The sequence below is a fragment of the Macaca mulatta genome, chromosome X (genome assembly GCF_049350105.2).
Source record: "Macaca mulatta isolate MMU2019108-1 chromosome X, T2T-MMU8v2.0, whole genome shotgun sequence".
Classification (NCBI taxonomy): Eukaryota; Metazoa; Chordata; class Mammalia; order Primates; family Cercopithecidae; genus Macaca; species Macaca mulatta.
This window is the reverse complement of record NC_133426.1, coordinates 9,563,417-9,851,774: the sequence shown is the minus strand read 5'-3', so window position 1 is coordinate 9,851,774 and position 288,358 is coordinate 9,563,417. Positions and strand designations below refer to the sequence as shown.

The window sequence follows — 288,358 nt, the reverse complement described above, 5'->3', positions numbered from 1 at the left end:
CTCATGAATAGAATTTGAAAGAAGTCATGTCCAATTAGCCAAATACACCATATACCAGATGACCAGTTTGTTTAAAGCCAATTAACTGAAGGATCAATTCACAAAATTTTTAATTTGCCAAATAACCAATTGATTGAATTTGTCAAAATTACTCATTGGCTAAAATCTCCCTTTAAGGAATAGTGTTCTTTAATATGGTCAATGAAAATAAATGCTGTATTCTTGGAATTATAGTCTTCTTAACCATAGTAAGTAAAAATATAGAATAATTATGCTTTAGAATATACTTAAGAATATATTCAATAAATTCAAAATATAAAATCCTTATAATTAATATATTTAATAAATAACTTCATTAACATGGTTTTCACAAATAAGAACATTAATAAAAAATATCTTAATGAAGTTGAAACTGCCCAAAAACTAAGAACTTTTAACAAGTTAGTGTGTCTATGGAAAATACATCAGTTAACTAAGATTCAAGGAGAATTTTCTAGGAGACAGGAAAATGCCACCCCAAAATATACAAGATTGTTGAGTGAAGGCAATCAAGAAGAAGCAGATGCAGGAAAGTTATTTTATTTGCCTAAAAGAAAGACATATATTTATAAAGACAAAAGTATCTTGTCCCCTTTCTACCAGGAAGAACAAGTGTTAACCACTAAAGATGACTCTAGACCCTTATCAGCCTGAAGATGGTACCAGAGGAATCTATACCAACAAACTTTCCTAAGTAGCCTTTATCTGCCAGTTATTTGTCTAGCCACAAGCTGCTGTCCCTAGAGACTCAAAGTTCTTTTCCTTTGTCTTGTCACTTCTCTGAAAATTTTTATTCTTTGTTGAAGATGCAACATAAGCTGAAACTCAAAGCGTCTTTGAGAAGTACTCATTCTCTGAATGTCTTCCTTGCATATACGAAATATGAATGTTAAACTTCTGTTTTCCTCTTGTTATTCTGTCTTATGTTACAAGGGTCCATTCCCACTAAGAATTTATGAGGGTTGAAAAAAGAAAGTTATTTTTCTTTCCCTAAAATATATTCTTAAAATAAGTGTTTGGTAAACTTATAAACTTTGATAAATTGGTCACTGGGCTATTTGGCCATTGGCAAGAGCTCTAAGCAAGGTAGCTCTTTTTCAGAAAACTATATCAGACCCCACCTTTCTGCCCCTCCTTCTCCCACCATCTCTCCTCTAGACTGGTTTTGATGTCCTTACTGTGTACCCCCCAATATCATGTACTCCTCTATCAGGGTAATTATTGCACTTTTAGCCTTACTTGAACGTCTACCTTCCCTCTATCCACTGCAAGCTCTGCCAGGTCAGAGACCAAGTCTGCTGTGTTTATTTTTGTGTTCTAGCACCTAACACAAAATAAATACCATATCAATAAGTAACATTATTGAGCACTTCCTCCAAGCTAGGGACCATAGCTAGTCCTCTGCATGCATCATTTCCTTTACCTCTTCATACAATCCTATAAGGTGGGTGAAATTATTGTTCCTCATTTTACAAATGAGGAAGCCAAAGTCGAAGTCAAAGAGTGAATGAATACATGATAAAATGGATTCCAGAACCAGCTAAGCAGCCTCTCAGCATTAGGAGTCCCATAAACATATGTTGAATTAGTTAAGCATTTACTAACATTTGTATGTAGAGCAACTGCTTGGGAAACTATTGTGTGCTGGTAACTTCTGCCTACATTGCGTCCATGGAGCACAAGCAGGGTCCTTGTACTTCAAGAGCAGGCTTTGGGGCCAGGCGCGGTGGCTCATGCCTGTAATCCTAGCACTTTGGGAGGCCGAAGTGGGTGGATCATTTGAGGCCAGGAGTTGGAAACCAGCCTGGCTAACATGGTGAAACCCCATCTCTACTAAAAATACAAAAATTAGCAGGGCATGGTGGTGGGTGCCTGTAATCCCAGCTACTCGAGAGGCTGAGGCAGGAGAACTGCTTGAACCCAGGAGGCAGAGGTTGCAGTGAACCGAGATCATGCCACTGCACTCCAACCTGGGCAACAGAGGGAGCTCTGTCTCAAAAAAACAAAACAAAACAAAACAAAAAAAACAAAAAAACAAAACAAAACAGGAGCCATCCCTGGGATGCACTGCAGAGCTAGTCCAGTAGCAAACTGCCTCTTCTTTCTTAATCAGGAAGATAGAGATCAAGAAGTCACCTCTGGAACTGTTGGCTCCAGGGGCTGCAACATTCATGCTACGTCTGCACCAAAATGAAAAGAAAACAAAACAAAAGGAATGTCCTGTGCCCTGCCTGTCAACCTGCATGCTGGGATCTTCAGTAATCCAGAAACATGAAACACCAATGTGTCCACAACTAGTTTTGCCAACTATGGCAAAGAGCAAAAGCCAGCATTACCCCACTCCTGCCTTCTAAATTTCTCATGAGTGCATCTGATTAGTGGAACATAAGGCATACCTGGACTGTAGCTGCAAAAGAGTCTGGAATTGTAGCTCTTGGCAGTCCCACATAGAAGGAGGATGCGATAGAGTATCTTTACTACTTTACTACCTTTACCATCCACAGTGAACTAATCCTGTGTTGTCACAATGTGGTACCCTGTGCATGGGAATATGGTGCTAGCATGTCTGGTTTATTTGTGCAGCAGATGGAAAGATTGTCCCTGATTCATCCACACTCTCCCACCTAACCTATTGTTATCTAAAAAACAAAAACCAAAACAAAATAAAAAACTCATAATTGGCATTGGGAAGGCCAAAGTTTGGAAAAGAACAAGTAGAACAGAGTTGAGTAATCTGGCTGACGTGGGTTCTAAACCTACAATCTTACTTTTATCAGCACACTGTCCCGATAAGCCAGCCTTCCCAGACTAGACAGTAACAGTTATCATAATCATCTTACCAGTCAGCCCTGGCTCCTTGTCATCATATAACCATGTGTTGGTGCCAACAGAACGAGCATTCCCAGTCAAATCCTCAGAAAGACATTCAAAAGATGACATACGGAGTAAAGGGCAACCCTAATAGAGATAAAGGAGCCCATTTACACTGAGACAAGCTGCCCAAGAGCCACAAATACATAAATATCTGCAGCAAAAAGTACTGAAAGTAATTTAAGATGAAGAATCAATTCAAGATGGAATAATTCAATTGTTTGATTAGGAGGAGGAGGAGGATCACAAAAAGCAGTACTTCCTGGCACATTATTCAGGGACTCATGGGGAAGGTAGGGAGTGATCCTTAGATTTGCACCATGCATGGCAAGAGTGAAGCATGAGGAGAGGACCTTGGTTGATTTGACACCAGAACAATATCTCCCACTACAACTACCAGGATGAGTCCAACCTGGGCTGATCCCCTTGAGCCAAAGAAACCCATCAAGTTTTCTGGCTGTAAAATGGAGGATCTAATATCTGTACCCAAACTTACCTCTCATGTGGCCCATCCCATGAGCTTTTAAAGTTTAGATTTTTTTAAGGTCTAAAATTTTGTGTTGCACGTCATGTTTATATTGATATTCTCCCTTAAATTTTCATTTTTGGGGGAACAAGTAAATACATTTTTACTGTACCTTACACAGGGATATATTTCTTTAATATCTTTATTTTACCAGCCAAATTTAATGTCCCTAATTCTCTTCCTTCCAACATTTGTATAAAATTTAAAAGGAGAGGAAATACAACAGTGAAAAGCTATTCTCTTAACATAATGATTTTAAAACGTTTACTGCCTGCCTTCTCCTTTGCAGGCATTGAATTCTATGTTTTGCATAACTTAACTCATTTAATACTCACACCAGCACTATAAAAAAAGCTCTACTACCATCCTCGTTTTAGAGTTATAGAAACCAAGACAAGGACGAGTTAAGTAACACAGCCAAGGTCACACAGATAGGAGTGCTGGAACCAGGCAGTTTCCCTGAGTCTGATCTCCAAAATTCATCACTATCCTTTCTTTCATCATTCAGTCTTTGTTCAACAAACATCTAAGGAATACCTTCTAAAGTGATACCCTCCTCTGAGAGCAAAGTGGGGGCAAAGAGAAGACCCAGACACTAGTTTTACAATGTGTACCCTCCAGTTGGGGGATTGTAATATATAAACAGGTCATCTGGTCCCAGGTCCCCATTCTTGACTACTATATATCCTGTCATTAAAGATAACTCATTTGTTTTTACTTCTTTGGTTACCACAAAACTGCACTTTTCCATAGCAATAAGTAATATTTCCAGTTTACTTCTGAAACTTGTTAGCTTTTCTTCCCCTGCTGGGAAATGGTTCCCCAGGAAGATTCCAAGTGTTTCAAAGGCAAAATTTACACACAGACCTTAAGAGTGCACATCAGCTGGTGGCTTGTGGTTCTTTCCGTTTCGCTTTGCTTTTCAAAAGATGGAAGGGGGCCAAGTAGGCATTTCAAAATAGCTGAAGTCCAAGGAAATAGAAATCAATTCAAATTAACACAAGTATTTACTGGGGGTGATTTTTAAATCTTACAAATGTTGAAATGTCTAAGGAAGGAAAATGAATTATGGTGACAGTATATTTGTTAATAGTTTTTGGTTGCATGCAGCAAGGTTGCATGCAGCAAAAATCAACTGAGCTGGTTTAGGCAGAAGGGGTATTTGCAGGGTGTCTCATAGAACCAAGGAGAGGAATTAAGTTGGACCTTAGGGAGGCAACAGGAACAAGAACGAGAAAGGAGGTAAAACAAAATTTTAAAAGGCTGTGTGTGTGTGTGGGCATGTGTGCATGCATGCACATCTGCATGTGTGCATAAATTGCATACCCATTGAATGGCTTTTTCTGCTTCTTCATGTGGCATCTAACCTTAAAGATCATCCACTTAAATGTTATCATTTCAAGAACACTCAGACTCCAACTAACTGTCTTTCAATGCCAATTTAAGTTCTCAGAAGATAATCTCATTGGCTCAGTTTGGGTCATGTGTACTATCCTGATCTAATCCATTTTAGCCACAGTGGGCATGGTAACATGTCATAATCAAGGCTTTCCAGAGGATCATCCACAGATCCAATCTTTCAAAAAATATGCATTAGGTGTCTACTAGACTGGATGCTGGGGACACAGCAGTGATGGATGTTTGCATTCTTCTGGGCAGATCTTAAAGGGAGAGTATAGTTTATGACCTACACAAATTCCCAAAAGATTTCTACTACACAGTCTCTAAGTTTTTAAAAATTATTTTACATCATGAAAACTCATTACCTCATACAGTTTCTCTAAAATCCTAATCCCTAATCTCAGTCTTTAGCCTGTATGCATTCACTCCTGTCCATTCTCACACTGCTATAAAGACATACCTGAGACTGGGTAATTTATAAAGAAAAGAGGTTCAAGAGACTCATGGTTCTTCAGGCTGCACGGGCATCTGCTTCTGGGGAGGCCTCAGGAAATTTACAATTTACAATCATGGCGGAAGGCAAAGGGGAAACAAGCATGTCTTACATAGTGAGAGAAGGAGGAAGAAAGAGAGCAAAGGGGGAAGTGCTACCCACTTTCAAACAACCAGATCTCAAGAGAACTCACTCACTATCATGAGAAAAGAAAAGGGAAAATCCACTCCCATGATCCAATCACCTCCCACCAGGTCTCTTCCCCAACATTGGGGATTACAATTCAACAAGAGATTTGTGGGGACACAGAGCCAAACCTAATCAACTCTTTTCTTTCAACAACATTTATTGAAGCCTTTTAGTATGTTAGATGCAAACCTGGATGCTGACAAACTAGAATTTCCTAGTCTTAAAGGGTTTAAGTCTCTCAGGAGTGATTCAGATTTATGAACAAAATTTGGCCATTTACTAAGGTGCAAAGACAAACATATATGTAAAATACTGGGGGACTACAGGGCAAGGAGGTACGTTGAACCCTGGGGCCAGGAAGGGCTGATAAGGTGATTTTGCGTTAGTCTAACTTTATATAGAACGTACTAGAAAGAATATAATGAAAGCCTAGGTACATAGTATACATTAGCAGTGTTGGAAACCCTGGTGTCTTGAGTTTCATTTTAACAACATACCATGTTCTAACCTTACTTGGAAATGCCCTCTAATCGCTATCATCCTTCTGATGGGTCAAGGCTGAGAGTGTGGTTGGTGCTCCTTAATTCTTCACAATTATTCTTAAAACTTCAACCATTCAGTACTTTGGACTAGGATCTGGGACTGGCCCCACCAAAAAGCTAAACCATTTGCAACTCTCCTTTAGAAGGGTGGCATACATCACAACTGCACCCAAGTAATAGTACCTGAAAACCACCCTTCAACTGCCTTAGAAAGGCCTAAAATCTTTTTAGATTAACCATCATAATATTTAATTATACCTACGCTTAATCACTCCTTTCCTTTTCAGTAAAAACATCTAAGTTTTGTTCTGGATCTTCTTTGCACTCTGAATTAAAGATTCTTCTGAATCACTCTAGGATCAGAATTATAAGATTTTTCCTACAACATGATATCATTTTATCATGTTTGGTTCTGACATACCATTTCAAAGATTAGTGGTTTTTCAGTTATTTTGGGTTTTCTCTGTCTACCAAGCTCTCATTCTGCAAGCTTGGTGCAGATGTCTTTTTAATCTCACCATAAGGCATCAGAAGAAAAAACTTAGATCGCTATAGATTTCCTACTCTTTTCTTAGATAACTGATTATCAAACTTCAGCATGCACCAGAAACACTTGGCAGGCTTGTTAAAACACAGATTTCTGGGCTCCACCCCCAGAGTTTCTGATTTAGAAGGTCTGGGATGGACCTCAAGAATTTGTGTTTCTAGGTCAGGCGCAGTGACTCACGTCTGTAATCCCAGTACTTTGGGAGGCCAAGGCGGGCAGATCACTTGAGGTCAGGAGTTTGAGACTAGCCTGGCCAACATTGTGAAACCTTGTCTCTACTAAAAATACAAAAATTAGGCGGGCATTGTGGCTCATGCCTATAATCCCAGCTACTTGGGAGGTTGACAAGAATTGCTTGAACCCAGGAGGTGGAGGTTGCAGTGAGCCAAGATCGTGCCACTGCACTCCAGCCTGGGCGACAGAGTAAGACTCTGTCTCCAAAAAAAAAAAAAAAAGAAAACCAAAAAAACAAAAAAACGCTGTTTCTAACAAGTTCCCAAGTGATGCTGATGCTGATGCTGTGGTCTAGGACTACACTTGAGAACCACTTTCCTTAGGTCTTCTCTAAATGGTTTGTTGAAATATCAAGGGCTAAAGGTGACCCGTTGTGCCATCAAGAATAATGACTGTGTCATGGCACATTCTGCTAAACTGATTTTCAGCTGATCAGATAAATTAATTTTCTGTGGAACCCACTAAAAACTTTTTGGCTAGTTGTATCAACTAGAGATCTCTGGTATGAATATCCAATAAAAATTTTACCAATCTTCCATCAATGTAAAAATCCTGCATTCACTTTTCACATAAGTATAATTATATCATTGCAAAAGAAAGTACATGCATTTTTATGTAACTTGTGTTTTAAAATGATGTGGGTGGCAGAAATAGTAATAAATAGCATCTAAGCAATGCACTTCATTCCCAAACTGGTACTTTTGAACTTAACATTTTTAACAGCTTTAGGATTGGCAGCATAATTTTAAAAATTATTTTTAATTGTGGTAAAATACACATAACATAGAATTTCTCATCTTAATCATTTTTAAGTGTACAGTTCAGTAGCACTTAGTACATTCACATTGTTGTGCAACTATCACCATCATCCATCTCCAGAACTCTTTTCATCTTATAAAACTGAAACTCTGTAACCATTAAACAACAAATCCCCATTCTGCCTGTCCCAAAGTCAGACAACTACTGTTCTCCTTTCTGTCTTTCTGAATTTGCTACAATTTCTTAAAGTGCCTAAGTGGATAAATGCAAACCAATCGAGACTTTAAACTAGCCGAGCATAAAACTATACCTATAAACCATTTGCAGGAGAATAGAAAAGATGGGCAAACCAGTATGAGATTTATCAAAGCTAGTAGCACATGGTGGTGAAAATTTCCTACTAAATTATATTGTTGCTAAGTAATCTGCCATAACACCCTCTCACCCTCTTCCCACAGTGCATGTCTCATTTCTCACCAGGTGCTAAATGGTTTTTGTAGCATTCATCTCCTTGGACTTAAGAACTCTAATGATCCAGTAACAGCAGCAGAATACCAAAATACCACGAAGGCCATCGTTTTTTTCTTTTCCTTTTTTCTTTTCCCCTCATCTTTGAGACCCTGACATCATGTCATCAGCATCAGGTGTAGAAAAAAACCTGCAACAGGCCAGAGCTGGCTGATAACACAGGCCAGGTTTGTGGGGTCGCAGCACAGAAGTGAGCCAGCATTCCTCTGAATGCCTGGATGCAGAGTTCAAAGGAAACATCCAGTACATTCTAACTTTAGTAAATCCCCAGGCCAAAGGTAGACTTTTCAGTAAATTAATAATCCCTGAGTGACATCCAATGAGTTCTTTCAAAGACATTTTGCTTCACCCTGCCCTGACCCCTGACCTACTTTTCACTCCTTGCCAAATGAACGGAGCCCATGGTAGTGACTTTTCCATTAAGATTTGGCCTCTCTCACTAAGCAGAGACCTTGAGAACACCAGATAATCAATTTACACTTAGGCTTTTCTGCAAAAGTGGAATGTTTTGATGCCTTTAATTTTATATTATTGACTTTAGCAAAGTTTACCTTAACAAAAATGCTAAAAATAAAGGTTCAGCTGAAAGCAAAAGTGTTTCATAAACACCTTGTGTGTTTGTTCAAATAAGGAGCTCCCAAATTATATCCTTAATGCTATACTTTTCTTTCCCCAATAATATAGAAGAGTAATATTATTAATGAGTCAAAAGTAAAAATTTATTGGTAACTATAAATGTACAATTGAAAGTCTAGTTGTGGGGTTAAGCTGTATGTTGCATTGTAATAAAAGAGGAAATACTAAGTTGGATGAAGGAAAAGAACTGATATTTACTGAGCCCTTATCACGTTCTGGGAACTCTACTAGATCTTGTGCTTAATTTCATTTAGTACAACTACAATAACTACTATCCCCCAATTTTGCAGATGAGTAACTTTTTCAAGGTCACATAGTTGATAAATGACCAAATCCAAATTCAAATCATGCTTTTGTATTCATTTGTTCATTCAAAATTAGTTATTGGGCACCTATGAAGAGCCAAGTGCAGAGGGTCCCATCATTACTCTTCATGAAAGTCCTAATATGTGGAAAGCACTCCTTTATGTGAACTATAAAGAGTATTCATGCCAACCTAAATGCTCAAGTGACATTACTGTCTTTATATTGACTATAGAAGATAAAGAGGATAATAATGGGTCCAAAGTCACAGGCTAGGAAGTGAAGAAGCTAAGTTTTGAATCTAGGTCTGTCTGTTACAAAAAGCAATGCTTTAATTATTGTGTTATAATCAATCTCTGTTATGGATTGAACATTTGTGTCCCCACCCCCGCCACCAAATTCGTATGTTGAAGCCCAAGCCCCCACTGTAATGGTATTAGGAGGTAGGGCCTTTGGGAGGTGATTACGACTAGTTGAGGTCATGAAGGTGGAGCCCCCATGAATGGGATTAGTGCCCTGTTAGAGTCCCCAGAGAGCTTGCTTCCACTTAGTGCTCTCTGCCATGTGAGGACACAACTGGAAGACAATCATCTGCAATCCAGGAAGTGAGCCCTCACCAGGCACCAGATCTGTCAGCACTTTGATCTTGAACTTCTCAGCCTCCAGAACTTTGAGAAATACATTCCTATTGTTTAATCCACCCAGTATATGGTATTCTGTTGTAGCAGCCTAAACTGACTGAGACACTCTGAGCCTCAGTCTCTGCCTACAAAATAGGCTCATAGCAGCTCTATTCACAATAGCCAAAAGGTGGAAACAACTCCAATGTCCATCAAGGGATGAATGCATAAACAAAATGTGGTCTATCCATATGGTAGAATATTATTTAGACATTAAAAGAAATAAGGTACCCAACACAGGCTACAACATACATGAACCACAGAAACATTATGCTAAGTGACAGAAGCCAGACACAAAAGACTATATATCATATAATTCCATTTATAGATATGTCTAGAATTATAGAGACAAAAAGTAGATCCGTGGCTGCCAGGGGCTGGGGAAGTGACTGCTAATGGACATGGAGGTTTTTGGGTGGAGAGTGATAAAAGTATTCTAGAATTAGGTAGTGGTGATGGTTGGACAATCTTGTGAATATACTAAAAAACACTGAATTGTACAGTTTAAACTGGTGATTTTTATAGAATGTGAATTACATCTCAAAAATAAATAAATTAGCAAATATAGGACTAATATGAGTACCTAACTCCTAGGATTGTTGTGAAAATGAAATGAAGCAGTTCCAGGGAAGTACTTAGCACAGAATCCAGGTCCATTAAGGCCCTCACCAAATGGTGACCTTAAAAAAGTAGGGAAAGGGCTGGGTGGTGTGGTTGGTCACAGCCCTGTGGCAAATAGATCACTCCCTGCCCCTTGATCCTTCCTCCATTCTTCTGTCCATGGAGCCTCAGAGCCCCTGTCCCATTGCTGGTTCCCAAACCTGGTCACCATCCTCTGCTGCCTCCTGTTCTGCTGACACTCTCTGCCCCTGCCTCCCCACCCCCACCTCACCACCCACCTTCCTCCCAGTGAGAGCAAAGAAGGATCAGTCTCTGTGTGTTCTTCATCTGGGGATGTGGTTCCCTTGTTGCAACTTCACCTGGTGCTGCCAACTGGACATGAGAACTCACAACCTGAAACAAGGGGATAAAAAATGCCAGGACATGCAAGGTTCTTAATAAATGACTAGAGGAGAAGAGAAAGGAAGGAACTTCTCTCTTGAGGAAATGTGAAAATAAATGTGAATATGTAAGATATATTTGAGAAACTGCAAACAAGTCAAATAGCTCACCAGATCCCTATGGAAAGAAGAAAGGAAAGACAAGTGTGCAGGAGATCATGAGGGGTCTCCTTGGCCCTGCTGTGATGTTTGAACACCATGGGACTCTCCTGAAGAATTTAACTAAGGCAACACCATGATCAGAATTCTACTTTTGAAAAAATATTCTTGCAGCATGAAACAAATAACAAGGCCATCAGCAAAGAAAGACATTCAAGGGGAAAGAGTGGGCAATTCTGAGTCCAGTTTGGGTCATTTTGAGTTGGATGTGTGTATGGGACTGGAGACAGAGCTTTCTGGAAGAGACTGAGTAGGGCTCAGTTTGGAGTATCAGAGGGAGCCCTAGGAGAGAGAATGCAAACAACCCAGGTGGTAGAGGAAGCAGGAGTATGGTTGAGATCTCCAAGACGGGGAGCAGAGCAAGACACAAAATGGGCTGTGGAAGGAATTCCAGCAAACTCTGACTTTGAAGGGTGGTGAGAAGAAAGCAGGGTCTCTGCACAGAGCACATGTTAACAGCCATTGTTTCCAGAGTCTGGTGTTCAAATCCTAGCTCTTCTAATTCCAAGCAATAGAATTTTTTTTTGAAGAGTTGTGTGCTTTTTCTTCACATCTGTATTTCACCCCTGGAGTACTGAAACCATCATCAACGTTCAACAGTTTTCAAATTTTCAATTTGCAAAATTCTTCGCTGCATATATTTCAATATGAACAAACGTTGGGATGGGCAGGTATACCTATAGCTGGCATGCAGAAATCACCTGACTATATAGCACCATCAGTTTAGTCCACCAACACGTTCATAGATTGTGTTTATTTTTGTTTTTCATTTTGAAATTTTCATCTGGTTTTACACTGTTGCAGAGCAAATTAGACAAGAAACATACATTGTGCAATTTATGTGGCTACTGCACATAACTGTGATTGTCCCATCTCAATCTTAAGGACAAAATATTTTCACCCCTGTGAAGCTGAAGGCACAACATAAGCAACTTGTGCAAGAATCCATCAATTGCATTCAGAAAACTAGTCACCTCTCTCCCTGCTTCCTTCTTGCTGACTTAGACCACTCTTTTTTTATTCAGCAAATGATTGTCTAGTAGCCTAAACAATAAGGAAGCAAGAGCAGAAGAGTGGCCATATTTTGAACTGTCTTTCCAAGAAATTATTTGCTTTTTCTGAAACGTGTATTTAAAAAAAAAATAACTAGTTTAAAATATTGCTTGTCTCCACGTATTCAAATTGAGCAGATGTAAAGGAATACATTAAATCAGTTTTTTAAAGATATGCCCATTAAAGACACATTCAGACGTGATTGAGCACTTAAACTCTTTATCGTAAATGGGAGCCTTCCTTAAATACCTCTGATTATCACTTCGGGTAGCCTGTCAGTTTCTTCAGAACCAAATATAGCCCCAGATTCCCTCTTCCTTTCTGCCTGAAAATCCTGAACTAAGAAACACACAGCCATCTGGTTCGCCTTTGGAATTGCTGTGTATTATAATATACAATCACATATGATAAAAGAAAATGTAGGAAACATATGGTGCAAGAGTCCGAAGGTATTTGAATGATTACACCAAGAGCCATTTTAGCTCATTTTATACATGGACAGAATTTTAAAAATTCTGCAAAGTCATTTGCAACAGTATATTTGTTTGCCCAGCATGATTGCATTCGTAATCCATTCTTTTGATGTTAAATCAGAAAGTAACAGTGGAGCGGGCTGACCATAAATCAACAGGTTACAACTGGGTCTCTCTGGCACTCTCCTCCACACAGAATGTCATGTCAACTGGCACATATTGAGGCAATTCTATAAATTGGGTTATCTTGGGGAGGGGAGAAACGAGCAAGAAGAAAAACGATGGAAAAAGAGCATAGCAAGCTCAAAGAAGCTCTGCATTCCTGATAAGGATCAAGACTCCTCAGTCTCTGTGATTTACTATGTCCATAGTTTCGTCTACCCTGGTAGACACCTTGGCTCCAGATTTTTCAGGATGTATGTTTTTAGTTCAGTGACACTCAATAACAGCATGGTAGGACTGATTTACCTTGATTACAGAAGAAAATCATGTATTTTCCCCTATAAAATTGTATTTGCTTTCCAAAGCAGAATCTTCATGTGTTCTCTCAACCCAAGACTTCTAAACATTACCTTACTTTTTATTTAACAATTACTTATATAGTGTTTACCACATTCCAGGCATTGTTCCAGGGGCTTGCACATATATGAATCCTTGTAATGTAAGTCATTTAATACTCAAAACAACCATATGACATAGGTAAAATTATTCTCATTTGCAGATAGGAAAATTGAACCACAGAAATAACCTGCCACAAATCAGGAGGTGGCAGATGTGGTACTCAAATCCATTTCTTGAATCATTTTGTCTGAAATAAAGAAAAGAAACATACTTGGTAATCTCAAGTAAAAGGGGGTATCTTATAATACACATGAGCTGATTGGAATTAACCCTGGAATCTGAGAGCCTCCAGTCAGTTTTAGGGACTAGAACTCTCTCTCTCTCTGCCTCTCTCACATGCATCATGATCTATCTCTCCCAGAATCTCCCCTTCTCCCTGCATGTCTGTGGCCCCATGTCTCCATCTTGCTTGTGGCTTCTTGTGGCTCCTACTCTTCTTCACAGATCCTCTCTTTTTCAGCTTTGCTCTATTGCTTGCTCTCTCTCTCTCTCTCTCTCTCTCTCTTTGACTCAAAATTCTCCAGAAAATGGCAGGTAGTTCTGCGAAGCCAGGCCACACTGCAGTTCCCCAGACAGCCTGGTGTTGCCCTCTCTTGAGTCAAGCCCACTCCTGCTAACTGGACTAATTAGATGCATGGGCTAACTAGTCTCCAGAGAGGTCTCCCAATGGTTCTTCCCACCCCAGATGTGCCCGCCACACCTCCCAGTGAGAGATGAGTATATTTCCCCTTCCCTCGAATCTGGGCTGGACTTGTGCTTTGTTTTGGCATGTGGTGGAAGACACATTGTGGGACTTGTGAGCCCAGGACATAATACTGACAGTTGTCATTTCCACCTTTCTCCTGAAAATAAGCCACCATGTTAGAAGTCTCACTGCCCAGATTAGAAAGAACCCAACCCCTTACACCATGTTGCAAGGAAGACCAAACTACCTATATAGAGACAAAGAAATTAAAGGAGAAAGAGAGAGAGATGGGGAGAGAGACAAAGAGAGACTAATTGGCCTAGTAGAGGAAGACTGTGGCCCCAAAAATATAAGCAAACCTTTCTTGGATGTTCTGGCCCAGCCCACTGCCAGGGGATGCAACCAAATAAATGACCCTAGCTGATACACATGGAACAGAAGAGCCATCCTTCTGAGCCCTGCCCAAATTCCTGACCCATGAAATTGTGAGAAATAATAAATTGTTACTGTTTCAAGGTTCTAAGGTTTGGGCTATTGTGTTACACAGCAAGAGATTACTGAAACAGTGGGCTAGTCCATTTTTAATAACATTTTTGTAAAAAGAAACATGGAAAGCATAATAGCCAGATAGCCAGGTGGATGTCTAGAAGATGCCTATCAACGGGGCCACAAATGAAGCCCAGGAGAAGCAAGGACCCCTGGCTACAACAGGACCTGCCTTTCTCTCCTAAGTCATTCCTGCCTCACACCAACCCTGTGAGCTAGTTAGGCTTTTCCCAGCGTAAGACTGCTAATGCAACTTCTGTGAAGTCACTTATCTAAGATCAAAATTGGCTTCCATACCCCTGCTCTTTTCTATATATCATTTGGCCTCCCTTTCACTGACAAGACATTTGTCCCCAAAGCCACATGACCCAGCTTCCCAGCCACCAGAGGCAAGCCTGGCTGGACACATGGGCATGACTGATTGTAATCTCCCACATCTCACATTGCCAGGCAGCAGCCCTGCCTACAACTGCTTCACCAGAACCAAATTAGGACCCACTCTTATATCCCCGAAGGGCTAAGCGGGAAACCTCCTTTACAGTTGAACTGCTGCCACCGTCTCTAACATCAGCTGGAAACATTTATTGACCCTAACTATATGTCAAGTTCTGTGCTAGTAGCCCAGGATACAAAGAGATTAAAACTCCAAGGCCGACATCACAGAGGTTAATGGAGGAGGCAGATAAACACATAAACCATAAGAAGTAACACAAGGTAGCATATGCAAAAAGCTGAAAGAATCTTGTAGTAAAATAAGAGTTTGGGAACTTGGGTAAGACATTGGGATCAGTACAGGGATCCCTCTTAGAATGCAGAAGAATGAGCTAGAGTCTAAGGAGTAGAACTTGGAGTTCTCGAGTGAGAAAGAAGGAGTGATTCAAAACTCTAAGGACTGAACTTGTTTTTAAAATATATAATTATTTAAATTATTTGAAGTTACTCAGGGTTAAAAACAGATCTGGATTAATTTAATTACATAGATAAAATTCCTTCAAATAAGTATAAGCCTTCAAAGTAAGTTGCATGGTTTCTGTAGTATAGTGGTTATCACGTTCGCCTGACAATGTAAGTTGCATGAACAACTCTAGAAAGCAGGATAGTCAGTTAACTGTGTAAGCAAAAAGAAAACCTCTTGAGAGATCCTGGGCTGGCTGTCCAAGAATGTGGAAATCAGGACCAGTTACCCTCACACAAAGCAAAGGAGTTGACTTGTCAGATAGAGCTTTTGCCATCCAAGGACATTGGATACACTTCCTTGGCCCCGATCTGACTTTTGTGACTCAGTGCTGGCCAGCTACCAAGCATACTGCTGGGCTCTCATCTCAGCCTCACACTGGGTCTCTCCATTTGGTTTGCTCCAAGTTTTCTCTGCAGAACCAGGAGGTCACTAAATCCCCCTGTGTGGGCAGTGCCTAGAAGTTCCAGGAGTCAATGTGCTTGGAACAACCTTTAACTAAGGAGGGATGGGAGTTAGTAAGTACATGCCTCCCCCTCCCATGCACCAGAGCAGCAATTCTGAGACATGTTCTATATGGTTCTTTCTGAATCTCTGGTGGAACCAAGCCCCAGTTTTGCACAGCTGTAACCCCCTCATTAATGCACTCTTTATTAGTTTACCCACCCTCATTTCCTCCCTTTCCCTCCTCTCTCACTCCTGCTTCCTGCAGTAACGTCTCAAAAAACCTGCACCTAAGTCCTTATCACGGACTCTAATCTCAGGGGCTAAGAGACAGCAGGAAACCAAGGGTAAGAAAAGATGAGGTGCTGAAGGGAGATTATACACTTTGGGTGAAAAGTGAAAGGTTGACCAAAACCAGAAAGTTTTTCCAAAGATAAGCCTCCTAGATCCCATGTTGCCCCATAGCTGACCTTGCATAAAGAGGACTCTACCCATTCATTACATGTTGAAGAAATGAGCAACAATTAGCTGAAATCAGAACACTATAGTTAGGGCACTCTTCAAGAAAGTCTCTTTTAATAAAGGATGAAAAATGTAACAAACTATTGATGCACACAACTTGGACAGATCTCAAGGGTACGCTGAGTGTAAAAGCTAATCACAAAATGTCACATACATGATTCCATTTATGTGGTTATATACAAAATTATAGTGATATATAGGTTACATCCTCAAGATGGTTATATACAAAATTATAGTGAGGGAGAACAGATCGGCAGTGGTAAAGAGTTAGAGTTGCAAGGAGAGTGTTACTATTAAAGGGTAACATGAAGGCGTTTCCTTGTGGTGATGGAACAATTCTGTTCTGTATTCTGATTGTGATGGTCAATTGAATCTACACGGGATGAAATTTCATAGAAATAAACACACACACACACACACACACACACACGATTGCATTATTAGCACCAGTGTTAATTTCCTGGTCTTGTCAATGCACTATTTTTATGTAAGATATTATAATTGTGGAAAGTTGATTGAAGGGTACACAGGAACTCTCTGCACTATTTTTATAACTTCATGTAAGTTTTAAACTATTCCAAAATGAAGAGCTATAAAACTGAAAATTATTTTTAAAAACGGAATGCCAAAAGCCAAGAAAAGAGAGAGTAGGAGGAGGAATACAGTCAGTTTTTCCTTTTTTTCTCCCTCACAGGGCTATGTCAAGGGAGGGCCTGCCCCAGGATGTCCAGAATAAACATTATCAGTTATTATGATGTTTGTGATTATTATTGAGAAACACAATGCAAATTGTTACCCAGGCACCTAATAAGCTAAGAATTTAGTGAAGGCATTTATTCTACTGCTTAAGGTATAGGAGTTGAAGAATTATCTGAGCATTGTCTTTATTCTGATTCCCCTTGGCCCCAACTACTAAAGAGAATTCTAACTTGGCTGAATGTGATTTCATTAAAATGGAGAGGCCGATATCAGTGACCAGGAAACCAGGGTATCATCCAGTGAACTTCATGCAACAATGGCATTGAACCTGATCCTGATGAAAAGGATATCTGCCTGCCATATGCATAGCTTCTGAACAGAAGGCTATGGGCCTGAAATGTAGGTGCACACGTGCATGTCTGAGAGTGCCAGGGCATAAGCAAATATTTGACTAGAAGCCATATGAAGGGACCGACAGTTGGGGCCAGGTGGTGAAGAAAAGGCTAGCAGACCCGTGATGAGAGACTAAGTCACTGGGAGCAGATGTTAGAAACCAAAAGTAAGGTATCGGAAGGAAGGCAGAATTTGCAGAGAGCCTGTTGAGTTTAAATCTTTTCACACAAGTAATTAGGCACATCATCAATGGGAAACGTTTAATAATATATTAAAAATTTTAATGTTCTAAATGTTAATGAAACCATAAACATTCAAGTCATTAGATTTTAACTTAAAAATTCTCAAAGGTGTACATTCCATGGCCACCTGTATTTTTGCTAAGCACTGTATATTTATTACTGCATGAACATTCTCATAATCTTATGCATATATAACCATTTCATTAATTCATTCAACAAAATAGTTACTAAACGCTTTCTCTATCTGGTGCTGGGTTTTAGCAGAGACTAAGTTAGACCAATTAGCTGTCCTCATGAGCCAGTAGACTCAGTTTTAAAGAAAATGAGTGTGAGATGCATTCTGCATTGCAGAATGTTTAGAGAAGTGTCCAGTGCTCCACAGACAACCTGAAGCAGTAAATGAAGAGCCACTCCCATAGAGGAATTATCACAGATACAGGAGAATCAGGAGAAATGAAAGGAGAAATTTTAGGAAGGGGAACACAGTTGACATTGTGGAACACTTTGAAAATCTGAGAAAATATCCTAGAGTTGAATGACAATGCGGTTGGTGAGAATTCTGCTCAGTGTACATTCAATAAGAGTATTATCTAGCAGTGTGGCTGGTGAGGAAGGAAAAACAGTCAAACATTAGCTCTTTCAAGATTTTGGAAATTAAAGGAAGGAAGGAGGCCAAGAAAGCAAATCAGGGAACATCCTGCCATTTGGTAGATGGGGATATCTCTAACAATAGTAAAGTCAAAGGAACACAAGAAACTGAAGCAGAAGAAAGAGGAGAATTACCCTGGCATTTCTCCCACCCTCCAGTGTCTAACCTGGTCTCCCATTGGTTGAAACTAACTGGAAGCCAGTGGGCAGGGGAGCCTGGGAAATGTAGTCTGTAGGGGTCAGAGTAGAGCAAGGAAGGTTGGGGAATGGGTCTGACATGGTTTGGATGTTTGTCCCCTCCAAATCTCATGTTGAAATTTGATCCTCAGTGTTAGAGGTGGGGCCTGGTGGAAGTTGTTGGGGTCATGGGAGTGGATCCCTCATGAATGGCTTGGTGCTGTCCTCATGGTGATGAGTGAGTTCTTGCTCTATTAGTTCCTACAAGATCTGATTGCTAAAAGGAGCCTGGCACCTACCTCCCCTCCCACTCTTTCCTCCTGTCTCACTATGTGATACCTGCTCCCCTTCCTCTTCTGCCATGAATGGAAGCTTCCTGAGGTCCTCACCAAAAGCTGATGCTGTCACCACTTCTTGCAGAACTGCCTGCAGATCTGTGAGCCAAATAAACCTCTTTATAAATAACCCAGCCTCGGGTATTCCTTTATAGCCATGCAAAACAGACTAAGACAAGGTCTGAGCTTTAGCAAGAAGTCATTTCCTCCTTAGGACTGGAGGATCAAAGTGAGGAGGTGGTGCAGCCAGAGCCCAGGAGCTGGGGCAGCCTGGAGGGAGCTGGAACCATGGCAAGGATTTGCCCAGGAGAAGTACATCCATGGAGGGAGGTGCTTTTTGCTGGGATAGAATCTAGGAGGCAATGCAGCCACATGTAGGCCTTTTGGAAGATGATTTCTGAGAATTAGGAAAATTCATGGCTTTATATTTGGCAAATTCACATTAAAAAAAAAAATTATGGCAGGACTTGGCCAGTATTTTACCTTGGAAATAACATATGCATTTCTTAATGATTTCTCTAGTCCCTGAGAAACTATAAGGGCTCAGCTGGCCCCTTAATCTAGATGACATTTTTATGACAATTAAAATATCACCCCAAGGAGAGTCTTTTGTTCAATTGTCAGATTTTATTGGGCTAGCATAAGCTAACAAAGCAAAATAAAATTATAAGCTAGTATTATATTTAAAACATCAATTTATTACATTTAAAGCTATACCCAAAAAATAAATAAACTGGCCTTTGGTGTCAACCAAACAAAATCAATCACACAGATATTTAATATCTGATTATAATTTTTCCCTATGAGTAAGCTTCTTTGTCTGGACCACAAATAAGAAGATTCATCCTCCCAAACACAGTAAGAATTTTAATGGCAACTCAGACTAATTTTATGTCCTTTTGTCAGTCCCTTGCAGAAGTCATGTGTAAATAAATCTAACTCCTTCCAAAGCAAAATTGTATATCTTTTGGGAGGGGAGCAACTTCTTTCTTTTTTCCTTGGACTTTGAACTGTGGAGTTATACACACTTGGGGTCAAACTCTCATTCCAACACTTGACACTGTATGACTTTGGCAAGTTGTAGAAGCTTTGTAAGTATCAGTTTCTTCATTTGCTAGAAATAAGTAAACAAACAAATAAATGCTGAGGATTAATCTCTGTAAAGCACTTAGAACAGTAACTGATCCATAATAAGTATTCAAGAATCACTAACTGCTTTCTTTTGTCTACAATTGCTAACTTTTCTCAAAAAACTCACTGCCTTCTTGATCCAGTTTAACTGCCAATCAATGATATTTGGCCAAAAATATTTAGCTTTGTCCCATGGGATCAGACGTCCTTCTGTGGTCTAGTATGTATTAAATCTAGCTAAACTACAGAACCACCAGGGAGCTTTAAAAATACAATTTCCCAAGCCCAATCCCAGGCCCACTGAGTTTTAACCCTCAAGGACAGAGACCTAGATCTACATTTTTAACAAGCCCCACGCCCCCCCTTAGAAAGCTCTTAAGGAGGTGACTCGGATGATATATACAGCTTGCCTTTTTGCCACTCATGAGGCAGGGTTGTTAATCAACTTGACTATTTCCCTCACCTGAAATCCATAAGTGCTTTGCCCACCTCTATACAATATCTAAACTTCAGTTTTTCGGAAGACAATCTCAAGAAAACATAAGAAATGCATCCCCCCCCCCATTTTTTTTTAATGAACTGCTTTCAATTTTATAACCTTCAGGTTAATGTCACATTTTCTTGCCATTGGCATTTTCAGATGTAGGGTGGACTTTAAAAGTCAATATAAGCTGGAAGAAAAAAGATCAAACAGCAGAGCCTCCTCAAATGTCACTGCTATTGAGGATGGCTGGCCACTGATATTACGGGGTCCAACGGTCCTATTCATATTATTTCTCTTTAATACCAAACCTTTTTCTAGCTAATCTGTCAGGAAAAAAAAATGCCATTTCTGGGTGGTGATTTTTCAAGCAATGGGAGTTTTCATTTTGTGTTTCATAAAGTCACATAGTACCAAGCAGACAGACTGGCGACAGAAATCATATTCCAAACACAGATCGAACAGGGTGTGTCGCAAAAAGCCTGTGTGCACATTCACAGCAGATGCCAAGCAGCCATCTGTGTGGGGCCAGTTGGAGTTCACAAACACCAGGCCTGTAATTGCTAGAAAGGGGCTGGCAGTGCTACTACCTCTTCATGCCAGGCCATCTTGGTACTTCCAGGGGGTCAAGTATAATGACAAAATAAAGCCACACTTACTCCCTTATAGTCATTTTTACTCTTTACTCTGTCTTCTCAATGTTTAAGGGGAGGTCTTGGTCAGATTTTGCCTGAGGCAAACAACAACAGCATCTTTTACTAAGAATTTTACATTGTTCCCTAACAACCACCCTAAAAAATAATATTACCACCCCATTCTAACTAGTACAGAAAGAGGTGAGTAAAGGTTCAAAGACAAAGAGCTGTGGGTGGAGGGATAAGCACTCTTTCAGGATGTCAGATTCTTAGCGCAGCTCATCCCCTGCCACTTGGTCATGTTACAAAAGGGTAAAGTTGACAACACTGACTTTGCCTGACTTTTCATTGCCCCAGCTTGAAGAGTTAACTATTCTAAAATATTTGCACTGATTTGGGGTGGGTGGACTGAAGACTTTTAAGGGCACTCACTGAATGTTTATGAAAAGGAAGGAGGGAAGGAGGGAGAGAGGGAGGAAAGACGAGAGAAGGAAGGAAAGAAGGGAAGAAAAAAGATGAGGAAAAGAGAGAAAGGAGGAGGAGGAGAAAAGGAAGGAGGGAAGTGAGGGGAATAAAGGAAGTAAAGGAAGGAAGGAAGACCCTGTTGAGGGCCCAAATTGAACAAAAAGATGGAGAAAGGGCAAATTCTTTCACTCTCATCTTGAACTGGATACTATGTGATGGATGAGAGTTCATGATGGAACTCTGGTCCATCTTCTCCTGCGCTTGGACATTAGAGCTCCCGGTTCTCCGACCTTTGGACTTGGGCTGAGTTACACCATCAGCTTTCCTCATTCTCCAACTTGCAGATAGCACATCATGAGACTTCTCAATCTCCATAATTTCATGAGCCAATTCTCCTCATGAAATATAATACATATACATATATGATATATAAACCTTCATACACACACACACACTATACCAATTCTGTTTCCCTAGAAACCCCTGACTAATACAGATGGCAAATGGGATTACAGATGTGACTTACTTAAGGATCTTGAGATGTGGAAATTATCCTCATTATCTGGGTGACCCAATGTAATCACAAGGGTCCTTATACCAGGAAAGCAGAGCAGGAGAGTAAGAGGAGATGTGATGATGGAGAGTTTGGAGCAATGTCTTTTCTGGCTAGAAGAGGGCCATGAGCCAAGAAAGCTGGAAAAGACAATAAAGAGATTATCCCCTACAGCCTCCAGAAGGAACCAGGCCTGCCGACTCTTTGCTTTTAGTCCTGTTTAGTCCCATTTTCAGACTTCTGACCTCCAAAACTATAAGATAATGGATTTGTGTTGCTTCATGCCACTAAGTTTGTGGTGATCTGTTACAGCAGTGGTAGGAAACCAATACACCAGAAATAATAGCAGCCTTCCTATCATAGTCAAGAGTCCCCAGACCACAGGGGCCAAGACCAGCCCCTGATAGAGTCCCATGTTAGAAACTTGTATCTCATTGAGATGTGCTACGTGCTGCAGGTTACATGCAGACCACAGTGTACTGGGCCTGAAGATGTTCTCCCTCAGAGAACAGTCACCAAAGGGAAGGGTACCTTTCTCCCCACCACCCATAACTATTTCTTTTATTTCTAAAACAGCACTGCCACATTCAAAAGTGGCCATGCTTACCAATTTGTCTGAATATTTAAGATATTTTAAGGAAAATAGAATATTATTTTGCCACAGAACCTTTTTGTGATAGATTTATACAATGTACTCCACCAGGGAATTAATCCATTTTAATCAGTTGTTGCAACAATTGGTTCACTGTGAAATCAGAAGAACAAATGTTCCTGTCTATGTGTGTACAATTATGCATCTAATTCAATGACATAATGATGCTCTATCAATATCCTACAAGCTTCCTCTTTTTTCTCTTTTGAGACAGGGTCTCAGTCTGTCACCCAGGCTTGAGTACAGTGGCACAATCACGGCTCAGTGCAATTTTGACCTCCCAGACTCAAGCAATCCTCCCACTTCAGTCTCCTGAGTAGCTGAGGCTGAGGACTACAGTAGCTCCCAAGTAGCTGAGGTGGGACTACAGGCATGTGCCACCACGCCACGCTAATTTTTTTTTTTTTTTGAGCCAGGGTTTTGCCATGCTGCCCAGGCTGGTCTCGAACTCCTGAGCTCAAGCGATCCACCCACCTCTGCCTCCCAAAGTGCTAAGATTACAGGCATGAGCCATTACACCCAGTCAATATCCTACAGTTTTCTAAGTGTTCCATCCAGTTTGATGATCTTTGTTAAAGGCTTGCTGCACCTTTGGTGTATAAGTAATCACAGTTAGGCTTTCACCAAAAGAAAAAGATATTTCATTTTGAATGTTCCAATGGTCCTGTTAACCACTATGTCATTTTTACAACAATCAGTTCTCCAACACTAACTGGGTTTCCCACTATTTAATTCAATTCAGACGCTATCTGGAGTTAGCATAGACCCCACAGGTAAAGAGTTCAGTCCTACACGACTGCCCTCACTTCAGACGCTAGCCACAAATGGGGTCCCCAGGCTCCCTGTACTTCTGCCCAGTCAATTACAAATTCGGGAGTTCCCATGACTCACTCCCCACGTGGGTTTGATAATTCACTAAGATGACTCACACAACTCAGGAAAGTGCTATAGTTACAACAGTTTATTATAAAAGATACAAACAGCCAAGTAAAGAGGTATATTGAGTGAGGTCTGGAAGGACCCTGAGCAGAGGAGCCTCTGTTCCCAGAAAGATGAAGCATGCCGCCCTCTCAGTACATTGATATATTCACTGACCAGGAAGTTCCCCCAAACCTCATTGTCCAATTTTTACTGAGGTTTCATGTAAGCACTATTGACATACTCATTGGCTACTGGTGATTGAATTGAATCTCCAGATCCTCTTCCCCAACCAGGAGTTGGGGATGCAGCAGAGAGTTCTAACTCTAGCCATGTGGTTAGCTTTTCTGTCAACTAGCCTCATCCTGAAGCTGTTTAGCCCTCCTGCCCTGTAAGTCATCTCATTAGTATAAACTCAGGTACGATTGAAAGGAGCTTGTTATGGATAACAAAAGACAAGGTATGGAAGGCAATGATTATACAGGAGTTAGCTAGTCTTGCTAACCTGTGTTGTTATCATACATGTATTTTTGTCTTCACATCATTTTGGCTCTCTTGGGAGTTAGTCAAGTCTTTTTGAATTGCAATTCTGGTTTTTCTCTTATTTCTTTATTACAATTAAATGTATTCAAAGTAAAGCCTTTCTCATCTCTGTCAATCAGAACAAGGAAGGGACAGATGTCCACAGCAAGCTAGCATTTTTTTTTCCCAAGGAAAGCAGGATGGTAATGGGTATAGAAATCAGGTAAGAGAATCCCAGAGGGAAGAAGCAACTCAATCAGGGTGAACAGATTCAGGGTGTGTCATCCAGCAGCCTATTCCTCTAGAGATCTTTTTACTGGGGCTAAAATCACAGAAGCTCAGGGCTTTGTGGAAGAAGAGAGACTGGTTCCTTCCCATGTGTAAATGGCATTACCGCTGAGTCATGGAGCAGAGAGAAACTTTTTGGAGGCAGCATCTAGCATGGCCAACAGGGTCAATGCAGAGGTCCGTTTTCAATTATAACCCTTAGAGAACAGGGTCTGAGTGCCTTTTGACATTGCTTTGTATGACACTTAGTACTGAGTTCCCACAGGTTGGGGCTTTATAAATGCCACCAAAAGGCAATGGGAACAGTCATTGTATTCTTTTTAAGTTTCACCTGGGAGATGAGTTCTTTGTCAGCAAAAGTTTATTTTAGAGAACTCTGAGAAGACAGACATCATCCCAGGGGTGGTTTGGGTTCCTGCTACAACAGTGTAAAATGCTATTCATATCACCCAACTTCATAAAGGTGGAGGCATTGGATTTTTTAAGGATTTTTAAAATTTCAATAGGTTTTAGGGGGAACAGGTGGTGTTCGGTTACATGAATAAGTTCTTTAGTGGTGATATCTGAGATTTTGGTGCACCCATCACCCGACCAGTATTTACTGTATACAATGTGTAGTCTTTTATCCCTCACCCTTTCCCATCCTTTCCTCTGAGTCTCCAAAGTCCACTGTATCATTTTTATGCCTTTGCGTCCTCATAGCTTAGCTCCCATCGATTAGTGAGAATATACGATATTTAGTTTTCCATTCCTGAGTTACCTCACTTAGAATAATGGTCAAAGGTAGTGACACTGGATTTGAATCTCAGATGATACCTCAACTGTCTATGCAGCTTCGATCGTAGATATGTGTGGGGCTTCTGTAAAAGTCTGATCCAGGGTTACACAATATATTCAAAAAGTACATGGGGCTTCTCATGAAGAGCTCTCAGAGTAGGGGGTAAGACCTAAATACGTGACAAGGAAAATAATCACTGAAGAGATAAATAAGAATGTAATATTAAGGAAAGCAGCAAATGTTTGTGATATTTTTCTTTGGTGGCCAGCATTTGAACCCCTTCTAGATGCTGAGCCAAAAGACATTTCCAGGTAACCAGAGTGTTTCTGTTGCCCATGAGTCATAGTTGGGGATTAATGGGGATGAGAAGTTAAACAGAATTTGATCTGTGTCAACATAATGGCAAGCCCAGTGGAACCCCAAGCCCACCCTCAGCTTAATTATCCCAAATCCTGAGTGTACGCTTGGCAACAGGCAAAATGCCAACTTTGCTCCCAACCTATAGTAGGAAGGGAAGTGGAAGATTCCAGAGTCCTCCCTCCATAGCAAGAAAGGCAATTATGACCAACACCACAAACCCAGGGCAATCATACTGATTGGAAGCACCATTGGAGACTTGAAAGATGCAGGATGGGAATTCCTATCCACCTCCACTAAACTCTGCATTGTGATGGGTAAAAGACAGATAGATCATGGAAAATTGGATAGCGACTCTAGTTTAGGTTGCATTTAGGTTGCTGTTCTAGATATGGTCTCTGGGAAAAATCAACATTGTAGAGAAGCACCTCAATATAGCTGCTGACTGCCTTATACAACATCATAGTATCCCAGACATTGCTCCCTGTGCCACATTCTAGTCCTATATCTGCTTAAAAGAAATAGCTGCAACATCAGCTAACACACTGGGAAGTGATCTTCATTCTTTCTTGAAGATCCAAGTTGTAATCTAGTGTCATTTCCCTTCAGTGTAAAGAACTCCTATTAGCATGTCTTGTAGTTTAGGCCAGCTATCAATGAATTCTTACAGTTCACCTGAAAATATTTCTATTTCTCCTTAATTTTTGAAGAAGAGTGTTGCTGAAATGGTTTCTAGATTTGCATTAACAAGTGATCACCCAGACTAGAGGGTCTACTTGTCTGAGCCTTTGCAGCAATAATTCTGGGTTACTGCCCCTGGGCAATGGTTGGGTTTTTTTTTTCACTATAGTTATTTCTGCTACCACAAATACTAACCCATGTATCCCTTTATTGTAATGAAATGATTCAGTATTAAGCTTTTAAAAATGAGTCAATTAGAAGAAAAGTATTTAGAAAATAAAAATAGAGATGGGATAGAGATTTGGCACAAATCTGAAGTTCATTAGGAATGACTAATTTTGTGAAATAAATATGAGGCAGCAACCAGCCTGGTGCAGTGGTTCACACCTGTAATCTTAACACCTTGGGAGGCCAAGGCAGGAGGATTGCTTAAGTCCAAAACTTTGAGGCCAGCCTGGGGAACATGGCAAAACCCCATTTCTATTAAAAAAAAATACAAAAAATTAGCTGGGCATAGTGGTGCATGCCTGTAGTCCCAGCTACTTGAGAGGATGAGGTGGGAAGATCACCCGAGCCCAGGAAGTTGAGGATGCAGTGAGCCATGATCACACCACGGCACTCCAGCCTGGGTGCAGCCTGGGTGACAGAGTGAGATCCTGTCTCAAAAGACAAAACAAACAAAAACAGAGGCAGTAACCATGAGTCACAACTGCAAAGTTCCAGAGAAGTAGACCCTGTAGCTTAGGTGACTAAACAGATAAGTGCAGGTCTAGAGACCAGAATCATAAAACTGATGGGCTATTGGGAACACTGAGCCAATCCTTATCTTTTATGGAGGAAGAAGTAGAGGCTAGATAGTTTTAAGTCAATTGTCCAAGGTCACAAATTTAGCAATTACTAGAGTAAGAATTAGAACTCTGGTCTTCTGCCAGTTCATCCCTGTCCATCAACTCTCTAGATTTCACACTTTAAGTCCTGTCCAGACTTCTAGATAAAGACTTTCCAGGTCTATGTTTCTCTAAGAGACATAGTTAGCACACCAATTCCCACACCAGGTTAGTATAATGAAACCAATTTTTTTTCTCATCAATGTTATAACTAAACAATATTGAAGAAAATGACATTATTCAAGGACCTGCTGTTGTATGTCATTTCATGTAAAGTCGCACTTTCCAAGAACCTATCGACAATGTTAAGTGAGGACTTACTGTAATGGAAGTTCCAGGCTGGAGATGAAACTTGGAGCCAGCATGTCCAATATCTGTATGGGGATGTTAATGCACAGGAAACAGGAGGTAGGGGAAATGCACATGGTTCATGAGCTGAAAACATTAATCAGCACAGAAAGAGTGACTGAAAGAATGAGCTTGTAGGTTAAATAGGCACAAAGAAAGTTACTTATAACAAGTATCAGCTAAGAATCTATATACATAGGTTTTTTTTAAGGTGCATGAATTTTATGATATCACATTTGTCTGTTTGATCATTCATTTCCTATGGAAAATATAGGCAAAGAAAAGGAGGAAATCGGTTCATATAACAAATTTTCATGTATTCTAAGGGCCAAAATAAACTCCTTGGATGAGTAATCAGTGGACTCAACACCAATAAGTATTTTCATCTCTGAAGCTGAGGCCTCAGTTACCTGGGACATGGTTCATATCCTACTGAGAGAATGGAGAGAGAAAAAGACCTGCCTTTCTAATTGTGAAAGGCTGTGCCTAGCTCAGCTTTGGGATACCCAGGCTGTGATGACCTTTTCTATTTTGAGAAGGTCAGGCAGTCTGTTATCAGGCTACTGGCGGCTTATCATGAACAAATTTTGCCAAAAAAGAGAATGTATTTGGAGCCCATTTCTCCCTTGAAAAAGAAGAATTTGACCTCCACAGCTGTTGGTATAAGGTGTTACTATTCCTTCTGTTTGGAGGCAGCATCAAAATAAGAAGAACTCACTCATTAGACGTGGTCAAAGACCAGCAGATGCCAACATCTAAGGTGGCAGCTGCACGTACTAGGAATTGGATAGTGCTATTTCCCATAACTAAAAGAATGGGTCATTAGTCCCTGACAAGTGAAAACCTATTACTTGGAATTTATGAATTGATAATTCTATTTATCATAAGTATGTGACTCATTATTTTTCTACCCAGAAAGCAAGCAGGTTTTTTCTTTCTTGTGGTTTCCATTGAACAGGTTTTTGATTGCCTGGTCAGCAACGAGAGTCTGTTTCCCTTTTTATTGTCTACAGGTGTGTCTCATTTTTATGCAATAAGTAGAGTTCAGAAAAATTAGGAGTGAATTAAATTTTTGAATATGGAGGCATATTTTAAATGCACAATGAGAACAAACAACTGGAATAAAGCCTGTAGTGGATGATCCTCTATTGTTAAGTCCTTGTTCTTTCACACTGGTCATGATAATGTCTCAGAGATAGTTCTGATTTCTTTCAGGCTGCCTAAACACTTGTGTAAGGTAGAAGAATGAAAAATTGAATACATGCATTTATTAATTTTCAATCTTATATGGAAATGAAGACTTTAGCACAAGTCATAACCTATTTTTTAATTTTGCAAACTTTTAAAATTTCATTTCCTACAGTAAATGCTCTGTTATTTTGGCAAGTAAAAGGACAAAGGTTGATAAAGCCTTCCAGTTGAATGTGCATTAAAATTCCTTGTGTTCATGAAGAACTAGTACTATCTCCAGAGGCATTAGGGGCCTAGGGCAAGTCACATGGGATAACGAAGTCCTCCATTGCTGAAATATATTTCCTCAGGCGAAATCTGGTTAAAATGAACTTCAAAGCTCCCTCAGATCAAGAGAGACCAGCCCTTAAATGTCAGGATCAGACAGAGGTAAAATTGTGATTAAAATAAAGTAAGATAGGAAAAGTCACAAAGGGCAATATTCAACTACTTGTTTGCAAAGGATTATTGTGCTTCTCCTAACACTCAGCACTGTGTCACAGAATGGGGATTCAACTATGAAATAGACACTGCCATATATTTCAAGAAACTCACAAAATAGCAATGGAAATGTACACACAAATGTGGAAACTGTGTACTAAGTGAACAAGTCTAATTAAGTGCCAAGGGTCATTGAGGGCTTCATAGGGGTGACGACAGTTGACCTGGTCTATAAGAACTCCATCTGGTTTTCCTAAGCAAAGAAAACAGAAAATCATTCCTCACCAAGGTAAGAGACGCATGAGACTGAAGCTCCCAGGATTGGTGGTGAGGACTATGGGATTTTTAAAATGAAAATGATTCAGACAAGTTCTGCAGTTATTATAAATAACTTGATCTTTTTCATCAATGTAATAATTTTAAACGATGAAAAGTCAAATAGTGAGAAGGACTTATGAAATGAAAAGCAGTGTCTTTAGCCCTGCTGCCACCCGCCCCCACCTCAGTCTTGCCCCTGGAGGCAATCTCTTATTTTTAGTTGTTCTGTGATTTCTCACCAAAACTCTAAATAATAGCTCATCGAAAAATGTCAGAAAGGCAACATTCCAACTGAGAACAGCACTAAGCTCCTAGGCTAGGGTTCTGGTGGAGGTTGAGATGAGTAGGTGTATTAGCTTTCTATTGCTGCTGTAACAAATAGCCACAAATTTAGTGACTTATAATTCCATGTATTTATTAGCTTATAGTTCTGCATATCAGAAGCTTTGACACAATGTAGCCCAACAGGTCTTCAGCTTAGGGTCTCACAAGACCTAAGCCAAAGTGTGGCAGGGCTGCATTCCTTTCTGAAGGCTCTGAGGATGAATCTGCTTCTGAACTTATTCAGGTTGTTGGCCAAATTAAGGTCCTTATGGGTGTAGGACAAAGGTCCTCATTTCCTTGTGGCCCCCTGTTGGCTTGGGGTCCTGTTTTAACTGTTGCCCACATTCCTTCTAGTGTTTTCCTTGTGGGCCCCTCCTGCAACCCTGAGTTAAGTCCCTCTTAAGCTTTGAATCTCTCCAATTTCTTCTTCTGCCACATCTCCCCACCTCTATCTAGCCTAGGAAAGTTCTCTGCTTTTAAGGACTCGTGATTAGATTCGACCCACCTGGATAATATGGAATAATCTCCCTAGTTTAAGGTCCATTTAACATTAATTATGTCTGCAAAGTCCCTTTTGGCATGTAATGTAACATACTCACAGGTTTCAGGGATTAAGGCATAGGTGTGGGGGGAGGGAGACATTCTGCCTAAGACAGTGGGCACAAATACTTTTGCTCAGGCCACCATCTTCAGCTCTGACATTTTAGAAAGATTCTTAGAAGGATTAGCTTCAATGCAGAGTGTGGCCTGAAGAAAGAAGAAGGAAGCAGAGTGCCCAGTTAGGAGACTATTTGGAAAGGAGGGGCAAACAGTAGTGAAGTTCATCAGAAACAATGGAAACTGGAAATAAGGAGGAAGATTTGAGAGGCATTTCAAATCTTTTTGACACAATAGAATATGAAGTTATATGGAAGTGTTAATAGTTCAGGATGGTTCCAAGGACAGAGATTTGGTCAGGAGATGAATAGTACTGGCACTATGTGCAATGGGAGGCTGCCTCCCCAAATCCATCCCCAATTATTTTTCCACCCTGCGACAACCTTAGCTTGAGTCTTTATCATTATTGCCTTGGTTTCCACTATGAGATTCCACACATAATCCAGTTTCCTCTAAATCTTTTCATTTCTAAGATATCAGATATCCTGGCCTTTCTTAAAGGCCATGAAGCCTCCTTAATGTTGGCCATGAAATGGCTAAAGGAAAGCAACCTGTCACCTACCTTGCTCAGGAAAGGATATTGAAGGATGCCAGAGGATATGTCATGACACCCAACAGTTAAATCCATTACTAACACAGAATTCGGCCCACTCTCTCCAATAAAAGGAACTTAACATACATCTCCCATCCCTACTCCACATTAAATACCAATTGCAGCAAAGAACCCAGCAGATAGAGGCTAGCAGAACACTCAAATTAAGACAAAGAGTAATAGGATCATAAAAACCTTTCCTGATATGCCCAATATATTGAATGAGCTGCATTTGGTAGTTTCCAAGCTGAGAAACAACTTTATGTGTTTCCACCAATGAATCTGCAGATCCAGGAGCCCAGTATAGACTAAAAGCAAAACTACCCTCCTCTAATTCCACTTTATTCTTCTACTCCTAGTCCCCTACTCATTATGCTGCCTCTGGCTACTCCAAAGTGGCTAGGAACAGAGCTGAGCTGAGAGGGGAAAAGGCCTTACTTGACTGTGTGCTTGTAATCTGGTGGTGTCACAAATGGACAAAAGCTGACCCTCTCTTGCAAAATGCTTTGTTGTGTTTTTCAGTGACTCATTGTCTTAGTTCATTCAGGCTGCTATAACAAAATACCTGAGACTGGATCATTGGTAAAGAACAGAAATGTATTTCTTACAGTTCTGGAGACTGAAAAGTCCAAAATCAAGGTGCCAGCAGGTTTGGTGTTCGGCGAGGGCCTGGTCTCTGCTTGCCAGATGGCACCTTAAACGTTGCTTCCTACAGAGGGGATGAATGTTGCCCTCATGTGGCCAAAGGGACAGAAGGAACAGACTGATCCCCTCAAACTCTTTCATAAGGTGCTACTCTCATCTGTGAGGTCTCCACCCTCATAACTTAATCACCTCCTAAAGGTCCTACCTCTTAATACTATTGCATTGGTGACTAAGTTTCAACATAGAAATTGTGGGGCACACATTCAGACCATAACACCCACCCTCCCTTGGGAACTTCCCATTTCTCTCTCCTCTGCTTCAATAATGCAGTCTCCAGAGGCCACTTGTTACCTGTACTCCTAGTTATTGCCCCTTGCAGGTTCCTTCTACCCGGACCATCTCTCCCAGGCAAGCAGTAAGCAGCATTTTTTTTTTTTTTTTAAGATGGAGTCTCACTCTGTCGCCCAGGCTGGAGTGCAGTGGTGCAATCTCAGCTCGCTGCAACCTCCGCCTTCCGGGTTCAAGTTATTCTACCGCCTCAGCCTCCCGAGTAGTAGCTGGGACTACAGAGGTGTGCCCCACCATGCCCAGCTAATTTTTGTATTTTTAGTGGAGACAGGGTTTCACCGTGTTGGCCAGGCTGGTCTCAAACTCCTGACCTCTAGTGAACCACCCACCTCGGCCTCCCAAAGTGCTGGGATTACAGGCGTGAGCCACTGCACCGCGCCAGAAGCAGTATTCTTGAGAGGGGTCCCTCCTTGAGTACCCAGTATACCCCTTGGAAGTCGGCCTCTTTGCCAGGATGAATGTTCAAACCTCAAGCCACCCCTCTGGCAACCCTCTCTCTCCTCTTTGTCCTCACAGAAGTTGCCAACCTCCAGACTTTAGACATGTCCAGGCAGGTGTCAGACATCAGTCTCTGTGTCCTCCAAATTCTGAGGGTCATTTGCCCAGATTTTCTACGGACTTTCACTCTAAGCTCTCCTCTGGTCCCATGGCTATAACTGGATAATGTGTTTCTACCAACACTCCCCATACAGCCTCAAGTTTCTTCAATCAACCCTCAGCTGCCCTCACACACCTTTGAGGTGGAGTGATAGGCCAAAGGCCCCTGGACAAATATAATCTCTTACCTTATCCTACATACATGATCTACCCCTGATATGTTTTAGATGCTTGTCCCCTCTGAATCTCTAATGTTTGAGGTGGGGCTTGGTGGGAGGTGTTTGGATCATGGGGGTGGGTCCCTCATGAACAGCTTAGTGCCATCCCCTTGGTGATGAGTGAGTTCTCGCTCAGTTAGTTCACGTGAGAGTTGATTGTTTAAGGGAGGTTGGCTCCTCCTCTCTTGTTTACTCGAATGACACATGACACATGATGAGTAAAATTTCCCTGAGGCCTCATCAGAAGCCCAGCAGATGCCAGTGCCATGCTTTCTGTACAGCCTACAGAACCATGAGTCAATTAAATATCTTTTCTTTGTAAATTACCCAGTCTCAGGTATTTCTTTATGGCAGCACAGATGGCCTAACACAACCCCTCTCCCTAGAATGTGGAGACTTGCAACATATTCTCAAGTGTTGAGGCCTCAGTTGAAATGCAAAACAAGAAATGTCTCATTTAACATCAGGTTATATCAAATTAAGGAGCGAAACAAGCTTCCAGTATTTGTTTGCGCATATTAGAGAGATCGAACATCCTTAACAACACAGTGTTAAAGGTTTTGTGTTTCAAGCAAACTTTGGTCCATTGTAAAAGCAAACAAACAAACAAACAAAACCAATAGGATTCTACAAATGATAGACTGGGTCTTCAAACAAGAAAGTTTCCATGCTTGGTATGAAATGGAACGGGTCAAAAACAGTTTGGAGTTCCGTCAGAAGAGTAGCAAAGTGATGCTACGATGGGATCCTGCATGAAAACCATCTGTCACACTCTGTATTACCAGCTTGTTAATATCACCAATGGCACAGCACACACAGCACCAGGAAAATAGCAAATGTTCATATAAATGGACAAATGGATAGATAGATAGATGGGAGATGGGTGGATGACTGGATGGATGATAAGCAAACCCTGAATTCAACACCCTGGGTCCCTTGGTCAAACAAACTAAAAGTTCTTATCTTTTTTAAGTAAAAAAAGAATAACTGGAAGTTATAACAGAACCCTGCAGTATATTCTTTAAAGTTTGTGGTAAAGATTTATTCAACTTAATATTTAAATGGACATAGTTCTCTTTCCAAAGCATGATTCATCTCTTCTCAGCTGATCCTTTTATTTTCACAAAGTTCCAAGTTAAAGAACTCCTCTGGCTATGTTATAAATTGATATATGAATTACCTCTACCTGGCTAATGAAATCAAAATAGCTATGCCCAGAATGTGGGCCAAAACAGATAAGTAACAGCCCTTGCATATTTTGTCTCCACCGGGTTTATTTCTGTCCAGGTATGCTCCATTTCACATATGCTTTTTCTAGTGCAGAGCCATCTCTGCTATTTGTTCTCAGGGGTTATCATGTTGTCGATAGTGAGTGCTAAATCATCTCTCAAGAAAAGAACACTTTCTAGGAGCAATACAAGGAGTGTTTCAAATGCAGTTTGATTGATCTTTATCCTCAGATAATGGCTTCTGGTCTAATGATAAGGAATTTCTTTCTCTTTCTATTGAGTGGCAACTAAATTCCCTTTTGCATTGCATAGTGGTATATTTATTGATTTACTGCAACTCTTGAGGTGAACTGAAGCTTTCTTCATCTAGCCACTTCCTTTAGGTGAGACATTTAGGTGACCTTTAGGTGAGACATTTGGGGTAAGGCAAGGGCTCCTCATGGCTTACTCATTCCCTCAAAGGATGAGGTCTCCCTCACCATGCCCAGCATTAACTTAGTCAATAAACCTTTAAAGTCTGCTCCCTTATTGAGGCACTGTTCTGTGCCCAGGCAATGTATGATCATTTCCCTAAAAGAGTTCATGGCCTAAGATAGAAAAGAAGAGGTAAGTGAATAATAACTTTCACTCAAAAAACTTTTGTTGGATCAGCCTGGCCAACATGGTGAAATGCCATCTCTACTAAGAGTACAAAAATTAGCTGGGCGTGGTGGCACGTGCCTGTAGTCCCAGCTACTCAGGAGGCTGAGGCAGGAGAATTGCTTGAACCTAGGAGACGGAGGTTGCAGTGAGCTGAGATTGTGTCATTGCACTCTAGCCTGGGCAACAGAGCAAGACACCATCTAAAAAAAAAACAAACAAACAAACAAAAAAAAAAACTTTCGTTGAACAAATATTCACCCAGGCCAAGCATAAGCATGGGAAGGTGGCCACTGCAGTCTTCTGAGCACAATGGCCCTTCTCAGACCTCTTTGAAAGCCACATTTCTGCCTTCATGACTTAAAATACAACAATGAACAATACCAAGGGAGACTACAATTCTTTTCCTAATCAATCAAAACTTCACACCTAGAATCCCTCCTGTTTCAGTTATCTGTATAACTGTATAACCACTCCAAAACATAGTTGCTCAAACTAGCAACAATTTATTTTTCTCATCATTCTGTGAGTTGACTCAACTGGATGATTCTTTTGATCTATTTTGCCTTGACTGGAGCCACCCACTCAGCTGTATTCAGCAGGTGTCTGCACTGGGTGAGAAGGTTCAAAAAAGCTTCACTCATGGCAGCTCACTTCATTCAGGTGGCTCATGCCTGTATTCCCAGCACTTTGGGAGGCCAAAGTGGGTGGATCATTTGAGGTCAGGAGTTCGGAGACCAGTCTGGCCAACATGGTGAAACGCTGTCTCTACTAAAAATACAAAAATTAGCTGGGTGTGATGGCATATGCCTGTAATCCCAGCTACTCAGGAGGCTGAGGCCAGAGAATTGCTTGAACCCAGGAGATGGAGGGTACGGTGAGCCAAGATTACACCACTGCACTCCAGCCTGGGCAACGGAGCGAGACTCTATCTCAAAATAAATAAATAAAAAAAGGAAGACTGTACTCACATTTGGTGCCTAAGTGCTTCCCCACGTGGGCACTCCACATGGTTGGTTTGGACTTTCTCACAGTGTGGTAGTCTCTGGATAGTCAGAATTCTTAAATGTCTGCTGTCTTGTGGAGGGATGCTGTCAAAGCAGCCACTCCACTTAAGGCTTGTGCTCAGAAGTCCCAGAATGTCATATTCTCCATATTCTGTTGGTCAAAGCAAGTCATTAGGCCAGTCTAGATTCCAGGGGAGAGGAAATAGACTCTGTTCCTTGGTTGGTGGAGCCACATGCACATACATGGAAGATAGGAATTGATGGCGGTCATCTTTGGAGACCGCTTGCTAGTATGAAATAAATCCCCCTTTTTGCTTAAGGTTGTCAAGTTACACCATTAACAATAATTTAAATATTGTGTGACAGGTTACATAAGAGAGATAAAAATTTGTTACCATGTTGTCAGGAAAGAGGAATAATCAATACCACTTTTGGTAGGACACATTTGAAAATTCTCCACAGATAACCCTCTGTGGTAACCCTCAAACCCTGGAGCTTTAGCAGAGGTGTTTAGGGCACCTAAAAACTGCTTTATACAGTGCACATTTCTTAGGAAAGAATAAACTGTGATTAGATAAGAGGTCTGTATTAATCAGGGTAGCTTAACCACTGCAGCAAACAACTCCCAACTCTCAGTAGTTTTTTTCCTCATACATATCAGTTCAATGCAGGCTATCAGGTAGGCTCTGGTCCACACAATCATTCAAAGACCCAGGCTCCTGCCATCTACATGGCTCTAAATTCCTGGGACCTCCTCCACTAGATGTTCTGCATTAGGTCATCCCTCAGGGAAAGAGAAAGATATGGAGAATCACATGGAGACTATTGATGGACCAGGCCTGGAGATGGGGTACAACAAATTCTCTACTTAACTGTAAGGAATTCTGGGAAATGTAGTCAAGTTGTATGTCCCAGAAAAAAAGAAAAACCAGTTTGGTAATCAACTAGTTAGACTCTGCCACAAACTCTTACCAACCCATCCCTACCTTTCTAAATGTAAACACTATTATTTCTAAACAAGGCTTAATTTGTATTTAATGCCTATTAGCAGTCATTTGAGAAGAATTGGATAGAAGATACAATTCTGAAGAAATATCTGAGCAGGCTCCTATGAAGAGCTTTAGAGCCCTTAAGCTCTGAAAGATGTTACAGAAATTTCATCCACTTCTAACCCCCTTTCTTAATGTCAGCCTAAATAAAAACAATACTGAGCACTTTCCCCAAAACACAAGGAAGTCCGACAAAGTCCTGATTTTTCTCATGACTGTTGGTTTGTTTCTTCAAAGTATTTAATTCTCCCCAGAGTGATTTGTGTGTGTGTGTGTGTGTGTGTGTGTGTGTGTGTGTGTGTGTGTGTGTATAGTCTGCCTATCAGATAATCAAGTCTAGCCCATTACCTATAGAACGAATGCCAGAAGATAAGGGACAGGAATATAGAAAACTTTGGAGAACGCACAATTTCCCATAGAGCCCTCCACCCCTACCCCACCAAGGACACTCTTTAACACCTTCAGGCCAATTCTGACCCATCTTGTAAATAACTTAACATTCCTGAAGAGATAGTGCAATAGTGTTCTTCAGTTCTGCATTGACAAACCACATAACTTCTAGGATCCTGAGTAGTTTGGAAGAGGAGATTATTTGAGCAGAAAACTTGGGTTTGTATTTGCTTTTGTTTTTGCTTACTTGTTTAGTTTGAGTCCTAAAGGAAGCTGGCCAGAATGTTTCTCCACCTAGCCTATTCTGATACTTCAGATATTTGAGTCTGAGATGTCCAAATCTTTTATATCTCTAATCGGTTCATAGAGAAGACTGTATTTTCATAGGAATGTGGAAATAAGGTTCAGTCAGCATAAGATTGGCTATGCTGCAGTAACAAAAATCTAAAAGGCTTAGCACAACATAAGTTTATTTCTCACTTACATGAACTCCAACGCAAGTTGGCCAGAGCTTGCCTCCATCTGGTGACTCAGGGATCCAAATCTCCTCCATCTGGTGATGCTGCCATCTCAATATGTGAATTCCTAGGTTGCCAAGGTTGAAAAAGAAAGATGAAAGAGGCACACCAGTTCTACACTTATTTGACCCATATATAACATATGCCATTTCTTCACACAATTCATTCAGTAGAAGTTGTCAGATGACCTCCTCTTAACTTCAAAGGAAGCTGGGAAATTTAGGGGAACACATTGTAAACTTGACGAATATTAACCATTTTTGCCTTATAAAGGAAATAAGACTACTTTCAGAACATTAAACAGGCAGCATTCACATATCATGAATGAAACTAGGAAGTCAGGACTGTGTGTGTATAAATGGGTGACAAAAGAGTCTGGGAGACATCCAGAACTCCATGAACAATGTATTACTCTAATCTAGAGATTAACAGACATGGGGCTCTAGGTCAGGTCACTGACAGTGTGTCCGTTTTTCCTTGTCGTGGGAAAGAAAGGATCCTTAAACTGACACTTTTGTCATTATCACAAGGTGCTACAAGACTCTTGTTTCAACCCAAAATATAATTTAGACATGCTGCAGAAAGGAAAAAAACTGGAAATAGAAGTATAAAATTACAGAGATAAAACTTCCCCTGTTCCAAAATTATAACTTGCTATGTTAATGATGTTATTAGAGAAAAAGGAGAGAAAACCTGTCCTTCAGTGCTTCCCATGATGAGAGTTACATACAACAAATATCACCAATTGCCATCATTTCTGCCCCAGGTGAAACAAAGCCATGTGCCAGCCAAGTTTGGCTAATGGCACACCTCCATTTGCCTGCACCCCCATCTTGGAATGGGCACCCTCAGCTCCCACGTTTGAGAGATAAAGAAAAATCTCACCAATACAGGAGATTTAAAAACCCAATTTCATTCTTATGTGATTATTACTTGATACTATCTCGTAGGACAAATAGAAAAAATTTTAGAAAAACTCCTCTTGTGTTTGCCTATCTCTTGGTATTTTGAAATGCCCATCCCAAAACTTTCAAAAACCAATGAGATAGTCAGGACTATCAAGGAGAGGAAGTTATCCCTGATCTTGGTAAAATCCAGAATTACACTAGCATTATCCTAGAGAGGTAGGCCTGGAAAGTGATTATAAACTATTCCATGGTGTACATTATTTCTTTTTTAAAAAGGCTGTTTTAAATATGTGGGATATACTAATCTATCTGAAGATCAGGAAAATGTCTATCCAGGAAAGAGGCAGGTGCTGAATCTGACTAATATGAAAACTCTTATTCCTTAGAGATAAATACTATTGAGAGAGTTGTATGATTTACCAGAATCGCCATGACCTGAACAGAGTAACACTTGGGACCATCCACCAGCCTCAGTTCTAATTTCTTGCTATCCACCCAGTCTTCTCATTTCTAAGCCCACTCCCTGGATGTCTGGACACCAGGACAGAAAGCTTCAGGGTGGTTGGCACAAATATGCCAGCCACATACAGGTAGTGCTTGCATTTGTGTCCTGTGCTATCCCTTAGTCTTTTAGGTGTTTGACTAGCTTGAGTTGATTCCCAACAGCCCAATATGTCTGATGAGATCATTCAACTTGGCTTTCTGTTCTTGAAAACCCAAAACCTGGCAACACCTCCTCCACTGCCTGAACAGTCACTTCACTGCCTCATCTCAACTCCCCTGTCTCTCTGACTGTACCAGTAAAGACTTCTTCCCTGAATGCATCTGTACTCTCTCACAGCCAAGGGGAAATTCTACTTCTAAAGAAATAAATACATTCATGATTTGGTTCTCTACTTGCCTGTTTTTGGTGTATAGGAATGCTTGTGACCTCTGCACATTGATTTTGTATCCTGAGACTTTGCTGAAGTTGCTTATCAGTTTAACAAGCTTTTGGGCTGAGACGATGGTGGTTTCTAGATGTAGGATCATGTCGTCTGCAAACAGAGAAAATTTGACTTCCTCTCTTTCTATCTGAATACATTTCTTTCTCTTGCCTGATTGCCCTGGGCAGAACTTCCAATATTATGTTGAATAGGAGTGGTGAGAGAGGGCATCCTTGTCTTGTGCCAGTTTTCAAGGGGAATGCTTCCAACTTTTGTCCATTCAGTATGATATTGGTTGTGGGTTTGTCATTAATGGCTCTTATTATTTTGAGGTATTTCCTTCAATACCTAGTTTATTGAGAGTTTTTAACACGAAGGGATGTTGACTTATAAGTGGGAGCTGAACAATGAGAACACATGGACACAGGGAGGGGAACAACACACACTGGGGCCAGTTGCAGGGCGGGGTAGTGGGGAGGGAGAGCATTAGGAAACATAGCTAATATATGGTGGGCTTAATACCTAAGTGATGGGTTGATAGGTGCAGCAAACCACCATGGCACACATTTACCTATGTAACAAACCTGTACATCCTGCACATATACACCAGAATGAAAAATAAAATTTTTTAAAAATCACCTGCTTTAGAAAGAATGTAACATAATTGAATAGTTGATAATCACTTTCCAGACCTGCCTCTCTAAGATGATGCTGGTATAATGCTGGATCTTACCAAGATCAATACAACTTATATAAACTAAAGTCATTCACCTTTGTTGTCATTTGTGATTTAACAGGAATGTGCACAGAAAGAACCCAATTCCTTAAACTACAAAGTAGCAATCGCATAACCCTTTGCTTGTTAAATCTGTCCAGCTACAAAAATGATCCTAATAGTGTTTGCCTTACATTTCTCCCTTAGGACCACAAGAAAAATTTTATGTCACAGCCAGTGATGCATATTCTGAAGGTACCACAGAAAACCATTATTTGTATTCACATCAAATCTCAGAGATTAGAAGTCAGATTGGTGAACTAGAACTTCTATTTTGCTCCCTTGCATGTAGGGCACAAGAAGTCACCATGGGAATGCATTCTGATTCCTGTACACTCAGAAGAATAAGGATTTTGTGCATTTTTGTTTTCCTGCCAGTGAAAATAACAGCAATTTCAGCTCAGCTCAGTTTCTTCATACCATATGACTTGGAATTTAAGCCTTTTACTTGGATGACTTACTATGGTCGTTTATAGACCTTTAATTTTATGTGCCACCTTCCTATAAAACTCACTCCAATTTGTAAACCCAAGGCCAATGATGCACAAACCAGGTGTTTGGAGACACATTAGAGTAGTCTCAGAGAAATGAGAACATTTGAGTCTAGGTTAACATGTTTCTTGACTTTTCCTCAGACCTTGGATTTCAGCAACTTAGCAGGGCCAACCTACACACAAAGGAGCTCCATCCTCTTCCCTCATGTGCCTGTTGGCAGAAGGCAACTCGTATGGAAAGTGGTTTTTGGAATCCATGTGATTGTGATTCTACATGAGGTTCTACGCAGAGTCAATGCCTCTGCAAGGAGAAGCAGCCTTGCCCACACATGGCTTGCCCTGAGAACACGTACTGTCTGTATTTATCTCCCTGTCTATATGCAGCCCACTGTCTTACAACAGTGCAGTGCATGCCCTGCAGCTGGTATGACATCAAAACCTGAAGGCCTAGATTTCAAGTGCCAGGTCTGCCTTTTATTTCCAGGGCCGTTTTCAGTGCTGTACATAGGCCATTTTTGGAAGTGGTTCTGAGGAGAAGCGCCAAAGAAGATGGTATTGGAAGCCTTTTGCTGTACCTACTCAAAACTTGGGATTTTCTCATTCCTCCTCCCTTCATCTTCCAAGTTACCTTATCCCTTGAGAGAACATTGGTTATTTCTTCATCTCCCATCTCCCCTTGTGTCAGCTGGGTTCTCCAAGGAGCACGCACAGAGATGGAGTTAGAAATGCAACATGTATGTTAGAGAGTAACACCTGAGGAAGAATTGGGCAGGGGAAGCTTCTAGACTGTGACATTGACCTGGCAACTTCTCCATCAACCCAACAGGGAGCTCTAGAGTAAAGACTGCCCTTAGAGGAGTCCCACATTGGGAAGAAATGGCTAGAGCCTTTATTACCTTGTTTAGTCCTTGGCCAGCGACTGCTCTAAGAAGTACATGTCCTTGGCTCTAAAGCTAATAGAGTCAACCAAATACACTCCTCGAAGCTTAGCAGCAAGATTTTTTTCTTGAAGCTTGAGAAAGGATCTGAGCATCACATCTTCATATCTGCCGTGACCAGCCACCCTTCCATTGGGAAGTAGCTCCACTCTCAAATTCATGTAATTCTAACAGGGCAAGAAGTAAAGATCCCCTTGCTTTCCTGGTCACAGACTGAGCATATACTCCAGGATAGGTCAATCCAAACCAATTTTGAACATTAGGCATGGGGTGGCCAATGTCTCTTTCTCTGCAGTAATTAACTCTAAGGACCATATAAACTTGGAGCTTCTTGGGGATGTCTTGTCACCATGTGGATATACCTGTCTAAGAATCCGGCTGAGGCAAGCAGAATCAAGAGATGGAACAAAAGACAAGAAAATAGAGACCTGCTGGTTACAGATAAGACACCTATGGGCCACTTCAAATCCTCTTGGCCTCTGCCCTGACTCCACCCACTGCTACTGACACCAGTTCCATGTAGGCTTTGACCAACCTCATGCAGGTGCAACTTGACAATGTTTTCCACCCTGAGACTCCTCTGAGACTGCAATGAGTTCATTTTCTACTCTGCAGCTTCTCTCTCATAAGACACCTGTGCAACCCATCCATATGAGGGGTATCAATACCCAGGGGGCCACACTTGATGAATGAAGAACAGAGCTGATGAATAAATGCTTCCCCCTTTGTCTATAAGAAGGGCAGTCCTGAGATGGGTTCCATAAGGCTCTTCTGCAGATCCCATATGGCATTGAGTTTCCCATGGTGCCAGCCAACTCATTTTTGCATCCTTCTCTTAGGTCTCTTGCATTCCGTTTCCCATGCTGCTCCCAAATAAACTACCCTCACATGAGCCTTTGTCTCAGCCTCCTTGATGGGGGAACCCAGTCTATGACAGCACTGTTTGAATACCTGGATCCAGCTGTTCTTCAAACTACTTCTTTGGACTTCCTAGTTCCTTGAGCCAACAAAGTTATAAAGTTTCTTCTTTCTTCCTTTGGTGTGTGTGTGGGGTGGGGGTGGTTTGGAGCATGTGTGTGTTTAAGCTAATTTAAGTCTTTGTGATTTGCAACCAAAAAAGAACTTATCAACACAACTCCATTTTCCTCTTCTAAGTCACCATCATACCCCCATCACAGTCCACCACCACTTCTACCTTTCCAACATCTCTCTACCCTCCCAGTTAGCACTAGTAAGATGAAGTATCATAATTGACACCTCCTTATCCATCTCATCCCACAGGTATGGGGATGCCAAATCTCCTTAGAGATGCCAAATCACCTCCAGATATGGAATCTTTCAACCTTTCGGCAGCTTTGAAACTAAAGTGTGTCTCTTGTATATGGCACACTGGGTTTGAAGTGCCTGAGGGATCTTCAGCTGCATCCAAATAGGAAGTTAAAGAAGCCAATCAGGAGTTCTGGAGATAGACCAAGGTCAGAGACTAGGGAGGGATGGTCAAAACCAAGACCCTGGCTAAGGTAGCAGACAGAGCTAGTACAGATGAGAAGGCCAAGGCTGGAGCCCTGCAAGCCCGTATTTATGGGTAGGAGGAGGGCATTGCTCATTGTTACTTACCTCAAAATTACGGGCATGTCATATAGGCCCAGAAGAAACCTCAGCAGCAAAATAGCAGGTACCACAGAAGATGAAAAAGGATTCAAGAGGTAGCAGGACCCACACTGAGTGCTCCTTTCCGCACACAGTGACTCCCATCTGTCTGGGCATTGGCAAGGATCTGGATCTGGAGGTGCAAGTGAGCCATTTCAGCATCTTCAGCCACAAGATAGGCATGAATCTTCCCACTGAGATAGCTCTTTTGTCAGTGCCAATCAGATCACTAAAGGCTATTTTTGACTGAGGCAGGAACATGGTTTTGGAGGCCTAAAACTCATTTTCTGCCCTCTCCTAGACTCAAATCTCTCATTTGTTATCCTAGATTTTCTATTTCTTCATTAAAAATATCGTTTCTGGTGGCTATTGATCCTTTCCATGGCAGAGCGACAGACCTGAAATCTATTTCATTTGGAATTTGTGCACAATGAAGGACTCTGAAAATGTCTTCAGCTCAAATTGCATCAGGAGGGATTTCCAAAGGGAGAGGGAAAGAGCTGATGTCCCACAAACCTGGTCTAACTTGGCTTCAAGAGGATTGGTAAGTGTGCATCCCAAGGAGGATGCAGTGTGAGGTTAGCTGAATAGAAGGGGAGGTGACAGCTGGTTTTTGAGAAGACATTTTGATGAAGCTTCTAAGCAAGGAAAAAATACTTGCTGACAGCAGTCAATACAGTGATAGCAGACAATTTTCTGGGGCTTTGACTAGGAAAGCATTTTGTCTTAAGCAAAGCATCCATATTGCAAACGCCAGACAGTTGGCACAGGCAGCACACAGTCATGACATTTGAAACTTTGGATGTTGGAGTTCACTGCTCTTTTAATTCTTTCTAAACATACTGCTTCTAATATTTGTCTTTGAAGATTATATCATAAAAGACAAGACAAATTCCTTGGTCACTGTTCCCAAAACATTAGTTTGCCAAAACCGAACTATGTATCACAAGAATAAATAGAATCTGATCCCTGGTGCTTGCGTTTTGCAGGATTGTGTACTCCAGTAAGATGGTTGGGGGTGTGGAGGAGTAGAGGAGCTAAACTTCAAGATGCAAAGGGCAAAAACATTTGTTTCAGCTCCCTGATCCTGGATATCTCTTTGACCCGCATGTTAATTTGCAAAGAGAAGCTTGGCAGTGCCCATTTTTCTAAGCCTTGATGTATTAATCTGTACATTAAAAAAAATAAAAACCTATGGACTAGCTTAGCTCAAAGGTGTCAAATGGTTCTTACTGCTTTCAACATCATTTCAACTCATTTGCAACATTTGCAAATGAGTTATACAGTTTCTCAAGCCGAAAAGGACTAATTGAGTGCCTGCCATACAATCAAACCACAGGCTGGCAAATTATGGCCCGTGGGCCAAATCCATCCCACCACCTGGGTTTGTGTGGCCCACAGACCTTGCTGGAGCAAGCTGCCACTGTGAGTGGGGAGATTAGCCAGAGCATTGCCCTCTGTCCCCTATTTCCCCCCCACCCCCCATTCCCACAACCTGCCTCCCAGGCCAGTGGCACTGATCAGGGCCCACACTGGCCACCACCTACACAGTGAGGTCTCTGCTGTGGGCAATTGCTGGCCATCAAGCAGTGCAGGACCCTCCAGTCAGTTGCCCAAGTTCGGATGGCCCAGCTCTCCAAAAGGAGAAAAGGGTGCACCAGGATGTCACCAGGGCAGAGTGAAACTGATCATGGTAGCGATCCTTCCCCGACTCCGGGCCCTCCCCCTTCCTCCCAGAGCCTAGGGTTCAGATTCAAAGGGCGGTCATTCTTCCCCTAGAGAAAGTCTGCAGTAGATGGCACCTGGGCAGAAAGTTGCCCACCACCAAGGACCAGCCACCCTAATCAAATGGGGCAGGTCACCACAGGACTTCTCTCTCTTGTTATCTCAGAATTCACATGGTATTCTCAGTTTTGCCTTTTGGCCTGCAAAGCCTAAAATATTTACTATTTGGCTCTTTGCAGGAAAAGTTCAGGACCCCTGCTATAAATTCCCATAAAACACTGGATCCAAATAGAGTAATTATCAAGGTGAGGAGGAAGCTGGAGAAGGAGAAAGCCCTGAGGGCCCATGTTGGGAAATCAGAGGTTCGTAATATGCATTTCAGAGAAAGATGCAAACTATAGATTTATATAACTGAATCCACACACTTCTGCAAGTTGCATTCATTTCTTACCTGTTGTGTCACCTGCACACCAGGCTTGGTTATGTGGGGTATTTGAATGCCACCTACTGGGCACAAATGTCCTCCACTCATTGGAAATGACTGTTCACACTCAAAAAAAAAAAAAAAAAAAAAAAGGAGGTAATAGCTGGCATCTGACTGCATTGCCTGTACTGGGTCACACTGCACACCACAATGGCTGAAGGGCTTGAAGTACAGGGAAAGGTATTCTCTGTGGCAATCAAATTTCTCACTCGTGCAGAGTCTCTCAGCCTCTTTGTGAGAGGGCTGTCCTGTGCTATCAGATGTATCTCAGCCTCCCTGGCCTCTACTCATGTAGTAGATTGAATAGTGTCCTCTGAAAAGATACATCCAAGACCTAAACCCCAGTACCTGTGAATGTAACCTTATTTGGAAATAGCCTGTCTTTGCAGTCATCAAGTTAAGGACCTCAGGATGAGATTATGCTGGATTTAGGGTGGGTACTAAATCCAATGACAGGTGTCCATGTAAGAGAAATGAGAGGATGATTTGAGATGCAAAGACACAGAGGGGAAGGCCGTGTGAAGTCAGAGACAGAGACTGGAGTGCTGCTGCTACAAGCCATGGAATGTCAATGACTGCGGGTGACCAGCTGGACCTAAGAGAGAGGTACAGAAAGGATTCTCCCTCAGAGTCTCCAGAAGGGACCAACCCTGCTGGTATCTTCTTTTCAGATTTCTGGCCTCCAGAAGTGAGACAGAATAAATTTGTTACTTTAAGCCACCAAGTTTGTGGTAGTTTGATACATACAACAACATCAGGAAATGAATACAACCTAATAGATACCAGTTGCGTCCTGCCTCAGTTGTGACAATCAAAAATGTCTCCAGATATTGCCAGGTGTCCCCTGAGGAACAAAATCGCCCCTGGTTGAGAACCACTGTGTGAGCACTACGCCTTCCAATCTGAAAGGAAGGAATTCTGGAGCCCTGTGAAGGCTGCCCAGCCATCCTACAAATTGAACAGCAGGTGAATACCACTGACGTGTGAGGCAGATGGGAAATGCAACCAAACCGAGGGAGTTGAAATGCAGAAACGACCAGGAACTTTCTTTTTTGTTGATTCAGACATTTTGTTGACATAGACATTCTCTGCAAACCACCACTAGACACAGCAGGAACCCCTCTTAATCCATTTTGATTACAAAACATTAAGAGAATTATTGTCTTAACTTCTTTGTAAGGTAGGAGGTGAGACCAATGTCCTAGAAATAGAAAGGAAACTAGTGACCATCACACGCACCGGGAGTCCCTCGCATCACACAAGCGTGTGTCCCGGAGAAAGTGCAACAAAGGCATTGCTTTTGCCTCCTGACTCTTGGCCTCTCCCACTACCAGTTAAAGCAAGATGTTAACTTTACCTCTGTTTCTGGGAGTGAACTTGGGCCACTTCCAAAAAAAGTGTATCAGTGCTGCTGCTGGGTAGAAGTGAGAGCTTGAGAATCAGGCTGCCTGACTTCAGAGCAGAGCTCTGCTTTACACCAGCTGTGTGAGCATTCTCAAGCCACAAAACCTTTCCAGCCCTCATGTTCTCATCTGTAAAATGGGGGTGGCCATGCTGTGCTTAGATCAGAGCAAGTATTCAAGATGTAATGAACATCAAACAGGCTCAGCCTAGAGTTTGACTGGCATAGTCAAGCGTTCAGGAAATATTTGCTATTATTATCCAGAATGAAGGACATTCATGAATTAGCCAACCAATCTGGTGAGAACATAAAATATTTCTGCTTTGAAGGCACTACCAGAGGAGCAGAGCTATAAAACCTTTGGATTCCAAAATGGAACATGTTTGGGCATTGAATTTTTGATTATTTGGATAAAAGATTATCCACACACACACAAAAAAAATGTGGGTAATCAAAAGCAGAAGTTAATCCAGAAATAACTGAACTACAATCAGCAAATGCCATCAACACAGATCTTGCTCCCAGCAATAGATAACCTACCTACATGTGAGGTCAGGGTCTCTGCCCTGAGAGGCTGCCAGCAGATTCATGACAGAAAGCCTCAGAGAGTAGCCAACCCTGACTTTGATTTGGTTACAGTAGTACACAAAGCTGATTTCTGAAAGCAAAAAGGACAGCTAAACACCACAATGACATTGGATCTCCAAAAAACAAGTCAAAAATACGTAATTTTAAAAAATGTGAATAGTGGTTGTGTTAGTTTCATGTCACTGCTGTAACAAATTCCCACAAATTTAGTGGCTTAAAACAGCACAAATTTTCTCATAGTTCCAGAAGGCAGAAGTCTGAATGGATCTTATGAGTTAAAAACCAAGGTGTTGGTATAACTGCATTCTCTCTTGGGACGTTAGAGGAGAAATCTGTTCCTTTTTCTAGCTTTTAGAAGCTTTCCACATTTCTTGGCTCATGGCTTCACATCACTCTAGTCTATTTCCGTTGTTACATCTCCTCTGACTTGGACCCTCCTGCCTCTTTCTCCTAAGGATCCTCATGATCATTGGCCCACTTGGTCCACCCAGGATCACCTCCTAATCTCAAGCTCCTTAACTTCATCACATCTGCAAAGCCCTTTTGCCATGTAGGGTAACATATTCAAAGGTTCCAGGGATTAGGATGTAAACATCCTTGGGGGCAAATTTTGTGTCTACCACACTGCAGAAATCTTGGTGAAATGTATATCTAATCCAGGATGGTTAGAATCATGTTGGATCATAAGAGAAGAACCCTCCAGTTATGTGATTTTTGAGACTGTAATTCAAAGCATTCTTCTTATCCATGAATGCACTGAAGGGCACTGAAGGCATACACAGGTCAGGGTGAATGAATTATCAGAGTCAGGGCCAAGGGCAGCTAAGAGAATACACGTGACACCCATAACAAGAGGTCTGAATAAGGGAGTCAGCTCACCTCTGGTGAAGCAAGGAAGTCTTGGTGGAGTAAAGAGATTCTCAGGGGCTAGGTAATAAAAGAACAGAGACAGTCTGGTTGTCTGCAGAGGTTATGAGCATCTTAGGCAGATGGCGCCACATTGACTCAAGAGAGCTAATAAATACCCCAGTACCCTTCTTCCTTTCTGCAGTGATAACTCTGAGACACATGTTCTAAACTATCTCCAGCAGCCAACATCAGCAGCAATTTGCTGAAGAAAGCACACTTTGTTTGTTGCCTTTCCTTCTGTTTCACCTCTTCCCACTCTGCCATGCTGTTTCCTGGCATCACCTTCCAAATAAATGACTTGCACTTGAAAACCCCGAGACAGGGGATTCTGCTGTTGGGGGAACCCAGACTGAGACAGCCCCCTCTGTACTAGCCACAGCCTCCCTTAGAGAAACATGAAGAGAATAAAACACTTTCCCCAGTGCCTGTCACTATGGAGTGCTTGGGAGTGAGGGGAGAATCACTGTACTTTGGAAGACATTCACTTGCTGATGGAGCAGTGACAACAAGTCCAGACAGGGGAGATAAAAGAGGTTAAAGGCCTGAATTCCAAAGAGACCCAACACGCTAAAATGTATCCTTAGCCCCAGATATCCCTATTCAGAAAGGCAAAGATTAGACTGTTCTTCCCCCTTCACCATATGCCCTGTCTAACTCTAAGTATTAGCTTTCATCCTTTCACAATGTCTCCTCTTTTAATTTATTCAAGTTTGAGTCGTAGCCACAAACACATTTTGAGTTATTCAAATATGTAATGCACTAGGTTAAGAGGCTATGGGATAAGGCAAAGAGGAAAACGATATATTCTTAGTCAGTAGTGTGATAGTAAATGCTCCAATGAGGGAGAGGAGGAAAGACTGGTTTATAGTATTTGCCGATTTCTGTGGTATAAACATTCCCACCATGGCTGATTTCAAGATAGGAATATGATATCGACTGGCCCATAAACGCCTGCAAATGTAACCATCAGCTCTTGAGAGCTGGTACAAGCTAGCTTCATCATGCCACTACCCAGCATTCTAGGAATTTATAGTGGTAATAACTGCATACTCTGGGTACACTACCTGCTTTATCAGATTGACCCCAAAGTGGAAAATGGCTCAATACCACAGAGTTTGTTTCTTCACATGACAGTACTGGGCAGGTAAAGAAGTCACTGGGAAGTCCTCTTTCACAGTTATTCAGAGGCCCAGGCTGACGCCTGAGCTGCCATCTTCAACACATGGCTTCCAAGGTCATGCTGGGTCATCTCCATTCCAGACCAGCGAGAGGAAGACTGCAGGGGATTGCTCATGGGCTTTCCAGGCTTCACTCCTGCTCACATTCCATTGGCTAGAACCAGCACTGACCACTCCTAACTGCAAGGGGAGCTGGGAAATGTAGTCCAGCTGTGGACCCATGAAGAAAAGGAGAACACAGATTTGGTAAGCATTGGCTATCTCTGCTACAATCACATTTTTGGGCATTCATGCTCTGCCATCTGCTGTGCCCAACAAGTTTGTATGGGTAGACAAATTGCCATATTTTATAGATGAGAAAATCAAAGTTTAGAGAGGTTAAACGATTTGCCCAGAGTTACACAGCTAGGAAGTAGCAGAGCCTGGATTCAAAATCATGTCCGTCTTATGCCAAAGTTAAAGCCCTTCAATAGATCATTTTCACCTGGCTTCACCTCTCTAAAAAATTGTGGCCAGAGCTGTTATGATCCTAAATTAGATACCAGCTAAGGAAATGTTCTTTTGGCAAGACACAGTTTTCGATCTGCCCCTCCCAGCCCTCTGGCCCCAAATGAGTGAGGCTGAAGTTTTAATGAATGGCCCCATCAACACAACTCATAAGAAGTGATGGGTTTTAGCAAACAGGGACGGATTTAACTTGTAGTTGCTTCCCTCTGAATAATGTGAGAATCCAAGGTGACTGGGGACACTTTGGCTGGCACAGACTGGAGGGAAATGGCATTTTCTATCTCAAGCATAGAAGGAGTGGTGGAATGGGGCCAGGCCCTTGGAAGGGAGGAGAGAGAAAATAAGAGAGCTTGGCCCTATGGCCCAGAGAAGTTAGGGTCCTTGCTGGGCCTGATTATTAAATTGCAATAAGACAACTCAACAGGACAAAAGCATACAGATTCATTTAATGCCAAGTTTTACGTAGCACAGGAGCCTTCATAAGGTTATGATGGCCCAAAGAAGCAGTTACAAGTCAGTCACTTACATACTGAATCAGACAGGGAATAGTTAAGTTGTGAAAAAAGCAACTACATTATGTGGGGAGGCTAAAAAGATAAGAGTTATTTTAACAAGGTCTGTATGGAATTCTCTCAGTTTCAACTTCCCATCCTTGTTATTTCTTTTTCTGTAAGAAGGATGTCTTTCCCATGAGAATTTCATCTCCTACTTTTAAGAAACAAAATGATCAGAGTGAACTTCTTGCACCTGCCTTTTCTGTTAAGTTCCTTTAATTAAAAATAGTCAATATGCCAGAGCAGCATATTTTGGGGTGGCATGTTCTTAGCTCCCTCAGAGTCAAGTTGCAAATAGTGTCCTGGGATGTGCCTACAAAGCCAGGGTCTGCCCGTCTCAGTGTCTGTACATCATCTTGGATGTCACAGCTGAAAAATGTTTTTGAACTACTTCTCTAAAGATTACGATACTCTCTCATCTATAGTTTTATATTTTCTTTCCCCTTAGACCTCGTTATTAGATGTGCCCTTTGGATATTTTTCTACTAAGTCAACAGAATCACTTCAAGTTCGTATATTTGGAAGAGAGAGAGAAAAATCTATTAACCAAATCCAGAAATACTGAAATTTTATCTCATTTCTATTCTCTCTCAACACTGAATACCAAAAGAACTTTCTAGCCAGTGGGGCACTTTTCCCCTTTGATGTGACATGTTCAGTAAAGTCACCGGCATGGGTTTCCTGAGCGGTTAGTCACCACAGCTTTTAGAGCCTTCCACACTTCTTTGCAGGTTCAGTTTGATCAAAGATACACTGGGGCACACAGTGTCTTCAGATTCCACTTTTATATTCATTTTTTGGAAGCTCAGGGCATCTGAACTAAGCAGCTCCTCTCAGGCCATGAAACACCAAGCCGATTACTGTTTTCTTTTGACACCTAGGGTTTTATGAGACATTTCACACAATGGCAGATGGGTCTCTCTGCCAGGGTTATTTTCCTGATTTATTCTAAAAGGTCACAGCTAAGGAACAGGCTTTCAGCATTTATCCTTTGTTCAAAAGCATACATTATATTGTTTATAATCAATATACAACATACTAGAACTGACACTGAAGAAAGATAATGGAGACACAGCTCTTCGGCCTTGAGAAACTCATAGATTTGACCCAAAAAAAAGTCAACCCTAGTTTTTCCGTCTTCAGAATTCCCACATTAGAAATCAATATTCTATATTGGCTCCAAGCTAAAGAAAGAAAATAGAATCACCAGTTACTACATCTGCTTCCAGGGACTGAGCTTTGGAACTTCAAATGAAGCTACTATGTAAAGCAGGGCCTGCTCTTGTTAACTCCTGGAGTCAAACTTGAATGTCAAAGTGCACATTTGAAGCCGTCATGAGCTCACATGGTCCCACCCATTTTGGAAACAGCATGTGCTTTGCAGTTACATTCTCTGAGTCCAGTAATTATAAAAGCAAAACCCGAATCAGATGCTGTGATTTCCCCCAACAACAGCTCCTTTTCGGAGCCTGTAATCATCGTTTGTACTTTCCCATGTCTGTCTGCGGGAGCCCCCTCTGCCTGTCTTCCCCCATTGGCAGCTGGTGCTGTGAATGTTTGCTTGAAACAAACATTCTTTCCCAGGCATACATGTCTGTCCCCTCGCTCTGGGCGACCAGTGCACAGCCTTGAATTATGTATGTGTTGGTGTGGTTTTCAGATTGGGAATGGCAATGCTGTGGAGAGGGAGGCTGAATTCCATCACCCCCATGCCACACAGAGGTTTCCCTTCCCCTTGATGAGTTGACTGATGATGCCTCTCTGTGTTTGTCTCAGGGACGATTTGGAGCTCACGTTACGATATGACTTCTGGGGACTTTGAAGTCCCAGCTGCAGTGGTAACAGCACTGTAGTGATTAGGGGGTCAGCCATCTCCGGGAAGGGGATGGCTGCACAGTTGAATACAAAATGCAATTAAAAAGGAGCACCTGGGATAAAACCAAAGCAAGGAATGTGGTTTTGGCTCCAAGCAGAAGGGGGCTCATTTAATCACACAAGAATGTTCATCTCAACCAAGTGCTTGATTCAGAAAAACCCAAAACTTTGAAAACAAAAAATGAAATGAAATAGTAACAAAAAAACCCTCTGACCTGCCAGCACAGCAAAGGGATGCAGAAACTCTTAACACCTTCAGGGCTGCCTAAGAGGAAGATGAAGTCCGCAGAGGCTCAACTCAGGCGGCTGGTGAGATCCTTTTGCTTTTTCTGCCATCCGGGTACCTTCATACTTCCCCAGATGTGCACAGATTTTCACTTTTCTTATAACTTCTTGTGTTCATTCTGCCCCTCCCCAGCCAGAGCCAATTTCCCAGAGGCAAGGCCTGGTTTTGTGTGTGTGGTATTTTTCTAGTTTTAGCCCCTTACCTCCATTAAAATTTATCCTCTTTCCCAGCACATTAGACGAGTGGTTCTCAAACTGGAGCTGCTTCTAAACTGGCTAGAGGGTTTGGTAAAACACAGAGGAGTAGGCCCCATCCCCAGACTTTCAGATTTACCAGGTCCAGAGTAGGACAGAGAACTTGCATTTCTAACAGACTGCTGGGTGACCCTCATGCTTCTGGTCCAAGGACCATACTTTGAGAACCACTGGGTTAGATAGACCCTGAGCTAAGACAGGTTGTCATATTGTAGGAAAATGTTCCTAGACTTGAAGTTACGAAGAAGAACCAAGTTTGAGCTTCCTCCAAGACCACCTCCTAGGTATATTAACTCGAGCAAATCCCTGGAGCCCAGAGGTTCTCAATCTCACATTAGAATCACCCGGTGACCTTTTATAACGTTGATGGAAGACCCCACCCAAGATGGACTTAATCAGAATCTCAGGGCATGACTCTGGTGCATCAGTATGTTGCAAAATCTCCACAGGTGATTCTCCTGAGCCTCAGTTTTGTCTTCTAAATAATAGGTATAATTTTTCCCACACAGGACCATTGAGACAAACACAAATAAATATTAAAATCCCTTCGTAATGACACAGTGCTATTCAAATGTTAAGTGTCATTTTCTGTTACAGAAAACATTTAAATTCTGACAGAGGCCATAAACATCTCAGTTAATATCTAAGTCAGGACAGATATTTCTGGCACAAGTTAAGCTTGGATGGAAATCACTTTAACAAATCCATCTTATTCCACTGACACACTCATCTCTCCTTGATTCTGTATTTAAAGCATTTCTTTATATTTTACATATAGTCTAAGAAAGTTAAATTACTCTTGGTGACTATCCAATGGTTTGGTGACCCCAATTTAAGCCAGGAGCCAGCAAACATTTTCTGTCAAGGACCTGATAGTAAATATTTTGGGCTTTGCAGGCCAGACGGTCTCTGTTGCGATTACTTAACTCCACCACTGTATCACAAAAACAGCCATAGACTAAAACAAACAAACATATAAAGCAGCCATAGACAATATGTAAACGGCTGCACATGGCTGTGTGCCAATCAGCTTTATCTGCAAAAACAGGTGGCAGGCTGCATTTGGCCACGTGCTATAATTGGCCAACCACTTCTCTAAGTTTCAAAGAAAGACATAAAAATGTTCAAGTTGACTCAAAAAAGCAGCTAGGAATCTTTCTAATGAGATGTACCCAGCAAAGAGCGATTTCATCGACATGCTTGTGTGCGTGGTCTGAGTGTGGGAGGTAACTGAGGAAGGATGACAGGGTGGTCACACAGACAGTTGAAAGTAAGCCAATCGCTTTGAAATTACCAATCGGCGTGAGACTTATGTCCAGGTAAGATGACTGCATTCTTCCTGGGCTCACCATTAGGTTCTCAGAAAGAAGGAAATGCACCCTCTCCCCTTAAATTGCTGTTTTCTGCTTAAAGGCTGAGGGAACTCTTCCCCAGTCATGGGGACTCATCAAAGCAGGATGGGAGTCCCCATCAGTCTTTGCCTTACACTAGCGATTTTCATCCAGCATTAGGAAAAAAACACCAAAATGACACCAAAGGGTGATCCCTTTTCCCATGCTTTGCAAATCAGTGCTCTCTTCTATACAATTAGGAGAGGGGATGGGGGATATCTGCATACTTCCCCCCACCCAAGACACTTGGCAATGTCTGGAGACATTTTTGGAGTCACAACTAGGTGACGGGTGCTATGACATCTAGTGGGTAGAGGCCAGGAATGCCACTCAACATCGTATAGTGCACAGGACAGCCCCAAATATCACTAGTGCTGAGGCTGAGAATCTCTGAGATAGAGCATCACGTAGGAGGATAGCTGTAACTGGGGAAGTCTGGGGACTGAGAAATAGGGCTTAGAGCTCTTATGCCAAGCTTCTCTCCATCTTGTTTCTCTGGACAGGCTCCTTCAGTGGCCCAATCACTGCAGTCATCACTCCTTTTTCCTTTGAAGTAAGAGAATCTTAGAGAAAGTTGGGTCTTAGCGCTAGAAGTAAACTCAGATCACCTGGTCACATAAGGCAGCACTTCTCAAATTGTACTCTGCACACAAATCACCTGGGGTTAATTCTGCCTGACTCAGCAGACCTGGATGGGGCTTGCAATTCTGCATTGCTAAGTGGCACTTGCTCCTATACAGACACAGGTAGTCCCTAGATCACACTCTGATTAGCAAGTCACTGCTTTCAGATGATGTGGCTGCAGTGCATTAAAGTTAAGTCGGTTCTCCCAGTCACTCAACTAGAATTTCTCAAAAGAAACTTAAAAAAGACTTCCTGGACCCTCACACTCTAGCCACCAATTTAGTTAACCACGGATCCACCTTTCCTCTGGCACCTGGCAGCATCCTGCAGACACTGTACCCTGGAGGCAGTTTTGGAAATCATCTCCACTGAATGCAGTCCTGCTCTGTCTCCCTAGCTTTTTTTTTTTTTTTTTCCCCCTGAGACAAAGTTCGCTCTTGCCCAGGATGGAGTGCAGTGGTGCACTCATAGCTTGCTGCAGCCTCAAACTCCTGGGCTCAAGTGATCCTTTCACCTCAGCCTCTCAAGTAGCTGGGACTACTGGTGCTCACCACCATACCTGGCTAATTTTTTAAAAATTTTTTGTAGAGATCGCGGGGCGGGGGGGGCTTACTGTGTTGCCCAGGCTGGTCTTGAACTCCTAGCCTCAAGCAATCCTCAACCACCACAGCCTACCAAAGCACCGAGATTATGGGCATGAGCCACCACACCTGGCCTCTCCCTAGCTCTTTAATAACCGTGGAGATTCCTGCCCCATGGAGCAACTTGGCTTGGCCACTCCCTGGAGAAAGTTCCTTGCTGATCATATAAACCACTCAGCAGCCAGCCATTCCTAGAAATGTCTTTCTGGGAAGAGGCTGAAGTTTGAGAAATTCAGAAAAGGAAACCTTTATCAAAAGGGAGCTAGCCCCAATTTCCGCTTAGGTTCGTGTCGACTGGAAACAGGTGGAAGCCCTGAGAGAGTGAGTGTGTGTGAAATGAACATGGAGTCCTGCAGAAGGAAGGAATGTTCTACCAGCAAGTGTCCTCTGGATCCAACCTGTTAGGAGCCTGTGGGACGAGAATTTATGGATGTGTTTTCAATTTCTCTGACAGAATCTGTTTGGATTGAGGACGGCTGTTTCATCTTTGAAATATGTGTTCCATAACAAGCACTTGAATCACACATCAATTGCTCCCTTCATTCTGTGAGCCAAGCCCTGACTAAAGGGGTTTGGAAATCCCCACAAGGTGCTCTCTGCTTATTGCTCATTCAGAAAGAAAAAAACATGTCTTTAATGAAATGCAATATTGAGGAACAGCCAGAAATAGATGCTCCCTATCTGCATTCACATATGGTAGCTTCTTTCTGGCCAATTGACGACCAATGAACTGGGGAAGAGCTTTAACAATGGGCACTCCAAGCACCCTGTGCTCAGCCGAAGCACGCTGGTCCTGATGGAAGTTGATGGAGATGGACATTTCTAGTCCTTTCTCAACCCATGAAAGCCCAGGAAACCCATGCATGACCCAGACTTTTATTTGCAAGGCCATCCTGGTTAGCTCTAGCTAAGCCTCTAGAATTAAAACTGATGGGCTGTCACTTTTCAGACAAAGTCTATTTGTTCATTCTCCCCCTCTGGATTTTAACAACATCATGGTGACAGGAAATGTCCAAGGCCCACAAAACGCTGTTCTTTCATGAGTTTTACTAACAGACTCATTTCTACATTAACACTATGCTGGAGAGATTTTTCTCTGTCTGGAAGTGCAGAGAGTATTGAGTTTTAGGTTGCCTGAAAATAAGCAAGCTATACACTTTCTTGTGTTCCATGAATTCTTGCTCCAAATTTCAAACTAATCAATACATAGTTCAGTATCCATGCATACTGATGCTTTTCTGCTCTTCGAGCCAATATAAAGGTAGAGAGAAATGGAATTTTACCAAGTAGCTTCCTTTCTATAATTTCCCATTAATTGGGAGACAGGTTTTTTAAAAAATATATCCCTTAAGAAATCTGAGTTTTTGCTTTGTTTTGTTTTTTGGAAAAATGACTGCAGGGACTGGGAAAAAAGCATTTGGCTAGTCTGATCTGTGTTTACTTTCTGTGGCCTTATAATTAAACTAAAGTGTTATATGTCCTTTAACAACACAAAATTAACTGAAGTATTTCCAACTAAAGCTACTGAGCTTCAGATGATGTCTACCATTTGCCTGGTCATATTCCATGCCAAGTACTGTACAGCAATTACCTCATTTAATTCTCACAGCCATGCTGCTGTGGCAAGAGCAGTAGTTCACTCTACAGAGGTGGGGAAACCCAGGCTCAGAGAAGTTCAGTCCCTTTGACAATGGCACACGGAGCCAGGACTCAATGGAGCTGGAACTCAAGTGCAGTCCTATCGGCCTGTGACATTGGTGTGACTCCCTGAAAACTCAATATTGAAATTCTGTTGGAAGACTATTCTGGCTGGGCGCAGTGACTCACGTCTGTAATCTCAGCCCTTTGGGAGGCCGAGGCGGACGAATCACTTGAGGTCAGAAATTCGAGACCAGCTTGGCCAACATGGTGAAACCCTGTCTCTACCAAAAATATGGAAAATTAGCCAGGCGTGATGGTGTGCAGCTGTAATCCTATTTACCAAGGAGGATGAGACAGGAGAATCACTTGAACCCAGGAGGCAGAGGCTGCAGTGAGCCAAGATCACGCCACCGCACTCCAGCCTGGGCAGCAGGGTGAGACTCTATCTCAAAAAAAAAAAAAAAAAAAAAAGATTATTCTGTTTGCTTTTAGGGTATCATGAGACCACAAAAGTTTCCAGGCATGGCTTTAAATGCCACCAATATGCCAATGGCTTGATTTACATCTCAAACATTAATGATTCCCCTGAGCTCCAAACCTGAATGTCTAAGAGACATCTCTCACGTAGCATTTCCAAAAGGGAGCTCCTCACCTAGTCTAGCCCATCTCAGTAAATGGCAACTTGGTTGTACCATTTTATATCCAGTCCATCAGCAAATCTGTTGGCTCTACCTTGGAAATACAGTTTGCCCTCCATATCCATGGGTTCTGCATCTGTGGATTCAACTGTGGATTGAAAATATTCAGGAAAAAAAATGGATGGTTGCATCTGTACTGAACGTGTACAGATTTTTTCTTGTCACTATTCCATAAACAATGCAGTATAACAATTATTTACATAGCATTACATTGAACTAGGTATTCTAAGTAATCTAGAGAACATTTAAAGCAGACAGGAGGATGTGCATGGGCTATATGCAAATAATACAGCATTTTATATAAGGGGCTTAAGCGTCATGAATTTTGGAATCTATGGGGGGTCCTGAAAGCAATTCCCCACAGATACTGAGGGGCAACTGTAAAACTGGAATTCAAGAATCTTTCTGGGGCAAGCCCCCATCATCACTCACCTATTTTTTTTTTTTTTTTTTTTTTTGAGATGGAGTCTCGCTCTGTTGCCCAGGCTGGAGCACAGTGGCACGATCTCAGCTCACTGTAACCTCTGCCTCCCAGGTTCAAGTGATTCTTCTGCCTCAGCCTCCTGAGTAGCTGGGATTACAGGCGCCTGCCACCACGCCTGGCTCATTTTTGTATTTTTTAGTAGAGACAGGGTTTCGCCATGTTGGCCAGGCTGGTCTCAAACTCCTGACCTCAAGTGATCTGCCTGCCTCGGCCTCCCAAAGTGCTGGGATTACAGGCATGAGCCACTGCACCTGGCGTATTTGCAATAATACTCTTAACCAGAGCCCTGACTTCCAGTCTTGCTGTCCAACAGTCAGAATGGTTTGTGGACAACCCAAGTCAAATCATGTCACTCCTCTGAATTCCAGGACTTTACCTGGTCCTTCAAGACCCTGAAGCATCTGCTGTGTCTACCCTCCTCCCAAAGGGAAAACAAACCCAACTTCAAATACCCCCACTCCCATCCCAAGGCTGCAGCCATCCACCCCTGGTGGGCCCCCAGCAGGCTAGGCCCATTTCCACCTCAGGACATTTGCACTTAGCTGTCCCCTCTGCTGAGGCTATCCTTTTCCCAGCTGTACCTCCAGCTGGTCCCCTCCCCTAACCAGTGGGGACTCCTCTAACCACCAACCACCCATATTAAATAGCACCTCTTCTAGGTCAAGGATCTGTGGGCATCCTTTGTTCCTTTCTTTTCTTTCTTTCAAATTTTCTGTAAAGTAGAAAGTTTTCATGAAAAAAAAAAACTCATATGAAAAGACATAATTCAACCCTTGTGGTTCCCAAATAAATAGAAAAATTTGCTCTTGAAAGAAAGTATGAAAGAATGAATGAATGTTAGACCATTGCCCAAGCTGTACTCCCCAGCCTTCACACAGGGCAAACACAGATGGCCTGAGGACAGTGTTCCTACCCAATCCTTGGAAACTGATAGCCTCAGTCTGAATTTTCATTTGGTCATCGCCCACCCAGCCAAGAACAAGGAATTTTAAAGCTGACCTAATGGACTTCACAATCTGCATACCAGTCTTAAGATGGGTCTTTAACTTTACTGGATAGTTCTACCAAGTCATGGGGACCAGGTTTCCGGAGGTTCTACTGTGTAGAAACACACTGTGAAATCAGTATCTCTTCCATTTACAACATGTTTGTTGCGGATTCTGTGCTTATTTTATTTTTAAAAATAGAGTTCAAACATTTAATATTTAATAAGGTGCCAACATTTACACAGAGTGTTACAATAAAAAAAACCCAACACGTTGCTATGTGGTCGTTCCAATACCAAATGTGAATATATCTCATCAAAGTCACCCGGAGGCTCATTCCCAGCACCTCTAGGATAGCAAATAAATAGTTATTACCGCGACGGTGAAAATAGGGTCTGCTTAATGTTTCTCAAGTCAGATATACAGGCTCTCTCCTCATGTAAATCATTTCAAAGGCTAGAAGCTTAGTCTGATAGAACACTGCCCATACAAAATTAAAATGAAAGCATAATATTACAATTATGTGGTAATTCAATAGTTCTCCTTGGGTTTCTCATCTTTTCCAGCTCAGCATCTAATAATGAATACTAAGTAGAATTCGCACATGTTGGTAATTTAAAGTAATCAGTTCTCACCTAAGTGACACAAACTGCTCTAAAATTTTCCATTTCTGTGACTTATTAGTCTCAAAATCTATCTATTTACACATCTCCTTTGTAAGGTCTTTGGGAAAGACTGAACAAAGAACTGAGATTATCCGGTTCCAAGTAACAGTAAGCACTGAATATTGAATGACTTCGACTTCTAGCACATTCTGCCTTTCCCTAAAAGCCACATGAGCATCTGCAATCCCAGGGGATGCACTAAAAACCACTTAGAAGAAACACACATGTCACTTCCAGGGTGCCCTTATTTGGTGCTTTTGTACAACACATTTCCTCAGTGAGAGCAAGAAACACGTGATGTGTGTCATGAAACAGCTCCTTTCCCATGATGTGTTGATGGTTTTTTATGTAAACCTGATTCGGAAGGAATCCAGAAAGTTCCACAAATATCTAAAGCCTTTGGTTCTGGAAGAGGAAAAAAAAACATAATTCTGAAAGATGTTTATTTCACCTCCACGTCCCCGTGCTGTTCATCAGATCACCAGATAAAGTGGATAGAAGTTCTGCATTTGGAAAGAGCAAATACCCTCGGGATCCCTACCCAACTACATTTACAAGAGACAGTGCATGGCAGCATGTTTCCCATGGGGTTTGTCTGAGCCCCCAGGCCCCTGGGCAAGTGGACCACATGACTGAGTTAGGACTCCACAGAAGGAAGACAGTTTGCTGTGGTAGTCCCCACCGCAGACTCCTCATCCTTGACCTTAGTCCACCTGTCCAACTTTGACCTTCTATTGAGGAGAGCCTGAACCCCCCAATAAATCAGAGGATCAACTTACAAAAGAAAGTAAGACTGGGTTGTTTCAGTTAAGTAACTCTTCCAACTGTTTGCCATGAATTTGCAGATATCTCTACTCTAAGCACTGGGGAGGACACAAATCCTAAGGTCCCCCTCAGTGACCTTGGCCTGGAAGCATATTTTCCCTTCATTCCCCTCCATGGCCTCAGCCAGATTAGAAAGAAATGCTGTGGTTTCACTGACCTTTGGCTATCTTTTCACTGTTTCATGTTCCCTTTTGAAGCTGCTCGTTTCAGCTAAAAGGACCTCCTGGATTCTATAAAGCCAGGCTATAACGAATACTCTTTCCCAGCACACACTGGCTCTGAGGAGACCACAGGAGAATAAGAGGGGAACTACATGAAGTGGTCATTAAGACTTTTTAGGATTTAAAGCCCAGGAGAATCCAACTTCACTTGTAAATGTTCCGTAGAAACCACAACACCAACACTAACATTAAGACCTGTTACTTGAGGCTTACGTACTATAAATATGACAATGAATTTTATTCTTTTATAGGACCAAGGATTAAATTCTCTACTATTGACTGGATATTGTCACACTGAGGTGGCTACTTGTTATTTTGGAAGGAAGGGGTCAATGAATTACACAAATTTTCTTAGTGTGTCAGCATGATCTGACTTAAAAATGTCTTAACCCAGAGAAAATATATATTTTGCACATTAATCAGAAGTTTCATAGAAACCCATTTGTAGCTAGGTTTTTGTCCAACATGAAAATTCTTATTAGAGCTAAGAAATTATGGATTTGGGCTGGGAATTCTAGGTCAAATCTGAGAGAAGGGGTGGGGAACAGGAAGGTTAGAAGAGCATTCACAGGGGTTTGGCAAGAATGAAAACAGGAAGGGCAATGACAAGGACATGATGACGGCATCCAATATAGCAAACTTCCCCTCCTGAAGACCAACACTCTTCCTTAATAAGATAATATGAATTTCGTTCAGAGAGTAATGTGACTAGCTCAATATTTTCCTTCCCACACTAGTGTGTGGCTAGGGGGAGCCACGTGACAAACTTCCAGTCAATGCATACAAGCTGAGCATCTCTGGGGAAGCTTTGCTTTCCTGATAGACATTGTACCTAGTTGCTTGCCTCTCCCTTCCTTCCTCTTCCCACTTAGAAAGCAGGCATGATACCTGACAGTGCAGGAACCATCTTGCAACTCTGAGGCAATAAGCCAGAGGACAAAAGGTGAAAATGGTGAAAAAGAAATAGCAACTGGATGGGGATCCCAATGATATTATGGGGACAGTCCTGGAGTACCCCCTTCTCAGGGTTCTTATTCAGCCCTTCAGCGTTTGCTGGGTTTTCTGTTATTTGCAGCCAAATACACACCTAAGTGATGCAGCACTATCCAGTGACAATGAGATTGAAAAGGATGAGGGGCACTTAGTGAAAAGGAAGGGACAAAGACTAAAGAGAAAGGGCAAGTGGGATAATCTTACTTACACAGATCATATGGTGGACCTAATACATAGCTTAATTCCTTCCCGCAGAAAAGACCAAAATCCTGACTAAAAGAGTAAATGTGTCGTTAAGTTCAAATACAAAGATGCCCAGTGCTCAAATTGGCTGTATAAAATTTAATGCTGTCCTCCTGCGTTGTGATTGCTAGTATGAAGTGCATGCTTATACATTAAAACTGGACGTTTTGCATCCTACAGAGAAGATAATGGAACAGATTTAGAATCAATTTAGTATTTCTCTTGCAATCCATTTGGAGGGATTCCAACTGAGCACTCGTATGCCTCATCCTCTCCACAGCCGCATCTGATAAGACCTGAGAGGAAAAATAAGTAGTAACATTGGGTAGCCTGTTTGGACTCTTGCATATGCTACTTGGAAATGAAACCACGCTTATGGCAGGCTGGGGGCATACCGGCTATGGCCCATGGAAGTGCTGAGCTGATCAATATTGAATGCATGGGCAAAAGCAATAAATAAATGAAGCAAATGCAATGCGGATGCAAATCAATGATCGGGTGAGTATATCCTCAAAATAAGGATGTGTCCCTTTGTATGGGAGGAGACACAGCACAGTACTATATGCTCCAATAGTTCATCATGCAGTCCCAGGATGCCAGTCTTGCATAGAGAAATGATTTCTTCACACTCATCATGGCAGGCGCCCCTGATGTTGGTTCAGAAACTGATGGATAAGCCAGATAACAGGCTGAGAACAGGAGCAAGAAACGGGATGGTCGTGAGTGGATCCACTGGCATACTTGCAGCTTTCACTGTGTTCAAATTTAATTTCTTTCTTTTTCAACAAAGTAAGTGCAAATGTCTTTAGTATGATTCAGTAACATAGCAGCAAAACTTCAAGAACCAATAAATAATGACACTGACATGCCGATACCCCTTTGTCTTTTGGACTCAACACTTCACGTGTGTTCATAAGTTACAAACATCAGCCTTGAGCAGAAGGGGTAAAAGTTTCTTGAGTCAGCATTCATGCTCCACATACTTGTACAGATCACATCATTTACATCATTTACCCACCCACATGCTCCCACAGCAGCAGCAAACTCATTAGGAAACACAGCTTGAAACTCGTACGGGGTTAAAGCTATAAAATGCCTACTCATTGATGTTTTCGTTTTTGTTTTTAAAGGTTTCATCCTTCTTCCCCGCCTTTCAAATAAAGCTTTTGTTTCCGCTGTCCCCAATGCATGATCTTTCATTGGGATAATAACATATCATTTATTTCTTTTTAAATGACACAGTCAGTGTTTTTCTGAAAATAATTGCCACCTTGTTGCTAATTAAACATGATGGATTCGGGGTCCTGGTTTGCCATCTGGGCCATATGTCTCAGAACATCCTTTTTTGTGATGATGCCAAGAAGTCTCCTGGAGAAGAAACAAATAGAGAAAAGAGGTCAGCCTTGCAACAATGACTCATCCCTCTCCCTAAACCCCAGTGCCTTTTCCATGTGGACACAGAGACAGACAACATTTCCCAGCCTCCCTTGTGGTTAGGCAGAGCCAATGGAGGGAGCACTGGCCAATGCCTATGGGTGGAGGTGACAGATGCCGCTCCCAGGTCTCCTGTGCATTTCTCCCCACTCTCTCTTCTCATCTGGCAGCCAGAGGCACAGGAGCCAGTGAAGGGCTCTGAGGATTGACTTAGGAGCCACCAGATTCAAAGACCTAGGTCCAGAGCCCACCTGCAATCCACACTGGATGTAACATGTGAGAAAAATAAACCTTTATTGCATTAGGTCACAGAGATTGCAAGCTTGTTTATTAAGGCAGTAAACCTATGATGACTGCTATATCCTCTTAAATTTCAAGACTGTAATCAATTTTAAAAGGGTTTATGAACGGCATTGTCAAAACTTGACCACACCACAGGAATTCCAAGTATAAGGTATTTTAAGTAAAAGAAATTTTAAGTACAAGATAAAAAGTGATTCTATTTGTAATTCTATCTTACTGGGAGGATAAAGTTTGACATTTATCTCTGACTACATATGTAAATTGCCTCCTCTTCCAAAATTCCATTGCTTTCAACTTATAAAAAGAATGCCACTTCCCAGAGTCCATTGTATGGGACCACCAAGACTGTATATCACACAATGCCAAGGAGCACTGCTCACAAACACTGCAGTGGAAATTGTGCCCTCTGGAGTATACAGTGCACATTTGCACAACCATTCATAGCAAGCCTTGCTTCATTATTTTACTAAATGATGACCTGCAGGAACACATCATGCCCCTTGGGTAAAATGAAAAGTCTGAGAGAAGGAGAAGTGAACAACTTCTTTGGAAAAAAAGAAGTTCCATTGCCACATAAGTCTGCAAAATAGTACTCACTGTATCTCCACTGTACCCCCCAAAAAAGGGGTATGGGGAAGCAAACTCTGGTAGTCTCACACTAAAATACTGTATAGTATTAAACCCATTAAAATAATGGGTTTCTACTCTGTGTAGTATGATAATATTAAAAAAAACAGAAAACATAATTGTAATATACTGTCATTTATTTAATTAAGGCAAAATTAGTCAAATTTATCTCTTAGTGAATATGAAAAGGGGATGTAAGTATTCTAAGCAGTATTCAAATCAGTTACACCTGGTGAAATAGACGCTGATTAGTGAAACTGTCAGGCCAGAATTCTGACTTTTTTGACTCTGACTACACTGGACCTTAAACAGTCTTGGAAAAGGTATCCGTTTCTTGTGTTGGTTTCCCCATCTATCACACTGAGGGAGACAGCAGATAAGGCCCCTTCCCCTCCAACTCACAGCAACATCTTTAGGAAAGAGTAAAATAGTGAGAGAGCATGCTAAGCAAACAGAATAATGACAATATAAATTACAAAAACATTAAAAGAATATGTCATGACCCTACAGTGATTGTTTTTCTTAAATGGGGAGGAGTACTTGATAAACGCAGGAAGCAGGACAGAATTTGACAATTAATACTTTGCAGCCCCCAATGTAATAATTAGCTTAACCAATAATTATTAATGGATACCAAAATCATTGGGTGAATGGTTGCTGGAAAACAGAAAATTCACATGGTCTCAAAGTACTTTTCTACAGATTATGAACAAAGAGAAAAATGTCACTTTACAATGGAGGGTTCTGGTCATCACCACCTCATCCAAGCAATGGAGCTTATCATCAACAAAGTCAGAAAAGCAGACTCTATAACATTACCTATGTTGGAATGCTGCCAAAAACTACTTAAGCCAAATTGAATCATGAGGAAATAATCAGACCCAGAATGTGAGACTACTGGTCTGGACTCTTCAAAGGAAATCTTTGCATGTAACAAACCTGCACATGTACCTCTTGTATCTAAAATAAAAGTTGGAATTATTTTTTAAAACCTCTGTCATTAAAAAAAACAAAACAAGGCAGGGAACTGTTCTAGACAAGAGACTAAAAAGGCAAAACAATGCAATGCACAAACTTTGATGGAATTCTGAGTTGACATTTGAATGAATATCAACTGGATATTGGATGATATATTGAGTTACTGTTAATTTTACATCATTATGGTTTGGTAGTTATGTAAAGAAAATGTCTTAGAAGATGTCTGCTTCATTCATAATTGCCAAAACCTGGAAGCAACCAACATGTTATTTAGTAGGTGACTGGATAAACTGAAATGTAGCATATCCAGACAATGGATATTCTTCAGCAATAAAAACAAAAGTGCTATCAAGTCATCAAAAGACCTGGAGGAAAATCAAAACGTGTATTGCTGAATGAAAGAAGCCAGTCTGAAAAGGCTACATACTGAATGATTCCAACTACATAATACACAACATTCTGGAAAAGGATGGAGACTATGGAGACAGTAAAAAGATCAGTGGTTGTCAGGGTTTGGGGGTGGAAGAGAGGGATAAATAGGCAGAGCACAGGGGATTTTTAGGGCAGTGAAACTACTCTGTATCATCCTGTAATGGTGGATACATGATATTGTATATTTGTCAAAATCCACAGAAATATATGACACAGAGTACACTCTAAAGTAAATTATGGATGTTAGTTAATAATAATGTATTGATATTGGTTCATCAACTACAACAAATACAACAGTAATGCAAGATATTGACAATAGTGGAAACTGAGGGGGGAGAAGGGGATATATGGGAACTCTGCACTTTTTGCTCAATTGTTCTGTAAACCTAAATGTTGTTATAATCCTGAAACAAGACCTACCTAAAGGAAACAAATGTTAGTACTCTTCTTTGCAGTGAGATGCTGAGTTCTCCTGGGAAAACCCATCTGTGAACATGAACACAGTTGATAGATTCAAGGTCCAACAAGGGCTCTGGTCTCACACAGGAAGGTTGCTGGGTCCAGCTGGCAGAGCATGAAAACATTTCTTTCCATTCTGAATTGTCTTAGTTGCTTCGGGCTCAACTGTCATAACGAGGGCCCATTGCAATCAATCAACCAGAGATACACATTTTCTCAAGGGCACTGTTACCCAATACTTTGCCAAATCACCCTGCTTCTACGGTTGCAAAAGCTTTAGTGGGCCCCGGTCTCATCAGAGTTGCCCTTTTGCTTTGGCAGCTGTGTATTTCTGCTGAGAAGAGCAGTCCAGACCTCCAGACCTGAGGCATGTCAGAGCCTTAGAGGCCCACATAAGAAATAAAGGTTTCCCAATCAACAAAGTGAAGAGACAACCCACAGAATGGGAGAAAACACTAGCAAACTACCCATCTGACAAGGGATTAATAACCAGAATGTATAAGGAGCTCAAATAACTCTATAGGTAAAAATCTAATAATCTGATCAAAAAAACGGGCAAAATATTTGGATAGACATTTCTCAAAAGACATACAAATAGCAAACAGGCATATGAAAAGAGTACAGTTGGATAGTTTGTAACACAAAGGGCAAATGCTTGAGGTGATGGATACCCCATTCTCTATGATGTGATTATTATACATTGCATGCCTGTAACAAAACATCTCATGTATTCCATAAATATACACATCTACTATGTACCCACAAAAATTTAAATAAATGTTTTTAAACAAGGTTTCCTCCCAGGGTCAGGTAAATTTTGTTCTAGCTCTGATGATTCTAATTAATTTCAAGAAAGCCATGATAGTTAGGAAAGGTGGCTTTGTTACTGGGAAGGGCCTCTATTTATAGGCAGATAAGAGTCCCCAGTGAGGCCCCTTCCCATGCAGTAGCAGTGAAATGAGTCCCAAGCTGGGCCCATAGGACTCCTTCCACCCATCCAGCCCTCCACCTGGGAAGGCTTTACGCAGGGTTTCTCCACCTTGGCACTAGTGACATTTAGGCTGGCTAATTATTTGTTGCAGAGAGGCCATTCTGTGCACTGTATAACATATAGCAGCATCCTGGGCCTCTACCCACTAGATGCAGCAGCATCCCCATCCCCCATCATGACAACCAAAATGTCTCCAGACAATGCCAAATGTCTCCTGTGGAGGGGGGACAGGATTGCCCCTGGTTGAGAACCACCATCCAGATTAAAAAGTACTAAAATAGTTCCACACCAGTTGGTTTATAGCCACTGAGCTAGACACCCTGGGATGTCCCCTGCCAACCTCATACCTTATAGAACTACAGCGAACTCCCCACAATTCATAACAAATGAGTTCATCATCTGGCACCAGCTCTTAAATACTTTCACTGTTACTCCCAGCCAGGAGCTTTCAGACACAAATAGACCTCTGTGGGTGAATCTATAATATACCATAAACATAGGACACGGAATCCCGTTACCTGGCCCCATATCCTCAGTATTTTACTGAACAGGTATCCCAAAATGCAGCCATTCCAGGAATCTGGATACTTAAGGATGCTGCCACATATCTTCCCATCATGCCCAGGTCTACTCCCCACTGTTGTTGGTCCCAGAGGGTGCTGTATGGAGGGGATTGATGTCCTCAAGGGTTAGGGTCAGTTGGCAGGGCTCTCCATCAAAGGTCCTCCCAGCACCTGGCAGCTGATTGTGCCTCAGGAGATAGGAGACCTGTAAGAACCCAGATGAGACTGGCTCTGCAACCAATTCCCTTTAACCTTGAGCAGTGTTTTGCTTCTTAGAGTCTCACCTCCTCATCTGAAAACTAAAGGGAATGGGGGAGGGGGGAGGAGGGGATGGAGGATGGTTAATGGGTACAAAAGATAGTTTAAAAGAATGAATACAATCTAGTATTTGACAGTGCAACAGGGTGACTACAATCAATAATTTAACTGTCCATTTAAAAATAACTAAAAGAATTGGAACGTTTGTAACCCAAAGGATAAATGCTTGAGGTGATGGAGACTCCATTTACCCTGATATGATTATTATGCATTACATGCCTGTATCAAAATATACCATATACCCATAAATATATACACCTATGTACCCACAAAAATTAAAAATAATTTTTAAAAAAGAAAAAAAGGGAAACCAAATGTCCATCAACTAATGAATTGATCAGCAAAATGTGGTCTATCCACACAATGCAAGATGATTCAGCCCTAACAAGGAAAGAAGTATGGAAACATCTTCAGTGTGGACGAACCTTGAAAACATGATGCTCTTTGGGAGACCGAGATGGGCGGATCACGAGGTCAGGAGATCGAGATCATCCTGGCTAACACAGTGAAACCCCACCTCTAGTAAAAATACAAAAAAATTAGCCGGGCATAGTGGTGGGCGCCTGTAGTCCCAGCTACTCGGGAGGCTGAGGCAGGAGAATGGTGTGAACCCGGGAGGTGGAGCTTGCAGTGAGCCGAGATCACGCCACTGCACTCCAGCCTGGGCAACAGAGCGAGACTCCATCTCAAAAAAAAAAAAAAGAAAGAAGGCATGATGCTCAGTGAAAGAAGCCAAACACAAAAGGCCACATAGTGCATGATTGTACTGACATGAAATGTCCAGAATAGGCAAGTCCACAGAGACAGAAAGAAGTAGAGTAGTGGTTGCCAAGGGCTGTGGTATAGGAGGTAACAGCTAAGGGGTGTGGGGTTTCTTTTGGGGGTGATGAAAATGATCTAAAATTGTGGTGATGAATGCATAACCCATTTTCTACTAAAAACCACTGAATCATGCATTGTAAATGGGTGAATTGTACAATATGTTAAATAGGAGTGGTGAGAGAGGGCATCCTTGTTTTGTGCTGGTTTTCAAGGGGAATGCTTCCAGGTTTTGCCCACTCAGTATGATATTGGCTGTGGGTTTGTCATAAATGACTCTTATTATTTTGAGGTATGCTCCATCAATACCTACTTAATTGAGAGTTTTTAACATGAAGGGATGTTATTTTTATCTAAGGCCTTTTCTTCATCTATTGAGATAATCATGTGGTTTTTGTCTTTCATTCTGTTTGCGTGATGAATTACATTTATTGATTTGTGTATGTTGAACCAGCCTTGCATCCCAGGGATGAAGCTGACTAGATCGTGGTGAATAAGCCTTTTGATATACCGCCAGGTTCAGTTTGCCAGTATTTTTTTTTTTAATTGAGGATTTTTGCATCAATGTTCATTAGGGATATTGGCCCGAAGTTTTCTTTTTTTGTTGTATCTCTGCCAGGTTTTGGTATCAGGATGATGCTGGCCTCATAAAATGGGTTGGGGAAGAGTACCTCCTTTTCAATTGTTTGGAATACTTTCTGAAGAAATGGTACCAGTTCCTCTTTGTACCTCTGGTACGAAGAATTCAGCTGTAAATCTGTCTGGTCCTGGGATTTTTTTGGTTGGTAGGCTATTTATCACTTCCTCAATTTCAGAATTTGGTCTATTCAGGGGTTCAACTTCTTCCTGGTTCAGTCTTGGGAGGGTGTATGCATCCAGTAATTTATCTATTTCTTCTAGATTTTCTAGTTTATTTACATAGAGGTGATATAGTATTCTCTGATGGCTGTTTGTATTTCTGTGGGGTCAGTGGTGATATCCCCTGTATCATTTTTTGTTGTGTCTATTCGATTCCTCTCTCTTTTCTTCTTTATTACTCTAGCTAGCAGCCTATTTTATTAATATTTTCAAAACAACAACTCCTGGATTTGTTGGGTTTGACTTTTTGAAGGGTTTTTTGTGTCTCTGTCTCCTTCAGTTCTGCTCTGATCTTGCCTATTTCTTGTCTTCTGCTAGCTTTGGGGTTTGTCTGCTCTTGGTTCTCTAGTTCTTTTAGTTGTGATGTTAGGGTGTCGATTTGAGATCTTTCTAGCTTTTTGATGTGGGCATTTAGGGCTATAAATTTCCCTCTTAACACTGTTATAGCTGTGTCCAAGGGATTCTGGTATGTTGTCTCTTTGTTCTCATTGGTTTCAAAGAATTTCTGATTTCTGCTTTAATTTTATTATTTACCCAGGAGTCATTCAGGAGCAGGTTGTCAATTTCCATGTAGTTGTGTGGTTTTGAGTGAGTTTCTTAATCTTGAGTTCTAATTTGATTGCACTGTGGTCTGAGAGACCGCTTGTTATGATTTCAGTTGTTTTGCATTTGCTGAGAAGTGTTTTACTTCCAGTTATGTGATTGATTTTAGAGTAAGTGTCATGTGGCACCAAGAAGAATGTATATTCTGTTGTTTTTGGGTAGAGAGTCCATATAGCCTAGAAAATCCTAAGCAAAAAGAACAAAGCTGGAGGCATCATGCTACCCAACTTCAAACTATACTACATGGCCACAGTATCCAAAACACTACAGTACTGGTACATAGACCAATGGAACAGAATAGAGATCTCAAAAATAAGACCACATATCTACAACCATCTGATCTTTGACAAAGCTAACAAAACAATCAATGGGGAAAGGACTCCCTATTTAATAAATGGTGCTGGGAGAACTGGTTAGCTATATGCAGAAAATTGAAACTGAACCCCTTCCTTATACCTTATACAAAAATTAACTCAAGATAGATTAAAGACTTAAATGTAAAACCCAAAACGATAAAAAGCCTAGAAAAAAATCTAGGCAATACCATTCAGGACATAGTCACAGGCAAAGATTTCATGATGAAAACCTCAAAAGCAATTGCAACAAAAGCAAAAGTTGACAAATGGATCCTAATTAAACTAAAGAGCTTCTGCACAGAAAAAGAAACTATCGTCAGAATGAACGGACAACCTACAGAATGGGAGAAAATTTATGCAATCTATCCATCTGACAGAGGTCTAACATGCAGAATCTACAAGGAACAAATTTACAAGAAAAAAACAACCCCATCAAAAAGTGGGCAAAGGACATGAACAGACACTTCTCAAAAGAAGACATTTATATAGCCAACAAACATATCAGAAAAAGCTCCGCATCACTGATCATTAGAGAAATGCAAGTCAAAACCACAATGAGATACCATCTCACATCAATCAGAATGGCAATTATTAAAGTCAAGAAAAAACAGATGCTCGTGGGAGTGTGGAGAAACAGGAATGCTTTTACACTGTTGGTGGGAATGTAAATTAGTTCAACCATTATGGAAGACAGTGTGGTGATTCCTCAAAGACCTAGAACCAGAAATACCATTTGACCTAGTAATCCCATTACTGAGCATATACCCAAAAGAATATAAAGCATTCTATTATAAAGATACATGCACACGTACGTTCACTGCAGCACCATTCACAATAGCAAAGACATGGAACCAACCCAAATGCTCACCAGTGATAGACTGGCTAAAGAAAACGTGGCACATATATACCATGGAATACTATGCAGCCATAAAAAGGAATGAGATCATGTCCTTTGCAGGGACATGGATGGAGCTGGAAGCCATTATCCTCAACAAACTAACACAGGAACAGAAAACCAAACACTGTATGTTCTCACTTATAAGTGGGAGCCGAACAATGAGAACACATGGACACGGGGAGGGGAACAACACACACTGGGGCCTGTCGTGGGTTGGGGAGGGAGAGCATCAGGATAAATAGCTAATGCATGTGGGGCTACCTACCTAGGTGATGGGTTGGTAGGTGCAGGAAACCACCATGGCACACGTTTACCTATGTAGCAAGACTTCACTTCCTGCACATGTATCCCAGAACTTTAAATTAAATTTAAAAAAAAAAAAAAAAAAAACAGAACAGTCCCCACTGGAGAGCCTGCCTTGGGTAGCACCACTTAAACTGGATTATGTCCATGTTCCTTAGTAGATAACAAGCTCCTTGGCTTTTAAAACAACAACAACAACAACAACAAAAACACTTTTTGTGCCCCCTACAGTTCCCAGCTAAAATAGATGCTCAATATAATGTTGAATAAACCAATGTTGCTTTGAAAAAAATAAGACTTGTTAGTGTTTGCAAAGTGATAACTATAACACACACATACGTACATACACACACACACACACACACACACACACACACACACACACACACACACACACACATATACACGGAACCCTCCCATATCTACAAAACCTGGTTTTTGTTTCCCTATCTTCACCCTGGAGACAGTATCAAAAGATCAAGTATTTGCATTCTGAAAACCTCCTTTTAAAGCTCTGTGACTGTAATGTCTAAAAGTTCAGTTGATTATAACAGCGCTAGGGAAATATGAATTCAGGAGCTGCCTTGGGTTCGTGCATAAATTGTGCCCTGGCCTGTGATGATAATTATCACAAAAGAAGAAAGCCGAACATCAACCCAGAAGGAGGTAACATCAAATCCAGCAGGCTTCGTTAGTGGCATGAAATGTCCTATTTGATTTAAATCAAGTGTTTGAACTTCTAGCCCCTTTGGGTAGTAGTTCAAGCAAATTCAATGAATTATAAACTACCAGATCTATGACCAAGGACATAATTCAGATTCGAGCAGCTGGGCTCTTCTGTGAAAGCTACCCTGTCCAAGCCCCTGTGGACCACCTAGCAGGGCTTGGGGAAAATCTGACACCGCCTCCCTTACTCACTTTTCCTTTCTAGAACTTTCATAGGGAAAATCTCACCCAAATTCATTCTTAGCAACTGGAGGCTTCCTAGATTGTCGCATTCTGATTCCTGGTCCAGTTTTATGATGCCCCTTGAACCCCAGACCTGAGAAATGCTGCAGGTGATCCAGGCCAGTGGTGGAGCTCAGGCTTGTGGCCATCCCGAGCAGGGAAGGCACAGGGTGGCCGAGCACATCAAACATGAGAGCTGGCCAGAGACGTGCCTGACCTGGCAAGAAGCCCAAGGAGATGAAAGGCCCCGCAGACAAGGATCCCTTGCCAGCACTAACGCAGCAGCATCTGTGTTTGTTTAAAAGATGTAGAGTGAGAGAGAGTGCAATTTTGCTTTCTTGAAGCACATTCGGGGCCAATTTCGGCACCCAGATCTTCACGGGAAGACCTCATGGGGCTCTGTGAGGCGTGAGTGGGCATTAAGGGCAGAGTTTCCTGACTGAACTGAAATTCCAATGATAACTGACATTGGATTATTGTTTTCAAGGAAAGGAGAAACTGCTACACACTTGAGACAGCATGGCCAATCACAGTGGTATTTATACCAAGTATAATACTGGAAACTCAAGTGTATCAATCGACTTTAGTGGTTCTCAAGGTGGGGTCCCCAGACTGGCAGAAGCAGCATCACCTGGGAGCTTGTCAGGAGTGCACATTCTTGGGCCTCACCCTAGACCTCCAGGGATCAGTACTTCTGTGGCAGGGCCCAGAAATCTGGATTTAACCTGGAGGTTTAATCCTCCAGGGCATTTTGATCCACACTCAAGTTTGAAAAACCACTTGAGCTCCTTTAAAATTCATCAGCAGAAATGATCCCTAGCCTTGTCAAACACAAGGACTCATTTATTTTTCCCTATTGATTGCACCTCCCACATGCAAGACACTGCTCTCTCTGTAGTCAGAGCTAAGGAGGACGCTCACTCTGCTGGCCAGGAGTTCTCTGGGTAAATTTGCAAATTGCAGAGCCTGTCCCCCCATGTGCTTGCTACCAGGACAGCAGGAAGAAAGCAGAATGAATAGGATTGCTCATTTAGCTATACAGGGACATCCAGTCCAAGGTGACTCAACTGCACAACTAGTGACATTTTGGGCCAGATGTTTTATTGTGGAGCTGTCCTGTTCACTGTAGGATGTTTAGCAGCATCCCTGATCTCTACTCACTAGATGCCAAATAGCATCCCTCCCTCCAGTCATGACACCCCAAATTGTCTGCAGACATTGCCCAATGTCCCTGAGAGGTAAAATCATTCCAGTTGAGAACTGCTGTGTTACAGTGTGCCGGCTCTGGAAATATAAGCTATATTAGATAGTTGAGCCTCTGGAATCTATAAAGGCCTAAACTTTATTAGGTACCAATGTCTCCAGAACCCATTCCCTGCCTCCTACTCCCAGCCCATAAAGGAATAAAATGGGCAGATATAACCCTAGGTTCCAGGCTACCCTGACCAAGCCAACCCCTTCCCTTATACAAGCTTCTGATACCATGGAACTTGGGACACTCAGAGGCCAAGGAATGGCCTTTAAGGAAGTGCACCTCTGGTGCTACTACAGTGGACCCTCAATCGTTGCATTGTTGGTTTCCTGATTTGTGACAACACAAAACAAAAGAGGCAGCAGGGACAATGCCATGGGGTCATGAAATCTCTCCATTCTCCAATCATGTTTATTTCAAAAACAAAGTTGTTTCGAACAAATTGATATATTAGGAACAATCTGAGCATAATATGGATTTTACCTTTGCTTATGTGTGATTTCATCCATGAGAAACTCTAGGCAAATGCAGAGAACTGTACCCAGCTGAACCCAGTGAGATCAGCATACACAAAATGCACGTGCCCAGCCCCCAAACATCCACAAGCAACCTCAGTTCACGCATGTGTGAGGAGCCATGCCCATCCACACCTGCTGTGACCACTTCCCCTTGAGTTCAGGTTCCCCTCCTTCCACCCCTTCCCAGTAATTCATAAGTGTCAGAGCTTGTGAAACCCACCCCGCAGCCAACTTCAGGCCTTTTTAAGATGAAGTGACATATTTCTGTTGTATCCCTGTATTTCTTTTTTTTTTTTTTTTTTTTTTTTTTGAGACAGAGTCTCGCTCTGTCGCCCAGGCTGGAGTGCAGTGGTGCAATCTCGGCTCACCGCAAGCTCCACGTCCTGGGTTCATGCCATTCTTCTGCCTCAGCCTCCCGAGTAGCTGGGACTACAGGTGCCCGCCACCATGCCCAGCTATTTTTTTGTATTTTTAGTAGAGACAGGGTTTCACTGTGTTAGCCAGGATGGTCTCAATCTCCTGACCTCGTGATCCACCTGCCCCGGCCTCCCAAAGTGCTGGGATTACAGGCGCGAGCCACCGCGCCCGGCAATATCCCTGTATTTCTTAACCATTTAACTAATGTGTAACATGGTACTACCACTCTTCTTTTTACAAGACAGGGTCTCGCTCTGTTGCTGAGGCTGGAGTGCAGTGGTGCAATCCTAGGACACTGCAGCCTTGGAGATCTGGGCTCAAGTGATCCTCCTGCCTCAGCCTCCCGAGTTACTGGGACTATGAGCACACCTGGCTGATCTTATAAAAATGTATTTGTAGAGATAAGGTCTTGCCACTCAGGCTGGTCTCGAACTCCTGGGCTCAAGTGATCCTCTGCCTCAGACTCCCGAAGTGCTGAGATTACAGGCACGAGCCATTCATGGCACCTGGCTTGGTACTACCATTCTTATTACATTCTCACCTCTTTTATGTCATGTATCACTGATGAAGTTTTTGACTGTTGTGTACCTAACCCCATTTTTCCCAGAAGTCCTGTGGTTTGCATGGATCACTTTTTGCATAGTGCTGTGATTTTGAGGACCGCATATATCATGTTATAGCAGAATCTCCTCCCTAAGCCAAGTGTCACATGTGGCGGGGGGTAGAAAAGCAACGCCAACCCCTTCTCCTGTGGCTCTGCCCCTTTTTACTCAACCTCCCTCAGCCCAGGCAGCAGTCCAAACTGGACCGCCCCCTTCCCTGGCTACACGGCTGCCCAGCCCTAAGTCCCAAGCCCCCTGTACATTTCCTTCTCAGCACATTCACCACAGCTTACTGCCATTCTCTTTGAAGGACTGTTCCACCCTGTGGCCCTCCACATCCTTCAGGGCTGAGACCATGTCTCACTCATCTTTTTCTCCCTAGGTCATTCTGGCCACATGACCGGCTACTCACCCACTCCGCGTCACCAGGCACTGCCGGAGCCCCAGTTTCCGGAAGATATCCACCACTGTTTCCATTGGGGTATGGTCTGTGACTGTAAATGGGCTGAGGTTCAGGATGCGCCTCAGCTTCAGGGGATGTGGGCTGTTGGCCGGCAGCTCGGGGGGTTCCTCCGTGAAGTACATGATGGAATTGCTCACAATGCCCTCCTGCCTCTGTCTGGCGTTCTCTAGAATGGGGTGAGCAGGAACAATAAGCCACACAAAAATCCCTTGCTGAGCAACTCCCCATCCCACACTCACACACAGCATCTAGAATCCCACAGAAAAGAGGTTCGGAGGATGAACCACACATTCTTAATAAGGGGCTTTAGCCAAACATCTGTGGAATTGGCATCTCTCTGCAGCTAATGCTGTGTGAGGGTCCCCTGCTGTGACCGGATCATTTGTTGCCAAAGTCTGGCAATATGGGCCTGACCCAGATGGCCCCTTTGGGGACATTCACTGCTTCCCCCCAGACTCCAGGCACCCCAAACAGCCCAGGGCCCTCCATTCTGGCTTTCCTTATGCTCCTTCACCTCATCATGGGCTGGAGTTTGACGTGACAAGAAACTTACTTAGCTGCCCGATGACCTTAATACATTGTTTTTCTTTTTACGAACTAACTTATAACTGGCCCAAATGGCATTATGAATCCTGGGAGGAACAAGAAATCAATACGGCCAGCCCAGGCTCACAGCCCAGAAATGCAGCTCAATCCCAAATGCGACCCTTGGGTCCAAAGAAACAACCCCAGAAAAGCTGCATCCCCCCACCCCCCACCACCCTTTGGATCTCCTGTCTTAAAAATGGGCCATTTTGTGGATCTCTCAAAGAAAGATAGTAAAACTGTTATGGTAGCAATTAGCCTATTTCTGTCTGTAGAAAAAGCCATGTGAAAGAAAGTTGAAGAAAAGTAGGGTAACAGGAACTCATTAGAAATACAGCTTAACGCAGTGCTAGAAACCCAGGCTATTTTAAGTCACACATGAAATAAATCCATTGGTCTCAAGATATTTCTCCAAGGCGATTTTCCTTCTGTTGGAATTTTAATCTTTCTTTTGGTTCATGGGAAAAGGTTAGGGAAAATGTACAGCAAGGCTTGCTTTAAAATGGATCCTGGTTTCCATAATACATTTCTTGCCTTCTCAAAGACTACTACTCACCTATATTGTTCTTTCAAAAATAAAATTCTAACTGCCTCCTCTAAGGCCATTTAGTGCAATAGAGTACTCTAATGGAAAACTGGCAGCATTTGGGGTCAGGCTGAGTCTGAAAAAGGGTCTCTGTTTAAAAGAGGAACAGAGGGCCTGCTGGGCAAATGCCTTCACATTATATGGGTCAGGTTAAATCAAGTTACATCAAATGGGGTATGATTCTGCCACAAATACCAGACGACTTTGATGCACAACATGTTTTCAAACGTAGACTGTTTGATATATACTACGTACTTCTCTCCTAAACCAAGATGTTTCTGTCCTTACCCACTAAGACAGGGAGGCAACTGGCAACACATACTTATTTGCTCATTTCCATAGACCAGCCGATTCTCTTAAAGTCCCACTAACAGGATTTCCATCAATTTCAACCATTGAGTGAATGTCAGGATTGGATCAAGCCGCAAACCCCAATCAAGAGTTGATGACACGGATTTACTGAACCCCTTCTTAAACCAAATACAATTTAATAAATGGTTCATCCACTTGCTACAATAAAATAAATAACATGCTTATATCTCCTTTGAACCTACTGATTGGGTTAGAAGCCCTGATTCTAACAGCTACTAGCTCAATGAACTCTTACTCACCAGTGCACTCCCAGTGCCTGGACAATGCCTAGCACATAGTAGACACAAAACAGATATTTGTCAAATGCACATATGAATGAATGAATGAATGAGTAGGTCTACTAAATGTCAGTGTATCTGGTTCTGCTTGCCACATAAAACTGAACCTATCTCACATAGGAGGCATCAGGAAGGAAAGCCCACAAGGTATTTACCGCCAAGCAAAAATATAGGCATCAGCTAGAGTCAGAGCCAGAGGCCTAAGCTATACACCTTGCTATTCCCACAGTGGCGACTGCTACTCTCCTCAGAAAGGTTCTGCTAGGCCACTTTGCAACTCTATTACAGACTTACAGGAGGCTTCAAACTTTGTGGGTAGAGGTGCTAGGAACAGGCAAAAGCCTATGAATGGAAAGAGAACCAGCAAGAAAGCTCTTTGCAATTCTCTACTAAGTGAAACATCTACTCTCAGTTTGGACCAGAAATCATCAAACACCAAAATGCCTGCATGTAAGTTCACAGAGGGCAGAGGCAGTGTGCTGTCATCCGTGGACTCTGAGCTTCTAGGATGGTATCAGCACATGGTGGACACTTAAGAAATATTTCCTGTGTGAAAGGATAAACCAACTAACTCCTCACCCAAGGGATGAGCCAGTGCTACAAGAAAAGAGAACCACAGACCCCAGGAACACTTGGGAGTCTGTGTTGAAGAAGAAACCAAAACAATACAACCGAAAATGCATCTTCTTAAAAGAGCTAAAAGACAAAAAGGAAATTCACTAAATATCAATCATGTCTTCTTTGGTGATAAGAAAGTAGGTAGCTTTTTAAATGTTTCCTTTTGCTTCTGATTTCCCCAATATTTGGAGTGTGTATTATTTTCACTTTGAAAAAATGTAATAAACTTCATTTTTAAATGTTTTAAAAATAAACTGTCTTTAAAACTGTCTTTAATGTAGGAGGTTTGCCATATATTCTACTAGAATGAGTCTCAGTGTCCACAGCTCTTGAAAAAGAATGTCCATTTTAGGCCAGGCACAGTGGCTCATGCCTGTAATCCCAGCACTTTGGGAGGCTGAGGTCAGCGGATCACTTAAGGTCAGGAGTTCGAGACCAGCCTGGTCAACATGGTGAAACTCTGTCTCTACTAAAAATACAAAAATTAGCCATGCATGGTGGCATGTGCCTGTAGTCCCATCTACTCGGGAGTCTGAGGCAAGAGAATTGCTTGAATCTGGGAGGTGGATGCTGCAGTGAGCCGAGATGGCGCCACTGCACTCCAGCCTGGGAAACATCGCAAGACTTAGTCAAAAAAAAAAAAAAAAAAAAAAAGGAGTGTACATTTTATGAGCACCTGCTAAGGTTACTCAACTTAACATTCCATTTCCTAAAAGCAATATGTTCACATGCCAGATGTAGAGATGGTAAATAATAAAGTGTGAGTAAGAGGAATTTCACAAACTATGTGATAGGCCAAGAAATTTTTCAAAATTGGAAATAATCACATATTCGTTAGGCTATTGAGTGGCTTTAAAGCAATGGTTCTCAACTGGGAGTAATTCTGCCCCCACCCTCAGGGGACATTTGGCAATATCTAAAGACATTTTTGGTTATCACAATAGGAAAGGGCAAGCGCTCCTGGCATCCAGTGGGTGGAGCCCTGGGACGCTGCTCAACACCCGAGAGTGCACAAGACAGCCCCACCACAGAGAATCATCCAGCCCCAAATGTCAGCGGTGCTGAGGAGGAGCACTCCCACGTGAATTATGTTTTCAGGGAGGTAATAGTCTATCATCCTGTTAATTTAAAATGCTTAGCCAGGCATGCTGGTGCGAGTCTGTAGTCCTAGCTTCTCTGGAGGCTGAAGCAGGAGGACTGCTTGAGCCCAGGAGGTAGAGGCTACAGTGAGCTATGATCGCGCCACTGCACTCCAGCCTGGGTGAAAGAGTGAGACCCTGTCTCAAAAAAATTTTTTTAAATGCGTCCATAAGACAGATATAATTAATGAGATAGGTTAAAATGGAAAATTGAAAGCAACCACAAAAGTAGTACAAAGATAAGATAAAAAGGTAAAGACTATACAGAAGAAAAAGCAGATTATTTTACAAGTTAGTGTCTGTCCACTAAAGCATGGAGAAGTCCCTCTATGTGTGTATGTATATACATAAACATCCCCAACAGAAAGATGTAGATGACACCACTGTTCTCCATGACCTAGTCCAGTAACTAACAGCCCTCCCGGGCAGAAACCTCTTTTCTCCCTTGTCTGACAGATCTGACACTTAACTTCTTGTTCAGTGCTAGATATACACCCCTTTCTGCAACTAAGCATCTTCCACATACTGGAGAATAATTATTATTAGGTTGGTGCAAAAGTAATTGCGGTTTTTGCCATTGAAAGTAATGGCAAAAACCGCAATTACTTTTGTACCAGCCTAATAAATCATTCACCCGACCACAAAAACCTGAGAGTTTCCTTAACTCTTCCCTGAAACTCTAACTTTCCACCCTTCAATCATCTCTGCAACTCCCCGCTGAGTCCTCTTTGAACCCTACTTAACTTCAGAACTCAAGACAAGAAGCACCTGAGCCCTGCTGAGTACAGACGAGTCCTCATATTCGCAGAGCAACCAGAGGTAAAGGGCCATTTGCCAGGAACTTGGGCAAGAGTCGCATATGGCCCCATGTGCTAGTATGTGATGGTGAAGAGTCATGTTGCCCAGGTGGTGCTAACGAAGTGCTCTCTAACAAAGAAAACGCCATGCTTTGGCATTTCAAAACATAACAAAACATTTTCAGCTCCATCTGAGCAGTTGCTACAATTTTTAAACATGATATGTAAGAAAAATCCTTATTTACCTCACTTACCTTTCTTTTCTGATCCATACTATCTTGGATCTGTCTATAATCTTTGCTCCCAATTCCTCTAGGAAGTGAAATTGGCATGGGATAGTGGCTAGCTAAATGCTGTCCTATTTCTATACTCATAAAATGGCACAAGATTCCTCAAATACAGGTCATGCACCTGTACTTCTCCACCAGAGTACAGGGACTCTTCTACTTCCACAGGCCAAAAAAAACAGCTTTTCTGATTCCTCAGAGCAAAACACTCCTTCCCTTTGCACAAACCATGTAAATAGCACCTTCTATATTATTATCGGTCTGATTGAAAGCATATAGGTAGTATTTACACCGTGTGGTGCCTCTTCAGACATTCCAAACATAGCTTCTAGAAGAGTACTTGGTTGGTAAGCTTAAATTTCTTCTCTAACCGGTTGATGACAATTACTGCTTCCCACTTGATTACAGTAATGGGTTTCAGCAAAATTAGTAAGCTGCCTCTTAGCAGGTGTGCCTGGAGCTATACAATAGATAATAGATTCTGTGACATTTATTACCTTAGTTTTTAAATTTCAACCTTTGCTTAAAAGATTCTAGGGAATGAAAAACTTTTTAAAGGCTGCTGATTACAGTATTTTTAAACAAACCCAACCCTACTTAAACAACCTTAAAAAACCTCATTACTTATAAGGCAATATTTACACAAAGGCACCTACCTACCTGTTAAGCAACAGGACCTATAATAAGGAGAAGCATCGCTGAACACTTAAGCACAAACTTGCTACAGCGTCTAAAATACCAAATCAATTTTTGCTTTGGAGGAGGTAAAAATGTTTGAGTGTCAAGCTAAAATGGGAGAGGATAGCTTATCTAAACTTATTTTTATAAAGCCTTTGATGAAGATGCCTTAAAGATATTTTAAAGCTATGTAACATCGGGAAGAGGTTTAAGGGAGGTGCCTTGGAAACAGGAAACAAAGGATAGGGAGAGAAGGAAGCAGTTGCCTGGTGGAAATGTGTTCACAGTGGGCCATTCCAACATCAGACCAGGGAAAGTCCCATTGACAAGCGTCAAGAATACTCTGGAAGATATATAGTAAAACTGTCATGTGTGCATGGGAGCCATGCCATGGGCCCTGGTCTATCATGAGATGCTGGAATGTTGTACAGATCACAGAGCAAGGATGCTGAGCATGCCCGTGGATGTGCTATGCTGGTCCTTGACCCTGCCACCTTGAGGCCTGGCAGGACTCTACCCCTCCAAGGCTCACAGCTCCTCCTTGCCTAGGGTCCCAGCAACTCACAACCAGACCTCTGGCCCTCAGTCGGCAGCCCTCGGCCCCCTCTGTCTTAGGAATTCTCCTACCTCCTGCTTACCCTTCTGTTGGAGCCATCTCCAGGCTGATGGGGCCCATGTGCTTGCTTCTCTGATCCACCTGTCTTTGGGACACCCTGACCTGGGCATCATCCCATACTCCCCTCCCCAACTCAACAGCCTGCCCCTCAGTGCAGCTGACTGTCATTCAAACACAAGAGGAAAATAATCTCATGCAATTGGTTCCAGCAATGTCTGCACATTTACCCACAAGGGCCTCTAACTGCGGAATCAGACATCATATCATAAAGTGAAGCAAAAGACTTGTGTGGTGGCAAGGGGTGTCTGGGGCAGAGAACTCACGATCTCAGCCGGATGGTTGGTTCACCTGAAAGTCTGAGACAGCTCAGCCCGGGCCACTCCAGGCTGTCGCCTCTCTTCCTTCTCAGCTTTAGCCAACAATTGCTGAAAGGCAGCAGCGGAGCAGGGCCAGGGGGCTGCTTGCAAACATGTAGTCACTTTCCAACTGAGAATTTCTACCCAAGACTTGGGTTTAAAGCCTTTTTCCTTACAGTGTGATGTGGGGACCAGCAATATTAGCATTAATGGGGAACTTGTGAGGGATGTAGTATCACGTCCCACCCAAGACCTGCTCAATCAGAATCTGCTTTTGAGCCAGACCCTTGGGTGACCCAGAGACATGTGAAAGTTTGAGAGCCCCTGGCTTAATGCACATCACCTCAAAAATCTTGGATAATGTTAGGGGTACAAAGGATGACATTCGGCTCTTGGTGAAATGTGAGCTTCCCTCTCTTTACTCACTTATTGCGAGAATCAGTTCCCTCCTCTGGGCAAATCCAATGAGGCGCTCGGAGTCTCTGGAGACCACCACGGGGAAGCCGTTGTAGTCGGTCTCCTTTATGAGGGTCTCCACATCCTCGACAGTCATGCTGTCCTGCGTGAGCACCGACAGCGGTGGCTCTCCCCGCCGGGGCCGCATGACGTCGGTGGCCAGTGTGCGGTGAGTAAATTCGTCCTTCACATCAAGGAAAGGGTACCCATTTAAGTGAATGTGGGCTTCGTAGATGCCTTCTTTCCCAAATGCATCAGCTACCCACTTGCTGGTCACAGCTGCCGCCATCAGAGGCACGATGTACTCCAGACCCCCCGTTAATTCAAACATGATGACCACCAATGATACCGTCATCCTGGTAACTCCACCTGCAACAGAGGGGAGGAGTAAAATTCCAAAGTGCAACCCGGGCAGCTCATGGAAACATGATTTGAGGAAAATGACAGACAGGCTGTAAATTCCCCTCACACCTGTTTCGAGCAGACACTCCCACATGCTTCCTGCACTGGGCCTCTGGAACCCAGGCCAGGCCCCGTCAAATGTGGCTTTGCACTAGGGAGCCTGAAGTTGAATCTCACTGGGGCCTCTGCTCCAATGAGGGATCCTGGGTTGTCTATTCACCCTGGCCCACATAAGCTTTTTGGTGAGTGGATCCTACATGGGCTCTGCAAGCTTCTGACTAAGCAAGCATGGTGCTCTTCAAGAACCCCATAAACAGAACAGCACAGAAATTCTTAAGGACTATAGACAGGGGACAGACCCACCTTTGTGCCCCTGAATGATTAGGTGGAGAAGAGCCTTCTGCTAAACCAAGTTTTTTATTTACAGACAGTTCCTGACTTATGATGGTTCAACTTAGAATTTTTCAACTTTCTGTGGTACAAAAGCAACATGCATTCAGTAGAAACCATGCCTCAAGTACACAAGCAACCATCTGTTTCTCACTTTCAGTACAGTATTCAATAAATTACAAGAGATATTCAACTTTATTATAAAATAGGCTTTGTTAGATGATTGTGCCTAGCTGTAGGTAAATGTAAGTGTTCTGAACATGTTTAAGGTAGGCTAAGTTACAACGTTTGGTAGATTAGGTGTATTCAATGCATTTTCAACTTATCATATTTTCAGTTTATGATACATTTATCAGGATATAAACCCCATCACAAGTTGAGGGCATCTGTTTGTGTGTGTGTGTGCATAGTGAGCAAGACATAAGCCTTGGTGCATTAAGCCATTGTGATTTAGGGGTTTACTTGTTATAGCCACACAACCCAGCCTATCCCCAGTAAAGAAAATGTTCAAGTCCATGTCTTCCTTCTTGGCAGTCCTCTAAGCCAGGTTAGTTCCCCGGTCCCCCTCCCTGCCTCACCCGTGGTCGTACCAAGGCAGGCTGCAGCTCCCACCATTGCGTAAAGCCCTGGCGTGACACAGTCTGCACCAGGTCTGCACCAGTTCCTGAAGATGATCCAGTCATGGTGATGGTAGGCCAGCTGCTCCACGCCAATTCCCACCATCCTGCCTGCTATCGCGCCCACAGCCATGCTGGGGATAAAGAGGCCCGATGGGATCTTGAGGAGACACAGAGAAAAGCAACATGAGGGGAAAAGACTGAGTCCCCGCTTCACAACCCCCAGGAAACACATTCCCCCTCGAAGACAGGCTTGTATTTAGCTTCAGTCTTCAGAGGAGGTGCAACTCTGCAAAATAGGTCAGCTGGGGAAAGGTGGGACAAATGATTTGACCTGCTTAGTCAGTCATATCTACTGCAACTTAGAGAGAATGCAATTTTATACTTTGATTCCCTCTCCTTCAAAAGCTGGCTGGGTTCGCCTGCTGTGGATTAAAGAATAAGCCCCACTGCAAATAAAATTCAAAGTGAGCATCTGTCACTTGAGACACCACTTTCTCTCTCCCCTTGCCATGTCATTCAGAATGGCTTTTAAAATTAAATGTCAAGCCACAGCATGAAAACGGAAAAGAAGGGCCTGTGACTGCTCCCAGGTAAAATAAAGAAGCTGAATCCATCATTGCAGCCCCCTGGATCTTCCAGAAAGCACTTCAATGGCTCCCTGCCCTCTCTAGTAGGTGGTGGCTGAATACCTGTCAGAGAGAGACGAGGGAGGCAGTTCCCTCTTCCTAATGAAGTGCATTTTCCAATAAGTATTCTGAATATTTCCAAGCCAGGATAGGGGCAGCAAAGAAATACAATGTAAACTAAAACATCTTGGCACCAGTGTGTTCTCTACCCTGCTGGATGAAGATACATTTTAGTTTATCTAATGACCACACATGTGCTATAGAACATGCCTGACTCCCTGTGTTCACTGAAATGACACGTGACCACTGACCCTAGGCAGCAGCTGCAATGATGCCAGCCCCAGGTGGTCACCCATCTGAGGATGGAAGCAGAACTTTAACTTAATTCAAGTGAAGTTTGGACCCTTGGGTGTGATTTCTAGAGTTAGAACAGTCCTTAGGAAATTGTTCCTTTCTGAGCTTTCCCTTATTCTACATCATTTATATCCTTGTAACATCAAAGGAGACTTTTCTCAGCAAGCATCATAAAATTTTACCAGCATCTTCCTGAGACACGAAAACAAATCCCTTTGCTAGGAGATGACAGATCAGAGACAGCCAGCTGTTTAATAAGGTCCACCCATCCTTGTTCTTAAGGCCCAAATTCAGGTTTGTATTTGACCACTACAACACACTGAAGTAAACAACTTCTTAGACTTTATTTACTTATTTATTTATTTATTTATTTATTTATTTATTTATTTATTTATTTGAGATGGAATATCACTCTGTCGCCCAGGCCCGTGTGCAGTGGCATGATCTCGGCTCACTGCAGCCTCTGCTTCCTGCGTTCAAGTGATCCTTGTGCCTCAGCCTCCTGAGTAGCTGGGACCACAGGCATGTGTCACCATGCCCGGATAAGTTTTGTATTTTTAGAAGAAACGGGGTTTCACTATGTTAGCGAGGCTGGTCTTGAACTCCTGACCTCACGTGATCCACCCACCTTGGCCTCCCAAAGTGCTGGGATTACAGGCATGAGCCACCATGCCAGACCATTAGATTTAAAAAAAAAAAAAAAAAAAAAGACAATTCAGGCTAGGTGTGATGGCTCACGCCTGTAATTCTAACACTTTGGGAGGCCAAGGCAGGCAGATCACTTCAGCCCAGGAGTTCCAGACCAGCGTGGCCAACATGGTGAGACTCCATCTCTACAAAAAATACAAAAATTATCCGGTGTGGTGGCGCGTGTCTGTAGTCCCCATGGGCTGAAGCAGGAGGATCACTCGAGCCCAGAAGGTCGAGGCTGCAGTGACCCATGATTGTGCCACTGCACTCCAGCCTGGGCAACAGCGTGAGACCCTGTCTCCAAAAAAACAAAAGACAATTCAGGCAGGGCACAATGGCGCATGTGTATAATCCTAGCACTTTGGGAGGCCAAAGCAGGAGGATCACTGGAGCTCAGGGGTTTGAGACCAGCCTGGGAAACACAGGGAGACTGGGTCTCTATTTTATATTTTTAATAAAAGCAAATGAAATTAAAAAGACAATTCATAGAAATACCACACAGAAAGCAATAGTAATGGAACACAAAAGGGGCTCTGGGGGACAGATAATGTTCTGCTTCTGATCCTGGGTGCTGGTTACACAAGTGTGTGTATGTTTTATGAAACTCCATCAAGCTGTACACTTCTCTATATGGACGATATACTCTAATAAAAGTTTCTTTAAGTAAGCAATGATAGCATTATTCATAATAGTCAAAAGGTGGAAACAACACAAATGTCCATCAAAGGATGAGTGGATAAACAAAATGTGGGATCTCCATAGAATGGAATATTATTCAGCCATAAAAATGAAGTAGTGGCACATGCTACAATGGGAATGAACCTAGAAAACATGGCGCTAAATGAAAAAAGCCAGTCACCAAAGGCCACAGATTATATGATGTCATTTATATGAAGTGTCCAAAATAGGCAAATCTAGAGACAGAACAGATTAGTGGTTGCCAGGGACTAGGGGAGGGAAAAATGGGGAGTGACTGCTAATGGACATGAAATTTCCACTTGGGAGATGAAAATGTTCTAAAGCTAAATACAGGTGTTGATTGCAACAAGGGAAAAGGGAAGGGAAGGGAAGGGAAGGGAAGGGAAGGGAAGGGAAGGGAAGGGAAAAGGGAAAAGGGAAGGGAAAAGGGAAGGGAAGGGAGGAAGAAGGGAGGGAGGAAAAGAGGGAGGAAGGGAGGGAGGGAGGGAGGAGGAAAAGAAAGCATGTGCTGTCATCCACAGCTCTGCCCTTCAAAGACAATGTGTGCAAAGAGCCCCTGTCATGCCCAGCCCTGCCCAGACGGGGAACACACTCACTCTGTGCTCCTGTCATACCAGTGTGGTGCTCACCACAGTGTCAGAACTCCGGGTCTGCATCTCTTTCTCCCAGAGCTGTGTGCTCTGCAAGGGCAGCTTTGTTTGGGTTCTGTATCCCTCAGACTTAGCACAATGCCTAAGATACAGCTGATACTCAATGCATGTTTACTGAGCCAAACTGAGCCAGACCTGGGCTTTTTCCACCACCTGGCATCACTTGGCCATTGGCAGGAAACCTGTGGTCACCACCACCTGTTCTGGGAATGTGTGAGGTGGGTTTGATGCCTAGCTCTGTCTCTCTTAAACTGTGGGTCTGATCAAGCCTCTTAAGATCTCAGAGCCTTAGTTTCCTCAGTTGTAAAATGGGATTAAAATCTCTATTTAATAAGCTTGTTTATTAAAAGTTGTTTCCTATTGATTAAAGGAATGTCAAGTTCCTGCAGGGCACATGAGAACATTCAAGAAAGGCCAGTTCCCCTTTTTTCCCACCACAATTTTATTTTAGAGAGTAGGGTGCTGTCCCCAGAAGGATATGGGTCTCCACCCCATCTTCCTTCCCTTTCACTTACCTTCATGCCAAAGGTAAATATGGTAACGACGATTTTGAAGATCAGTGCCAGGGCCAGCTGCCACATGGCCGTGTAAACACCAACACCAGCAGGCCGGTCTGGAATGTCATCCACAGGCCGAGTCATGTTGGGGTCGTTGATGTAGTCACAGAGCTGGGAAGACTCAAGGGCTCCACAGTCATTGAACAGCTCAGAAATGAGCTCGCTGGTGCTCTGGCGTGTGTAGGGATTGGGGTAGGCAATGATGGCAGTGATGGCGGTCACCACAATGACCTCCAGCACCGGGTACTTCCCCAGCCTGGTGGTCTTGCGCCTCCTGCACCAGGCGATGTTGCAGCGGATGAAGAGGGTTCCCCACAAGCCCCCAAAGACCCCAAGAAGGATGAAGGGGAAGAGTTCAGCCATGTACCAGGGTGTGTGATATTCCACATAAAAGAGAACAAGACGGCTATTCCCAAAGGGATTGATGGATCGCAGTGTAAAGGCTGCCACCAGGGCTGCGAAAAATGACCTCCACAAGGTCTTCAGGGGAAAGTAGTAACTGACCTGAGATGAAAAAGTAGAAAATTAGAGACTGGCCGGAGAAAGAGCTGCTCAGAGCCAGGCCCTCTGATTGGCATGAAAGTCACACTCTAAGTCCAAGAGTGAACACACTCATTCCATCAGCCTGGACTTAATATGACCAAAATGCATCAGCAAAGATCCCCAGAGGAATCTAACTATGTCTAGAAGTGGAATGGACACTAATCAAGGCGGGTTTTAGCTATATTTTTAAGAGAAAAGTATTTAATCATAATTCTGTTCATGGCACAGAGACTCCCCTAGAAGCAAATAAACCTCTGGAATGGATTCTACAGACAACAGAGTAGATCAGGGTTTGGAAAACTCTGAGCTGCAAGTCACATGCAGCCCAGTGAATGCATTTATATGGCACATGAGTTAAGAATGGTTTTTACATTTTTAATTGATTGAAAAAGGGGAAAAAATTCTTTTGATTTGAAATATTCAAAAGAAGAACAATATTTTGTGACATGTGAAAACCATAAAATTCAAATTTCACTGTCCATAAAGAAATACCTATGGAAATACAGACATGCCCATTTGTGGACGTATTGTTCACAGCTGCTTTCACGCTATGACAGCAGAGCCGAACAGCTACAACAGAAACTGTATGGCCCACAAAACCAAACACATTTACTACCTGGCCTTTTACAGAAATGTCTGCCAACCCCTGGAACAACCCATTTGGGTTACCAAAATCAAAAATGCTTAATTAAGTTGGTTATGAGACAGAAAATACTATAAGTCTTTAAAAAAAAAAATCACGTTGGCAATTTTTAAAACAATACTTGCAAACAGGAATTTAATGGTGGTGGCCCGCTATGGTGGGTCACGCCTGTAATCCCAATACTTTGGGAGGCTGAGGCGGGTGGATCACCTGAGGTCAGGAGTTCAAGACCAGCCTGACCAATATGGCAAAACCCCATCTCTACTAAAAACACGAAAATTAGCCAGGCGTGGTGGCGTGCACCTGTAGTCCCAGTCACTCAGGAGGCTGGGACAGGAGACTTGCTTAAACCCGGGAAGTAGAGGTTATAGTGAGCCGATATCGTACCATTGCACTCTAGCCTGGACGACAGAGCAAGACTCAGCCTCAAAAAAAGAGAAAATAAACACAAATAAAAAAACAAACAGTGGAAACTGTGGCTCCTTAATAAACTGCAGGAATCTTATCCAATATTTCTTTGATTCTAACCCTCAAAGGGCCTTGCTGCTCAAAATCACAAATTCTCTCGGCTGCCCATTTCTCACCTCTTCTAGACTGAAAAGCACGCCTCCAATTGGTGCACCAAAGGCAACAGAGACTCCAGCAGCCGCTGCAGCTGAAAGCACCTACAAAACAAATAGTTCTACATAAGCTTCAAGGCCTTCCATGAAAACAAACGTGCAAACCTGCAGGTCAGACAGCAGGAGGGGGCTTTGAGAAGAAAGTTTCGCTGCAGATGAAAGCTGAGCGGCTCACCTCCCGCCTCTTGCCCTCATTCTTGCTGTACTTGGAGAAAAGGCTGCTGAAGAAGTTGCCACAGCAACAAGCCACGTGCACTAGCGGCCCTTCCTTCCCAAGGCTCAGACCAGAGGACACTACCAGCACCAGCGTGACTGTCTTGATTAGCAGGGTCCACTTCCCCAAGTAGCCCCTGATGATAAAGCCGCTTAAAATGGTCTTTATCTGAAACAGAGGATGGAGAACAAGAGGGAATGAACTGCTTCAATCCATGGCTAGGAAAAGAGCTGTACTTCCTCTGAGAGACATGTTCAAAGTTTAGATTCACTCAATAGCATGGAACAGAGGCCATTTTCATTTTTGATTTAACTATAATTTTATATTAACTGAAATATTAAAAACTCAATGCATGGTAAATCTTAAGGATTCCTAGAGTACCAAAAGATCCTAAAGAGGACTGAATAAATCATTAACAAGGTCTCGCTTGATTTATGGCATTTTATCCTGTTCACATTACCTTCTGTTATGTTGAGAACAGACATATACCTATTGATATTAACTGTTAACTTTTGACTCTGAAAAATATCCTAGATTAAGAGATGCAGAGCTGGCTGACTATGTGACAAGGCAAGGAGAGTGCAGTAGTTAAGAATATGCTACCCCAGGCCAGGCACAGTGGCTCACACCTGTAATCCCAGCACTTTGGGAGGCCGAGGTAGGAGGATCGCTTGAGCCCAGGAGTTCAAGACCAGCCTGGGCAACATAGAGAGATCCCATCTCTGCAATAAATAAATAAATAAATAAATAAAATTAGCTTGGCATGATGGCATGCACCTGTAATCCTAGCTACTTGGGAGGCTGAAGTAGGAGAATCACTTGAGCCCGGAAGGTCAAGGCTGCAGACAGCTGTGATCATGCCACTACACTCTAGCCTAGGCGACAGAGCAAGATCTTGTCTCAAAAAAAAAAAAAAAAAAAAAGGAATATGCTACCCCAAAATGTGCCACTCTGGCAAACTGACTATTTTGGGTTAAAGGCACTTGAAAAACAGCAGGAGCAAGAAGATCACCTGACCATTCTGTTTCTTTTTCTTTTTTTGAGACAGAGTCTTGCACTGTCGCCCAGGCTGGAGTGCAGTGGTGCGATCTCAGCTTACTGCAAGCTCCGCCTCCTGGGTTCACGCCATTCTCCTGTCTCAGTCTCCCAAGTAGCTGGGACTACAGGCGCCCACCATCACGCCTGGCTAATTTTTTGTACTTTTAGTAGAGACGGGGTTTCACCGTGTTAGCCCGGACGGTCTTGATCTCCTGACCTCGTGATCCACCCGCCTCGGCCTCCCAAAGTGCTGGGATTACAGGCGTGAGCCATTGCACCTGTCCCATTCTGTTTCTTAAACGCAGGAGATGAAATTCCCACGTGAAAGACGCCCTCCCCATACTAGAAGGAAGCATCATTCTTATCGTCAAAGACAGGAAATTGAGGCTGAGGGAAATCTGCATGAACCAACCTTGTTAGACTAACCCTCATCCTCCTGGCCACCTCACCCAGCTAACTCCCCTAGCCCAGGCTCCTCTGCCTTGTCACACTTTCATAGATTACTACTCGTCCAATTCAGTACATGAGTATTCAACCCTAACTTCATCTTTGGTTCTTCACTCCTTATGAAGGTTCCTATGTCATGTAAAATTCATTAAATAAACATGTATGCTTTTCTCCCGTTGATCTGTCTTACATGTCAATTTAATTCGCAGGCCCAGCCGCAAACCCGTTAAAAATTGTTTGCCCCTACAAGAGCAAAATGACAGTTGAACTTTAGGTCAGGGGTTGACAAACTATAGCCTGTGGTCCATATCTGGCCCACTACCTATTTTTGTATGATCCATGAGCTAAGTATAGTTTTAACATTTTTAAAAGTAGTATGTTAAAAAGAAAAAAAAAAAAAAAAAGACTACTAGCCTTCTGGTGAGAATAGTTGCTCCATCTTGCCCCTTGGCCTCCAAGGCCTAATATATTGACTCTCTTTCTCTAATAGGAAAAGTTTGCCAACCCCTGCTGGAGGCGATGAATTAATGAATTTTTACTGTCCAATTCTTTCAACTTTTCTGTGTGCTTGAAAACATTCTTAATACAATGGTAGAAAAAGAAGAAGACGCTCAACATTCCAAGAACACATGTTTGAGGGATGTAAAGATGTTTGAATCCATCATGACCCCTTCTCTTCTATCAAATCCTACCCTCTTTTATTGTAAAGGACTTCGACTATAGGGAGTGTTATCTTGCTCCATTTCCAGACCTGCTGCGTTTTATAAATACCAAATAATGGCTTTCTTCCTAAAGGTTCACTTGAGTCTTTGCCTAATGCTTTTAGAATTCAACTGGGTGCCTATCTCAGTGATTAACTTCATACACCAAGGGCCTCTCCCCGGCCAAAATGGTATTCTCTTAGATATAGAAGCATCATTAATGATCAAACAATTTTTCTACCTCCAATCACTCCCCCAGTTGGCTGAAATGGAGTGAATGTTTACTGCTGAGTTAGCAACTTACAAACCTGTAATCACAGATTAATTAGACACCAAGTGAATCAGTCAATGAAATCTGCAGTCAATTTCTGGTTTTCCCATTATGTAATACATAATGGGACAAGGTTATCTCTTGTCACTGTTATTTATGTAACTTCAAAACACCTCCTTATGGGCATTGCTCTGTCAAGTAATCAATTTCTCAAATAGCTACTATAGTCATCCTCAACCTTGGCACTCATCAGAGTCACCTGGGGAATTAGAAAACACTGCAGACTGGCTCTCACCCCAGAGATTTGATATAATTGGTCTGAGGTCCATCCAGGGTATGAGGATTTTTACAGCCTCCGTAGGTGACGCTAAAATGCAGCCCAGGTGGAGAGCACTGCTTGATTCCTGAAAAGAGCGGCACAGACATTCCTCATTTCTCAATACGGTATTTAAGGGACAGCCCTGAAACACTCTTTGTTCTTTCACCAAGTCCTTCTACTGAGCATCATGTCACCTTGGGCGATTCGGGGCGGGTCATGAAGTGAGCTCATCCAAGAGTGTGTATGTGCCCTGAAGGACTCAGCGAGCTCCTTCCTACAGAACACGTGCGAGGTCTCCTAGCTATATAGTCAGATGGTGTTTCCTGAACTAGCCTTGAACTCGTGGCAGACAAACTAGTGGTGGTTACACCCGTCCTTAACTAGTGGTAGTTAGCTTAATTGAGCCCGTGCTCTGGGATCTCAGATCCCTTTATTTAAGGGATGTTTTATTACGCCTGCCACAATCCTGCCCTTTTGTGTTGCCTCAAATAAAATTATCTATAATTTTTTGTCAGTTAGTTAATGTGGATTTGGACCCCAGGGTATAGTTTAAAAGCGTAATACCATTTAGAAAATTACAAGCATCTAAATTACCTGAGCCTTTGCCAGCCATGACATGTGGTGAATTGAACAATGTAATAGGTATTTTGTAATTCTCTAAAATGATTTTATAAAATTCTCATGATCAAATTAGGGACTAAAGAAGATAAATTCATTCCCAGTTGATGGCAAAATCCAATCACTTGCTTTAAATTGAATTCATACAGACTGAAGCGAGCAGGGCTTTAATGAGATGTACTGCAGCAGATTTGTGACTTGGTGGTGTTAACCTGAAAACCAGAACTCTTTCCGATAAATAAATATTTGTAAGTGTGTTTATGTTTTATGTCTTTTAATAAACTGAAACATCAACACAGAGTAAGTTCTGAGAGGGTATGATTTCTCATATAGTTGACATGACAGTGGTTCTACTGACAAAAGGAAGTAAGAGGACACCCTTACCCAGTTCTCTCTCAAGTCCCACGTGCAACAAAAGCTGAGTATTCACTTTTTTTCTTTTTTCTTTTTTTTTTTTTGAGGCAGGGTCTGACTCTATCACCCAGGCTGGAGTACAGTGGCACAATCACAGCTCACTGTAGCACTGTAGTCTCAATTTCCTCGGCTCAAGTAATCATCTCACCTCAGTCCCCAGAGTAGCTGGGACTACAGGTGTGCACCACCAAACCGGTTTTTTTTTTTTTTTTTGAGACAGAGTCTTGCTCTATCACCCAGACTGGAGTGCAGTGGTGTGATCTCAGCTCACTGTAACCTCCACCTCCCAGGTTCAAGCGATTCTCATGCCTCAACCTCTCGAGTAGCTGGGATTACAGGCACGTGCCACCACGCCGGCTAATTTTTGTACTTTTAGTAGAGAAGGGGTTTTGCCATGTTGGCCAGGCTGGTCTCAAACTTCTGGCCTCAAGTGATCCTCCCACCTCAGCCTCCCAAAGTGCTGGGATTACAGGTGTGAGCCACCGCACCCCGCCACTTATTTTTACTTTTGTAGAGATGAGGTCTCACTACATTGCCAAGGCTGGTCTTGAACTGCTGGGCTCAAGCAATCTTCCCACCTTGGCCTCTCAAAGTGCTGGAATTATAGGCAAGTATTCACATTTAAATGTGTTTTATAGAAATTCTATGGAGAGCATTTATTACATAGGAAAATAAAAGCCCTTCTGTAAATTTGCTTCTTTTTTTCTTTTTTAGAAACAAGGTATTGTTCTGTTGTCCGGGCTGGAGTGCAGTGGTGCAATCATAGTTTACTGCAGCCTCAAACTCCTGGCCCCAAGCAATCCTCCCACCTCAGCCTCCCAAGTAGCTGGGATTACAGGCATGAGCCCCCATACCTGGCCTAAATTTGCATTTTAAAAAATGTTTCCAAAAGAATTTTTCACTCTAAGTAATCAAAATGTTTTGGAAGCAAATGCTATGCTAGGGAGGATAAGCAATTTTTTAAATGTACATAAGTGCATCACATTCAAAGTTCATTCTTACACAGCGTGCCATATAGCAGCTTATAGCAGATCACCTCAGACAATGATAAACATATTTTCCAAATAGCTCAGTCAATATCTTTGCTAGAATGAAGAACAGCTTCATGTCTCAACTGAAGTCAGTTTCCATATTTAGTTGGGTGTTGACTGGCAGGAGATTCTTTTTACCCATGAATTATTTATTTACATTTACTTTTTACTCTGCCCCTCTCCTCGAGAACTGGGAAAAATACTCCATCCTTAGGTTAAGAATTTCCAGCTCTACTACAGTAACAGGGAAGACTTTGCTACTGCTGAGTCATACCTCCATTTGGTTCCTGAAAGTTCTTTAAAAGATTTTTATGAACTATTTAGGAAATAGAGAAATGAATCTATCACACACTTATATAGAGTTAAAAGAATATTAATAAAACGAGTACCCATGTGCCCACTACCAAGTTTAAGAAACAAGAGTGGCTACCTCGTGTTTGCCTGCCCAGTGGAACCTTCCTCCTTCCCCTCACCACTTCCTACCATTTCTCCCCTTTCTTTATAGTTTTAGAACGTATGTTTTTTCATTTTAGTTGTTTATAGACATTCTATCAATCCTACTTTATCCTTGTAAAACTTGCTTTTTCACTTAACATCACATTTTTTAATTTCATCCATGTCTATGTATCGCTGGTACTACTGTCACATAAGAAACAAACGCTAGGCTAGGTACAGTGGCTCACGCCTGTAATCCCAGCACTTTGGGAGGCCAAGGCAGGTGGATCACTTAAGCCCAGGAGTTTGAGACCCGTCTGGGCAACATGGCAAAACCCCACCTTTATAAAAAGTACAAAAATTAGCCAGGTATGATGATGCACACCTATAGTCTCAGCTACTCGGGAGGCTGAGGCAGGAGGGCTGCCCGAACCTGGGAGTTCAAAGCTTCAGTGAGCTGTGATCACGCCACTGCACTCCAGCCTGGGCAACAGAGTGAGACCTTGTCTCAAAAAAAAAAAAAAAAGAAAGAAAGAAAGAAAAAAAAAATCCTCAACTCAGTATTTTACTCCTTCTGAGTTCAGCTCTCACCAATAAAATGCCCAATTTAGACGATGATAAAGTCCAGCCAGCCCTTCAAAGATAGAACTCATGTTCGAACTCCCTATCTATAAGGACACCAGCTGAGCCACACATCTACAGTTCTTGGAAGGGAGAGATGGGACTACCCAGCATACCTCTTACTGCTTCTATTTTCCACCAATTCCCCATTGGCCATCTCCTTATTTGCAAAATGCTTGAGTCAAAAATGGCTACTGTTAGGTAGTGGGATCACAAACTGAGATGCTTTAGACATCAAATAAAATACAGTCAGCTCTATTATGACACTTGGTTGGAAAATGCAAATTTGCCTCAAGCACTGTGGCTCACGACTGTAATCCTAGCACTTTGGGAGGCCAAGGCAGGAGGATTGCTTGAGCCCAGGATTTCAAGACCAGCCTGGGCAACATGGCAAAGCCCTACAAAAAATACAAAAATTAGTTGGGCACGGGGGCACAAGCCTGCAGTCCCAGCTCCACAGGAGGCTGAGGTGGGAGGATCACTTAAGCCCAGGAATTTGAGACCAACCCGGGCAATAGAGTGAGACCTCGTCTCTATATAAGAAAATAATAAAACAATAAAGAAGGCCAGGCGTGGCGGCTCATGCCTGTAATCCCAACACTTTAGGAGGCCAAGGTGGATGGATCACATGAGGCTAGGCCAACATGGTGAAACCCCATCTCTACTTAAAAAAAGACAAAAAAAAAATTAGCCAGACATGGTGGTGCACATCTGCAACCCCAGCTACTTGGGGGGCTGAGGCATGAGAATCGCTTGAACCTGGGAAACGGAGGTTGCACTGAGCCAAGATTGCACCACTGCACTCTAGCCTGGGCAACAGAACGAGACTCTGTCTCAAAAACAAGAAAAAAAAAAAAGGAAAAAGAAAAGAAAAGGAAAGGAAAAAGAAAACGCAAATTTGTTCCAATGCCACTCATGTTAGGGAGGAATTTGAGCATAGTGCAAATTTTATGTCTATTTATGCACATTTCCTCCAGGAGAAATACCAGATAAATGCAGAAAATTGCACCCAATCATGTAGGAAAACACAAAATACACATGAGTCAAACATCTACCACTTCACACATATGCCAGGGTGCCATGCCCATCTATGCCTGCTGTCTCAACTTCCCCTACAACTTCAGATAGATAACCTTCCTTATGCCTTTCACAGCAACGCATAAGTCGCAGCTCTTCTGACACCCACTTCCACAAGCAAACTTCAAGTTCTTCGCAGAAAGTGACATATTTATTACGGTATTTACATATTTCTTAGCCACTTAATGTATACAACTGGGCTCCTGTTTTTACTAGGTTCCTCTTTTTGTCATACGTGTCAGTGATGAAGTTTTGTGTATTGTGCCCCTAATTCATGTTCCCCAGAAAGCCCTGTGGTTTCTGTTGTGTGATTTTGCATGGCATGGAGATTTTTAGGAATGTGTATGTCACATTATAGCAGAACTGGCTGCGCTGAGAAAATAGGATGGTAACACAGCTTATTTTTCAGGTTCCTGAAGCAGTATGTTAACATCAACCATCAAAAATTCAGCATGACATATTAAGACTTCTTTTTTCTATCTTTCCTGAAACAAGACCATGTTGAATTTTGCCTCTGACTGTCTTTTCAGGACTTCAGCCCTTTCTGCAAACTGCCTGGACCACTGTCAGGGCTGGAGGGTCCTCCCAAAGGGTGTGGATTTACTGCCATACTCGGCCCACAAATACATCTTCAAACTCTCGAGCCCACTGCCCGTGGGCATTGCTAAGGCATCAACCCGAAGGAGAACTGAACTGCATGGATCAGAGCGATAATACCAGAACTTTTTTTTTTTTTTTTTTTTTTAATTACTTCTGGCTAAATTTCCATCATCTGGGCTTTTCGGGAATCAGCTCAATTATCATGATTCTGCCCAGTAGGTCCTCATAGGTTTCAAGTTCCCCTTAATCGGTGAGGTCACTTTCCTCATACTTTGGTTACATGAAAGCGCTGAAAACTATTTATAAAAACTCTAAATTCACGGGGGTATGTTCAGAGTGCATGTACTAAAGGCAGCATTCAGGTTTTTAAAAGATTGCTATTAGCTTGCCACCAGAAGAGCAAAATGTGGCAAGAGAGGTTTCATCATCAGCGAACTTTCACAGCAATAAACCTCCACTATTGTCTCTCACATTACATCACAGATGCACTGATGAGTTAGTACAGCACGTTTATGTGTGTGGTTAATGAACTCTGATTCCACAGGCTTTAAGAGTTATGCCTGGTTTACAAAGACAAGGCTTTTATCATCTGAGAAGAAATAGCACAGAAATCTTGAAGATAGTGTATAAATCCTAAAGTCAGAACGCTGGGTTCAACTCACAGCTTACCAGCTTGGTTACCTGGGGCAAGTTACTTAACCTCTCTGTGCTTTAGTTTTGTCAACTATCAAATGCAGAATAATAGTACTTACCTCATAGTCTTATTGTGAAGCTTAATGAGTTAATAGAAGTAAAATGCTTGGAACTGTGCTTGGCACGACAGTGCTACAGAAGAATTTGCTATTCGTATTATTGGTACAAAAAATTCAGCCAGGACTCACCTCTGGTATGCCAGAGCCACAGGCATATGGTGCAAATACACGCACCAGGGAGACAGCCAAAAATGCAAACAGCAGCGCCCATAGGATGTACATTAAGTAATTCAGAATGTAAGCACTGGCACCCTAGACAACAGACACAAAACAAAAAAGGAAACATTAGCCACAGCTGACCTGAGCAACAGACTCAACCCCTCCCCATCTGTCTTCACAACAAAAGCTTTGACGGGATTGGGCAGGTTTGGTCCCCATCCTGTATAAACCAAAAGGCCAGCGTAGGTTTATCAGCTGTTGCTATTGCTACAGTCAGCACACACAAACAGAACAGCAGGTGTTTCTCCGGGAGCTGTTTACACGCGCCTTCTACAGGGGAAAGGCTCAGCAGTAATGGAAACTGTGGATGATGCTTGGTTTTAATCACCACTTGCATAGAGTTAATCAAAGGTGTGACACGGAAAATCCTGCCTCCGAGACCCTGGCAGATTAGTTTTTTCTTGTCTGTGGTGGCTTGGTCTCTCTTAGCTTTCATTAAGGCCACACCCAACCACAGCAAGCACCCGCACTGCCAATGAATACGGGTCGGGCCTGTATTTTAGAATACTGCTACTCAAGGTGGGGTCCGTGGTCCAGCCACATCAGCAGCTTATGAGACATGCAGACTCTCAGGCCTCACCCCAGAACTGCTGAACCAGACACCAGACAGTCCCGGCTGGGGCCCAGATAAATGTGTTTTAACAAGCCCTCCGGGAGGTTCTACGCACACCAACATTTGACAGGCACTATCAGAGAAGAAAAACATGATCACTTTCAGAATAATTCATTGAACAATTTATTCCAAATTATCTGATGTACGGAGAAAGTTTTCTGAACCAAACACATAGTCTGGGGTCCTATGCATGAAGGGCCTGGTCTGCTAGGTACAGACCACACTCTCTAGGCCTCAGCTTCGTGCCACCATCTGGATTACTTAAGTAAGGGGGGCAGGAAAGAGAGGTCACCTACAAGTCAGGCCATGGACAGCCACATGTGTGCCTATTAAATGCAAAAACACGTTCCAAGAGACCACTCTGGCCTTTACAAGCACATCTATTCACACCCTATGCAGTGAGAAATCGGACTAAGAAATACCTTTCACCCACTTAAATATGTACTTTTTTGGAGGCTAAAAATAACTCTCACTCTTACTAAAGGTAATTCTTCGAATCAAAGTATAAATCTTAAAAACAGCTGAAAAGATGGATGGCCGTATTTCCCCAAAACACACATTGCAAGTAGGAGAGAAGAATAAAAATATGGCGCACAGCCAATTCTGTCTGCCCGCTCCCATCAACCCAAGTAGAGAATTTCTTTTTGGAAGTAATGGAGAACACTGAGAACGTGTGAGATTTCAAGATCCCTGTCTACTTCTGAGATTTGAAGGAATTAATTTTCAATTCCACTGAGAAAGAGGTTTCGCAAAAATGGCAAAGTGCATTCCAAATGTCTTCAGCTGTGGTAAGTCAGTCAGGCAAAAAAAAAAAAAAAAAAAAAAAAAAAAAAAGTGGGGAAGGGAGGAGATCCATAAATAGATTACATATATCTTGCAAGATTAGTTCTAGCTTGAGAGATCCTCACATTACCCCTAATGTGAAGCTTGGCAACCTGGTTCCCCCTCACATGGCTTTCTGATCCTTCAATAACCCATAGTCATGGTGGTAACCACTGAAATGGGTTAGAAGTTAACTCTTTCCTGAACCAAGATTTTAATAAAGATCTGAAGCACTAAATGCTATGGGTCTGTGGTTCACCACTATTATCTCCTGTGCCTAGGGCATTCTCTTTACAGAAGGCCCAGAACATCCTTTATAATGTGGTCATAAAATGCAATAGAAGATGACTGAAAGCACAATGAGATGCCACTTCATAACCACTAAGATGGCTATAATCAAAAACATATAATAGCAAGTGTTGACAGGAAGGTGGACAAATTGGAAGTCTCATACACTGCTGGTGGGAATGTAAAATGGTACAGCCACTTTGGAAAACAGTCTGGCAGCTGCTCCAAAGGTTAAACATAGAGTAACTATCTGATCCAGCAACTCCACTCTCAGATATGTACTCGAGAGAAATGAAACAAAAACCTGTACAGAAATGTTCATAGCAACATCACTCATCATAGCCAAAAAGCAAAAGCAACCAACAAATGGATAAATAAAATGTGGTCCATTCATACAACAGAATATTATTCGGCCGTAAAAAAAGAATGAAGTAATGGTTCATGCTACAATAGGAAGAAACCTGGAAACATGAGGCTAGGTGGAAGAAGCCAGACACAAAGTCCACACATTGTACGATTTCATTTACATGAAATGTCCAGAAGAGGCAAATCTAGAGAGACAAAAGGTAGATTAGTGGTTGCTCAGAGCTGGCAGGTTGGGGGACATGAGACTGACTGCTAATGGAGACAGAGTTTTGGAAAGGATGATGAAAACGTTCTAAAATTAGATTGTGGTCATGGCTGCAAATCTGAATATACTACAAGCATTAAATCATACACTTTAAATGGGTGAACAATATGAACTGTGAATTTCTCACTAAAGCTGTTTTTTTTTTAAAAGGATAACTTAAAAAGCTACATTCTTCTCAATTAGAAGATATAAAAGTCAACCTTATTTCTTCAGCATGATCAGCAAACCACTTTCGGTAAGAAAAAATAAGCCAAATATAACAAAATAAAGCCAAATATGAGGCTTAAAGTATATATACTTTAATATACAATGCATATATACATATATATATATGTATGCATTGTGCACATGAAACAGTGGGGAAGGGTTTTATAAGTGAAATTTGAGTGGTAGCATTAGAGCTAGAAAAAGCCAGTCATCCTAGTGTTAAGCCACGAACTTCAGAGCAGGCACCTGAAGGTGAAATCACAGACATTCACAAATCTCCCAGCAGCATTCCCAAGCACGTGTGGAATGGCAGGGGTCCCCAGCCAGGACCCTGCCCAAATACCCACCTCTGACTGGTTCACCAGCAGCTCCGACCATTTCTGCCACAGGGGACATTTGTCTCTGTCCTCAAAAGTGGTCTCGTTAGAAGTCCAGCAACACTGCTCATGGCTATACCAGAAAGCAGACAGGCAGACCCCCTCCTTCAGGTCCGTCATCCAGTCCACAGCGAGATCGATGACCCCAGCCAAGGTGCCTGGAAGAACACGAGCCACAAAGAGGAATCACCCCATGATGCAACAAGAATGAGACCAGGTGCAACACGGCGGCCAGGCAGGGGCACATCAGCAATGATGGCCCAGATTCCAGAGCAGGCAATAAACTTGCAATGGGGCTGTCACTTACATAGGAAGCTTCTTTCATTAACCTTGCAGCGCTTGAACATTTATGGTATGGGCAAGGCAGCACAAGCCCAATGAGAAATACAAAGGGCTCAGTAGCTTAAACTGGGTAGGAGAGGGAGACAAGCAACTTTCCCAATTCTTCCCTTTCCAAGTTTTTGACATTGGGTATTTACACCGTAAAAGACAGAACTCCCTCAGTAGCTTCTGGGGCAGGATCCTAGAACCACACACATTAATATTTCTCAGGGAAACATGATAATTCAGACAAAATGGACTCATAACAACTACGACGGCCTCACATCATGAATGAGTAAGGTTTTGTCACCAAATGAGAACCAAACTCGGGAAAATCCTGTTTATTAAAACTCTCCACATTATTTAAATTATAAAGAATTAAGGGTCTATAAAACTAAATAACTACTTTAAAAGCCAATAGAAATGGGAGAAAACGGAACGTGCAGTTGAATGGATAACAAAAGGCGGCCTTGGGTCTCTTTCCAGAATAACGCATTCTCATCTCTCACAAAGGCAGAGAATGTTTTCAAGCATCTTCATTTTTCAGCCTTTTCACTGCATCGTTAATACAGGATTGGTTCTGCATCCACATCCTCACTGAAAGCATCCACACCTGGCATCAGCATTCACCCCTCCCTTCTCTTCTCCTGGTGTTGCATCGGATGCCGCCCACCTCAGCTCTACATATCCTTCCTCCTTGGGGCCTCGTTCTTCCCATTCCCCCTTTCTTTCTCCTGTATCTTCAACCTCTTCCTCTCCTTGCCATCAGCATTTAAACATTTAAAAAAAAACCCTCCCTGGTTCCACTTTCCCCTCTAGTCACCATCCAATCTCTTTCCTTCCCTTGGCCCAGTCCATCCCCTCAATCTACCAGGAGATTCCCATGCAGCTAAGGCAATGGCCTTAGCTCATTCCTCTAGAACAGGATCCACAAACTACAGCCCACAGGCCAAATCTGGACCACAGCCTGTTTTTGTAAATAAAGTTTTATTGGAGCACAGCCACACCATTCAATTACATGCACTCTGTGGCTGCCTTCATGCTACAGTGGCAGAACTGAAGAGCTGAGACAGAAACCACATGGGCCACAAACCTGAAAATATTGACTCTCTGGCCTCTTGCAGAAAAAGTTTGCTGATCCCAGTTCCAGAGCTCTCAGCATCATCTGACTCTGTTGACCACTCCACCCTTCTAGAAACACCTCTTCCCTTGGCTTCCACATCATGCTCTCCTGCTTTTCTCCTCACTCTCTGGTTTGCTCTGCCTCCTAGGATCTTTCTGACTCCTCCACCCAACTTCTAAAAGGCCATTTCCTCAAAGCTTCACCCTAAACCCTTTTCTCTTTTTACACTATGCTCTCAACCCTGGCAACCTTATTCACATCCTTCTATTTACCATTAGGTAAAAATGTACATCTCAAGCTATGCTTTTCCAAGCACATAGAACCCACTGCCTATTACAGAGCCAATCACTACATAGCCCAGCCGTCAGCTTCCAATGCCCACAGCAAACATCACCAATCAATAATAGCACACTCTATTGGATTCCCCTTCACAATTCTTTTGACATACCCATGACAGACATCACTAATCAATCGTGACACACACTTGTGGACTTACCTTCCCAAATCTTTGTAGCAGAGCCCTAGGCAGTCAAAGCCAATGAATGGGCATTGTTAAAGAACACAAGTCTATTTGCCTTCTTGGGTCTACTAGGTATCTCCACTTCAACCCACTGCCATCCAACACTGAACTGAAGCATCCTCCTCCCAGCCTCAGCTTTGTCCCAGCTGGGAGAGGAACCCACCATCCAGGCACACTACTGTGCAAACTAGAAAACTGGGAAAGCAACCCCCTTCCAGGCAATCCCCATATCCCAGCAGCTCCACCTCTGAAATCTCTCTTGAATCACTGCACTTACCCCCATCCCCACTCTGGCTGTCTTTCAGATCACCGTGTTGAAGTCATTGCTGGCTGGACTGCTGCAGGAGCCTCCTCTCTGGTCTCTGGCCTCAGTCCTGCCCCATTCATGGCTTCTCCACACTGTGGTCAACAGGCTTTCCAAATGCCAGACTGACCCATGCCACTCCCTTATGGAAAGCCCTGCCATGGTTACCCATTATTCTTGGGAGAACACCCAAATCCTCAACAGGTCACCCACCCTGACAGCTGGCCCCTCAGATCTCTCCAGCTTCATCTCTTTCCCTCACTAACTCCACACACCCTGCCCACTCCATGTTCCTGGAATGTGCCGCGCTCTCCTCTCTGCACCATCTCAGCAAGCACTGCCCTCCCCTCCCGTCAGACTCCTACTTACCATCCAGATTCCAGCATTTATATCACCTCCTTTGGGAAGTCTTTCTTGACTTCCTAAGTCTGGGTTAGGTGTACTTCCCTGGCATTCCTGTGGCTGCCTGTCCTTCCTTATCACCACACCTCTCACATGCTGATATCACAATTAGCTCTCTTTCTATTTCTCTGTGTGTGTGTGTGCATGCATGCATGCGTGTGTGTGTGTGTGTACTTCCACTAGTCTATAAGTGGTGGGTAAAAAAGGTTTCATTGTCTGGTTTTCATACCACAGTGGGGGTCATGCCTGGCATCCAGACCCTGTGTCCACTCTAAGTGGTCAAGGACCCTATCTGTCTTGTCCGTTGTTATATCCACATCAGGTGCATAGTTGGCACTATATATCCATGTTAAATAAAAGATTGCAATAAATAAATGAATGAAAAGATCAGAAAACTCAGGTCCATTCATTCATTCAAGGGATAGTTACTGAACATGTACCTACTATATGCCAGTTACTCGTCCATATCTTGGGAATACGGCAGTGAAAAGAGTAGACCCAAGTCCCTGCCTTTGTGGAACTGTACCTGGGACAGGACACTGGACAAAATAAGTATATTAAAGGCTCTGTTAAAAGGTATAAGGGCCAGGTGCAGTGGCTTATGCCAGTAGTCCCAGCACTTTGGAAGGCCAAAGTGGACAAATCGTTTGAGGCCAGGAGTTCAGGACCAGCCTGAACAGCATGACAAGATCCTGTCTCTACAAAAAAAAAAAAAAAAAAAAAAAAAATTAACCAGATATGGTGGCACGCGCCTATAGTCCCAGCTACTCAGGAGTCTGAGGCAGGTGGATTGCTCAAGCCCGGTCTGTAACGAACCATGATGGCACCAGAACCAGACCATGTCTCAAAAAAACCAAAAAGGTGCTAAGTACTAGAGAGAAAATATAGTGCACTACAAAGGTACAGTGCCTCGGAAAACAGTCTCATGGTTCCTCAAAAAGTTAAACACAGAGTTACCATTTGACCAACCAATTCTATTCCTAGGCATATACCCAAGAGAAATAAAAACATCCATGCACACAAACACTTGTATAAAAATGTTCATAGCAGCATTATTCAAAATAGCCACAAAGTAGAAACAACTCAAATATCCATCAATGGATAAGTGGATAAACAACATGTGATCTATCCATACAATGGAATGGTACTTGGCAGTGAAAAGGAATACAGTACAGACACATGCTACAATATGGACAAACTTTGAACATATTATGCTGAGTGGAAGAAGTTAATTACAAAGACCATATAGTGTATGATTCCATTTAGATGAAATGCCCAGAATAGGCAAATCCATAGAGATAGAAAGCAGGTTAACAGTGGACTTAGGGCTGGAAGGAGGATGGTTGGGGAGCAGGCACTTGATAGCTAAAGGGTATAATTGTTCTTTTGGGGATGATAAAATTATTCTAAAATCGACCATGGTGATGGTTGTACAACTCTGTGATACATTAAAAACCACTAAATTGTATACTTTAAATGGGTGCATTGTATGGTATGTGGGTTATATTTCAATAAAGCTTTACATACATACATATATACACTCGTACAGCAGGTGAGGGGGGTGAGCCCTAGAGAGGGAGGGATGTAATTTTATTGTTTTTAAAATTTTAAATATCAGACACAGGTTTGAAATTTTTAAACATGCAATTCAATAATGAAATACTTGATTCCAAATATAAAAATATATATAATTAGTCTCATTAAGTTAGAGATATCATTAGCTATTTCCTGATTTATTCTTTCATTTTAAAATGGACACATAACATTGTATGTTTTAATCGTGTGCAACATGATGTTTTGAAGTACATATACCTTGTGGAATTGTGAAAACTATTTCTTGATTTAAAGTTGGAAACTGAAACCCAATGAAAAGAAATCCTACATGCTCAAAGTATTTTCTCCAGATCATGAAATCCTGGATGCAAGCTTGGTTCCACTTAATGCTAGTTTGCAGAGTCAGCTAAGTAAACACTGCCCCCTAGCAACAGCACGCAAGAACCATAATATTTAGTATTTCATGAGGTCTTTCCACAGGGTCCGGTAATGTCAAATTTAGAACTATCCATAGTTCTTTGTTTTTCCATAAAACAAAGGCAGAGAGCTCATTATCCTGATTTTTTAACTTTTTAAAACTGACACATAATAATTGTGTATATCAATGTCATGTTTTGATCTATGTATACATTATAGAAAGACTTGATCGAGCTAATTAAAGATTCGATCATGTCGTTATTTTAATGACAAAAACCACAATTACGTTCGCACCAACCAAATCACCTCCCCAGTTTATTTCTGTGGTGAGATTATGAAAGTCTACTCTTTCAGCAATTTTGAAATATACAATACATGATTATTAACTGTGGTCACCATGCAATGCGACAGCTCACTAAAGCTTATTCCTCCAGTCTAACTGAAACTTAAACCCTCTGATCAACATCTCTTTTCCCGTCCTGTCCCCACCCCTCCCTCTAGGAGCCACCTTTGTACTCTGTTTCTATGACATTGGTTTTTTTTTAGACTCCACATATAAGTGACATCGTGCAGTATTTGAAGAAGAAGGTGAAGAAGATGGGAGGGTCCTGTGCAGATATGCAGGAGCAAACGCGATGATTACCCCAAGTTTCATCATTATTCATTCATTCACAACCCCCTAACTGCACACCCAATCTTCCTTGCTGATTCTGGTGCTGACTGCGCTTCAGCAGGCCTCAGCTTTCTTTCGTGGTCCAACAGTGACATCTAGCGGTGACTTCTGATAAGCATCTGCGGAGATGCCGCGGACCTACCCATGAAGGGAGTCCCAAGACAGTAGCCAGTGAGGGGGCAGCCGGCCAGGCAGTGAGACCCCGGGTCCTCTCCACTGTTAGTCCAGGGAGGAAGGGGGAAGTGAGTGGGACATGGCTCTCTGGCTGTCCCTTCAAAGTGCATCCAAATCAAAAGAATCCTGTAGCCCCTTCATTTTCAGCATCACCCCATTCTCACCCTCCCATGTATTCCCTGGCTGATGTGCCCACGGGCTCTCCTTTGGCCAGCGGTGCTCACCCCTGGCTGCACCTTACAATCACAGAGGGGAGGGGCAGGCTGTGTTCAAGCCTGAGGTCCTCTCCAGAGATACTGTTGAAGTGAAGCCCGTGCAGCAGCATACTGTTTCTAATTCCGCCTCGTGAAAGAGCTGATGGAAATCAAGTGGATAATAAAGCCAGCTGGTCAAAATCAGATTAAAGTCAGCCCAACTGGGCTCCTAGGTCAGTCAATAAATCTAAGCTGTGCCATTATCAGAACATTTATTCCTATTCTGAGTTTCTTCATTTACCCTATTTATTTCTCCTTCCTACGAGCCAAGAAAAATGACACACTATAAGGTTTTATCAATCTACTCTAAATAAGAACATCAAAATTCATAGCAAACTCCCACCCGGCCCACCTTCAAACGCCTTCACAGAAGCAGTCAGACAAAATTGGTTGTCCAATACCTTGTGACAATGAAGTCTAATTTCCTGCCCTGGCTGCTGCCAGTACATGACGGGAAATGCCACTGGGAAAGGAAGGACAGGCTTGGAGAAATGCACAGACAGCATCTGTGACTAGTAGGAAAGGGCTCCCCCTCCGAGCATTCCTCTTAGCTCTTTATGGGATGCTGAGGCAGGTGAGGAAGGTAGAGCCCTTCCCTGGAAACCAAGCCCCTCCTACGATGATCTATGGAATAAACTAAGATCACCTGGAAACTGAAAGCCCCTGGAATCACAAAACTTATCTTTGCCCCATTCGTGTTCTGTCCTTCTTAGACCACTTACTACATATATTCTGCCTGTGTTATAGTCAATTCCTGATCTGTTCTCTAACCATAACTATTATGTTGTTATATGCAGGGGATTTTTATTAAGGAAACCACTTCATCATGCCAAATTTTTTATTCTTAGACATTAACCTTCACAATCTCCTAAAAGGACATAAGTTTTAGGAAACAATTTCCAGGAAGGGCTGGTGCATTTGATATTAAAAAGATGGGTTTCCCCTCCAGATAACATCCATTTACTCTGGAAACATCTACTGCTCGCAAACATGGCGTTGGGATTCTAAAAAGGAAAGATGCAGAGTCCCCGAGGGTCAGGTTGATGGAGGCCCCTGGGCCTGCCTCAGCTCCTGTGGGTGTCTAGCGTGGTGCTGACTATTGCAGGATGTTTCCAGTTCATCCCAGAACCTACCAGTAGTAGCAAAAGGCAATCTCATATGACGTTTTCTTATCGAAGATAATACAGTCCCTGATTTTGCTGCCGTCTACATAATCAAGAACAATCAAATATAAAATGTGTGCTTGGCTGGGCTCAGTGGCTCACACCTGTAATCCCAACACTTTGGCTGAGGCAGGAGGATGACTTGAGCCCAGGAGTTTGAGACCAGCCTGAGCAACATAGTGAGACCCCATCTCTACGAAAAAAATAACAAAAATAAGCTGAGCATAGTGGCGCATGCCTGTGGTCCTGGCTACTCAGGAGGCTGAGGTGGGAGGATCGCTCAACCCTGGGAGGTAGAGGCTGCAGTGAACTGGCATCATGCCACTGCCCTCCAGCCTGGGCAACGGAACAAGACCATTTCCAGAAAAATGTGTGTTTTCAGTCAAATCTGGTATAGTCAGAAAACTGTGCTCTGTGTGGAAAGGCCACCAGCTCTATCATCACAGCTCTCCAGATGCCTGTACCTGAGCTCATGCCTTGGGCATGCCTTACTGATGATGGATTTTAGGTTAAATATACAGTCATGATTTTGCCCTTATATATTTCAAGTAATACATCCCTCCCACGGGGGTAAAAGCAACACATGCCATATTCCAAATCTCCCAGAGGTTCGTGTTTTGAGGTTTTGGCCTCTGTAGCTTCCCACGGGAGTGCCATATGCCCATCCACGTACCCGCCAGCAGGCCAATGAGCAGCATCACCACCCATCCTGACCAGGCATCCAGCAGACTCTTGATGAACTCCCATATGGACTCCTTGCTCTTGCTGGTGATCTAGAACAAAGCAGATACAGTAGCTGATCTGAATGCGTTTTCAAATTCATGCTTTTTTCCTTGAAACTGTTTCCTCAGGAAACAGGGTAATTAAGAAAATAAAATGAATGTCATCAAGCAGCTAAATTCCCACTGACGTGATTCTTTCAGTTACATGCCGCAATGGTAAGATGAGCTTTCTAGTTCATAGAGCTATAAAGATGCCACAATAGTCTCCAAAGAATTTGAGCACACACGCAAAGAATTCACTTAATTAAAAAACATACTAAATGTGATTTGATCTTTGATAATTTAAAAGCCATGCTGAAGGGGGACGTTGGTTCGGTGTCTTCATTCTGAATATGCATTACTATCTTAACTCACATTGCTAAGTTTCATTAAAAAGCCTCTTCAACACAGGGTTCATCTCCTTTTGTTTTCAAGGTTAAATTTTAGCAGCATGAACTTAGAATTAGCTGGTATAGATCACGTTTGCCATAGCAGATGGACATAGCTATACACACCTCCCTGTGCTAACAGAATCATATGCTCCTCTGAGATCATCATTCCCTCATAGCCTTTTAGAGCAGTGGTGGGGAAAAGTTTTCTGTAAAGGACAAGAGAGTAAATATTTTGGGCTTTGTGGGCCAAATGGTCTCTGTTGCAACTCCTCAACCCTGCCACTATAGTACAAAAGGAACCATAAAAATACGGAAGTGGATGGGCATTGCTGAATTCCAATAAAACTTTATTTACAAAACGAGGTGCCAGCTGGCTTTGGCCGGCGGGCCACAGTCTGCTGAGCTGTGCTCTAGAGGGCAGACTGCCTCGACCCCACATTCTTGCACCCTAGAGCCAACAGGCTGCAACATCTTCATGACTAAGCCTGGCTCCCTACACATTCCCCTCCTCCTTTCGTGCCAGCCCTTGTGAGGTGACGTGACACAGTCACACTGTCCATGTCACTCCTCACCCTCATCTGAAACAGCTCTCCCCTCACCGCCAGCCACCATGCCGCTGGCTTGCCTCCTACCTGACCTCTCCATAGAGGGTGACCTTGTGAGCAGGCCCCTACACAACACCCTCTCCATTCACAGGAGACTGCTCTTGGCGGGCTCTCCTCTTGTCACGGGCTCTCCATCTGCCTCCCCTGGACCTGGTAACTCTGGGCACCGCCTCCTCCCTTCTCTCTCTGCACACCCAGGCCACTGTGGCTGCTTCTAAAGCTTCAGCCTCCACTTGCACACAAGGACCTCATTCTCCCCCCGGCCCTTCCTTCACCCCTGAACCACAGAGTTCTCGCCACCTGTGATCACCCGTCCGCAGCACAGCTCAAACCAACGCATCTACACAGAACTCACTGGCCTCCCCGGCAGTCTGCCAGTCCCCCCTTGCTTTCTCTAGGCATCAAAGGCATCATCCTCTTCAGGCCACAGCCTGGTGTTCTGTGACCCCACTCTCCTCCTGGACCCAGCACCTCCCCTGAATCCTGTCCGTGGCGCCTCAGAATACCTCTCAATCCTGATCCCCTCTCTCCACCTGCACATCACTGCCTTCAGTCTCCTGAACTCATTTCCAAGCTTCCTGTTTCTCCCTTTGCAGCACATCTTTATTGTCTTCTGTGGCTTTCAGCATGAAATACAAACTCCTCTCCACCGCCAGCATGGCCGTTCCCCCACATGGCCCTGCTGCCTCCATTTCCACACTCATCCCCATCCCTCCCCCTGCAGGAATACTCAACCAGATCATCGGAGCTCCCCGAATTGCCCAGATACACCACATTCCTTCATGCCTCTGTGACTTAAAAAAGGGGGGCATTCCTGATGTTTAGAATTCTTGCCCTTCCTCTGCCTAGCAAAATCTTAGTCATCCAAGACCCAACTGAAATGTTACCCTTGCTGAAAAACCCTTCCCTAACTGAACCTAAATGATCCCACAGCACTTGACAGATAACCATTGTGGTTCATTAAAATATATACTGATTGCCAACTAGACACCAGGCACTGTCATATGTGCTTTCATATACACATAATCTCATTTCCTCTTCAGGCATAATTGCTTCCATCCTCATGGATGAGAAACAGAGTCCAGAAATGGCACCTGCAAAGTCCCCTCCCTCTCCTCCACACCACACTCCCTCCATATGACACATCGTCCTGCCCAAAAGTCCTGCTAATACAATGATCTGCCAATATATCTGCTCCTCCCACTGGCTCTTTTCCTCTTTAGACCCTAACCCAGCACATGACACATACGTGGACCTAAGCTGCAGCTCAGTAACTTCTGAATGAAAGCATGGCTTAGCCATCTGCAGTGTGTCCTTTCAGAATGCCACTTACCTTCCTGTGTCTGTCGGTGTCCCGTGACTTTTCCCTTAGCCAGTCGATGGTGTGGAAGTCCTCATATGTCCCCACGTCAGGGAACGGCTCATCGAGGAAATCCATCAGGTTTCCAGAGCCACTCATCACTCCCGCATTGACCATGCTAATTACACCTGGGCAAGAAAACCAGTCATTAAAGATGTGAGCAGGACACGCCACGGACATGACAGAAGAATAGTCCGTGTACCCTATTTTCTTACATAAGAAAAATTATTTCAGCACAGGCATCTGTGCTGTAATGAAATATATACACAGTCAATTCTCATGATTCGTGGAGGTTATGCTCTATAAAGTCACCTCAAACACTGAATTACTGAATACTACTACTGTTCCCAAGATAATACAGGGTTAGGTTCCTGCAAAATCTTTGGTCACATTTTCATCAAACAATCAAGCTGTACCTTGTTTATGTACTTCTGTTTAAAGACACTCTATTTAATAGATATTGTTTAACATTGACCTCACAGCCAGCAGCATTACCACTCATGCCTGAACGAGGCTTCTCCATAAAACAAGTCACAGCCCTCTCACGCTCAGGAACACCAGACAGCTTCCCAGCACTGCATTGCAGGGCCATTTTAAACAGCAAAATTACCAACAAAAAAAAAAGCACAAAACTGTGAAAAACATGGCACTAAATGGAACACGAAAAGGACCCTTGTTGACAGGAGGAGAGTGGAAGCAGTAAGGCAGAGCATCGCCCTCTCAGACCTCAGCGAGGAACGGGCACTGCTGACACTTTTTGTCGCTCTACACACACACATATCTATGAACAACCTCGAAAGCTCCATGAGTATTGATCTGGGGGCTACACATACATTTTAGCCAGTAGGCAAATTTGCAAATATGGAATCTGCAAATGAAGATCAATTATATACATTCCTAGAAAACCTCACATTCTGCAAAAGCAAGGTGTCCAAATGACAGGGCTGGAGGGGCAAATAGGGTTTAAATGAAAATAATGGTAATCAAACCAATAATTGGTTCCCATGGGAGACAAAGCAGACCACTCAGGCAGGCAGCCTATGTGAATGTCATCATGGATGTTCAAAATGTACTCCAATGGCACAGTGAAAATGCTGGCAAGACTTTAATGAGCTGGTGGGAGCCCAGGCAATCTGCAGATGGCAGGAGCCCTCTGTGTGAATGGGGCCACCCTGGAGCTGGACAAGGGAGGTGGGACAACCTGCCACGAGCCAAGAACCATGAGAAGCTGGTGGCACACTGCCCTGGGCAGGGAGCTCCAGGACAGATGCTCATTTTTAATGTTTTAAAATGCAGTCAAAAGGGCTCCTGCGGCCAGGGCAGTAGCACAGGTGAATGTATCTTCCTTTCCTGTCCAAGATAATAATTCCACTCCCACTATTCCAGCTCCCCTCACCTGGAAAACAATCGTGAGTGAACCAACATCATCTCCCATATTCTCCCACCATCACAGCCTGATCTACAGATTGCACAGGAGCTCATTTCAGCTGCAGAAAATGCTTTGCAGTGGGACCGAGGCTCACCACCAGTTAGCAGAGAAAAGAATACACTCTTACAGAGACAAGAGGTTGGAATATGCACTAAATAAGAATTACTTTGGCAAAGAGCATGGAAATTTGAATTATAGGATGAGGACCACAAAAGTGCTGGAATAGATGGTTAAACATTTGAAGGGTGGTTATAAAAACATTTGAGTACAGGCTTCTCTCATGTATTTATATATCTGGAGGACTCAACCACGACCCAGTGAAACTGCATTTTAATCAAATTGAAGAGTCACTATGGGCAAAGTAGGGTAATCACCTTACAAGCAATAAAGTGGTCACAGTGATTGATTTATTGATCATCAGTGCAACTCGGCTGCTTTAAAACTTTAAAAGTTTGAGATTTGAGCCATGCCAAGTTGAAAACAATACCCCCTGATGAGTGCCCAGGGAAGAATCACATTGCATAAGTCAGTAGCAACCAATGATATTAGGAAGAGAGTAAAATTAGAAAGCAAAGATTTCATTCTCATTTATACACAAACAAAATGAAAATAACCTCTTAATATATGTGGTAAAGAAAATCTCTGATGGGAAAAACAAGACGACAGGCTGTTGACCCTCCAAGAGAGTGCTTGTCAGAAAAACCCAGCCAGCAGATAGATCCGCAGGGACTTGGGCAGTCTATTCAAAAGGAGTTGATGCTACCTAAAATTTAACTACATCTCTAGTCAAACAACTACTTCAGGCAATAATACCTGAAACAAAAAGTCACTGTAGAGAACAATCATATCTTTAAACTTTGACAGAACATGTAGTGGTCCTGAGGAAAATAAACAGGCTCTGATCTGCAGAGCCTCAGAGGACTTCCCTGGGGACTCAGAAGGAGGTGGTGGTGCCTATTGTGAGGTTGGGGTTAAAAGATCATCTAGGGGCCAGGCACGGTGGCTCGCGCCTGTAATCCCAGCACTTTGGGAGGCTGAGGCAGGTGGATCACCTGAGGTCAGGAGTTCAAGACCAGCCTGGCCAACATGGTGAAACCCCATCTCCACTAAAAATACAATAATTAGCCAGGTGTGGTGGCAGGTGCCTGTAGTCCCAGCTACTCAGCAGGCTGAGGCAGGAGAATCACTCGAACCTGGGAGGTGGAGGTTACAGTGAGCCAAGATTGCACCACCGCACTCCAGCATGGGCGACAGAGCAAGACTCCATATCTCAAAGGGAAAAAAAAGAAATCATCTAGGTCCAGCTGACCACAGATTTATGTGTCAGTCCAGCCAAGATCAGCCAACTTTGGCCCAATCCAACCATGCAGCCAACCTGTAGATTTGTGAAAATAGTGAATGGTGGTTGTTTTAAGCCACTGAGTCCTTTGAAGGAGTTGTTAATCAGCAGCATGATAATAATGGGTTACTAGGTAGAATGAACTTGAGCTCTGAAGGAGAGAAAGGAAGACAGGTCAAGTTAGCTGGGGCAATGCAGACCAACTCAGGGGAGGACTGGAGCAGCCATAGATGACAGTACCAATAGTGAGAGGGTGGAGTGGAATTTGCCCCAGTTCAGGCTGGAGGTATCCTGCCTGACAAGAGAACATCTCTCCTACACAACCATTATATGCCTCCAAAGGGACTGTGGAAGGAATGCAGGACACCTATATCTTGTAACCAATGCCTAAAGGCAAGAAAGTGTCAGTGGGTTTGGTCTCCAAGCATGAAGACCCCAAGAAGTCAGGCTCAAGTTCTTCAACAGCAGATCCTGTCCGGTAAAACTCACTTCACTCAGGACTCAACGAAGACAAGCATGTATTAATACAATAGTATTAATGATGTCATTTACAGCTCTGATGTTAAAAGCGACTCTGAATGGGTCAACTCGCCCTCAGAACAGGGATCTTTAACACTCAAAGGAAACCTGAACTTTTTATGGTTGGGTGTTAGCAATAATACAACAGGTTCTAGAAGATGAAAGAAAGCAGGAAATCACCCAGATCAAGATCTAGAAGGACAGATTCTAAGTAGAATCAAGGCTTGGCTGAATATAAAAATGCCACCCTAGGTGAATTATGGTTATCCATGTTTGACCAAAAATGTCAGGCAGAAACCCGTATCTTTGAATGTGCTTTTCTCTTCTACCCTGAACCTTCTCCTCTGCCTTGAAAGCTCCTATTCACATTGCAGAACCCTGTTTTGTTTCACCCTATCCGTGGAACTTGCATTAATTTCCCCAGACATAGTTGGGGCATCCTCTTTAGCCATCCCAAAGGATTCTTTCTTTTCTTTCTTTTCTCTTTTCTTTTCTTTCTTCCTTCTTTCCTTCCTTCCTTCTTTCTTTCTTTTTTTTTTTTCAGGGTCTCACTCTGTCACCCAGGCTAGAGTGCAGTGGCGCAATCACAGCTCAACACAGCCTCAACTTCCCACACTCAAGCCATCCTCCTGCCTCAGCCTCTTGAGTAGATGGGACCACAGATGCATGCCACTACACAGGCTAATTTTTTTTTTATTATTTGTAGAGACAGGGTCTCGCTATGTTGCTCAGGCTGGTCTCAAACTCCTGGGCTCAAACAATCTTCCTACCTCAGCCTCGCAAAATGCTGGGATTACAGGTGTGAGCCAATGCACGCAGCCCATCATATCTTTATTTATCCTAGTATTGGGGTCTCACTGGACTCAGCAAGACCATCCTCACCCAGGGTCTTTCACAAGGTCTTAGTCAGACAGGGGTTGGGGCTGGCATCATCTGAAGGCTTGTTCACTCACACATCTGGTGCCTGGGCCAAGAGACTCAACAGCTGGAGACTAAAACAGCTGGGGTTCCCAGGCCTCTCTCTCTTTCCATGTGGCATCCCCATGTGGTCTCTTCAGCTGTGACTTTGGATGGCAGTATTTCCTTTTATTTATTTATTTATTTTTATTTTTTTTTTTTTTTATTTTATTTTTTTTTGAGACAGAGTTTCACTCTTGTTGCCCAGGCTGGAGTGCAACAGCGTGATCTCGGCTCACCGCAACCTCTGCCTCCCGGGTTCAAGCTACTCTCCTGCCTCAGTCTCCCAAGTAGCTGGATTACAGGCATGCTCCACCCCACCCAGCTAATTTTGTATTTTTAGTAGAGACGGAGTTTTCCATGTTGGTCAGGCTGGTCTCGAACTCCCGACCTCAGGTGATCTGCCCGCGTTGGCATCCCAAAGTGCTAGGATTACAGGCGTGAACCATTGTGCCCGGCCGGGTGGCAGTATTTCTTATCCAGAGGCTCTGGGCCCCAAAGCAAGTGTGTTAAGAGAGAGAGACCATGCAGAAGCAGTATCACCTTGCGTGGCCCAGCCTCAGAAGTCAGGTACCATCCCTTTTGTCACTTGCTCTTCATTGAGGCAGTCACAAAATCCCACCCAGGTTCAAGGGGAGAGGAAGTAGACTCCACCTCTTGATGGGGAAATGGCAAAGTTCTAGATGAGCATTCAGAAATCAGAGGTATTATTGTGGCTACTTTTTAAAAACACACAACCAACCGCCCAATTTACAAAACTTCTTGACAAATACAGAAAAGTATCAAGAAAAAAATAAGGATTACCCGTCATCATGCCCTTGATAACTCCCAGAACCTGTTGGTATGTTTTCTTCGTAGATTTATTTTAAAACAAAATGGCAGTATGAGATACTTGGATCTTCAATATTTTACTTTGTCCCTCTATATTCAGTTGTTCATCACAAGAGAGGCAGCATCACATGCATACTGGTTAAAACACAGACTCCAGAATGGCACTGCGTGGGTTCAGATATCACGTCTGTCACTTACTACCCGTGTGACCTTAAGCAAGTTGCTGGACCTTTCTTACTGTGCCTCAGTCTCCCCCATCTATGAAGTAGGAATTGCAGCACTACCTGCCTCAGGGTGCTGTGAAGAAGACGGAATGAGCTGACATTTGTAAAGCAATTTGTGCCTGGCATGTGGTTAGTGCTTCATAAATGTTTGTTAAAATGAAAATCATGTTTCATGGAAACACCCCTTCCTTACCCCCCTGCATGTCACCTCATTTCTGAAGTTGATCTGCTCACTCCTCTGCTGTCTGTAGCTGATAGAGGGGACCCGATGGACTCCAGTTCTGCTCAGGGAGATTGTGGTGGTCCAACTGAGTTTCTGCGGAACCTTCTGTGGGCTTCCACTTACCAAGAATCAGTGAGGCCATTAAAACATGAATCTATGTCTGACATTTGAAATACCTTTTCCTAAAACCTCCTCAAAGCATTTATTTTGAGGAGACTGTTTAGACTGTTTTCTTTCAAATCTGAAATACCTCTATTAAAAGTGGCAAGACCACTAACCAAGAGACTTGTATGACTCCCAAGTCTGGGTGTGTGACCACAGTTGACCCTCACTGCCCCTCTCTTGAAAGCCAGGACCCTGGGATGCTCCCTCCCCTGCCCCTTCACCCCAGTACGTGGCACAGGGAATGAAAACTTAGCACCAGCCCCTTTCACCCTCGCAGGGACAAGCAAATATTTTGTCATTAATTAAAACTCTTTGTCTCTGCCACAGATAATGTTCAGGCCTGGGACTTTACAGAAAGTTCAGAGCTATCTTCACTGCCAGCTGTGATTATCTGTCATTACAGAGCAGAAAATCCTAAGAAATACACTCTTCAGTGTCAGCAAAATGAAAACTTTGAGATCCTCTGGGTGGTCATCTCACACCCTCAAAAGGGTTCCTCTCAAAAGTTATCACAATATTTGCAACCATTATGGCCCTTAACACCTAGAAGTGGGGACCAAGAAGTTCAATTCAGAAGAGATTAAGAACTATATATAAAAAGCAACCTACAGGTAAGCAGTGAAGTCTTTTTTAATTTGTTTTGTTTTGTTTTTGTTGTTTTTTGTTTGTGTGTTTGTTCTTTACTGCTCCATTTCTTTGGCTGTGAAGCAATGAAGTCTTGGAGGAAAAAGCAAGGAGCGGAGAGCCCAGGCTCAGCTATGAAAATGGGCCCCAGTGGCTACTAAAAAGATTCCCATTCCTCTCCCATCAGACCAAAGGAAAACAGACATCATGAAAATGGGGGTGAAGTCAGGTATAATCACAGGAAAAGTCCAGGAAGCAAGTTATCTAGGATATTTTCATTTACCCTGTTTTTCTGAGAACTGCAGTTTTAGTAAACAAAAGTAGTAAAATTAACATGCCCATGGTAGCTACATTCTAGAAACTGCTCTGTGCTACTCAACTGGCTTGGATCTAGGGGAAGGGTCTGGATTACCTGGAGGAAGTCAGGCATTCCCCCTGTCTGTCAACTTTCAAGATATCTGCATTGGGAGGAGTAGCAGGAAGAATGGACGAGGTACCTGTCACCTTGAGACCTTTTCCTTCTGACGTATACAGATACACACAGGTCTGTAGCAGCAATCTCTTACAGCATTTTTTTTTTCTTACAGCATTTTTAAAGAGGTAATTCACATACCATAAAATGTACTCTTTTAAAGTGTACAATTCAGTGGTTTTCAGGAAATTCACAAGGCTATCCAGTCATCACCACTATCCAATTCCAGAACATTTTCATCCCCCTAAAAGTGACCCCCTACCCATTAGCAATCACTTCCTTCTCCCAGCCTAGGTAGCCACTAATGTACTTTCCATCCTATGGGTCTGCCTATTCTGGACACTTCATATAAGTGGAATCATGCAGTATGTAGCCTCTTGCATCTGGCTTCTTCCACCAAGCATAATGCTTTCAAGGTTCATCCAGGCCGTGGTGCATATCAGTGCTTCACCCCTTTTTATTTATTGCTGAATAAGATTCCATTGTGTGGCTGTATCACATTTTGTTTATCCACTCATCAGCTGATGGCCATTTGGGTTGTTTCTACTTTTGGGCTATTATGAATAAGGCTGTTAGGAACATCTGTGTACAAGTCTTTGCATGGACATATGTTTTCATTTCCCTTGGGTATATGCCCAGGAGTAGATTGCTGGGTCAGATGGGAACTCTGTTTAACCTTCTGAGGAGCTGCCAGACTGAAATCACTTTTCTTGAGTAAGCTTTTTATTGAAGTAAACAACTATTCGTAAAATGCAAAAATCATAAATGAACAACTCCACACATTTTCACAAAGGGAACTCACCCATGTATGGAGTGCTCAGATCAAGGGACGAAACATGACCAGCCCCTAGACACCACTTCAAGCCCCCGCTAGTCCCTAACCCACCCCTAAGGGTAACCACTATCCTGACCCTCACACTATAGATTACTGTTGCCTGCTTCTGAACTTTAAAGAAATGAAATCTTTTTTCCAGCTTCTTTCATTCTCTATTATGTTGCAAGATCTACCCATGTTATTCAGTGTAACTATCTGTTCATTCTCTTCGCCCTGTAACAGGGGCCACCAAACTTTTTCTGTTAAGGGCCAGAGAGTAAATATTTGAAGCTTTCGGGGCCATATAGTCTCTGTCGAGACTACTCACCTCCACCGTTGTCATTGGAAAGCAGCCAGAGACCATAGACACATTAATGCCTGGTGCTATGTTTCAATAAAACTTTATTCACAGACACTGAAATATGAATTCTAGATCATCTTCGTGTGTTGCAAAATATTATTTTTTTGGCTTTTTCTCAACCATATAAAAATGCAAAAACCATTCTTAGCTCATAAGCTGTTTGAAAGCAGGCGGTGAGCTGGAGTTGGCCCACAGGATCACGAACTTGGCCTACTCCTGTTCCACAGTATTTGACTGAGGAATCAGCCCCAGTGTAGTTATCCATTCTACTGCGGCTGACACCTGGCTGATTTCCCATTTGGAGCCATTACACTTCGTGCTGCCATCAGTATTTACACCGCCCAAAAAACACTGTAGTTGAAGCCCTTCCACCTGTTCCCTCTGTCCTCTGCCCGGCAGTGGCCAGGTGCCACAGAACCTGCCAATGTTTATGCCAGTATTCCCCTCCCAAATCAGACCATATCAGATTATTTGCCAACTTGCTCTATTACCTAATCCCCAGATGACTTGGACAGATGGAACGGAAAGTCATAACTCAGATTAAAAGATTAAAAGTCTCCAACCAGCAAGGAAGGCCACCCTAGAGGCGAGTCCCGGCAGGGTCCCCTGCCAGCGTGGGCAGGGTAGAAACTGCTACTAAAACCACCTCTGGCTCCCATGAGCCTCTCCCACAAGCTGTTCCTGCCCCATGGTCCTTCCTGTTTCCTCATAGTAACTTAACTGATAGGGGTTTGCAAATCTTTCCCAGAAAGGGCCAGACGGGAAATCTTTTCAGCTTTGCGGGCCATATAGTCTCCATTGCGATTACTGGACTGTGCCATTGTAGAGCAGAGCAGCCACAGACAATATGGAAATGAAGGGATGTGGCTGCCTGCCGATAACGCTTTATTTACAAAAACAGGAACGGGCTGGATCTGGCCTGCAGGCTGTACTTTGCCGGCCCCTGCTTTACACCATGGGTATTTATTGGGCATCTGCTACCTGCCAGGCCGCTGTCTGAGTCACCAGAGTTACCAGCACATTTGCGGCCCTCACCTCCCAACAAAATCCAGCAAACAAATCATTGTGACCCATGGGGACAAGTATAATATAAAGACAAGTGTCCACAGTCATTCCCCTTAGGATTATTTAAGGGAAGGAATGAGTTTCCAGAAACCCAACAATGCAACTAAAGGATGTCACTGTCAACATCTCAACCTTAAAGCTTTGGGAAAATAAAAATGAGTTCCTATTACACACACACACACGCACACGCACACACGGGCGGGGGGGCAGGGAGAGAGAGAGAGGGGTTTCTGTGAGATCCTACAATCAGAAAAGTTTCTCCAAGTAATTAGTGATCTGAACGCTTCAAGATTCCAGGTGCCTTGGCTCATGAATAAAAATATGATCATACCATAGCACTAACAAAGTGTTCAAGATCATCACAGTTACCTGTAGTGTTCACATGACACCATGAAAAGCATAGGACACAATAGAAATTCTAGAACACACAGCCAGAGGAGAGGGCCCAAGAACATCAAGTTCAGAGACAGGCCATGGTCAGATGGCAGCTAAAAATAAACATCTCGAAATCTTCATTTCTTATAGATTTTCCAGGAGCCCCAAGGACTCATCATGAGCAGCCTTTACCGAGTTGCTTTTCTTCCAACCTTGTGGATTATGAGAGGTGCTGGGCTCAGTGGCTGCTGGCTGCTGGCTGCCAGCTCCTTGGTGCTGGGGGCCCCTAGTCTCACAGGGGATTTCACTGCAGCCCAAGACGACTGCTAGCTCAGCTCCTGCTGGTCAAACAAGCCTGTGTAAGGAATGTTTCCCCCTTTTTCCATCTCCTCCAACCTGTAACTCCTACCTCGTCAGAAAAAGAAGGCAGTACAACTCTCCCAAGCCTACCAGGCCTCACCTGCCATCCTCCCCGTGGCCTTCAGACCCTTAGCTGGAGCTCCTACCCAGGTCACAGCAACCTCCTAACTGCCTAGCCCACCGCTCCAGCTCTGCCCAAGTAATGCCAAGGTAATTCCCTCTCTGACCCATAGCCGTTCCTCTGTCACCTTCAGTGGCTTCTCATCTACCTACCCTTTGAGTCAACCACTTCCCAAGGTATGCTTGCAATGAGTAACTCTTAAACACAGAATACAGAGCAAAAGAATCCAGATGCATCCAAATACGCTGTGTGATCCCATTTACATCATGTTCAAAAACGGGCAGAAGTAAATTACAAAGCTCAGGAACCAGAATTCATTGGTAAATCTACAAAGAAAAGTAGAAATGTAAACATAATAGAAGTCAGGAGAGTATTTTGAGGGGCAGGGAGGAGAGGGGACTGGGCAGGGGACAAAAGATGACAGCAACAACAGTCTTTCCTGACTTGAGCAGAGGCATGATGACACGGTGTTCCTTTTACAATTTGTTCAGCTATATGGCAGTGTAGGGCAGCCTGGAGGGTAGGAAGAACTCAAGGGGGTGACAGAAAGGAAGGGCTGACAGCAGGGCACAGGGTGGGGGGAATTAGGGAGCAACTGGGCTCCGTAGGTTGCCATGGGTGTCACCAGCCCTGCTGAGCTGCAGTCTGCTCACCTGTAAAATGGGCTAACAAGACCACCCTCCTAGGATGGTCCTGAAGATTGTTTATAAAATGCCTGCCCTGGAACGGGCCCAGCTGTTCGTTGTCACACAACAGATATTTGCTAAATGAGCTTGTTATTGGGTGAAAGCTCAGCGGAGGACTTGGGTCCGTAAAGGGGTGCTAGAGTGGTCCAAAGTAGCCATTTGTGCCTCCCTCAGAACTCTCCCAGTCTTCTTCAACTGCTAACAAAGCTGGCCCCTGGCCCCGGGTGTGGCACACAACCCAATCTGGCCAATGACAATGCTCCAACTACCAGGCACAATGACTGGCTATGGGGATGAGCATGGGATCCACGCAGGGCCGCACAAATGGACGAGGAGAAGAAAGGAAGTCTCTCTTTCCAGGGCAGTGGCTAACTTGGAGCCACCAACCCTACCAAGGGTCTATGGTGGGAGGGAATGAGGCCAAAGGCAGACACCAAAGTGTCCCCTGGAGACCATTCCTCCCCCAGGGAACGCTTGACAATGCCTGGAGACATTCTTGGTTGTCACCTCTGGGGAGGGGGATTGCTATGGCATGAAGTGGGTAGAGGCTAGAGATGCTGCCCAACGTCCTAAATGCACAGGACAGTCCCCACAGAGAAGAATGATCTAGCCCCAAATGACCACAGTGGCAGATTGAGACAGCTAGAGAACAAACAAGCCAGAGACCCAGACAGACGCCTTCCAGTTCCTGAGCTCAGGCTCCCTACATTCCAGCAGATTCCCTGGGTTTCTTTCCCAGCTTACGTCACCTAGACCAGCGCTTCTCATATGACAATGCACATGCGCATCCCCTGGGCTTCTGGTTAAACTGCAGGTGCTGATTCAGCAGGTCTGGGGCAAGGCTGAGGCTCAAAATTCTCACAAGCTCCCACCCCCGCAGAGGCACTTTGGAGAATGGCGAGTAGGTAACAAAGAAAGAAAAGCTGGGAGGCCGAGACGGGCGGATCACGAGGTCAGGAGATCGAGACCATCCTGGCTAATATGGTGAAACCCTGTCTCTACTAAAAATACAAAAAACTAGCCGGGCGAGGTGGTGGGCGCCTGTAGTCCCAGCTACTCGGGAGGCTGAGGCAGGAGAATGGCGTAAACCCGGGAGGCGGAGCTTGCAGTGAGCTGAGATCCGGCCACTGCACTCCAGCCTGGGCGACAAAGCGAGACTCCGTCTCAAAAAAAAAAAAAAAGAAAGAAAAGCGACTGGGCTGACTTCAGAAATCGGGGAGCCAGGAGCAGAGGACTGAGAAAGAGCCACAGAGGGAGGAGATTAAGCAGTCACGTGCCTGGGAGGCTGGGGAAGGAGAATTCCAGAAAGGTACTGCCATGGAGCCCCATGATTCCCAGCCCAGGGTGCGCAGCCAAACCACGTGGGAGCATTCAGAAAGCCCAAAGAGCAGCACCCGCCCAGAGTCATTAAACCGGGGTCCCCGGGGCAGAGCCCAGGCATCAGCATTTTTAAAAGCTCCCCAGGTGCTGCCAATGTGCGGCCTCAGATGAGATCTGACTCCGGCCTGGATGAGCCACGCATCCCTTAGGGTCTTATTAAACGGCAGATTCTGATCCTGGAGAGCTGGGGTGTGGCCCAAGACTACATTTGAGACTCCGAATTTCTAAGGCACTCCCAAGCGATGCCTGAGACCACCACATGAGGCTCTAGGAAGATTGGTTTCATCTGGCGGCTGGCAGGGTCTTGGAGATGTCTGAGAAGGGAGGGGAAGAGGGCAGTCTTGCAGTTAGTTGCCTTTGAAGAATGTCGCCAGGCTGCAAGGCCTGCATTACCGTGATCATCATCAGACTTTGTGTCATTTCACTCCTTCCTGCTCCAGCTTCAAAGCTTCCCCACAAGTGCCTCCTCCGGGGGCGGCCAGGCCAGCCAGTCTCCTGCTCCTCAAATAATATAAACATGCTTAAGAAATGCAATCCAATGCAAATTAATAGCCACCTTCAAATTATACAACAGAGCACTGTTCTCTTAATTTACTTGTGTGGAAGGACGGAAAAAAATGTTCTGGCATGAATGTTTGAGGCTATAGCAAACATTTGTTTATCTGCCTATTCACGCTGCTCAGAACTGAAAGATTAGAAATGGAAGTTTAAAATACAGCAAATGTATCAGGATTTTCTGCCCCGACAATGCTCACATACACACACACACACGCACACACGCTCTCTCTCTCTCTCTCTCTCACACACACACACACACACACACACACACACACACTTTCCCATTCCTCCAATGAGCAGACACAGGAAGGAGACATCTACCTAAGGAGGTTAGAGGGAAGCCTTGACCTCTTCATTCAGTTACAATACTGCCACACGACCCCAGGCACATGAACTACCCTATACACATGGCTCTGTTGTCCCCATCCAATTTCTAGAATAACTACTATATCTGATGCTGCCAGCGCCCCACTCATATCACTCAAAACCTTCCAGTAAGCTCTAGCTAATTTCTAACCATATCGCTTAGTCTGAGGTCACTGTCATTGTTTTGAGACGCACAGAAGGTGGCTCTGCTCACATGGCATGCCTGAAGTGCATCATTGGGAATAGGTATTAATCGATGACTCTCAAGAACTGACTCTCGAGGGAAAAGGCTTGCGGGGCAAAGTCTGGAGAAAACCAGACATCTTCAAATGTTCCACTCCCTTGTCCCTTAAATGAGATTATTTCAAGGAATGTGCTTTGTACCTGTGCAGAAAACACGTAATATAGCAGACCTGAGACTGCTTTCCTTAGGAAGTCCTGTTTGCAAGGATGGCCCTTGGTTGGCATCTGGGAATTTGTATTTTGGGAGGGTTCCCACCATTCCCAGAGCTGGTAAGAGTGGCTCACTGTGCCTAAACTCTTTGTCCAAATACTGTGATCTATGCTGAATGCCTGCTTTCTCTCTGGGAGTCTGGAATTTTGATGTGTGCTAGGCAGAGGATGCCTATTTGAGCAGCCCCCAATAAAAATCCCAGGCGCTGAGTCTCTAAGGAGCTTCCCTGGTGGACATTTCACACATGTTGTCTCAACTCACGATGGGCAGGAGTAGGCATGTTCTGTGTGACTCCACTGAGAGAGGACTCTTGGAGACACGTGCCTGCTTTTCTCCAGACTTCGCCCCATAAGCCTTTTTCCCTTTGTGGATTTTTCTCTGTGTTCTCTCGCTGTACTAAATCATAGCCATGCATATGACATGTGTCAAGCTTTATCAGCCCTCCTAGGAAATCACCAGACCACCCAGTGGTGATCTTGGGGGCCCATGACACAGCGAGCACCATTTCCTAGTTTCCAAGTGTGGAATTAAGCTCCAGTCACCCATTGGGTGACATTAACAGCCCAGCCCTAATGGCTGCCTTCCTTTCTTAGTCTCATTTCCCCACTCCCCTCCCAAGTCAGCTTGTACCAGAAACCTCATTTCAGGTTCCACTTCTGCAAGGACCCAAACGAAAGCAGCATCACATGGCATTTTATATTTCTTCAGCCAGTTATGCCCTTGGCTGTGTAAACCCATGTGAGTGATCTTTACCCCTCCTACACAAATGGGCAAAACCTAGGGCTAGGCAAAGAGTTATTAGAAATAACATCAAAAACTCAATCCATAAAAGAAACAAAAGTGGTAAGCTGTACTAGTTAGGCAAAATAAAACTTTCCCTTCATTTAAGAATTCAGAGCTGGGTACGGTGGCTCATGCCTGTAACCCCAGCACTTTGGGAGGCTGAGGTGGGTGGATCACCTGAAGTCAGGAGTTCGAGACCAGCCTGGCCAACATGGTAAAACCCCTGTCTCTACTAAAAATACAAAAACTAGCCAGTCATGGTGGCAGGCACCTGTAATCCCAGCAGCTACTCCGGAGGCTGAGGCAAGAGAATCTCTTGAACCCAGGAGGCAGAGGTTGCAGTGAGCCGAGATTGCGCCACTGCACTCCAGCCTGGGTGACACAGTGAAACTCTGTCTCAAAAAAAAAAAAAGTTTCAGAAAAACTCCCTAATATACTTTACTGATTGCCGACAAAGATCAGTCCCCTAACAAAAGGGTCCAAGCTGTGCTGAGGCTTCTGGCAATTAGGGGACAACATGAGCACTAAAATGGCCTGTCCTAGGCTTCCTGACAGAACCCTGGTGGCTTATCACTGTCTAAACCAGTGGTTCTCCAGCTTGAACGTGCATCAGCATTACCAGGAGGGCTGGGGAAACCCAGGCTGTCAGGTCCCATTCTCAGAGTTTCAGATCCAGCAAGGCTTGGATGGGGCTGGGGAATCTGCATTTCTAACAAGCTCCCAAGGGAGGCTGCTGCAGCTGATCCAGGGGCTGCACATTAAGAGCCACTGGCCTAGTATAACCTTTTGTTCCCTTCCTATTTTCCACTCATTTCATGACCTGCATCCTTGCCGTTGTGTTTTAATCACTAAAATTTTTAATATTGTTTATACTATTAATATTTTTAACATCAATCTTACTTAGAAACTGCATTTTGTTCAAATGATTATTTACAAACATGTTTCCTCCCTTATTAGGCTGTGAGCTCCTTGAGGGCAAAGGCCTGTGTTACTCATCTCTGTTTACTATCTGGACCTGCATAAAATGAAGTATTTGCGATATAGAAATAGTGTCCACTAAGCCACAAAAAGCTTAGCCAGGCGCACATACTACCTCTATTCTACAAGGAGTGTTATTAATACTATATCCATCAATAGATGTAAAACTCTATCAAGTAGTCAGCTATTGAATGCTTTGGACATCACTGCATAGACATGCTCAAGAATCAAGATAAGAGGCCGGGCGTGGTGGCTTATGCCTGTAATCCCAGCACTTTGGGAGGCCGAGGCAGGTGGACCACCTGAGGTCAGGAGTTCAAGACCAGCCTGGCCAACATGGTGAAACCCCATCTCTACTAAAAATACAAAACTAGCCAGGCGTGGTGGTGCACGCCTGTAATCCCAGCTACTTAGGAGGCTGAGGCAGGAGAATCGCTTGAACCCAGGAGGCGGAGCTTGCAGTGAGCCAAGATAACACCACTGCACTCCAGCCTGGGCAACAGAGCAAGACTCCATCTCAAAAAAAGAAAAAAAAAGAATCAAGGTAAGAAAGATGTTTTATCTGTACATGTACAGAGAACAAAAGGCTATGTAGGCCAGCCTGAAGTCACTACCATGTCAAACGTGAGTGGTTTTGAAACACCCACCGTCACCCACCAGTTTTATAATTTGTAGCAAAATTAAAAATTTTAAAAAAGAAAAACAGAAAATATTTTTTAAAAACACATAATAACAATTTGTAGCAATGCCTGTCTGAAGGGCATACCTTGCCTTTCCTTACTGTTTCTCTCTTTTTTTTTTTTTTTTTTCTGAATTCATCTTGTTTCCCTTGTTACTTTTCATTCATGAAAAAAGTTGGGCTGACAAAAACAGGCGCCCTCCTGATATCCAGCCACAGGCATTGAACACAGAATCAATGGAGCCTGAGGGAATGGACTCTGGACCCATAACAGAGGCTAAAAGCACTACAAGCTGACGATTTCTTATCAACCCAACAAGACAAACCCTTCACTGTTTTTATCCAATTGGAGGAGGTGAGAGCTTGAGAGGGAAACTGGCTTAAAAATCCCTTTAAGGTCTCTCAAGAAGTTTCTCTGAAATAAATGTAGATACACTGACCAGAACATTCAATATAGGAAATCTTGTTTATACAAAGATTTAAGCTATTAGACTATATAATCCCATAGATAGAAGAAGCTCAACAAACCCCAAGCACACACACAAAAAAGAAAACTACACTAAGGCATATCATAATTGAATTGTTAAACAAGTGAAAAAGAGGATCTCTTAAAAGCAGTGAGAGAAAAGAGACACTTTACATACAAAGAAAGCTATTAGGCTATATAGGGCTATGAGGAGGAAAGAGGTACCACTCTATCCCATAATAAGAATGAAGCTCACAAGCCTAATGTCAAGTAAAAGAAAGACACAAAGAAAAGCAGACACAAAGGGATCCGTGATTCCATCCCTATAAAGTTCCAGACAAGCAGAAGGAACCGGTGGTGTTATTCAGGATAGCAGTTACCCTTGGAAGTGGACATGAGGGTGGCTTCTGGGAGCTGGTCATGTTCCATTTTTGGATCTGGGCACTGTTACCCAGGTGTGTTCACCTTGTGATAATTCATCAAGCTGCACACTTACCCTTTATGCACTTTTCTGCACACGGATTTCAATTAAAAGTTGACCAAAGGCAATCCAAACAAGCCATCAGCTGAAATTAAATCTCACTGCTTCACTTTACAAAAGTGAGGTTTTTCATTGGCATACTTGCAACACTTCTTTGAAGTGCCTGTGAAATACTTTCTCTTTTCAAACACCCATTGCATCCTCTCTTGCAAAAATGACCTCCCATTGAAATAATTGAGGTCAGAAGTCTGAAAGCCCTGACGAAGCAAAGGCGCTGGAGTCGGCAAATCCCCTGTGCAGCGGGCAGAGGGCACGCGCTCCACGCTGCATTACAGGCTGTGGCATGTTTCCCTGGTGCTGGAGGAAAGGGGGCTGCGCGCGTCAAAAATGACCTCCTGCATCTGTAAATGCCGAGAGCCCAAAGTAATGCCCAGCCAAACCCCATTGGCATTTGGGGAATATTTTACTGAAGTCTCCAGGCTATAAAGAGATACACGGGATATACATTTTCATGAAATACAGGCCGTTGCCCATTTACTAAAAATCTATATACCCAAACTCATCCTCAATATGCCCTAACTTATCATCAATAGACCTAAACTTTGCATGAAGCTCCTCTCCTCTCCTCTCCAACCCGGGAATGAAAGAGAGAGAAAATACCATGAACAACTATGGAACGATCAGAGAAAACTGGAGCTTCAGAAGGGGCAAAACAAAGGCAGCTATGGCCACAGCCTGGGGAGTTAAGCCAAGGAGAGACCAGCACTGGGCCTCCCCTCCAGGAAAGCTTTGGACCCTTACCAGTCATATCAGTTATCTGATGCTGCATCACTAACTACCATTTACACTGACCATTCACAGTTTCTATGTGTCAGGAAGTGGGGAGCAGTGTGGCTGGGTCTTTCTGGCTCAGCGTCTCTCAGGAGGTTGTGGTCAGGATGTCAGCCCGGACTGCTGTCACCTGAAAGCTGGACAGGGGCTCCCTCACATAGCAACCAACTTGCTCGCCGACATCCCCACAGGATGGCTTGAATGTCCCCATGACATGGCAGTTGGCTTTCTCCAGAGGGGGTGGTCCAAGAGAACCAGGACGGTCTCTAATGACCTAGCTTTGGAAGTCACACACTGTCGCTTCCACGGTATCCTATTGGTGACACAGGTCAGCCCTGAATGGTTCCATATGGGAGGGGACCACACATGAGCGTGAACACCCGGAGGTAGGATGGTCGAGGCCCATCTTGGAGGCTGGCTCCAATACCAAAGCTTTTCACTGCCTTATTCCACCTTGCCTGAAACACCAGGAAGACACTGACAGTGATGGGAGCCAGGTGGTGGCCCCCAGTGAGGGGTGGAGGGCCACATGACCAAGGAGGTTCAAACAGGGGGAAGCTCAGAGCAAAAGGATGCTCAGAAAGAAACTGTGGCTGTTTCAAAATTCTGCCTCAAGCCAACAGAGACACTTCCTTTTTCCTCCTCCCACTTCCTCCCCGGCCCCTGGCCCTGCCCCCAGCACTCTCTGTGTTTCTTCAACCACAGTCTGGCTTCCATAGGACTGGGCAGCTGGTGTGTGACCATGGCAGGGTTCCTATGGACCCAGGGCCATGCAGTCGTTCGTTCCACGTTGAAACCCAGCCCACGTGTTGGAAACAGGATGAGACCAACCACATGTGGCCTCGGGTGACACAATGGCCTCAGTGTTCTCACATCCCCATCCCAGGGGCAGGAGGGCTGGGCTGTGAGGTGTTTGTGTTGCTGGTGCCAAGAGCCAAGGGTTTGGAATTTCCCCAGAGACTTCTTCCCATAATAATAGTCACAACGCCTTTGTACAGGGCTCAGTGTACCTGGCTTCATTCTAAGCACTACCCCCGTGTATGAAGTACTGCCTCCCTTAGGCCCACGTTACAGATAAGTTACAAAGAAGCAAACTGCGGCACAAAGGTTAAGTCTCACACACAGTGAAGGGCAGCCGGATCCAGCCCAGGTCCAGGGGCCTTTCTCCACAACAGCAGGCAGGCCTCTGCCACCTCAGGACCCAGAGCCACGTGCCTCCATGGAGAGGGCACTGGGGGCCATGTTTCTCCTAAACCGTGTGAGAATAGCTTAATGAAAGGCCCCCGGGTTGCCCTCTCACATACCCACAAAAAATGCTGCTGCACGTGTTTGCTAGGGCTGCCGTAACCAAGTGTCACGGACTGGGTGGCTCAGATAACAGAAGAGGGTTTTCTCCCAGTTCCGGAGGCCAGAAGTCTGAGATGGAGGGATGTACGCTGCTGATGCCTTCATTTCACCCTGATGACCTCTGTAAAGGCCCTATCTCCAAATAAGGTCACATCTTGAAGTACTGAAAGTTAGGACTTCAATCTCTGAATTTCGTGGGGACACAGTTCAAGCCATCACAGCTTCTGAAGACAGTGCAGATGGGAAATCCCTCACTCTTCTGGCACCTCCACGGCCTGGCCTTCCCTTCACCATTTTCTGACAGGTTTTCTCCACAACAACCTATCTTGTGCTTACCCAAGGTTCACACCCCCTCCATGGATAAAAAGAAAATTTCAGGAGCCACTCATGACTAGCAAGTGTGTAAAGGCTAAATGCTGGAAGGCACCCAAAACGGCGTTCATGTGCTGTTCCTGGTGTCCTAGGACGCCATGGTGAAGACAGGCAGGCCACTCTGACCAACACAGGGGCTGACATTTGAGCCAATTCCCATGTTTGGGGTAAAAGGGGAGCTGGTGCATGGCGTGACTAAGCTAAGAGGAACAATCTCCCAGCTGTCATGGTGGCGGTTGGGCCTCCTATCTGCTAACCACAAAGGCCTTTTCACCCAACCAGCGCCTCCAAGGGTTAGAGTGGAGGGCGAAAAATAACTTTCACATTTAGCCAAATCAACCCAGAAGGGAAGCAAAGAGCCAAGAAGTAGGAAGACGTAGTCAGGCCATCAGGAAGCATCGCAAAACTGCAGGCAAGGCCCAGTGGGGCAGCAGCCACAGAGAGGAGCCGCAGGCCCGGCACCCAGGGCCAGGAGCAGCCTCCCCGACAAAGAAACACGGTGTCAGGGTGGCTCTTACATCAGCACACCCCAGACCCATCCTGGGTGCCCCAACTGCCGCAGATGGAAAGAGCGGAACACCATCCTCAAGGGGAGTGCCCACCTGCAGCCTCTCCTTCATGACCCTGTTGTTCCCATGTGCCGTCCTCAGGGCAGGTCAAGGGCCTGACCCCAGCCTTGCAGGACTCTCCTGCAGCTTCAAGAGGGTTTCAAGTCCCTTCTGTGAGGAAGGCTCCGGCCTCACATCTACTTTCGACCCAGGCAACAGCAGGCTCTCTGTTGAATACGAGGAGGCTGAGTGCTCAGGGCTGAGGGAACAGCCAGTGCAAAGGCCCTGGGGCAGGGCAGGACCCTGTCAAGAACAGTGTGAAGATGGCAAGCCAGCAGGCAGGGGCTTCTGTGAACCCCCTACTGCAGGTCACTGCATCCCACAGGAGTGCACGCAACAGGCAGTGCAGAGCAATGAGGGCCACTTGGAGAAGACAACAAGGGAACAGGTGTGGGGTTTGACCCTCCAGCCACCGAGAACAGCCAATTCAGAGACTCAGTGGCAAGAACAAATGTGCTGGGCCCGAGGACAGCAAGCAAGCTGTGTAGCCAAAATCACCGGAGCCACCGGTGGCCTGACAGCTTGGGAGACTTCAGCCACAAGAAGCTGGAAAGAGAGCTTTTCAGGTGTCATGTGGGAATGTGCATGGCCATTTCCTCTGCTGTCCCTGGGAGGCACCGCCCATCAAAGGTGATGATGCGACTAAGCCGGGTGCATGAGGACACGTGTGCAGCCTCCACGTCCTGCCCTGTAGTTACATGCTACCATGTGACCCTCCTACGCCAGGCTTCTTTGATCACCAAGGGCCCACTCTGGCACCTATGACAACATTGCTGCTAAAGAGGTTAGCTGCTCAGTCCAACTCACCTGGTCACCCTGGCCACTCCCCATCTGGCCTCCATTCTCACCTCCTAGCCTCCTTGCTGGCCGCCCTGCTTTCTCTCTCACCCATCTCTGACACTGCTCCTGACAGCAGCCAGTCCTTTTAACCCAGTCTCAACATGTCACTCCCCAACACAGGAGCATCCAGTGGCTTTCCATTACACTGAGGACAATCCAGGGTTGACACCACGACTGCCAGTTCCAGGATGGCCTGCCCCCTGCGACCCTCTGAGTACCTTTCCCCATCCCTGCTCTCTGGGTCGCTCTTCTTTGCACATGCTGATTTCCCTGCTTTCCGCAAACGCTTTCTGTCCTGCCCTGCCTCAGGGCCTTTGCACTGGCTGTTCCCTCAGCCCTGAGCACTCAGCCCACTGTGCTCAAGAGGCTCTCTCTCCATTCGGATCTCTGCTCAAGTGCGACCCCCTCAGAGAGGCCTTCTTGCCCTCCTTAACCAGCGTTTGGAGTCCAGTGCTGTGCATCCTTTGCTGTCCATCCTTTCAGTCAACACACAGCCTGTCCAACAGCTATTTCCTCTTCCCTCAGTTCAAATCAGTCCCGTGAGGGTAGGAACCTTGTCCATTTGGTCCCACCATGTATCCCACTGCCTAGACTTGTAGGACTCAACTGGGGGCAATACTGTCCCACAGCAGACATTTGGCAATGTCTAGAGACATTTTTGGTTATTACAACTGGGAGAGGGGGTGCTACTGGCATCTAGTGGATGGTGGCCAGGGATGCTGCTCAACACCCTATATTGCCCAGAATAGCCCCCCATAAAATTGAATCATCTGGACCCTAACGTCCATAGTGTCAAGGTTGAGAAACCCTGGCCTAGACGCACAGACCCAAGGAATATTTGCTGAATGAAGAAGTAATTAAGGGGCTGGGAGCAGTGGCTCAAGCCTATAATCCCAGCACTTTGGGAGGCCGAGGCGGGCAGATCACCTGAGGTCAGGAGTTCGAGACCAGCCTGGATAACATGGTGAAACCCGTCTCTACTAAAAACACAAAAATTAGCCAGGCGTGGTGGTGCGTGCCTGTAATCCCAGCTACAGGGAGGCTGAGGCAGGAGAATCGCTTGAACCTGGGAGGTGGAGGTTGCAATGAGCCGAGATCAAGCCACTGCACTCCAGCCTGGGTGATAAAGAGAGATTCCATCTCAAAAAAAAAAAAAGAAAGAAAGAAAAGAAAAGAAAAGAAATGGAAGTAATTTAAAAAAAAAAAAAAAAAAAAAAAAAAAACCATTCCTGCACATAAAAAAACCACCCACTGAAAATGTGGTTAAACAAAGGTCTTGTTACCAAGGGAAAGTGTGTATGGGGGAAGGGATAGGAGGGGGGACTGTCCCCACACACCTCTTCCCCCAGGTTGGTAGAATAGATGCGTCATCACACTAAACCCCTTTGGTCTGCTACTGCAAGGCTGACAGGTGGAGAGGAGGCAGATAAGGTGAGGACCTCTGGGGCAAAGTGCCTGGGGGCTCTGGCCCATGTGATGGGGGCACCTGGAGCACAGGTTAAGCCCTGGGCTTCACCCCCAGACCTATTCAATCAGAATCCCCAACATGTCTAAGGGTCTACATTTCTTTTCTTTTTTCTTAACTTTTTATTATGAACATTTTCAATTACACAGAACATCATCCAGAATGAATAACACCAATGAGACTGAACAGTTGTTCACATTTGGCTCTATCTGCTTTATCTCTTTCTCTCTCTTCATTTAACTGAACCATTTACAAGTAAATTATTGATCTTGAAGCCTGGTTTTCAAAGTGTCGTCTGGGGACTCCTTGGGCTCCCCAAGACCCTTTAAGGGACTCCATGATGTCAAAAACATTTCACAATATTCTGACATTGTTATTTGCCTTTTTCTAAGTTCATTCTCTCATGAGCATACAATGGAATTTTCCAGAGGCTACATGACATGCGATATTGAAACAGATTGAATGTAGAACCAAGTATGAGAATTCATCTGTCTCCTATTAAGTCATACATTAAAGAGATCTCAAAAAAAAATTTAAACAAGAAAAAAAGTAAATTATTGCCACCATGACACTTTATGTCTAAACACTTTAGTAGACATCTCTAAAAAAATAATACTTTTCTACATAAACACATGTAGTAGCTATCTATTGCTGCCTAACAAATTACCCCAAAGCATAGCAGCAGGACACAAACATGTCTCATGTCACTGTTTCTGTGTCAAGAACCCTGGAGTAGTTTAGCTGGTGCCTCAGCTCAAGGTGTCTCAAAGGGCTGCAAGCATCTCAAGACTCAACTGGGGCTGGGTATAGTAGCTCATACCTGTAATCCCAGCACTTTGGGAGGCCAAGGTGGGCAGATCACCTGAGGTCAGGAGTTCAAGACCAGATCCAACATGGCAAAATCCCATCTCTACTAAAAACACAAAAATGAGCCAGCTGTGATGGTGTGTCCCTGCATTCCTAGCTACTGGGGAGGATGAGGCATGACAATCACTTGAACCTGAGAGGCGGAGGTTGCAGTGAGGCGAGATCACCACCACTGCACTGCAGCTTGGGCAACAGACCGAGACTCTGTCTCAAAAAAAAAAAAAAAAAGACTCATCTGGGCCTGAAGGGTCTGCCTCCAAGCCCACTCACACCCTCACACCATCAGCAGGTCTCAGTTCTTCTCAGGCTGTTGGAATGGACCTCAGGTCCTCACCACGGCAAATGGACCCTTCTGTAGGCCTGATCACGACATGGCAGCTTCAGTGTAAGCAACCCAAGAGAGAAAATACATCCCAGGTGGAAGCTCCTTTACACCCTCATGGTGGAAGTGCCACCCCCTGCCCCCTGCTAGACATATTCATTGGAAGTTCATTACTTTGTCCAGCCCAAACCTCAAGGGAGAGGGTGATGCCAAGTTGCAGCTGCCAGGGGCAGGGATCACTGTGTCTGTCTGAGGGGCTGCCAACCACATCACAGACTGTCACATCTAATCAAAGCAGCAGCAGTCTCCTTGTGGCACCTGATAGCCAGTCACATCAAAGCATCTCCAGGCGTCCCCAAAATGCCTGTTACACGTTCGTTTGGGCCGAATCCAATCGAGGGCCACAGTGATATTTGGCTATTCCATCTCTTAAGTCTCATTTGATGGAGAACACCCCATCTCCCTTTTCAAAATTTTCTTTCATGATATGGCCTTGTTGAAGAGACAAGGCCAGATGGCTCCCGCAGAGCACCAAGCCCACCAGAGGCGCACAGGAGCGTGACAGGCCTGCCCTGGGATGACCGTGGACTGAAGCCTGTGAGGACAGTGGCATGGGGAGTGGATGGCGCCAGCTGCTCTCACCCCAGCCGTCTGCACAGTGGTCTTCCTCACCGAAGGCCAACCTCCCCCACCAGGGCTTTTCTACCTCCCCCAGGAGACCATTTTCATGGTGCCAGGAAAGATGAGATAGAGAGAGAGAGAGAGCAAGCTGATGGCAAGGGAACACAGGGGAGGGACACATCAAAGTCCCAAGCCTGGGGCACAAGGAAATGTTTTCTGGCCATTCTAAGCCCCGCCCCCCTGCCACATATATATACACACACACACACACACACACACACACACACACACACAGAGTAAACATGTCCCCCCCTTGCTACGCTGCTGCCATCCCTGCTTCCTGTCTCTCAGGAGTTTCCCAGCCTGCAGACCCTCTCACTTCCGTCCGTCCCTCCCCAACAGCCAAGGAAGCAGAGTCAGCAAGTACAGCTGGCCCCACTTTACAGATCCGACAGCAGCTCTGTGAGGTGAAGTGATGCAGCCATGGTCACCCTCCCAAATGTCAAAGCCAGATCTTTAGATGCAAGTCCTGGACTGAAGCTTAAAGCATGCGACTATGTCTGTCCTAAGCGAGTGTCCGTGTCGCTGGTGGTGCAGGCAGTTTGTGTTTGCCTCCTCCTAGCTGCATAGACACTACCAACCCTCTTGTCCTCACCACATCCCGCACCAGCACCAGACATCGTGTCGTTTCTTCCTCACAACACCTCCGAGTGGACACTGTTATTCTCATTTTTGCAGACAAGGAAATGGACTCCCAGCTGTTAGGTCTAACCCAGGGTTAGAGTGAGTATGTCCAGGGACGTGCTCCAGGTCTGCTGAGCACGAAGCCCCAGCAGGTTTCAACACACATTCATCTAGTGCTCTGATTTTTCCTGTTTCCCTAACACTCTCCTTTCCGCCAAGCTAGCCTCCTAGCTACAAATGGCATACACACAGCTCCTCCCCTTTTCACAGAAGCTATTTCTGGAAATTCACAACATAAAAACGCCTTCACATTGTGTTTTCCAATATATACCATATTAAGAAAGGGAATCAGATTTCTGATCAAGGGCTTGGCATCAAACCAATCATAAGAAAATGAATTCTTGGAGCCCAAAGAATATTTTGAGATCATCCCAATGAGTGGTTCTCAACAGGGGGCAAGGGAGCCCTCAGGGTACATTTGGCAATGTCTGGCAACATTTTTGATTGTCACAACTGGGGACTGGGGGAGGAGGTGCTAGTAGCGTCTAGTAGGTGGAGGTCAGAGATTCTGCTAAACATCCTACAATGCAGAGGACAGCCTCACCACAAGGAGTTATCTGGCCCCAAATGCCAGTAGTGCCAAGGTTGAGACACCCTGACCTAAATCCCTTTGTTACTTTGAGGACAAGATAGCCGAGACCCAAAGACACAAAATGACATGTCCAAGCCTGCACAGTCACAAAGCCAAAAGTGGAATCTAGGTCTCTATTAGATCCACCTCTATCATCTGCTTTGCTCTATCTAGGGTTGAGCTGGGGGAGAAGGGAGGGCAGGAACCCAGGGATCTTAATTTGTGTAACCAAACTGAACCAAAGGAAGAAAATGGCAATAAACAAGTTACTAAATTACTGCAGCAACACATCTGGGTGTCCCAAATTCTGAAAGAAATGACTCCTTCAATTATTGATGGAAATAGCATTGCTTTACAGGCCCCCCAACGTTGCTGGTTGGTCAAATTATTCATGATGTGAGTTCCAATACAGTTTAGTGACAACAAACCTTCCAGAAGGGTCAGGTTTTAGAGGGGGAAAAAAATGCCACATTCTCCCCCAAGGGTGCCCACACACATCCTGCTATAGTTTCTTCCTGACCCTGAGAAAGGAATGTAAACGCTCTAGAAAGAGTCCATTAAAATCCCCCACCCACTGTCATGCTAGAACTGAAGTCACCTGACCCCCCTCCATCTGTCGCTGAGTCATCAAGCCCCTCCATTCAGTAAGCGAATTATCAGAGAATTAAAAAGAACTCTGAGAATTGTTAGGTTTTGGTGTTTGTTATCTCCACCCCCACTCTCTGCTTAAGATCATTTGATTCTCAGAGATGTAGCTGTCTCTTACACTCACATGTTATCTTTGGAAGCTGCAATTCATTTTTATTTTATTGGATACTGTTCTTTTTTAATCTACTTAAAACACCTGGAAAGAAAAAAAAATACATTTCTGACGTATGCCCTGTAAATGCTGGAACCTTGCAAAATAATGCAAAGCAATTTAGATTGCACATCTGGCTCTTAAATTGCTAACCAAGAAGTTTCCATTCCCCAGCCCGCTTTTGCTTTGAAAGAAATGAGGCTAATTACTGAGGACAAAGGCCTGTAATTAGTAAACATGTCATTATTTAAGAAGCAGAATGACACTAGGAAAACACTTGATAGTTACCTCTTAAAAGCCCCTCTCTCTACTTAGAATGCATGCAGTGTGGTCACTTCAGATTTTGTTCCCCGCCGGAAGGGTTTTTTTCCCCTCCCCCTGTCTTTCTGTCTGGCCCCTGCCCACTTTCTCGGGGCGGACATGCCAAGACCCAAGTCACGCGTGGGCCTGCCACGGGCCATCCCCCGCCGGGTGCGTGCAGCTGCAGCAGGCAGCTGTGGGCAGCAGGCGCCGCAGCAGCCAGAGGCCCCACTTTGGGTTTCTGAGGGCGCAGCCGGGCTGCAGGCCCGCAGGCCGGGCTCCACCTGAAGCGACCGCGCTGCCGGGGGCGCCGGGGAGGGCATGCAGGCGCCGCGCGCCCCTTACCTGCAGTGCCGCATCGCGCCCGCGGCCGCCCACCTGGACAGCATCCTCGAGCATCCTTTCTTCAGCGCGACGGCTGCGAGCGCCGTGACATCACCAGGAGGCGGGCCCCACGCTGCCACGTGACGCCTCCCGGGCGAGGCAGGGAGGTGTGCGCGGGGTGGGGGGAAGACCCTGGAAGTCCCGGGAGGTGAGGGGTGATGGCCAGAAACCCTCGCGCTGGCCGCCCCCCAGGCCGTTTCGCTTGATGTGTGCAGCTTGCCTGACCTTTCGCGAAGAATTATGAAAAACAACACACAGGAGGAGAAATCCAAATTATCACAGGCTCCAAGCGTGTAATAGGATTTCGAAAGAATTAGCAATAAGGGGATTACAGTGAAAGCAAATACAATTTCATGTTTTATTTTAAAACTAGTATTTATCAAATGCAGTGGAGAAATAAACATTTTGTGCAAATCATAATGACACAAAATATAGCATGGACATACTTTGCATAGAGTTTCTGTGTTTCAAGTCGTATATCGACTATTATACCAAACACTTTAGTTCAAAGCAATTCATTATGGAACATTGTACTAATTGCACGGATGAATAATGCTTTGATTACTCTGAATAGCTGCATTCCAATATTAATTTGTATTTGCCAAAGGAAAAAAATGGTGACACCACGTATTTCTACTACTTACTTAAATATGTGATGATTTAAAATAAAGCACTATTACGTGAGCATGGCTGTATTTGTGTATCTGTTTTCTTACATCTTCTGGCAAGGCATTTAATCTCTCAGACTTGAGTTAATTCACAATAACTCATTATTTCACATTTTCTAATTTTTATCACATTCTGAAGAAGTGAGTCATTTTACTATCACAGAAAATATGTACAATGTCAACATTTCTCATTCACAACTGAAACAGCCTTGCCTAGAAAGACTTTAGAAAATTACAACTGTGATAATTTTGTAAATTTGAAATAGCATATTTCAAACTTAAGCAGTGCACATATAAACTTTTCTTTTGCCAAAATACACAAGCATTTTTGAAATGTAAAAGGACAAAAGCAAAGACTGCTTTTATTTGTATTCCAATTGCAAATAGATTCATTTACTTTCACTTGAGTTAAAAATCACCATTATAACATTCCCTTTGCTCACAGCCCTGAAAGAGCCATGAAATAGATTGTTTTACAAGCAGGTTAGAGTTAAGTTTACTTGCAATTTATTCCAGCAGCTTTCATGTCCTTCTATATTTAACCCTGGCCCTTATACCATCATTTCCTCCAAATTAACCAAATTTCTGTTCAGAAGGTTAATCTCTAATTTGGAGATAAATACAGCCCTTGACTCCCACAGCGATCAATTATTTTCAACACCAGATTTTAAAAATCAACAAAGTCGCAGTGTAGGTCACTCCTCTCAAATTTGTTTTTCTGAGTGATATAAGCAGCTTACCTTCCGCTTTCAGATTCTGAGATACAAAGTTTAAACGCTACCAAAATCTCCTGCTCCTTTGGGTTGAGGGTCTAATGGAGGCAGAAACTGACAAGCTCATTTTCCTGCCAGAGGCAAATGTCGATTTCAGCCCAGAGGGCCCCGGAGGCCGGCTGGGAGCATCACGTGCTCGGCCCAGCCACTCAGCCCTGCCCAGCCAGCCTGGTCACCTCTTGGCTCCGGAGCCCCGCCGTGCCAGTGTCATTCGCCTCCTACCCCCGGGGCATTCGTGTCCAGAGAAAACCCGGCGTCCGGGAGACAGGACGCCCCACCCTCAGGGGCTGGGCTGCACGAATTCTGTGGCCGGAGTTTCCAGAATCAATGGGAGGCGGTGGGTATATAAAATGCCCTGCAGCCTGAAGAGGATAGTAGCACGGTGCAGACAGCCTTGCTCTGTGTTCCGGCTTGGCTGAAATGACGAAATACAGGCAACCTTCTTCATCCTGGAGCAGTTTCTTTGCAGTAGGTTAGTTTCACCTTCTCTTTTTTTACAATTGATTGCTCAATTGTAAAAAACATTACAGCAAACCGGCAATTCAGACAAGGCCCATAACTGGGCCAAGCAATTCTCAACAGAATGAGAGAGCTCTCTGAACACCCTCCACCCTCGCCTGTCAAATTGTCATTTTAGCCAAGATTAGAAAACAAAACCAAAAAAAGCAAAAACCAATACCACCCATGGGAATGTAAATTGAGCAATCTTTCTGGTGGTCTGTTTAGCATTTTTTCCTACCCAATGCCTTACAAATACACAGTTTCACCAATTACTCCGGGTCCCACAGCTGTTGGTATCATGTGCTCCAGCAACTTGATGTCCAAGAATTTGTCCTGGGGGATGGGGAGTGGGGGTTGGAGGGGAAGAATGGTGTGCAAACCCCTGACTGGGGAAAGTTTGCTGCAATATTATTTATGATCTCAAAGCCTGGAAGCAAGTTAAATCTCCAAAAACAGGGGATGTTTTAAATTATAAGACATCTGTGCAGGGGAAGAATTAAAACCAATATGATGGTACACACGGATGTAAAAAGACATTGGCAGTGGATTAAATGGAAAAAAATGGAAGCTTCAAAGCATTATGTGCTGAGTGATCCATTGTTTCTATGTAGGTGTAGTATATTTATATCTACACATATACCTTTACGAACATAGAAAATTATTAGGAAATGAATTCACTAAAGTATCAAACATGGTATCTCACTGGTTAGTGGGATGAGGGTGTTTTAAATTTTTCTTCTTTTAAGCTTAGTGGTATTGTCTAACTTTTCCACAGTGAATATGTATTGCTTTTACAGCAAGAAAAAAAATGTTTTCTAAAAGCACCATATAGACATGATTATGGAATAAACAGTTTTGGCTAATTTTTAAATGCAGATTTCATTACTTGAAGATTCTGAACTCTTAACCACAAAGCCCTGAGGGAACAATTCCTAGCCATCCTAGATTATTCTGCTCATGAAGATCTTTAGGAAAGAAAGTGCCATTCAGGGGCTGTTATTAATATTTAATCACGTGTATGTCGTTTTAATTTCTCTTCCATTTAAACCTACTTCTTATTTTGCCCTGTGTGGAGATAGAAAGCTGGTTATTACCATCCTTCATGAAAAGATTCTTTCAATAGTTAAGGAATAATAACCTTTGAGTTTTTTGTTTGTTCATTCGAGACAGCGTCTCACTCTGTCTGCCAGGCTGGAGTGCAGCGGCACGATCATGGCCCACTGCAACCTCAAATTCCTGGGCTCAAGCAATCCTCCTGCCTCAGTCTCCCAAGTAACTGGGACTACAGGCTCTTTCCATTGTCTTCACAGATTTCTCTTTCCTGTCCCTTTGAATCTTCTACATTTTTTCTCTTATCTGCCAGTTTTCTACAGATGTCACACAAGGTTTAAAACAGTGGCTCTTAATGGGGGGGTGATGTTGCTCCCTTTCCCCCAGGGGACATTCTTGGCAGCCACAACTGGAGTGGGAAGAGCCGTATGCTCCTGGCATTGAGTGGGTAGAGGCCAGGGCTGCTGCTGAACATCCTACAGTGCACAGGACAGCTCCCTCCCTACTCCCACCTCCCGGGACAGTGAACATTTTGGCCCAAAATATCAATACAATAGTGCTGAAGCCGAGAAACCCTGGTTTAGAATTACTATAATTTGATGCCCAAGATGTTCCATTTCCCAGCCATTTTCAAGAGTTCCCCATTGTATGATGTGCTGGAAGCTCTGCTTCATTATAAATCCGTTAAAGGGAGTACTCCCGGCATGTGGGACGTGTCATTGCCCATCTGTGTGTACACCACAAACCACCTCTGAAAAGAGACATCGGAAACTGCTAAGGATATTATCTCTAATGAGGAGAACTGTGTGGCTGGACACAGAGGTGGATGGGAAATTTTCATAGATTTGGATGCACTGTATATTTTTAAAACAGATATTTTCCCACCATTAAATTATTAAAGCTCACTATTCAATTATTCTATAAATGGTGGGTTTTACAAAAGCTAGAGGTAAGGACCCTATTGTCTCTTTGTGTCCAAGCTCCCATATATATATGTGTGTGTGTGTGTGTGTGTGTGTATTATATGTTATATATATTATACATATTATATATATATATATATATATATATATTTTTTTTTTTTTTTTTTTTTTAGATAGTCTTGCTTCGTTGCCCAGGCTACAGTGACACAATCTCAGCTCTACAACCTTTGCCTCCTGGGTTCAAGCAATTCTTGTGCCTCAGTCTCCTGAGTAACTGGGATTACAGGCACCCACCACCATGCCTGGCTAATTTTTGTATTTTTAGTAGAGATGGGGTTTCACTATGTTGCCCAGGATGGTCTCAAACTCCTGATATCAACTGATCCGCCCGCCTCAGCACATGCACCGTGTAGAGAGCACCTTCCTTTGCAGCATGTCATCTGATTCTCGTGGCAGCTTGTTAACAGGAGTAGGGCACATCTACTGCTGTACACCCATTTTGCAGACAGGCTCAGAGACAGCCCTGACATCAGCCTCCTGTTCTAATGGAGGCTGGAGCACCCTGGGGTCAGACTGGGTCTTCTCTGGCCAGGACCCCAGCTTCTTCTCCAGGCGCCTCTGACCATCCCCTCCACCTTTCTTGGAGCCACAGCTCCCTGGGACCCTCTGGACAGCACCCACCAGCTTAGACCCAAATCATTTACTCGCATTAACCCCTGAGCTCCTGGAGGGACAGAGGGGAGCTGCACTTACCTGTTCTTTGAAAGCCCAGCATGTAGTACTGTCTCTGGGATACAGTGTTTGTTACACCAGAACTAAAATTTTCCCAAATATTCTCAGCCAACAGCTTTAACCATATACCATCTTGAAGTATTACATGGCTGTATTGCAATATTACTGCCTGTGCTATTTTGCCAAGCTTCTGCAAGGCCCACTTTTCCCTTCTGTAAAACAAGAAGGAGGAAGAGTAATAGTATCCACCACTTGTAGCCATGTGAGGCTTAAGTGAGAGATCTGGAAAGAGCGCAAGCAGCGCCTTATTATTAGAACTTGAGACACAAGGAAAGATGTGCGCCCCTAAATACAGTGATCAAGATATCCTCTTATATTTTGGACCAAGTGAAAAAAGTCAATAAAGACCCTACAACCGAAACACACACACACACAGAAACTATGTATAATGCTCCTCGTGGCCCAATTTATTTGCACCCACATAAACCTCCCCTTCAGAGACCTCCTGGCCAAGTAACCCCTCGCTGATTGGAATTGACTGTGCTCCCTTGCACAACGCTGAAGGGGAGTGAAACAATCCACAACAGCCTGTCTTTATTTAAAATGTGCGTATCTTGTACGTTGTAATTTCCTGCACTAATTTTGATTTTATAAATTTTATATATATATACACACACACAGATATATATATATATATACTTTTTTTTTTTTTTTTGAGATGGAGTTTTGCTCTTGTCTCACAGGCTGGAGTGCAGTGGCACAATCTTGCCTCACTGCAACCTCCATCTCCCAGGTTCAAACAATTCTCCTGCCTCAGCCTCCTGAGTAGCTGGGGTTACAGGCGCCTGCCACCATACCCAGCTAATTTTTGTATTTTTAGTAGAGACGGGGTTTTGCCATGTTGGCCAGGCTGGTCTCAAACTCCTGACCTCAGGCAATCCGCCAGCCTCAGCCTCCCAAAGTGCTGGGATTACAGGCATGAGCCACCGTGCCCAGCCAGTATATTATCTTGATTACTGATTTTTTTGGTGCCCTCTTACATTTTGCACCCAAGGTAAGTGCCTCCCTCACCTCCTCCAAATTCCAGCCCTGAGTATCTGGTAAATTATTCTATAAATGGGGGATCTCATAAAACCTGGAGGTGAAGACCCTATTTCATTTATCTTTATGTCCTAAACTCCTTTACACCTGAATACACTGTCTGCAATGAATGAATGAATGAGTTGCTTCCATACCTAGCTGGGGGCTATGCACATGGCCAGCATCCTAAAAGATTTGGGGAATATAAGAATATGCAATCCAGCCTTTTCTAGGTATTCTGGGCTGTGTTCACAGATCTCAGCAGACATCCAAAAGCTGCAAACTCAGACCCCATTGCCCTGACATGTATCCAAAGTGACAGCCTTGACTGATGTGACAAACAACAGCTTTGAAATCCCTCTGCTTTTGCTGTGGAGTGGAGTTGTTGTCAAGGACATTGTCTGTTCTAGGAAACCTGAGAAAAGAGCCTGTGTAGCTCTAAGAGCTAAGAGAAGTTTTTGCCATCCCTTAAAAAACCATATGGTGTTTTTCCTCTCTGACGGTAAGAACTGTGGAGCTGCCACTGTCTCCTTTTTCTCTGTGAGTGCCAGGAGACTCAGATGTTGCCAAGGCAATTCAGTAGGCCTGTCTCCTCCAGTCAGCATATGCACAGTGGCATGTCAGTCAACGTTAAATAACCCAGCTCTCCAAGGGTGGGGCATGGGGAGGGAGCCTTGATTTGTAGCTTGTGCTGATTCTCATGGTGTAAATTCTCCCACCATGGCTTGCTTTGAACTACTGAATAGGGAGCTGGAAACTGATGCATGGCAGCCATCATTGGACAGCATCCCCACCACACACAGACAGAAGTCAGTTATTTTATTGCACCTGGACAGTGAACAGCTTTTCTCACCCTGGACCTAGCCTCTGAGAAAAGCTGCTCTTGTCCAGGTGCCTTGGGTTAGAAATGGGAGTTTTCTAGAATTGCACTGCTCTACTATGGTAGCCACCAGCCACTGTTGCTATTTACATGAAAATGAATTTAACTTAAAAGTTCAAATTCAGTCCCTCAGTCACACTAGCCACATGTCAGATGCTCAAGAGTTACATGTGGCTTGTCACTACGGTATTTTAGTGCAGATATAAAACAATTCCATCATCGCAGATAATTCTATTGGACGATGCAGTAAAGTATTTCTTTTAAACGAATTCCACTGCAATAAAACAATTTGTGTTTATTACTCATGGGATTCTGCCTGTAATTGCAGGGTAGAAACAGCAATCTGGCCAAAGGGTCTGTTAGTGGGAACGATGGAAAGGCACAGATTCCAGAAGGCCGTGTGCCTCTAGCCACAGGTCTCAGACAAGATGCTTCCAAATGCCACTGAATGTGCAGCCTCTGCCTTTGGACTTCACCAGGAACCTGGAAATCTAAGAAAGGGGAGTGTCTGATCACTTGTTCCAAAGCAAAACTTGAGATGCATGCCAGAGTACATACATACTGAATACAGGAACCAGTCCTTCAAAGCTCAGTGCTTCTAGGGTGGCCTGGAGCATGACTTCCCCAAAGATGTTCACCCCCTTATTCCCAGGACCTGTGAAGATGTTGCCTTACATGACAAAATAGATTTTGCAGATGTGATTAGATTGGGGATCCTAAGATCATCGGGGGATGATCCTGGGTGGCCCCGGTGGGCCCAGTGTCATCACAAGGGTCCTTATAAAAGGGAGGCAGGAGGGTCAGAGTCAGAGAAGATGTGGCAATGGAAGCAGAGATCAGAGAGGGAGATTTGAACCTGCTACACTGCTGGCCTTGAAGATGGAGGATAGAGCCATAAGCGAACAAATGCAAGTGGCCTCTAGAAGTTGGAAGAGGCCAGGAAACAGAATCTTCCCCACTAGCCTGAGAAGGAATGCAACCCTGCTGGCGCTTGATTTTAGCCCATTCACACCATGTTTAGACTTCTACCCTCCAGAAAAGGAAAAGGATAAATACGTGTTGTTTTAAGCCACTAAGTACAGCAGCCATTGGAAACGAACAGAACCTTGGCTCATTGATTCATCCGATTCCTATTTAGGGAGCCCTCCGTCTACACCAGGTAGAATGCAAGGCCTGAGGGTCAGCCACACTCTGGAGTGACTGTGTCCCTCTGCCGAGTCCCTCTTACAGTCCATGGGGAAGACAGTCATGAAACAGGTCTTCCCAATCAAGGGTAGGGAATCCCTAATGAGAGAAGTGTTGAGTGATGTGGAAAAATACTGACAGGGGCTGAATTATGTCCCCCCAAATTCATATGTTGAAGTCTCAACTCCCCAGTACCTCAGAATGTGACTATATTTGGAGATAAGTTCTTTAAAGAAGTGGTTATGGTTTTTTTTTTGAGACAGAATCTCGCTCTGTCGCCCAGGCTGGGGTGCAGTGGTCGGATCTCAGCTCACTGCAAGCTCCGCCTCCCGGGTTTAGGCCATTCTCCTGCCTCAGCCTCCCGAGTAGCTGGGACTACAGGCGCCTGCCACCTCGCCCGGCTAGTCTTTTTGTATTTTTTTAGTAGAGACGGGGTTTCACCGTGTTAGCCAGGATGGTCTCGATCTCCTGACCTCGTGATCCGCCCGTCTCGGCCTCCCAAAGTGCTGGGATTACAGGCTTGAGCCACCGCGCCCGGCCAGAAGTGGTTATGTTTTAACATCAGGCCACTAGGGTGGGGCCCTAGTCCCATCTGACTGGCGCCCCTATTAAAAAAAAAAAAAAAAAAAAAAAAGGAGACCACAGGGTCATGCATGCAGAGTGATGACCATGTGAGGAGACGGCAAGCTGAGGGGAGAGGCCTCGGGAAATCAGCCTGCCAGGGCCTTCATCTTGAACTTCCAGCCTCCAGACAGTGAGAAAATCAATGTCTGCTGTTGAAGCTACTCACTCTGTGGGACTTGGTTACGACAGCCCTAGCAAACTCATACACGTACATAAAGCAGAGGGGCCACATTTCTTCAGGGATGGAGACCACTTCCGGCCTCCTTGAGAAAGTCATGGTTAAGCTATCGAAGGACAAGTGGGAGTTAGCTCAAGTTGGGGACTGTAGAAGAGTGGACCAGAGAGAAGATAGGGAGTGTCCATAGGTAGCCAGGAGGGAAAGGCCTTCTTTCTGCTACAGCAACTGCAACAAGTAAAAATTGGCCACAGTAGCATTGTTAAAAGTTATTTTTGACTTTTTTTTTTTTTTTTTTTTTTTGAGACAGAGTTTCACTCTGTTGCCCAGGCTGGAGTGCAGTGGCGTGATCTCGGCTCACTGCAACCTCCACCTCTGGGGTTCAAGTGATTCTTCTGCCTCAGCCTCCTGGGTAGCTGGGGTTACAGGTGCCCGCCACCATGCCTGGCTACATTTTTGTATTTTATTAGAGACGGGGTTTCACCATGTTAGTCAGGCTGGTCTCAAACTCCTGACCTCAGGTGATCCACCTGCCTGGGCCTTCCAAACTGCTGGGATTACAGGTGTGAGCCACCATTCCCAGGCTAAAAGTTTTTTGTTTTGAGAAGTCCAGAGTAATGAGTGTCTTTTGTATGCGAATGAGATGACGGGTAGCTAGGATCCCTAGGTAGCCTCAGGATAGGGGCTGGTCACCAGTCACCAGAAAGACCAAGGCAAGATAACAGATTTGGGACTTTTAGCCCCACCCCCTTGACCTCTGGGGAGGAGAGAGGGGCTGAAGATTGAGTTTATCACCAGTGGTCAATGATATAATCAATCATGCCTACGTAATGGAGCCTCCATAAAAACCAAACACCGCATGTTCTCACTCATAGGTGGGAATTGAACAATGAGAACACTTGGACACAGGGTGGGGAACATCACACACTGGGGCCTGTCGTGGGGTGGGGGGAGGGGGGAGGGACAGCTTTAGGAGATATACCTAATGTAAATGACAAGTTAACAGGTGCAGCACACCAACATGGCACATGTATACATATGTAACAAACCTGCACATTGTGCACATGTACCCTTAAAGCATAAAAAAAAAAAAGGACAGGTTTTTCATGGGCTTCCAGATAGCCGACTACACCATGGAGGTTCCTGGAGGGTGGTGCCTAGGGAAGGGCATGGAAGTTCCGTGCCTTTCTTTCCATACCTTCCACATCGCTTCCATCAGGCTGTACTTTGTAATATCCTTTATAACAAATGGGTAAACATGTTTCCCTGAGTTGTGGGACCACTCTAGCATGTCAGTGAACCTGAGGAGGGGGTCATGGGAACCCCCAATGTATAGCCAGTCAGAACCACAGGCCACAACCTGTGTTTTGTTTTTTGAGACAGATTCTCACTGTGTTGCCCAAGCTGGAGTACAGTGGTGCGATCTCAGCTCACTGCAACCTCCACCTACCAGGTTCAAGTGATTCTCCTGCCTCAGCCTCCTGAGTAGCTGGGACTACAGGCGCATGCCACCATGCCCAGCTAATTTTTGTATTTTTAGTAGAGATGGGGTTTCGCTATGTTGGCCAGGCTGGTCTCGAACTCCTGACCTCGTGATCTGCCCACCTCAGCCTTCCAAACTGCTGGAATTACAGGCGTGAGCCACTGCCCCGGCCACTTTTTTTCTTCGAGACAGGGTCTCTGTCACCCAGGCTGGAGTGCAATGGCATGAACATGGCTCACTGCAGCCTTGACCTCTGGGGTTCAAGCAATTCTCCCACCTCAGCCTCCTGTGTAGCTGGGACCACAGGTGCATGCCACCATGCCCAGCTAATTTTTTGTATTTTTTTGTAGGAAAGGGGTCTCGCTATGTTGCCCAGGCTAGTCTTGAACTCCTGGGCTCAAGTGATCCTCCCACCTCAGCTTCTTAAAATGCTGGGATACGGGCATGAGACACTGCACTCAACCTCAACATCTTATTTAGTGGGGAAACACTAGTTTTTCCACCAAAGTCTGAAAAAAGGTAAATAGCCTTGCATGTATGTGTATTTATCTTACTGTTATTTTCTGTCTTTATGCAGACAAAGACAGAGAACAAAACAGACAAAAACCCATCAAGAAATATCCAAAATATATATGAGTAAAACAGTAAAGCATTCCTGAAAGGCAAAAAATTAGTCTTGGACAAATGGAAATACATTCTTGGATAAGAGGATTCAACATCATAAAGATGTTGGTTCTCCCAAATTTGTAAGTTTAATGCAATTCCAGTAGATTCCATAATTTTTTTCCCTGGAGCTAGACAAGATAATTATAAAATTCATTTGAAAGAACAAATAAGCAAGAATATACAGGAAAGCACTGAGAAAGAAGAAAGGAAAGAGGGCTAGCCCTAACTGATGTTAAAACTTACCAACAAGCCTCTATAATTAAAGCAGCTTTGCTCATAAGCACATATTTTGATTGTGCTGAGATGTTTTCTCACCTCTGCAACTGGCAAAGACTCACAAATGTGACACCATTCTATTGCTGAGGTTGTGAGGGAACTGTCTCATACATTGCTGGTGAGAATACAAAATGGTAAAGCCCCTATGAGGAAAATGCAGCGACACCTAGCAACATGCCACATGCATTACCGTTGATCCAGAGATCCCACTTCTTGGGATGTATCTCACGAAAATCCTGGCAAAGGCCAGGCAGGGTGGCTCACACCTGAAATCCCAACACTTTGGGAGATGGAAGCAGGAGGATAGCTTGAGACCAGGAGTTGGAGACCAGCATGGGCAACATGGCAATACCATTTCTATCAATAAAATAAAAACAGAAACCCTGGCAAAAATGTGAAAAGATGTCTGCAGAAGACTGTCATTGTTGAATTATTATTATTCTTTTTTGAGACGGAGTCTCGGTCTGTCACCCAGGCTGGAGTGCAGTGGCACGATCTCGGCTCACTGCCACCTCCGCCTCCCAGGTTCAAGCAATTCTCCTGCCTCAGCCTCCTGAGTAGCTGGGATTACAGGCGCATGCCACCATGCCCAGCTAATTTTTGTATTTTTAGTAGAGATGGGGTTTTACCATGTAGGTCAGGCTGGTCTCGAACTCCTGATCTCATGATTTGCCCGCCTGGGCCTCCCAAAGTGCTGGGATTACAGGCGTGAGCCACTGCGCCCGGCCTGTTGAATTATTTTTAATAGCATGACTAGAAACAACCAGAAGATGGTTGAATAAACAATGGTACATCCACTAATGTTGTGTGCAAAGGTAAAACGAAAAGAATACTTATACATACCACTTTGGGGGATATGGGGATGGGATGAATGTTATTTTGCTGTGGGTCGCATGTAAATTTGGGGGGGTGGTGCAGAGGACAGATCGTAGTGGATTGAATAGTGGCCCTAAAGATATGTCTACCTGGAACTTGGGAACATGACCTTATTTGGAAAGAGTCTTTGCAGAGGTAATTAAAGACCTGGAGATGAGATCATCCTGGATTAACCGGGTAGGCCCTAAATCCAATGGCAGACGTTCTTGTGAAAGAGAGAAGACAGGGAGAAACAGAGGGAACGGTGATGTGACGATGGGGCCGAGAGTGGAGTCATGTTTCTTGCACAAACCAAGGATTGTCAGCAGAAGCAGGAGCCAGAAGAGACAGGAAGGATCCTCCCCTAGGGCCTCTGAAGAGAGTGTAGCCCCGGTGACACCTTGATTTAGCACTTTTGGCCTTGAGAACCGTGAAATAAATTTTTGTTAAGCCACCAAGCTTGTGGTAAATCACTATAGCAGCCAATACAGACTTTGGTGGTCTCTGGGATATATCTGTTTTTCTTTTTTTAAAGAAATGCAGTCTCGCTACATTGTCCAGGCTACTCTTGAACCCCTGGTGTCAAAGGATCCTCCCAACTCAGCCTCCCAAGTAGCTGGGACTACAGGTGGTGCACCACCTGTAGGGATATACTTTTAAGTAAAAAAAAGCCAGGTGAAGAAAAATGTGTTTTTGTGCTACCATTTGCCCAAGAAAGGGGGGAAAAATACAAATACAGATGTGTTCATATTTGTGTAGTCATATGTATATATTTGTATGTACACACGTTTATATACCTGCTTATATTTTAAAATAACAATGCAAGGAAAAACAGTCATCTCTTTCCAATGGTTACCTGTAAGGAGAGGGGAAAAAATAGGGTAAAGGCAAGAATAAAAATCTGACTCCGCAGGGCATGGTGGCTCACGCCTGTAATCCCAGCACTTTGGGAGGCCAAGGCAGGCAAATCACTTGAGGTCAGGAGTTCGAGACCAGCCTGGCCAACATGGTGAAACTCTGTCTCTACTAAAAATACAAAAATTAGCTGGGCATGGTGGCACACACCTGTAATCCCATGTACTCCAGAGGCTGAGGCAGGAGAATCACTTGAACCTGGGAGGCAGAGGCTGCAGTGAGTCGAGATTGTGCCACTGCACTGCAGGCTGGGCAACAGAGCAAGACTCCACCTCAAAAAAAGCCAGCCATAACTACAATGAGATACCACTTGGCACCCACTAAGACAGCTATAAGCAAAAGGACGTAACAAGTGTTGGCCAGGATGTGGAGCAACTGCTGGTAGGAATGGGAAATGGCGCAGCTGCTTTGGAAACAGTCTGGCAAGTCCTCAAAGAGTTAAACATGGAATTACCATGTAATCCAGTGATTCCACTTTTAGGTATAGACCTAAGAGAAATGAAAACATATATCCACAGAAAAGCTTAAATGTGAAATTCCATAGCAGCATTATCCATAATGGCCACAACGTGGAAGCAAAGTGTCCATCAACTGATAAATGAAGAAAATGTGGCCTATCCATGCAATGGAAGATGGGGTCAGCCATAAAAAAGAATGAAGTCTCAACACACACTACAACATGGATGAACCTTGAAAGCATATGCTAAGTGAATGAACCCAGACACAAAGGCCACATATTATGTCATTGATATGAAATGTTCAGAACGGGCAAATGTGTAGAGACAAGAGAGATTAGTGGTTGCTGGGGTCTCAGAGGAATGGGGAGCAACTGCTAATGAGTTTGGGGGCTTTTTTGGGGGATGATGAAAACGTTCTAAAAATTGTGATATTGGCACGACTCTGAATATACTAAAACCACTGAATTATACATATTAAATGGGTGAATTGTATGGCATGTGAGTTATATATCAAGAAAAACTATTACCAAAAAAGAAAAACACAGACCAAAAAAAAAAATCCTAATAAGTGGATCATGTTTAGATTCTGTTCAAAGAGTTAAAGAAAGAATGACATGAGATAATTGGAAGCGAAAACCTTAGATATTTAGTAACAGTAAGGAATTATTAAATGCTAGGATGTGATAAGGTTATTGTGTTTTTCTCTTTTAGCAATACATATTGAAATATTTCAAGATGAAACAGTAAGGCGTATCAGCTTTGCTTCAAATTCTAAGAGAAGGAGGTGGGATGGAGGGTAAAGGAGAGGACAGCCATGACTGATCGTGTTGAAGCTGGATGAGGCCTGGGTTCAGCTTACTATTTTCTCTGATTTTATAACTCTATTTTTATGCTTAAAAACACACATTTTTATATATTTAAGCTTCTATAATTAAACATTTTTTTCCATAAAACCACACATTTCCACTCTGTTCTTAAGGCAGGTTAGTTTAATTTTATAGAAGAAATATTTTTCAAACAGTACAAATGACACAATTAGAGAGAAAACAGTGACAAAAAACAAAGAGATGAATACTGATTATAACTTATTCCCACAACAGAAGGCTACTTATTTCTACAATTATCAATCAAAGCCTGACAATTCAATGATTAGATGAAATGAAAGCCAAATTCCCTTTTACGTGTGGTACTATTTCAAAAGAACCCTGGTGGCAGGATCCTGATGGTTTTGAGACCAGAACTGCTCCTAAAACCTGGCAGCGTTTTGGTTTTTTTTTTTATCGTGAGGCCTGGTAGATGGAGAGATTGAAACATAGATGGAAACACCCCTTCAGCTCATAGGACTTCACTTTTCTGGCATGTGGGGTATTTTCTGGGGTTGGCGTGGCAGTCTGAACTAGTCAGAAGCTCCAAGACCACGTCATGAATGACAAACAGCATAGGGCGCTTGGTGTCCTTCTGCCTGCTCGGGCCACCTCCACTGCCTGCATCTGCATCTGCAGAGAACTGCCCAGCTCTCTGGCCTGCCTTTGTCTTTTCTTTCCTTGTCATGGCTGCATTGAGCTGCAAAAGCAGACACAGGCAGGGAGGCAGGGGGAAGTTCAAAGGAAAGGTGGCAAACACGAGGGCTCCTTGAACTGATATGGAAGCAGGGGCGGCATCTGTTTCTTGCGGGCTATCAGTGAGATTCTATTTGTAAAAAACCCAGCCAGGCATGGTGGCTCGCAAGTCCAAGATCAGCCTGGACAACAGAGCAAGACCTTGACTCTAAGAAAAAAATCAAAATAGGCTAGGCACAGTGGCTCATGCCTATAATCTCAGAACTTTGGGAGGGTGAGGCAGGAGGGTCACCTGAGCCCAGGAGGTTGAGGCTGCAGTGAGCTATGATCACATCACTGCACTCCAGCCTGGGCAACAAAGCAAGACCCTGTCTCTTAAAAAAAAAAAAAAAAAACCCTTTGGGTGTCAGGGTGGAAGGGAAGTACTTCAAATGGAAATCTGTGCAGGCTGGGCAGTGAAATTTATTTGAAAACATTTGTCTGGGGCTTCCTGCACTGACACAGTGGGTTTCCCCACACAACTACTTAGCAGGGGTTGGCAGAAAAGTAGCCTCAATCCCTCCCATTTAGAGAGATCCTTGTGGGGCACAGGCTCGGTGTCCTGGGGCCGAGGTGGAAATGAGCTGCACCCCTGAACAGCCTAGGGTCTGGCAGTGTGGATGGTTGTTTGTTGCCCTTCGAAGTTTCAACAGTTGGGGCCTGGAGACAGGGCCTGCCCAGCAGCACTGGGAAGGACCCAGGGTGCTCCGTGTCTCCCCACCTCTGTTGTGGGCACATGTAAAAAGGAATTGGCCAAAAAGAAAAAAAAAAAAAAAAAAAAGGCAAAACATGCAAGGCTAGAGGCAGAAATACATAGCAAGAGACAAGAAGTGTGAAAAGCATCAGGATTGCAGTCTTACCACCACTGACGAATTCCATTGTCCGTGATAGGTCGCGTGTCAATGAAATGCTTTTACAAAATCCACTTTTAATAAATGTAAAAAGGAAAGCAGGTTATACAAGGGGGGAAGCTACAGACTGATGAGAAGAGAGAGGCCTGATTCAAAGGGGTATCTCCAAGGGAAGGGAAGAAAGGTCCAGGAGGAAGAGTTCTGAGTTCTGGTTCCTCTGACATTTCCTGTGGCCCACCCCATTGACTCAAATCGAGGCCTCATTGAGAAGAATGCATTTCATCTATAATAAATATGTATTAGGCAAAATATTTATATCATTTGGCATTTCAAAGAATAATGGCATATTTTTATTACATTAAAAAATGTTTTTCCTCACAAGCTAGTTCTAAGATTTCTTGAGGAATAGTGGGTCGACTCCAGTACAGGGAGCCTTCTGACTCAAACCCAATCCTCTCCTCTGGACGACTCGCTGGGTAGTTCTAGTTACCCGTATGTCCTTTCCTCCCCCAAACAAGCACCTTCAAAGGTGATGGTGTCTATGTCCTAACTGCTATATTCATCCACGGAGTCAATGAGCGTGGGCATTCCTACTTCCTCGTTCCCTTTCACTTTCCTTCATGACACAGTGGCGTGGCAGGAGTTCCTCCGCCACCTTCCTGGTCTGTTACAGTCGGACAGGGCAGGGTGGGGGGAGGCGGGCAGCATGGACAGCCACCACGGACAGGCAGGCTGAAGACCCACAGACAGCCACCACAAGCAAGCAGGCTGAAGCCCCATACACCAGAGGCTCTGGCGCCTGCTTCAGACTCACGCTGAGCACAGAGAGATGTATCCGAAGACAATACAGAAATGAGCGGTTGGCGTGCAGCCCACGCCGGAGACTGACCTCTGCAACACACACATGCTTCTGAGTCACGACTGAATCACTGCAGGGGACATTTTAACATGACATCAAGGGAGTGAACGTGTACAATATACATGGTAAATGCACATATGATACGTGACAAATTTAGCACATAGTGTTTGCATTTCAGGTGTCAAAAACAAAACCAGCCCCAAGTTCCATTCTACTGCATGAAAAGTACTAAAGAACAAAATTTCAGTCTTAAAATACATCTTAAAGTCAGTATTTTCCTTCAAGGAAAAAAAAGTACTATAAATAAATTACAATACAGTGAATTTGCCTGAACTCACTTCGTTTCTGTCTTCCAGCCTTTAAGTCAAATAAAACAGCATAAAAACTGTACATTCTTAACATGATAATTGATCTTTTATAAAATAACCTGTCTTCAGAGATGTCGATTTCACAACAAGGAAAAACCAAGCCCTGTTGCCGTCACTATTATAAAATATATATGAATAGATATACGTGTTTTTTTTTTTTACAAAATGTGTATATTAATAGCTTTGCACAAATATTTTAAAGACAAATTCAGCTAGTCTAAGAACTTCATGAAAATAAAACAGGCGGATAAATACTTCATGTGCACAATGCACTCCATCAGACGTCGTCGGCTGGGAGAGGAGGTATGTTGATCCTTGGCCTTGTGAAGAATGCTATCTTCTCCCTGGGACCGGAGAGAATTACACGTCAGTAGCTGATATGAAGACACGGAAAGCTGGTGGCTCTCATATCAATCATGGCTTTTCTTATTCATACAACAAACTGAATTTAAGTCCCCAACAACACATGTGCTTGTATACAGAGTCTCCAAATGTGAATTATGAAGAACCGTAAGGGCAGGGGTTTCTTCATCTCGGGTGCCTAGGACAATGCCTGTTGTATATTAGGTGCTCAGGAAATACCTGTCGTATTAACAAATGAATGAAAAAGTGAAAACTATGTGAATATTTAATGTATACAAAAATTAGGGCTAAAAGTCAGACACATTTTATTCACCCTTAACAAGGAAGGACACACTGACACATAGGCTACGACATGGATGAACCTCGAAAACCCTCAGCTGTGGGAAAGAAGCCAGACACAAAAGTCCACGTAAGATATGATCCCATTCCTATGAAACAGTCAGAAAGGCAAATCCCTAGAGACAGAGCTAGGGGAGGGAGAAGGGGGAGTGACTGCTTAATGGGTATAGGGTTTACTTTTGGGGTGGTAAAAATGTTCTGGAACTAGACAGAGGGGGTGGTTGCATAACATTGTGAATGCACCAAAGGCTGAAGTGTAAGATGGTCATTTTATGTTATGTGAATTTCAACTTAATTTTTCCACAGACACAAAAGAATATTGATATATCTGTAAAAATCCCCTCAGCAAAAACAAAACAGACAAAACCAATCGATACTATTAGAATTCAAGGTGGTGGTTACTCTAGTGTGGGATCTGGGGGCGCTGATAATGATCGATTCTTAGGACGAGTTTGTAACAATTCACTGGACCATGTGTGTATGATATACAGCTTTCCTGCAGATACATTTTGCCTTAATCAAAAGTTAATTGAAAAAGCAAAGGTGGTCGGGTGCAGTGGCTCATGCCTGTAATCCTAGAACTTTGGTCAGCTGAGGCAGGTGGATCGCTTGAGCTCAGGAGTTTGAGATCAGCCTGGGCAACACAGTGAGACCCCATCTCTACAAAAATGAGCAGGGCATGGTGGCATGTGCCTACAGTCCCAGCTACTTGAGAGGGTGAGGTGGGAGGATCACTTGAGCCTGGGAGGTCAAGGCTGTAATGAGCCATGACTGAGCCACCACACTCCAGCCTGGGTGACAGAGTGAGACCCTGTCTGGGGTTGGGGGGACATATATGTATGTGTATGTTTATCACTGTTATTTACAATAGCCAACATTTGAAGATGAGCAGCATGTTATAAAATATAGTGGTTGAGTAAACTATTAGATGAGACATTACAAGATAGCAGATTATACAGCAACATGGAATATTTTAATTTTAAAAATGCTAAATGCAAAATTGAACCCACATTATGATTAGAAGTGGCATGAAAAAAAAACTGTAGGGAAAAAAGATCAGGATAAAAACATGAAAATACACTACTGGCTGCAGTGGATTCCTGTTTTGTTCTCGACTTTCCATGGGTTTTAAAGACTCACGGGGCTGGACGCAGGGGCTCACGCCTGTAATCCCAGCACTTTGGGAGGCCGAGGCAGGTGAATCATTTGAGGTCAGGAGTTTGAGATCAGCCTGGGCAACATGGCAAAACCCAGTCTACTAAAATTTAAAAATTAGCCAGGCATGGTAGCACGCATCTGTAATCCCAGCTACTCGGGAGGTTGAAGCATGAGACTTGTTTGAGCCCAGGGGGCAGAGGGTGCAGTGAGATGAGATCGCGCCACTGCACTCCAGCCTGGGTGACAGAGTGAGACTGTCTCAAAAGAAAAACAAAAACAGACTCACTGTACTTTCTACCATGCCAAAGGCACGACAGTAAGGAGGAAGCAGGACTAAGGGGCCAGTCTTGCTGCGCCTCTGCCATACCTAAAGGTCTGCACTTGGATGGGCTCTTTGTGGCTCTGCCCACGCAGCTGGTAGATCTCCTTGGAGGCCTTCTTCAGCATCTTCTCAGCTGCCTGCTCATGACGGTAGTCAAGTTTGGTCTGTCTTGTCTGGAACAGCAACATTGGACCAACAAGGTGATTTTATTGATTTTTTTTTTTTAAGGAAGAATGAGTAAGTCACTGCCAGCCCTGCAGCCCAGAAGAACCAACCACAGTCAGTGAGGTGCGACCCAGGAGGGAGTAAGGACTACCTCACCCACACTCCCCCCAACCCCCCAAGGAATTCCTCCTAGGAGACAGAGGCCAGGGGTGGCTGGAGTCAGGCCTGACAACTAGGGACCCAGAATGTTCCCCCACAAGGTGGAGAGGGCCCGTGACCCTTCCTCCAGCACCCGCAGCCTCCAGATGGACGCAGGAGCCACACAGACGCCATCCTCGCAGGCCACAGAGGGAGAAGGGGCTCCGAAAGCCCAGTGGTGGGGCACTTCAGGGACCACCTCCATGTCTGGGAGGCTCCCTTCACAGCCTGGAGCAGGGAGCAGTGAGGTGCAGGCGGGAGCTGACCACAGGGGACCCCACCTGCCGCTCGGCCTCCCGCAGCAGGCCACGGAGCCGCTCGTCCCGAAGCACCCAGGGTGGGAGGTCGGTCTGGCCGCGGAGCTGGGCGTCCTCCAACCGCTGCCGCAGCTCACGGAGGGCACAGAGCTCCTCATTCAGCTGCCTCTGCCGTGTTCTTGACGCCTGGAGATCCAGCTCCAAGTCCAGGGAGGTGCGGGCCATGAGCTCAGCCAGGGAAGACCTGCATGACTGCAAGAGACACCAGCTGTGAGCCCTCACTCAGGCCTTCTAGAAGGTTCTTCCACAATAGGAGACAAGTCAGGCACATGTATTTCTCTAAGCACGCCCAAGGTTAAAAAACACAGATGTGGGCAAGAGTAATGTAAACCTCTAGTTCAGCATCAAGGTTAGTAACGGCAAATTGTTTTTCTTTAATGATGACCTATGTATTGGCAGAAGCGGGCAGCAACAGATGCTCTTACATGGGGCTGGCAGGATCAAAAAAGGGCACAATCTTTCTGAAGGGCCATTTGAGAATATATATATGTCTAAAGCAAACTTGCATCTGAAAGGCATAACTGTTGACATGCAAAAGTGGTCCCATTAAGGTTTATGACAGAAAAAAACCGTAAGTCTATAACAGCAGGAAACATTAAATAAATTACAAGGCCAGTATAAAATGTAGCCATTGTAACAAGTTGAAAAAATATATGGACATGGAAAAATCTTAATGATCCACTGTACAACGGGAAAGAAAGTATGTTATAAACCACATGAGCACTTGTTGTTTAAAAGAAAAAGTATACACACACCCACGCAAACACGCAGACACACACGTGCAAGCTTTCCAAAGCTTCCTCCCCATATAAGCCTCAAGTAAGCAAACATACCTATGTTCAGGAAAGCCCCGACAGGGAAAAGACTTGTCTGCCGAACTGTACTTCCCATCCAACGGGAAACAGAACCCTGAGAGAGCAGTCACCGCAGCAAAACCACAAATCCATTTGCCAATCACCATGGGTCAGTGGCCTGAGTCACGGCATGCTTTTTACACACACAACACTATTTTGCACATGCACAGAATTTAAATGCAAATATGGGTTGTAACTTAATATAAATTATTTAAAAGCACTGCTGAATTCCCAGCAGAGCTTCATGGTTCTCAACCAGGAGAATCTGGTCCCCCGGAGGACAGCTGGCAATGTCTGTGGACATTTTGGGTGTCACAACTGCTGTGTGTGTGATGGGGTGTTACTGGCATCTGGTGGGTGGAGCCCAGGGACGCTGCTCAACATCCTATAGTGCACGGGGCAGCCCCTACAGCAAAGAATGAGCCTGTCTGAAATGCCAGCAGCGGTGCTGCTGTGAGACACTTCTACAGCCAAATTATGCACTTTGCTTTTGTTTTTTGGTTTTTTTTTTTGAGATGGAGTCTTGCTCTGTCTCCCAGGTTGGAGTGCAGTGGCGTGATCTAAGCTCACTGCAACCTCCGCCCTCCTGGGTTCATGCAATTCTCCTGCCTCAGCCTTCTGAGTAGCTGAGATTACAGGCACGTGCTGCCATGCCTGGCTAATTTTCGTATTTTTAGTAGAGACAGGGTTTCACCATTTTGGACAGGCTGGTCTCGAACTCCTGACCTCAGGTGATCCGCCCGCCTCAGCCTCCCAAAGTGCTGGGATTATAGGCGTGAGCCTCTGCGCCTGGCCCAAATTATAAACTTTCTTTTTCTTCCCAGTCAGCAGCCACTCTTCTACGTGGTAGAGCACAAGTGCCACATGGAAATCAGGGGTTTTTTGTGTTTCCGTCTCTCTTCCTCTCTACACACACAAACACACACACACACTATATATATATATATATATATTTTCAAACGATCCCTGCCCAGAAAGGTAATATGTTGAAAAACTCAACTTTTCTAAACTATATATATTCTCCTGTCAAAAAAAGAGAAAAGAGCCTATTATATAGAAATGGTTATTTATTATACTGAAGAATGTAAAGATCATGGATTATCTGAAACCATGATACTATCTTAAGAAATATTAGCAACATTACGACATTACATCTGTTAAGTAAACAAGAAATACAAATACTACCTTTTCATTTACATGACCTTAAATATTACCTTTTAAGGCTTGTAAAAATCACTCGCAGGGCAAGCACAGATTCCATATTTGTTTACAGGGCACACACCTGCTTATAGCGAAGGGTTCGTCTTTCCAAAGTGTTTCGGATAAAGGGGGACTTCCGGGGCAGCGTTGAACTGTCGCTGTCACTACGATAAAGCTGTACCAAAAAGAATGATGTTCAGAAACAATTTCTCAGCAACGCACAGTTCATTCTCTGTGTGTACTCAGAGTCTCAGAATGGATTATTTTCATCCTCTTCACAGGCCCTCAAGTGCACTTATGATTATTGGTGCTTGGAGGTCTTTGGGTTTCAATTTAAACAAGAGTTTCTGCTAAAATGAAAAAACAAAACAAAACAAAAACAAGCAAATGAAACCCTCCCCCAGTTTCCAGGCTAACTGAGCCAACAAAATCTCCATGTGATCCATACCAATGCCATTTCGTGCCCTATACAGTCCCCACGAAGGCCAGCACTGCCCTCAGCATGGTTCACTTTTCCTCAGTCTTTCTCATGTGCTGTATTTGTGGCTTTGGCAATAGCTGGGGAAAATGACTTCCAAAAGAGACTCACTCCTGGTAGTAGCACAAGCCAACATTGCCAACTGCAGCTGTGCTCATCAAAGGACAGGGTGTACTTTTAAACAAGAAAGTAAAGAATGTCATCTTTATGGGAGTCAAGTCATTACAGCCTTCATTTGGTGGCAGGGTGTCACCTCAGGATCAGTGTGACTCTGAGAAATCCAACATCCCTGCCTTCATGGCCTTATTTTCCACGCCAGTAAACCTACTCAGGAAGTGCAACGGCCTGGCAGCACACCTGCACGGCATTCATACAAACATACAGAACAGCGAAGCATCCAGAAGCATTGCCAGTAAGTACAGCTGTTACGCAGGCACACAGAGCTTTTCCTCTGGGTAAGCAAAGCACTACCTGCTTGCACCCTTCCCCCCTCAATAAGCAGCCCCTCCAGCCGGCACGTTGGTGACTTGGCAGGAGCCTGGAACAAGGAGGACAGTGAGTGTGGCCTTCCATCTAGAACGTCCAGCCGAGCGCTTGAGCATCAGCCTCCATGGGGCTGAAGCATGACGAGTGGGAGGGCCCAGACTGGACCCGGCACCATCCGGGGCAGTTGCCAGCAGGGACACTTTGGACCAATGGGACAACAGCGGCAGGTCTCACCAACATGGCTGAGAGGGCGTTTTGGCCACCTAGGCCCCCTCCCACAGTGTTTGCAACATCTCCTTTAAGGGTCTCAGGTCCTTCCCTCTCCGAAAATCTGCCTTGGCTCTGCCCTCATGGAGCCAGCACCTCCAGGGCAGATGCCTTCTTCAACAGCCTCAATTCAGAGGTGCAGGAAGGGTCATGGTTCTCAACCAAACGGCCCCTCCAGGTCACTGTGTCATGAGCCACCATCCTTAAAAGCCCTTTCTGTACAAGTCCATGCTGGCACTATTACTCTGTTCTACCTTCATTGACCACACTGGCTCGAGTCTTCCCTCCACCCACCTTGGGGTTCTCAGCCTTGTGTGACATGCTAGAAGCATCTGGGTGCTTCCGGAAGTTCTGATGCCCAGGCCTTACCTGTGACCAATGGCAAATCTCTGGGGTGCTATGTGGGTACCAGGATCTGTTGAATTCCCCCCCTCCCCGTGATTTGACTGCAAGGCGCAGCCATGGCTGAGAACTGCTGAGTGTCTCCCACTCATCCGCAGGTTGGGAATTTACATGTGGGTGTGTGAGAACCCACTGTCCTTCTGCCAGGACCACCCACCCTCTGACCCAGAGACCTGGCTGCCCCACAGGGCTCCAAGCCACTCAGGTTCCCGGCTCCTCCAGCTCAACCCATTCAAGAGAACCCCGGCTTCCACTTGTTCTTTACGCTGAGGTAGAAATGATTCGCTCTGCTTGTTGCCCACAGGTCAGTACATACACAACACTGAAAACTGGGGGAAGGGATGAATTTGAATCCTGAACAAATCCAGAGTTAGATAAGCATGGTAAGGCATGTGGGGAGATCACAGCACTGATGTCATCACCGCGTACCTGTAAAGTTCGCAGTGCATGGATTGGTATCATTGGTGCAAATACATATGCCTCTCAGTATAAACAGCAGGAAAAAAAAAAACAAACATCACAAAGGGGACGGAAGAGAAAACATTCCAGACAGGTGACAAAGGAATTCCAACTTACTCTGCAAACATACTGGCTTCGTGCTCCAGGCGAGAAGGTCTGGGAACGGACAATCGTGCCACTCCGAACAAAAGGTGACCCTCGGGCCCGGCGGCTGGACCGCTCCTTCAGGAGGCTGGCTGCTTCTTCCGGAAAGAGATCTTCTGTGTTGGTTTCCTTATCAACCTAGGGAGTGGTTCCCTCGTGACCATGGCTTCTTTCGTAACGTGAGCAATAAACTTACAGGAACAACCATGTCTTTCACTTCTCCATTCAGGATTTAGCTGGAGTTTCACACGTGGCATGTCCACAATGGAAAGGCTGATATCCCCCCAACCCCACCCCAGCCCCTCCTCTCACAGGGATCTCAACTTTCCATTTGTTCATGCGAAGAATATTAGGGTCATCCCGGACTCCTGATCTCTTTTGCACACCCCATATCTGGTCCAAGAGCGATCCCTGCTGGCTCTGTGTTCAACATCAAGTGGTTTTTTTGTTTGTTTGTTTGTTTGTTTTTGAGACGGAGTCTTGCTCTGTCGCCCAGGCTGGAGTGCAGTGGCCGGATCTCAGCTCACTGCAAGCTCCGCCTCCCGGATTCACGCCATTCTCCTGCCTCAGCCTCCCAAGTAGCTGGGACTACAGGCGCCCGCCACCTCGCCCGGCTAGTTTTTTGTATTTTTTAGTAGAGACGGGGTTTCATTGTGTTAGCCAGGATGGTCTCGATCTCCTGACCTCGTGATCCACCCGTCTCGGCCTCCCAAAGTGCTGGGATTACAGGCTTGAGCCACCGCGCCCGGCCATCAAGTGGGTTTTGAGTGCTTGTCAGCAACCCTTCACCTGAGTCGCCATCATCTCATGCCCAGATGAGTGCAGTAGATGCCTCAGTGATCTTCCCAATTCCACACCTCTCTGCCCTTCGATCTATTCTCAACATGGCAACCAGGGACATGCCAGCAAAACTGACTAGGCCAAAGGTGGAAACATCCCAAATGTCCATTGACAGATCAATGGATCAACAAAATGTGGTCTTTTCCACACAAGGAAATAGTATTCAGCCATAAAAACCAATGGAGTTTTTATACACGCTAAAATGTAAATAAACCTTGAAAATATTGTGCTGAGTGAAAGAAACCATGCACCAAAGGCCACATAGTATATGATTCCACTTCTGGAAACATCCAGAAGAGGTAAATCCATAACCAGAAAGCAGATTTTGGTAGCTGCAGGTGGCTGGGGGAAGGGGGAATGGGAGTGACTGCTCAATGGGGACGGGTTTTACTCTGGGGCGATGTTTCCATCAGGAAACTAAATAGAGGTGGCGGGTGAGCAACACTGTGGACCAAATGCCACTGACGCATACACTTTAAAATGCTTCCCTTTATGTGAACTTCAAATCAATAAATTTTAGAAAACACTAACGAAAAAGCTTCAGTCAGATCATGTGGCCACTGAGCTCAAAACCCACCAGCTTCTCATGCCCTTAGAGAAAAGGCAGGGTCCTGAGTGGGCCCTGCACGATCTGGCCACTTCACTCCCTTCATCCTCAGCACCACCCCACAACACACACCGGCTGCTCCCACACCTGACACAAAAAATTGTGGGAAAAAAACCACACAACAAAATTTACCATATTAACCATTTGTACAGGCACAGTTCAGTGGCGTCTATTCACATTGTTGTGCAACAGATCTCCAGAACTTGTTTATCTTGTGAAGCTGAAACTCTGCCCTCTCCACTAAACAACAACTCCCCATTCCCATTCCTGAGACAGAGGAGAGACCCCGTTTTAGGGGCCTGCAGACCTCCCGAGCATGGACATAAAGGAAAATCCATTTCTTTCAAAGGAAATTCCAGGTACCTTGCTATCCCTGAGATGTAAGTAAGTAACTTGATAAGCAAGAAGGTAATAGTAGCCTAAAACAATAGCCAAGCAAGTTAGAGTCTGGGGATGTTTGGTTCCCTAGAGAAACTAAAGACATCTTGGCCAGGCGTGGTGGCTCACACCCGTAATCCCACCAGTTTGGGAGACCAAGACAGGTGGATCACTTGAGGCCAGGGGTTTGAGACCAGCCTGGCCAACATGATGAAACTCCATCTCTACTACAAAAAAAAAAAAAAAAAAAAGTCAGCTGGGCAGGGCGATGGGCGCCAGTAATCCCAGCTACTTGGGAGGCTGAGCCATGAGAATTGCTTGAACCCAAGAGGCGGAGGTTGTAGTGAGCTGAGATCACGCCACTGCACTGCAGCCTGGGGGACAGAGTGAGACTCCATCTCAAAAAAGAAAAGAAAGAAGAGAAGAGAAGAGAGGAGAGAAGAGAGAAAAGAGAAGAAAAGAAAAGAAAAAAGAGAAACCAAAGACATGTTAACCTATGTGCCTGATTGTCTTTCAGAAACCCAGACCCCCACCAAAGGGACCTGCTGGCACAGAACTCACATAAGGTGGAGCTAAGGCCTGTACTCTGACCCTTGCTCTTTATTCTGAATCTCTTCCTGAGAGGTCTGCAGGGAGTCACACCCACAAGTCAGAGCTAACTATCTTTTCTGCTGACCCCAAATTTTCAGACAAAGCTTTGCCTCCTGAACCAATTGCAATCAGAAAATCTTTGAATCCACCTACATCCTGTAAGCCCCCACATCAAGATATGCTATCCTTCTAGGCCAAAAGCAATGTGTAACCTCCATAGATTGGTTTAGGATTTTGCCTGTGACTTCTGCTTTCCTGAAATTTACCTCTGCCTTTAAAAACCCTTCCCTGCAAGGCATTGGAAGGCCGGGTCTTAAGTGTGAGCTGCCCAAATCTCCTTGCTTGGCGCCTGCAAATAAACACCCTCTTTCTACCCCTGCAAAACACCTTCGTGCAGACACGTGGTTTTACTGCACCAGGCGAACGGACCCCAGCTCCGTTCTACAGCCCTACACCCCATCCAAGCTCCTGGCAGCCACCATTCTGCTTTTCGGCCCTGTGAATTTCACTACTCCAGGAACCTCATGATGGTATTTGTCTTTTTGTGCTTTTCTAACCAGCCACCAGTCAATTCATTAGCACCTAAAAAGATTTTCTTTCAGATTCTAAGGATTTTAGGAGTTGTATGCCAGGAGACATGCAACTCAAAGAGTTGAAGACTAAATAAATATTCACACTGGCTTATTCACTCAGCATGAGTCCTCAAAGCTCATCCACGTTGCAGCATGACAGAATTTCCTTCCATTTTAAGGTTGAATAATATTCTATTGCATGGATAGACCACGTTTTCTTTATCCACTCATCCATGATGGACACTTTAGTTGCTTCCACCTCTTGGCTACTGTGAATAATGCTGCTGCTACGAACATGCGTGTGCACATTATTTCTTCAAGATCCTTTCAATTCTTCTAGATATACACCCAGATATACCCAGAAGCGGGACTGCGGGATCCTATGGTGGTTCTATTTTTAATGTTTTGAAGAACCACCATACTGTTTTCCATAGCAGTCGTACCCTTCTATCATCCTGACATTTTCTAAATGTGAACCCTTTCTAAAACTGCAAACCTCTCTACAGGTGTCTGCCCGCTTCCCTGCCATTGCATTCTCCAGAAGCCCCCTTGCTCTCTGACAGGAGCGTCCGCTAGCGATGTCTCCTCTGGCGTCTCCCTCTCGAGGGTGGGAGTTTGTTTGCTTTTTTTTTCTTTTCCTATTCACCCACTATACTAATGTTGTATCTGTGATGCCCACACAGAAAGGGAGAATGCAAATGTGGTGAAGAACTAACAACTGTGGGATCTAGGTGAGGTGTATAGGTATTTGTTGCATTATTCTAGCAACTTCTCCACAGATTTCGCTTTTTCAAAACTAAAAGTTGAGGGAAGGGGAAACACCAAATAACCCTCCCACGGCCACTCACCCTGGCTTGGGCTGCTGCTTTTTGAGATCTCAGAAAGTTGGACAAGGGCCATGACCAGCAACCTGGTCCAAAACAACAACTAGGAACCTGCTGTGGGTTACAGCTTGGGAAGCTGCCAGGGGCAGATTTCACTTTGTGCTTCTGGGTGAGAGCAGGGGCGTGAGGGTGATAAAATACTTTTGTGAGCTGAACAGTGGGGAAACCAAGTTTCGAAACAGCATTGACAGTGTCTTCCCTGACTTCACAGGCGCTGTAAACATGAGACTTCTCCCCTAAAGACAGGGTGACTGTACAGCTAGAGGCAGATGAGCAGAAGGGGCAAAAGGACAGCACTATTCTACATTTCACAAAAGGGGAAGAGGAACTACAAATGTCCAAAACCTGTGGGACTCATGAACCCCCCGGAGCCTCGTTTGTCCCTGAAGGTGGGAATGGATTAGCTGTGCCTATTCAAGCCCTTTACAGATCTGAGGCCATTCACTTCTTTTCCTCAGCTCACAGTAAACCCAGCCTTAGCTGTGGCCCTCAAATCCAACAGCAGTGTCCATCCTATACCACGACATTCTCCTGTGCCCAACACCCGGGCCACTGGGTGTGTGTGCAGGTCAGCCATGTGGCTCTCCTCCCCAGGAGCCCCGGCTCTGCTTGCCTTTGGTGCATCTTCCCCCATACCCTCACACTTCCCACGAAGAATTTGGGGGCACACAGCCTCTCCTTCCAGGGCAGTACATATGGCAAAATGTTGGGGGTGAGGGGCTCCGGAAAATCCCCTATGTTTTCTACTTACCTTAAGAGGTGAGGGCTGAAATTTCTCTGGGCTGTAAGGCCCTGCCTGAGCAGCAAATGGGTGGCCCAGGATGGAGTCGATACCCACGCAACAGGGCTCTGGGTACGGAGGGCTGGTCTGGGTGCAGTTGCTACAGCCGCTATCCACCGAGTCTGCTTGCCAACTCCTGAAGGCGGACATGGCAGAAGCCCAAATGGTCACCAAACAGGATGTATTTCATGCTACTCTTAGAGCACAGTAGTAGAGGTAATGCAATAAAACCTATTTCTTTCCAATGATTGAAGACTGTTGCGTCTCTCATAAAGTAAAAGGGTGCTTCTGTCTTCCAGGGAAGATGGCTCTTGAAGGACTTTCCTTAAGAGGGGCTTTCTCTATCACCAGTGGCAGCCACTGAAGATTCCAGAAAACTGCACCACTCAGCCCCAAACCCCTCCCAACTCCTGTCCATCCCTGAACACAACACCTTCCCCTCTGCATGCACTATCGCTCCCCAAAATAAACTCCTCTGTAAACTAAGCTCAGGGAAAGCCATCGGGAAGCAGCAGGAAGCCCTGGAAAGATGGTGCACTTTATAGAAAAATGTGGAAGTACAGCAATATGTACAGCACCTCCAGAGACGACGAACACAAGCCAGGGCACCAGAGGCGCCCCTTCACCGGAATCATTCATCTATCACATGCAGGTCTCCACGGGGCCAAGGATTCACCAACAGGCTGCTTCAGGTGAAGCAGAAAGGGACACCGCATGACCTCCTTTGTAGGAAGTGTCCAGACCGGCAGGTCCATAGACACAGAGGGCAGATTTGTAGTTGCAGGGAATCAGAGGGGAACCTGGGAGCGCATTTGGCTAGGGATAGGCAGAGAGGGTGTGATGAAAATAAAATGCTGTAAAATTGACTGTGCCCATTCAGTCCTAAAAACCACCTAACTGTGCACTTTAAATGGGTGAACTGTATGGGAGGTAGACTGTATCTCAATAAAGGTGTTAAAAAAGAAAAAAATCCAACAGCTTTAAGGGACCTTACTGTATCCAATCCTGGGAGAGGGCAGTACTTCAACAGCCCCACTCTTGACGAGAAACTCCAGGACAGACAGAAGGAAAAGGTGAAAAGCACACGTGAGAGTCAGGAGAGAGAGTTCAGGGAGCTGCCCTCATCCAGACCAGCACTCAATTCCCTCCAGAATCAACTTCTGGGCAGTGGTGCCTAACGATTGCCCAGCACCTTCTATGGAGGCATGGCTGAGGAAAGCAAGTGCATCTCAGAGACAGCTACGCTGCCTGGCACACTGGCTGTCTCCCCAGAGAAAATGTGCTTCCCACGACAGTTTTCACGAGCCTTCTGACCACGGGGCACCCATGCTCCTTTCCAGGGAGGGCACGAGCCGGAGCCTGCCCGCTGAACTAGCGCTTACCGTTCAGATACAGCCTCGGTCTGCTCCTCCTTGCGCTCCATCTCCAGGACCTCCTCCTCCGTGTACTCCAGCTTGGCCCGCTCCTCGGCCAGCTCCCTCTCCACCGCCTGCAGCTGTGCCGTGGTTCTGGCCAGGAGCACTGTCACCGCATCCTGCAGGAGGAGGGGGTGCGTGAGGACAGCTCAGGCCAGCAGACCCTGCGTACACAGCAGGTGTCCACATGGCACAGGTAGGAGGCCACTCTGCTGTCCTTCCGTGAGAAGAAACTCACCCTAGCTAGGTCTGTGGTGGAGGCATTCATGTAGCCTTTTTCTGCAGCTCTGAGGGCTCCTATTTAAAAGTAGCCAGTGTACCACCCATGTACCACCCATGACCATGTGTACCATGAACACGTTTGCATTAAAAAAAAATTCTCATGCAATGGCCGTATGGAAACTACTCCTTTACCTCACTATACTGACTCACATCTACAAAGACACTTCTAAGAAATGACTTCCCGAAGACAAAGTCAGTCTCAGGGTCATGAAGGCAGCAGCGATCAGCTCCTTAGAGCAGGCCCAAGTACCGTTTTGCCGGAGATGGAGGTGGCGTGTGCAGGATCCCGGGCGGAGCTGTCTCCCGCACACCCAGGCTCCCGCGTCCTCGACGGCTCAGAGCTGGTGAACACCTGGACGGAATGCCAGCGCAGCTGCATCTCACTCAAACTGTCATAGTCAGCCAGGTTAATCTGAGCAATGCCCTGCAGGGGTATTAAAGAAACGTCAGAACAGGCACTGAATGATTTCACCACAATGACTAGAGTCCTTTAAAATATTCAGTTAAGGCAGGGCAGGTGGCTCATGCCTGTAATTCCAGACATGGGATTTGGGAGGCCAAGGTGGGAGGATTGTTTGAGCCCAGGAGTTCGAGACCAGCCTGGGCAAAAGAGCAAGACTCGCCTCTACAAAAAATTTAAAAATCAGCCAGGCATGATGATGTACCACTGTGGCCCCATCTACTTAGGAGGCTGTGGTGAGCTGAAATCATACCACTGCATTCCAGCCTGGGCAACAGAGACCCGGTCTCAAAAAAATTCACTTCACCCTTCAATCTTTGTGTGTGTGTGTGTGTGTGTGTGTGTGTGAGACAGAGAGAGAGAGAGAGACAGAGAGAGAGATGGAGTCTCGCCCTGTTGCCCAGGCTGTAGGACAGTGGTGCGATCTCAGCTCACTGCAACCTCCACCTCCCTGGTTCAACAGATTTCCCCGCCTCAGCCTCCCGAGTAGTTAGGATTATAAGTCTGTGCCACCACACCCGGCTATTTTTTGTATTTGTAGTAGAGACGGGGTTACTTAAAGGACTGCAGCACAATGAAAGCAACTGCAGAGGAGTCTAATGGGTGGCTCCCTGGTCGTCTGTTCCACCCAATCAGAAAGTGCTGGGAAGGGAACAGACAGGGCAAAGAATGGGCAACCCGGAGTTCTGGGCCAGGCTCACAGCTCTACTGCCCTGATGAGGCAGATTTGCTGAGGAATTTCTGAAATAAGAAACGACTGCTGAACTCTACATGCCCTAATTGTGCCGCTGAGGGGAGAGGACCAAGGGAGAACACTCCGGCCATGGAAGGAATCCACCCTGGCTTCCAACCCTGGCATGGGCCCTGGATGGCTGGAATACTGAGGACAAACTGCGGATTCTCCTGAGGCCTCGTCCCAGGGTTGCCAGGTAACATGCAGGGCACCCCGGTGAATCTGCACTTCAAATAAACAACACAGGGTTTCCCTGTGAGTCTTAAACACCGCATGGGAAATACTTACGCTTTAAAGAACATCCATAATTTACTTGAAATTTGAATTTAGCTGACTGTCTTGTATTTTAATTTGCTAAATCTGTCAACCCTACTTTGTTCCCTGGACTGAAGATGGGGCTGATGCAAAGGCATCCCACAGGGTTTGTGAGTACTAGCTGAGAGGACGCATTTAAAGTACAACGTACTTGACAAGATCACTGGTTGGATCATCCCTGTTTGTATTTCCAGCCGCAGAAATACTTAAGAAGATCACAACTTCTAAGCAACCCACCACGGGAGAAAGGAAGGATGGCAGAGGGGAAAGGAGTGAGGGAACCAGAGACAGAGGCAGAAGAGAGAGAGGGAGGCCAAAAGGCAAAGACAGACAAAAACTAAGAAATTATCACAAAAGAGTACAAGAGAAAGAAGGGAAAGATAGATACACACACAAAAAAGACCAGCTGACTGAAACACAAAGGAAGGAAGGAGGCCGGGGGCGGGCGGAGCGCCTGGCGCCATACCAGCAGTTCTTCCTGCAGCTGCGGAGTCACCGAACACACGTATAACTGAAGTGACTTCAGTGTCAATGCGCTGGAGTGCACGGGGATTCTGAACACTTCATTGAACACCAGCGGCACCTGGAACTCCAGAGCCTTGGAGCAGTAAGTGTTGGGCGTGCCCAAGTCCAGTGGTGGCAAATAGACGCGGATGTGGCTGCAAATAGAATGGGGGAGGGAAGAGCACGTGCAGGCGGCGCTCACAGATGCCTCGGGCCCAGAGCAGGCACGACCTACACGATGCGCGCAGAGCCCCCACCTGTAGCTACAGTCTCAGAGTCCTTTGCAGAAAGTTCCTTTCTCAACTAAGCATAGACCGATGTACCCCAGGGATAGGGGAAGTCCCCCACAAGGAGGATGCCTTCCAAGCCAGGACTGAAGCAGTGGACGCTTCCAGGCCCTGCTGCTCCCCATCTTTTTGGGAATTGCCCCTCAGCTCTTTCTGCATGGCTCCCCCATTGCTTTCTCAGTCCATCACCCATGGGGTAGCCCGTGTTTCCCACCCTCCCTGCCCCAAGTCTGGCACATGGGAGGGGCTGAGCCATCTGTGAGCACTGCAGAGGTCACTGGGGTGGCCAAACCCCAGCCAAGCCCCCAGCTGCTCACACTCAGGGGTCCTAAGGCCTTTAGAACACTCGCCAAAGGGAGCCCACCCTGTGCCCTGAACAGACCATTACAGGCATGGTCACCTGCTTGGGTAAGTGGGACCCTCCATCAGGCCCCCATCTGGAGCCATGGAGCTCAGAGAGGCAGCGGCCCCACGACTGAGGCCAAAGGCACTAGCTGCTCCCGACGCCTATTTTCTCCTCCCCGCTCCGTCAAGGACGCCCTGGTCCCAGCCAGAGGTCTCTCAAGATCACAGAGAAGAGCACGACAGCATCAGCAACCCCGTCCCCAGCACCAGGAGAATGCAAAAGGCTCCTCTGCGCCAACACGGCACACACTAGCTGGGCACTGGCACCAGCACCTGCACCGGCCTCAAATCATTCACTAGATTCTTCTGAAGACTTTACACCTCAGACAGACACTTCCTGGTGCTTTCCTGGAAATTCAGGCTCCCAAACTGTCTTTTCCCTCCTCAGCCATGTGGCCAGCTGGCCAGCGCCCTGGGGCCTGGCTTACACTTTGCAGTCTTCCTTCACCGCCAGCCCCGCTGGGTTCTTCAGCTGCAGCACGTGCACGAGGAGACACTCGTTGCCGCTGTCGCGCCTAGGAAACCAGACGTGAGTCACGGACGGCAGGTGCCTCCCAGTGAAACCATCCTTCTGACTCAACCGCAGCAGTGGCCATCTACTGCCTGGGGTTCTGCCCCACCCTATCCCCAGGGCACATCTGCACCTAGTGGGTAAAGCCCAGGTACAGCACAGTCCCCGCAACAAACAATGACCAAATGCCAACCATGCTGGGTGGAGGAGCCCTGGACTGCAGTGAAAAGAGTGAGCAAAGGAAATGGCTGGGACCCTAACACCTGTCTCCCTCAGGGGCACCTCGCAGTCACTGCCTTTATTGACACTCTAATTAGAAACCAAGAATTGTTGTCCTGCCGACCAGCAGATTACTTCCTTGAGGGTGAGGGAGGGAGCCTGCTACCCGTGCTGCAGTGAGCAGAATCAAGCCCCGGCAGGCACAGGCACAACCGTCCCCGAAGGCCGCACTCTGCCAGAGCCCCCGGCTTCAGGAAGTGGCAGCTCCCAGCTGTGCATCTCCGTGTTGGAAGGCAACAGTGGAGCCACCTTTCCCCGTCACTCCTTCCTGCCACGTCTGTCCCCTCACCTGAGACCTGGGGTAACAAAGGTCCCTCCAGCCCTGTGTGTGCAGGTGGGAGCCATGGGGTGGACCCGGTCTCCAGCCCAGCCTGAGGGGCAACAGGCTAGGGTCTGTACTCACAGGAGTCCCACGTGGATCTGGGGGTCTCCGTTACTGGCCGTGTCTCCGTAGGCAGGCTCCTCGGCATCTTCGTTCCTGAACACAGGAGTAAATGCAACCAACTTCATTCCAGAGGGAACCGATCGCTACAGATTCTGCAGAAGCTCTCTCATGCTAAAAGAGGGCTTTATTAAGTTGTGACGTAAGTCAATGAGGTCATAATGTGTCTGAAGGAACAGGGCAGGCCCCCAGAATCCATGAGGCATCTTACTGGGTACCTGCCTACAAACTGCTGGGTTTTTTGTTGTTGTTGTTTTATTTTGTTTTGTTTCTGAGACAGAGTCTGGCTCTGTGGCCCAGGCTGGAGTGCACTGGCGCAATCTCGGCTCATTGCAACCTCCGCCTGCTGGGCTCAAGCAATTCTCCTGCCTCAGCCTCCCCAGTAGCTGGGATTACAGGCACCCGCCACCACGCCCAGCTAATTTTTGTATTTTTAGTAGAGGCAGGGCTTCACCATGTTGGCCAGGCTGGTCTTGAACTTCTGACCTCAGGTGATCCACCCACCTCAGCCTCCCAAAGTGCTGGGATTAAAGGCGTGAGCCACTGTGCCCAGCCTATTTCTTTTTTATGTTGTTCTTGTTTTAGAAAAATAACTTTGCAGCTGGGCATGATGGCTCATGTCTGTAATCCCAGCACTTTGGGAGGCTGAGGCGGGTGGATCACTTGAAGCCAGGAGTTCAAGACCAGCCTGGCCAACATGGTGAAACCCTGTCTCTATTAAAAATACAAAAATTAGCCAAGTGTGGAGGAGTAGATCTATAATCCCAACACTTCGGGGAGGCAGAGGCGGGCCAATCACTTGAGCTCAGGAGTTCAAGACCAGCCTGGGCAACACGTGATACTTGGGGAAATGTTCAAAAATTAACTTTAAGTGAACTGTCTTCTAGATACTGGAGACTTAAATTGTATGAAAAAATAATGACATCAAAGATGCCCGATCAAAATAAAGCATGGAATTCCAAAAGGTGCTGTGTCATTGTGAAACCATTCCTATAGCTAAGAAAACAAGAAGGGAGGGAGGGAGGAAATTCATTTCTAATGAATGAATGTTCTTTCCGGCAAAGCAGGGCTCTCCCATACACTGATTCTCCTTTTTGAGCTCCATCAGACCCAAGCCTTAGGCCCCGAGGGTCAGGGAGAAAGACTTCTTTCTAAAACCCAACCACCCAAAGGTGAAGAAGCTAGAAAAATATTCTGCCCCTGGACAAATAAAGTGTCAATGTATGAAAGTTTCGGGAAAAAAAAAAAAAAAAAAGAAAGTTTCGGTACGGAATCTTTTTGTGATTGCCAGTAACACATGTGATTCTGCGTAGGAAGAAGGAAATAGTAAGACTGGCTTCACACCTTTTGGTTAGAGGTTCAAACACCCCACTGTCGCTGGCTAGTGAATAATCCGACAGGCATGCGGAGATGCGGCGTGCCCTCCTCTCCAACCTCTTGGCACTGTCTTCTCGAAGAGTCACTGCTGCAAGTAAGGGACACACACAGGGTCAGGAAATAACAGCACCAGGGACCAGGGTCCTTGACGCTGGAGCACACACTACGTCACTGAGTGTTCCAGAGACTCGCCGGGACACGCACACACAGAGACATGCTGCGCTCTAGTCGTTTTTCATATTGGAAAATTGAAGAAATGAACTTCTGGCTACCTCTTGGATTCATAAATCTATTTCCACCCCCTTCATGGGCACACAGAACATAAGATGATGATGATAAGCCCCTCAAATGGCGCCTTCCGAAAGCCGCTCACGCTCACGAGACAGGAAAGCAGCATTCGCCCGATGGGAACAGCAGCAGCGCTCGCCAAGAGGTCATGGTTTTCACTGCCTTCTTTACCCTGTCGGGTATTTCCCATGTTTCACACAACAAATACTGCTTTTATACTCAGGAAAAAACATTTTAATTATCCAAATAAACCCTAGAAAAATTAGCAACCTTCAAAGCAGAGGACACAGTTGAACCCACACTCATCCTCTGAAAACGCCACCTGGGAGGCCTGTGGCCCCGGGGGAGGAAGCTAGGGCTCAAGCCTGGCTGTCTCAGTGACCTCAGGCAGGAGCCTTCCCAGCCGCCCTTCTGGGTTAGCATGCTACTATTCCTGGGCTGCTTAATTTTATCTTTCACATCTATTTTACTCAAGAGCCAAAAATAGCCATTGAAATGTTTCCTTTTAACATTTCATCAGCCGTTTCTACCCATTTCCTCAGAGCAGTAAGTTCCTTTTAACAAAACCAATACAAACGGGTATATAATCTTCCTGCGCTAAATGCAACTGTGAGCCCAGAGTCTGTTTTCTGGCAGGTGTGCTCGGCTGGAACACGGAACGGAACTGGAAGCCCCGGCTGGGCACTCCACCACCACTCAAAGCCAGCCCCCGCTTCCATCTCCGCACTTTTCTTTGGCTAAGTTCTAGAAACGGAAAGTGTTGACCTCTGTGCCTTCCTAAACTGAGTCCACTGGTGACCATCTCTCCTTTCAACCAAATTATCATCCATACCAATGAAACACAAACACGTTCAACAGCACATGGAACACATGGGGCTGTGGCCTTTGGCCTCGCAAGGTCAAGTGGAGGCCAAGTGAAACTTACAAAGGTCTGCCATACCACATCTGGGGAATCTGCTGCTTCTCCCCCATCAGCCAGGGCTGGAAGCTGGCCTCCATCCTGGGGTGGCCAGAGGCACTGCCTCTCAGACAGCTCAGGACTCCAGAGGCCAGCTCTCCTCTTTATCCCTGCCACATGGAAGAACCCAAACACCTGGCCCTCAACTGCAAATGGAAGCCCCCCCATCCACTGCATCAATCCCAAGCAAAGGAAACCACCACTACCATTTGCATTCCCACCCTGACACATGAGGTCCTCAGACCCAACTGTAGATGCCTGCAAGGAAACGGCACCAGGTAACGAGCCTAAGCACCTGCAACCACCCCAGCCCAGGGCACAAGTCTGGCCATGTTTCCCTCTCATCATGCCATAGAAGTCAATGCAGAGAGGAAAGAAATGAAGGAGCTAATCCTCGAAGCCCAGGCTGAGTCACCAGACCCACAAGGTAGGTGGAAGTAGGAATTGCCAGGAGCAAGTCCCATCGGCAACTGCCCCGGCTGAGAAAAAGCACAGACTCCACGCTCCACACCCTGGATGCCTGCCCTAGGGCTTCAAGGCACAGAGGTGGACCCTCAGGAGCAGTGCTAGGGAGACAAGGGTCAAATCTTCCCCATGTTCATGTGAAAAATCTCTTTACTCCCTTTTCATCATTCAAGACAGACAGACAGTAAGAGCCAAGGATGTGAACACTGCTTGGTAAAAAGGAAGAAAATATAGTAAAAACCACAGCATAGCAAAGCTGCCAGGTGGCATATGACAGCAATGAACACCATTACATTCCAGAAACAAACACATACAGGGAATGAACAGTGAAAGCTTCTAGGAAAGTTCTGAAACAGCTTTAGTAGCCGCCATGAATATTAACAATGAGATAACGATAAAGCCAATTGCTAAGTTGTGTTGAAGCACAGCTATAAGATAACCCTCCTTGGCCACACCCCAGCCATCCTGAACACATCCATTCACGGCACAAAGGTGTGCCTGGGGCCTGAGCAACAACACTGAGCGAGGGGACTCCCAAGGCCACTTACAGTGAGCACTTCTGTCGAGCTGCATGAGAAGAGATTAAAAAAAAAAGCACAAAGTGAAAACACTGGAGAATCTAAGCCAACAACATTAAACGGAGTATCAATATCATAAAAGCATCAATAAATAGATGAGCAAAGTCAAGATTTTTATAGGTTTTGATTAGCAAATACTAATGGGTAGATAACAATAGCTAAGTATTTCATAATCACAACACATTTGACTTTTAAAATCCAGGGAAGACAAAACTGCAACAAAAACGTAAATAGTATGAAAGATCACAGTGTATTGCCCCACTCCTCTGACCTGCCTTCTGTTTCCTCTGATTGATTGAAAACACAAGGAAAAAATCATTCAGAGGCTGGTTTGCAAGTTTGGACAATTTGATTTTTTAGCTTACAAAAATTTTGTCTTACTAAGACTTGCTGGGGCCAAACTTAGACCGCAATGTTCCAAGCACAGCTGATACATGATGGGGCAGGGGAGGCGAGGGGCCCCCCTGTGTCCATGCCTGAAGCTGGCTACCCAATCCGGCCCTCATTTCAAGTTTCTAAGGACACAAATTAATGTGTCCTTGGAACAATGTAATATACGTAATATATAAAACCACCACCAGGTGGCAATATCATAAAAGGTACCGCTAGGCGGCAGTGTCGCCCAAGAATCCACCACCGATGTCATATAAGAATCAACCACCAGATGGCAGTGTCAGTCAAGAATTTATCGGCAGTGTCATATAAGATTCCGCCACAAGATGGCAGTGTAACACAAGAAATAATCACTAATGCGCTATGACTCCACCACAAGATGGCAGTGTCTACAAACGTAAGCAAATAATTCCCAATCTAAGAAGTTTCAACCATTATAGCATCTGCCAAGGAAAAGCGAAAGAAAAATAAAGAAATTAGGATGTGAAATTAAGTCAGCCCTTCTCCCTCCCATTCTGTCTCTCCTCTGGCCCAAAGTGGCCCTTGGGCCTTGTGCAGATTTTATGCCTAACTAGACTGACATTCTGGAATCTCAATCCCTTAAGGAGAAGGTGGTGGGAGAGAGGAGGGAGACTAAGAAAAAAGTCCTAATTGGATATTCATTTTTTGACTGAATGGAAAAAACATGGAGCAATCAATCTGTGGTTATAAAGAGGAACAAAGCAAATGAAGGATACCTGCATATATGGACTTCAGAAACAATGTATCTGGGGATACCAAAGTGTGTTGCAAACACAGGGGCAGACACCAAAATAGAGATGCCAAAAAGCCATGGGGCAGTCTCAGAACATGACGGCCTCCGGTTACGCACATAAGTGCCAACAGACTACTATTTTATAGAGTGATCAACCTATCCATTGATCTACCAATCCATCTATCTCTTGGGTAATAGAATGGTGGTGAACGGAAGGGGTTACAAAGATCACTGCATTCAAGGATGGAAAAAGTGACACTCAGTCCAGATATGTGTTCAAGGTCACACAGCTAGAAGTGGACAGGGCAGGGAACAAAAGCTTGGTCTCCCAGGTGCTAGTCTGAAGCTGTTGCCACTACACCACACTGGTTCTGCTCTCTAGTTTTATTTCTACCCTTTGCCGCATAAATACTCCATAGTATGTGACTAGGGTCTCTCAGCCTCAGCCCTCTTGACATTTGGGGCTGGATCATTCTCAAGGCCGGGGGCGGGTGCTGCCCTGTATGTGGTAGGGTGCTTAGCAGCATCCCTGGCCTACACTCGCCAGATGCCACGAGCATCTCCCATCCCCTAGTTGTGACAACCAAAACTGTTTCCAGACATTGCCAAGTGTTCCCCAGGGGCAGGAGGCAAAAACACGCCTGGCGAAGATCCACTATGCTGCACAAGTTATCTAGTGCTTGCCTAAACGGAATATTTAAAACGTTTTTGCTGTGCAAATAAAAGTCAGTTAAATGTGCTGAACTTCAGGAATGGGAGACCTTGTTCTTGATCCTCTTTAAAACCCAAGGAAGATAAAGTTGCCATGGGTTGGCTCAGAAAAGCACATGGGGTCAACATTCCCTTCAATAGGAGTCTGGTCTTCCAAGCAGGCTACATGCTGAAAGGCCCCGGCTCCAAGGAGGAGCTGAACCAACACCAACTGAACGGATGAGGCGCCACGGAGCTCTGTGTTTCTCCATTTGAAGAACCACCAGAGAAACTGATTCAGTAGAAATGACTGATACTTACGGGCATGTCTTTTGAAATTACACATTATTTTCACTTCCACATTTGATAGAATTATGTTCTTGAGAACTATAAAAGATAAAGAGATGTCAAAGCAACAAAAGAAGTCGAGATTTCCACTAGCTACAACCAGACACCAGTTGGCATAATGGTCTCAGGCGGGCACACACTGACGGTTCCATCTCTGCACACATGCTGCAAAGGTCATGAAGGCCCTAGTACATCTCTAGCAGCCTCTGAACGTGGAAGACTGTGTGGTTCTTACCCTAGTTTTGAACAATTAAGTATTTTTTGAAAACAAGCCAAGTACCTAGGAAAGACAACTTTGTCATTTTCAGTGATCTTTCCCCAACACAGACCAGAAAGGGCAGGTGTGTGCTCTTCCCGATCACATCAACATTCCTAAATGTAAAGCTCACCATGGACCTGGAAAGCCAGCGGTCCTCACTCTGGCCCCCCGTGGTTTCCTCCCTGCAGGTAACCCTCACCCCGCAGGAGGCCGCATCCGCACTTACTTCCACCCACAGGAGCGCTGGCTGGTGGGGGTCCTGGCTCGTGTGTCCCTTCCCCGTCCCCAGGGACCCCGTGTGGCTGAAGGGCCGCCATGCCTGGTAAGTCTTCATCCCCCAGAGCCGAAGCATGCACCCGCAGTCTGTCCAGGGCACCCAGGCCTGGCCCCTCACAGCTGTCCGCCAGCTGCGCCAGCGGTGAGTCCCGTGAGGCAGGGAGGAAGGGCGTATCCAGGGGCGAGCTTGGGGGCGACAGCGAGGACAGGGAGGAGCGGGAGGACAGTGACGCCAGGGACTGGGGTGTGTCCAGGGACCGCCTCTGCTTGTGGAAGCCCGAGGGGCCTGCCGGCTCTGTAAAGGTGGCATCTCGCCCCAGCGAGTCGAAGGGAATGAGGTCGAAGCGTAGAAGCTGGCCGCCCTCAGCGTCAGGCTTCTCGTACTGCGGGAGGCCGTAGATGTCCGTGAAGCTGACTGAGCTCAGGGAGCCCCGGCTGGAGGCCAGAGACCCGCGGCTGGAGGCCAGGGACCCGCGGCTGCTCCCCGAGGACACCGTCAGGGTGCTGGCACACAGGCTGAAATGAGACAGCATGGCCATCTGAGATGGCAGAGCAGCCACCCCTGCTTACCCTGTGAGCACGGAAAGGGCAGCAGAGAGCAGTGGGCAACAGCAGAGACCCGTGCCCAAGTCCCAGTCCCAGTCCCGGCTGGAACGCATAGTAGCCAGGTACACTTGCTCAAGCCATTCACCCGCTCTGGGCTCCCACGGGCTCACTGGGACCGAGGTGAGAACAGTTCCCACCTTGGGCATTGTTAGGAGGAATATCTGAGAAAATGACACATCTAAGGCCCTTGACATTACGCTCTACCATACGGTAAGAGATGAGGAAATGTGCGCAGGGCCATTCTTGAGCAGCCAAATCTTACTAGCTTAAAAAATGCATATGCTTTTAAAAAAAAATAAAATAAAAATGTGCACGTGTATAGATGTACACTTCTGAAGCTGTTAATTAGGTTACAAAATCCTTGAATACATTTGACTTCACGCCTCTTATTTACCCTGAAGCCAAATGTGGTTCTCTCCATAGTCCTTGAGTCATACAGTAGTAGCATTTTAAAAATATAATGTATCCATTCTGTGTTAACAACACTTCAGGTCAAGCTCCAGTAGGAGAAAAACAAGCTACAAGAAGCAAGTTCATGTACCAGTCATTGGAACACGATGATCAAATACTGTTTTCTCTTTGAAAGTAACCTACCTTTTTAACTGGGACTGGAGGTAGGACGTTAAGCGGGTGGCTTCTTCCAGCTGCATAAGCAGACAATTCCTTTTCTCCTGAAGCAGAATCCTGTAGGTAAGAAAACAGTCAATTAGTACATTTCAAAGACAGGGAGAATATTTTCCTAACAAGACATTCCACTATCAATTCCCCCCAGCTGAGTTAGGTTGCAATGACCACCCATTCTAAAAGCACCCAGGTCACAAGTGCCCACATCACAGAGACTGCTTTTGTCCCATTTGAAAAATACTGGTACCCTGAGCAGTGCCTGCTACTCTGTGTGGAAGCTCCAGGCACAGGGCACGGGGGAGGGGATGCGTGAGAGGAGGAGTGGGCACAGGGATGGGTCAGTGTGTGGCTGGGTGGGTGAGGTACAGGTAGACAGATGGGTGGTGGCTGGATGGGTGGGCGGCTAGATGGGTAGATGGGTGGGCGGCTAGATGGGTGGATGGGTGGGTGGCTGGGTGGGTGGGTGGGTGGATGGCTGGGTAGGTGGCTGGATGAGTGGCTGGGTGGGTGGGTGGGTGGCTAGATGGCTGGCTGGGTGGGTGGCTGGGGATGGCTGCTTGGATGGATGGGAGGAGGAGTAGGTGAGCAGAAGGACAGATAACCAGCAGATGAGCTCAAATGCAGAGCACGCAGTCATCTGTTGAAATTCCTTGGAACAAATCAGATTCCCTCATCCTAGGCCACCTTCTAGAGAAGAACAAATACAATTCTAAGATCTACACAGTTCAAACATTAGAAGCAAATGAAACGAAACAGCAGCTGTGGCCATCTCCAGGTCATGGGGTTGGAGGCATTTTCGTTTTCCTTCCTTCTACTTTTTTCTACTTAGTAGTTTTCTAGAATAAAATTTGTTCCTACTACAGTAAGCCCACCACCTAGAATCGAGCCTACCATGGATAGGCACTCAATAAACAGTTGTTGGACAAGTCCAGGAATAAATATGTTTGCCTCTAGAAGGAAACACTCCTGTTTACAAATCGAAATGACACTGATGTGTGGCCACAGCAGGCCCCTTTAATACCTTCCTCTTTCCACCAACAGGGAAGGGGACATGCCGAAGGGGTTTAAAGAGCTTGGTTAGGTAGGAGTGAGAGGAAACCAGACACGGTGTCCGACGGCAGCCTGGGATTCAGAGAATCCCACCTGGCCAGTCACTCACAAGCTGTGTGGCCTTAGGCAAATGTCTCACCCTCTCTGAGCCCTTAGTTTCATTACCTGTAAAAATGGCGTCCACAATCTCCAGCTCAGTGAACTGATGGTGCATAGATAAAATAATGTACGGCAAATGACGCGTGATCGACAAAGAGCTGCTATCACCCATAAAGGAAACAGATGCGCCACCAACTTAGGATAAGGAAGACAAACCAGTCTGAGTTTGTTTACAAGTTTCAACCACATACCATAAATTCTGACGAGCCTTTGTTTCTCCTGATGCAAACAAAATTCCAAATGGTGCCATGCAGAGGTCAGTTGGCAAGAGAGCACAAGCATCATCCTAAATGGAGCCATGACACAACCCACTTTCAAGTTCAATATCATATATTAAAACCAGTTGTTTCCAAAGCATGATCCAAAGACCCCTGTGGATCCCCGAAACTCTTTCAGGGATCCTATGAGTTCCCCTCTTTCCCAATGGCATATCAGTACACAGCTAGATAGTCTTCACGTATTCACTCAAAATGACCCTATCTCAACAGGCCGAATACGCCAATGACCAAAGCAGCTGCCTTCTAGCCAGTCAGACGCTAAAGAGATGGATAGCAAGGGCAAATAATACCACTCTTCACACTATAGTTTGTTTCAAAAAAGTTATCAGTCATAAAAATGTTACTAATATTAACACATAATAGGATTTTTAGTCTTTTTTTACTTTTTGAGATAGGGTCTTGCTCTGTTGTGCAGGCTGGAGTGCAGTGGTGTGATCAGAGCTCACTGCAACCTCCATCTCCCAGGCTCAAGCCATCCTCCCACCTCAGGCTCCCAAGTAGCTGGGAACACAGGCACGTGCCACCACACCCAGCTAACTTTTGCATTTTTTGTAAAGATAAGGTTTTGTCATGTTGCCTAAGCTGGTCTCGAACTCCTGAACTAAAGTAATCCCCCTGCCTTGGCCTCCCAAAGTGCTGGGATTACAGGCGTGAGCCACTGTGCCCGGCCTATTGTTATCTTTAATAAATAAATATTTTAAAAATTTCCCAGGGCTAACTTCTAAATTAGTAAATACTGACAGATAAAAATCCACATAAACACTGATAGGTCCCTGGGTGGGGGAAAAAGGAAAAACGAAACAATTAGAAAAAGGAACTTTTAAAAAAACAATATAAACAAAAGCTCTTTGGGATCCTCAGCATTTTAACATTGGAAGGAGGTTCTGAGACCAAAATGTTTGAGAACAGCCGTAATAAACTCTTGAGTAGAATTTTCTAAGATTACACTTACCTATGATATTTTAGTTTTTAAGGAAAATGTTTTGATAGCTTGTACAAATGAAAGTAACTTTTAAAAAGCAATTCTGAAGTTCCACTGAGGGGCTTATAGAAAGGCACACTGCTTTGTATGCACTGCCTCATTCCTTACTGGTCTTTGGATTCTATCCCTGCTTTACAGACGAGGAAACTCATATAAAGTAACTTGCCTCTGCTACACAAGTTCAAAGCTCGGTCGGGCTGGCTTGACTCCAAAGCCAAGACACATTACCAACAAACAGGCATTTCCTTTACTGCTGAAAAACATTTCCCCAATTTTCTATGATACTCACATCCTACCTAATGCTTATCAAGGGCGATATCCTCAAAAACCCCATCGTTTTCAGAAGATGGAAAGCCGAGAGTTTTAAAAGGGAGTTTAAAAGGGAGTTCAAAATACACCACTCACTGGGCTTTGGAGTTGTAACTTGGAACCCACTCTCACAAGCACTGGGACACTATTAAGTCACAGAGGACTCCAGGGGCAGAGACGACACCAGCAGAGCATATCTGGCGGCAAACACTGACCAGCCCCAGGAAGCAATTTGTTGTAGGGAATTTACCCAAGCCCAGTCCAAGGCTATTAACTTTTTTCTTAATGCTCTTCAGAAATTCTAACCCAACCTAAATTCTATTAGCTCAAATCCCAAATTAATAGAATCTCAATTGAGTTCTTACTGAAAACTGGCTCCACTCTTGAGTGACCAGGGTAGAATTTCCAACCCATTGCTAAATCCATCGGCGCATTCCAGCTCTGTTTTCACACATATGACATACAGAAACATTCATATGTGTGGCTCAGTTTTAGACTGTCTTTAGTCATGACTTATTTTCAGATTGTTTTATCTGTAGAGAAAAAAGTTTTAGATCAAATTCCCCCCCTTCTATCCAGTACAACACATTTGTCATTATACAAACAGGTGCATATCGGAGCATGCAAGAGACAGCACATCTGCATACAAGATCACACACAAGTGCCCATGAGTGCCCACATGTGCAGTCTAATTTTATGCTGGTTATTCTGAAAGTTGCAGATGACTAAAAATGTAACTTCCTTACCAAACAGGGGCCACGCTGGCAATAACTGAGACACCTAAAAACTAGCTGGGACATAAACTGCTAAAATGAGAATCAGACATTTGCCTGACTTCTGTACATATTTTTTCAACAAAAAGAAAAGGGGATACAGTTTCCTGGCAGAAAACTGGCCAGGGCCCAACTCCTAAAGCACATAGCCTTGTGTCCCCAATTCAAAGGAAACGAACTTCAAAGAATATTTACCACTGCTATGAAAAGGAGTAGAAAAGTAAGCTAACAGATTAAGAAAATATAAAGTCTAATTTACTGTCTTTATTTACTTTACATAAAGTACTGTATTGTAAAAATGTCATTAAATTATAACAAAGGAAAATGTGACTTCAGGTTCGGCAGAACCAAATTTTTGCTTTTTGATAGATCTTTCCTTTTGAATCACCCCTATAATAAAAGCCGTCATCCTTGGAAAGAGAATTTCTCAGGATGGCAGGTATCTTGCAACAGAGCTGTGGGGTTCTCTGTTGAACATCAGCATCTTGTATAAATGCCTGCCACACACTAACATGAGCAAGCTAAAACAACAAAGGATGCCGCAAGCGTTGACAGGAGCCATCTGAGATTATCTAGGGTATGTGTCCTTCACCTCAATTCTGCTCCCTCAGCCCAGGAGACGTGCACCAGCTCCCTCGGGAGATGCTGGCTCTGAGCAGCTGGGAGGCCGCCGCATGTATCATCTGCCGGGGCGGGAGGCCTGAAGGAGGTGCGCATCTCTCTCTTTCTTCCCCGGATGACACCCCCAGCCCAGCACATGCCTCCCATTTGCTGCTGATGACACTGCAGGTGAGACAGGCAGACTGGGCCCAGTTCCACAGCTGGCACAGCTCAGCCTTAAGGCACTAACCTCACTCTCTCTCTGTACCTGGCCCACGCCGGATCTCCTAACGCTGCCAGCCTGTGCTGGGGGAAGCCTCCTACCATGTGGCCCCATGCTTGCAAACTGCAAGCACCCCTCCAATGAAGGGAGGTGGCGTGGAGAAATGGGCCCTGTGTGCACCAGCACAGAAGGCCCAGAGCTACAAGAGCCCCACCCCCATGCAATGTGCGTGCAAGTGCTTAGCACATGTGGATGTGCTTTTCCGGCCAAGGTCATTTAGTGGCAAATTCAGGAAACACCCTCAGGGCAATTAGGTCCTGATAGAGGGCTCTGAGCCCCAGGACTCAGCACCTGGGCTGGTCCCACGTGAGACCCCCATGTGAGTCAAAGCTGGTCCGGCTTTGCTATCCCCGCCCTTGAACCCAGGCATCAGGGCTAACACTGGCTCCATGGAGGGCTGCAGACTTGTACTCAGGGGCCACAGCACTCGGGTGTGCTGGATTTCCATGTGGTGACAGCAGCCACAGTCAAGGGAGTGCGGGTGTGGGGCCCTAAGACGCAGGTGGCATTTGTGGGGCCAAGTCCATCCCCGTTCACAGAGAAGCAACAGGAACTCCCAGGCCCTCCTATGCAGAACACACGTACGAGAATATCAGGGGTGGAACAGAAGGAAATGGTTAGGCGAAAACAAATGCAGCCGTGCAAGAGCACAGTAGAAAACTTCAGCGGCGCAGTTCCTTTCACATTCACATTCTCCTCGCGGTTGATTCTGGGTGAAGTGACAGGGCATGCCACCATCTCAGGCAAAATGAAATTCACCTGCCTAGGACTCTGAGCTCAACTCTCCAAACACCACTACTTCCCTCTGAGGCTGCCGTGAGTCCCTCGTGCCAAGCCACAGACATGTCTCCTATGAAAGTGACCCCTGAACATCCAAGCATAAAGGACGCCCAACAATACAGACAACCATCGTGAAATAGGAGTAAGAGCATCTGAACAGATCGAATCATCCAAGCGTCTATTATGCCTCTGTGGAGCTGCTCATGTGATCTCAAGGGGGCAAGACCTTAACATGTCGGGGAGGGGCTGCTCTCCAAAGCCCAGCTGATAGCCACAGAGAAACTGCTGTTAAGTGTGAAAAGCAGGCCCAGCCTTTGACACAATCTGCAATCTCACACAGCAAATGGAAACCAGGACACATGGCGCATGAGGAAAGGCGGAATGACTCAGTGCCGCCCAATACCAAAGCCACCATGCTGGCTTTGCATGTCCTGCGTGGTGAAGGAGCCTCAGGGCAGACCCATGACAGGTGGCCAGCTTCCCAGTGCCAGAGAAGAGCAGGCCCTCCTGGCTAGAAATCAAAGTTGGAGAGGAAAGCAGGAGGTGGATACCCACCATGCTCACCACGTCAGGAACAGGGAATTCTTCCCCCATGCAACAGAGCTGCCCCGGCCGGAGCGGGACCACAGCCTGCTCAGGGCACCGTCCCACAAAGGCAGGTGAAAGCAGAGAGCACCAGCTTTGGGAAGGGTGGGACATGGGGGGAGGTGGAGGTCACCCATCTTCCCTCACTCCTTCCCCCTTGTCAATCACCTCCTGCTTTGGAGCAGAGGCTCCAGAGACCCAGGGAATAGAAGGCAGTGCCCCCCACCGCACACCCCTCCTGGGCCAGGGAACATCCAGGCAGGAGAGGCTCTGAGCAATCATCAGGAACACCCTCCAGCCACACACAAGCCATCCCATGGAGTTTTTCCAGCAGGCTTTCCGCTGGAGGTTATGTCCCCTCAACCCACCTCTCTGTGGCGCCCTGTGCGGAGGTGGCCCGTGCACGCCGCAGCTCCTCCTCCAGGCGCTCCCGCTCCTCCTCCAGCCGGGCCACATCTCCCGCGGAGCGGCGCTGTGCGATGATGAGCTGAAGCTCCTGCATCAGGGCCTCCTTCTCCTTGATGAGCTGCAGCCGGTCCCTGTCAGCCTCGGCCGTGCCTGGCCAGGACTCGTTGTCAAGCCGGGCCAGCTGCTGCTGGATGTTGGCGACTCTGCAAGAGAGGGAGGAAACAAGGACATCGGCGGACTGAAAACGCCATCTTCACACCATCTCCACACCATCTCCACGTCTCACACTGATTCTGTAAACTCCCTTTGCCAAACAAGTAGTGAAATGATTGCACCAAGCGACCCTTACACTTAAAAGGATTTGGAAACAATGGGTCCTAAAAAATGGTGCAGAAGTCCTTTCCTGAAGCTCCCTTAGCCTGAGATTCGAGATGACAATAACCCCATCGTGCCTGTTCCAAAGAACTGACAAAAAGGCCAGCAGCCCTCAACATGCCCAAACTCTGAGTGGCTCAGACTCCTGATTTCCTACATGAAACTGTCCTAGAGCAGGAGGGGGTCTGCTTGTTTCTTCTGCCCACCCTCATCAGTAGCTAAACAGCATGCTGGACCCCCAGAAATGCTGCCAGCTTCCCGCCTCCTCAGTTGTGTCTCACCACTGTCAGCCGCCTTAGCAAAATAACAAGAGAGAAATGCACTCATCATCTGGCCTCCTGAAGGAAAGACCTTCAAAGCCCCATGCTCCATGTCTTCTGGTTCTGTGTGCTCCTTCCTGCACCAGAACCGCTGGCCATACATGAATTCAAAACACCTTTCAGAGAGCAAGTGAGCACTTGACAAAAGCTGAGTGCATTGAACAGTGAACAAACACGCCTACAAATATGTGAGAGGACGAGAGGCAGCCCTGTGAGCGTGGATGCTGGTGAGAGATGATATGGGTGGATGCAAAGCGCAACAATCCTCAAGGTGGAAAAACAGAGGCTCCTATCAGTTTCCATGCCTCGAAATTTCCAAGTGCTTGCTTGGCAAACAGACTGCATTACTTTTTGTGTCATGAGGTGCTGTCGAATGCAGATTAAGTGAAACAGATGTGGCCTGTATTTTTAAAGTATCTTTTAAAAGTAAGAGTAGAATGTTTTAAGCCCTTTAAGTAGGGTTAAAGATGAGGGATATGTTTCCAGGGAGAAACTAGGAATGGCAAACTCAACCTGAACCCTGTGCTGTGGAGGACATAGTTTGGCATACTCAGCCAAAAACAAAATCCGAAGACTTCTCTGAGATCACAAAGAGCTGTGAGAACAGGGAAGTGGCAGGCACACATAGCCCTACATCCTCCGAGGGAGATGCAGGGCAGAGGTGCTCCTGAGACTGCCTCCTCCTGTGCCCGTGGTGCACGGCACTAATCAAGGCTGGCTTCCCACCTTCTGGCTCTAGACCTCAGAATCCTCTACACTATGAGCCATGTGGATATCCCCAATTGAGTAGCATTGCCACACATGTTAAAACCTGCCACCCAGCCCTGTGCCAAGTCAGGCTCCACCTAAACTAGACACGAGCACACGGACTCATGAGGATTGGGAATGACTCCCTCTCTAGCCACCAAACGAATCTGAAAACCCACAGTTAAGGAAAGAAATGGGTATACAAGTTATAGTTTAAATGTATGCATTTTACTCAAGTCCACTTCAACAAGGTAAAGACACTAGTTGAATGTCAGTAGCTTTATTAGATAAGTTATTTTCTAACTTAAAACTCATTTCCGGAAAATGTGTTGGAAGATGGTGCCAAACCATGTCACCAGAAAAACTAATGACAGAGGCAGTTGAACAGGGCTAGGAATCCAACTGGGCTTAAGCGTCCACCTATGTCTAATTAGTGTAATTAAAATTTATGGCAGTCATATACCCAAAACCCAAGGAAAATATACTCCAAGCAAACCCACAAATAAGTCAGTGCTAAATCAGACATTATACCCAGTGACATTTCTGGAACATTCTACAGCAGACCAAGACAAGAAATAAATATAAAAGATGAAGAACAATGAGCAAGTCTGTGTCCTCATACTTTTTTTCATTTCCATTTATCTGATCCACAGGAAAGTCTATCTGAGCCCAGCTAAATTTTGCCCAACCATTTTGTACTCATACTAATTATCATACATATAATATAAACAGACATATTTTACAAAGCACTCCTTTTGAGTTTTCTGAGCCTTAAATATGAAGAGATCAAGATTCCATTTGAGTCTGCCAGCTCTAGGTTAGCTGCTAGCTGCTAGCCTACTACACCTTCAGCAGCTAGGATTCAAGCTGCTGAAGGTGGCAGGAGATCCAGTTCCAGATAATCACACCCTTTCCAGGAAAATCTCAAGTAATATGCACTATCAGAAAAAAAAGAATGAGGAAAAAAAAGAATTATAGGAGGGAGGAGAGGCAAAGGGCAAGTTTCAAAAGACCTGTCTGCTGCAGGCATAAAGAAACAGAGCAGCAGCCCAAATTAAACCATGCCCTGTCACTTCCCACATCTGGCAGGAAAAATATGCAAGGACACATGGCAAGGTACGACCTCTCCAGCAGAAATAAAATCTGGATGAGGCTGACTTCTTGCAACCCATCTGGAAATGTTTGGGCTGTGCTGAACACCAGGCAAACATTTCTGTGCCTAAGAATTGTGGGGTTTAATAATAAAATTTCAAAACAATGCAACAATGCAAACAATCTCATCTTCATTTCAGAGCTATATATGAATCTAGAAGAAACTGGAATATATTGGAAAGTTCAATTTCTTTCTTTGTTCCCATGTTCTACGTGTGAACATTTGGGACCTGCTTCAGCTAGGTCGAGAGAGGCACATCTGTCTGTCTGTCTGTACTGGAAGCCAAAAGCACTAGGATTCCTTCAACAATCGATTGTTCTTAAGTCCCCGTGAGACAGACAAGACGGCTCTGCCTTTAAAACTGTATGACTTGTCTACCTTGCCATGGGCCGGAAATGAGCCATCTGCAAGGAGTATCTTTAGTAGTTAGGTTTACTTGAAGGAACAGACTTCCTGCCTAAGGCTAAACACAGATGTACTGAGTTTCAGTGCACCTTCTTCTACATCCATGCCAAACAGCTGATCCACCGGTTGGAGCCTCGTTCTTGTGAGTGCTGTTGTTCCAATTTTGGGTATTAAAGGAAAAACAATTTCCAGAAAGGCTTTTCTTTGAAATATCATTTCAGTGAAATTAAATACACGGAAGTAAAGCAAGGTCATGGTTAAAGTTTGCAAAAAAATAACTTTCCCAAGTTTTTTGTAAAGAGAACTAATAGCAGCTTAAAATTAGAGAGGATTTTTTTTTTTCTGTAAGTCAACTATATTCTTCAGTGATTCTTATTTCTGAGGGGTAATGAATTTTATGGCCTATATAAAATCTCTCCCGAATGCCTTTAAAAGCCTTAAAATATATGTCCCCGTGTCCTGATAGTGAAGAAAGCAAATGTTCAATCAAGCATGCAGGTTTCTTATTTATTATGTGATTCCCAAACTCTATTCCCTGAGCAGGTCTAATGTAGACAGACATAAAATATGAATCATTTTTCCCTTATGATTTTTGCCCTAACACTTTTCTGTTACAACCCAGGCACCATTAAACCATGAACGAAAACCTGCATTTATGCCGCAGAAACTATTTAGACTCTCACAATTCACATGAAAATCTTAAATACAATTTGCATTTTTATAGGAAAACAATGCACTTTTAATAATAAAAAGTTCTGAGGCATATCAAGAATAATCCCCAATTATTTGAATTTATACCAAAAATCTGCAGTCTACAATATCATTTCTCATGTTCCTAAAATCCTGCTGCTTTCTGGAATAGCAAGCAGAACTCCGGACAGCCCGTGGTCCTATCCCACGGTGATGAGTCATGAGGGATCCCAATGGCACATTCCAGGACACGGTGTCAGCTTAGAGCCTCATACCTCCAGATTGCAATTATGGCTACAGGTTTGATACTTCTTACATTTTTTTCTTAGTTTTCTTGTTGTAAATACCCTTTTAAATAAAAAGCAAAGGTTAAAGAAAACATCAGCTGAAATGTAAAGAGAACTAATAGCAGCTTAAAATTAGAGAGGATTTTGAAATCACCTGATTTTGAAATCACGGACAATGAAATCACTTCAGCTGATTGAACTAAACTAGCGTCCATTCTACTCAACTCTTTTATGTCAGAAGTTTGAGAAGTCTAAATCTAGAATATCTGGGATAAGAAAGGTCTACTAATAGACCAATATCTCACCCCGTCCTCAGATTCCCAGCCCTGACATCTTCTCCCTTTACAACAGACAGATCTTCAGAGAGCAACTTCATCAAATAAAAAGCAGCAAGTCTACAGGCTTCCTCACATTGACCAGAATAGGGAAGACAGAGCCGCAGTGGCAAAGATGCTTTTCTTTATTTCTCACAACTGTGCCCCACCCCTAAAACCCAGATACGAAGTCATTTGAGAAATGAAGAAAAAATCCAAGTGATTGATCAAATTCAACTGGAATCATAACACTATACTGATCCCCGACAACGGATGAACAGCAGGACTGATCCTGGCAACAAAAACTAAGAGGCAGAGAAACTGGATGGACCGAATGTTTTGTTCCTATCTGGACTGAGAGTGTTTCTATGGTAACAGCTACAGTTTGTGCACAGATCTGGAACAAGTGCTCTTAAGTTAAAAATAAGGAGCCATCTGCGTCATCGGGATTGCTTCAAGAAGACTTGCTCTTTCAACTTCACTTTTAAAATTTCTGAAATTTTTAAATCAGTAATGTGAATATTCCTATCATTAGGTCTGCCTCGGGAATCTGAAGAGGCATTCCTGAGGCAAGGTGCAAGCAGTCCTTTTGGTACACTTCACAGGACCCACAGTTAAAAACACAAAACTGGTCATCATGACAGTGGTCGTTTGGCCAGAGAATTCTCTAGAAATCATACCACCCACTCAGAATTATGAGTTCCACTTCCACAAACTTCCTTTAAATCCGAATATATATGAAATCCAGCTGGGTGGGGTGGCTCACACCTGTAATACCAGTACTTTCGGAGGCTGAGGCGGGTGGATCACTTGAGGTCAGGGAGTTCGAGACCAGCCTTGGCCAACATGGTGAAACCCTGTCTCTACTAAAAATACAAAAATTAGCCTGGTGTGGTGGCACGTGCCTGTAATCCCAGCTACTCAGGAGGCTGAGGCACAAGAATTGCTAGAACCCAGGAGGCGGAGGTTGTAGTGAGTCAAGATCGCGCCACTACACTCCAGCCTGGGTGATAGAGCGAGATCCTGTCTCAAAAAAAAAAAAAAAAGAAAGAAAGAAAGAAAGAAAAAAAAAGGGAAAAAAAATCTGAATATATATATGAAATCCCTCATTGTCCAGAATTCGGCAGTTTTGACAATTTCCCACATCTTAAAAACAATCTCAAATATATACGTGCAAGGAAAGACCTCCAAAATGCCTGAGGCATAAACTTCTCCACCATTCAGAAGTGGCAAAGCACAGGAGGTTCTGCAGAGGATATACATGATGGTTCACTTTGTGTATCAACTTGCCTGGGCTATCACTTGCCCAGATAGCTGGTAAAACATTATCTCTGAGTGTGTCTGGGAAGGAATTTCTGGAAGAGATAAGCATGTGAATCAGTGGACTGAGCAAAGAAGGTCCACCCTCACCAATGTGGGTGGGCACCATCCAATTCATTGAGGGACCGAATAGAGCAAAAGGGTGGAGGAAGGGTGAATTCTGTCTCTTCTTGAGCTGGGACATCCACCTTCTGCCCTCAGACACCAAAGCTCCTGGTTCTCAGGCCTTCAGACTCTGGGACTTACACCATGACCACCCACCCACCCACCCACTTCAAACCCCACCCCACCCCCAGTTCTCAGGCCTTCAGACTTGGACTGAATTACACCACTGGCTTTCCTGGGTCTCTGGCTTGCAGATAGTGGGACTTCCTGGCCTCCATAATTGTGTGAGCCAATTCCTATAATAAAACAATCTCTATCCCTTCTCCTCCCTACCCCCACTGTTGCTAGTTCTGTTTCTCCGCAGAACCCTAATACAGTAGGGAAGCTAAGCTTTCAGGGTGAAATGATTTCAGGAATGAGAGCTGGGAGATTAATGTCCAAGGGCGAAGTAGCAGAATGAAAAGACGACACTGAATAGTGGCACTAATATAATAGAAGTTCACCTGGGCAAGAGAAAAGGGCACATGGTGTCCCTTAGGCTTGGAATGAGGGGGCTGGGAAAAACACATTATTCTTTGCTAACACTGCCACTAAGAGCAACGTGTTCTTTTTCATGCTTTGGTGGGTTGATGGGTGTACATGATGCCTTCCTGCTCATGGCACACCACTTCTCCAGGGGACAGTCACAGGGATGTCAGGGACATTGTGTCCCAGCCTGATCAAGGGGGCTGAGGAAGAGACCATGGACAGGACCTCAAAGCCACCATGCTTTGCCTGTGGTGCTCAGCACCTGGCTTCTGGAATGTTAATGTTTGTTCTACAAGAATGAGTTCTTGCCAGAGAACCACTTGCCACTGCTCTCTCCCCAGGTCTATATCGTTCTACTCATGTGCCTCACTTAGAGTCAGTTCAACAGAACACTCTGAAAATGCCATCGTAATGAAATCGCTGATCTGGTGCTGGGGAGACCTGATAACATCAACCCTTCCTAGTCTTCCGTCTGTCTACAGGAATGGGGCAGAGGGGAACCAAGGCTGTCCTGACAATGCTACAAGGTATGTAAAGTCTAGGGCCTTGCCCAGGCTGCTGAGGGTTATGTGACCTACAGCTGAGTAGTTCACACGGCAGGCATGCACTTACTGGTCAAGCCTTAGCTATAGGAACCAATGTGGAATGACTGGAGGCAGAAACAATCACGCCAAGGGGACTGGAGACGTGCACTGCCGCATCAGGGAACCACAGCCCGGAGGGAGCTGCAATCAATGACTCAGCGAACTGCAATCACAGCTGCAGACTCCACCAACAAGAACACTTCATGGATGTTTCTAAGCAGCTTCAAGGCCACTGAAAACACCAAACTCATGGTCAAAACCAAGATCTGCCTTTCAAATGACCCTCCACTTTACTGTGAGCCTCTGGAAAACCCTGTTGAGGGCCATCCTCCTCCTCTAATTTCAGGGAGAGCATCATCTCTGTCACACTTTCCCCAGGCCAGTCCAATTTAAGAAAGGGGATGTGCTGACAGCAGGAATTTAGGACTGCCAGCTTGTTATTTTGCCAAGTAAAGACTTTGGAAAAAACCAATTCACATCAACGATCATCATTAGTTCATTAAGAGAAAGATGTTTTAACAGAAAAAAAAATATATAAAAATATGTATATTAAATACATACTATAAATATATAGTAAATATGTATTAAATATATATTACACATATATATTAAATATATTATATATGTATATGTATATATGTATCTCTGAGAATTAGATAGTTCTTTGAATGGAAAACAGCAAGTCGGCTTTAGGAAAACCTGCCGCTGGCCCTCCTTTTGCCCGTGCACTGTGGACCAAAGACACCTCAGGCTGGGCTTGGGAAGCAGAGGCCTGCCCGTCAGCCAATGGCACCACTCCTTTTTCGTTCCTTCACAGCCGCTGGGCCTGTGGAGACAAGTGTCTTCTCAGGTGTACTTCCTCCTCTTGTCTCCTCCAGCCCTAGCCATCCTCTTTCGGACCTTTTACTACACCCCTCTGGCCAGTCTCATCCTCGCCAGGCCTTTGACAGGACTTCCTCAGGCTCAGTCCTGGCATCTCCTCCTTTCTCCCTGTGTTCCATCTCCCAAGGTGAGCCCAGCTGCTCGATGACTTCGTCTCTATGCCATCTGGGTTCCTCCAATGGCCCTCTCCACATACCACCATCTGAATGGCTCACACGTAACCTTCCCAACTCAAAGGTCCCAGCATGCCCAGCAATTCTGACCCCTCTTCAGGGCATCGTGGCCCCCATGCCATGGCCTCCCTCCCTGCTCACGCATCCTCCGTTCCAGCCTGGCTGGCCTTTGCTCTACAGTTCCAGGCCAGTCCAGCTGCTGCAGACTGATACCTCATCCCCACTCCTGACTTCCACTCTTACCTGAGAAAGCCCATCCCCAATTGGTGGGCGACTGGAATCCCAGCACTCCTTCAGGGCCCACCTCCAATGCCACTTTCTCCTACCCCCAAGGAGAGGACTGATTATGGAGTTCAAAGGCTAGTAGCTCTTTTGAATGTCCATGAAGGCCCAGAACTGTGAGTCTAGCTCGGTGTGTTGATGTATCACACCTTGAACATAGTCCTTGAAAGGGAGAGACAGTTCCCTGCCTACCTTAGATCCCTAAAGGCACCCATATCTTGAAGCCCTTTCCCTTTTCAAGTCAAGGCGAGAGACCCCAAGGCTCACACCTGGATGGAGGTTTCAGGAAGGGACCAAGGAGCAGAGCAGTTGGCCTGGAGCTGACCTGGCCCCAGGACTGCCCTGGCTTGCCCAGTCCCAGGAGCAAAGGCCAAACGGCAAATGCAACCACACGGGACCCTCATTTACTCATTCAATAAATATTCACCGAGTATGTAGCTGCTGGGCTTACAGCAGTGACCTACAATCCCTGCACTCATGAGGGTTATTTACATTTTCACAGGGAGAGACAGGCAGTAAGAAAGTAAACAATGGTTAGGTAATAACATTTGCTCAGCCAATCAGGGGGACAGGGGTGAAGACAGGGTGGTGCGATTTTATTCAGGATGGTCAAGGAAACCTCTCTAACAAGGTGATCAAAAGGAGAGCAGAGGTCATGTGAAAATTTGGAGAAAAGCCACCCCATTCCAGGCAGAGAAGACAGAACAGGCCAAGGGCACTGTATGAGTTTGTTCTTTTCTGCCCCAAATTATCACAGCTTAATGGCTTAAAGCAACACCTATTATTCCCTTACAGTTCTGGAGGGCAGAAGTCGAAAATGGGTCTACAGGGCTGCTGCGTTCCTTCTGGAGGCTCCAGGGGAAAATCTGTTTCTTTGCACCTTCCAGCTTCTAGGAGCTGCCCGTGCTCCTTGGCTCCTGGCCCCACACTATTCTGACCTCTGCTTCCAACCTCACATCTCCTTCTCTGCTGCTGACCGTCCTGTCTCTCTCTTATGGGGACCCTTATGATGACACTGGGCCCACCTGGACCATATAGGCTCATTTCCCCATCATCTCAGGATCCCTAATCTAATTATATCCACAAAGTCCCTTTTGCCATGGAAAGCCACATCTTTACAGGCTGTGGAGATCACGATGCAGACACCTTGAGGGACCATCATTCTGCCAGCTGCACATGCTAGCTCAGGAGTTGGCTCGGTGGGACTGAGGCCCGGTGGGAGGCCCGAGGGGCTGCTCAGTGCAGGCGTGCTTGAACATCGAGGGGTCGATTGGCTGGAGCAGGGTGAGTGGGGAGCGGGCTGATGCCTGTGAGTCAGCAGGCCACCTGCTCCTGTGGGACCCTTGTTGTCCACACATTGTGGAGATTCAGGAGCAAGACAGGAAGAAGCCCCAGGGCAAGGTTTCCGGACCTCGGCACCGTGGCCATGCTGGGCCAGGTAAGCCTTTGTTGCGGGGGCCATCCTGTGCACAACAGGATGTCGAGCGGCTTCCCTGGCCCCTGCCCACTAGATGCCAGCAGCACCTGCCCTAGAGTTGGGACACCTAAACATGTCTGCAAACACTGCTGGAGGTCTCCTGGAGGGTGAAGACCTTGCTCCCTGTGTGGAGCCCCACTATGCTAGTGGGAAAAGGACAGGTAGCACCTGTGCAGGCCCACCCAGGTGGAGTTTAAAAGACATCTCTGGTTTTTAAATGCTCCAACACAGCCCACAGAGGCATTTCTGAGATGCCGCTACGGTCACTGAAGGCTGGACCTTCCTCTGTAGCTGCGGTGCATTTCCTAACAAGGTTCTGGCCATCTTGAAATAATATGGTATTTTTTTCAAAAGAACTGATGAAGTATCATGCCTGCCCCTTGGATAATTTTCTTAAATACTCAACTTTTCACCCAAATGTATTATTCCAACATTTAGAAGGTTACTCACCATATACTGGCACCATCTCTAGAAAACAAATAAATCACTTGCTATGTTTGGTAAATGTCACAGCCAAACACATAACAATCATGTTCTTAAGTGTAGCAACAATCTATTTGCTGAGTTTAATCCAGCACAGCAAATTCCAGCGCCCACACTCTGCAGTTCCACCAGCAACAGGCAAGAGCAGAGAAATATTCAGAAGAGACCATCGCTCCTCACAAACTCGGGCAGACTAAAGAGAAGGAATGCATGATAAATGAAGAATGCCACCACAGAGACAACCGGTATTGGCAAATGAACTTGGCACCGTTCTGTGGGGAAATTTAAAGCCCACCACGAGTCCATCCTAAAAAGCCAAGAGGCACTGGTTAGAAAACCTCCTAGAAAACAGAAGGTCCGTGTCCGTGTCCGTTTAAGTTGGCCCTGGAGCACTGAATCATATGATGTGCTTTTGTTACTATTTTTACATTTTTTAAAAAGCCAACAAAGTAGCTTTCCAGACATCCATGAATGGTACAGTGTGCTGAGCAGGCCTAACTGTTTAGCTTCCAGAAAGAACTCCCTTACCCCACCCTACATTCTTCTATTCTGCTCTCCCCGCCCCCCATGATAATATTTCATTTGTGACTCAAGAAACTTTTTTTAAAAAGATATGCTTGATACTTTTCTGAAGCACTTATTTGGAAATAATTTGGTTTTAAGACTCTTTCCGGCCGGGCGCGGTGGCTCAAGCCTGTAATCCCAGCACTTTGGGAGGCCGAGATGGGCGGATCACGAGGTCAGGAGATCGAGACCATCCTGGCTAACACGGTGAAACCCCGTCTCTACTAAGAAATACAAAAAATAGCCGGGCGAGGTGGCAGCGCCTGTAGTCCCAGCTACTCGGGAGGCTGAGGCCGGAGAATGGCGTGAACCCGGGAGGCGGAGCTTGCAGTGAGCTGAGATCCGGCCACTGCTCTCCAGCCTGGGCTACAGAGCGAGACTCCGTCTCAAAAAAAAAAAAAAGACTCTTTCCAGAAGGCACAAACGAGAGAAAGTCTCTAAAAAGAGAATACAAAAGCCAGAGAGGATAAGAATATTGAAAACAGGAGTCCTGCGCAGGTGAGAAGATGTGTGGCGCCCTGAAATACTATACCATGCGAGGGTTTGGAAGCCTCTCAGCTTTGTCCATGTCTGAGGATGAAGACTGGGAGGGAGGGAGGGAAGTGAGGAAAGAGAAACACAAGCACACAAAGTGGGTCAAGCCGCAATTTGCAGGAGGCCAACGGTTTGTGACACAGGACAACATACATGGAATGAAATCAATTAGGTACTGCTCACCTGTTGACCTAATGCTTATTGAATGTCTTATAACCAAGATACATGGCTTTGCCCATTAGCCTATGGAGTTAGAAGCCACACATATGAAAGATCAAGTGGTTTCACTTACGATACCCTCCAGAACTGATGCTCGGTCTACTGGAAGGAGGGAAGGGAAGGAGGGGTAAAGGTTCTGAACTACCAGGGATGATGAAGCCAAAAAAGTTTCTATTCTTAGGGAATCATGTCTGTATCACTGTTTGCAATACTGCAAATTTCACATTTTAAATGCACTTGAAATGTTGTCATATGTATGTATTAAGCTACATGTAAATGAAGATCCTTGACTTGATATTCTATCAAACGCTGTTCTCCGATCAGACGTGGACAATCACACGCAGGAACTCTGCCACGCCTCCTTCCACAGGAGAAAGTAAGCAGAAGGCGAGGTTGGATAAAAGCGCTTCTTACCTCTTTCTGGCTTCTTCATACTGCCAATTAAGTCTGACTCGGTCTACAAGTCTTGTTTTATCATCAAAGACGAACTTTCCGGAACAGGAGAGAGAAAAAAGAAAGGAAACGCATATTAAAAACATATTTCCAAAATAGCAACTTCACTTAAACTTTCAACAGCAATGAGAAATACTCTTAATCTCTTTCACTTTCAATCTGTGCAAGGTCTGGAAGGAAACACCAAATAACCCTTTGCGGCCGCCCCTGGCTGGGGAGCGGGGAGGGGGAAGGGAAGACTCTTGCTTGCCTAAACTGGTAGGGTTTTTTGTTTTTTTACAGTAGCAGCACATCTATCTATTCTGTAATTCCAAACAGCAACCACAATTTAGGTTTTAAAAGAAGTAGGAAATTACTTAGAAAAAGTTGATACAAAGGCAAAAACCAGTCATCCCATTTTGTGCAGTCCATTCTCTAATTCCTCAGTAAACATAATGATGTTCTACTCGGAAGCCCCATGGTCTGAGGCAGCTGGACTCGCTGTGTGAGGTATGGGCTGGTGGACGCCTTCTGATGCCACGAGGCGTGTTAAAGAACCAAGGGCAAAAGGAAAGCAAGCAAGGTCTCAAAAAGCCACAACTCGGGGAGTACCAATATAGAGTTAGCCTCTAAATGCAGTGCTCCATGACGAGTAGATGTACTTAAATATTTTCGTACCAGTTACATTGACGGCAACAAAATCCTACACAAAACAAAAAAAAGACATGTATAGGAAGTAACTGTAGTACATTTTGGTTAATTCCTCATTCCTGCAAATATTCATACAACTCCAGTTTCAATAAATCGGCTCCATCTGCTGATCTGACCTTACTAGACCACATATTATGACCACCAAGTCTTTGTTTTTGAAGTAACTGCCCATCAACAAGTATCTGAAAATATTCAACTTGAATGATTAGCAATGAATTTATCGATACGAATTTTGATCTATGTTGATGAAAAATTTCTTTGCAAATTTATTGCCTTGAATGGCAAGATGAAAAAGTGCCTTACAAGGGACTGAGCATTCTCCAACCAGAATGACAATCGTTCATGGTTTCTTTTTTTGAGACAGGGTCTCACACTATTGCCCAGACTAGAGTGCAGAGGCGCAATCACAGCTCACTGCAGCCTCAACCCCTTGGGCTCAAGCAATCCTCCTGCCTCAGCCTCCCAAGTGGCTGGGACTACAGGCATGAGCCACCACACCTGCCTAATTTTTGGTTTGTAGAGACGGGGTTTCACCATGTTGCCCAGGCTGGTCTTCAACTCATAGGCTCAAGCAATCTGGCCAACTATGGCCACCTCAGCCTCCCAAAGTGCTAAGATTACCAGCATGAGCCACCATGCCTGGCCACAATTATACATGTTTAAATGGCCTCATCCAATGCTCCTCTCCAGCTTCCTCAGTATAAATGTATTTAAGTGGCAGTGCCACAGCTCCAAAAACTGTCCACAGTGGAGATGACGACTTGCCATTTCAGTCCCCTCTTTATTAGTGACCTCACAACCAACTCTTCATCAGGATCTATAAACATCATCTCTCAAACCTCTTCTCAAAGCTGTATGCACCACTCTCTAAGCTTTGTTTCTGTACTCTTGAGAATTAAATAGACATTTTAGTGAAAAGAAAGGACAGCCAAATGGATCCAAGAGACTCCTGCTTCAGAGTTCCTATGCAGCCCTACAGCGTGTGCAACCCTGTAGCTGCAAATCTCCAGTCTCAAAAAGCACGTCTGATATACAGCAATACCCACCCCACAAAACAGACTCAACACAAGCTCAAAGTGAGGTAGGCAGACTTCTAAGATGGCCCCCAATGACCTCCACTCCTGGGATTCTCCCCATGTGAAATTCCCTCCCCTTGAGAATAAACTGGGTCTACAACTTGACTCTAACCAATAGAACACAGCAAAGGTGATGGGAAGTCATTTCTGTGAATAGGTTACAAAAGACTGTGACTTCCACCTTGCTAGTGGACTCTCTCAGCTGGCACACTTTGATGAAGCAGACTGCCGTGCTGGAGTGGCCCACGTGGCAAGGAATTGAAGCCCTCAGTCCAGCAACTTGTGAGGAACTGAATCCTGCCAACAATCGCATGAGCTTAACAGTGGCTCCTCCCCCAGGTGAGATTTTGGATGAGACCACAGCCCTGGCTGACACCTTGATTGCAGGTTCCTGAGAAACCATGGAGCAGAAGACCCAGTCCAGTCTCCTGGACCACATCGAGCATGAGATAATAAAGGAGTGTTGTAAGAGGCTAGGTTTTGGGGAAATCTGTTTTGCAGCAATGGTTAGCTAATACAGTCATAGTCTTTTGATCTATTTTTGTATAATAACACGATGTGGTTTCTTAGAAACTACAGGGGTTTAGGGATGAGAAATGTTTCAAACCCAGACCTGCCTCTCCTCAGCTACAAGACCTTAGGTAACCTGGTATCTCGGTCTCCTGCACATCACACAGGATGGGAACAACTACTTAAACTGAGATAACAGCTATGAAACTGCTGACCCAGGGTCGGCCCCAGTAAACGGCAGGGGCTCATCAACAATGAACAGCGACTGCTCAAGTAGCATAGCCAGCCACCACTCCTCAACTGACATTTTTAGAAGGGTTGACCTAAATCACTGGAGAACCTTCTATCTTAACTGTTTCTCTCAAACTAAATTCTAATTCTAACCTTACAATAAGCAGCAATGAATTATTCACGAATTCAATGAGTTCTGTACTTGTTTCCTTCCCTCACTCCAAAATCTTTAGGCAAAAATGCCAAACATTTTTGAATTACAGATTCTCCTCTGTGTGTTACAGATGGTGACCATATTCTTTCATCCAAAGAAGATGCCTAGTCAAAAATGGCCAAGTGTACGTTTGGAACAATGCGGGCAATTTTGAAAATAGGACTGTTCCAGGACACCCAAGACATAAAGGGCCATGATTTCCTACATTATACTCCCCTCAAAGAGGCACTAGTTGCCAAGATTTCAAAATATTCATTACCTAATTATTTAAAACTCAGAGTTCTCCATCAATTGTTTTTTCTCCTTTTGTTGCTTTCCTTTTATTTATTTTATTTCGGTGGGGGGGGTGGCACTGTGCATTCCATTGATACCTCATCTTTACTTAATAATCCTTTAAAAAAAGAAGCTCTTTAAACTGCTTTTCCATTTGGTAACAAATTAATGTCAAGCTTCACTCAATGATATTAGAATAGTAGTGTCTTTGAATATCCACTACCCTGTTTCAAATGGTGATCTTCCCAACTTGTTTCTGTGGCTAACTCAAGGCTTCACTAATTAACAAAGGAGGCATTATGACAGTCTTCCAAGTCTCAAACAAAATGACTTTTAATTCAGTTCAATTTCCTGACATTCTTTCAGAAGAGTAAGAAACAGCAATAAAGTAATACCCAAGGTGGCACAGCTACAAAGCCTTTGGAAATCAGTGGTCTAAGGCAGGAATCAGTACCTATGGCCCCACTGGCTGTTCTGTAAGTGAACGTTTGAGCAGCTCGAGGCCCCAACCTTACATGCTTGCAAGGCATCTCTGTCATGGTTGCATGTACACTGCAATGACAGGGTGGGGCGGTTCCAGCAGAACTACCTGCAAAGCCTTAAATAGTGACTATATTTACTATCTGGCCCTTCACAGAAAAACTGTGGGGACCCATGCTCTAAAAAGTCGTATGTCTGTCAAAAGAACAGTGAAACTCAACTCTCACAAGGAGTCTGTCATTTATAAGAGTCCAAATCATAAAGGCAGCAGTGATAAGCAATTCAGTTGTATCACACAGCTGGATGTGAGACACAATACTTTTTCTTCAAACTTAATGGCACAAAAGTGAAGGCATTTCTTAAGTGAACATGGAAAATTACACCAAACCAGTGATGGCAACACTGAAGCAGCCCTTCCCTCTCCCGGTGCATTTCTCCCCCTGGGCGCACATATACCTCCCCGATTATATCGGTCTGGGAGCCGGCATCGCAGAACTGCTGGGGTAGACCAGCATCGCCAGGCACGCCTGCATGGTGAGGGAAGTCCACTAGAGAGTCGGTAACGGAGCAGCTGTTCTTGAAGCTATCAGTCAGCTTGGCCAGGCTCTGGAACAGAATGAGACAAGCTCTTTGAACGGAGATGGCGATGTGTCTCTTTCCTCCAGAATTGGTCCTCTCATTTGTTTTAGGTCTGCTGCTTTATTTATTACTGAACAGTTGCCCCACCTGACCCCCACACTCATTAGATTTCACATAAATGCCCTTCATCACAGGCACCTCTAATAAAATTCTTAGTCATTTAAATCACATTGTAACTAAGTTCCCCTGGCAGCATGTGAATAAAATAGAGGACAATTATGGTACCATTTTTACTGGTTCTTACACCTTCGTGTTTCCTAAAGAAAAAAATAAGTATTTCTATCGAAAATGTAAATGAGTCTGACAGAGATGAATGCTGCCTTCAGATTGTTACAGAGGAAACACAGGGAAGGGGAAAACAGCTCCCAGACAATGTTTACTTTTTTTTTTTTTTTTTCAGTTCTTTGAGTTGCTGTTTTAGCTTACGTATTTTCATAAACCTCATTTTTCAGTCATAATTGTACATGGTCAAAAGTAATCTCATATGTATGTTGGTTTGCCAAAAATTAAAGTATGCATTCTGGCACATGAAATCTCTCTGTGTGACAGTTTTAAGCAGAAATCAGAAAATCTGATTTTTTTTTTTTTTTTTTTTTTGAGGCGGAGTCTCACTCTGTCGCCCAGGCTGGAGTGCAGTGGCGCGATCTCGGCTCACTGCAAGCTCCGCCTCCCGGGTTCCCGCCATTCTCCTGCCTCAGCCTCCCGAGTAGCTGGGACTACAGGCGCCGCCACCACGCCCGGCTAATTTTTTTGTATTTTTAGTGGAGACGGGGTTTCATTGTGTTAGCCAGGATGGTCTCGATCTCCTGACCTCGTGATCCGCCCGTCTCGGCCTCCCAAAGTGCTGGGATTACAGGCTTGAGCCACCGCGCCCGGCCCTTTTTTTTTTTTTAAGAGAGGGTCTCACTCTGTCACTCATGCTGGAGGGCAGTGGCACAATCATAGCTCACTGTAGCCTCGACCTCCTGGGCGCAAGTGATCCTCCCACCGCAGCCTCCTGAGTACTTGGGACTACAGGTACGCCACCACACCCAGCTAAACTTTTGTTTGTTTCTTTGTTTGTTTTTGTAGAGACCAGGTCTCACTATGTTGCCTGGGCTTTTCTCAAAGTTCTGGGCTCAAGCAATTCTCCTGCCTCAGCCTCCCAAAGTGCTGGCATTATAAGCATGAGCCACTGCATCCAGCCAGAAATCAGATTTTTGACCATTTCTTTTAGACTTCTGAATATATTCACTTTCAGCAAATTTTACTAGACACCAGAACCAAAAATGCCCAAGTGCAGTAGAACTCACAAAACTGGCTTGAGATTGAGATAAAGCCTTCTTGGGAGGGGTCAATATTGTTAAGTTCACATAAGAAAGGTAAAATAACTTATTTAACCTGGATAGAAGAGGACTCTGCCCGTGCCTCTTCCTGGAGCTTCTCAGAGTTTGAGAGGCTATGGAGACATCAAAGAAGGCGCTCGGGCCTGAAGCTTCTTCCAGCAATTCTATCTCTTGCCTCCATGGTGGGAACTCAAGCAAGGCAAATGAGTGGTTGGCCCTGGTGCTGCACAGGGTGGCCTCAGAGAGGCTGGGGCAGGCAGCCCTACTTGGCCTCATGGCATAAAGCCTCTGTGTCTCCACCATGGAACACCACGTGGTTCAGCCTGGGGTGTCGGTGATGGGTAACAAACATGGGGCATCTTGTTTGACGTCAGCTGAGCAGAGACCTCAGTAAATGGTAGCTGTTCTCAGTGCTACCTGTGTGCCAAAAAAAAAAAAAAATCTAACAATTTACCATTTACTTATCACAACCTGGAGAGGTCATCTGAAAATACAGATTCCTGGGCCCTGCCTCCAGAGATTCTAATTCAGTGAGTCTAGGGTGGGGCCTGGTAATCTGCATCTTAATAAGCACCGTGAGGACTCTCCGAAAGTCCCTCATGGCCTTGACCTTAGAAAGCACTGCCCAGGCAGGGTAGTTTTTTGTGCATCTGTCTCATTTTGCCTATGAGTTTCAGCTTTGCTTGTTCTGTCCTGTGGGTCTTATACTCTACAGAATCTAGACACATGCCAGCAGGCAGTAGGTGCTCACTTAGGGTAGCAGATGAAACATAAAAACTGTAACTGACAGCACTGAATGCATTCCAGCACTTTACGTCATGAGGTCAAGCAGTGCTCCCTGCCTTGGCCTCTCTGAGGCCACCATGTGCAGCACTAGGGCCAGCCACTCAGATGTCTTGCTTGAGTTCCCCACCACGGAGGCAGATTTTTGTATTTGCAAAAATTCAACTTTTTCTAAAAATAACAGAAACTACAAGAGCTCAAGGGGAAGACAACATAAAGCAATATAAAGCTACAATGATCCCAGCTACATATAATACAAACACACCCACAGAGTAAAATACTACGCAACCATCTCAAGGAAAGAAGCAGCTCTTTGTGTACAGATATGGGGAAAGGTAGGGGATATTGCTGTTAAGTGAGGAAGCTAGTGTGGAACAGTATCATAGTCCTGGCTTTGCATGAGGGCGGCTAAACACGTATTCTCATTTTTGTGTGCCCGCATGAATGTTGGAAGGGTAGGCAAGAAGCTAATAAAGGCAGGTAGGGGCAGTAGGAGGATGGGGCAATAGCGAGACTTTTTATCATAGACCTTTGGAATTATCTTAATTATTGAACAATATAAATGCATCACCCATTGCTGTGGGTTGAATTATGTTCCCCCAGGAGATATGTTCAAGTCCTAACCCCAGGAACCTGTGAGTGTGACCTTATTTGGAAATAGTCTTTACAGATGTAATCTAGTTAAGATGAGGTCATACTGGTTAGGGTGGGCCATTATCCAATGGCTGGTGTCCTTACAGGAACAGGAAATTCAGACATAGAGACAGTCATGTGACCATGAAGGCAGAGATCAGAGTAACGTGTCTACAATCCAAGGAAGCTGGAAGAGGCAAGGAAGGATCCTCCCCTAGAGGCTTCAGAAGTATGACCCTGTCCACAGGATTTCAAATCCCTGACCTTGATTTCAGACTTCCGGCCTCCAAAACTGAGAGACTAAATTTCTGTTGTTCTAAAGCCACGCAGTTTGTGCTACCTTGTTACGGCAACCCCAGAAAACTAAAACAGTCAGCCTCCATATCCGCAGGTTCCACATCTCCAGATTTAACCCACCGCTGATAGAAAATATTCGGAGGGAAAAAAAACTACAACAACAAAAAAAAAAACACAAAGAAAAAACCAATACAGTGTAACATCAATTTACATAGCATTTACAATGCAGGAGGTATTATAACTAATCTAGAGATGATTTACAGTATGGGGGGGGCCAAGCGCAGTGGCTTATGCCTGTAATCCCAGCACTTTGGGAGGCCGACACGGGAGGATCGCTCAAGGCCAGGAGTTTGAGACCAGCCTGGCCAACATGGTGAGACCCTGTCTCTACTAAAAATATAAAAATTAGCCGGGCAAGATGGTGCACACCTGTGGTCCCAGCTACTCTAGAGGCTGAGGTGAGAGGATGGCTTGAGCCTGGGAGGTCAAGGCTACAGTGAGCCATTTTTGTGCCATCGTACTCAAGCCTAGGAACAGAGAACCTGTCTCCAAAAAAAAAAAGAAAAGTATACAGGAGGATTGTGCAGATATGCAAATACTACACCATTTTATATAAGGGACTTGAGCATTCAAAGATTTTGTTATCCTGAGGGATGGGGGTGTGTCTTGGAACCAATCCCCCAAGGATACAAAGGGATGACTCTATACATACTTAAATACAGTGGGGGGTGCGTATGTGTGTATGCATGTGTGTGTGTATTATATATACATATATGTTATATATACAATAACTATATAACATGTAATACCTAAGTATATTAAAAACATCTTAAAATAAAACACATGAGCAGGCAGGCAGCTTACATGCATCAGGTCCCGTCTCTCCTTCTCGCCTGTGCAAATAGCCTTCTTGATGGTGCGGAGCTCACTCATGATAGCTTGCGCCTCATCTAGTTTGTAGCTGGTGTGAGTACTTGACATCTTCCGATCAATCCTGGTTAAAACAAAAAAATCAATGTTATTTCACATGAGATCCTAGCATTCCATTAAACATACAACTATGAAAACCCGAAAGCTTCACAGAAAGGTGGAAACAGTTAAAAGTAATGTTTTGGCAAAGAAAAAGAAAGACCCCAAGGAAGCATCCCTCCTTCTGGTCGATGCAACACCCTTTGCTGAGGAGCACCCTGGGCAGGTGAAGACTTCCAAGTTGGGATGCCCACATCCTCCGCTAATGATCACGCAACAAGATTGCTTGCTTGAGTAATTTCCCAAGACTGTAAACTCCTCTCTCTGAGAAGAGGACATGTTTTGTTTATCCCCAGGTTAGTGGTCAAAATCTTTGTTAAATAAACATATGAATGAGATCTGTGTACAGGGAGAACATATGGGACACAGCAAGAATTAGTGAGCTTTCGATAATGGTGCTTTGTACAAAAGCTGGAAACTCTTCTGTCTCCTATAACTCTGATTTCATTCTGGTTCTAATTTATTACTCACTCTTTCTCCTACCAAGTCCTCAATTCTTTCCTTCAATCCAAACACCCATCCAGGGAAAATGGCAACGTCCCTCCCTCCTCCTTCCTCCCCTTCCTCCCACCATTCCTCCAAGCTTCCATCCTCCCAGCCAGCTCCTGTGCACACCAGGCCTGGGTCTGGGGTTGGACGCAGAGCACAGAACAAAACAAGACTTGGTTCTGCCTTCAAAGGGAGGTGGCCTCTGAAGCATGTCCTTTGTCACGTCCCCTACACCTGAGGCTCCAGCCTGGAAAGCCCTAAGGCTAAGGAACTTGAGAAACCTTGGTCCAGAGTGGAATGAATTCCTTCTCTGGAAAGCAACTAGCTTCTTTCAGGTTCCAAGTCTCCCAGTTCGTAGGTTCTGGTTCTAACATTTCCCTCCATGTTATCCTAAAAACCTGGATCATTAACTGCCAGCCCCAACTCCCTTGCTTACCACTCACAGAAACCTCTGGCATGCTGGTGGGTGCGAGTGGCACCCAGCTCTGCCACTCACTGGCTGTGGGACCTGGGTGAGTCACTTTCCCTCTTTCCACCTGCTTCCTCCTGTCTCAAATTGGGACACTAAAAATACTTCTCCCATGGGATGGGCATGAAATTTAATGAGAAAATGCAAGGAAAGGGCTTGCTTGGCAGGAGGCCTGGCATATGGTGTTTGCGGTGATTGTTATTATCAGGATAACACAGAATCTCCTTACTCATGGGAGAAAAAGTAAGTAACTTGCCAACTCTGGTATTTTATTATCATTAACAAATTCCTTGCCAAATATGTCACAACTCAAGCAAAACTCGGCACCGGAGTCAACCTGAGCTATCAGCATCCATGGCCTAGGAGGAGGGCAAACAACACAAGCAGGAAACCATTGCCTCCCTTTGAATAGGGCTCTGGGGCTCAGCAGCATTGCTGCGATTGCCACCAGCTACAAATAAAATATTTATAAACACTAGTCCTGAGTCCTGCCCCGAGGAGAGCAGATAGAGGCACACCGTGCATGATGAATAGTGACACTCCTAAATGCTAACGTGGCCTGACCCTGCAGGCACTTCCATAATGGCTATTACAGACTTGTAGGTTTTTCAAATACACATTGCCTTGTCTGTTCCTACCAAGCACAAGTCTTTATTTATACATCTTTATTAAAAGGTACATATATCTTTAACTATAGAGTGCTCCATGCCAAAAGTTAAAGTAAGTGAGCATGAACTAAAGTTTGAGCTGTAGGCATATTTTTCTTTTTATTCTGCTCTCATTAAATCCCTTCTTTCACAAAATAGTTCATTCAAATGATTGAGGTGGTGGAACAGTCTATCTCACCTGAGAGTCCTCGTGATTTTTGGCAATAAAATAGAAAAAGTTCCTAGCACAGTACCAGCATGCCACTTGGTGGCTACTGAAATGTGGGAGCCAATAGCAAGAATGGTGACACTAGGCACATAAACCCATTGTATATTTTCAAAACTCTTTTGTTTGTCCCTCAAAACCAACCCCACTTCCACCAAAACAGTTGGCCTTCTCACTCACTGCTGGTAACTCACTGGGGATATTCACGGAAGGGCTACCTTGTACTTTCTTAGCTGTGACAGCTTCACAACAAAAAAATCAATGTAGTTCACTGAAATTTGTACAGGGGGCGCTGTGTGGCTGAATGGTATGAAGAGTAGGACTAGAACCAGAAGTCTGGAGATAGAATGTGGCCCCAAAACGCAGTTGGTCATCAGAACAAATATAGACTCCGGAAGTCCCTGCTGAAGGTGAACCCCTACAGGTGGAACTAGGAGATTCAATGATCCATCAACCAGGTCCTAGAACCACCAGGTTGGAGGAGCCTCTTATCACTCTCTACTTCAGGAGCTCAGGCTGGGGGTAAGGTCCCTTGGAGAGAGCCATTGTCTTTGAGGGATCTCAGAAACACCAAGACACATGATATAGGAAACGTAAAACAGAAGCAAAGCCCATGTGTTTTTCTATTTCAGATGCTGTGTGGGGAACCAGGAGTCTTGAATGCAAGACAGAAATAAAAGGCCATACATCTCAAAGCACTGAGTCTTATTTTAAAGTAGTTCACCTATTAGGTGACAGGGTCTTGCTGCATGCTTGTCACCTCACTTAACACCCCCCCCCCATGAGATAAGCATAACCTCCTCGGATTTGATGATGATGAAGTTGAAGCTCAGAGCAATTAACTAAATGGCCCAGATGACAAGCGAATATCTGGCAGAGCCAGATTCAAACCCACAGGCTGACTCCAAAGCCTGCCCAGGATCACGAGGTGTGGTGCTGCCCCTTCCTACTGAGCATGACATCTACTGCTCTCAGAGTGGGCAAGGCAGGTCCAGATTTAAAAAAAAAAAAAAAAAAACAAGGGCAAGCTATGTTTCAGAGAACTCCACCCACCTCCATTTATTCAACTGTGATCCATTTTCATTCAACAAAAACTTCAAAGTTTGGACAGTAAACGTCTTCTTTCACTTCTGCAAAATTCATTTATTTGAGAGCACACTCTCTCTAAAACTTCCCTATAAAACTTTGGTCCAATGTAGATGATGTGCTCAATGATTTGGTATTTTTAAAAAATATCTATGTATTCCAGTTCATTTAAAAAATCATTAAGATCTGTGACTGCCAAAGAACTGCCTTATTCTGGTCTTAATTTTAATTAAGAGTGCAAGACAGTGCCTTTACCATACATCACAAATAAAATGATAGAAAAGCGGTAACTGCTCAAGGAGAATAAACAAAGACATAAGTTATTATGCAATATGAAATCAAAATTCAGTGCACAGACTCACAGTCTTCACTTTTGCACCCTCTACAGTTTGCATTCAGCTTCAGGGATGTTAAGTGATTTGCTGAGGGTCACACAGCCAGTAACAGGCAGAGTGAAGTTCAAGGCCAAGGCCCCCCACACCAGGACTTGTCTGCTCCATCACCAGGTTCGCAATATATTAAAAGTCAAGGCCTCTAAATGCCCATTGTGTCAAACCTGAAGGCCACCCATATAATCAGTCAAATGTCATCCCAAAGTAAACTGGTGCACTTTATGGTGTGCTCTTGAAAGAAATGGGTTGGAGAGAAAAGAAGAAGATACAGCTTCAGAGGAGGAACCCAGTACAATGGAAAAGGCATTTTAGAGATATTAATTGTCAACCTCTACCTCCTGCCACCCTAAAATTTCCATATTGGTTGTTCAATTTAAGATGTCAAAGAGAATTGCACTAGCAAAAATAAGAGTAAAACCACATAACTTCTTAACCCCACATCTTGAAGGAAAGAGCTGCCAGCCCTCTAAAGATATTCTGTGTTAATACCACAGATTACAACCCAAAAGAATGGAAAGGTTTGTTACAACTTCTACATTTTCTATCAGCAGCTCTGGCAGAGGGCCTTGGGTGAACCTCAGAAAGCTTCCGGCAGCTTTCTATCAACAGTGAGACCTGTGTGGGACACCAGACCTGTCCCACAACCAGGAACAATGCTCTTTTTGTTTCCAGCCCATTTCTGTACATTCTGCTGTTATCTGAGTATTGCCGGGGTTTTCGCATGGGCTGTACCCATAATCAGTCAAATGTAGTTAGGTGCTACACTAATGGGAGATCGTTACTTTAAGCCTGTTCTAAGTGAACAATCCCACCCTTTCTTGAGACTACTAAATCCCTTCAGACAGAAAATGCTAATTCTAATATGTAGTAATGCTTCATTCTGGTATTGCATGCTTAGAAGGATGTAGTGGCTCGTATTTAAGGAGACAAATGGGTTTCACCCCATTTGGGAAGTTAATCAAGAAATCAAAAGTCTTGAAGCAGAGGCTCGCCTAGTGGCTAAGAATGTACCTCATGGAAACTAGTTAGTGGAACATTTGGTGAGCATCCCTTTCTGTGATTTGAAGAGCGGTGATAATAGGACTTCTTAAAACCCAGGCCAGAAGAATATCACACAAAATGCAGAAGAGAATGCCGTGCTAGAGGACAGTTAGCAAGAAGGTGACTGGGCAACATCTGGAGGCCTCCCTGAGTTCCTCTAGCCCGGGGACAAAAGTTTCAGCCAAGGAAAGATGTGCCCTCACTCAGTGTCCCAGTGTCCGAGAAAGAAGGGGACACTGTGATGGCTACTAGCCGGCGGGAACAGCAACTTCAGCCACTCCCCCCAACACCTGGGCAATCTGCGTTCACTCCCAAGCCCCACCCTGTGCTGAGAACCGGCTAGGTCCTCAGGATGAAGCAGCGAACAAAGCCAAGTCCTTGTCTTCGTGCAGCACGATTCCAGCCAAGGAGACAGACAATGAAAAGTACATCCTTAGGTCAGGCAGTCACGAATGTTTAAAAAAAAAAAAAAAAAGAAGCAGAGTTTGGGGACAGAGTGTGACAGAGTACATTTTTAGATGGATGGTTAAGCCAGGATCTCTCCAGAAGTCACTAAGCAAAGGCCCATGGAAGGGAGGGAGCAGGCATGTGAGCATCTGGGGGAAAGAGCATTCCAGGCAGAGGGAGCTCCAAGTACCCATGGTACAGGACATCCCTTTCAAAGGTGAAACTAGAGGTAAATGAGGCAGGGCCGACGGCCAGCCTATGTAGGTAGAGTCTGGCTTGTGTTGTACGTGAGAGAAAGCCACAGGAGGACCACGAGGAGAGCACTAGTTGTGGAAGAACCCCGTGGCTACTGTGCGAGGATGGAGACTCACATTAGTGCTTGGCCCAGAGCCGTGGTGGTGGAAGCTGTGAGAAGGATCAGAGGCCAGGTGTAGAAACAGCACACCATGGACAAGGTGGCCAGGCAGAGTTCCCCAAAAGCATCTTCTGCCATCAAGCCAGTGCTCAGGGACATTATAGGTATCATGGCAGGAAAAGGCTCCAATAACACGAGCAGGAAACTCAGGGAAAGGCAATGTTAAATGAGCTTCCCACCTGCAGGACCACTCAGAAGCTAACATAAGGGGCCAGGTGCAGTGGCTCACGCCTGCAATCCCAGCACTGTGGGAGGCCAAGGCGGGCAGATGGCTTGAGCCCAGAAGTGCGAGACCAGCCTGGGCAACATGGAGAAACCCTGTCTCTACTTTAAAAAATACAAAAATTAGCTGGGCGTGGTGGTGTGCACCTGTAGTCCTAGCTACTCAGGAGGCTGAGGCATGAGAATCACTTGAACCCGGGAGGCAGAGGTTGCAGTGAGCCAAGATCGTGCCACTGCACTCCAGCCTGGGCCACAGAGTGAGACTATGCCTCAAAAAAAAAAAAAAAAAAAAAAAAATCTAACACAAGGTGCTTTCTAGAGCTCCAGGCAGGAGCTGGAGAGGGGAATTTGCCCACATCTATTGGTGCACTTGGTCCGTTCACGCACATCACCCAGTTGGGAAACATGGCACGTTCTGGTCCTGAGTCTTCCCTTTGCCCCTGGACACTAGTAGTAAGTTACAGTAAGGTAATTTTTCCAAAACGTTTCAGAAACTTTAGGGCAACAGAGTCCAGGAGATCTTTCACTGGAAAAGCTCAATTTTTCTGTAAACTTTAATTACTCATTGTAAGTGGTGCTCCTATTTTCTGAAGACTTTTATAAAAGGCCTCAAGAGAAATGCAAATTGAAACTACACTGAGATACTATCTCTCACCTATGAAACTGGCAAAAATGCAAATGCTTATCAACACATCCTGTTGGCAAAGCCACAGGAAACGAGAACACTCATATGTTAGTGGTAGGAAGGCAAAACGGTGCAACCCCCGCAGCAAAGGAATTTGGCCATATCTAATACAAGCTGAGTATCCCTAATCCAAAAATCCGAAATCCAAAGTGCTTCAAAATCTGAAACTTTTTAAGCGTTGACATGACACTCAAAGAAAATGACCACTAAAGCATTTCAGGTTTCAAATTTTTGGATTAGGGATATTGAACCAGTAAGTATGATGCAAATATTCAAAAAAAAAAAACCTGAAATCCAAAACACTTCTGGTCCTGAGCATTTCAGATAACAAATATTCAACCTATAATACGACAAATACATTCACCCTTTAACTTACCAAGCCTGCTTTCAGGAACTTATCCTGAAAGATACACATCCACAACTTAGGTAAAAAGCTGACGAGAAATGTTATTAATATAAATCAAAGCACTGGGCTAACAAGGCCAGAACCTACCGATCATCGTTACACCACAAAAAGAAACAAGCAGAGAGTGGTACCTCCTGATGGAAGTAACACCACCACCTAAAAACATTCTTACTAAAAAGAAGAAATCGAACTTGAATCAGATCAAGCCTCTCGAACTATTATACCCATTTGCATAAATAACAAGGGACAGAGGAACATGTTCAATGACATCATGTGAATTTCAGCAGCAAAACCCAACATTAGGGAAATTCTATAGGACAACCAAATTACTTTCTCCAACAAACAAGCTGTCAGGGGGGAAAAAAAGGAGGGAGAGTAGAAAAGACATAAGAGATATCAATCAAAGGCACTCTGTGGCCCAAACTGGACCCAAACACCTGAAGAAATGCAAGAGCTCACTGGACACAAGATGCCCAGTAAGTGGGGTACAGGGATTAGAATTCTTTTCAAAAGAAGTCCGTAACTTTTGGAGACACATTTATGGATTAAATGGGATTCTGGCATTTGCTTCAATAAGGCTGTGAGAGCTTAGCAGATGCGGCGGGGTCACCACCGAACCAAGACTGGCAATTGTGCAGGTTAAATGGGGTGAGAGGTACAGGAGGGTTTTATTATACTATTCTCTCTACTTTTATGTTTGATATTTTCCATCATTAAAAGCTTACATGTATACACTTCACGTAGATACATATATAACACACACCCATGTACATATTCTATCATTAACCCAGCAAACATATCTGTGGCCAATTCCTCTCTACAACAATCAACAACATATATAGATTTAAAGTAAAATACAAAAGGTTCTTTTTTCCTTACTTGGACCCAAGTGTAATGATGAATTTCCTTGCTAGCCAGGAAATTCACCAAGATAAACAAGGCAAGCTTAAAATGTTATAAGCAGCCAAACTCCTGGTGAGGTGCTCTGGAAAAGAATACACTGGATATTCTGGGAAGCGAGAACAGCAGGAAATTTTCTGGAGGAAAATCTTGGGCCACTGCCTTAAAGCAACGTTGGTGATAAAATCAGAGATGCTTCATGTTTAGGTATAACAGCTCACGTGCTATCTGTATGTATAGTCAGGATTTCCCAGTAGAGATGGGGTAATCACATTTTCAATGCTTGAAAAGGCCTTCTAAAATTTCTCAATTTAAAAAATATACATTTGCATGATTCGATCCAAACATAAAAGCCCAATATCCAATACCAGAAAAAATACTGAGGCTGTTTTCATCTCATAAGCTGTGGAACTCAGAGAAAGGTTACCAGATTATCTTCCACTTACAAAAATATTTTAAGAGTGGCATGGGTGCCTGTGTTTTCTCTTCTTCCTGTGAGGCTCTGTCTGTCCCAGAATAAAGTAAACATGCACAGTGACAACGCAGCGTCAGACAGAGCCAAGGCAACATGCCCATTAAACAATGGCTCTGGGCAGCTCCCTCCTGAAAGCCGACTTGCCCCTGGTCAGGCATGAGGTGGGGTGAGCCCCTCAGGACCAAGGCCAGGTCCAGAGCCTTCCCCAGGCCACTCCTTGGCCTCCAGGGGGAGGGCGGGTATTCTCATGAGCTCTGGCAAGCAGAAGGAGCCTCCCTCCCCCTTGGCTCAGGCAGGCAGGAGGAGCCTCCCCTTGGCAAGTGGCAAGTTTACAATTGCTGTTCCCAAGCGCGGGATCTTGATAATGAAAGCAGAAAGAAAATCCAAACAGCACTGGCCCGCCTCTCTTCCAGGAGCACAACTTGCGCTCCATTGTGGCCGCAGGTGTAAAGTTAAAATTCTTGCTATTCTGGTTCCTGCTTCTCTGTCTAATGCCCCTAGGGAAACAGAGGCTGCCTTTTCCTATTCTTGAAACCACTGCAACTACAAGAGATGAATTCACATCCTAGCCATGCTAAGGAGAAGGGGGTTTTCTCAGTCAGCAGTACGTTTTATTTTCTAAATCAGTCCGTCTACAGCTGACGCTGCTATATGGCCTTCGTCTTCAAATAAGGAAATGGAGTTCACCAGAACGATGGAGCCACGGCAAAGCAACAGGCACTGAGCCCAGCAACCCACTCCAGAAACCACGGCCATGAGGGAAGTGCCAGACGTGGCTCCCCGCTGATGCTCAGGAATCCTGAGCAAACTCAGACTCTTCCTGAACCCCAGTCACCTTCCTCACAGCTGCAAATGAGAATGACATTGACTGCAACCTCCAGCACGCACAATGACTAACATTAAAACTACATACTGGGCAGGGCACGGTGGCTCATACCTGTAATCCCAGCACTTTGGAGGCCAAGGCAGGTGGATCACCTGAGGTCAGGTGTTCGAGACCAGCCTGACCAAAATGGTGAAACCCAGTCTCTACTAAAAATCAAAAATTAGCTGGACATGGTAGCATGTGCCTGTAATCCCAGCTACTTGGGAGGCTGAGACAGGAGAATTGCTTGAACCCAGGAGACAGAGGTTGCAGTGAGCCAAGATCGCATCACTGCACTCCAGCCTGGGTGACAGAGAAAGACTCCCCATCTCAAAAAACAAACAAACAAACAAAAAACAACCTATTGCCCACAGACACTGTATCACAATGAGAGACAGCTACAGTGTGGCCTAATGAAGGTAGGAAATTCACCTCAAATCCAACTAGGTAGTCCTAATAACTTTTGGTGACCTGTCACAAATCAAATGATTTGTTGCTGCTTATTCCTTATCCACTCCCTTAGCCAAAGTGACACAGGATGACACTGCCACAGCACACACAGTTGCATCTGAGGAGGTGTTGGAGTATCTGGAGGCTGGCTGGAGTGGGGGGCTAAAAGGACAGAACACACATCAGTGCATTTGGAAAGCACTCTGGCTTATGCACTGCATGAATGACAAAACCAGCAGCTGGTTGGCTGGAAAAGAAACTTGATTTGCTTAAGATAAAACTAAAGAAGAGGCCGGGCACGGTGGCTCATGCCTGTAATCCCAGCACTCTGGGAGGCCGAGGTGGGCAGATCGCCTGAGGTCAGGAGTTGGAAACCAGCCTGGCCAATGTGGCAAAACCCCATCTCTACTAAAATACAAAAATTAGCCAGATGTGGTGGCAGGCACCTATAATCCCAGCTACTGGGGAGACTGAGGCACGAGAATCACTTGAACCTGGGAGGGGGAGGTTGCTGTCAGCCAAGATCGCACCACTGCACTCCAGCCTGGGACAGAGCAAGGCTCTGTCAAAAAAAAAAAAAAAAAAAAAAAAACTAAAGAAGAAGCTTTACTAATACTAACTAGGGCTAATAAAAGGAAGCTCTGAGTGTAGATCCAAAATGCACACAAACACATAGCTGGGTAATGGTAGTAATTACATCTATACCTCACATTCCTTTATTACTTCCCCATAAAGAGCAGTGCTGCAGTCACGTGTACCACTTCATGCGTCTGCACGCAGGATGAAAGAGGCAACATGCTGCCCACCTGTGTCAGTAACAGTAACCACACAGAGTCGGGCTAATTGTTTCTGGCTGGCCATGTACCAGGTGCTGGTGCTGTCCTCAGTATAACTGAGCACAATGATTGCTGTTATGGACTGTGTGTTTGTGTGTCCTCCAAATTCTTATGTTACAGCCTTACCCTCTAATGTGATGGCATTTGAAGGTGGGGCCTTTGGGAGGTGATTTGGGGTAGATGAGGTCACAGGGTGGAACCTCATGATGGGATTAAGCAAAGGAAGAGAGAATAGAGCTTTTGCTCTCTTAGCCATAAAGGACATTGAGACAAGATGGTCATCTGCAAATCAGGAATCAGGCCCTCACCAGGAACCAAATATTGGACCTCCAGCCTCCAGAAACAATATCTGCTGTTTAAGAAACAAATATCTGCTGTTCAAGCCACCCAGTCTATGGTATTTGTCATAGCAGCCTGAGCTGCCTAAAACAATCACCATTTGCAGATGAGAAAAGTAGGTACAGAAGGCGTGAGGCACATGTGCAAGTTCAGCAAGGAAAGCCAGTGAATGGACAGAATGGCTCGGCAAACCTTCAGACCCACACCAGCGCCATTTCTCAAACACCACCTTTAGTTCATGAAATCTGCAGACTTGATACAGCTCACTAATTGTAAACAATTCATCCCCAATCTCTTAGTAGGGATAAAGTTCTAATTGTAAAAATGAGAACAGGAGGAAGACCTACAGACCAGAATGTCCAAAGGAGCTTTCTGCGATGATGGAAATCTATCGCCTATGGTGTTCAATACAGTAGCCACCAGCATGGTGGTTCTCAGCTGGGATTAAATGTGTTCTTTAGGGAACACTCAGCAATGTCTAGAAACATTTTTGGTTGTCACAATGCAGGTGGAAGATGCTACTGGCATCTAGTGGGTAAAGAGTAAAGACAACATTCTTTTTTTTTTTTTTTTCTTAGAGTCTCGCTCTGTCGAGCAAGCTGGAGTGCAACGGCACAATCTCGGCTCACTGCAAGCTCGGTCTTCCAGGTTCAAGAGATTCTCCCTGCCTCAGCCTCCTGAGTAGCTGGGATTACAGGTGCCTGCCAAGTGATTCTTGTGCCTCAGCCTCCCGAGTAGCTGGGATTACAGGCATGCACCACCATGCCTGGCTAACGTTTGTATTTTTAGTAGAGATGGGGTTTCACCATGTTGGCCAGGCTGGTCTCGAACTCCTGACCTCAGGTGATTCACCCGCCTCGGCCTCCCAAAGTGTTGGGATTACAGGCATGAGCCACCAGGCCTGGCCAAGACAACATTCTACAGTGCATAGGATAGTCCCCCCAAGACAAGAATGATCCAGCCCCAAATCCCACTAGTGCTAAATGGTGGAGAAAACCTGCATTAGCCACATGTCACTACTGAGTACTTCTGATGTGGCTACTGAGACTGGGAAACTAAACTTTTAATTTTCTTTTACTTTAAATGTCAATTTTAGAACAAAAAATTTAAAAGAATAAAACTAAGAAAAAGTCTAATTTAAATGTAACTAGCCATGAGTGTCTTGCACAGCTATAGCAAACGTGCATAAACATAAAAGTAAAGGTCTTGTTTCCCGAGTATTTCCATTTAAAGCAACGAAATATCTTCAAGGAAAAGAGAGATTCTGAAGTTAGCATTGGAAAATCATGAGCATAAATAAAGGCATGAAAGTGAAGGTCATGAAGCTTTGGAACAAGTGTCCAGGCAACTCACTCTTGCAGGGTCTCCACCCCCTTTTCTTTGTACTGCAGTTCCTGCTTCATCTGGGTCAGCTCTCGTTTTAATCTGGAAAGCTAAAGACAAATCACATTTTTTTTCCAAAAACCAGCTGTGAAGAATGATTTCTACAGTTGTTATTAACACTGTCATCTGAGTTTCTACTCAGCTTGCAGTTCAGAAGATCATCTCTTCTCACTATAAACTTCCATTCACATGCATAAGAAGCAGCCTTTCTAGAAGACCTGCTGTGCTTAGATACAAAAATCCCAGATTAGACAGACTCTTACCCAAGTGGGGCACCAGTAACATTTTCAAGGTTTCCACATTACAACTGGCAACTTTTGTAACACATTCTTCATCTTTCCTTCTACCCACTCCTCTCAGACCCCCGCACATGAAACTTTGTGTCCAGAAGCCTGCTCTCTGACTACCTCAAACTCAATGGCTCCTGGAGTGCTTCTTTAAACAGATTCTGGGACCCGCTCCAGGTCCACGTCAAAACTCAGGGGCTAGGCCTGGAAGCTGGCACTTTGAACAAGCTCCCAGGTATTTTTCTTAGCTGTGCTAAAATTTGAGAACCACTGCACTAAAAGATACACCCTGATTCAGGGAATGACACACCAAGAGAGGAGCAGGCTTCATTGCCAAGATGTTTCTCGTGCTTTGTCCCAAATGCAACAAAAGTGTTCCCCTTCCCAGACAACCAAGACAAGGGTCTGAAGAGATGAAACACGGTGGTAGCACATAGATAATTCAGGGGTTACCGGGGAAGGAGCATCAGAACCCTCAGAACCCTTCCAGTCTAACACTGCTAGCGATCCCTCCAGGAGGAGTCAACCAGAAGGGAACACCAGCAGCCTAGGCTGCGAGGCCTCAGGCTTCCATCCACCTGGTTGTAAAAGCATCGGTTTTACTCACCCTATCCCGACGACTTGCTATTTCTGCTTTAATTTGGTGTGGGTCATACTTTGTATTTGTTGAATATCCAGAGAATGCTAAAGAGAAAGAAAATATTTTATTTTATAATGGATCCTTCAAAATACATACACATAAGGAACTTCTGATTCACTGCATTAAATAACTCTAAATCTCTGACTTATAAGAGGTCACTGGCTCCTAAAGAACTGACATTTAACATCTTCAAATCTTCCTGATGTTTGATATTTGAATCAGGACTTTCTATAGGATCCCATATAATAAAATACATGGCTGTAGGTCAATCAAAACTCTGCTTAGTTCTACTATAAAACTACTACAGTTAAACACCATAGAGACACAGCGGGCGGGGGAGGGAAGAGGTATGATTATGACGTAGGAAACTGTATTTAATACTTGAATAGTACTTGCAGTATGAACCTACTTTTACTTTCTTTTAAAATACATATACAGACGTCACTGGAAAGATAGAACCAAAAAGTTAACTGCAGTTATTCTCAGTGGCTGCATTAAAAATGGTTTTATTTTTATTTTCTTCACACCTATATTCTCCAGATGAACAATTTTTGACACAAGAAAGGAAAAAAAACATTAGAAATTTGTAAAATAAAAAAGATTTCTAGTAATACGTCAGTATCTGGCAGTCTTGAGAAAAAGATGGAAAGATGGGCCCCCAAGTTGTTTGTCCCAGAAACTGAAGTGAGGCACTCACGCTTTTACTCTAATAACTTGTTTTGATGAATGTTTAGCTAAAAGACATCACATACCTCAATGCTTTCCTAAACAGTGCAGTGTACATGATTTAAAGTCTCTTTACAGACATGGCATCATTATTGTGAGTAACCAATACCTAGGGATGAATAAGAGCCACAGAGCTATTTACACGCTAGGCACAGTCAGCAAATTTTCGTGCACACAGAGAGCTGCAAGCTTTTTCCAGTGTTACGGCAGCTGGAGCAGCAAGTGGCTATTCCTAATTTCTACCACCCCATCCACCGCTCTGCGGTGCTTTTTCTTGATGCTTCTGCCTCCTTTCTTTAGGTTTCTGAAGCCATGGGCTCTGTACCACTGCTGCATGGCTTCCCTTCTGCTTAGCTAGTGGAATGCTGGACTGTCTGCATCTGTAAACCACCCCACTCTGGTGCCCTCTGCCTCCCAGTTATTGTCATTAACATCACCTGCTCAGAAGACACACCTGCAGGGATGGAGTCCTTTCTTTAACTCCTTTGATCTGAGAATCAAAGGCTGGCTGTCATTCAGATAACTAGGTGCCAACAATGAGAAACCAATTCAAAATCATTTGCGGACTATGTACTGCAAAGGATGGCTCAACACCATCCAGTAACTTCAACAGCACAATTACTTCAAACCTCAATTAGAACCACATCCAAAGTTCATTTGAGCAGTCGGATCTCCTATTTTAATAACAGTTCTATGGAAAATCTACTATTTCAGTCCCATTCAGTCAGAATTTCAAAAAACTGAATCTACTGGAAATAAACAACTGGAAGAGCTAAATGTTTGCCAACTTTATCTCCAATTTTCTTATACTTAGACTCATGATCTCTTAAAGACATGGAGTAAAATACTTTACAAACAATTCTTTCTTAGACAAGACTGCCTATTTCCAAATCCTACATCTTCCATCTTGCCTGACTCCTTGGTTTCATTTAAGATCGGTAATGAAAGCAACATCTCCAACAATGCCCTTAAAAGGCAGAAATAATTTATAGAAAACATCTCCATATTAAACTCCTGGGACTTTAAGCTTCCCAGATCTGAGCTTAAAGGCCTTTCACTTGGGATAGAGATAATATGCAAATGAGGCTATGAGGTTAGGGCTTGCTGAATCCTGGCTTACAACACTACAACACATGTGTCAACTTGTCAACTTGCAGTGGGAGGAACACAAGGCCAAGAGTTATCACCTGGGATCTTTCCCATTAAGGGTAGAAAGTAAGCCTACCACCAAGTTCAACAAAGTTCACTGCAATGCTAAACATCAGTACCAGTGAGGCGCCGTGGCTCACGCCTGTAATCCCAGCACTTTGGGAGGCCGAGGTGGGCGAATTACGAGGTCAAGAGATCGAGACCATCCTGGTCAAAATGGTGAAACCCCATCTCTACTAAAAATACAAAAATTAGCTGGGCGTAGTGGCGGGTGCCTGTAATCCCAGCTACTCAGGAGACTGAGGCAGAAGAATTGCTTGAACCCAGGAGGCGGAGGTTGCAGTGAGCCGAGATCACGCCATTGCACTCCAGCCTGGTGACAGAGCGAGACTCTCTCTCAAAAAAAAAAAAAAAAAAAAAATCTGTACCAATCTTCCTCTGTCTGTGCAGTTTCATATGGAAAATCAGCAAAGAGACTTGAAATACACAGGGGAGGTGTCCTGGATACTGTTGGACATCTACGCAGCAACCTTCCCCCATTTCTCCTTCCTAAGTACCAGAACCCTGGAAGTGTTGGGTAGCCACCTCTCCCCAAGAGACTCAGCATGTATCCACTCCTAGAGGGGGAAACTGACAAACCAATGACACCACTGAGCCACTGAATCCACCTATGGGAAATCCCACCCCACTTCCAGAGGACTCCACTATGTGACAATGAATTTCCTTATTGTCCAGGCCCATGAGAATTAGTCTTCTCTGCTGCAGCTGAAACCATCATAAATGACAGAATACCTTTTAATTATATGGATCTCATTCATGTTACTTTTGCTATGGTCTCTATAAAATTATAAAATTCCAGGACTGGGATAAGGGAAAAGTCTACTCAAGTAACTAACACAGCGAATACATTTTATCTTCAAATACTAAGGATGGTTGTGAACACTGGTATAACTTTTAATAATGTAATTCAATTTATAAATAAAATTCTCAGTTCCTCAGATCTGCCAGTAAGTCTACTAGAACCACTTACAGAGTCCGAGAACAGCTCAGGACTCCAGACCCCATAACAGCGTGCACTACACAACACTTTTTTCTTTTGGAGACAGGGTCTCACTCTGTCACCCAAGCCAGAGCACAGTGGTGTGATCTCAGCTCACTACAACCTCTACCTCCTGGGTTCAAGCGATTCTCCTGCCTCAGCCTCCCAAGTAGCTGGGATTACAGGTGCCGCCACCACACCCAGTTAATTTTTTGTATTAGTAGAGATGGGGTTTTGCCATGTTGGCCAGGCTGGTCTGGAACTCCAGACCTCAAGTGATCCACCCACCTCGGCCTCCCAAATTCCTGGGATTACAGGAGTGAGCCCCGTGCTCAGCCTTCCACAACATTTATAAACGGAATATCTTCCTCTATTAAGACATGTCTCCAATCTCGAGGTTTATGATAAAGACCAGACTTTCACCTCTAAAGCTTTCTTCTCTCTTGAAGAGTTGAGTGGGCAGAGTTATTAAATAGCAATATGGAGTCTGCTCAGGCATATAACATTGCCTCAGATAATAACATAACAAGGTTATAGCCTAGCTGGACCACAGCAATGTAAATTATTATACCTTGCTATTACAGAGTGCCTTTCACGTTTATTTAATCTATTCTCATAAAATCTTTGTGAAGGTGAAATGATACTTACGTTTCCTTGCCCATTTTATAGATTAAAAGGCTGAGTTTGTAGCGACTTGATCTGTAATACACTATGCCATCATTCACAGAGGGCTTCATGTCTAGAATCTGGGTTCCTGTGGGTCAGCTGCCAAAGATCCTTTAATTGGGCTAGCTTTCCCAGAAGAAGAAACAGTCCTCCAGCTCCCCAGTGCCCACCACCCAATGGGTGAACTTGACCTGTGTATTTAGCACTCAAAATGCTGCAAACCCCACTACTTAACTCTGGATTTCAGTTTGACAGATTACTGAAAGGGGAAATGTGTGTGCCCATGTGTCTGTCTGTCTTTGTCTCTCTTATGTGCAGGTCTCCTCTGAGCTATGGAAACCTAAGGTCACCCCAGAGAGAAGACATGCTTGAAAAGACCAGCAGTCCTTCTTCAAAGACATCCTCTGGGGCAGGTTGCTCCTTAGGACCAGGTGTAGGCCTCCACGGATCAGCACTGTCAGGAGTTGCTCAAGGGAGCCAAGAATGACTCTGGGCAAAAGGCCGACAAGCCCTGACAGGTTCCAGGATGACAGGTACTATCTACCAGAGAGGTACACGGAGAAATATGCAAGGCCAACAAAGTGGGCAGGATGGGTTTTTTTAAGGCAATATAAGCAAAAGACCAAAAACAATCAAGTAAGGCCACCTGGGAGTGATCTACAGAAGTAACCCAAGATGCCATCAAATCCTAACCAAGAATTCTCCCTCCAGGACAGACGACGGGATTATTTCTCAGGAAACATATGCTTTGCTGCAACCTTCAAAATCTGGCTTGCCAACTAATATATGGGAAAAATGCTCCATGATTCTTTATTCTCCTGTCCGCTCCAACATGTTTGTGTGAAGGAAAACAAAAGGTTTTGAATTGGAATGGATTGCCTGTAGTCCTGTTCCTAACCAAGACAGCAAATGAGAAATCCTTCAATAGCGAGAGCACCAATAAGGCCTGGTGCGGTGGCTCACATGTGTAATCCCAGCACTTTGGGAGGTGGTGGCAGGCAGACCTCTCAAGTCCAGTAGTCTGAGACCAGCCTCAGCAACATGGCAAAACCCCATCTCTACAAAAAGTACCAAAATTAGCTAGGTATGGTGGCACATGTCTGGAGTTTCAGTTACTCAAGAGGCTGAGGTAGGAGAATCGCCTGAGCCTGGGAGGTTGAGGCTGCAGTGAGCCAAGATCACACTACCACACTCCAACCTGGGCAACAGAGCAAGATCCTGTCTTTAAAAAAAAAAAAAAAAAAAAGAGAGAGCACCATTGGAAGACAGTCATTGTGAGACAGGCTTGGAGCCTCAGAAGGAATGTTGGCAGGACTGATGGCTGATAAGGTCAAGCTTCACCACCACCTAATCCAAGAACTCAGGGTGGATCAGCCCTTTCTCACCAGAGATAATGCTGCCTCTTTCAATGTAGACTTTGAGTAACTCCTAGGAACCAGGATAGTAAACAAAGTCATATTCCTGCTGCTACAGGGGCCATTCACACTCCATCTAGCCCAGTGGATTTCAACCCTGGGGATCACCTGAAAAGCTTTAAAAAAAAAAAAGCCTGTTCCCACCCAAGGCCAGTTCTATCAAAATCTCTTGGGGTGAGGTCCAAACAGCAAGTTTTTAAAGATTCTAGCTTGCAGCCAGGTCTGAGAACTATGGGTGTAGACCAGGGATTGGCAAACTTTTTCTCTAATGGGCCAGACAGTAAATATTTTTGGCTTTGTGGGCCATACAATCTGTCTCAAATACTCTTCTGCCATTGTAGCTGCTATAGACAATAGGTTAGTAAATGGACATGGCTGTGTTCCAATAAAACTTTATTTACAAACACCCACAGCGGATAGGATCCAGCCCACAGGCTTGATATAGTTTGCAGACCTGAGGTTTAGACTATCATCCTACCCCATGAAAGAATTTCTTCCAAAAGATCCTACAAATGGTCATATATAGTTCATCTGAATGTACCTGGGGCTAGAGTTTCTCAGGAAGAATAAAGGAGTAACTCCAGGAAAAAATGTGCCTAAGATAATGAACGTATTCAGTGTTAAAAGGCAGGCAAATAGAAGAACATGTTGCAATAAAGAAAGTAGGAAAAAACTCTACAAAATGGAGCTGTAGAAAAAGTAGCAGGTGTGTCTCAGAGAGAATGAGTCCATTGTTGAGCAGTTTCATCCCAGTGTTCTACGAAGCATAAATGAGGCCTGGGCACTACCAGGCAGCTAGCTCAGAAGCTCATTGAAATCAAGCAGGGTTGGGTTCCTACTCTCATGGAGACAAGTGTGCAAAGTATTCAGCCAAGTATCTGAATTTGCTTTCAGGTCAAGGCATGGATGTTCTTAGATACCAGGGAGCCCTATATTGACACAAAATCGTTCCTCTCCAATGAATGAAGTTTTCTTCCGGTGGTTTCCATAGCTCAAGGGAAATGTGTGAAGGGTATAGGTGAGATGCACTTCTCCCTATCTTCTGCTCCCACATTAGAAATGGCTGTTGCAGTTAATTCCTCTGTTCACACGTTATTGCCTCATCTTTACCAACAAGCAACCATTAGGATAAAACGTGTTCCCGGCTGGGCACCGTGGCTCACACCTGTAATCCCAGCACCTTGGGAGGCCGAGGCAGGCAGATCACAAGGTCAAGAGATAGAGATCATCCTGGCCAACATGGTGAAACACTGTCTCTACTAAAAATACAAAAATTAGCTGGGGGTAGTGGCGTGCACCTGTAGTCCCAGCTGCTCAGGAGGCTGAGGCAGGGAATCACTTGAACCCGGGAGGTAGAGGCTGCAGTGAGCCGAGATCGCGCCACTGTACTCCAACCTGGTGACAGAGCGAAAAAAACAAAACAAAACAAACAAACAACAGGAAAAACATGTTCCCGCCATTTAGTATATATCAACAGCAGGTGCTAACAGCTGTCGAAAAATAAATGAACAGTTTAGTGATCTTCCATGGGCCATGGAAAAGTCAAGATCTAGAAAGTGCTCTGCCTTCCACTTGCCCCCTTTATTGCTGCAAAATTTCCAGATGACTTGTCAATTTATAACTAGTCTTTATTTTCAGATAACCTGAAAGTTGGATGGGGGAGGGGTTCCACAAACACCATCAGCTGTTCTGAGTGGCCTCTTCCATGTCTAGGAAACTGTACTGAGCACTGAAGGCCATCAACACAAACAGATCTGGGCTTAAATCCAACTTCTACCATCTACTGGGTATGTAATCCTGAAGAAAGAATTTAGCCTCCCTGATACTCAGTTTCTCATGTGAACAATAAAGAACACAGCACGTGCTTGACAACACTGTGATCATAACTATGCATAGAAAACACCAGCTCATTGGATATTGGTTCCTTTCACTTCAAGTCATTGCCCATGAAGGAAGAACTGGGAATTAAGTCCAGATGTTATTCTGTTCACAGTATCAGAAAAAGGAAACGCCTCCTGCTTTAGATGACTAGCACTGAGGGAGATATGGGCAGTGAGACCCGTGTGGCTACACAGCCAACTTGTGCTATGGAAACTGCCACCAGCAGCTCCCAACATGGGCCCAGGCCCTCTGGCATGGCTGTACAAGCCATCTGTTAGATCATGGTCAAGCCAACAGGATCACTGCATTGGACTCTATCCTGTAGCCAGAAAGAATTCATCTGAGTCCATTCTAGCAGGGTTTTCCTTGTTGTACCTTGTAGTTCAGGTTAAATGGCAGATTGAGAGAGCTTGGTGGAAGCCCTAGGGACAGCAGCAAGTTGATAAAACACTTGGATCAACTCCTAGATTCTGTTCAGAGTTGGTTTTTTCCCTGATGAGCTGATAGGCCCCAGGAAGACCCACTGGCATCTCCAGCCCTTTCACGAAAACAGGCAGGCCCACTTTTGGCCTCGAAGGCAACCTACACACATAGAGGAAGAGATCATATCCACACAGAGACATCCAGCAGGTCAGGAAATGGAATCTGGTGAGCACCTTAGAACCTCAAGTCAACAACAGAGTCATCAGCTTCCTCTACTGAAGGAACAGATACCACTTCAAAAAGAGCCTCTTGAGTGTATCTTTTTAATGGGCATTAATAAAATCCCATAGGGCACAAAAACAAACGTAATTGAGTAGAATTCCCTATTTGCCCAAACATCAAAGAAGTGAAAAGCCCACGGAAATACAAAAACTGATCCTGTAGGATCCTCAGCTCCTCAGGATGCTGAAGTACTGAATACTTGTAACCTACAGCTTGGCACTGCATTGGGATTCCTCGCTCACTGCCCCTCAGAGTGGGTGTGGAATCAGACGGGATGTTCTAATATCTGCATCATTGAGGGCATCTAGTCCAGCGTCCCCACAGTCACTGCAGCTGACGTTCTGGCTGCACTGGCAGTAGCCAGTACATCATACACACTTTCTTTAGACTCAATTTTTCTTTCTTTCTTTTTAAGTAGAGACAGGGTCCTGCTAAGTTGCCCAGGCTGGTTTTGAATTCCCGGTCTCAAGTGATCATCCTGCCTCGGCCTCCCAAAGTGTTGGGATTACAGGCGTAAGCCACTGTACCTGGCCTCAATTTTTCTTTTCAATCACTGGCAAGAAACATCCTGCCAAGTTTTTCTGATATGTACTTCTTCCATTCCATTCTTTGAAAGAGTGATTTGAGAGCCTCTTTGGAGACCTAACCAAATGCAAGCATGTAAAAGATAAGGTACCCAAAGACTGCTGGAAAGAAACACACTATTAGGTTGGATTATAAGAATAGCCAACATTCAGCCCTTTTTTAGATACAAAAATGGCAATTTTATACCATTCAACCTAACTTCTACCAAGTAGCTTTCTGAAATGTTTAGAATTGCTAACTATATGATCTCAGAACCAGTTATAGGCCATTGCTTCAGCTAAGGAGACATCGAGGCACCAAGTCCATGGGCTTCTGCATCATCAAAAAACTGACCGGGCACAGTGGCTCACACCTGTAATCCCAGCACTTTGGGAGGCCGAGGCAGGTGGATCACCTGAGGTCAGGAGTTCCATACCAGCCTGGCCAACATAGCAAAATCCCGTGTCTACTAAAAATGCAAAAATTATCTGGGCGTGGTGGTGGACACCTGTAGTCCCAACTACTCAGGAGGCTTAGGCAGGAGAATCGCTTGAACCCGGGAGGTGGAGGTTGCAGTGAGCCAGTGAGCCAAGATCGTGCCACTGCACTCCAGTCTGGGTGACAGAGCAAGACTCCATCTAAAAAAAACCAAATAAACAGTATTCTAGGCCATAAAAGTCATCTTAATAGATTTCAAAAGACTGAAATGTTAGTCTCTGACCACAATGGAACTAAGTTAGAAATAAACAACAACATGACATCTTTAAAAAGTCCTACTGACTTACTTCTAAACAACCCACGGGTCAAAAACCACCAAAAAAAAAAAAAAAAAGGAGAAATTATTTTGAACTGAAAGAAAATACAGCATATCAAAATTTATGAGATGCAGTTAAAGTAGTACTTAGAGGAGAATCCTTACCTTTAATGGCTATGTGTGGAAGTAAGAAAGATCTAAAATCAGTGATCTAAATTTCCACTTTAGGAAGCTAGAAAAGGAAGAACAAATTAAAGCCAAATTAAGTAGAAGGAAAGAAATAATAAAGAAAAACTAGTAAGATAGAAACAGACAAGAAATCGGAAAACAGGGCAAACACCAGTGTATTGTAAAGATAGATAAAAATCAATAAAAGTTTAGCCATACTGATTAAGAGACACGAATTATTAATATCAGCAATTAAAGAGAGGACATCACTTCAAAGCCTACAGACATTGAAAGGCTAATAAGGGAATTCTACAAACAACTTCATAGACTTGACAGCTTAGATCACTGGGCAGCAAACTCCCTGTGGGCCAAATCTAGGTTGCTACCTGTTTTGATACTTCTACTGGAACACGGCCAGGCACATCTGTCTACACGTTGTCTCTGAATGCTTTTGCAATATAACCACAGGGTAGAATAGTTGCCACTGAGATCACATGGTCCACAAAGTTTAAAATATTTACTATCTGACCCTTTATAGAAAAGTTTGCTGACTTTTAGATTAGATGAAATAGACAATTCTCTGAAACACACAAATGCCAAAACTGATTCAAGAAGAAACAAAAAATCCGGATACCTCTCTATTAAAAGTATTGGATTTGTAGTTAAAAACATTCCACAAAGAACTCCAGGTCCAGGTGGCTCTTTTGGTGAATTCTATGAAATACTTAAGAAAACACTAATACCAAGCCTACACAAACTCTTTCAGCAAACAGAAGAGGAAAGAACATTCCCCAATTCATTCTATGAGGCCAGTATTACCCTCATACCAAAATCAGAGAAAGACATTCCAAGAAAAGATAACTGTGAAGATAAGAAACCAGCCTCTAAAACTCCACACATAGCTAACCTATCACATTCTGATGGAAAGTTAAAAACAAAACAAAGCCAAAAAAAAAAAAAAACCAACCAGGTATGTGCCAGTATCTGCAGAGATGGAGATAAGAGGGCTTGGAAGTAATACATCAGTAAAACTGAGTTCCCTGTTCCCCTCAAGATACACAGTAACAGAAATATCTTCAATTCCTATTGCAGAGGGAGTACCCCCACCCAGCCACAGCTTCTAAGGATTCTGCCCCGTCAACAGTTGCTGCAATAAAACAGAACACTAAATGTGTGGCCCCTTGGCCTTACCTCCATTCTGACTTGCAACACAGAATAAAGCTATTGCTGTGTCTTTAACATCTGCCATGGCAACATGGCACTAATATCACAGGAAAGGCCCCAAGTATCAAACAGACAGGTTTTTATAAAATTCAACCCAGTGGTACGAACTTCCATCCATTCTTTCCAAGCTCACGAGTGCCCAGGCCAGTCACAGTCATGCACATCTGTTGGGGTCTGTTGAGGGTGACAGTCTGCTGGGAAGGAACTGGTTCATGTGGTGACTGTGTCCACAGCAAAATGCTTTGGGTACTGAGAGTGCAACTGGTTTCTTCAAAACTAAGCACTTGCTGAGTACTAATGAAATGGACCCCCGACTCTGGCAGCCTTCAAAACTAAAGAGAGGTCCCTTTAGAGAACAGCAAGCAGTACATGGTTATCTTACCTGAGGGGCAGGAGAGTACCCCGATTCTCTGGGTTCTATGGTGTTCCTCCTCCTTCCCTGTGCTGCCTACTAAAGCCTAGAGCCCAACAGAGGACTCTACAAAGAGACAGGGAGCTTGACATGGCTGAGGTCTCCTGAGTCTTCCCACTCAGAATGAATGAAACCACTGTGTGGATTTCCCAAGAGATCATCCCAGACAAGCAGTGTTAACTGCAGAGATCTCTGAGGGAAGCCCTCTTCAAAACTGACATGCAAGAGACAGGAGGCTGGTATACATCCCTACCCGAAATTTTGTTTTCTTGTTTATTTTTTACCTTCCCCACCTGAATGTGAGCTCAAGGGCAGAGACTTTTCCTTTCTTAGTCACCACCAACCATAACCCAGTGACTGGGCACAAAGTAAGCATTTGATAAACCCTTGCTACAGGAGTGGCTACCGGGTGCCCATCTGATTTCAGTGCCAAATACTGATGACCTAACAGTATGTGATTAGAACCTTCACGAAGCGATCTTGCCCAAGGAAGGTTCAGTGTTTGCAGGTAACCTAGCAGAGAGATGGCTTTTAAAGTCACAATGGCTTTTAACAGGAGGTAAGTCAACTCACAGCTGGCGTGCGAGCGGCTGTCATCCTCACACATTTTGTGCAGCTGCTGGTATTCCTCCTGGGCCAGCTCAAACCGCTGCTGCTTAATCTGGTAGATTTCTTTCTTGGCATTGAGAGCCTCCTGGGCTACAATTAAATATTCCTTCAACATGCGCTCTTGCTCTCGCCTCCACTGTTCTCTTGGATCCTCAATCTGGGTAAGTTCTGAAATTTAAAAAGGTTAAAACATAAGTGACTTAAAAGTAAAATCCTTAGGTGGACCAACAGTCATGCAGTGATGTCGCTCGTCAATGTGAAAATTAATTCATTACCAGGATGCATATTATGGAAGATTTTATATCACGAACCTTTCCAAAGCTTGGAACACTTTCTATTTTTATATCCACAGTCCAGATGAGAAGGAAACTCTATAGATATGAAACAGTCCATTGGAGGAGGGAAGACAATACAAGATGATGTTTTCACCAACAAAGACCACACTTTAAATAAGCATGGGAGGAGATGAACCCACGTGAGCTCAGAACTGTGACACTAATTGCTATTTATGACCTTCTCCTCATTGACTCCTTCTGCGTGAGATGATGGAAACTCTTGTGTGTCCCGGACCTGACTGGCCCCCTTCTTTCATTTCCCAGACCAGACTGTGTAGTCTTTTCCCATTCCTCGCTGACTTCCTTGTCCCATCCCACCATAGCTTCCCTCATGTTCACTCCTGCTTCCTCCCTGTCCAGCTCTTCAAGGGCCTGTGCCTAACTCCAGCTCCAGCCTCTCTCCCCAGCTCCAACCTTTCATTCCCACCTACCTCCTGGATGCACCTCCACATGGATGGACCCAAAGTCATTCCTAGCCATTCATCCAAAGCAGCCCTCATTCTCCACACTACCTTTCCCCATCAAGAGCAAAACCAAACCAAACACCACACAGCACACGCCTGCTTCTCCTGTCTTCCCCTTGCGGGGAGCCGCATCATCTGGATCTAACTGCGGAGCCAGCCTGGGGGTACAACCTGGGACTCATCCTCAAAGAATCCCACTCCTCTTCCTCCTGAAACATTCGGTGGGTTATGAAGAACTGGAGGTCCCTGCCCCTGGATATGATAATCATTGGTGACACGCCCTTGTCTCTGTCTCTCCTTACTTCAGTCAGACTCTCGGGACCTTCTGGTCTCATCCCACCAAAACCCATCCTCAGAGCACTCTCCAAAGTGACCTTTCTAACTGGGATGCAATGCTTTCACACAGAAACCTCTTTGAAAGCACAAAGTCGGCCGGGCGCGGTGGCTCAAGCCTGTAATCCCAGCACTTTGGGAGGCCGAGACGGGCGGATCACGAGGTCAGGAGATCGAGACCATCCTGGCTAACACGGTGAAACCCCGTCTCTACTAAAAATACAAAAAAAAACTAGCCGGGCGAGGTGGCGGGCGCCTGTAGCCCCAGCTACTCCGGAGGCTGAGGCAGGAGAATGGCATAAATCCGGGAGGCGGAGCTTACAGTGAGCTGAGATCCGGCCACTGCACTCCAGCCTGGGCAACAGAGCGAGACTCTGTCTTTAAAAAAAAAAAAAAAAAAAAAAAGAAAGCACAAAGTCCAATCTCCTTAGCCTAATATACGAGTTCCAAAACTCACTCGTCAGCTTCATCTCATTTTCCATCCTTTTCCCCCAAAACATTCTCTACGCAGACTGAACTTCTGCGAAGTACCCAAATATGCTTGGCTGGCTCCCCGGTGCCTTTGCCATGCTGACTCAGACCTCTTCTGTCACAGGAAGGCCTGCCGTCTTCCCAGGCACGCTGCAAAGGCACCTTTTTTCTGAAGCCTTCTCTGATCCTCTAGGCACACATGTCTCTCCCCTGCTTACGTGGGCTGCTCTTCTTCCCCCTTAACACTGGGCACCTGAGTGTTTTTATATCTTTTCTGTTTCCCACCTAAACTATAGCCTCTAGATGGCAGGGGCACAGCCTCAGTCACCTTTATACTCTCAGGACCTTTCACTGAGTGCATACAACAGAATGGTCTGTATACACCATATACAAAGGAATACGATTCCACAAAAAGGAATAAAGTTCTGATGCTCACTATGACATGGAAGAACCTCAAAAAACAGCCAAGTGAAAGACGCCAGGCACAAAAGGCTACATAGCATCTGATTCCATGTCTATGAAATACCCAGAACAGGAGACTGCAGAGACAGAAAGCAGACTAGGGGTCACCAGCAGCTAGGGGAAGGGGAATGGGGAATGACTGCTTAATGGAGATGAGATTTCCCTTTGGGGTGAGGAAAATGTTCTGGAACAAGATAGAGGTGATGGCTGCGCAAGACTGTAAATGCACCAAATGCTACCAAACTATTCATTTTAAAAATGGTTCATTTTACGTTCTGTGAATTACACCTCAAAATGGTTAAAATGGTAAATTTTACATTATGTCTGCTTTGCCACACACACACACACACACACTCTCTCTCTCTCTCTCTCTCACATGAAGGTGTGCTTGCTAGAATGTTTCCAGGTAAGTTCTCCTTTGGAAATCCGCCCCCCCCACGTCTGCTCTCCTGTCAATATCCTTTGCTCATCCCTTCTCACACCATCCCAGCGTCCCTCCTAGAAAGCCTCTCCAAGCAGTAAAAGTTCACAGGAGAAGATTTACAAACCAAAACAAATGCAAAATCAGAGTCCTGCTCTTGTCTCAGAGATGAGATTCAGTGGGCGTGGGGCATCCGTACCACCAAGCCCTGGGAAGGATAAAGCCTATTAACAAAGCCACAGGCATCTGCCCAGGTCCACAGCAAGGTGGCCCTGTGAAGTGAGCAGCTCTTACGTGTTACGAGCTGCCCTTTAGACTATCAGCTGGGAAGCCTAGCTCAAACGGCCACATTTACCCAAACATACACAGTCGTGAAGTGCCAGGCTGGCAGAGAGCCACTGGGGCTTCTCAGCTTCTCTTCTGCCAGGTACTTGCCCTGTCCAGAAACCACTGGGTCCACCTAGAAGTTCTCCTGCCACCTGGACCTGCCTGGGAGGGCAGCGGGGTCATAACGGTAGATATCCCCTGTCTCCAATCACCACTGCCCAGTCTCTGGATAAGAGCTGCAATCATGCCCAAGGACGGGTGCCAGGCACCAAAAACCCCACTGTCCCGAGATCTGAGATGGGGGACTCAGATCTTGGGTGCCAGCAACTGACAATGTAGGAATCAGCTCTGAAGACACAAGTCTGGGTCGACTGCACAGTGGGGACATGAGGAGTCATGGGACTGGCCTAGAAAAGAGCCTCAAAATCACTCGGGTTGGGGGCACCGTGCACCTTCACACCCTGCAGCCACCCCGCACTTCACCAACCAAAGGACAGAAAGTAAGCCAAGGGGAAGCCATGCTTCATATCCTGGTAGTAAAATGACAATGACAGAGCCACTGAGGGAAGCCAGAATGAAAATGAGAGAGGATGAAAAATAGATTCCCAGCTGGGACCCCATCGAAGAAAGCTGACAAAGAGACAGCCAAGATTAATGGGCAGAGAACAGATCTAGAACAGGATTCCTACACCTTGGCACCACTGACATTTGGGGTCGTCTCATTGTCTGTTGTGGGGAGCAGGCTGTCCTGTGCGTTGTAGGGTGTTTAGCAGCACCCCTGGTCTCCACCCACTGAATGCCAGCAGCACCTCTCCCAGGCACAGCCATTGAAAATGCCTCCAGACAATGCCAAGTGTTCCTGAGGGATAAAATCACCCAGGATGAGAACCACTGCTCTAGATAGTTCTACAAAGGAGGCTGGCATGGCCAAAGACCCATTGTTTCTGCTATGATCTCTATACCATTTCCTCACTTCACACACACACACACACATACACACACACACACAGAGAGAGAGAGAGAGAGAGATCACAAAGGTTTGGTGTATGAAAGCTAAAGTTAAATGTATAAGATGAAATGAAGTGAAGGTAATCACTTGGGCGCTTACTTCAATAACCTGTCAGCTCCACTCTGCAATAAATAATTTTTTCATTATGAGAGGTATTTCTATTTCCAGACTGGCTGGGAAATTTAGTCCTTGTAATAGTTATTAAAACCCTCCATTAAACATATTATATGTAGTCCCCAGCAAGACACAAGCAAGGCACAGCTACAGAACTGCTTCACTTTGTGAAGAACTGAGCTAATGGAAACTTTGGATTACATTTATAAAACCCAATTTAATGCTGCATTGGAAGGTAACGATTGTTTCACTCTACAAAAAGTTTTTGGCATCTTTGATATAATGCCACAGATTTTGCACACTACTTACTATTTATGTGGTCCATGTAATAAACTCCAATTTGTTTATCATATACAGTTTCCCATCCTAAAGGAAGTTCATCCCCAACACAATCGGCAAAGGTCAATGGCTTTGTTATCCTGCAAAATAAAATTATGAAAACAAATTTGAAAGTCAGGTCAGTTTTGTATAAGTTTGCTTTATCTTATCTAATTGACTGCTTTTGCTCCAAATATTTGGTTGGAAAATTAATTCGCCAGCTTTGCCTAAATAACTGTATTAGTACACTCGCAATCAGAAGCATTACTATCTCAAAGCACAACTTTAAATATGAGCAAAAGAGATACTCGGTTACTAACAAAACAGGTAAAACAAGCATCTTCTTCCAAGCAGTATGTTTAATGAGGTGAGGACAATGGAATGTAGCTCTTCCAGAAAAATCAGAGAGCACCTATGCTCTGTTCTCATTCCCTGAGAAATGTTCCCCTCACAACTTTCAGTTTCCATACATTACACATGAACATTGGCTTAAATCTATATAAAATGTATTTCCAATATTTTTATCTACCAGTGGTCATGAGTTTAATAAACGTCAACCATTGGCCAAATGCAAAGAGCCAAGCAAGGTAACAATACAATGAGACCCCCACTAAACACTTCCTATATTTCTTATACAGTAGGAATCAGAAATTTCAGAGTCTTTTTTATTTTTCTGGAGAAAAACAACAAAAGCACTTTGTCTACAGGCATCTCTCCTTGAAGAAAATCTGATTAAGGAAATTTGGGCTTGACAAGAGAGATAAAGATTTTTCAGATGGATTTTTAAAAGTAGAGCTCCCCCCTCCCCGAACCCCCATGATCATACTGATTGACAAGACAGTGTTAGGACTGCAGCTGTCACATAAAATGAGACACACCTATAATTGTCTGAGTCTGGGCAGCTATCTCTTGGGCTGTCTCTATAAATGCACACTGACTGCTATGCATGGGAATCCGATCACCTACATTTCACTAAGTCAATCCTCCCACTTCTTCTGTCCCTGGACCTGAGAAAGTGACACAACCACAGCCAAGCCCCATGAGACCAGTATGAATTTTAAACATGTGATTTCCCCAAACTGGTTTGACAACAAGGCTGTCTCTCCCCAGGGGCATTCAGAAATTGACAAACACAATCAGAACAACACTAGCTTTAATCTTCATTTTAAACACACGGTTTTAAAAAGTTAGAATCAATATAAAAACAGAAATAAACAGAAGGTGAAATATGCCATATATATCCACCCAAACACGACACACTCAAGAAATCACATCACAAGATGAGCCTACTGTATGCAGTTTGTCCCATCCTGGAACTGATGTCGGCAGCACAATGCCTTTACCAGTCAGGAATGGTGTGCCATACCAAGGGTCCCAGTCAAGCAGGTAACAGCAGACTGTTGTGCATGATTTGCATCCTGAATGGGACCCAACCACGGGAAAAAAAAAAAAAATTCTACTTTAACACAAACTGAGTTATGAGCAAATTGCTGCTAGACTAATGTAATGATATTCATAAATAAGCCTCTAGAGAAAAATGAAAAATGCCCATGCACAGGTACATTCTAAGCACATTTACATACATGATCTCATTTAATCAACAAATATTGGCCAGGTGCAGTGGCTCACAACTGTAATCCCAGCACCTGGGAGGCCAAGGTGGGAGGACTGTTTGAGCCCAGGAGTTCAAGACCAGCCTGGGTAACATAGTGAGACCCCACGTCTACCAAAAATACAAAAAATTAGCTAGGCCCACACCCGTAGTCCCCAGTCAGGAGGCTGAGGTGGGAGGATTGCTTGAGCCCAGAAGTTCGAGGCTTCAGTGAGCAAATGATTACACCACTTGCATTCTAGCCTAGGTGACAAGACAAGACCGTATTTCCAAAAAAAGACAAAGTAAACAGTTATAGGTGAGAAATCCATCCTTATAGCACTGCGGAGTCAAATTCTGGCGTGATTTTCAATAACAGCATTGAGAATGTCTAGATGTATTTTCCTAATTATCATTCCAAAATATTTATGGACCAGGGATCATGAATACTCTAAACTTTACCAGTATCAAATGATGTTTTTCTCCCGAGAAAGTTGTTGGTGAGTAACATTACTTCAGTCATAAATCATTTCAGAGGAGTTATTCAGTTCCAGAATCTATTTGATCACATCTTTTTTAAAAAAGGCGGCCGGGCGCGGTGGCTCAAGCCTGTAATCCCAGCACTTTGGGAGGCCGAGGCGGGCGGATCACAAGGTCAGGAGATCGAGACCACAGTGAAACCCCGTCTCTACTAAAAATACAAAAAAATTAGCCGGGCGCGGTGGCGGGCGCCTGTAGTCCTAGCTACTCAGGAGGCTGAGGCAGGAGAATGGCGTGAACCCAGGAGGCGGAGCTTGCAGTGAGCCGAGATCGCGCCACTGCACTCCAGCCTGGGCAACAGCGTGAGACTCCGTCTCAAAAAAAAAAAAAAAAAAAAAAAAAAAAAAAAGGCTGGTCAAGTGAAGCAGTGGGAGAGGAGATGAAACAAAGAAATCTGTAATCGGTTGTGATCAATTAGTTGTAAACACCACCGCACTCCGATCAGCCAAAGGAAAGCCGAATAAATCTTGGCTCCTCTTTCATCGTCAGAGGGGAAGTATCTGGAGGTGTGTAACACTGGCGTTTTTTGGTGGTAACTTTTCAGCAAGGAGTGTTTTCTGGCTCTTGTTGGCTAAAAAGCATGGTTCCTGCATGTCAGGATGAGGCCAGGGCCACCCAGGAGCGATCTCAGCCTCATCTGGGGACAATCAGCATCCTCAGCGAGGTGGTCGGCTTCATCCTAGACAATTCCATGATCCCTCATCCTGCCAATGATCATCCTCTCACTTGGGTGGAGACAATGATGTCCAAAGACTCTTCCCCAAGCACAGTGGCTCTCCATGCAGAAATGCACAGCACTGGGCTGGGCATGGTGGCTCATGCCTGTAATCCCAGCACTTTGGGAGGCCGAGGCGGGCAAATCACCTGAGGTCAGGAGTTGAAGACCAGCCTGGCCAACATGGCAAAACCAAGTCTCTACTAAAAATACAAAAATTAGCTGGGTGTGGTGGTGTGCACCTGTAGTCCCAGCTACTCAAGAGGCTGAGACATAAGAATCACTTGAACCCGGGAGGCAGAGGTTGCAGTGAGTCAAGGTTGTGCCACTGCACTCCAGCCTGGGCAACAGAGCAAGACTCCATCCTCAAAAAAAGAAAAAAAGAAGAAATTCACAGCACTGAGTTTGCTAGAGCAAACCCCCTGGACTGGTGTGAAAAGTCCTCCCCAAGCCAAGCCCATACAAAGCTTCTGGCCCCCCTGCACCCCCCACCACTCCCCCCCCAAACACACACACACAATCTCTTTTCCAGGCAAATGAGTTTGTTCACCTGCCTTCCAAAACATCACACTCATTCCAGTCTAAGCAATCTGTTCTCGGTCTTTCCTGGACCTGTGGAGAGGCTTCCTCTTCCCCTCTCGTACCCCAATCCCATCAGCCCTGCAAAGGCCAGCTCTACCCTATGCAAATCATCACCGCCAAACACCCACCGCCTCCACTGCCTGGGAGCCACATCCGTTCTCAGTCACTGGGCACAAAACACTGCTCATCATGTTTCTGACATTTGTACACATCCTCCACATAAATGAAGGTTAGCTGTTTAGTCTCCTCACTCAACCAGACTCCAGCAGGGTTCTTGGAGGGAAAAGAAGCTTTTGAAGCTGAGAATGATCCCAAAGCACATCGGCTTTACTCCTAAGAGAATCCTTCACGTCCTCGCTCAGAAGCCATGGCCATGGTGACTCCATATATCCATACCTGCAATTTCCGACACACCCTTAAACTGACCTTCAATGCCAGATTCACACTTCTCAGTACTTCCCAAGGAACCCAGAATCCAGACCTTAGCATGGGAAAAAGTTCAGTTTGCAGAGCTCGGCATCTTTAGGTCTGTCCACATCACATGGGCAATTTTTACATTTTATTGCATGGTTTACGGTCATTGGTAGAGACAGAACTATCTTACGGTAGAGCCAAGGTGGGCCAGAGATGGAGGAACCAGCTTTGTGGGCCTCAAAGCCGCCTGGCTTACATCTGGTTTAATGCATTTTGTTTGTACTGTTTTAGAAAAAATGAAAATGCTAGTGCTGGCATAGGCACTGTATGAACTGCATACAGTTAAGAGGAAAGTAGAAATTGCTGGGTATGTGGAAAGGCTAAACCCTTAGATAGTCACAGGACTAAGTTGCATCCAAAAAGAAATTTAATGCAGGTGAAAAAGTCAGAAATATGTCAAGGACTATGTGTAAAATACAAAGCAGAATTGGAAATGTTCAAATATTTTTGGTTCTTCAGGAAAGGAGCCCTGGGCTATTCCCTTCCCCAAATGCGCTGAAGTCTTTCAGCTTTCCCATGCTCATTCACATGTATACGAAAGCAGGAGAATGGCAATACTGCAGTTTACTCCCCTCACAATAAAACAGAAGAGAAAAATTAAAAGTGGAAAGGGGCACACTATCACAAGCAGGAGCACAGAGAAATCAGTGGTCTATTAACAAGCGGAAGGAGACAGGAAATCTACAAACAAAACAAGAGAGCTCAAACCACCCAGTTGAGGCCATTTAGCTTCAAATGAAAAAGATCCTGACGCCTCAACATCTCCCAGATTCTCCCCTATCACAGTATCATCCAACGACTCAAACTCTCAAAGACATCAGGAATTTATTTATGCCTAATTTTAATTCTCCAAGCTATTTTCACACCTACCAAAGATGTAGGGCTTCTAATCTTGTGGTTAAAGTGTCACCAGGGGGAATATTTTCTATTTTTGTAAATGTCATTTTGTTCTCCCCAGAGACAGGGTCTCACTCTGTCACCCAGGCTGGAGTGCAGTGGCACAATCACAGCTCACTGCAGCCTCAACTTCCCAGGCTCAAGCGATCCTCCCACCTCAGCCCCCTGAGTAACTGGGACCACAAGCAAGCGCCACCATACCCAGCTAATTTTTTTTTTTTTTTTTTTTTTTTTTTTTTTTTTTTTTTTTGGTGGAGACAGAGTCTCACTATGTTGCTCAGGCTGGTCTCGCACTCCTGGGCTCAAGTGATCCTCCCACCTTGACCTCCCAAACTGCTGGGATTACAGGCATGAGCCACCACGCCCCAACTGATTTTCATTATATTTGATTTTACTAGTTAAAATGCTGAGAAGACAATTAAAAATAAAGGTAGAGCTAAAAAGAAAAAGCACTTTGTTCTAAGATCCCTGTTTCTCTGAGTATGGTACTCCCCCACTCCCAGTTCTAGTCAGTTTCAACTGTGGTGGGGTTCCCAACATTGACAGCAGTCCCAAAGTAGAGCATTCTGGAATAGTCAGGGCCAGTAGATCAGCTGGCTAGGGCAGTTTCTCATTTCTGACCTTAGAATCCTTTTTAATACATGGAAATAATATTAGATAACAGAATTTGAGCAAACAGATTAGCAATTCAATTCTGTCCTCTTAAAAACATCACTAAGCCTTTTAATAACTTTAAAGACCAATTTTTTTCTGAAAATCGTAAAAAGTGTCCTTTTTAACTACCCAATGGGGCATTACTGGTGTCCAGGTAGGGCCACAGATGGGCAGGGGATATCAAAGGGAGAGAAGTGGCTGAGAAGGGGAGGAAGATGGGGTACAGGCTAGCAGCGTGCACACACTGGTATTTCCTCTGAGGTTCTGTCTTCACCCATACGGATGCTATCTCCCCAAAAACTTGATGCTAATTTCTCCCCCAACCACTCCTTCCCAGTCACCACAGACAGACTAGGGGAATTTTTGTTTCCATCACAAAAAAATTTAGGAGACACTTAAATAGGAGAGAAATGTCCATTGACACCACCACAAAAATGTCCATTGACACCACCACACCACACTATTCCTATATTAGTGTGTTTTCCTCCACCTTTTTTTGATGAGTTGTTTTTATCTGGTATTTTCTAAAGTACTCATGATCACATAGTATGTGCAATTCTCTATCCTACCTTCTCCACTTAACTTTGTAACATGTTTACTTAATTCGTACCTTGAGTCTCTCCAAAACTTACTGGAGCTAGCCTACCCCTATAGTATAAGAATTCTGTCCCCCTTGTCATAAATTATTTGTAAACATCACATGGAATAGCTGAATAGCTCAAGCTCCTTGAGAACAATTACCCCATCTCAACCGCCTTTGATTTAGTCCAAGACAGGGCATGAAGCTGATGTTCAATAATTCTTGCTGAATAAATAACTTGCATTTGTACAAATCCTTCACTAAAGGGATTAATGGAATTTACCTAAGCACTCTCCTACTATTGACTTCTACGTTATTTCCAAATTTTCACTAATATAAATATGCATGAGAGCCACTCATGCTTGGGAAACAGTTCGGCAATTTCTCGAACACTTAATCATAGAGTTATAACCATATGATGCGGCAATTCTACTTGTAAGTATATACACAAGATAAATGAAAACATATGTTCACACAAAAACTTGTACGTGAATATTCATAGCAGCATTTTTCACAATAGCCAAAAGGTAGAAACAGCTAACAGCCATCAACTGCTGAATGGATAAATAAAACATGGTCTACCCATACGATGGAATAGTATTCAGACATAAAAAGGAATGCAGGAATAGATGCAAGTGTTGGGGCGCTGACCACCATGAACTTTCGAAATCTATGTATAACTTTTCACTCTCCAAAAACTTAACTACTAACAGCCTACTACCGACCAGAAATCTTACTGATTACATAAACAGTTGATTAACACATATTTTGACATTATACACCATATTCGTACAATAAAGTAAGATAAAGAAAATTTATTAAGAAAGCCACAAAGAAGAGAAAATCTATTTACTATTCATTAAGTGGAAGTAGATCACCATAAAGGTCTTCATCTTAGTCTTCATATTGAGTAGGCTGGCATGGACGTGGAATGGTTGGTCTTGCCAAATCAGGGGTGACAGAAGCAGGAGAATAAGTGGACCCATGTATTTCAAACCCATGATGTTTAAGGGTCAACTGTACTGATACATGCTATAACACAGATGAACCCTGAAGTCATTGTGCTGGGTGAAAGAGGCCAGACACAGAGGCCACACGTTGTGTGGTTCCATCTAAAGGAAATGTCCAGAATAGGCAAACCCAGAGAGACAGAAAGTGGACCGGTGGTCACCAGGGGCTGGGGGAAAGAGGGAATGGGAGTGACTGTTAATGGGCACAGGGTTTCCTTTTAGTGGGAAGAAAATGTTCTGGAATTAGATAGGGTGATGGTTGTACAACCTTGGGAATATACTAAAAACCACTGAACTGTACACTTTAAAATGGTGAATATTATGGCACATATGAAATATATCTCAATTTTATATTAATGATAGAAGGAATATCTGTGTCTATAAAGCTCATAAGCTGTACTTATAATTATTCTTTGAAAAAATTCCCAGAACTAAATTTCAAGGTCAAAGGATATGAAGTTTTACCCCCATATCTTAAATTTGATGTAAAAAATTCAGACCATAATGTCTACAGGGAATATAACCACTCAAGATCCAGAAAACTTGGATTCACATTTCAGCTTCCTTTTCTCTCTTCTTTGTCCTACATTTTTTACATAGCTCATATCATACTAGATACAATGTCATAAACTTATTGCATTTCAGTTGGGTATCACCTCACGTCTTTTAGCTCTGTCGGCGTCACTTATTTACCAGGCACCCTGGGTCATCCATTTAGGTATGTCCCAGCTTTCTGCTCTTTACTGTAAGTAAGGGAGACGAGCTGACAGTAAATATTTGAGAGATGTTGCCAAAGCGCTCTCCCATCACCTCACACTCCCACCTGCAAAGAAAGAAGTGGTCTTTTTCACCACCCTCTGGGGATATGTTTAATGCATTCAGCCCCAGGCTCCAGATGAATCCACATGGCCTAAGCAGGCTGACCTTCAAGGAACAAGCTGATAGGGAGACAGTGGAGGTTTGATAGCACTTTTGGAAGGTGGGAGACTTCCTGGGCCAGCTGCCACTGTCTCTTCATCCCACCCCCACAACAGCATCAACCCCAGAGTCACTCGCTTTCTCTGCCCTCAGCCACCACCCAGAAAGCTGCCAGATGGAGATCCTGCCCTTCACAAACCACATTTCTTGGTTCAGCAGAGCAAACAAATACACATTGCTGGTCATTCCAGGGCCAGAGAGGGGAGAGAAGGAAGAAGGCACAGCTCAGCTTCTTTTGTTCCCTTTTTGCCTATGCCTATTGTATCCTACTGGGCCCCTTGAGAGATGGCACCTGGGCCATGGTGGCTTTAAGCAACAAAAATCTATTCCCTTACAGTTCTCAACATTAGAAGTCTAAAACGGGTTCAGGGGCCTGCATTCCTTCTGGAGGTTCTGGGGAGAATCTGCTCCCGCACCCTTTCCACCTTCTACAGGCCTCCTGTAGTCCTTGGCTAGTAGCCCTTTCCTTCCTCCATCTTCAAAGGCAGCATGGCCAGATGAGTCTTCCTCAGGATGCCATCTTTCTGGTTCTCTCTATTCTGCCTCCTTCTTCCACTTATAAGGACCCTCGTGATGACACTGGGCCTGCCCAGATCATCCAGGATCATCTTCCCTGGGCAGGATCCTTAAAGTCATCACAGTTGCAAAGTCCCTTCTGCCACGCATGTCAACATATTCACAGGTTCCAGGGCTTAACGACATGCACATCTTGGAAGCCATTATTCTGCTGACCACAATACAGCAGCTGGGGAGGCTGCAGGGCCAGAGAGGGTGAGCAGGGTAGTCACTGGGGGACCCATGCCTTGAAGCCCACACCTTCCCTGAACCAAACTGTAGGAAACTGCAGGTGGGTAGCAGAAGGTGGAGCAGTGAGAAGGAATGAGCGCTGCTGATCCCTCACGCATTCTCTCCATCAAAAGGAGGCCAAGGCAATGCTCTGGCGCTTGTGCTACACCTTCCAGTCTCAGGGAACAAGAAGATCTTTATATTTCCAATTCACGTTTGTTAAAATGCTCTTCAGAGAGGATACTATTAATCTCGGTTTCAGTTCCAACCCAATCCTCAGGAAATCCTAATGACTTCCTCCACCTTTTCTAAGCTACCTGGCTCACAGTGAGTTTCAAAGCCCGCTGGAACTTGGACACCAGCCCGCTTGTGGTTACTTATGTGGTAAATCTGACCCTGTTTGCTGTGCTAGTTGCTTCTCCAAGCTTTTGGTAGCAAGCATTTACACTCAGAGCCAAGGCTCTCCCATAGCAGTGAACGGGTCCCCGACCTCCCTGACATTAGAAAGAAACATGGATGAGCACAGTACATGGTATTCATCAGATTCCCAGGGATGTTGATCATCCCAAAAAACGAAGCTCAGAAGTTCTTTTAGAGAGACTGCTCGTTTCCCTGTCAAAGTTTAAAATAGTAGTGAATGTACCACAAACCTGTCCCACTAATCCTGAAAAGCCATTTGGAATAATCATTTAAAATCTGTGGTTTTGCCCAAGGTATTTATTTAGAATATGCATAGGAATTGAACTGGCTCTTGTCTTCAAGTCCAATTCTAGAAGTCTAGAATGTAGGGCAAAGAGTAATTACACCTAGAACTCAATCTAAACATTGCATCCATGTATTAATGTAGTGTGAGTGTCCCAATTGTTAGTGATAGAGCCTCGGAACTAATCACTCTTAAATAACATTTGTAATTTCCATGTGGAAAGGTTAAGTCCTCTTGAGAATCAAAAAAAAAGTTATACATTGTCAGTCTTTTCATTGTCTCTAACACAAAACTATCATAATTCATAGACAAATTTCCAGACTAATATAAAAAGCAAACAGCTCCTCAAATGTATTTCAAGGAAAAAAGGGATGTTTAGAGGCTTTATGAGTGGCAGTAAATCCATAAGACAAGTGACCGGCCGGGCGCGGTGGCTCAAGCCTGTAATCCCAGCACTTTGGGAGGCCGAGACGGGCGGATCACGAGCTCAGGAGATCGAGACCATCCTGGCTAATATGGTGAAACCCCGTCTCTACTAAAAATACAAAAAACTAGCCGGGCGAGGTGGTGGGCGCCTGTAGTCCCAGCTACTCGGGAGGCTGAGGCAGGAGAATGGCGTAAACCCGGGAGGCGGAGCTTGCAGTGAGCTGAGATCCGGCCACTGCACTCCAGCCTGGGCGACAAAGCGAGACTCCGTCTCAAAAAAAAAAAAAAAAAAAAGACAAGTGACCATGGATGCCTGTAGGTGATTTTTTTGGGGGGGAGGTGGGGAATAACCACAGAGAATCAGATGCAGGTAAACCCCTGTGCCTGAGGAGTGCAAAGCTGCATTGACAGAAGACCGCCAGCCTCGGAGTCTTCAATCTGAAACATGAAGAACACACCACCAAGATCTGTCTCACTGCTTTAGTGGTGACAAGGTGTAGCACTGTCCTTTAGCCCTCAACCATGTCCATCTCACTGAGACTTTTCTACCTTAGCATGAGCCTCCCAGGACACAATTCCCCTCATTGGCACCTACATCTTCCTGAACGTCCACCTGCAAAGCCAGCTGCCAGCATGTTCTCCAGGGCATAGCTTTTCACAGCGAAGCAATGGGCCAGAGAGCCTGAGGGAGCTGGGGGAGCCTGTTCACAAGCCAACTCGCCTGAGTTTGAAGGTCAGTGTTACTGATATCCCAGCAAGGATATCACTCAGGTCATAAAACCCCAGTGAGAAATATGCCAGATGCATCTTTCAGTTGTTACAATGAAACAGTACTACCCAATCCGTGGAGCTAATACTTCAAGGCTGCCTCCTGTGAGTCAGCATTTGTTACTCAAAGCCATAGAGCAGCAACAGTGCTACGTGTCCACCAAACCCCTGCTTCCTCTTCCTCTTGGGCCTACAGAGAGTTCACACTTCACAGTCTCTCTCCCTTGCAGCTGGGTGGGACCATGTGACTGGGCTCTAGACAACGGAATGTGGGCAGAAGCCATGTACACCCTTTCCAAGGTTCATCCCAGAAGCTTCTGGCAGGATTCCCCATGGCTTCCCTCTTCCCTTGCCTGTGGGCCCAAAGCAAAGAACCCACTGGAGGATGGCAAAGCCTCAAAAGATGGGCAAGCCATACCACAGAAGCAGTCTGGGGTCCCCCCGCCTCCCCAACCAATACTAAACTGACATGAGTGAGAAACTTCTATTCTGCTAAGCAATGAGACTTTGGAGCTGTTAGTATAGTTAGCTGGTTAACCCACTTGGAGATCTGGACAAAGGAAGGAAATAATCAGAATTTGTGAAAAGTCTGAATATTTCATCTCATTTGATGACATGAGCATCTTCAGTGATTCACAAAAAAGTTATCCAAGTATAGACATGTTTTGGAGAGAACTGGCTTGTCCTTCCCCACTATGCAGTCCTGCAGGGCAGGGATAAGGAAGACCACTGCTCACATTTCCATTACTGACAGTGCTTCTTGCTTCATAGCATAGTCATCATTTGACAGGCTACCTCCCCTAACAGTCTGTGAGTTCCTTGGAAGAAAGGATTCACCTTTCTAAGCCAGAGCCCTCAAACACAAGAGTCCTTCATTAAAGTGTATGATAAATTAATCCAGCCAATTTCAGGAACTGATACCAAAGAAAACCCAGTTTGGAGCCAATTAACACTTAAGAAAGAACTGGAAGGGGACAGAAGGGCATTTTAACTTGACTGAGATCACAAAGCCTAGATTATAAGAAATGCAGGACTCGGGAGGCCAGAGCACTACAGGGTCATTCCTCACTCGGACAGCTCTTTTTTAAGACAGATCTATCCTTGGAAGGAAGGTGACGTTCATCAGACTACCAGAGCTTGATGCAACATCCCTGAATACCTCCCCTAGGCCTTTTGTTCTGAGTTTCCACTGACCATGCCACCTTCTGATCTACAATCTGGTTTCCTGAATGTGGGTCTGCCCACCAGAAAGGGAGTGTCCAGAGAAGATAAAGAGACAACATCTTAGCAAGATGTTCTATCCTCCAGCAAAGAATAAACTGTTCTAAGAAAATCAGTCCAGGAGGTATTCAAGAAAACCAGCAAACCCCCCCGGGCTCTGCGGCCCTAGTGATCCTACCGGTTCTCAGACATGTTCAGGCACTGGTGCAATGGAAGTCCAAATACCTGAAAAATGCCACCCAGTAATGACTGAATACGTCTAAGGTCCCTCAGTATACATTTTACTGAATCACAGACATAGATGGGAACAATTATTTAAAACTTCAAGGGAGAAAAACTTCATACTGAGGAAACTATACTTTTGTACTTCCTAGAGGTTGAGTATAGGCAAATGACTCAGTCTCACTGTGCCTCCGTTTTCTCCATTTTACTCTAAGGTGGTGAGGCAGAAGGCCTGAGACTATTATCAAGGTTTCTGGAATGTATTACATTCTCCAGTAATGCCTGTTTTCCTTCCATTTTATTTTTTTCCTCTAAAGACTGGGAGAATGTTGTTATTATTCTGATTTAGCAGCATAATACTATATGGAAGGAACAGAACCTAAAAGCAAGCTGACCTGAGGCCAAAATTCGAGTCTACCACCCAAAGGAAACCAAACCCAGAGGGGCGCCCAACCGCAGCCATTATCTGAGTGCCCCCCAGCAAGGGTCCCTCTGAGACAGAATAACAGAGAAAAGGAATTTCTCAACAAGCCCATCAAGAGCACACTCTTGAGCTGATGTGAAAATACTTTGTTCACCTCCATATATAAGCTCTAGGGATACAATTTACAGTAAAATAAAGACAGATTTTAGCCCAGCTGGTACAAAGAATTCTCTGGGGCAGCACTGTCCAATGGAATTGATATGAGAGCTCACATACTTAATGCAAAACTTCTTAAAACAGTAAAAAGAAACAGGCAAGATGAATTTTCAAACACGTTTTATTTAACCCACCATATTGCAAATACTATCATTTTTACACGTAATGACTATACAAATTATAAACGGAATGCTTTTCATTCTTTTTTTGAATGGAGTCTTTGAAACCCAGTGTGTTTTACAGGTTAAGCCCATTTCATTTCAGGATTGACCGGATTCAAGTGCTCATTTGTGTGTGGCTGTGGCTACTGCACTGGATATCACAACATCAGACTCTCATCTAAATTCTACAGTAATTTGAGTCTGTAAATGATCACAGGTGCACAGGTGCATCACTTAAGAAAGACCTGGCCTGAGCTGCCATCCTCCACAAGCCACTAGTTGGGATTTCGAAGGAACCACACTTCTAAGACCACAAAACCACATACAGGGAACTCCTGGCTTCCCTCCAACCCCCTCATATCCACCCGCATTCCCAGTAACCCATGGGAACTGCTATCCCCAAAACCTGGATTGTTCTTTCCCTTTGCCAAGCTTCCCCCTACCCCGCCCCTTTCCTGTTGAAATGCTAATGCTTCTTCTAAGATGTGGCCCAGATTCCTCTGGTCCAGACCCAGCCCAGCCCCGCCAGAAGCAAGTTGGCCCTTCTTTGGCCAGCCTCAGCACTTGATCTCTTCTGTGGTAGTTCTTAAAACTCTAAGTAGAATGCGGTCATTAATAAACACTGCGTCTCCCCGAGTACTAGTTCCTTCAGGGCAAGGCTGGCATCCCCTCCAATGCTGACCTGACCCCCACAGGGCTCCAGGGCTTGCCCAGGAGGTGCTCCACTGCATATACAGGATAAGTCAGAATTACTTGATCAATGCTGAATGGAGTCTGCCACCCAAAACAGGTTGTCTCTGGCAGCTCTAGAGCTGTTTGTAGATGGTACTGGTCTGGACAGGAAATGCTCATGAGGAGATGTGCAGATTGGAAGCTGGAGAGACTGGATCAGAGGGAGAATGGGCTGCAGTGTGACAGATGCATGGCTTCCTCTTCAGGGACTGGGCAGAACAGGTGCTCAGGAGCTGTTTACAAGAGTGATCGGAAACTCGGGCTTGTCGCATTAAGAATGGCATCATGGCTGCAAAGCACTAACAGGGGGAGCCAATGCAGGCTAGAGGACCTCATAAGGGGGCTCCCAAGTCAGCTCTGAGCCTTCATTCCACAGCTGTTTACAAGTCCCTAGACCCACCCCACGCACACACAGACCAGTCCTCAGTACCCAGCCCCCTCCCGTGGACCTAAATGGGTCCTCCTCACTGGCTCCAGACCAGGCTTTCAGGCATGATGGCCCAGAAACCAGGAAGAACCCCAGGCCACTGTAGTTCCCTCATCAGGGAGGGCAGAGAAATGATACCACCCAGGAAAGTGTGACTTCTGAAACGTGCCTTTCCCTAAGATAAACCAGCCAGTGGTAGTCAGGCGAGTGGGACTGGGGACAGCAGGGGACAATGGGCGTGTTCTACAACATAATTGTGATGACAATCAAACAGCTGTATAAATTGACTAAAATTCATAGGACTGTACTAAAATGGGTGCATTTTATGACACGGAAATTACACCTCACTAAAGCTGTTTTTAATATACACACACACACGCTGAGGTTCTTATTGAATACTTCGTTTACAGTGGGGAAAAAAGAATTTAAGGACTCCAAGTCACATGAAATACTTGGGAGAAGAAAAAAACACAAGACTTGGATGCTATCACTAGCTTTGCTGTCATCTCACTCACTTGAAACTGTTAGATGCATCTGGAGATTTTTATGTGTAAATTCCAAGTCATGGCTGGTGGATGTTCCAGAATATCTTCCAAATATCTGGACACATGTTGAAACATTCCCGAAACTAATTACTTCCAATCCTTTGTGTTCATTCATCCCATTACTCTCTATATCAGGGCTCTCACACTATAGTCACAACCTATCAGTGAGCAGTGAAATTGAGTGAGTAGGTCCCTGTCAGTATTTTATTTTAAAAAGAAAATATTAAAGCACATCATACTTCCTAGGGGCAGGACAGTATGTACACGTCATGAATTTTTCTTTTGGTTGTGTATGTAATTAAAATAGGCTCCTTATTTTTGGTAACCGTCCACAGTACTTGGACAGGCAAAGCTGCAGGACATATGCATACATAGATACGTCATGTAAATACTGGAGCACTGAATGCGCAGGGCCACTGCATGGGACGGTGCCAGGTATGCAAACTAACACTGCAGCCACACAGCAAAGCCCAGCACTGTGCTCAGCCAAACACTTAATAATCACGATAGTGTGAGGAGGTGGGTCCACTATCACCATCCCATGTTACCTAGGAGGAAGCTGAGCTCAGGGACACACACCTGAGAAGTGGTGAGACCAGGATGTGGGCAAGGGCAGTCAAGGACTCAAAAGCCACGCCAGAGCCAGCCAGCTCCCTGCACTTCCACACGGAACTCAGAGAATGGATTCCAAGCAAACTTCAAGGGTTCCAAGAGCTCTTTATAGCAATAAGTATAATGTGAACCGTATTCCACTTTTAAATGATTTTTTATCTCCTTTACCCTCTTGACAAATTTCTAACAATGATTACTCTGGTAAGAGTATAGTTAGAGAAGTAAACGATCAGCCTTTTACTTTTAATATTGCCAAAATTTTAGATGGGAGTCTTAACACAGTCCTTTCAAAATAAAATACAGTATTATAATATTTTGGTCCTTAATTTACTACTGAATACAACAGGAAGAGATATTTTAAAATTAAAAAGGAGAAGTTTTAAGGAAGGATTTGGGAAATAAAGAAACAAATAGTAACAATGGACGGAAGAAGTAAATTCAACCGAATTGGGTGAGGAAAACTACACTGGCCAAGGAGAGCAAAGGGGCTGAACAATAACATTCTTTAGAAATGGCATCACAGGGAAGGCAACCCAGGATGCGTCTCGGCCATCCGTTCAGACGACAAGTGGCACACAGGGGTAAAGATGTCACAGTCCTTTGGGCTCCACAGTATCAATTAAAGCTTTTCCAATACTGCCAAGATCAAGTCCCCTCCCCCCTCTGGTTTGTATTGGAGCCCAGCTGCAGAAAGTCCTGCACCAGGATTCTAAGAGTAAGAACAAAAGGATTTTATCACCTGCCTTTTTTGGCATTAATTAACACCCCCCACTCCGAAAGAAAAAAAAGCTTTCAGTAGTCACTTAACCAGTTTTCTTTGGGGCATGAGAATTCCACTATTTATAGATGCATTGCTGCATATATCACCAACTGAATCCATGAACAAAAGCATGGGGGGAAATGCCAAGCATCTGTAACCTCCAGTCATCCAGCCTGTGCATATTAATTATGTGCCAGGAAAGGATGCAGAGGAGAGCAGCCGCCCCAGGCAGTGGTTCTTTTTAGGTCTCGGATCTCTTTGGGAATCTGAGAGAAGTCATCGATGTCCTGCCTGGAAAAATGTGCCTACACGTACACCCAAGATGCTGCCTCAAAGATACACAAAATGCTACCAGTCTGGGAACTCCAGTTTCAGGAACCCTGTTCCCAAAGCTCCAGGCACAGGGGAAGAGCCACCCAGGCAAACAAGCACAGCTCGTGGGGATGGGTGGGTTTTAGCAGCAGTGGGTTCAAGGCCCAACAGGAGCAGCAAGGCCGCTTCTAACCTGCCTGGGGAGGGAAGGAATGGGGGACGCTTGAGCCATGATGGGCCAGTCCCAGATGGACTGGGACCTGCCCTAGCCCCGCCCAGGTTGGGTGAGGGTGGGTGTGGTGAAAGGAAGCCTCCTGAAGAAAGCATGGGCCGCCCTGATAAGGAGATGGGTTCTGCAGATGGCAGGACACCCCTGGGAAGTGAAGCAGGGCCTGTCATCAGCAGATGTGCTTTGTCGAAAGAGGCTGCAGGGAACAGCGGGGAGGCAGGCTGAGGTGTGGGCAGAAGGGAGCCCGCTGTCTGAGCAAGGCAGGAACAAGGGGGCCTGAGCAAGCACTGGGCCAGGACAGTCCTTACTGACTCCACCAGGAGGCCACTGCCCGGGAGCTTGACCATCATCTCAGCTCCATACCATCGCAAGAGGGGCAGCAACACCAGAGCTCACTTTGTAACCATTTCTGCCCATTTCCATGACCTTGATGGTTTCCCTGTTAAGTGGCATCATGAAAACATGGAGCGTGACGTCTTCTGCAGTGTCTCTGCATTAATAGTGCCCACTGAAGTGGTAACTTATAATGAATGTGAAGATTTCTACCATGCTAGGCTCCCCTTTAAGAAGGAAGGACTGGGGTCCCTGTTGCCTTTATCACAGACTCCTAGCAGGGGCCTGACACAGGTATGTCAAACGAACAGGTGGGGCAGTCCAGGCGTTCCTGAGCTGGACTTGAGATGTCCTGAGGATATAGGAAGCCCCCTCTAAAATAACAGGCTCTGACCAGGCGCAGTGGCTCACGCCTGTAATCCCAGTACTTTGGGAGGCTGAGGCAGGTGGATCACCTGAGGTCAAAGAGTTCAAGATCAGCCTGGCCAACATGGTGAAACCCTGTCTCTACTAAAAATACAAAAATTAACTGGGTGTGGTGGCAGGTGTCTGTAATCCCAGCCTCTCAGGAGGCTGATACAGGAGGATCACTTGAACTTGGGAGGCAGAGGTTGCAGTGAACCGAGATCGCACCATAGCACCATAGCCTGGGTGACAAGAGCAAAACTCCATCTCAAAAAATATATATATATAAACATAAATATAAATATAAAATAAAATAACAGGCACTGATGGAGGGACTCTGTCATTTTGCTCAATATTGGCTCACAAGAATCATTAACAACAACAACAACAGAATTATCAGAGCAGGACCGTGGGCAACAACACTTGATCCAAAACACGCAGAGGTCAGACCTATCAGCAACCGCCTAAGGCAGCTTAGGAGGGAGCCCCAAATCCTTCTTTAGAGGAGAAAAGAAGTAAATTTATTCACCTGGAGGAGCACAGGAAATACTCTACATCATAACAATTATTCCAAACTGTATACTACATGAAACCAAGCCAGTGTATGTCACCATATGCCCCTGCCACTCTGGCAGAAATTTCTGGATCCTTGAACATCCAGAAGGCTATTATCCACACTGAGCCTCTCTAGTAGCACCACTGAAATGTGCATGCAGCCTCAGGCAAGCGGTGCATTCTCGGCCTGGCTCACATGCACTGGGCCAAGTCCACCTGAGGCTGACTGTGTGTGCTGGGCAAGAGTGAGTACCCTTGGAGGACACACACTGGGCGGTCTGCAAAGGTTCCTCCAATCTTTATACCACCACTAGGAAGCCTGCAGAACCAGCCTTCAGTCATACAAACTGGGAGGCCTGTGGCTGTGCCCTGAGCTCCTTCTCTTAGCTGATGCACGTAACCATGAGGCAGGAATAGAAGCCCCACCTCAAGCCCTGGCTAGAGAGAGCTGAGCTTCGGCTAGGCAGGACAGCTGCCCAGTCAAAACAAAAGCACAACACCCAGATATCTCCAAGACTGAAAGCAACACTGAGAACAAGTAAGCTGCCATTCTTCTGAACTACATTTGCTCTCTCAAACTTGTCCATGCACATCCCCAAAACTGAGCCAGCAGCTGAGGGTTCAGCACTGTCATCCAAGAGAACTGTCAGGTAAATCAGGCCTGTTTAATTATGTTCAGAACTGCCTGGCCACCCATATCGCTAGAACATTGCTTATCAGGACTCTACAGTGAGTTCCTTTTGCTGACGCAAACTTCGCGTGCCCGAGGTCGGCTTTGTGATGGCAGAGAGGGCATGTCAGAAGGAAGGGGTGATTGCCAAGTCCCAGAAACCAAGGGAGGCCAAAGGGCCATACTCACCTGGCTTTCAGACATGATGGTCCAGAAACCCAATCTCAGAGAACAAGGCTGCAAGGGCAAAGGCCCTTTGTTTTTCCATCTTCCAAAAACTAGCCCAGTGCTCTACACTCAGAAATGACCTTAACTCAGTCTTCTCCAGGCATCCACAGTCCCCTTTCCCTGGAGAGGCAGCCTCACCACAAGCCCAGGCAACCCTGATCCCAAGATGCTGCTTAGCTCTGAATTTTCACTGAAGGGCAAGTGTCTTCAGATGCCCCCACCAGACTCTGCACACCACAAAGTCAAGGATCATAGAGGTCCTGTCTCCCAGGACCTAGCTCGGATCCTGGAGTGCACTATGCTCAGATGAACAGATGACTGGGGGGATAGAGGGAGAAAGGATGGAGGGAGGGATGGAAGGATGGAGGGATGGATGGAAGGATGGACTAAAGGATGAATGGAAGCAGGGATGAATGGAGGCAGGGATGGCTGACTGGACAAAGGGATGGAGGGAGGCAAGGAGGGAGGAAGGGATGGGTAGATGGATGCAAAAATGAGGGAACTTGTTCTGGAGAAAATGCCAAGGGTGTGGCTAGACAGTCACTCCATAGAGAGGTTACCCGTGATGTTAATCAGCCATCTGAGTAGAAGCCAGGAAGAAAGATGGGCTTACACCAGCAGAGACACTGCCAGTTTGAACTATAAGGACAGAGAAATTGGAAGGGAATGAAACAAGGCTGTTGGATTTCTTGGATTCTATAAGATGCGACCATAGATATATTCAGATGAGAACATGGACTATTCTTCAAGAAAATCAAAGAATCACCCTGAAGGCAATTCAAAGACCATCCGGGCTGCCACTCCCACACAGGGCTAGGGGACAAGGCCGTTTCGTCCTCAGTTTCAGAGGGCAGGGGCCTCACACAGCCAAAGAAGGGCACCCAACAGAGCTGTGAGGGTGATGTTGCCACCCCACTGGGACTGGAAAGTGGGGCATCTAGCTAGAGGATTATTCTGGAGCCTTAAGATCCCATGGAATTTGTCTAGCTAGGTTTTGTACTTGCTTGGGACCTGCTTTCTTTCCTACTTCTCCCCTTTGGAACAGGAATGTCTGTCCTATACCTGCCCCACCATTGTATTTTGGAAGCACACAACATGTCTGGTTTTACAGGTTCATGGCTGGAAAGAAATTTTGCCCCAGGATGAATCATAACTCAAGTCTCACCCATACCTGATTTAGACGAGATCTGGATGAGGCTTTGGACTTTAGAGTTGACGCTGGAATGAGTTAAGACTTTTGGGGCTGTTGGGATGGAATGAATATATTTTGTATGTGAGAAGGATGTGAGTTTGTGGGGGGCCAGGGGTGGAATGCTATGAACTGAACTGAGTACCCTCAAAATTCATGTTGAAACTCAAACCCCAAAGCATTTGTAGATAAGGCCTGTTAAGGGGTGATAAAGGTTAAATGAGGTCATATGGGTAGAGGGCTCTAACCCCATAGGGCCGGTGCACTTACAAAAAGCGGAAACAGCCGGGTGCGGTGGCTCACGCCTGTAATCCCAGCACTTTGGGAGGCCCAGGCAGGTGGATCACAAGGTCAAGAGATTGAGACCATCCTGGCCAGCATGGTGAAACCCCGTCTCTACTAAAAATATAAAAAATTAGCCAGGCGTGGTGGCGGGTGCCTGTAGTCCCAGCTACTCAGGAGGCTGAGGCAGGAGAATGGTGTGAACCCGGGAGGCGGAGCTTGCAGTGAGCCGAGATCACCACCACTGCACTCCAGCCTGGGCGACAGAGCGAGACTCCCGTTGAAAAAAAGAGAAGAGAAGAGCAGAGAAAAAGGGGAGACACCCAAGTGCGCTCGCTCGCTCGCTCTCTCTCGTGCCACTGTACTCCAGACTGGGTGACAGAATAAGACTCCGTCTCAAAAAAAAAAAAAATTACTTCATATATAATCACATTTTGGTTTCTTTCTTTACAAAAAGAAAAAAGATTAGAAAAGACACCCCAATATAGCTGTAATTGTCAGTAGTGGAGTGGGTGGAATTGTGGTGTGTGTACAAAACTAAAAGCCATTTTTTAAAAGGAAGCTTTTACCCAGCACCTAACATAGCCTCCTCTTCCCATCCATCACTGAATTTTTTTGAGTTCTGCTCTTCTCTGCCTTAGAGAGGGGCAAGCCAGGTGGCGAGGGCTGGAACCACATGACTCCAAGGCCACCCAGGGCCACCTGTGCTGCAGAAGTGTTCTGCTTGGTTTGCTGTGTTGGCCCTGGGGTGCTCTACCAAAACCTCAACAGGTTGCCAACATTAAAACTCAGATTTCATTTCAAAACCCAGAATGTCTAACTCCCTTGAAAATCAGAAGGGAACAGGTGCGGTGGCTCCCTCCAGCACTGTGGGAGGCCAAGGCAGGAGGATCACTTGAGCCCAGGAGTTTGAGACCAGTCTGGGCAACATAGGGAGACCCCATCTTCTTTAAATTTTCTTAATTAAAAAAAGAAAATCAGAAGGGCTGGCACACAGGGATTACAGTCCCCAAAGACGGTAACCGGCTAAAGCTGACTAGAGCCATCCCTTTAGAAGGGGCTACTCGATAGTTCACCACAGTCTCCACCACTCCGTTACCCCTCTGACAGCTTGCCATCTGGTTGTAGGCCCAACCCCAGTGGACATTTACCTGTAATGACCATGCCAAGGCACAGAGGTGGGCAAAGTCTTCCTGGCAAACAGATGGTATGTACAGAGAGCTCCTGCCAGGCAAGGCATGCATGAAGCTTGGTCTAAATGATGCTCACAAGCCTCGGGCATGTAATCTTGGCTAAGGATGAGAGGGCTTGGGGACCACGCCCTAGGAAAAGCACTATGAAAAAACTGCAAAGTGCTATTCATTTGTTTAAATATTCACTGCAGGAAAGCTATTTGAGATGCTCAGTGCCAGGAGTTAACCTCAAGGAATTCAGCTCACCGGGGGATCAAATACATAACAAATTACCACTACACAACAGATTCACTCAAAGGCAGGGACACAGCTATGGGAGCTTAGAGAAGAAAGCTACTTGACACAAATACAAATTATTTTATGGTCAACAGAACATCAAACCATATCCCCAGTCTCATTCCCCATACCCCACTCCCACTCCATAAAAATGATACAGTGGCGTTTATAGCTATTACACCTCTTTCCCTTTATAAACCCCATTTCTAGTTTCCAAGGTCATTAAGGGGTTGAAATGATCAACAAACATTCACGGGCTATTGTGAGCAAGATGGAGTCCCATACCCAGTGAATCTCCACCCTGGCCAGGGGCCATTTGGATTGGGACTTAACTGGTCTGTGGTGGAATACAGGCAGCAGTATTTCTGAAATGCTACCTTCGAACTGGAAGCCCAGGCTGAGAACCACTTGTATGACTGATGCTCACAGATAAATATTCATCTGTCCCCCGCACGCCTGGCATCTAAATGGACAAGGAAGATTCCAGGTGAGCGGGGTCAGAAGTGTGATACTGTGGCAAATTAAGAAATATATTTGCTTCTGCCCCAGGGTCCTGGCACACAGCTCCTAAAACCCTTGGAATTTCCTGAGCAATAGGGGTGCTAGGTACATCTTTTGTTCTGATATTTCATCTTTCACCCTGGAATCCTGACACACAGAGCTCCTAATCCCTTGGGATTTCCTGAGTGATGGGAGGTCTTTTTTAATTAGGTGATTCTTGGTGGGCTCCTGGATGGGGGGTGGACACCAGAAAGACCAAGCCATGATCGGAAGCTTGGAGAGAGGGAGAAGGGCGGAGAGTGAGTTAATAATCAATCATGCCAACGTGATGAAACCTCCACAAAAATCCCTTTAAAGTGCCGGGTTCAGACAGCTTTCGGGTTGGCAGACACATCCATGTGCATCCCAACTCCATAGGGACAGAAGTTCCTGTGCTCAGGAGCCTTCCAGGCCTCTGTGTGTTTCTTCATCTGGCTGTTCGTCTGTATCCTTTATCGTACTTTTTTTTACTCACGCAATAAAGTGGGGGAATGTGTCTCCCTGAGCTTTGTAAGCAATCCTCACAAATTAATCAAAACCAAGGAGGGGGTCGTGGAGATCCTGATTCATAGCTGGTCGGTCAGAAGCAGGAGTGACCATCTACTACTTGCGACTGGCATTTGAAGTGGGTGGCAGTCTTGTGGAACTTACCCTGTGGGATCTGACTCTAACTCTAGGTAGATGGTATCAGAAGTGAGTTAAATTAGAGGATGCCAGTTGGTATTCACTGGAGAATTGCTTGGTGTGTGAGGAAAACGCCCACATATCTTGGTGACTTGGGGTGAAGCCTTTATTGTTTGTTTTTTCCTATACTGTAAACAGGAACCATATATGGAGGGCACATGATGAGTAATTTTCACCAGCATCTGTTTTTCAAACTAGGAATTCCACCTTGAATGATGAAAGTATCTTCAGAACTGTCATCAAATAATTACTCATCCACCCAGCTGTGGAAGACTGGGAACTGCCACTTGTCAAGTGTAGGAAAAGCTCTGAGAAACAGGACAACTGAGGGCAATCCCTGACAGCATAAAGTCTGGCAGAGAAGAGAGAAAGAAAAATGCCAGCCAAATACATAAACCAAGTACGTTTCACCGTGATGTGCTTCTGCATGGAGTAAACAGTAACATGCAACAATTACACCAGAGCCAGCCTCCCCTTTTTTGGAGGGAGATGATGGTTTTGAAATAGTAATCAATCTTTAAAACTGGTATACAGAGCATGTGCTAATGTATGACATGTATGGCTGACGAAGAGACTGAAACAGATTTTCCTTTGCCTTCTTCTCTGTAACACTGAATATGATGTACATAAGATAATCCTATAGAAAATGCATAGCAAAAACAATATGTTTTGCTAAAAAAAAAAAAAAAAAAAAAAAAAAAAAAGGCTTTTGCCCCTGACATGGAATTTAACAAAACACATGCATTTATACGGAACTGAAGCCCTTTGAAACACTCTTTTTCTTCTCTTTTCCCACATATCAATATCTGGTCTCAGGAATCCCCATGCTCTTCCCAACATTTGTGCATAAGTAACTCATTTTAGACAGCAGGAGACAAGGGTGGGGAAAGGGGGGTCCAGGTTGTGGACTGGTGCAGAAGGTGACAGGAAGGAAGAGCGACTCACATGGAATACGGTAGGCTCTCCAGCCCCTATGGACTCAGAAGCAACAAGGGAACCACTAGGGTGGATCTCAGATCCATGGATGGGGTTTCCTCATAAGAGACTCCTGTGGGGCAGAAAACCCTGGGAACCCTCTCTCTCCTACCCCCATGCTCAGCTTCCTATCAGATGGAGAACTTTTTTCATTAGAAAGCTCCACCAACAGTCCCGGAACCATCCCACTTTCTCAGTTTTGAGCCCAGCTCTCAGCCATCCTTTGGAATTAAGGGTACTTTGGGTAGGGGCAAAGCAGGCTGAAGATATTGTTCTTCATGGAAGAAAACCTCAATGTGCCACATTGACATGATTAAAGGGACGTTTCAAACAAGTACTGAGAGTGCTCTCCTGACCAGATGAGTCCCCACAAAACTAAGCATTGCACCGCTCAAGGGCTTACACATGAATGTCAGGGTGCCCTTCAGGTGGACAAAGTGTCACCTCCTGAGAGATCTGACAACATGACAAGTCTTGATGGCACCTCAAGGGGTTGGACCACCCTGTCACACGAACCATCAGGACAAAGGGCAGCCTACTGCACATTTCACAAATGCTCTGCAAGGGCATTCTGGGAATGGGGAGCAGGAAGCTGATGGCAACTGATTCTCTACAGAGTCATTGGATTCTCTTCTTCTTTTTTCTTTTTTCAAAATTTCCCTTTGAACATAGGATTCTCTTTTTGATGTCACCTGTTCAGTCAGGTCACCAGTTACCTTAACAACTGCTTTGCCATGTATTAGTTTTATGTTTGTTCCCTTTGGGGTGGAGATATATTATCAGAATCACCTGAGTGGCTTGATTGACAGGGGCTGTGTTTAAGAAAGCTTCCCAGGTGTGTTGTAAGAACCCCCAAGGAATGAATCGCTGGTCCCGTTCTTGAGCCTGGTTGCTAATGGAACCCACTGGGAGCAGTTTTCAAACAAGGATGCCACTTGAAATTCATTTATGTGCCGGGCATGGTGGCTCACACCTGTAATCCCAGCACTTTGGGAGGCTGAGGCGGGCAGATCACCAGGTCAGGAGATCGAGACCATCCTGGCTAACATGGTGAAACCCCGTCTCTACTAAAAATGCAAAAAATTAGCCAGGCGTGGTGGCAGGCGCCTGTAGTCCCAGCTACTCAGGAGGCTGAGGCAGGAGAATGGTGTGAACCCGGGAGGCGGAGCTTGAAGTGAGCCCAGATAGCGCCACTGCACTCCAGCCTGGGCGACAGAGTGAGACTCCATCTCAAAAAAAAATAATAATAAGTTCATTTATGTGATAAGTATCTAGTCATGTTCTCATCACATTTATATATTCTAGTCTGAATATGTAAAGAACTCTTAAAACTCAAAAACAAAATGATGAACTAATTTTCAAATGGGCATGGGACTTGAATAGATATTTTTCTAAATAAAAAGATACACAAATGGTCAACAGTACATAAACAGATGCCCAACCCAATGTCATCAGTCATTGGGAAATGCACATTAAAACCACAATGATATGCCACTTCACACCTACTAGGTTAGCCATTTTTTAAAAAGCCAAACCAGGAAAAAAAAAAAAAAAAAAACGCAAAATAACAAGTGTTGGCAAAGACACGGAAAAGTTGGAACCCTCCTATATTTTTGCCGGTGGGAAAGTAAAACAGTGCAGCCACAGCCAGGCGTGGTGGCTCACACCTGTGATCCCAGCACTTTGGGAGGCTGAGGGGGGCGGATCACGAGGTCAGGAGATCAAGACCATTCTGGCTAATGCCTGTACTAAAAATACAAAAAATTAGCCAGGTGTGGTGGCGGGCGCCTGTAGTCCCAGCTACTCAGGAGGCTGAGGCAGGAGAATGGCATGAACCCGGGAGGCAGAGCTTGCAGTGAGCCGAGATCATGCCATTGCACTCCAGCCTGTGTGACAGAGCGAGACTCCGTCTCAAAAAAAAAAAAAACAAAACAACAACAACAAAAAAAAACAAGTGCAGCCACTGTAGAAAACAGCCTGGCAGTTCCTCAGAAATTTACACATAGAATTACCATATGACCCAGCAATCCCACGCCTAGGTATATACCCTAAAAAACTGATTACTTCTACCTATATTTCATAGTAGCACTTGACAATAGCCAAAAGGAGGGAAACAACCTAAATGCCCACCAACTGAAGAACAGATAAACAAAATGTAACTGTAGCCTAGCCATACAATGAAATATTACTTGGCCATAAAATGGAATGAAATTTAGCCAGGAGTGGTGGCATGGAACTGTAGTCTCAGCTACTCAGCTTGAGCCTGGGAGGTCAAGGCTGCAGTGAACTGTGATTTACACCACTGTGCTCCAGCCTGGGTGACAGAGTGAGACTCTCTCTCAAAAAAAAAAAAAAAAAAAAAAGGAATGAAATATTTTTGACATGTTACAATACAACATGGATGAATCTTGAAAACATTGTGCTAAGTGAAAGAAGCCACAGAAGGGCATATATTCTATGATTCAATTAATATGAATTGTTTAATAAAACAATGTCTCGCCACCTCTGATCACTATTATTAGTGCCTGATTTCTGAAATGCCTGTAAGAACAGAACTCTCTACAATAAACAGAACTGGAACATCATAGGCTTGAAGCCACAGGTATCATTTCTATCTTGAGATCGATCTTGCTCCTCAGATTTCCCGCATGAATAGGCAAATCCATAAAGACAGAAAGTAGAATGGTGACTGCCTGAGGCTGGGGATAAGGAGAAATGGGCAGCGACGGCTTAATGGGTACACAGTCTTCTTTTGGGGTGATGAAAATGTCTTGGAACTAGATAAAGGTAGTGGTTGCACAACACTGTAACAATACCAAATGCCACTGAATTGTACACTTTAAAATAGTTAAGTGTTTAATGTTTAATTTTATATTCCTTTTTTTTTTTTTTTTGGAGACAGGGTATCTGACTCTGTCGCCCAGGCTGGAGTGCAGTGGCGAGATCGTGGCTCACTATAACCTCCGCCTCCCAGGTTCAAACGATTCTCCCACCTCAGCCTCCCGAGTAGCTGGGACTACAGGTGCGTGTCACCAAGCCCGGCTAATTTTTGTATTTTTTAGTAGAGATGGGGTTTCACCATGTTTAATTTTATGTCATGTTAATTTTACCTCGATTTTTTAAATGGAGGAAAGATGGATATCGGGGCTTCCTGGGCCCTGCTGATCAGAACCTCCTAGGATGGCACAAATACAAATATATAGCTCACAGGTTCATCTAACATGCAGCTAGGATTGAAAAGCACCAGTTTAGGATACTGTATACATGCACACACAACCTTCAATATAAAAGTGGGGGCCGGGTACAGTGACTCATGCCTGTAATCCCACACTTTGGGAGGCCGAGGCAGGCAGATCACTTGAGGCCAGGAGTTCAAGACCTGCCTGGCCAACACAGCAAAACGCCATCTCTACTAAAAATACAAAAAATTAGCTGGGTGTGGTAGCACACGCCTGTAATTCCAAGTACTCAGGAGGCTGGGGCATGAGAATCGCTGGAACCTGGGAGCCAAGGTTGCAGTGAGCCAAGATCGTGCCACTGTACCCCAGCCTGGGTGACACAGCCAGACTCTGTCTCAAATATATATATCTCATATGTTTATCATATACATCATATATCATATATGATAAAATATGATATATATGATAAATATATATGATATATGATAAATATATGATATATATAAGAACTGTGGCCAACACCTCAGGGTTTCACCTGATGCTACACTCATCATGGATAAAGAGTATAACATTTCTGCCTGCTCGCTCTTCCTAGAAAAGAAAATGTGCATTTTAAAACAATCTAAGTAGATGTGCAACATTCAGAAAATGAAGGTAATGGCTACGTCGCAGATATGAGGCACTCAAAAGCAACATAACCAGAACAGTGAGTGGACTCATAATCATGTCCCCAGAATGATGAACATAGTTTAGTCTGCATAGTCTTCAAACAAACCAGAGAGTGGTGGTCACAAATCAGCGGACCACTGTGTGCTCATTATGAACACCAAATAAGGGCAAATATGAATGGGCTCTTAGGAGTACCAACAAGACCAGATGGGCAGGTAAACTTCAGTTGGAGCCATGGGCAGCTCAACAAAAGAAAGAACAATCTAACTTGGAGCTGGCTACCATCTGTGGTTAGAGATGTTATTCAGCAGGAAGGACCCAGCCACATGACTGCGGATGGGCCAACGCTTTTTATTTGTGTGGGAAATCTGAGGAGTAAGACTGACCTCAAAATAGAAATGATGCCTGTGGCTTCAAGCCTATGATGTCCCGATTCTTTTCACTGTCCAGAGTTCTTATAGGCATTTCAGAAATCAGGTGTGAGTAACAGTGGTCAGAGATGGCAAGACATTGTTTTATTAAACAACTCCACTGGAGTAGAGGTAGTTACTATGAAGGATCCCTGTACATACAATTCATGTGCTCATTTATAAACAAACTATGCTGCAATTGACACCTTTTCCCAGCACCTTCTTTTTCTTGCTTCTTAAGAGTTCTTACTTTGATCCCATCTTTTGATCCCAGTAAGCATAAGACCTAATTAGTAACAGATTGATGGCCTAACAGGCATACTTCTGTTTCACCTTTACTTTCACAGCAAGTCATGGGAGGAAAAAAAGAACTGAAGAACACATCGGTTTCTTTAAAACCCATTCATTAATACGAGAACTATAACTTTAATGTAGGGCTGTCTTTTTGGTGAGAAAAAAACCCAACCACTTCTTACACCTCCCAGCTTTGCAAACATTACCGGCCAACCACTTCACAAAACCAATTCCAGTAACTCCTGTGCTTGAGGTACCATTATGTCATTGGTTTGCTTCATAGAAAATGCCCTGATTTTCATTTATTTATGTAGTTTGGAACAAGCCAACATACTCAGTTTCTTTAACTCTGGGTGGAGAGGTAAAGCAACCCAACACCAGCTAGACATAAAAAAAGACTATGGAGAAGAGAGGAAAGACCCAGAGACGTGCTTGCTTTTTCTGCTACACAATCGATACTGAAGAGCTCCCAAGGAATCCAAGCTGTCTGTGAACTTCCTGTGGGTTTGGAGAGCGTTCTTCCACAAACTAATCACACGGGTCACAGAGGTGAAAGAAACAGCTTAGCTTTGGCTCCCCACCACCTGGTTGGGATTAATCTACATGGTTTTATAACTCCAAAAATGAGACAAAAGTAGCATTTGTGCTTGAAGTCAAATGCTAGGGTGTTATTTTCACTGATGCAGAAAAGGGATGACCACTCCAACAGATAGATGAGAGAAGGGCTACTAACCATTCCTAAATAAATGGGAAGAAGGTGATATGTTTCTCTACTTTACATAACAAGAGAAAAACTGGCCCACCTTAAGAAAATGCAGACTTTGGATTCCATCAAATATTTACTGAGCTGGCACTAGGTTTAGAGCTGAGACACTGACAATGACTCAGGAAAAACAAGTATTTTATCAGTCATGTGTTTACGTAAAACTTCAATGTCATCTATCTTTTAAAAGGAGCTGAGTGGCAAATAGCACAACAAAGAGAATTCTCTCTATTAGTAATTCTAAAGCATAATAAGAACATGTGTTCCTTTTTAAAAATTGAAAGTAAGTCTATCTAAAGCCTTGAGGTAAAACTGAGGGCCGGGAGTTGTTCAAACAGGAATTATTGGTTCTGGCCACTGCAGTCGCATTTAAAATGCAAGAGCTACTCTGTCCGCCTGTAACTAACTACATGTGAATGCAAGAAGCTATTCTTGGTAATCCTTGACATTTTTGTCAGTATGCCACGTCCATGGTGACATTTTGGAGGTTTATGATATGCGTTCAGTGGGGTGGTTTTCAGTGCCTTGGCTTTTAATATTGAGAATAACAAGGTGACAATCTTGGGTTAACCTAGCCAGGTCAATCACAGAATGATGTATCTGGAATGCCTTTTGAATCAGTATTATCTACAGCAAACCAAACAGTGTCACAGTGCTCCTGAAGAAAATGTACAATGTTCCCCTGGGGGAAAAATGTTAAAAGTACTGTAGAGTTGGCCACCATGGACTTCAGCCCTACCATTTTAGATCCAAACCACCCCAGCCATTAGAAAGCAAACGATCACCCACTTCTTTTTTTTAAATAACAAAATATCAGTTTCTAAACACAAGAACTTAAAGCATTACACACGCATTCCAAAAGCACATATGAATACTCTTTGAGACAGGGTCTCGCTCTGTCGTCCAGGCTGGAGTGCAGTGGCACGATCTCGGCTCACTACAACCTCTGCCTCCCGGGTTCAAGCGATTCTCCTGCCTCAGCCTCCCAAGTAGCTGGGATTACAGGTGTGCACCACCATATCCAGCTAATTTTTGTATTTTTAGTAGAGACGGGGTTTCACCATGTTGGCCAGGCTGGTCTCGAACTCCTGATTTCAGGTGATCCACCTGCCTCAGCCTCCGAAAGTGCTGGGATTACAGGCATGAGCCACCGTGCCTGGCCAAAGATGCTGTCTTTTAGGACACAGTCTCACCGCTAAAATAACAGGCATACCATGCATACACTGCACAGTACTTCCTGTTCCACAGAATTCCTTACAGCCCCAGCAGCAAAGCTGAGAAGCAATCTGGGAAAAAACCCAGCTCCTCTGCTGATCCACACATGACAGCCTTGATATCCACTTTGGCAGAACCCTTTACTCCTCAAGCCAGCAAGGATTCTGAGGGAGGGTCTCAGGAGCTGGGGTGAAGCAGCCTCAAACTCTTGGGTCAAGTGATCCTCCCACCTCAGCCTCCCGAGTAGGTGGGACTACAGGTATGTGCCATCACACCCAGTTAATTTTTAATTTTTTGTAGAATAGGGTCTCCCTATGTACCCCAGGCTGGTCTCAAATTCCTGGGTTCAAGCAATCCTCCCGCTTCAGCCTCCCAAAGTGCTGGGATTACAGGCATGAGCCACGACACCTAGCCGACTTCTATTCTTAACATCTGTCCAGTATTAAGTGACTGCTAGTTATGGAACAAAGTCTAATCATATAATATGAATTTTTTTAACTCTCTAGCATCACTGAATGCTACAATTTCCAAGTTCCAGAATACTATGACGTTACACCTAGAAACCAGTAATTCTATACATACTCAGAGTATTTTCAGATTTGTGGCCAAGCTAATGCAACAATAATGAAAGTGTGTGACACAAAAGCATTGGCTGTACAGTCATGCATTGCTTGCTGATGAGAATATGTTCGGAGAAACACATTGTCAGCCAATGCTGTCACCGTACAAACATCACACAGTGGGCTTATACAAACCTAGTTGGCACAGCCTACTACACACCTAGGCTATGCAGTAGAGTCTAGTGCTCCTAGGATACAAATCTGTACTGAATACTATAGGCAATACAGTAACACAATGGTATTTGTGTCTAAACATAGCTAAACATAAAAAAGGTACAGTAAAAATATGGCATCATAATGTTAAGGAACGACCACTGTATATGCAGTCCATCATTTCAGTGCAAGACTGTATTAACATGGTAAACGAGAATGACATCGGTCAGGCACGGTGGCTCACTCCTGTAATTCCAGCACTTTGGGAGGCCGAGGTGCACAGATCAAGAGGTCAGGAGTTCGAGACCAGCCTGGCCAACATGGTGAAACCCCGTCTCTACTAAAGATACAAAAAATTAGCCAGGTATGGTGGCATGCGCCTGTAATCCCAGCTACTTGGGAGGCTGAGGCAGGAGAATCGCTTGAACCCGGGAGGCAGAGGTTGCAGTGAGCCAAGATCGCACCATTGCACTCCAGCCTGGGTGACAGGGCGAGACTTGGTCTCAAAAAAAAAAAAAAAAAGAATGCCATCAATCATGGGGTGGTAAACAGAGCATGGGTCAATTCCTCCAGCCTGCCTCCTGTCTTTGTAAATAAAGTTTTATTGGAACACAGCCAGGCCTGTTTGTTTCTGAATTGTCTATGGCTGCTTCTGCACTACAGCAGCAGAGTCGAGCAGTTGCAACAGAATCTTCATGGCCTTCATTAACAAGTCCTATGGGCTTAAAAAAAAAAAGAGAGAGAAAGAGACAGAGAATTCTATGGCTTTCAAAGCCTGAGATATTTACTATCTGGCCCTTGACAGAAAAATCTCAATGGCTCTGCTCTAATCTGTTATCTCTCTTTAGTAACATTTCACTTCCAGCAACTTCGCTTCCCCAGTCACAAAATCATGAGAATGCAAAGAACAGTTGCTCAGCGAGGAAAAACAGTTATCATAAATTCTGAGCCCTTGTCTTTATACTGCTGAGCCTCCAGTGCTGCTCAACTACAAGGAAAATAAGGAGGCAACTCAGAAGCAGAAGTGGAATCATGGAGAGAGGGAATTTTTAATTTTATTATTATTATTATTATTATTATTCGAGACAGGGTGTCACTCTGTTGCCCAGGCTAGAGTGCAATGGTGCAATCTTGGCTCACTGGAGCCACTGCCTCCCAAACTCCAGCGCTCCTCCCACCTCAGCCTCCCAAGTAGCTGGGTCTTCAGGCACATGCTCAGCTATTGTCTGTATTTTTTGTAGAGACAGGGTTTTGCCACGTTGCCCAGGCTGGTCTCAAACTCCTGGGCTCAAGTGATCCACCCGCCTCGGCCTCCCAAAGTGCTGGGACTACAGGCATGGGCCACTGCACCCAGCTAAGGGAGGGAATTTTGATAAGCAGAAGACTAAAGATGCTGAGGTGTCCCAAAGCTGAAGGAGTATGTAATATGACCACAAGGACAAAGAACATGTGAGTGCCTGTTCTGCAGCAGACACTCGCCTAAGATCTTTGCCTAATCTTATTGAGTCTTCATAACAACCCAGAGGGCAAATGCTTTGTCCCCATTTTATGGAAGAGGAAACTGAGGCTCAGAGACCCCAAATAACCTGCCTTAGGAGACACAGCAAATGGCAGTCCCGAGTCGGACTCAAAGCTATCCATGTCTGAAATCAGGGCTACCCACACCTAGGTAGTCCCTGCAGTTAGTGGTACAGTAAGTAGTAAGTCCTCACTAATGTTTTCAATAGATCCATGGAAACTATAACTTTAAGCAAAACAACACATAAGGAAACCAATTTGACCACAGGCTAATTGGTATTAACTAGAGTTAAGTTCCTACAACCTATTTCTCGTCACAAAAACATCACCAAACTTCTAAATAAAGACCCCTAAACACTTCTAATGTTAAACATTGAAATAAACGTGTGAAACAAAAGAATGTTAATATTTAAAGGCCAAGTATCAATTGGTCATTTATCCACAAAATTCACTTGACTCCAAATACTGCCAGGTAACCAGATATCACTTCAACTTTATAAAACAAATAGTGGTACTAATGAGTCATCCTATTAGATAAATGCCTCAATGAAAAACTTAGTTGCCTTAGTGAAAACCCCACTATATTTTTAATTTAGTAATGATTACTAGGTTATTACATGGTGGTATCCTCCCCTTACAGTTGGCAAGACTCTTGGGCAATGTTAACATGTGGCTTCTTGGCAAGTTTCCCTAGCAATTGTATGGACATTTCGAGAAGCCCAAAAAAAGCTTTTTGCATGGTTAGAGGCTGCCAAGTCTAATCTATATAGTCTGGTTTCTCCAACTACCAAATCAAGGTAACTACCTGAATTTAAAAACAGATTTGCTTTAAAAATTGTTTGTAAATGCCCAGGCGTGGTGGCTCACATCTGCAAACCCAGCACTTTGGGAGGCCGAGGCAGGCAGATCATTTGAGGTCCGGAGTTCGAGACGAGCCTGCTCAACATGGTGAAACTCCATATCTACTAAAAATACAAAAATTAGCCAGGCATGGTGGCATGCACCTGCAGTTCCAGCAACTCGGGAGGCTGAGGCAGAAGAATTGCTTGAACTTGGGAGGCAGAAGTTGCAGTGAGCCAAGACCACGCCACTGCACTCCAGCCTGGGTGACAGAGTGAGACTCTGTCTAAAAACAAACAAACAAACAAAACAATGTTTGTAAACTATTGAGGTATAACCTGCATACGATAAACTCTCCCATTTTACATGTAAGATTCAATGTTTTTTATAAATTTACTGACTTATGCAACACACAATCCAATTTCAGTACATTTCCATCACCCCAATGACATCTCGTGTGCCCATCTGCAGTAACCACCTTTTCCACCCCCAGCCCCAGGCAACCACTAATCCACTTTCGATCTCCATGGATTTGCCTTCTCTGGTCACTCTGCAAAAATCAAATCATGTAATTATATTATGTCCACATCTGCTTCTTTCACTTAGTATCACATTTTTGAGGTTCATCCACAGCTCCCCTTTTCACTTGAAACCTATCTACTGCTTGTGTATCCAGTGGCTGCACACCACAGTTTAAAGCTGGGTTGGGTATGAAGGAGGGGAAGAAGTGGAGAAAGCATGGAAGGTTCTCCCTCAATCACTGTTGAATTAATCCTTTATGATATACCTAGGCTAGTGATGGTGAATATGTGAGCGTGCATTCATTCAACAATACAGAGTGAGTGCATGGCAGACATCTCTGGGGTGTCTGCTCATTTCAAACCTAGCCTCCATTATTCTGGGAACCACAGCTGGGCTTCCAGAGAGCTCTAATCCTCCTGAAAACATATGCAAGCCTCTGTGTGCTGGCGCCTTTTTCTGAACACAGAATCCCTACCTTGTGTCAGATTTCCCAGGGTCCATGATTCCAAAATCCTTTAGAATCCCTGCATTCTACTGTGGAGCCTTGGAGCAAGTCTAACAAGGCTGTCAACTGCACAAAAGAACACTCACCAAACAAAGATGAAGGACAAACTTAGAAATATTAGGTTGAACCATACAAATATCAAGAGTTTAATAGTTCTAAAAAACCACTGGAACTGAAAAAGAACATTACTAGAAAAACTGGTAAAATTCAAATGTCTAGAGTTCAGTTAATAGTAATGTTATCAAGGCTGGATTCTTAGGTTTGATAGAGAAATATCACCACAGAATATACTATGGTGATATTAGATGTTAACAACAAGGAAACCATCTAATCTTTGCAACTTTTCTGTAACTCTAAAATATTCCAAAATAAAAATATATTAAAACAAACAAATTAACAAAAAAATTGGGTTTTATTCATTCCATGCCTAGAACTATCTCCTAAGGCAAACATGAAAAACAGAACTACAGAGGAAATAACTGCACATAGGCACCATTATAATTTTAGTACTTATATAACCATAAATATCAGGGTGAAAAAGACAGGAATATTTATTAAGTGAGGGGATAGCAGCTCAGTGGCAGCCTAAACCTCCGATCTTATGCCAATCATGAAAACTACGGGGCGGCAAGGAACAGAAAATACATGAGTAAGAATGCCTTAGCTGGCTGCAAATAACAGAAATTCTAATTCGACTGGCTTTAAAGGATAAGGAGATGCTGTTATCACATTTCACATAAGAAAATGTACTAAGGGCAGACAGCTACCAAAGCTTAATTCATCCATCCACCCACCTCATCAAAGATACAGACTTTCCACTCCACCACCCTCAGCTTCTCAGCCAGCTCCCTTTTAGTTTTGGGGGAATCAGTGTGGCTGCCCACCTCCAGGTTTCCATGGAGACAGAGCATCAATCAGCAGGAGTTCCTTCCACGTAGGTCTGTGGGGACAAGGAGCCTTCTCCCCAACCATGCCTGTCTCATACCTCCCCTCACAACTCGTTGCCTGGGTCTGAGTCATGTGCTCCTGCCTCAGCCAATTGCAGGCCCAGATGCTGTATGATTGGCTTAGAGCAATCTCAGGCACTGTTGATATTAGGGGCTGGATCATTCATTGCTGTGGTGGGGTCTATCCTGTGCATTGTAGGATGTTCAGCACCATCCTTGACCTCTACCCACTGGATGCCAGCAGAACCTATCCCCAGGTGTAACAGTCAAAAAAATCCCTCCAAATGTTTCCGAATGCCCTGGGTGTAGGGGGAAGGAAGAGGGAATCCTCCTCAGTTGAGACCCACTGGCTTAGGGCAATCAGGTCACCCCAATAAAATAGGTGCTCTGACAGCTTACAAGGAGGGACTGCTCTTGAGAACATCAGAATAGTGTACATGATGAAAACTCAATGAAATGCAACAATACAAAACGATCATTACAAATCAATAAAACCTGTCTCTACATACATAATTACATTCAGCAAACATTTATTGAGGGTCTACTATATGCTAAGTACTATATAGACAAAACACAATAAAATCTAAATGAGATTATTTAAATTTATTTTTAAACTATAAATAACTAGATCTCTGCTTGGTTCCTTCATTCTCAATCTCTTTTTCACTTTTTATTTTGGAATAATTACAGATTCATAGGAAGTCGTAAGAAATATACAGGGAGGTCTCTGTGAAATGTCTGGAATAAGCAAATCTATAGAGATGAAAAAGCAGATTAGCAGTTGCCAGGGGCTGGGGGTATGGGGGCTGACTGCTAATGAACACGGGGTTTCTTCATGGAGTATTCAGAACTACATAGGGGTGACGGTTGCACAATCTGGTGAATATAACAAAACCCACTAAATTGTACACTTTTATTTATTTTTATTTTTTGATTTTATTTTTTTGAGATGGAGTTTCACTCTGTTGCCCAGGCTGGAGTGCAGTGGTGTGACCTCAGCTCACTGCAGCCTCCGTCTCCCAGGTTCAAGTGATTCTCCTGCCTCAGGCTTCTGAGTAGCTGGGGTTACAGGTGCCCACCACCACGCCCAGCTAATTTTTCTTATATTTTTTTTAGTAGGGACAGGGTTTCACCATGTTGGCCAGGCTAGTTTCAAACTCCTGACCTCAAGTGATCCGCCCACCTCGGCCTCCCAAAGTGCTAGGATTACAGGCAAGAGCCACCGTGCCCAAGGTAAATTTTATAGTATGTGGATTATATCTCAATTTTTTTTAATGGAAATAATTTTTAGGGCAAATCCAGTTGACCCCATACTCCAAGGCCTCCCCCATGCTGGGGACAGGCACCTGTCCACAGGACAGAGCTCTAAGTGGCAGAAAGAACACGTCTCTTGCAGTGACTATGTGGTCTCCTGGCCCAGCTCCAGGCCGCCTGGAAACACCACACCCAAGCCAGTAGATGCCCTCTTTCCTACAGCACGGAGCCTCGTGCGGAGGAGCTGCTTGGGGCACCTCCGCCTGCCTCAAAGATCTACCCACTGCCACTGTGTGGCTGGTGACCCCAGGCTTGGTGCAGCCATCTCCCCCGTTCATTCTTAACATCAACATCCCCACCTCCTCCTCATGCTCTCTCTCAGTCCCTTCAGTTGTAAAGAAATGAAAAGAGAACCCTCCAGATGAAAAATGCTGGAGATCCCACAGCTCCATAAGCGGCCTTTCAAGATGTCCTTGCCTGCATCTGTAGAATTTCTGAGCAAAGGCAGAAGCACTCCACTTCTCTCACCCCTCCTTCCTCCACAGAAGGGAGAACCGAAGGAGGGGTGAGTGAATGGCTCGGAGCATCTTAGGCAGCCTGATCACTCCCTCCACACACAAACGCACACACACATACACACACACATTCGAAAGGCCAGGCCAGCTCTCCGGGTTGCTGCAGAACACAAGTGTGAACAGACAGATGCATTTTCTTCTGTTCCACTGCATATATGTATACTCTTGACAGTAAATACCTATCAATTGAGAGTATTCTAAGAATTGAAGAATACACTCATAGTAATACATGTTCCCAGTTTCATATACTGGTTCAGGGTTTTTCATATAAATATGTTTGAAATTTGTTCATGGAAACACAGAAATCAGGTCTCTGTTGCATAGTATCTCAGGAACTGATAACAGGCTTGAAACAAATTCAGCCGCTAAAGATGAAGCATTGTAACCAGGTGGATAGAGGTAGCTCAGCAGTTCTCAGCCAAGGGATATTGCCCGCCCTGGGGGCCATTTGGCAATGTCTAGGGACATTTTCGAGACAGCTGAGGGTGGGGAGTTTGCTACTAATATCTAGATCTAGTGGGGACAGACCAGGGATGCTGCTAAACATCCTATGCTACGTATGACAGCCCTAACAACAAGGAATTACCCCACCACTAGGGTTACTTTAGACCAGAGTTGAGAAACCTTGGTCTAAAGTAACACGTTCAGGATTGCTTGAGCCCAGGAGTTGGAGGTTGCAGTGAGCTATAATCATGCCACTGCACTGCACAGCCTGGGCAATGGAGCAAGACCTTGTCTCCAAAACTAAAATAAAACAAAAATAACACTTTCTTGGTTTGGACACCTTTTAGGACATTGCCCATCAGCAATACAGTAACTTGAACAGCTCAACATGTTTCTCTATGTAACCGAGTTACTGAACACACAAAACCACCACCACCAATGAATGCTTCTGAGTGGGGTTAATAGAAGGATTTTCGGTTGGCCCCAGTGAGTCCTGGCTCCTCCTTAGGTGCTAGTAAGATTCCTCTGCTGCCCTCCTGATTTCACCTGCCTTCGTTCAAGCATTAGTGAAATCCTCTGCACCGTGTTTCCTTCACAATGTCTCTGACACAATCCTTGCCTTTTCTAGCCCAAGTGCCCCTGATTGCTCTAATTCAGGCCTGTGACCACCTGAGAAAACCTCCAATAGTTTCCAACTGGCTTCTTCTCTCAGCAAGCCTACCTCTCCCCACCCCCATATTTGGCTAGCTCATCAACTATGTTTTTGGTACAGCACATCTGATGCGAATCCCAATGTGAGTGATTCTCCATGCTTGCACAAGAAACGAGGACCCTCTGGGGGTATCATGAGAAGCCAGGGAGAGGAAAAAAGGTGTAAAATGCTTCGCACAGTACCTGCCTAAGCATGTAATAAATGCCAGCTGCTGTGTTTGTTATATAGACACCAAGATGACCAGATGCTTCCATTCTCACTAAGATAACAATGCACGTGGGGGTGTTAGCTTCCTACCGATGCTGTAACAAATTGCCACAAACCGAGTGGCTTAAAACAATACAAATTTATTACCTTACAGTTCTGGAGGACAGAAGTCCAAAATCAGTTTCACTCGGCAAAAATCAAGGTGTCAGCAGGTCTGCGTTCCATCTGCAGGCTCTAGGGAACAGTCCATTTCCTTGTCTTTTCCAGCTTCTAGAAACTGCCTGCATTCCTTGGCTCATGGCCACTTGACTCCAACCTCTGCTTCCGTTATTACATCTCCATCTCTGACTCTGACCTCACCCTCCTCCCTCCCTCTAGTAAGGATGCCTATGATGACATCAGGCCCACCTACATAATCCAGGATCATCTCCCTATCTCAAGATCCTTAACTTAATCACATCTGCAAAGTCTCTTTTGCCATGGAAGGTTACTTATTAACAGGCTTCAGGGACTGCAACTTGGACATCTTTGAGGGGCCACTATACCACAGTAAGAATTAAACATCAAACAATAATGAATGCAAGATCAAAATAACTAACGGGTATAGCAAGGTGTAAGGGGCATGCACAGTTACCTAGCCACAGTTACCTAGCCAAGGGACAGTCAAGAACAGGCAGGAGACCTGGCTCAACTCTGAAGTCGAACAGACGCTGACCTCATTGGCTATAGGAAGTAAGGCTACTGAGTTAATCTCCCTTGGCCTCAGTTTTATCACATGATCGCCTATACCTCATGCAGCCGTCATGGGCTTTCGATGAAAACATTCATGCAATTCAACCTGAAAAAGCTGATAAAGGAAAAAAGAAAGAAAACATCCATGCAAAAGCCTAGTGTATTCCACACATGTCCGTCACAATCACAGAGCCAAGGGATCCTGGCAGGGAGAAACATGAAGACAGGAACAGCATGGTGAGGTCTCATGGAAAAGAACACGAGCACAAGGTAAGCCCCACAGCAGCCTGTCTGGTGTTGCCCAAACCCTGGAAGACTGCCTTAGACTCAGAAATTGTGCAACAAACAGTTGTTGAATGAACAAATAAATGAATGAATGAACAGAGGCAGGATGCTTAAAAATCGTGTGGATTGGGCAGCTGGGTGGCGTTCTGGAAAGAGCACCCAAACGGGGGTCAGACGACCCAGTTCAAGTCCCTTGCCCTTCTAACAGCCAGCAGAACATACCCATTGGCTGTGGCTGTCAAGTAGAAAAAGAAATTTGAGTAAGATGATCCTAGCTCTTCCAGCCTCAAAGCTGTGGGACTCTGAGCTACAAGCTCTGGCCTGAGTCTTACCTCCCTTACATGACAGCTCTGGGTCAGTCGAGTTGACTCATTCCCTCATTTATTCCGAACACACCCAGTACTTCCTCAAGGCCAGCACTTTTCTCCTGTTCCCCCTTATCTTGCCCAGATCTTGCTTTTTTTCAAAAAAAGAAAGAAAATCCCACACTAAAAAACCAAGCATCAAACTACAAAGTTAACTTATCATTTCTATGGCTGGTAGTTTCCCTGCATGAGTCTTGTGTGGTTTACATTAGTGGCACACTAATATACTAACTGAATATATTAACTCAGAGTACCTTGACCACTTTATGAAAAGGTATTTAACGGCTGGGCGCAGTGGCTCACGCCTGTAATCCCAGCACTTTGGGAGGCTGAGGCAGATGGACCACCTGAGGTAGGAGTTCAAAACCAGCCTGGCCAACATGGCGAAACCCTGTTTCTACTAAAAACACAAAAACTAGCCAGGTGTGGTGGTACACGCCTGTAATCCCAGCTACTTCGAAGGCTGAGGCAAGAAAACTGCCTGAACCCGAGAGGGGGAGGTTGCAATAAGCCAAGATCGCACCACTGTACTCCAGCCTGGGCAAGAGCGAGACTCCGTCTTAAAAAAAAAGAAAGAAAAGGTATTTACCGTTGGGCAGAATATATGGGAAGAACACTTTTGCCTCTTTTGTAAAGATTCACTGTCTTTGACAGTTGTGTTTATGTGTGCGTCTTGCAGGGTTGTGTGGGTATTATCCTATTGATGGACTGAGTGGATCATCCTATAGATGATCTTGCTTTTCTACTGCTGGAAAAGCACTAGAACCCCTCACCCAGAAGGATGGGCAAAGACAAAGATAACCCCAGGCTCAAGTGAGCCCATCTTTTCTCTGAGGTGATCATTATCTGAGAAATTGAATCAATCCTGGGATGCCTTGCAACCATTGTTATCTTCACTTCATGTGTCTGTGTGCCACCTCCCAGACCAGCTTGGTCTCCACATACTGTCCCTGCACACAAAAGGCCAAGAATCTCCACAAATATTTCTTCACTTTATTAGATTTAAACGGGGATAACTGAACTCAGTAGAATTTAACTTTGCTTTTATTCCATCAGATACGTTTTATTGAATTTCTGGGAAAGACAAACACCACTAGCAAAAGGACCTGGAATGGAAGTCAAGAAGCCTACTGTAGGCTCACCAGATGACCATGAACATGCTGCTGACCCATGGTCTCCTAAAGTAGAACCTAACTAGAGATGGTGATACGCGTTATTTCCACTTCCCAAATCAGAGTAAAAGGAAGAAGAAGGAAACTTGAAGATTTCCAAACATCCAGGAGCTATTTTTGGAAATGAATTACTTTTCCTTTCACTTTTCTTTGATAAATAAATAAATAAATAAATAAATAAATGGAAGGAAAGGAAAAGAAAGATGTTAGACCAAAAAATAAGGGTTGATGATCTAAATGGAAGCAAGAGACGCTTCTTAGAGGGACTGACCCCTTACAGCCTTAAAAACAAGATGCTCCCCCATGTTCATACAAACACTATCTATATAACCTTAAAAAAAGAAAAAAGGAGAAATCACTACCTGTTTATCAGAAAGCTCAACCAGGACAGTTTGTATAATCCAGAAATACACTCTGCAGGATAAATATAGCAAACCTCCTATTAGTTAATACTGAATAACTAAATAAAGGTTCCAAGGTAGCAATGATGTTATTTGGCTGTTAAATGGGGATCCAACCTAGCAAATTCCAGAGCTATGGATTGTTTTCCCCTTAAAGCAAAAGAGTCTTCAGAAGACTTGTAAGATACCACAGAATTCCTCCATGAAGCACAGGTCAAATCCCATCTGGTGAGCAAATGGGTCCTCAAAAGCTTATGCCATGACATGATCTTGCTCTTCCGCCATCAGCATGATTATTTACACTTTGATCTCAAATGTGGTATCATCCACCACACTTAAGCTGCCCAGAGCTGGCATTTCCAGTACCATACAACTCCACCTGAGCTACAGGAAATGGAACATGAGGTTTCAACCACTCAGTCCATCTATAGGATAATACCCAAACAACTCTGCAAGACACACACGTAAACACAACTGTCATAGACAGTGAAACTTTACCAAGGGGGCAAAAACGCTCTTCCCATATTTTCTGCCCAATGGTAAATACCTTTTCATAAGGTGGTTAAGGTACTCTGAGTTAATATATTCAGTTAATATATAAGTGTGCCACTAATGTAAACCACACAAGACTCATGTAAGGAAACTACCAGCCATAGAAATAAGTTAACTTTGTAGTTTGTTTTTTTGGTTTTTTGGTGTGGGGTTTTGTTTTGTTTTGTTTTTTGAGACAAGGTCTCACTGTCACCCAGGCTGGAGTGCAGTGGCACCACCACGGCTCACTGCAGCCTGGATCTCCCCAGCTCAAGCAATCCTCCCAGTTTGGCCTCCTAAGCAGCTGGGACTACAGGCACATGCTACCCTGCCCACGTAATTATTTCATTTGTTTGTAGAGACAGAGTCTCCCTATGTTGCCCAGGTTCATCTTGAACTCCTGGACTCAAGCAATCTTGCCACCTGGGCCTCCCAAAGTGCTGGGATTATAGGCATGAACCACCACGCCTGGCCTAACTTTGCAGTTTTTAACCAAGTTTTTGGGTATGATTCCCAGTAAACCATGAAAATTATACGCACAGTATCAATCTATAGAAACAGTGAATTTAAACTGAAGGTAGGTTTTTTTGTTTGTTTGTTTTTTGAGACAGAGTCTCACTCTGTTACCCAGGCTGAAGTGCATTGGCGCGATCTCGGCTCACTGCAACCTCCCCCTCCGGGGTTCAAGTGATTCTGCTGCCTCAGCCTCCCAAGTAGCTAAGACTACAGGCGCACACCACTACACCCGGCTAATTTTTGTGTTTTTAGTAGAGACAGGGTTTCACCATGTTGGCCAGGCTGGTCTTGAACTGACCTCAAGTGATCCACCCACCTCGGCCACCCAAAGTGCTGGGATTACAGGCATGAGCAACCACGCCCAGCCAACCGAAGGTAGGCTTATAATTAAACTAAAAAATTGTTTTTAAAATATTGAGATTTTGTATACATCTGTATCCACATCTGTAAAGATGTCTCCTTATATCTTCATTGTAACTTTAAAAAGCAGAGTTACAGTAAATTCACGGACATGCTCTGAGCTGGCACTATCAAATGTTAAACACAACACTGAATGGAATGACTATAAAACTCGAGAAGAGATTTTGTTTACAGCCCTTGGACCATATTTTATGCTATACAGTTTTTACCAAAGTTTATATGAAATGATGTTTAAAGTCAACAATTTTCACTTAACCTACTACATTCATTTATTCCACCACAATTTCATTTTCTTAAAAAGAAAAAAAAAAAGCTATTATTTATTTGCCTTTCTCCTGTCAGGTCTCTATGTGGAAGCTGTTTGGTGAAAGTCCTCATATTTCTTGAATACCATTTTCCTGTGTGTGACTCAAATGCAACTCAAAAAGGGTTTTAACTGTCAGATGCACATGGAGAAAACATTGCCCTCTGACATACAGTTCTTCCCATATAATAAAAGTTAATTACAACTTTAAAGGATAACCCGCCACCTATAAAACTCAGCCAGGTTCTGTTTTGAAAGAGGAAGAAGAATGACTATTACAGCCTTCAGCCGACTCCACTTAAATGTTTGTGGCTTGCTGAACATTCCATACATATTTCGGGCAAGGTATTATGGGAGCTGAAGTTCAAGCTGTCCCCTGCTGAATTTTCACTCACTATAAAAACAACATCTCATAAAAGTACACACATGTTTTTACTTTACAAAAAAAAAGGTAAAATATCCACTTTTGTTCACTCAATTGACACTTTGAGCATTAGAACGGAGATTTTTAAAAAACCTATAAGTTATTGTCTGAAAAGTAACAAATCAATTTCTGAAAAAAAAGGAATATAGGAAATGTGTCTGAAATACATGGAAAACAAGATTCTCCAAGCTGATTTTTGTATGGTCCATTCACGTTTGTCACAGGTTACACCATTAAAAAGAAAATCCTCACATTGATATCTTTCAGCATGAATCTCCACTCCAATATAACCACAACTGTTTTATATTACTCTCGGAAAGTGAGCCTTAGCCTTTTCTAAGCAAAACACTATTTTAATTAGTTCATTTTCCAGTTGTTTGGGTTTTTAACATACATACGGTATAAAAGCGCACTGCATTCCAAGCAGTTCTACCAATTCCAGAACCATCCAAGGGCTGATCAAACAGCTGGGGTTCTAGCCTTTGGTTAAAATTATAACATGATCTCACCTGATTTTCAAAATAACTAGGCATCTTTTTAACCCATAAAATTGTACTAGAATTGATATAGGTTTCTGAGCCTAGAGGTTTGCAATATTCAGCGAGAATGTTAGGGAACCACGATCTTTTTGTTTTGCTTTCTTTTGTTTTCCCCTGCTTGAACTCAGAGAAATCTTCAAACAATTCAGCAGCTTCTCTCCTCAAAAGTTTATTTTCAGACGCCAGTGCCATGCAGGTAGGAGGAAGCAGGCACAATGTCACTACACTGGGCCTCTGTAAGTCTTCAAATCACTGGGAAGCCTGTGGTGTTTCCTTTTTGGCACTCAGGCCCTGGAAGAAGAGTTGCTCTAGAGAGGACAAGACATCAGATAACCTGCGGAAACACTTCATGTCCACAGAATTCCCAATTCCACACAAAATACGTCTCTGTAAAAGCAGTTGAACAACTGAAACCCATAGACAATCGAGCGAAAAGTTAAGGAAAATCTTCATTACATGAAATTAATTAAATGAAATCTGGTAGTGCTTTCAGAAGAGTCAGTTTTTACTTGATTGGGTTTTTATACGTGAATAAGACAGCTTTGTACTCCATGCATATCTTTCACAAAAAGGAAACTTAAAATACAACTCTTGTTTTTCGTTTATTCCAAAAGCATATGGAACTAATCATATTGCATTCTGGCTGCAGTACAGAAGGCTATTTCAAACAGTTTTAACTCACGAGTTTTAAGGCGCTAAAGAGCAACTAGAGTTTGGGAACAGACTTCTCCAACTCCAAAAGGGTTGGGAATCCCTCAAGGGCCCGTCTGGCATCAGGTTTTGGATGGAAACTAGCCTGAACCCGCCAGACAGGGAACCCGCACCCCAAAGCTGGGGCGCACGTTTGTGATCCAAGGTGACAGCTCATCTCGCCACCGCGGGGCTGGGGACACCTGCAGAACCAGGGCCGGGGCAGTGGGCCGCAGACGCCCGGGACCGGGATGGGCGAGGCTGCCGCAGAGAAAGGAAAAGAGGGCCATCTGTCAGCCCCAGGAGAGGAAATTCCAGGCGCCCAGTTCCCAGGCGCCGGACAGCGGGTGACGTGAGGGAACCGAATGAGAGGGTCCGCCCAGCGGCGAGGGACCGGTAGGCGGCCGGCCTCGGCGCTCAGAGGACTCGAGGCCTGCAGAAGGGGCACCTCCATTCTTGGTCAGAACCCTGGGAGTCGGGGTATTGCGAGGGCGGATCCTCTCCCGGACCCCGGGAACCAAACATCTTCACCCAGCCCAGAGGGCCTCCTAGTGTCTCCGATCCTCTCCCTGGGCCCAAGGCATAGGGGCGCCTCGATCGTAGCCTGGACCGGAGCACTCCAGGGAGTCCCCTGGTTCCGGGGATGGAGGCGCTCCGAGCTCTGCCCGGACCCGGGGGCTCTCGGCGGCCCCGAGCTGGGCGGGGCGTGTCCCCAGCGCATCCGCGGTGGCGCCGGCCGGCGGCCCGGGTCGTAGCGCCCGCGCCGGGTCTGGCGCCCCCAGCCGGCCCGCTTACCGGTCGCGGGGGTCGATCCACGACGTCTGGCGCGTGTTGTGGTCAATGTAAAAGACGCGGCCGTCGTAGTCTCGCGCCTCCTCCCAGCCGGCGGGCAGCGGCAGCTCCGCGCTCTCCCGGGCCCGCGGCTGCTGCGCGGAGGGAGCGGGGGGCGTGGGGACCGCGGCGGGGGGCGCCGGCGGCGGCGGCGGTTCCCGCTGGGGCTGCGCGGACGGCGGCGGCTCCCGCGGGGCCTCGCGCGGCTGTCCCCGCCGTCGCCGCCGGCCGCCACTCAGCCAAGGCATGACGGCGCGGGCCCCGCCGCCGCCCGGCCGCCCCGCGCGCGCCGCCTCCTCCGCCAGCACTAAGGCCCGGCGCCCGGGGCGCGGGGGCGGCCGCGGGGAGCCGCCCGCCGCTCCCGGCGCATCCTCTGCCCGGCGCCCGTGCACCGGCGTCCGCCCGCCCGCCCTAGCGAGCCGCTGCCCGCGCCGCCCACTCCGTTCGGGTAGCCCAGGTGGCCGCCGCACGCGAAGTCACAGCCCGGGAGCCGCCGCCGCAGCTGCCGCCGCTGCCGGCCGCCTCTCCGTTCCCGCGGCGCGCCCGGCCATCTTCGTTCCTCGGCGCGGCCCGGGCGAGCAGGGGCGGGGCGTTCGCAGGCCCCGCCTCCGGCCGTCCCGCCCAGTTCTCACCCAGCCCCGCGGCTCCTCCCACGCCGGCTGCTCCTCCCGAATCTCCCACGGAGGCTCCCCCTCCTCCCGCCGCCTCTGCTTCTCCACCCACTCCCGCTGCTCCGCCTCCCCCAGCCCCGCGTCCTCCCCGGCTCTCCGTCGCCGGCTGCTCCGCCTCCAGTCTCCCTCGGGATCCTCCTCGACGCTCGGCTCCTCGACCCCACCCCACCCCCCACCCCTCTGCCTGCTCCTCCCCCTCCGCCGTCCTCCCCCTCCGCGCGCTCCTCCCTCTCTCCCTCCCGCTCCACCACCTTCCTCCGGCCTCGGGAAACCGCATGGAGGCCAGGATGGGCGCCGCCGCGTCAGTCCGCCCCCGGGCCCCCGCGTAGAGGAAGGCGGGCGGAGAGGACGACGCCCTACCCGGACTGCGGGCGCGGCCTGCCTGGGGTGACTCCTCCGGCGCAAACACTTCCCGAGAGAGCGGGCAGTCCCCTCCCTTCACCTGCTCCCGGGCTCTGGCTGTCTGGGGAGACCCTCTGTGCACTTTGGGGGAGGCTGCGCCCTCGGTCTCCCACACAACCCGTCTGGTCCCGCGAAGGTGGGAAAAGCCGGTGAAGGCGGGGCCGAGGGAGCTGAGGAGCTGGGGAAGCCCGCGGCCGGTCATCTCGGGCAGCGGAGGGAGGACTCCTCTGGAAGCGGGCAGCTGGGCAGGTGGTCACTTAGCGTCCCCGCCAGGACAGCCCTAGAAGGGCTAACTTGGGTGCCCACACTAGGCGGGAGCTCCTTGACCTTCCCTGAGGTCTTCATCCGGTTTGTGGGGTCTGATCGTTTGAGCGGAGACCCAAATAGACCGTTGTTGCTGAGGAGGAAGCCGGGTCAACTCCTAAAACTTTCAGCCTAGACGGGAACTTCTGTTTCACTGGCTCCCAGCTGGGGAAGCTGAAGCTCCAGAGTTGGGGCTGTGTCTTGCCCTAAATCCCCCACCTACTTCGTGCTCCAGACCCACAGCCACAACACGTTATGCCAGGAAATGCAGGACAGTATCGGGGAGATTTTTAAACAGTTACAGGGATACAAAAATATCTGGTAGAGCCTGATTGAAATCCAGATACATAGGGGAAGAGACTGGAGGAAAATGTCCCGAAATGCTCACAGGAGTTTGCATTCCTTTGGCGGGATTTTAAAAAATGATTTGCCTTCCAATTTTTTGTAAAATGGTAATACTACTTTTATGAGGGGAAATGTGTTTTTTAAAAAAGAACACCGCCGGGCGCGGTGGCTCACGCTTGTAATCCTAGCACTTTGGGAGGCCCAGGCGGTCAGATCACGAGGTCAGGAGTTCAAGACAAGCCTGGCCAGCATGGTGAAATCCCCGTCTCTACTAAAAATACAAAAATTAGCCGGGCATGTGGTGCACGCCTGTAATCCCAGCTACTCGGGAGGCTGAGGCAAGAGAATTGCTTGAACCCGGGAGGCAGAGGTTGCAGTGAGCCAAGATCGGGCCACTGCACTCCAGCCTGGACAACAGAAAGAGACTCCGTCTCAAAAAAAGTAAATAAATAAAAAAGAAGAAGAAGAGGAGGAAGAAGAAGAATGTGGGGCCGGGCTCGGTGGCTCACACCTTTAATCCCAACACTTTGGGAGGCTGAGGTGGGAGGATCTCTTGAGCCGGGGAGGTCGAGGCTGCAGTGAGCCATGTTTGCACCGCTGCACTCTAGCCTGGGCGATGGAACAGAGACCCTGTCTCAAAAAAAAAAAAAAAAAAAAGAAGGAGAAGGAGAAGAAGGTGAAGATGTGACGGTATAGCGACATCCAAGAAACTATCCAAGGAAGACCTTTCCTCTCCCTCCTCCCACTACAACACAGAAACTTTCTTGCTCCCCAAGTATCTATCTACCCCTACCTGAATGTTCTATGTCATAAATTACGCCGCATGAGTCCTTTTAGTTAAACATGTGTGATTATTATATGTCCAAGGGAAAGAGTGGGAGGGTCAAAAAAGCAAATACTTCGTGATGTCGCATGTGCCAGGGAATGCCCCAAGTGCTGAGTGTCCCTGCTCTGACTTCTTCCCTTCCGATTGGCATGATTTATCGCCAATGGGGCTGCCACTGCCTTCTTACCTTACCACCCAACATGGCCGTTCTGAAGCTGCGTTTCCACCCTCCCTGTCACCTGGTCCTTTTAGAATCTCACAAATCTGGACACAAATCTATCACTCAAAAGTACTTTGAATGGGGCTAGGGCATATTGGAGTAAAACCGACTTCTGCAGAGAGAGGGTGGAAAGAGGATAACACACACACCACACATCAAAGGACTCAGAAGGAAAGGCAAGATGAAAAAAAGCATCAGGTAGAGCAAGGGGTGGGGGAAACTGCATCCAATTAGGAGCTCAAAGAGGCCAGCGCGCCGAGGAGTCTTCACTGTAGGTGAAAGATCTCTACCGGTTCAGGCGGGCAGCAAACAGTGGACCTCCCACGCGCAAACACTGTGCTGGGTGTAGGCATGCTGCAGAGAAGAGGATAGTCTGTGCTCCAGCCTGCACTCCCTTGGGGACCAAACACAGAAATAGGCCCTTGTAGGCCGGGCACGGTGGCTCACGCCTGTAATCCCATCACTTTGGGAGGCCGAGACGGGTGGATCACGAGGTCAGGAGATCCAGACCATCCTGGCTAACACAGTGAAACCCCGTCTCTACTAAAAATACAAAAAATTAGCCAGGCATGGTGGCAGGCGCCTGCAGTCCCAGCTACTCGGGAGACTGAGGCAGGAGAATGGCGTGAACCCGGGAGGCGGAGTTTGCAGTGAGCCGAGATCGCGCCACTGCACTCCAGCCTGGGCAATAGAGTGAGACTTCATCTCAAAAAAAAAAAAGAAAGAAAGAAAGAAAAAAAAGAAAAACAGAAAGAAAAGAAAAAAAAGAAAGAAAGAAATTGGCCCTTGTAATACACTTGTGACTTGTCCACAAATGAAGCCAGGGTGCCAACCTCAATTTGGGGACTCGCGGGAGGCTTTGTGAGACCAAAGGGAAGATGGCTCAGATGAGGAAACTGAGGCTCAGGTGTTCAGATTCCCAAGTTCTGAGCTCTTGCCCCTTGGCACATGGAGCTGCTGTCATGAAATTGTTTACTTGTATAACAGATGCTGGGGCGGGCTCCCTTCTTTTGGAGTATTGTGAAGATGACCCTTCACTAACAGAGATATTTGAGAGATTACACCCACCCCCAGGAGCTGACCATCCAGTTTCCTTGCCTTAGTGGGACAAACTCGAATGCCTTGACACCCCAGAGCTCCCCATGGGGTCAGGCTGAGGCTGGACTTCTCTGGAAATCATAGCTTTGCCAGCTCCTCCCCAGCCCGGTCCCACCTCCCTTGCCTGTGTAAGCATGCCTCCAATCAGCTGCTCACTTGAGAACCCCCATCTCAGGCATCCTTTCTAAAGAGACTGACCTAAGATAGGATCCTGCACACTTGCTGTCATCTAAGCACTTAGCAAATACAAGCTCATTTAATCACCGTAACATCTAGAAGCATTCCTACTGTCATTTGCACATTAATAGAGGCGAAAGGAGTGTGACATGGCATGCCAAAGAAGAGAGACTGGAGACCCTCACTGAGAAAACTTCATCCACATGCCCACCCACTGCCTCTGGACACTCTCTTCCTGAGAGAACAGAAGTGGGGCTATTGCATTTGTCTTCCTAAAAGGAGCTGAACCAGAGAGGAAGAGGCCAGCGCTTGGGGTGACCAAGACCAAGACTTCTCTATTATACCATTAGTCCTTTTCCACTTGTGTGCAATGTTAGCCCCAGGCGTCTGCTGATCGTCCCTAAAGACTTGTGAATGGAGATGGGAAGGAAGAGAAATTGGTAGGGGTGTGAAGGGACTCTTGATTTCCCAGCTTTGCCATAAATTGGGATCTCTCTCTCTCTCTCTCTCTCTCTCTCTCTCTCTCTCTCTCTCTCTCTCTGTGTGTGTGTGTGTGTGTGTGTGTGAATTGTTAGAGAGAATAAGGCCTGTCTTTCTTACAGTCAAGCGGGGCTTTCCATATCGGACTAAAAACCACATGCACACACAAAACACTGCAGAGTGAAGGAGTCTTGAGTCCTAACTGAATGCACAATTCCACATTCTTTATTTCCTCCGCATTAAAACCACAGCCATGCCAACAGCAAAAGCACCAACATTGTAGTGCTCCATCCTCCCACCAAGACTTCACATGGAAAAGCAGCTCAGGAAAAATCCACTTAGGCTCTGGGGAAAGGAGATGCAAATGCTTTTGTTCTCCTCCCAGACCCTCTGGGAAATCCCCTTTCTGCAGCTGTTACAATGCACTGATCTCTAACTTGCAGAATACTTTTCCTTAAAATGATGGTTAAGGAGTAACTCCAACAAGGACAGAGTCTGAAGATTTTTACTGTTAGATTCTGCCTCCTCTCCCCAGCCCTCACCTAAAGGATAAGCTTTATTTGTGAAAAGGAAAGTGCAAAATTGGATATATACACATTCAGTACTTGATAAGCGTCTAGAAAAGGAAAATCTGTGAAGGCTACAATCATCAAGTGTAAAATGAGAAAAATAAATACCGCCAGAGAAGTCTTGCCTACCTTGTATAAACAATCAAGTGTTCTAGGAAGCGACACATTGGGTAATTCTACACATTGTGCTAAGAGGAAAACGGAAATGGGCTGGATTAGGTCTGAAGAAGAAATGGTTCATTGTTTGGCATTCTTTAAATGCTGGAATAATTACTCAATTATGGGTGTTTCTCATATATTTAAATAATGCAAATCCACAAGCACTGGAAGAGATTAGAAGATGTTGTTCTTGTTCATTCCTGTCTTGCTGGTTTAGGGGCATCAAAGGAAGGGTAAATTGCAAAGATCCCTAAGGGGACCTCTCCCCAGGCTCAGGAGTTGGAATGGGGACAGGGTGAGGTTATTTCTTGGTGTTTTATTTCATGGCTTTATGTAAAGACATAAACTTTAGGCACTTATTTGACTTGTATTCAAAAAAGTCACTGTTTAGATTTCGTGTGTGGACGGGGAGCACTTTTCTCAACTGGGACTTCCTTGATTTGCGTAGATGCGTCCATTTTGAAAATTCAGATTTTTCTCATGTCCTAATCTTCCACTCCAAAGACATGCAGGGTATTCCCAAAGCGTCCACTGTGTGGATAAACCTGCCAGTCTGCGTATGGTTCATTTTACGCTTAATTCCCGTGTCTGGATGCGCATCACAAAAAAAAAAAAAATCATCCTTGGCATCAGTAAACGGCTGTCATGCTTTAGGCACATTGCATTTGTGCCTGGGTGATTAAAATTCAGATTTTTTAAAAATGTAGACCAGTTTCTCTCCCACACTTAGAAAACTCAGAGCCACTCACTTCCTTCCTCTCCAGGTCTCCTCTTTCAACCTTACACTTTTACTTATTTTCCTCCCCTTCCCATGGGGTCTGTTCAACAAAATGTGAAGGGGCCAATTCAAAATGTGTTCCAAGCATACCATAATTTTAGGAAGAGGCAGCGGCCGTGAGCCAGCACACTACACTGCTTCCTCCTGGCTGGCTTCTCTCTTATTTAGGATTAGGGCTCTGGTCCCCTGTGTATTTGAAAAAACAGATCCTTAAAACTGCAGACCTCTGCTTTATGAGCCAGGCAGAGCAGCTCAGAAGTCTCAGGCTTGCAGAGACAAGAAGGAAAATTTCTCTCTCTCAGAAATGAGCAATCTTTGTTTTTCATTTGGTGACGCTAGCATTAAAATTAGCTTCTCTTGTAACATGAATGGAACCGTTTCTGGACACAGGTAACCAAGATGATTGTTATATATTAGTGACTCAACTGGGGGGGGGGGGTGATGGTGTCCCTGTCCCCCAGGGGACATTTGGCAATGCCTGGAGACATGTTTGCTTGGCACAACTGGGAGAGTGGTGCTCCTGGCATCTAGTGGGTAAGGCCAGAGATGCTGGCACACATCCTGCAGTGCCCACAACAGCCCAGCACCAGAGAATGCTCTCCCCAAATGACACCAGTGCTGAAGTCAAAAAACCCTATAAGAGATATATAATTTATTTTTATTATTTTTTTTTTGAGACAGGGTCTTGCTCTGTTACCCAGGCTGGAGTGCAGTGGTGCAATCACGGCTCTCTGCACCCTCCAACTCCCAGGCTCAAATGATTCTCCCACCTCAGTCTCCTGAGTAGCTGGGACTACAGGCATGCACTACCACACCCGGTTTATATGTATTTGTAAAAAAGGAGTCTCACTATGTTGCCCAGGCTTGTCTCAAACTCCTGAGCTCAAATGTGTAATTTATGAGAACATTTATACTGCCCAAGCTTTATAGTGGGAAAACAAGGCTTGGAGAATGTAAGTAACTAGCCCAGTATGACCCGGCCAGTGCTAAAATGCATCAGCCCTAAGACTGAAGCCCAGCTATCCCATTTGACCTCCTGTATTCATCAGGGCTGTACAGAAAAATAGCTCCAATATATATATCCAAACTCTCTCTCTCTCTCTCTCTCTCTCTCTCACACACACACACACACAGAGAGAGAGAGAGAGA

The 288,358-nt window shown here is 44.8% G+C and overlaps 2 protein-coding genes across 2 annotated transcripts; both read right to left on the bottom strand.

Moving 5' to 3' along the window:
• Positions 1 to 59,738: 59,738 nt before the first annotated feature.
• On the bottom strand, positions 59,739 to 138,774 carry CLCN4 (chloride voltage-gated channel 4). The gene is made up of 12 exons (XM_028842115.2): positions 138,689 to 138,774; positions 111,920 to 112,074; positions 109,502 to 109,601; positions 101,894 to 102,081; positions 98,896 to 99,018; positions 90,404 to 90,610; positions 90,193 to 90,273; positions 88,381 to 88,926; positions 84,817 to 85,003; positions 83,405 to 83,803; positions 76,616 to 76,832; positions 59,739 to 63,892 (listed from the first exon to the last, which is right to left on the bottom strand). The coding sequence occupies exons 2-12, from the start codon at positions 112,061 to 112,063 to the stop codon at positions 63,802 to 63,804; spliced, it is 2,283 nt and encodes a 760-aa protein (XP_028697948.1). The 5' UTR covers positions 112,064 to 112,074; positions 138,689 to 138,774; the 3' UTR covers positions 59,739 to 63,801.
• Positions 138,775 to 152,940: 14,166 nt separating this feature from the next.
• Positions 152,941 to 281,761, bottom strand: WWC3 (WWC family member 3). The gene is made up of 23 exons (XM_015126924.3): positions 281,146 to 281,761; positions 235,241 to 235,350; positions 230,960 to 231,163; positions 219,651 to 219,727; positions 218,727 to 218,806; positions 206,819 to 206,948; positions 202,734 to 202,883; positions 198,765 to 198,838; positions 186,869 to 187,111; positions 180,672 to 180,761; positions 179,422 to 179,987; positions 174,430 to 174,550; positions 173,047 to 173,121; positions 172,282 to 172,368; positions 171,124 to 171,316; positions 169,400 to 169,573; positions 168,835 to 168,986; positions 167,423 to 167,588; positions 162,773 to 162,937; positions 160,646 to 160,738; positions 158,474 to 158,701; positions 157,875 to 158,002; positions 152,941 to 155,991 (listed from the first exon to the last, which is right to left on the bottom strand). Exons 1-23 carry the CDS (start codon positions 281,427 to 281,429, stop codon positions 155,925 to 155,927), a joined length of 3,657 nt encoding a protein of 1,218 aa, XP_014982410.3. The 5' UTR covers positions 281,430 to 281,761; the 3' UTR covers positions 152,941 to 155,924.
• Between the last annotated feature and the right edge of the window lie 6,597 nt (positions 281,762 to 288,358).

Coding starts and splice junctions, on each gene's coding strand:
- CLCN4 (XM_028842115.2), bottom strand. CDS start 112,063: ATGGTCAATGCGGGAGTGATGAGTGGCTCTGGAAACCTGATGGATTTC. Junction 76,833..83,404: donor GGAACTGATTCTCGCAATAA/GTGAGTAAAGAG, acceptor ACCCCATTCTAG/AGAACGCCAGACAGAGGCAG. Junction 63,893..76,615: donor TGCCTGGTGACGCGGAGTGG/GTGAGTAGCCGG, acceptor TTTCTTCTCCAG/GAGACTTCTTGGCATCATCA.
- WWC3 (XM_015126924.3), bottom strand. CDS start 281,429: ATGCCTTGGCTGAGTGGCGGCCGGCGGCGACGGCGGGGACAGCCGCGC. Junction 173,122..174,429: donor TTTGAACCTCTAACCAAAAG/GTGTGAAGCCAG, acceptor TCCTGTGTTCAG/GAACGAAGATGCCGAGGAGC. Junction 171,317..172,281: donor GTGAAGGAAGACTGCAAAGT/GTAAGCCAGGCC, acceptor TTCTATTTGCAG/CCACATCCGCGTCTATTTGC.